General features: G+C 40.2%; 3 protein-coding genes across 13 annotated transcripts; 1 reads left to right on the forward strand and 2 right to left on the reverse strand.

Annotated features, from left to right (window-relative positions):
• Nucleotides 1-2926: 2926 nt before the first annotated feature.
• On the reverse strand, nt 2927-94097 carry BICC1 (BicC family RNA binding protein 1). 5 transcript variants are annotated; one of them, XM_014882330.2, is made up of 21 exons: nt 93661-94097; nt 61106-61152; nt 49554-49623; nt 25679-25758; nt 24359-24517; nt 23384-23437; nt 22386-22580; nt 21217-21468; nt 19863-19994; nt 18398-18584; nt 16850-17008; nt 16283-16479; nt 15855-15996; nt 14638-14794; nt 13236-13398; nt 11989-12028; nt 11171-11325; nt 9319-9472; nt 7559-7719; nt 7027-7126; nt 2927-5886 (listed from the first exon to the last, which is right to left on the reverse strand). In XM_014882330.2, exons 1-21 carry the CDS (start codon nt 94094-94096, stop codon nt 5756-5758), a joined length of 3171 nt encoding a protein of 1056 aa, XP_014737816.2. In that variant the 5' UTR covers nt 94097; the 3' UTR covers nt 2927-5755. The 5 variants fall into 5 exon arrangements, with proteins under 5 accessions (XP_014737816.2, XP_014737815.2, XP_088024942.1 ...); XM_014882329.2 differs by having other exon boundaries at nt 13236-13401; XM_088168816.1 differs by lacking the exon at nt 93661-94097 and adding an exon at nt 92520-92610 and having other exon boundaries at nt 13236-13401.
• Nucleotides 94098-115238: 21141 nt separating this feature from the next.
• LOC106856761 (protein NDNF-like) lies at nt 115239-123077 on the reverse strand. Its single transcript, XM_014882336.2, has 5 exons — nt 122903-123077; nt 122585-122666; nt 120358-120553; nt 118514-118638; nt 115239-117529 (listed from the first exon to the last, which is right to left on the reverse strand). Exons 3-5 carry the CDS (start codon nt 120543-120545, stop codon nt 116178-116180), a joined length of 1665 nt encoding a protein of 554 aa, XP_014737822.2. The 5' UTR covers nt 120546-120553; nt 122585-122666; nt 122903-123077; the 3' UTR covers nt 115239-116177.
• A 65469-nt stretch (nt 123078-188546) lies between these two features.
• On the forward strand, nt 188547-249043 carry CCSER2 (coiled-coil serine rich protein 2). Of its 7 annotated transcripts, none has more exons than XM_088168820.1 (12): nt 189251-189435; nt 200159-201632; nt 202534-202736; nt 215544-215634; nt 218591-218753; nt 219370-219556; nt 224869-224952; nt 225715-225801; nt 227266-227364; nt 235470-235554; nt 240059-240098; nt 243787-249043. In XM_088168820.1, exons 2-12 carry the CDS (start codon nt 200198-200200, stop codon nt 243848-243850), a joined length of 2538 nt encoding a protein of 845 aa, XP_088024946.1. In that variant the 5' UTR covers nt 189251-189435; nt 200159-200197; the 3' UTR covers nt 243851-249043. The 7 variants fall into 7 exon arrangements, with proteins under 7 accessions (XP_014737818.2, XP_088024946.1, XP_088024947.1 ...); XM_088168821.1 differs by having other exon boundaries at nt 202537-202736; XM_014882334.2 differs by lacking the exon at nt 240059-240098.
• The last annotated feature ends 39315 nt before the right edge of the window (nt 249044-288358 follow it).

The raw sequence follows: 288358 nt of genomic DNA on the forward strand, positions 1-288358 counted from the left end.
GTAAAGAGATTGTCCAGTATTGGAAGAATCAGCATTCTTAGTACTGAACTGTCAGCGCTGAGCACTCAGTGCTTATTCAAGCTACTTCAGAGTAAGGGTTTTCTGGTACTATGCATTGGCAACTCCTCTCTGAGGTGAGCTTTGGCATGAAAACAGAAACATACTTTTGAGGAACCAAAACACTGTTCAGCTGCATGGTGGAAAGACTCCTGCTAAAGGAAAGGCTTGTGAATATTTTATCTGAACTTTGGATAACTTTAAAGCAAAAGGAAATTATCCTTGGGTTCCATTTTCTTTTCCCTTAGTATATTCATGTGTAACATACAACAAGATTTACTGTATACAGAAGGTTTCTTATGTTCTCAATCTCAAAAAATGTCACATCCTCTTCACTTCTGTATTGAATATACACAAAATGAGATTGCAGCTCTCATGGATGGCTTTAGTTTTGGGACCCTAAGTTATTGCCACATGCACTCCAGGCCTCTTCAACTCTTCTGTCCTTCATGGGTGACAAACCATGATTTTTATCATAGCAAAGAAACGTAGCAACATCCATATCAGTTTCAGGTCCTAGGGTTATAAAATTAGTAGCAACATTATTTCTTAAAACATTGATTACCCATTGTTAGAGGTGACAAATTTTTGTTTCATTATATAATTATTTTAGTTGTTTTTTTTTTCTCTCATATTATGTTCTGCTTTTTCCATCTGTTAGTTTCCATGAAGTTGCAACACAGTTTTGGCACAAACTCGGTAACTTCCATCACAATGTATTAATCTTTCTTCATATTTTCATCAACATCTGGAATCATTCTGCATTTCTCAGAGAAAATATTTCCCAAATCTTACTCCTTAAGAGAGTGTGGAAATTTGACACTAGATGATGCTCTAATGCAAAAACTTTCTACATTGTTTGAGTCTGTTTCTTTAACAGTACACTTTTTTCAATGTGAGAGGAAAAAAATTATTAACCTTTAACTGGTCCTAATAGCTCTGTCAATATTCAAAATTGGCAAGTATGACTGTTCTGCTACTTTAATTTTTAAAGTCTGCTTTACTAACTCATGAAAACATGTAAAATATTAAAATTACAAATACTATAAAAAAGTACATCTGCAACACAGGAAATAAAGATAAAACTCCAATTTTCCTTAATACAAACATATAATCTACAAAAAGCCTTTTGTAATTTCTGGATTCTTGTTACTTCTGCTCCAGATGCTATCTTAACCCAAATAAAAATAAAGGAATTTTATACCAAAGCACAAGTTTATTGTGTGCTTTTCAGATTACAAGATAGTCTTCACTCACAACTACACCTTATTCAAAATAAGGGCTCTTTTACCTTTAACCATGCTAAAATACCTCCCCCTACCTACTTAAACGTCCTTACAGCTCATCACTTTCAAAGCAGCTGTCAACAGACACCAACCATGCATATTGCAAATTTTCTACAAGTTTCCCCGTTTTTGCACCTTCTGACACCCTCAAAAATTTCGTAGTAACGCCAAAAAAACCCAAACCTTCCTTCTGCTCAAGTATCTGTGATGCAAAGGAAGCTGGTTCTTCAAGCATAAAATGTAGCTCCGAGTGTCCAGACTTGCCTGGAATCAAATACTCCTTGGCTTATTTTACAGAACAAGTACAAGATTCTGAATACCCCTATCCACCACACCTGTACTGATCAGCTTACAACAGTACTCATAAAACTCGTGTAACTGTGTTTTCTAGGAATTTGGAAAAACAAGAATTCTCCAGCAACCGTTAGATTGGAGCAGGATTCAACAGTAAAGAGAGGGAGCTCACTTTTAATCTTTACAGAGCTTGGAGACTCCATCCATTTTCTCTTGTGTATTTGCAACATTTCTTAGAATGCAACATTTTGTTCAGACTGAAAATCACCAGTTTTGTTCCATGCCTGGTCGCAGAGAGAGACATGCCCAGTTTGTTCAGGGAGCAATCCTGTTGATGCGATGCCACGCCAGCTGCTGGGAACATTGCTTGCACCATACGGAGAGCAGCCAACAAGCTCTAATGCTCCATCACCTCCTTCTCTGTCCCACACCAGCTTTACACTCTGTTGACTGAAGCAGGTGGAAGCAATATGCCCAAATAAATGGTCCACAAAGGAAACTACTTTGCTTCAGACCCTCCTAGCTCACTATAGGTCAGACATCAGAAACACTGTGCAATTTGCAAGCCCACCAGCCTGTAAATTTCAGCGTGATTTATGTTAATGCCTGATGAATTGGTGCTCAGCACCACACCCTTCAGTTGTCTCAGCAGAAGAGTTTGTTGATCTATTTCCTTCACAGACTTGTTCCCACACCTGCACTTCTCAGAAGGTATTCAGAAAAACAACTCTTAGAGTTTTGCAAGGTCAGTGAGCCAGGAACAGCCACTGGAGAGCCGTGTCTATAAAACACAGACCACGTTAGGCAGGGATAACGAGATGCCTGAGAGCACTGAGTGAGGTAGAGCAATACTGAACCTGTACCAGCAGCTGTGGAGCAAACAGACAGGAGTGGCTGTTGTGTGCACATCACCTCGGTGCGACAGCTGTGCCTCTCGCCAGGCTGACTGGTCATGTCCCAGCCGCCTGAAGAAAGAGCTCCCTTCCCCCTCATTTCTTCACTGGAAGTGACAGTACATAACCATCATGAAAAAACAGACAACTCTCTGCTAATCTGACAAAAACATTCATTAAAATGAGAAGACCAAAGAAAGAATAGAACTAGTGAGGCAAACCACTAAAACCTGCTAAGAATTGAACCTGTGATGATAATTTAACTCCTCTTAGATTGAGAGGCACCCCAAAAAAGCATTCTCGCTTAAAAGCTAAACAAAGACACTGTATTTGATACAAAAAGAACAGTAAAACACATGAAGTATTAACATGTGAAAGAAACATGTTGCCACTATGTCAAATACTGCTTTTTATAGTTTATTAACAGGCAAGCATCCCTGGAACTGGCTCTGTATAAAAAATACTTCATGAACCAATCAGAATACAAGGGAGTTATATAAATTTATTTTATGCAACACTGATTAGCTTTGAAAATTTCCATTTTTAATGTTTTAATTTCAACTTTCATTTTAAAAAAAATCACTAAAGGACACAACCCACAAAAATACAATCTGTATCTGCTCTATATTTACAGATAACTGGTCACTGTTAAGGCACAGATTTAAAACTAACATTTTATGTAGCAAGTCAAATATTTGTGCATAATGTAACACTAACAATACGATCCACTGTACTGTTATATTCCCTTTGTGGAATCAAAGTAAGTGAGAATTTTCTTTACTTCCAGTGTGTTTTTTTTTCTTCCTCATGTGAAGCCCTACTGAAAAATAATGTTGTTCATGGGAAATTCTTCACTTTGGTGTAGATGAAATAAGCACAGCTCAGCAAAAGACCACATCAACTTAATGCTGTAAGAAAATCAGTTTCTGAGTATAGTACCGTCTGGATGCATAGCACGTACCGACAAAAGACTAAAAATCTGAGTGCAAAGCTTTTGCATACTTTTAAGTTTAGGCAAAATAAGCAAGAAGGAGTTGCCGAAAATTTGTACAAAGTGTGACTGAATATTTAGTTAATTAAAAATATTTTATAAAATTGTGAGTCAGAATACAATTTGATTTGCAAGCACTGGGCTTGCAAATGCAAACATTTAAACATCAGCTCATCTGTAAGCATGTAAATAGTTCATGTGAATGGAACTATCTCCATACTTAGAAGTAAGCACAAGTGTTAATAGCTTTAGAATGAGAAGTTGTGGCTTCCAAGAGAGTTTCCATGGAGTTGCTCTTGCCTGGGCAACACACACACACAAATCTCTCCAAGACACGTGTATATATGGACTCTTGGCATTGAGCACAGGAACTTGCTGTGAACAACTGTGTGAGTACCAGATACAGTTTCAGCCAGTCACATCTGCAGTACCATTTTAAAACCAGACGAAGCTGCTACTTGATCTACAGGGGAAGTCACCCAGTTATACACCATTAAGTAGATATGGCTGAAATGAGCACTGAGCAGCACTTTTTAGCTAACCACATTATATTATTGCTTGATCATCTATGCCCTCAAGTAATAGTCTTTAAATTCCCTTTGTGTGTGCAATTTTCTCCATACAACATTTTGCATTCTCATCTTAAAAGAAAGAATTACCCATGGTAAGTGTCAAAATTCTCTCACCCATTTTTGCATAAACCCCAACTACTGTAAATGTTATTCTAATGCCTTCTGTTAAGAACACTTGACAGTGGTTTATGTCCATCTCAAAAGGCTTGTACACTGAACATAAATAATACATTACAGTAGAGGTAAGGTAATTCACAATATTTCTCATGGGAATGCTCTTCAATTAATGCTTGGAAACTACACATTGCATTGCAAAAAGAGGCACTTTATGGATTCCTTCATTACATTGAAACCCTTCATAAACCCATAACACAACATCTGTAAAGACAGAGGAATAACATTGCCAAATCTTTCGGACTTTCACAGTATAAGAATGCAAATTTTAGCTCTAGCCACTTATAACAAAGACTCTTTCTGTTGAACATAACTTGTTTCAGAAATAGTTCATCTCCAGAGTTTCAAACACTTCTGCAGCTGACAATTACAAATCTAGATCGAACAAAACAGATGCTATTACACCTATTTTATGTAGGTCACTTCAATGCTGCATGCATAGTCATGTAAGTAATCTGTGTCATTTATTAAATGGCAACAGTACTGTCTTGTCAAATTAGATTAGTTGTCTGTTTAATCAAACTGGCAGCCCAGAGCTCTAGTTTGATGAATGCCTTTTGGTCTCTACCATAAATCTGCAGTAGATCAGTTTAATCTGTTACGTATTGTAGGTGTATAGAATCTAAAAATAAAAGTCTGATATAAATAAGTGTCCTTTAGTGGCAGGGTACTAAAAATAGCCCTTTGCTTTGAGACAACCATTAAAAACAGTTTTAGCATAAAGGCAGCAGTTAAATATGTTGACTGCAAAGGGTTAATATTGCAAGGTCCATTTTGGTCTTTCATTGCATTTGTTACAGTGAGTATTATTGCAGGCAGCATTAGACTGCTTCATAAGAGAATAGGACTGGTCCACTACCAAGTGACTTGATTTTGGAACAATCTCTTCAGATAACTACCTGGGAGACAGAGAGAGGAAAAACAAAAATCTGCATAAGAACCAATTTCTAGTACCATTATAGCGAGATGTGACAATGTAGGAACACCTGAAAATTTTGATTGCCAATGTAAAAATTGATATGGAAACGAAAGTGAAATAAATTTCCACAGGACAAGAAATCAGAACATGTAAAGTGCAGAAAGACCTCAATAATTATTTTAAGCAGTACCAGAAAAATCCATCTTGATAAAGCCAAATCTATGCTCTCTGGCATCCCAGCTCTTCATTCTTCCTTCATTCAATAAAGTAAAAAATTCAGTGCATACATTATAGTTATAGGTAATAAAATACTAAACAAAGAAACCTATATTATTATTATTGCAAATTCTGTCCAATCTACATGAGTAAAACATAACCCACATTTGGTGTTTCAAAAGACAACTGACAAAATGTGTTCTCTCTGATTTTTTTGGCACAGTATTGTGCAGACAGAATGCTTTGGTCCTTGACACCCAAACTCCCAAAGTGCAGCGGGTGGTGTGCAGTGAAGGCTGTCCACAGGATTGCCATGTCCATCTTTCCAGCTGACTTCTGAGCCCAGTCTCCTGCTACCAGCGCCCGCTGACACTGGCAATGTCCGAGTGATACTGGCGCGGCAGTCTCCCACTGGCTCCACCTTCCAGGAACGAGGCACGGATGTTTGATGGGTCAAAGAGCTTTCTTCGGTTTTTGTTCAGTTCTGGAGAGGTCAAGCACATCCACAGAAATCTCCCATCAGGTATTTATTTTAATGTTTTGATCTCAACCAAATGCAAAATTTCTGTTTAAATGAACAAAGTATTTTAGGCAGACACTGTATGCACTGCAAGTATCTGTGAGGTACTCCTTCAATTAACAAACAGTCCAACAGGATAATAAAAGCACCAGGTTAAAACTCACAGGCTCCTTGGGATGCAGGCTTCTACTTGGGACAATTCTTAACTGGCACTGATACAGTGTGAAGTAGATAATGTTTGCTATACTGATTTGGATCAAATTGACATAGCTGAAACTTTAAAAAGTTCCTGTTATAATACTCAAAGACTGCAATCTTCCTGGAGGCACAATCATGCAGTATAGACTGAGATGGACAGAAAAGCTCATTAACAACTTGAGCATTTCTCAATGCACAATTCTTTATTTTAAACATAAATCTGAAGCAGTATTTTAACAAGGACTTTTAGAAAAAACAAATGCTCCCCTCTCATTTAAACATGCACGCTAATCTCGTATTAGTAAGAGATCATGTAAAATATTTTTCTTTTCCCCACTTTCCTGTTCTTGTAAACAAACTCTGTGCTAGATACAAATCACTGAGAGATTACATAGATTTTCAAGACTGCTACTGAACTAAGTACATTTGCAAACCAAAAAGCAAAAAATATCCCACGAAGTCCCCCAAAAGTAGGCACTTTTTCCCAGTAGGATGACTGCTCTGCTAATCAATAAAATGGAGGACAGGGAACCAAAAGGTTGAAAATGCCAGTTGTGACTGGTATGAAGTGTTGTTCAGACCCTGCAGTGCCTGTAATCCCAGAGATTCATGGACCCACAATTCTGCATCATAAAACTTCACAATCTGGTGAGAGATGAACTTTCTACCAAGCTCCAGCTTTACAGGACTATTGCAAGTGAGCTGCTATAAGGTAATGGGAAAGCTCTATAAAGCCTGGGTTTAAGAACCTCTGGTGAGGGGCAAGCTAATACTACTTACCTCTTTAGATTCTAGTCTTACTTTTCAGTCTTTCCAAGGCTTTTTCCTTTGTTGGCTATAAACACACAATTTGAGAAAGAATACAAACAATGTCTAAAATCAATAAATGGTATTCTGTGTTTTTACCTGAGATTGCAAGCAGCATTTTTCTTCTGGCACCAAAAGTGGTAATTCCCAACTCTTTCAAATCTTGATCAGTAAGAGTGAGGAATGTCTGCAGATCAATCTAGAATAAAAAGAAGTAGGACAATTTTTCAAAACAAGTCTTTCCACAAAAGTATTAAGTAATAAATGTGGTTTAGCATAACTTCATTTTTTTCCCTGCTCCATTTTACAGTTACTCATGTAAACAGCAATCATGGCTTTTCAATGGCTGCTTTACACAGTTGCTCAATTTGCTAAATTTCTGACAGAGAAGGAAAAATTAAGAAGTAACTAGTTCTGAAAAAGCAGAGAAAATCAATTAGTCTTATTTATTTATGAACCTTGAGGTTTTGAGTATTTACCACGATTGCAAGATGTTTTATCCAGCTTTGAAAGAACAGCTCATGAAAATTCTGTCACAAAGTGAGTTCTAAGTGGCTCTGGTGAAGAGACAGAACAACTACTGCTGGCAAACATCCTACCAACACAAAGGTGCCTCTTGAAGAACACCAACCTCTTGCTGCTGGAATACGTCTGTGTATTTGCCCAGACCAAGCTTGCTGAAGAGCTCAGGCAGATCAGATCCCTTAAACAAACTGTTGAGGCTACAGCCATTGCTTCCTGTCAGCGAGGAAATGCAGTCCATGTAGTTACTGCTACTGAGATAGTGGTCAGCTGGAAGGGAACAAGTGCACTTTTCAGACACATCACAGAAGGGCATGGTTTTCCACCAACATTATATTCAGCTAGATCACTGCATTTACAAAGTATTTAAATCTTTATTTTTCAGAAAAAACAGCCTCTCAGTGGTCTGAGAGAATGAACAGCATGAAGCAATTCTTTTGTTAATTAAGTTCCAGTGTTTGTTTTCTAGAGACCTACTTTTGTCCAGCCAACTCATCACTGCTTCTTTTATCCTTTATCCACATATTTTATTTTCTGGAAAAGCTACAGCTGCTATAGAACATTGTCTTCCACTGCCAATGTATTTGTGTTTCTAATTTTCTTCTAACACAAATATAAACAATTTTTAATCCTTAATTATTTTAATTAGCCTAGAACTTCCATTTTTGTCTAGTTAGGTTGAAAACATCAATAGATTGATTTCAAATAAACTTGTCATTTCTAGTTCTTGAAGTACTTAGAATGTGATGTGCAGCCATTCACAGCTCAACTAATTTGCTTTTTAAAACCATGAATATTTTCTCTAATTGGAGCTATCCTTTCTTATCATGTTCAAATTTTATTATCTGTGTACTTGGAGTTTGGGATTTAGGTTTATTCACTGTTAAAAGAAAATGAAACAACAAAAAGTATAAACAAGCATAGTCCTTATTTCCCCATAAAGTAGACAGGTAGTATGGACTTAGTATTCTCTACCTGCACTTTTCACTCTTTCAGAAAGGCATCTATTAACTTATTAAAAAAATAAAATTTCAAAGAGTTCAACTAAAGTGAAATTTTAATTTATAAATTTCAAACAATGTTTAAAAAGTAATTACAAAACATACAGCCTGTATCCACAGAAACCAGTATTTAAAATCATGCTATGCCATGCCAAACACATGGAGAGGCTTCTTTTCATAGAATTGCCAATGTTGGAAGGGACCTGAAAGATCTCCTCATTCCACCCCCCTGCCATGTGCTTCCACTATCCCAGACTGCTCAGAGCCCCATTCAGCCTGGCCTTGGACACTTCCAGGGATACAGGGGCAGCCACAGCTTCTCTGGGCAACCTGTGCCAGGGCCTCATCACCCTCACAGGGAAAATCTTCTCATAATATCTGAACTAAACATACTGTCTTTGTAGACACTCCCTATTGTCCTGTCACTACATGTTCTTGTAAATTTTATCCTCACGAGGAGAACCATGCTTTAAAATCCAGTTTCAGCACAGACTATAACTTCACCAGTGAGCAAGTAGCCCAATAAAGTCCTGTTGCATTGGCAGCAGAGCAGAATGAGAGTGAAATAAGAGAAATAAGCCTTTTTACAGGTCTGGTTTCAGTACACCTTGAAAATCCCACTCCATGACAGCAAAGTTTTCACAGCAAGGATGTCTGGCATTTAAAAAATACCCTTAAAAGTTTTCCTTTTGGATCATTATTTGTATTATTATGTTACAGAAGCTCACACTTCTCAATTTGTAAAAAAAGTAATTACAAGATGTCACTAATTTAAATCCCTAGTGAAGTCAGGATACATTAATATCAAAATAAATATCGGTATCAATATGATTATTATCTTTTAATCAGATAATAAGAGTTTATTAACCTGATTTGTTTTGTTTCCTTTTGGGGCTGCCAATTGAGGAGACAAAATCATGAGCAGTGGGCCCAAGCCCATTCCGGTCTCTCCAGTTGTCAGATTCACTGCCACTTCCCAGGTGCTCCCGACTGCTGGAGCGAGAGAGAGACATGGATGAACCCTGCAAATCACAAAGAAAATTTGGGCTGAAAACAGAGCTTTCATTGTGACTCAGATGTTTTCTTTGAAGCAGCTCACTTAAAAAGCAGCTTTTAATGCCTGCAAACATTCTTTTGGCAGTTGATCAACAGTCAAATAATCACAAACCGGACACAAAAACAGCAGGTGTGCTTAAAACACATGCAGTTTACAGTTTTGAAGCAGGAGTTATTTAAAGACCATGTTTCAAAATAAATTGCTCAGTATTTCCAAGTTTGTTTCCAAAACATTCTACGGTAACAAATGCCCACACAAATTCTAGACAAAGCAGTCTATTGACTACATCCCTTCACAGGGAAGAGAACATAACAGAACATTTATCTGAAGAGAAGTGGATCAAGAACACACTACTTGACAACAGTCTTGCACACAATACTACAACAGCAATTCTGCAATGCCTTGTGAATTTGTAGTTATTCTGTCTGGCATATTTTAAAATAGATTTTCATATACCTCTGAAATACTTATTATCAACTCTCATCACTGTGGGTCAGAATGTAGCAATACAAGGCAGCAGTATTCCATGGGAACCCAAAAGAAACCGACCTTACAGATATCACATACTTACATGAGCTAAAAATAGTGGAAATTAACAATTTAATTCTATAAACTTGTACCAAATTGAAGTTAAAAAGCATCACCTAGGAGGCAACCTTTTACATTACTTAGTAAAACTGACACCCCTGAAAAAACAGTGTTCTTGGTTAGAATCAGAGACCTATTTAGAGATTTTAGACATCAAGGCCGGAGGGAAAACCCCACCCAACCAACCAAAGTAGAAAAGCATGCAAAAAACCCTGCAGATTTTGGCTGCAGCTTTTTCTTTCCTCTAGTTACAACTGCATTACGTTTAGTCAAGCCTACTACATGTAGTTTAATGGCTCAGAAAGTTGATATGCCAAGTGGAGAACACCAAGGCACATTTTTATCCTGGCTGAATATTTCTTTTGCATTGACAGGTAGGTATATCTTAGAGAAATAGGAAGTCCTCTTCTTCAAGAAACATACCATTTACATTTTATATAAGCAGGACAGAAAAGGGAATGGAAGATGGGAAGGATTACAGCAAGGAAGCACACTAAAAAGCAACTTCAGCATGCCTTTGAGAAAAAAAGGAATAAATTTCCTGCAAGATGTCCATTTTAGGACTCTGAAGAGAGTTGCTGGACTGTCTGCCTTCTGCCTGGAAAAATTCTGAGCCCAGGTGAATAGTGCAAGTAGAGACAGCTGTTCCAGTTCTGTCCACAGAAGGAAAGACGAGCTGCTTGTTCTGCTGTTCTCTTCCACCATGCAGTGATACACATTATATAGTTTATCTGTCATATACATACTGTTCTCATTAGGTTACAAATTCCCTATTGCTTGTTTGCAGTTACTGAGATGTTTGGTCCTGTAAGTTGTTTGAAGCTGCTTTAAACAAATATATTTTAAGAAGCAGACGTCTATGCTCTATGATTTATCTATGAAACTGATATAATTTTGTGTGTTGGGCTGAATGTATTCCATATGCCTTAATATTTATGTAAGAAATATTTTTCACCATAAAAAATATTTAGAACAGCTATCTGCAAGACTTTTTTTACAGAAGTTAGACATTTCTCAAGAGAAATAACTATCATTTACTAAAAGTAAACTTCCATTACTACAAACTTTTATATACCTCATATGTAGTTGTCATGGAAGGCTTGTACGACACATGATTCGCTCTTCTAAGTTCCTTGATAGTTTCTGCAGGCATTGATTTAGAGAACCCCAAACCACTCCATGTATTTGTTGGAGTTCTCACTTCTGTTACAACTGGCTTCTTTAACATAGCTGAAAATACAGAGACAAATCAGTAAATCTCAGCTTTAGGAAAGGTACTGAGAGGATAATACTGAAGTGATGTTTGCTAACAGCTGCAGCCCGGCAAACAGCAAACCCTAAAAACCTCCACTTGCTACACAGCTTGGATCCTACCCTTCCTTAAAGCAATCTACTCTGCCAGAAGATAGTTCAATCCCACAGGGCTGCATGGAAGCCAAGAGAATCATATCTGTTTCACAGAGAGGAGCTTCCGTTTTTCTTTTGGTGAATGGGTAATTCAGTTCATTTTATAACAGGGTCAAAGATATAGTTAAGCCCCTTACCAATTCTACAACTTAATTTATCCCTAAAATAAGAGGCCATTTAGCTGATATTACAGACACCTTAAAGTTTAATTTGCATCCAAGTAAAGCGTTACAGCAACAAGCCCTCTGAAAACCATATTGCTCATTTGCATGTGGATGTGCTTACACATCCCATCTGCAAGCTGCTTGTACTGTATTTTATACAATGTTGGTATTAAGAAATTTTTTGGAACATAGACCTAATACACACATTTTTCATTACCACTTTCAGATTTTATTAAAAATTGGATTACAAAACTGAAACATCAGGAAATAATTTCATCCACATGCTAACAAACTTTTCAGAAGTCACTGTTCATCCACTTACCTTTGGTTGCTAGTAGTTTCTTATGTTCATAGTCAAACGCCTAAAAATTAAACATGCAGAAGATAATTTAATTGCCATTCTAACAATGTCACTCCAGTACTCACTCATCTCTGTGAAAACAAAGGTTTTCAACGTGGCCATTAAATATATCTAGGAAAAAACTGAAATACTGCACAATAATTCCATGGTAGCCCAGTTAGAGCCTTAATTACTTAAAGTGTTCACTCAAACATAGATAAAGATTTTAAATAACTATCTGATTTCCATGAGTGAGGCTGCAGCAGTACTTACAAACTGCTTACAATTTTTTTATAGTAAGATACCTTTCAAGCATCTTTCTCTTCCTTAACTATCTGCTCTTAGCATTTTAAACATTCCTCAACAGTACAAAAAAAAGTAATATATCTTTGCAAATCTAGGCACCACAGTAATTTTCAATAATCCTCCAGGTTTGGCTCTCCTCCATGCACTCATCTTGTGAAAGGAAAAGAATTTCAGATTTGAGAGAATTTAAAGAACTTTTGCTTGTATTTTACCTACGTCAATGGAAGATGTGAAGTTTAAATATCCCTGATCAAACAAGGTACACTTTGCTGAATTACAAATTAGGAAATCGAAACACAAAACTACAAAAATGCTGTATTAGCTTGAAGTATTGCATCATCTACTGAAAATAACTAAAGGAATAATTAAGGAAAACAGCTGCAAAACATTAGCCTTTCTCTTGTTTCACTACTCTATACAGGCTGGTTATGTCCACACTTCAACAGATCTGCTCTGAAAATAATCTTGTTAGTGCTTCCTGACAGTCAAAGGGGTCACCTCCCTCTTTGGGGAGATTTGCACTAACATGGCAGTAGTTTATATTTGTAGGCTGTAATTAACCAAGCTGTCATTGCACATGGAAAGTTGTAACATGTGTTTTGTAGCTATAATTCTCTCCAAGCGAAAATCTAAGATTTCTAACAGGAAAATGATGCTTGTGGAGACAAATACAGTTACACAATTTTTTGTACTTAAATTTTTCTTACTCAACAGAAGCATAAGAGCTTTTCTGTTTTCAAGACTTTTCATTGACAACCCACTTCTCAGTCGAAACAGCTGATGTCTTGGCTGTGAATACTTTTACTGAACTGGTAATGACAATTCAGTCTCCAGTGCCAGAATGCAGTACCTCTGCATTCTACGGTAACTTCATCGCAATTAGCAAGATTTACGCCTGCTTGGCTTCACTGCAGGAGACCTACCTGCATATTTACAAAGGAGGGCTGCGGTGCCAGACGCGCTCTCTCCGAGTTCTGCTGAGCAGCTGCCGCTCGCTCGGCCGCCCGCTCGCTGCCCGGGGCCTTCTTATCAGCCACGGGGCTCTCCGGGGCCCCCAGCTCTGCCTCCGAGAGCAGCCGCTCCGCGCTGCTGGGGGACAAGGGCACCGTCAGCTCGGCTCACCTCGGCTGCCTCACCGCCAGGTTAGCTCTGCTAACTGAGCTTCACCCCAGAGGCTTGGCAGCCAAGTTCAAGACATGTCTGTACACAAAGATCTCAGCGTTTTTAGCAATATTTCCAAACGTTTCAGCTCTCCTGTACCTTTTTCTCTATCAGTGAAGGAAATAGTTTCTCCTTCCTGTATTACCAAATAAGAGGTATAGCTTATAGGTTCAGTTTTGAGCTGTCTGGTATCTGGAATTATTACATGCAAACATACATAGTGTGATTTCCTGTTTAGCCTTGCTCAGGCCAGCAGTTCTAACAGGTTCATAGTTATAAGATAAAAAGAGATTGCATAACAGGGACTAAGAAAGTTGGCATAGGTCCTACTTGCTTTCACAGCTTCAATAACTGCAGTCCTACATGCCTACATTACCACTTGGTGCAATTTTTATTTTTTTCTAAACTCAGCCACATTTTAGGCCTACTCTAGAACAGTATAAACTGTGATAAAGGTGATCATGTTTTAGAAGCTGATTCCTTGGATTTTTAATTGTGAAAGAAGAATTGATGAAGTACATGTCATAGCCTTAATAGTGTAAATAAATGAAGCAAAAGAAAATATGTGTCTCAATAGAGTGGTGACAAACAGTTCCCAAACAATGAGAACATGAGTACATAGGACAAAAACACTGCCTCAAGAATCAAACCTGTGTTGCCAAGATGTATTATGACTCAAACAATCCTTTCCCACTGCTGGTTCATTAAAGAGACAACCCAACTAAAATCATCACTGAGACAAGTGCTAGAGAACATGCTGCTATGCCCTAAGCACAGCTTTCCTAAGAAGAAAACAGGCTCAGGTACACACAAAAGGAAAAAGCTATCAAATTATTCTCTAAGCATGCAATATAGGAGAGTGCAAAAGTGTATACTTTAGGAACAGCTAATGAAAGTTCCTCTAACAAGGATCTCCATTCTTTTGTGGAGGAGGAAAGACATTTTTCAAACCCAAAGACAAACAGGATGAACAAAAAGCATTGAAAGTCTGCAGTTACCAGACAAACAGGGCTATATTAATGCCTAATGTGATGGAAAATCAAGGCCAAATTAAATCATTTCTTTGACTATCTTATGATTGAACCACGCCTTCTGTGCACAAAAACGTGAAGTAATTTTATGTTATGAAAGTTCTACTAATCTGTGTTTATATACTCAGCTTACTGTAAATGGGAATTTTTGGTGCCTTGCAGTAATTCCACCGTTTGTCTCTTGGCACAGGCCTGCTTGGAAGAGCTCATCATCTGCTTCAGGTCACTGGTGTTCGCTGAGTGGGACGGACTGCGAGGCATGCCCACTTCTACAAAAGCATCATTGCAACCTTTGAGGCCAAAAAAAGCAGAGTTAAACAACCACCCTGCTGTGTTCTAGGCAGCTTTCTGAGGGGATAACTATGGGAGAAAACCTCCTCTTCCTCCTTACAGGACTGTATTCAGGGATAGCTACTTGATCAAGGTTAAGCAGTCAAGATGTGCAAGTTCAAATGCACAAAAAAGGTGACAGTATTCACATATATAGTAGTCACACTGAGTATTTTTTCTTAAAATATTTATCTTAATTAATAACAAATGTGAAGACTGACAATTCAAAGTGACTAAGCATTCTGAAGAAATTTGATTTGATACCCAGTTTTAATAGACTTTGCCAGGTGCTCAGGTAACTTCTGCTGGAAGTGAGCTCCCCCCTACTCCGTGTACAAATATCTTTAGAATATGTTTTTAGAAATATTTATCACCTTAAATTGGCAATGTACCTTTTATTCAAATTAGCATTTCAAATGACCACCCTAAATTAGAGATGATCTCCTTGATCAGTATTGACAAGGGAAACAAGGCCTTTACACATATTTGCTCAAGTTGAAGTGGAGCTGGCTTTCACCCTCCTCCAAAAATGATGGGGACAGTTAAGTACTTTAGCTTCTAAAAGGCAGCATAACTGAAATGCTGTTGCAAAACACACAAAATTGTTTCCCAGCATCACCTAGGTTAAATCTACACAATTTTCTGCAAAAAACCTTCTCAGTGACATTATTGCCTTTTGTTAAAAAGCAAAAATAAATAATTTTAACTAGTAGATTTTAGTTAATGTGCTGTAAAAAATACTAAAATTCTCGAAGATTATCTCCCTCTGCTCCTAGGGAATAAGTAAAATGTTGCAAGTACATTTATGTTGATTTAAGGTGTTTCTATCAACAGTACAGCTCAGTTACTACAGGCTCTACTTACTTTCCTTGACAATGAATCTGGGACATCCAGCAATATTTTCCTTAAACATGGTTGCATAACCAATTCAGAGAGAATATCATTACATTTTTGTATCATGAACTGTACACAGACTGTACAAACACTACCACACAGAGGAATGCAATGTCAAAATCTCACCTTCTTCACTATTTGCCTTGGCAGCTACTTGATCTGAGGCACCATGAGCACTTGTTTGCCTTACTCCATCACTGTGGTTTGTGCTCAACACGTTTTCTCCCAGCGATGTGGCAGACAGTGCAGCATACTTGATATTTGAGGCCTGAAAAGATTGTCACAAATCACTGAAGTGATTTTTATGCTTAAGGAAATATTGAAACAATTTCTCCTTTCTATCTGTGCAGGAGAATGAGAAATTCATTCCTAGTAGAGCAGAACAACATGTTTGCATGTCCTATTTCTCAATTTTTAAGTCATATTTGAAAACACTGCTGTGTGTTTTTAAACTTAGAAGCTTTATAAATCTACTAATATAGCTAGTTCTCTCAGCTTTTCTTAGTAGAGGCCTAGTACAAAGAAATTGGATTCTCCAGTATAGTATCACTTACCTTTACGTGACCATTTAAAGAAGGTGAACCTTTTTTACTTTCTGTTTGCATGCCATTAACGTGGACTTCAACAGGAGTCAAGCCTGGTGGTGGAGAAGGAGCGTTTTGACCATAATGAGGCACTCCAGACAACAGAATACTAGTTAAGGTTGCTTGGGCAGTAGATGGTATCATTAGGTGTGGAATAGCAGAAAAACCTGTAACAAAACTTGGTTAGGCTCTGCTTAAGTGTCTCTTAACTTCCTCAGGCATTACACTACTTTAGCTAAATCTGTATGTAGCTATGATATATTACCAAAGGTTTCCATTAGAATTGCATGCCAAAACCATAATGCTTTCTCTGGGTAGGTTAACTTTGATTTCTACATAAAACAGATGAAAAAACCGCCTGTGACAGCATGTCATACATTAAGTTATAACCTTAAATTTGCATATTTATTCATCTGTGCTAAGGTAAGTGTAGGAATTAAGGTTTCAAGGAATTAATTCATCTTGACTTGTCAACTGCAATTCTAATGACTTGGTATTGCACAGTTCACATTTAACACACATTAAACTTCTACCTACCTGTGGTGTTTGTGTTAGCAAGAGATGTTGCCCACAATGTGGGACTGGGTGTGCCTGAACTTGGACTCTGCAAAGGGCTCACAGAGCTATTAAGGGCATTCAACAGAGAGTTTGGAGCAGTTGAGGTGTTGACTGACAGGGCTGTTGGACCTAAAAGGCCTGCAGAAAATCATGCAAGTGAGTATTTAGTTCAGACTTACAGGAAAACATTTTCACATAAATAACAACTGAAAAGAAACAAACAAATCCCCTGCTAATTCGCATCAGCCTGTATTTCATAAACCAATTTTTACATTAAACCTGCTGTTCATTTGGTGCACATTAAGAATTCTTGCTCTTAAACTGGGCATCATAAATCCAAGAAGAATGGGAGCATCTTTTATGTCCTTCTACTGGACCCTAACTCTTGTCATAAGAGCGTCTGCACCGGCTGCTTCTCAGCCCCAGCATCCCTTTGTATCCCCTCTGCTGCCTCTGATGGTCTGTTTCAAAGCAGCATCATAGAGACAAGAAAGCAACTGCACTGCACCACCTCACTTTCATTTCACACAGTAACCTTTTTCTCAGAAGTTCCTGTGAATCAACCACTACTTGCACACTAGTAACTATTCAATTTCTTTTTGCACCTTCAACGTAGGCTGTGAATCATCCTCCAAATGTATTGATGACTCCCAAAACATTCCCCCAAATCAGCTCTTCGTTGAAAAGCATACACAAAGCAGTTCACCACTACACACTGAAAAGGTAAAAACTCCAAATTCACAAAGTGCAGTGTGACAAGAACAGTCACAGAAGCATCCTTAGAAACCACAATCAAATGGCACAAACATTTTCTCCTGTGTGACCCCAGGGAAGCATGTGAGATGGAACTACACAGCACTCCTGCATGGCAGGTCACAAGAGACAATCCTGGTTACATGAGAACTCAGAGTTTCTAGGACCTGTGTCAAGATTTATCATTAGATACTTCTGAGACTACCTGGTTTTTCTATGTATATGTTTCTGATACAAAGATATTCACAGAGCTTGAAAATAAAATGGTAATTTCAGTCTGGACTATGAACAGCTTCTATAAAATTAAGATAGGGAGTTTACTCATTTTTGTCCTAAATTTCCAACTGGGAAGGCCTAAACTAGAAGCACATGGATCCCTCAACTACAGTGAGATACTGATTTGAAATGTTGTGTTTGCTATATTACCTTTCCAGGCTTAAGTACCCACCCAAATTCAGGACAGCCTGAGACATAACACAGCTGAAGAGGCTGTAAAACCCATGCCCTGCCTCATCTGTATTTCCTTCCATTTCAGCTGAGTGGTTTGTGCACTTCCAGATATTTTTCTACAGGGATGAGTTCCACACCTGATTACAAATACCTTGGAGAAGTTTGATAGCAACAAACCCTTGAGAAGCCAGAGGCAGTTGTAATTCTCCAATGCTTTAACACAATTCCTTACACAAAACACATCTGGTCCTTTTTTCTAGTACAAGTGAATTAAGTTTAAAACAAAACTATATTAAAGGAAATATAAACATAATGAATGCATACCAAGCCCAGTGAGTCCTAGTCCTGCTGAGGACAAAATATCCAAACCAGGACAAGACAGACCAACAGGGCATGAGACAGTAGAGGGATTTGATACTATGGTGACGCCACTACTTTCAAGTCCCAAGAGACATTTCCGTGCCTCGTACATATTTAAGGCATTTCGTTCAACACTTTTTACAATCACAGACTGTAGGAAAAGAAAACAACAACAAAAAAAGGAAAACCAGTGAGGAACACTTCTTGATAACACAGTTCTGCAACATAGATAATTCTTCTTCACACCCCTGCATGGGTACCTCGACCACAGCAGTGGGGGACAGCATGAGCTAACACCCATTAGCAACTACTTAACTTCTGAAGTTCAGGAGAGTAAGACTTTTATTGTGGAGATCCTAAAAGACACCCCCCAGCTAGGGAACGCAAGAGGCCTCTCTCTCAGCTGCCTTCTCTTGGTAACGAATCCTTTTCAATCAGGCCAAGGCAACCTCTGTTCTGTTCCTTGGGTCAGGCCCCTGCCCCTTCCCTGTCCGTCAGCCTTTTGATCACTCCCACCCTGTTTCCCTGTTGGCCCTCATGCCCTAACCCCACCTCTGTGTCACCCTCATGTCTCCTGGTAATTGGTCCCTAATACATCTTCCCCTGCCCCAAAACCCCCATGTACCTATCCTGGACCCTCAGGCCAGCCCCTTTGCACACGCATAGCTGAAATAAATATCTCTTCAAAGGCCCTTCCTGCTTCTTTGCCTGCATCCATCTCAACAACTACCCTAACCACAACATTTCATAACCAATTTCATAAGGATTTGCAATGAGAATGGTGGAAGACCTCTGTAAGAAAATTAATTACTATAGTATTCGGTGCTACTTGGTAGACCAAATGTTAAGAGCTAGATAATTGAATCAATAATTAATATCTTCTCTTTTACCTGAACTTTATACCATTAAGTGGACAAAACCCCAGTTGTTCATATTAAATTTACCTACTAAATTCACAGCGGTCAGAGAATAAGGTAATAACTTTCTGGAAAATTAAATTACAAAGCCCCATTGCTTCTTGTACATCATCTACAGGATGTTTCTTTGTACTGCTTTTATATATCCCGACACAGGGAAGCTCACATACTGACACAATGGAATGATCATTAAAATTTAAAAACTTTTGCCTGCTTTGGCATTTTGTACAACACAAGTAACTTCAAGAGTTCCCTGTCCATACTGACCTAAATATTTTACAATAAACACCTCCCACTGTCTTTATTAATGTATGCTATACAAAAGCTAATTTCTTTACTATTAAGTATTTAAGGAAAGTCAAATCACCCTAAAGTAGAGCTGATATTTCAAGCAGAGAATACATATGGCTCTCACAAGTTTATGATCTGCTTAACTGGGAAGGAAGAGCACACATTAACTCATGAAAGTCTAAAAGGAAAGCCTAAAAGCAAAATACCAGCTTTGCACAAACCTTGCTTGGTTGTTTTGGCTTAGGCTTAATGCTTATGAAGACATCTAACTGCTCCATTAGCTGTGTTATAAACTGTGGTTCTACTTCAATTTCTTCCTTCATATCAAACATGAGCACGAGGGGAAGGCAACCCTGAAAAGAAAGGCAAAAAATTCCTAGCACTTGTAACTGGTCATTTTCCCATAAAAATGGTAGCAATAAACTGAACTATAGACATTGTTACATTTGTACATCATGAAGTAAGGTAAGTTCAGAAAAAATAGCAAGGATGAAATTTTAGGGAAAGCCATTTTAGGGAAAGCCATTTCCTTGTGTGCGAGAATAGAGGTGTATCTTCCTATCCTGAGACTCTGAACAAAGTATAGTAGAACAAGGGTGAAGTGATTTACTGAATATTTGGCATTCCAATCAGCACAGTCTTGTCAGGAAGTGATGGCAGGACACCCATACTAAAAGTCTCCTGTTAAACTGTTTGAAATAAGGAAGCACACTTGTAAAAAATCTCTAATTCACCATTGCCTAAGTCTTAACTTTTACCTTTCTCTTCCCCGTTCCACATCAGCTATGTAAATATTTTCCAGTGATATGGATAACATCTGTAACACACTTGAAATACTAAAGCTTTAGAGTAAAAACCCCAAAACAGAATGGTCCAGTCCTAGCATATTTTTTCCGTCAATATTCACATATATAAAAAATTTAAAACCATATAGTTATAACATATGTTATAACTATAGCACACATTAGTACTAAAATAATGGCTAAAGCCTCCTGTGAAGTTTAAAGACCAATATACCAAAAATCTCTACAAATATGATATTCATCACCAGAGCTAGTTTTATAAAAGGTCTTATAGAATTGTGGCTATGGTTCTATAAAGAATGTAACACATCAAAGTAAGTAATTATTTACTATGGTTTCCCAATTTGAAAACTTGCCTGCATGGGAACTAAGGAATTCCTGACATTTTCCCTCAAAAGAAACCTATTTACCTGACAAACACAGAAAAGGCAGGTTGGCAAAATAAAACACAACCCGTCACCCAACACCCACAAAACATTTCAGAAATCTGCCTCTACTCAGAGGCATATTGTAACTGTAAATTTAAATTACTTACATTGCATTTATATTACCAAGGTTATTTTTCAAGTCACTTTACCAGAGATTACAAATATTTTCAGCAACTACAAACACTGACAAAAGCCCGACAAAAACTGAATCAGCTATCTGCAGTGTGAATAGCAATCCTTCCTCTCTAAGGCTAATTTACACATGACTTGCAAATACATGTAGAGCAAGCATATTTTCTATGATCTGGCAATTTTTTCACGCAACTTTCACTGAAAGTATTTACCATGAGATATTGCCTGGCAAGACAGACAGACTCAATTGTGCCCTGGAGGTAGACAGTGGATTTCTTTTGTGGGTTACTAGGGTCAGGGAAGTGGATCTGAGCACCAGTCCTCTGCATGATATGTTTGATGTTGCTGCCATTTCGACCCATCATAAAGAGATGATGCTGCGCTGCGATGTCGAGCTGTGTGCTCACAGGGATTGCAGAGGCCAGGCTCCCAGCCAGGTGTTCTAACAGCATGGCTGTTCCTTCCTGGGGGAAATGGGAGAAACAAGTGAAACGCTCACAAACACAAAAAAGGAGATCTCAGACTGCTTCCTTTCTTGTCATGCACTCCACAGGCAAGATAAGAAAACACTGTTGGGTTTAAAACCACAATCGATTTGTTAAAGGTAACAAATGCACTAAACTTTTCCCAGTACTCCGATTTTATGACCAAATGGGAGTAAGTACACTCTGTAAGAGACAGTAAGACAATGCCACGTGGTTTGGTCCCAACAGATCTTTTGTGGCCACAAAGGCAGTCAAAGTGAACAGAGATTTATCTGGGTAGGTACACTACTTGCAAAAATTGCCTCTTGGTGTTGGGCTCAGATGTTCTTACTGGCTTGAGATACACCCACCTGGGACCATATCAATCTCTCATACTGCCAGTTCCTAACAAGAACACTTTTTTACTTTATTAAGAAGAACAGGCTCCTGGCAGTTCATTGCCTTGGCTGTTAAATTCACATATCCAAGATGGATTCACAAGATCAGTTTTATTGACTGATTGGGCAACTTTCAAGGTTATATATTTGTGCACATGTTGAGAAGAGCTCAGCATGAGCAATTTGAGATGGGAGGTGTATTTTGTGCTTTTTGTTTGCATTGTTTTTGAATTAAAAGCTGGGTAAGACCAACATGTATTCCAGAATTGCCAGAAACCTGAAGTGTGCAGGAGGTGAACACTGGATTATAACCTTACCACCAACGAGGCTGAATCCTAAACTTAAAACTATTTTCTATGCATTTTTACACTTCACCTGTATAAGTACAAGAAAAAATTCAAACCCTCAGGGTTTGCAAGTGATTATAGAATAACATATGCTGATGAGGCAAGATACACCATCTTAGATATACAAATTATAAATACATGACATTTCAGAAACCTTAAGAGCATAGATTACCTTCACAGCACTAGTGTTGTTTTGTGACCCTCTGACAATGACTGTAGCACCATACATTCGAGAGCGTTGTTTGAAGGAAACTGAAATGTTGTATGTCTGACATACGTGCTGAATGGTTGGAGAATTAGGATCTGGGATGGGTTGGAGAATTCCAGCAATAGGCAATTCAAACATGAGTACCAATGGAAGCAGCTCCTACAACAACAATGAAGAGGAGATATTGAAAACCAGGTCCATACTCAAACTACAACAATTTTATTCCTCAATCATAACGTACCTGTCAGTGATGATTTAACTGACAAAACACATCCTCTGCCCAGAGTTCATGGATTAAAAATTTATTGTCACTTGGAAAAAGCACCTCTTTTTCCAGGGATATTAGAGTGGGGATTTTTTGCAGAGGGTTTTGTGAGTTTCATTTGGTTGATTTTTTTTTCTCAAAAATAGCAGGAGCATTTGGAATAAGGTTGGGATGTCTGGCTATAGAATTGCAGTAAGCTTTTGGTAATTTATTTGATTTTTCATTATCCATGCCAAAATACACATAAGAGTTGAAACTAAAAGGAAAAGATAGAAAACATCTACAAGTGGAGAATGACACTGGATTATTTACACAAATTATACATGAAAATCGTTGAAATGCAAGAAGTGCAAATTGCCTTTCCCAAGTCACAGATTCACATAGGATGCCTGACCTTCCACAGGCAATCTGTGGTGGGTAAGTTAAGATGTAATTTTCTACACAATATGGAATTAATTTACGTCTTGCTTAGAGTATAGACTTCGTGTTCAAGACCCACTTTGGGCCAGTTAAAAATTCAGCCAGAATGTGAATCACTGTTATAATACCCTTGGCATATTTCTTATAGGGATGCTCACATTTGTTCCTACATTTCTGCTGTCGCCAGACAGGGCAGACAACCCCAGGATTCTCAAAACTGCATTTTTTTCCCTGATAGGTGTTTTCAAGGGGACACTACACTGAGCTAGAGCATTACCCGAATTCTGACTCTTGCAGACTCCACTCCAGCTGGTTGTCCTGCAATAGACACCTGGAAGAGCAAGAATACAAAAAACATTGGATCATATTTTCAAGTGAGGCTTGGAAAAGTTATTCAGATAGCTGTGCTCTCCTTAAAAAAAAGTCTAAGAAAAAAATTCAACATCTTTCACACCTGCTGACATCCTAATTGTTCTCTAAACACTAGCTGACAACTATAGCCAATATTAAAGTTACAGCATCTTAGGTTATACATACTTAAGCTAGAAAAAAAGAATACATCAAAAAATACAGCGGTTTAGGTCAAATAATGTAATTACTACTGTATACATGTGCTCAGTGCTAATATTCAGACAACAGTAGATTTTCTTGAATGTCTTGAAATTACTGCATTTTGCCCAGCAGCCATTAGGATGCACAAGTGGGAATTCTAAGTACAAGGATGAGAGACTTGAAAGTAAACATTCCTTCAATATTAGAACTAGAAAAGATGTACAATTCAGGCTCAGTGACTTATTCTCATGAAGTTAAACTCTTACAATAGGACATTCATTTCTGCTGGCTACTTGCTAAGTTTAGTTTTCAACTAAGTTACACCATAAGCAAAAAGAACAAAAAAAACCAAAATCAGTTTGCTGAATAAGTCATTGCATTGAACAGGAAAAAATTACAAAAGCAGATTTTTTCATACCACTTCTCTACCATTCACACTAAGCTGCTGACTTCTGTATGAGCAAAGTAATTTTAGCTTAAAAAATTTAAAATTATTCATGAGCCATCACAAATTGTTTCCATCTGTTTTTACAGATTTGCTCATTTAGGAAGCCCTGTACTTTCCACACAGTGTAAATACCAAAAAGTATTTCCCTGAATATGAACACACCATCCCCAAAAAACTCATATTGATGAGAGAAGTTTAGAAATGTTTTATACTCTCAGGAATTACAATACAAATGAGCTAAACAATACTTACTTGGTTGCTCTTCTCTGCTTGATTGTTCCTATTTGAGTCTGGAAAATGGATATGGCATCCCGTTTCCTCCATCACTTTTTTAATATTATTGCCACCTTTACCTATCACATGAGAATGTTCTGTATGTGAAACATCCATCTTCAAGGTTACCCGATTGCTCTGGAAATCAAGCACCCACAGTTAGAGTTGGTCACAGCAGAACCTGAGCATTTACATTTTTAAGAGTAATGTAACTTCAAAAATGACATCAAAATCGCATCTCCAAAGTATTTTTGCTATTACTTCTAGTCAAGGCTGATTTTTAATAGGAATTGGTTGGATGTTAATTTGGTCTTGTTTTCTTTCTAGTGAGGAAACAACATGGACATAAACACCCCAAAAGATGCATCTTAAAACGACTAAGGCTTTTAAAATACCCCTGAACTTTCGTCAACTGTGACTTAAATGTCCTTTTGCAATTTATTCTAATTTCTTTTAACTCTGTGTTCTCTCAGTTGAAGTCACACACCCCTGTTTGATCAGAAAGGATTACATTATGAAGACTTTGCAAATCAAAGCCATGGGACCAAGTAACTGTTTCTTCTTCCTTAAACAATTATTTTTTGGTACATGAATTTTTAAAATACACAAACACTGACTACAGCTATTCTTAAAAGCTCTATTGTTAACAGCTCATAATAATGTTTTTAATAGCTGTTCAAAAAGTGGTGCTTATCACTTGAGTGCTCCTTTTGGCAATCTGTTCAGAGGAACAGGAAGGTGCCATACCACTACACAGAAGCCATAAGCATTGCCCCAAAAGAGCTGCTGATAAATGAAAATAATATCTGATGAACAGAAGAGATTCCCAGCCAAAATCTAGATGTTCTAGAAATTCTGTTCCTGATGCATCAGAGTGTAAGAACAGAGTAACAGTTAAATCCAAAATGGCATAAATGCTCCTAAAATCAAATTTCAAACAGAAACAGAAAATTTGGTTCTCTGAAGTGGTTGCATAATCTACTGCTTGCAGTGAAGCTGTATTTCAGATTTTGAAGTAAAACCCCAATTCAATGAACAAATCACTTATGCTTTTAGCCATATGGCTGGAAATATTATTTCTATATAATTCAGATCTGGAAAAGCTGCTTCAAGCAAGTATTTTTCTTGCAAAACGTTTAAATATGTGGGTATACACCAATATCAACATCTGCAAGGCATTTATTGGAGACTTTGCTTCAGAGCGTCCATAAATACCTTCTCTTGAAATGTGCCCATTAAAGATATCAATGTCACCACAAAATTAGGGGCTAAGGTGTCATTCTAAGAAAGTTTTCTTACTTTTGTGTCCAAGACAGACATGATTTTCTCCTTTGCTTCTTTAACGTTTTCTTTTTTTCCAGAAACTTTAATATGGGGATCTATAAAAGAAATAAACTTGTAAGAAAAATACAGTAAAGTATCTATTAAAAAATTTCCTTACTGCTAAAATAAATCTGAGCAATTTATAATCCAGTGTACCACCTGCCTTTGGCTGAAATCAGCTGAAGATCAAAATTCCTTATTCCATCCCTTCAGCCCCACAATTAGGATTACCAGATGAACTTATTAAACATGAGAACCAGCTTAAAATAAACAGAAACCAAATTCCAAATGTATATCACAGTATCATAAACATTGTCTACAATGCAATTACATAGCTAAGCCACCATATCTTCTCAAATCAGAAGTAACAGCGGTCAACTCAAAGCTTTTTGGCAGCCCACCAAACTCAAACCCTCCCTCATCATCACTTCATTATATTTAATTAGTATCTACAAATATCCTTTGCAGTTTTAACCTGGCACTAAAGGTGTATCCACCCAAACTTTTCTGATTGCAGAAATTTCATTATCAAATGAAATTTAAATGACACTTTATTAAAACGAATTGCTGAAGTTCAAGTACATAAATTAACAGGAACACTAGCTGACGTTGGGTTTTGCCCAGTGAGATCTAAAATATTGATTCTACAGCCCACTTGGTTTACAATATAATTTTCAGATCTCTGCCCTTAAACAACACAAGGTGTTGGGCTGAGCTAGCAGGTGCAGTTCTGCATCCCATAATATACACCAGGTCAGAGAGTACAGACCCGACTTTGGAACTAAACCAAACAACAATTACTCCAAGTGTGAAAATTACACATCAGCCAGTTTAGCAGCACCATCTGGTGTCCAGGAGCACAAAGTGCCACAGTGCAAAATTACCGTCAAAACATTAAATGGAAGTTCAGTTATAACAAAGAAATGCCCAACTACCACCCACATCTCTAATTGTTAGAAACAAGGGGATGATATTGCAGGCGATGCCTCCCTTCCCCTGCTCTTGAGTCCTCTGCCCTTTTGCAATGCCTTTTTCTCCCATGATACAATGGACGGTTCTTAAAAAAAAAAAAAAAAAAAATCCCAACCCTCTTCTGACTCTTGAATTAATGTAATTCATTATACTAGACAAATACAGACATCTCAGGGAATATAAAAATAACTATATTCTCGATGGCAGGAGAAAACAGCTGTAGCACAACATATCTGCCTTTCCCATCATCTCAGTGATTGAAATCACTTCCCTACTACAGAAATGTGAAATAATACAACCTTAGGCTGTAAACCTGTTCTATTCAATTGAAACTCTTTAAGTTGTGCCTGGATACTCTTTTCATTCCAACAGTAAAAATAAGCCTCTAGTCTTTACCACTGAGAAGTTCCAAGCACATTCAGCTGGGGATGCAGAAACACTGAAGGAACACAGGATTCGCTGCCAAGTTTCATGAAAGTCAAGAAAAATGCAGCATTTTGAGTTCTGAGAAACAGATATATTCTATTTTTAAAATGGAAAAACCGTAGTCACAAAACCAGGGTACACACACAGAACCTACAGAAGCTTCAAAAATCTGCTACTTCAGCCTTTCACAATGGAGCAGAGTCAAACAAAAACCCAACAAAGTAGTGTTTTAAGGGCAAATTTTCTTTTCTAAGTTGACAGGAAGCCATATGGTTCTAATGCATTTAAGCTGTGAATGATATTTGAAGTGGATGTTGCAGTCAGAAATTCCCAGAAGCAGATTCTAGCACAGTGTGTGCTCCAAGTGCTCTTTACATGCAACCATGAAAAATACAAGCCCAGACCATCATCACCATGAAGCCAATTTTCACATATTTGCAAACATTATATTTAAATACACATTTGATTATATGTAGGAAAATCACCTGAAATCAAGCCTGGCATCCTATTAGTACCAGAGGAGATTACTATAATTCCAGAATATTATTTGCTTACTCATGAGTGAAAATGCAGTTTAGAATACCTATTTTTTCCATTTCTCATCTCAGCTGGACACCTTTCTATTGATAGTGACAGCTTCAGCCAAACATCCTATATTTCTACACTTGTTTGTTCTTTTAAGATGAAAAACACTCAATTGCTCAGTTTAAAAAAACCAAAACAAAACAAGGAAGAACCCACAAAGCAAAAAAGGAATCCACTGATGCCAGTGACAATTAAAAAATATAAATATATTACCAAATCTTTCAAAATTGGTCTTAAGTACCCTCTCCATACTTGACTTCTCAAGAATTCAGTGGTTGGAAATGGATGTGAAGCAGGTCAGTGTAAGTCAAAGAAATTAGTTCTTTGAGAGTTGTTCACTTTCATTCAGTGAAACACTATTTAAATACAACATCCTCTTGTCTGAAAAGAGTTACTTGTAACTAAAAGATTTAGAAATGTTTGAATTGGCCTTGCCTGCGTTGAAAGCACATTGAAACTACATATGATCTACAGGAAAATTCACAGGTACCCAAATAACAATTAACAAACAGATAATTTCAGGAATCAGTTAGGAATTTATAGAGACAATTAGATCATAATAACCTGATTTTCTGTGCACTACAGAAACAAAATTTCTTAATATAGTTGTGGAATCAAATAGCTTGTTTGCTTTGCAGCTGATCCCATGGATTAACAGTAACATTTAATTTAGAAAAAAAATCCTACCTTGTCTTAAGCACCAAGACAAAAATCTTGGTTGGATAAAGCTCTACATGTAATATTCGAAATACACAGAGGTGCGATGGCAGCAATGTCCTGTCAAAGTGCCCAGAAATAGACATGGCGCTCTCAGAAGTGTGGGAAGGATTGTCAGGCACAAAATCGTAACAAGTGTGATGCATGTCCAGTACTGACAGTGCAGATAAGCACAAACCAGCACTCCAGTCCTTATTTCCACTGATCCACAGCCAACCAACACCGCTGGCTGCAGCCACAACAATGCCACTTTTCTCCAGGTGATGCTCAGTCATTTCTCCTCCCTAAGGAACACAGGGTTTGATGCCTGTTCTTACTTGGGGAAAAAAAAACCAAACACCTTTTTTTTTAAGCTCCTCTATACAACAGGAAGTATACTCCATATAAAACTACAGAAAGAGAATAAAGAGCAGGTGCCTACCATAAATAAAGACGTGAGACACCAAAGCTTTGCAAACTATTTGCAAACAGAACAAAGGCTTCAGAAGAAGTCTGTGTGTTAGAAGCATATAAGGCTTCAATACTTTAAATAAAGTGTAGTATCAGGCCCTGGAAAAGGTTTTAACTCATAAGAAACAATATGATTAGTGTCCTGCAAACTATTAAAAACGCCATTTAATAGTAATCCATCTTTTCCATCAACTATGAAGGGCAGTATATTTTTCTTTAGGAATGGAAAAGAAAAAAGTAATTTTAACAGGCCTTTCCCTCCCCCCAACTTCCAAGAATGAAGGAATATTTACATAGCTGAAGTTACCCAACAGACACTGCTGGAAATTTTTCTCAACAGTCTTCATTTTGCCAAACTTCTGCCTTCAAGTGGTCTTTTATTGCTTCTATCCTCAAATTCCTCACTCCACTCTTTGGCAGAGTTTCACCTTCTCAGTCTTTGTCCACAGTTATATGAGCAAGCCTCCAGCTTTATTGCTACTATTGTGTGTGACACTTCAGTAAACAAAATAAAATTCCTCCAAGCAAAAGTATGTTTGTGCCAGTGCAAATGCATCTAAACCAACTACTGCCAGGCAAGAAATACTTCAAATAATGAAGCCATTTAACTGTGTAGGCCTCTCCTGAAATTCAAGTGTTACATTTAATGTCCAGGGCAGCTCTTCACAGCTATGCATCCAGCTTGTTTACAGGATGAACAGCCGTAAGTTAAGTAACACAAATACCAAATTACCACTACTCTAAAAATAGCCAGACAACTGGGCAACACCAGGGCAGATGACATTCTTAACGAGTGGCTGATTAAGATCTGAATAGCCCGAGAGTATTACAGAATTTGAGCCATTCAAACAAAAACACAAAAGAGACACAGCATTTTTAAGAGACAAGTTATGAGAGTGTCTGTCCCAAAAGTACCAACAAAAACACACTAAGCTATATAAGAAGTTAAAAAGAAAAAAAAAAGCCAAACCCAACAAATTAACACATAGAAGTTAGTACGTTCTCATCTGAAAGGGCAAATACATTGATCACCCTACAAGATGAAGATACATAGACTTATAAAACAAGTGAATTAAGCAAAAAGGTCAAGTAAGGCTTCCTATTAATATGGAAAAAAGGATAATTAAATTGAAACTATTTAATGCTCATAAATAAATCAGGAAATACTATGTGTACAGTTTTAGGAGTGGATATTCCCTCACCAAAGCAGATGATTGTAATAGCCAAGAGACTTGAAACAGGCTCAAACTATTGCCATGGAAAAGCAATATTAAGGCTAAAAGCATGGAGCAAATGCTCGGGAGTAAGGGCACATGCAAAGGATCTCCGATTGAATAATAAATTCGTCACTTGGACAGTTGGTGCTCTTGGCTTACAAGTTTAAAAGAATTCTTACCTCTCTCCAATACAAGTCAGGGCACTCACTTCTCCTCCCAGTGTCTAAACCACAGAAGGAAAAAGCTACTCATGTATTAAGGCAGAAAGCAATGAGCCATTTCCTACTGCAGACTCCTGAGTATTCTCAGAGGTATCACTCAATAACAAGACTTTTTTTTTCTTTTGGGACTTGTCTTTTTTCTTGGTTTTTAGCTGAAATTAGAGTGCAGCATCATTTTCTCTGAACAAGATTTCACTCAGCTAACTTGGGCATGATCAAAAGCCTACCCAGAACATCATAAAACTCAACATGGGCTGTGAGCAATTAAGAGTGTCTTCAGAGGAGACATATCCTGAGGCTCTGGGCATTCTGGGGGATCTGGTTGTTGTGGACAAACAACTGATTATGAAATGTCTCTGGGAAGAGCTAGAGCTACTGCCTATATGTGCACACAAATTTGAAAGACTCTTTGTCTTCTCAGCACTTTTTCACTCTTAGCTTTCCCCATTACTGGCATCTAACTCCAAGCCATCTTCAGAAGAATTTCTGTTCAACTCAGGACATGAGAAAGAAGCTGAGAAAAAAGCAAACACTTGCATTGTCCCTGCACACTATTCCCTCCAGGGAAGGCAGTTTACATGCAGCCCTTCACTCTCTTGTTACAGTTTGGTAGCTGCCACCTATCACCTGAGGAGCATTAACTGCCAGAGCACTGCTTTTCAACCCTGCCCTGTAACAATTTCGTGATGTGCAGCCAGCAATCCATCCCCTCCTCACTTCTCCCCACCATTTATAGTACTACACTTATATACACATACATACACAGGCAGACATACACAAATATTCACGAAGCAGAGACTGAGTAACACACTGATCATACACACACAGAAACCTGAAGAAAAGCAGTGCAGCACCTGGTAGAGCAGAGAAAAGAATCTTGTTTCTCAAAGATTTCAGAGCAGCTCAAAAGAAAACATCAATATCTGCAACACGCTACTTAAAATGGCTCTTAGAGTGAAATATGTTTGATGTAGCCTCACAAATTAAAATAAATGAGATGCACTTGTACATGAATCATAGCTGAATCCCACATTTGGATCTCCTATCAGCTTTAAAACATCCCAGCAGAACACTGAAAATTCATGTTCAGAATGCCCAGAATTAAGTGAAAAGTAGCCAGAAACATCAGATAAGCTTTAAAAAATAGATTACCTGTACAACTTAACGTTTGGAGAAATAAACTATTGATGACTGGATTTCGGACCACTGACAGAGGAAATGAAGCTGAAAAGACTTCTCTTAAAGCATAAGCAAAGAGGGAAGACAAGGAAGAGGTAACAAATCATATGGCAATTTAAACAGAAAAGTGACCAGATTTCAAGGGAGAAGGGGAAGGCCAAGGTGGAGAAGAAAACCTGAAAAGAAGAAATGAGAATTAATTAATTGTAATCACCAAGACACTCCATTTCAGTTACAAAACTTCAGTTACTACCATGACCAGCTTAAATTCCTTATTTTAATTCTAAAAAGAGCCATTAGGGACATCTTGCAAATACAGTCAGCCACAAAAAGACACATGCTATGCAGCCCTTCTGCTGCCTCTTGGGCAGTTGCTCTTCAGCCTTTAGCCCAAGCAGCCACCCAAAGCAAGGCAATCTCTCAGCAGGACACAAAGTCTCTTTTGGCTTATTTTTTTCAGCATGGACCCAACAAATTCACAGTTCATGACTTAAATATCTGTTGCCATTGTATCTCAAAGCATAAACACAGAATCACAATGCCTTGGAAAGAAAATAAGAAATACAGAGAAGAAAAAAAGCTACAGTATTTTAAGATCAGCTGAACAGAGGACCTAGAAAACAGCCACAACATTTCTATCAGAAATAACACCACTGTATCTTCACTGCACACAGACTCATACTCAGGGTTGCAATTCGGATGCATAAGCCATGAGATAATTTTAGTTTCTCACACACACATTCTCAAAAAAGTCCTTGTGACTGCGTTTTTCTAAATAAAAAACATCATCTGACTCGTGAGCTCAAATTCACGCCTCAGGCTCAGCCTTCCTTGCAGTGCTCCCACATCCAATCCCTGGTTATTGCTGCACCTCTTAATGTCCGATTGCCCTGACTGACTGCACCCCACTGTGTGAGCTGGTTTGGACACAGCCACTGGAAGGATGAATTCTGTGGCTGGACCAGAAGGATGCAGATTGTCTGCAGCAAAGATTAATATAGGCCTGAGTGAGCAGGACAAACAGACCTGTCCTTCTGGGAAATGGTATTGGAAAGATAGAAACTGCTGCCTCCCAACAGGACATCAGACATCAGGTGACTAAAGCCAAAGGGAGATCATAAAATATTTTTGATCACCATTATAAATACTTTACCTTCCCTGCTTTAGTATCACACTCTATGAAATGAATTTTCCCCAGGAAAGCTTTCCTTTTCCAGATTATATTTTTAGAGGTTATTTCAACTGTATTCCTGATGAACATGGTGAATAGGTATCATTTTCTGTTTGTTTGCTGTTTTTCTAAACAAAGAGATAAATGGCAACTCCTGTAAAGAAACATCTAAACTGTCTTCTTGAGAACTATTCAAGAACCAACAGCTACATGACTTAGATGAAAATTCTGACAATCCAGTAAAAATCCAGTCTAAGAGGCCATAGGAATACTGATTCAGAGGCTTAGTAGGCTCTTATAAAAAAAGAACTCCAGTACAAGCAGAACACTTTAACAGCCTAGCTTTTCTTCCCATGTACCAGACACTAATAACATTGCTTACAACAGATAGATACTAAACTAGAAAAAGTTCATGAACTCTATTTTGAAGCTGTAAGAGGTAATTTTCTTAGATAGTGTTAGATCATTAACACACAACCATTTCTCTACCTTGGGCTTGAAATTTGAAAGATCAGTACATATTTTAAAGTTATGATAATATTAAATGTATGAAATTTGACTCAAAAATTGCTATGTTATCAACAAGTTTTTGCCATTGACTGAACATGACTATTTCTTTTATTATTTTTTAGAAGCACAAGGTACACTTTTTTTTCCAGCCAGCACGGCAATGTATTGGCTTTTTCCATGCACCACAACTGTGCAGGCTGTAGTCTCCAGGAAGAAAAAGGCAAATAGAAAGATAAGGAAAGTAGTGTTTCTATCTTCCCTCTAAACCACTTGGGATGCACCTAATCAACAAAAAACATTATCCATCTGGTGACAATTGGTTCTGAATATGAAAACCTTCTAGATGCCTTTATACCAACAGTTTACTACATGAATACCGAATCACATTTTAATTATGTAACAATTGACCATTTCTTAGCTTTTAGCATGGCAATATATATACAGCACTCTAAGAGCTGTATATCTTGCATTATCTTTCCATTATTCACAGATATTAAATTATTTTCAGTATAACAGCCAGTTTGCAGCTGATTTGGGAAGAGAACATTAATCTCCTAAAGAACAGTGACTTTAAAACTTCTGCTTTTCTTTTCAGGGAGGGGCTCAGAGCAAGCAAACACTGCCCACACTGCTCCACTGCAAGGGTAATTTCTTTGTGACATACTGAGAAATAAGAACACCAAACACATGAAAGATGTCCAGTGTTGCCTTTCAAATCAAGAAATCATTCCTGAGCTGTTCTCAGATGAATTTTTTCTGCATCACTTCCGGCCATCTGTCTCTCCCCAGAATTACATAAGAGCAAGACTCACTTCTGGGAAATTAATCACCTATTGGGCATCTCTGCAATGTGAATTTCAGCAGTCATTCTGACAAATTGCATTTTGTGTCCTAAAAATTGGGTTTAAATAAAAAGATGGGCATCAGAGTGGAATACATTCAGTCTCCAGTTTACATGCAAATGTAATGCAGAGCACATTGCACGGTACCTGCTTGCTAGAACCTTCTAAAAGTCCGAAACCAATACATCAACTAATTACAATTTTCGCTGGAAGATTGTGACAAATTTGTACTCTCAAGTAATTTAATTAAAGCAATAAGTTTATATTACTACATTCCAGAGCTTCAAATTTCAGTTTTACTACAGTTGCTGCCAAGCACACTCACTGGATGTTAAGCCCCTTGATAATTCCCTTCATATTACAACTGTGTTTGTATTTTACCCCTCCCTTGTCTGGCCAAGTGTAAATAAATCACTGTTTTTCACAGAAAACACAGCAAGCCCTGATCAAAAACAGAAAAGCCCAAAATCTTCCTACTCTTACAGGAATGACCAAAGTTCAAATCACTCTTGTGTAAGTGTATTTAAAGTACAATGCCCACCTGCTGGATCCTTTGCTACCTAGAGTTTCCTTAAAACATTCACCAATGTGACCATTTTGTCTTCCTGGAGCCAGTAAAAATCCATGACTTTAAGCTCTCATGGCTGCAGGCACACACCTCCCCGAGCACAGAAACACTGGCAAGCTGAGCACAAAGGAGATAAAAGGCTCAAGCAAATGTGACTTTCTTCAAAAGCCTTGTCGCCTGTCACCTTCCCCGCACGCCAAGTGCAGAATTGATGGCTGGGGCTGTTTTCTGAAGTGGCAGCAGACTGCAGGCTCGGATAAGTGACTCCAGTAAATGAGGGATTTGCTGCCAGCTGCTGGCCCAAGGGATGCTGTGGGTTTCTGTGTGTCTATCTGCTCAGATCAGAGAGAACCAACAGGAACTCCAGTGGCCGAGTTTCAGACGGCCTGGGATCGTCTTTCTGTCCATTTTTTTATTGCAAAACAGGGAGGAGTCATCTATGCTTGAGTCAGCTGCTCCAGAAACAAAAGAAATAAACAAACTTGTGATCTAAACACAACGGTTCTTTAATTTTTAAAGTACACAACTGTGGGGTTTGGGGGGATTTTTCTTCAGAATATAAGAAACTATGCACTGACAGTTTCTCATTTACAGAGAAAGTTAATAAAAGGCAGATGGAGGTCATAATACAGCAACTACAATACATGCTGTAATTAATCAGACACTCCAAACAATAAACACAATGTCAGCAAGAGGCTCACTTGAAATCTCCAAGTCAATTACAGACCGATTGCCTCAGCAACACATTACAGAAATTACTGACATTTACAAAGGTGCACTAAGGTAAGAAGTCCTTCAGCTGCTACATAGATTAATTAGGAAGCTTAGCACTGAGTGCCTAGAATGAATACTTGGAGAAGCATTTAAACTAAAAAGACTTTTCCGCTCAAAATATTCACAACCCAAACATCATAAACACAGAAAACTGCAGAATTTTTCCACCTTTACATCTCACTCTGAGGAGAGCAGCCACTGGCCAAAGAAAAATTGTTCATGTGCATGTAGCGTTTCAAATGGCACAATTTTCAAATATTGTCACTCTTGGCAAGTTATTAAAAAAACTAGACTAGAAGATAGTGAGGCATAGGAAGTCTAGGCCTCCAGACAGAGAGTATGTCCACTCAGAAAAATGGTGGCAGTGATGTTTCATTTGAAATGCTGAGGAAAATCGAAGAAAATCACAGCTGTTTTAAGTTCTATATCCACAGTTGGAAGAAAAAAAATTTAAAATCCCTATGTTAGTTTTCCAGTAACTGTTTCTCTAAAGAAAAAGGATAATTACAGCCCCTTTCCAGCTACTTCCTACAAATATTTCATGTCCCACCAATTTGAACCAGTAAGATGTAGAGCAACAGCTGTGGACAAACAATATAAGTCAGCTGAAAATTGTCCCCACAGTTTAGCTGCCTAAATACTTGTGAGAGAAGACAAGTTTTCCAATAACTACAGCAAAATCAAATTCTAGCTCACAAGTGCAGCAAAAAAAGCCCTAAAAATTGATAATTGGATCAATAATAAATTTATATAATATTCATAAAGTTGCCTTCAACTAATTTTACTTGGGTAAATTTCAATTAGCATTAAAACAAAAGAGATTTGTAAACATTTGTGTGTTATACCAAGCATGAGAGTTACTTCAGAAATTACCAGCAAACACTAGACTTAAAAAACAGAGAATTGCTGGAGAAAAAACACAAAATATGACCCAGCACTCCCCATACTCCACCATGCCAGCCTAAGGCCTGAATGCCAATGCTGGACATAGGTTCATGTCAATATTTTAGTTAGCAGCTATGGCCTCACACACCTCACTCTCTCTGGAGCACCTTTAGCCTTCCTACGGGGAATAAAAAAAAAAACAACAAAAAAACAAAACCAACAACAAAACTCCTGTGTCATTAGGGTGATTAAGGCACTGGCACCTGAAAGAGGTCAGAAAGACAAAAGTTTATATTATTATCAGGAAGTAGAGAGCACCACCTCTCCACACAGCTCATGCTCACATCTTTTCCCTGCCAGCAGATGAGAGCAGAACACCAAAGGGCACCACTTGCAGACACAGGTTTAGAAACTGCAGTTTAGGCACTCAGGTCTAAGTTACCAGATGTTAATTTTCAGCTGCTGCTGGCAATGACTGATGTTAAAGTTTTAGTTGCAAAAATAACAGAACATGAAGCAGAAAATATGTAAAAAATATCTGTGGCTGTTAACATATGCTAGGAAGATAAGAAAAAAAGAGTTAATGGCCAAGAGGCTCTAACTTCTTGAAAATTTCTTCTTTTGGGCTGATATGTTGCTTACACTGCTACGAAACAATTTCCAATATAGTGAGCTGATTAAAAGCATAACTCATTTTGTCATAGCTTTCTTATCTTTGTCTAGCATTCTACCAATAATTCGTGCCATAAATGGCCTTCTCTATAGTAGTTTCTTTTGGTTTATTTTTTTCCAACCCCATCACTCTGGAACTAACTCCACCTTTACTTACAGAATCCAAAATGTGCTCCCCTCCCAAAGGCACCTGTGTACATGGTCATGGCATTCCTAAAGGGATTCCTTCTTGCACCATCCTTCAGTAAGCAAATCCACAAGAAAATAAAAAATTATGCACTCGAATAGTCGCCTTCAGTATTACTTCCCCTCAGAGAGCATATGTTCAATCTGACAATTCAGATTTCTTTGATGTGACTGAATGTGCATCTATGAGCAAGTTAATTCACCTTTGGAACCCTCCACATGACAGCACCCAGAGGCAGGAGAGCTGAACCTGAGCTTTACTGCTCACTGCACTCAGAGCAGTAGCAACAGCAGAGGGGAACTTTACATAGGAATACATTTTGCACATGTATAGCTACAAATTTACTGCTGGAAATCTCAACGTGAGCTATTTGGCATTAGAGGATTTTAAGCCAATTCCACAAAAGAGCTTACACTTTCCTGAAGCCCAGTATTTTTGCAGCTTACTTTCTTGGCTACTAACTTCCTCCAGCACTGCAAAACCAAGTTTACATTATTTGACATGGCACTGGACACAAATCCAATCAACTGGATGAAAGCTGCACTCAAAATTAATCCTTTTTATTGCCATCTTGGTTTACTTGCACACATTCTAATTCTGTTTTGTGATTTTTTTAGTAGAAATTGCCAATACCCTCAGCTCCCATGGACTAGAAATTCATATTCTGCATTCCTGGTATTTCAAGTCATCCATATGTATTGATGCAAGACAAGACATCTGGTAAATGTTTAACAAATTTAAATTGCAGCCATCAAAACTGCATCTTTATGGAAGCTGCAAAAAGACATCAGATGGGAATAGTGACACGTTAGACACTGAATCACTGGACAGTAATGAAAGTACACATCAATACAGCAGCATTTACCAGCTTGTCCCTAGGATATTCATTAAGTAAGAACTTCAGAATTGTGCCTGATCAAATTTCCAAGACAAGAATATGTATTGGAAATTCATGCCAGACACCTATGAACACAAGGCTGTAATCCTCTCCTCCACTTTTTGGAATATGCATTTTCACCAGCTTCCTCCTTTGCACCTCCCATCTGTTTTCCTGTTATCTTTATACCACCTTTGTCACTAAGTCTTTATTATTCTATTCTTTCAAAACCCTCATTTCTCTAAGGCTCCCACTCTAATCTCACGTTTCCTGCCATCCCACCTACCTCTTTCCAACTGGCTTCAGTCTCCTCATCAGCCTCTCATTTCCTCTCCATGTCTCTCCTCATTCCACTTCATTCCCAACTTTGTCCTTTCCCACAGCCTTGTTCCCATTAACAAGAGCTCATTTTTCTTTCCCTTTCACAGGAGTTAATACAGGGAGAACATTTTGCCAACAGCCCTCTGAGACTGGCCGTGGTTGGTGAGCATTGCCAGATGGTTTTGGTCTCCCAGCTAAACGAAACCAATTCCAAGGCCAAAACTACCAAAGTGTTCAACAAGCCTTTACCATAAAAACACAATTTTTTTAAACATTAAAAATCTGGACCAAGAAAGTCACCAGAACACTAGCTATGCCCAGAATTATGTTCTCTTTAGATTTAACTTGTTTTACAGACAATGTTAGTCTTGCTAAATAATCAGGGAATTAAATGACCAGCACAGTTTTATACAAGGTTAAATTTATACAGATGAAAAGTTTAAAATTCTGAAAACTGTATTACAGCTATTTTTCAGATCTTACCTCCTACTCCTACTTCAAAAAATCATATGATTCAAATTACAGTTTCCAGAGGAAGTCATTAAAGAGACTAGAATTTCTATAAATGATGGTTTTGTAAGTTTGCACTTGGTCTTTGGCACAGACTCTGTCTATATTTAGAATGCACAGTATAAAGAATTCTTGAAATCAAAGCACACAAAAATATCAGAATGTTACTAGTAATACATCAAATTTGCAGGGAGAGGATGATACTCATGTACACCACAATTTCAGAAGGTTTATAGGATTTGATCAGGGTTGGAGCAGGGAATGCAGTAGCCAGCCCTACCTGCAAGTGCACCTGTCCCCAGGAAAGCCCTTCTGGGGAAGGCAGTTACAGAAACGTTGTATCAAAAAACTGGAAAGTCTATAATTATTTTGGTTAGCTACAGAATATCACACATTAGGTATAACTGCTTCAAAGTATAAAAATGTAGTGCTCTCACCAGTAATATTTGAGAGCATATGTTTGGTTTTTTTCTCTCTAAACTGTGACATGACTCTTAAGTAGATTTCCATCGTGCATCTTTGTTTCTCTATGCTTTTGAGTGCTGGAGGGTTCTGGCCTCCTCCACTCAAGCCATCTTTTGTTCAAATTCAAAACCAGTTCAAATCCTGTTTACTAACCTGACATATCATTGCCACTCACTGAACAATGCTTAATGCATAATTGGCATGTTGAAATTAGCACCCTCAGTTATTAATACTAGTGTCAGATATTTGCAGGCAGTAATGCATTATTTTGGCAGCAAGAACTTCTCAACACCCCTTTATGGCTTCTCAACCATTAGGATTGAGGAACATGGAAGCAGGAGTATGTCACACTTAAAAAAAAGATGGAACATGACATTTGCCCTTTTAAAACACTTCTCCAACCAAACGCAGGAAAATGTACATTGTGATAAAAGAACAAAAATGTACTATGGATACTTAACACCAAGAGTTCATCTCTCATGAAAAATACTCAAGAGGATGAGCAATCCCTTCTCTAAAGGAAAAAGTACTAGAGTAATACAAATAGCATTAGCTTTGTTGCAACAAGGTCAAGCACAAAATTAAGTTTAATTCCATTCTAAGGAACAGAAAAAACTTGTAATTTCCCAGATCATGTACCAGATCTGACCGAAATTTTATTTTATGAAGCAACTGCATAGATAAGAAACCATCTTATTCCCCCCTACCCAAATACTGCCAGCACTCTCAAGAAACATTGCAGAGCACCCTTTATCTCCTGGCATGAGTAATTTCAATTCTATTGTAGAATCATATGTGCAATTCATCTACTTTTAAGATATGAGCTTTTTTTTTAAAGAAATCTGCTTATATACACAGTTCTTAGCTAGACAATTGTATAACAGGGTGAATCTTTTTTCCTGTTTTTAGTGAGGTCAAATAAGAGCTGCAAAGGAATTTTGCTGTACACAGAGAGAGCTGACACAGAATACCCAAACCAGTGGTTCTGTTGTCATGGCCACCATCAAGTAGAGGGGATTTAAATGCCAAGATTTTTGAGAAAACCTTTACTGAACCAGTATAAAGTCAGATGCACAACTTTATACCTTGGGAACCAAAACTAAACAGCTTTAGGAAAAATTCTGCTGACAAAAGAGCACTGGCCCCCACAACCCAGTGGCCCTGAATGCCCCCTGCGTCAATGGGACTGGCACCAGGGCATGCCAGGCTGCAGGGCTGAGCTGCCTAGCAGGGAGCTATGGAGGCAGGGGACAGGCTGGAAGCACGCAGCAAGGCAGGAGAGAGAGAGAGAAGACCACAATTGTACTGTTTGCCAGCTGTGACGATAATCATGTCTCCCCTGATTCTGTTCCTAGCAGAAGTAGTTACCAGTCTTGCCTTTCCAAGTGCTTGGAAAAGGCACAAACGAGTGCGCCTTTATCATTATTCACAACATATGGAATAAGGCTGTCCTGTGGTCTGGTGATCAAAAACCATTGAGCCTACTGCTGTTACATGAAGGTGTCTCAAATGGGTGCACTGGGATCCCCTTTCCATTTACAGATGGGAAAGAGTCACTAAGAGAATTCAAAAGCCCCTCTTGCAGCACCTTTCTGTTGCCTGATGTAATCAGGTGAAAAGCTCCTCTCCCGAGGGAACAGGTGCCCAGAGCAGCCATCAAACCACCACCTCCCTCACCTCACTGCATCAGTTATGGACAGGGGACTATTTCCTTGTCTTTAAGGGTGGGGATCAACACAAGCAAGGGAAGGCACCCAACAGCTCCATGAGGGCCTAAACCTCGGAGCAGCAGCAGCCTTTGAGTGGCTGGCAGAGTTCCAGCTGAGATAAAGTACATTACTTTCTCTGTAAGAATGACTCTGCAGGATGACTTTGGGCAAGTTGAGCCAATACTTCCATTGATGGCACACTGAAATCAGTGCTGAGACAACAAATTAAACCTTGATTATGGACCAATACAAAAGTTACCTCTGTTTGTAAGTGCTTAAGGATCCAGACACTTCAGAGGTTTAGGTGCTCTCTTCTCTGCTTCACTCAACAACCCTTCATCTCTAGCTACAGACCATGGAACGGGAAGAGTCATTACTCCATACATGTTAGGTTACTACGAAGAATTAGGGTATAGCCTTTCAGTTGTCACAATTTCCAAAAGCATCTTAGTGGGTGAGAAGCTCAAGTTTGTCAGAAAAACTCCACATACCACTGCAGGTCTCCAAGGACCTGATTAATTCCCCCAACTCTTTTTTTTTTTTTTTTTTAATTGGAGCTTAAGGCTCTAAACCAATTAAGTGGCTATTCATAGCACTGAATTTAAGGTAGGAAAATTAGTTGATTATATCCCACATTCACTCAATCCGGTTTTTTGTTGTTGGTTTGGGGTTTTTTTGGTGAGAACAGCAGAAGCTACAATTATTGTAACTAGAAACAGCACACAAAGATATGAAAGTAGGTCAAGAGCAGGAGTTGACCCAAACTATGAAAAGCCACTGTTAGAGTCCTTGGTTCAATAACAGGTCTGAAGCACTTGGTAGTCCTGGATGCTGTATGACCTTCCCAGGTGGGGCTGATTCAGCATTTAAGACTTAGGTGCAAAATAAAACTCAGTGGCTTGCTGCATTTACAGAAACACAAAACATCAATTCCTTCTGCAGTAATTTAAGTAAAGAATGTTTTCTCTTAAGATGGATAAATGAGCAACTCAGATAACTAGTGGCAGGCAGACAACAATTTCTGCACATGAAGATCTGTTTCCTATTATTCACAACATCTTAACGCACTTTTAGAGGTTATATATGGCTACAAATGAAGAGATTGCAATTTTACAAGTGAATGAAATTATAGGAGGACTTGTAATCCTATTAACATGAGGACTTTTACCCCACACTTTACATGGGCATAGTCTTTATTTTTCTATATTGAAAGAATTAAGAACAAATCAACTGGAACTAAGAAAAGTAGCTTCTGTAAGAAAATGCTCTCATGCAACTTAAATCATCTCTGAAACACGCTATCTTTAATTTCTGCAATTTTTCCATGAAACAGCTAGTTCCAAAAAACTTTTTAGAGAAGTTAAAATCAGGAATAATAAATACACAATGTGAAAAAGGAAAAAAATTTACTAATGTCTCTTTGGCCCAGAAGAAGGAAGTATTTTAAGGAAACCACTAAAACCCTCTATTATGGCTGCAGCTGTATTATAAGGAGTAACATGTATGTAAAGCCTTAAAGGAAAACACCAAAGACCTAAAAAATAAGGGGATCCTAACAGTCATTATTCTATACAGAACCACAGGATCTTTAAGGTTGGAAAAGACCTCCAAGATTATGAAGTCCAACTTTTGAATGAACACCACCTTGTCAATAAAGTCATAGCAGTGAGTGCCACGACTGCCTGGTGTTTTTGAACACTTCCAAGAATGGCAACTCCACCACTTCCCTGTTCCAATTTTCCAGTTCTTGAACACTCCTTCAGTAAAGATATGCACACAACCACATAGAGCACGGCATTATCTGCTTAGGAGTTACGTGAGACAAAGAAGCAAATAGCCTAAACTATTGGGGATTTTTAGTTGCTTTTGTGCTTTTTTGACTGAACTAGGACTTGGCTAATTTCTGGGGGCAGTTTCAGGTTATATAACAGCACTTTGCAGACATGTCAGCATCTGAAGAAACCAAGCCACCTGGTATTTAGAAAAAGACTAAGTATGTAATGTAAATTTAGTGGCATAGACCAAAATCCTTTGAGTATCAGCAATCCCAGCGATAACCGAAAGCAGAGAATTCTATTAATTCCACTAAACTTTGCATTTACTACAAAATACCATCAATGCAATGAGAATCTCCTGAAGCAAGGGTCCAAACCCACTTGATACCACACAAGTACTTTTCCCTCTACTCAAACTTTCTCAACATCTGCCTCATTGAGCTCTTTGCTTTGCTTAGGGGTGTTTTGGTTTGGTGGAGTTTTTGGGGTCGTGGTTTTTGGTTGGCTATGTGTTTCCTGGGGGGAAGGAAATTCTAAAGACTTCCAGACACACTACAAGAGGTTACAGTGATGTTCACAAGACTCCTAGATAATGATGCCTTGCATCATTATTAACTCTTAAGAGTTATTAACTCTTCTATTAACACTGATATATAATAAAATACTGGGTTGGACAGAAGCACTAAGTCCTACTTGCATCCATTAATCTGAAGTGGGTTTTTTGCGGTGTTTTTGCAGTGTGGAATTTCTGCATGACTGTCTCTCCTTTGTACAAACGTGGGATTCAGCTCAGTTGCAGTACCTCAGAGCAGCTGAGTTGCTGCTCAGAGCAGCATTGCATAACTTATGGTACATTTGTGTTTTAAGCAGTGATGTAATCCCTCCATGGAACACGTGTGTAACTGATGAAGTGCTCGCACAGGGGACAATGAACTGGCAGGCACAACTCTGAACTACTCATATATTAACCACTCCTGGGATATTTTACTGCTAGAGATTTAGCTTTAAAAGCAGTTCACACTCCTTTCAAAAAAGATTGTATTGACAAACTCAATTGAGAAAATTATGTATTTTTGAAAAGAAAAATAAATTATCTAAAACGCCTAAAACCAGATTTAAGATTTATCAGAAAGCCTATGGAAAAAGAAGAAATAACCTGGCATTTTATTTGCACACTTTCCTAAGGCTGCACAGCCTGACAACACAGTTCCTTGTCTCTCCCTCCCGGTTTCATCTGAAAAAGTCAACTTCAGCTTCTACCACAGTATTGGGAAACAACTTGATTTAAAGGTCTGAAATGACAAACATTTTAGCTTACTCTAGATATCTAAGGCAGTAACTCACAAGTTTGGCCTTGAGTTCACTATGCAGTGACATTTGTTTTACCAAAAGAAGAAGCTCTAGCTTTTATCACAACACCTCCTGAAACAGGCAAAGTACTTTCCTTGTACCTAAACAACATTCCAATAAACAAGAGTGAAGTTTTGCTGATTTGGCTCTAGTCTCTCTGTGGTTATTTGCCTCAAGTGTGGTATTACAGTTATTAACTCCATTGTGCACGTTACCTTCACAGCTTAGGACACAGAAGCAAACAGCTGCACTTGGTTTGCAAGATAATTTGCAAAAGGCAAAGTTGAATGAAGAAGTGTGAAACCAAATTGCCAGGCAATGAATGCCAGCAGTGCCCAATGCCAGTTACTGCTGCCTTCCTTCCAGTGCCTTCATTACCACTATGTTTCTTGCCATTCTCCTTGGCTATGAATTTGACATGCTCTGTACTTCTGTGGAGATATGCTAATGAAAAACAGCATGTAGGAAACGTTTTGATAACAAACTAGTTTAAATTTTTTGAAGTTATTAAAAAAGATGAAAGAATTAGTAAAAAATCAAATGAAAAAAGTACAAACAGAACATGGACTAGATTTTTATTGAAGAACTTAAAATGCATCAGTGATAGAGGAAAAACAGGATAACAAAAAGCAAAACATAAAGCCACAAAGCCAGGAACAGCAAATAAGAGAAGAGGTAAAATAAAATAACAGTAGCTCAAGAGAGAGAGAATATAAATAACTTGGTAACTTCAAGAGAGGATACAGATCAAAAAGACCTGGAGACTAAAGAAAATAGAAGAGGAATGAAAATATGTAAGTAAGAGGAAGAAAAAAGAGCAAGAGAAGTCCTTTTTTAAAGTGAATGGTGGAAGAGACCCCAGAGTTCTACCTGCTCTGTAAGTTCAATTTATCTTGCATTTCCCCTTATCACCTTTTTTAACTTCCCAAAATATTCCCTGTTCCAACTTTCCGATTATCTTTCTCCTTAGAGCCACTAAGTTTCCAAGAGCTGAAGGGATTCTTATGGTGGCTGCTGCCAAAAAGCTATTTCAAGCTGCATTCTGAGCACACATGTCCCATAACCTCCTTATGGCTGTTGGAATACAAAGGGACACAGGGGTATGGGGAGGGAGGTTTTAGAAATAAAAAGGAGTAAGGAATACAGGTGAAATCTGAACTCTCATACACCCATTTCCTAAAGAACACCTTCAATACCCATCCACAAGCACTGCTGGTGATTAACATGACATTCAACTGCTTCCAAGGGTCAAGTATTCCAGATCCAAACGAACAGATGGGGAAACCTATGAGTGTTGGCCGCTAGGAGGGTCTGTGGAGATCTAATGCTCCATTCCCGGGAAGCCACCAACCTTCCCAGAGACAGGGTCCTGCAAGGGACAGCATTCTAAGGGGGTCTCTGGCATGTCTGCTAGCCACCAGATACACCTCAGCAAGCCGTGGCTGTGGCCACAAGTGATCAGCTCTGATCAGTGATTTCAGCTCAGCTTGCGAGGCTATTCCAGCCTGACTCAGGGACAGAGAGAGACAGGAGCATCATATGGAGATTCCACAGAAATTCCTTTATTATCCAGCAGCTCTGTGAAGGGGGCCAGGGACGACAGCTCCACTGGAGAACTGGGGGAAAAACTGGAGTTTTTACGGGGGAAAGCAAGGGTGGTACCAAGGGGGAAAAACCAATGGGTTACAAAGGATTAACATGGGTACTGGGGCATGGTGGGATTACTGAAGCCTTTGGGGGATAGCTCACCATGAAAAGAAAAGATGTGCCAGCCTAAGGAGCATCCTTCCAGGAGGGCTGAGATAAGCTAATCACAGCCCATTCAAGGGACATCCCTCCAGGATAAAGCTGCAAGTGGAGCCCCCATGGGCCTCCACATATGAGCATATATAGTTAGGGTTCAGACACCTAGCAAGCGAGCAAGAACTCGCCCTCTCCAAAAGTAAAAATTATTTATGGTTAGTTTTAAGCCCTCAGGAGAGCACCAATGACAGCACAGCAGAAAGGGCTGGACAACAAGAACAAGACAGATCAGTATTTCAGAAAGGGAGAGGGAAAATCCCATCAGATTGTGCCTGTTTTGGAAAGTGCTTGTGGAACTATGGCATCTGACCACTTAGGATTTGGCAATCTACTCACACTTTCATACCAGTGAATAAATTTTTAAAAGACAATTAACAGCATTCTGAAGGAACAGTAACTACAACAGAGTGAAGAAGCACGTAAAGAGCAAAAGTTACTGTCTCTCAATTTGGTGTTTAATTCACCAGACTAGAGAAAATCTCAGATCTGCAGAACAAGAGGCTTTGGTACACCCTGAGCTCTACAGCACCAGTGCAAAGCAGAGCAAACCGTGCCAGTGCCAATTCTTTCATTACTGATGGAATCAGTCATGAAGTGCTTTGAATTATTCACTTCCTTCCCTAAATCCTTAATGTTATGGGATCTCTTTGGCAACCCAAACAAATGGCTTGTTTTAAAAATGCTGTGGAAGATTTATAACTGTTTGTGTGTTTTCTAAACATTTATTTCAAAATACTTTAACCCTCCTCATCACTAGAGTAAGGCTACAGCATCTGGTGTTTGTTAAAACCAGGAAATTCCTGTTTTGCCCTTATGAAACTGTTGAGAATTCATAATAGGTTTTTTAATTTAGCTTTGTGCTGTGGTGTTTTAGAAAACTCATATTAAATAAAATTAGCAAATTTTAAAAATCCGCTTATGCTAAATTCAGACATCACTCTTTTGCAATTCAAAAAACCATCAGAACTTATTTATCAAGTGTAAGTTAATGAATTACCATTATGATACTTAAAATACAAAATTTTGGGCTCACCGATTTAAAAGTTGTAATCCATACAACAGAAAAGAAACAATACAGAAGTTCACAAGTCATCTACTCTTGGTGCTTCAGCTTCACTATAGCACATTTTTTCCTAAAAGAACATGAAAAGCTTCTGGATCTTGTACAGAACTTAATCTTCATATCCTTGCTGAATCTTACTATGCACACCTTGGCAGTAAATTTCAATACCTTTGTGTTTCAATTCAGAACAAAACATGGTCTGTCCTTATTGATTTAGTATCAGTGGAGTCTAATTTCAACTGTCAACAGCAGTGAGAAGAATGATACCATTAGGCCCTAAGTGCTTCATGACAGATTGACCAATATGACAGAAAGAAAAGCAATGTTTTCCTAATGACTGTTTTTCCCCTGTACCGGGAGGAAAGCTGAGAATGACCTAAGGCCACAAAACAAAGGATGTGAAGCTGCTGAAACCACAGGCAAATTATACTGCAAAACTACACAAAAAAAATCTGGTATGTCTTGATGATATGGTCCAGCGTAGGGCTGGGGTCAGCACGGTCCATCCAAGCTGCTGCTCCGCCCCGAATGACTCAGTCACTCAGTCGCAGCTGGGGGGGCAGGCACACAGCATGTTCTGAGTTCAAGTCCCCGGAGAGCCAGCCACTTAATTGCTGCTGACTCTCCTCTCAATCACAAAATGTCATTAAGTGAAGCAAAGAGTATGTCAAACACTTGGCATATTTACCCCTATATAAACAGCTGCCATAGCTGCAAATGGGAAGTTATGGAATTGTAAACAATTGGTATTAAGTGCAAACAGAACACATAAACTACACTTTATTTCACAAGAAATAGCAACCTCAGGGTTAAGGGGTTCTTTGTACACATGCTGTAACTTACTATCTTAGGTGTAGATACACATAACTTAGCACACCAGAGCTGGCCAGGGAGTACAAGTCTTAACTCTAGAGCCACCCTGAAATCCACAAGCATTTGAAACACTTTTTTTAATAGTATAGCATATTGCTAAAATGTGTCATTTACTGCCCATCACTATCTCACTATCTAAAGTTTCTTTTGGCATGAAGACTTTCCAGGATAATAATTTCCACCGCAGATATACTCAGTATGCCCAGTTGTAATATGTGTTCCCTTTCCTCAATTTTTAGTTTTATCAGCTCATAACTCTTAGCTGTTTTATTTCCCATGGTACTCAAATTCATTCCATGTACTGATAGAGCTTCACCATATTATCTTTTACTTGAGATCACTAATAAAGAGGTGAAATTAATTTACTTTAAAGTTGCATCTCCAAGTACCAATGCACAAAACCCAATCAACCACTTTTCTTATCCCTCTTTTCCTGGCCTTTCATTCATGTTTTTCATCTTCAGAACTAAGTCCATTTAAATTGGGGGAAAAAAGATACAGACACCACTTTTTTCTTCTTTTCTGTCCTCAGAAGAAAAACAAACTCTTGTACCTCAGCTTCCTGAGGAGCATGAGGCATGCATCAATTCACAGCACCGCAAGGAGAGGGTACACAGAACTCCCCAGGTTTGCACAGAGACCCTGTCACTCTTGCATGACTATAAATGTTAGTTCCACATACTAATGCCTACATACATTACACCTGCATTTTTCTCAGTCTTAATTCCTTCCCCAATTTTCCCCATTTAAGTGAGATTCTTTTTCCATACAAGTGGGGGGAAAGAAAAAATGAAATCAATTTGGACTTTAATACCATGTGGGAAGGTACCTCAGAGACAATCTTACTTTACACCACAAAAATTTTATTAATCCTGCACCTTTCTAAAAAGATAATTTTTCTTCCCAAGAGGTCTTTTTCATTTACTAAAGTTAGCCCACACCTCCCCTATACATTCTATATATAACAGAGAGAAATTATCTCAAGTTCACTTTCTTTGTTTTTAAATATGTATCAGCCTGGACAGAAATACATGCAGTGATGAAAATCACTCTCAATTTCAATTTTTAAGCAAAGAGAAATTACATGTTGCTTTCAATCAGCCACAGCTATCTGTCCTTAAGAACAGAACAAGAAGGTTTATTTCTAAGAGAGATGCTCCAGACTGTATATTTAGTTCACACTAATAGGCTGGACTTCCAAAATAATTTAAAACATAATACTGGCCATTCCTAACAAACAGCTCCACTTCGGTTTCTTAGAGAACCCAAAACAAGTGTGCAGGCTGTCCTTGAGAGGGACACAATGAGTATTTACTGTTCTGCTGGGCTTGGCCAACACTCATCTTTGTACTCTACAGAAACAAACAAAAAACCCCACAAAACACCCACTTATCTAAAATGTTACCAGAAACACTGACTTGGGCTGCTGTAAAATAAAGAAACTGTTCTGATTAGATACAGAATCACACAGCAGAAGGCACACATGCTTAGCACAACAGTACAACAATATTGAGTAAATAAAGTACTCAAAGAATTGCAAGCTCCTTCAAATGGGTTTGTGTATAAAATACCTATATAAAGCCAAGATAACTTTATCATGGAATTTCTCTAAGTATCAGCCGACTGAAATGAAAATACTTCAGGTGAATCTAAAAATCCAATTCTTGATTCTGTGGTTTTATTATGCTAACAACAAATCCCACCCCATAATAAGAACAAAATAAAATACCTTTTTTCGATTTTGCTCCAATCTTCAACTTTGATGGCCAAGCAATCTGCGTATTTGTTTCTTCCATAATCTATTAAAATAGAAAGCATTTTCAAAAAATTAAGTTTTTCTTTTTCTCCTGCAAAAGCATACATTCATTTTCTGAAAATATGATGTTTATCATTCTTAAAACTCTTGATTATTATTACTTTTAAGTAGCACAAGCCATTAACTGCTTCTCTGGATTTCTTGAGAACTTTTGTCTGTTAAGAGTGGCTGAGTTCTGATCATTCAAAAGAATTCCCAGACGCAAACCCAAGATGCTCAACAGCTTCCAAGAAGTTCAAATGACCACTAATAGCTACAGCAGGCATCTACATCTCAGAGGGAATTTCAAATCTTTACAATTCAACACAAATATTTCTTCAGTTACCTTAAAATGGTTTTTAAGTAAAGCCTATCAATTTTAAATTGAATCTTTTTCAGTCTCCATAAGTCAAGATATATTGGTTTGTCTCACCTTTACCCAAAAGCAGCTTTTCATTATAAACTTATCCAGACTGCAGAATTTTTACTTCTCAGTTTAGCAGGTCAGAGCAGACATCTGACAGCATTTATTTATTATGACACAGTATCTAACCTACCTGTACATCTCCAACCAGCCAACAGGGAAAAACATACACACACTCTAATATTGTGAAAACCATGCAGTCATTTAGCTCAGTGTCAACTCTCATTTTCTTGCTGCTTTTGGCTCAGTAAAAATTCCATCAGCCCTATTACAGGCATATTATACTGAAATTTCATCCTGGCACAGAGCTCCAGTGCTTCACCAACCCATTCAGTTGTAAAACAGGAGAAGGAACTGCTTGACAACAAAGACTTTAGATATATGAATGGAAATCCCGCTCCTAGAAATACTGGGCATGTCTATTGAGACTAAAGGATTTCTCTTTTATGCCAAGATCTTATAAACAAGCATGGTGAGCTTACACCTCTCATCATACTTAAGATGGAATGAAAACAATTAACGTGTCAAAATAATTAGCAAAGCCACTTCCAAGGAGAAAACTAACGCATTAAGCAAACAGCTACAATACCAGTAAGTTTTCCATAACAGTATAATTCAGAATTAAGGCAGATTTCTCTAACAGTTCCTAATTGTTATCTTCTACATCCAAAACCCAAGGACACCACAACAACTTCTAGATTAGTATGCCATGTGGAAGAACTGAAAGCATCAGCCAGACTCCATTATACTATATTTTTGGTTTCAGCACTATTGGATAATAAGTTACAGCTGAAATAAAACAAATCCAGGAGGGTGAAATTCTACCAGCAACTTACATATACTTTTTACCATTTTTCAATCCAGATGTGTAAAAAGCTATTTCAAAGAATTCACTTGTCTCTGATAAAAGGCTTTGGGCCAAGAGATTTTTTTTAATTGTGCAACAGGCAGTGAAATACACAGAAAATTGGAAGGCACTAGCTAAAAGGAACAGGGAGATGCTAAAACAAAGAATGGTGCAGGACTGAGTTATAGAAGATCCAACATGAAAGGAACCACAAGAGAGGAGACAGGAGAAGAATGCATGTCATTCAAGCCAAGTGTTACATCCCATCAGTCCTTTACCCTCTCAATAAAGGTTGGAGACTTCTGTCTTATAGAAATTAAATCCTCCCCATTTCTTACACTAAACCAAAATAAAAGGAAAGCCCACAACTTCACAGCTGCACATTCTGAGGACATATGAGAAAGATGCATATGAGATCTTCAAAGGAAAAGCAGTCTGACTGCCAGCTACGGAGAGTTGGCCATCTACTATCCTTAATCTCTGTGCAATGCTAAAAATTGCCACATTAGACCAAAAAAGACAACTCAGTTTGATCACTACAAAGACAAGTTTATCTCCTGTCCTAGACAGGATGCATTTAAATTAAATACGTTTACTGAAGCATCAAAATGCTCAGTCTGTGCTGGCTTTCAACTCCAGGCTGTAACATTACAATAAATCAGGGCTTTCATAAGAATGTTTAAAAAGAAATTAAACACTGCTTACTTCTCAAACTATGATTGCATTTAAGTTACTATTTATGAATTGTATTTATTATAACAGCAGTGTTGTGAAGCTCTGGAAAACTTGGAACTGAGCTTTTATTACAGCAGTTAAACTTGAAAGTAAAGATGATACTGAAGACTGCACAGATCACTGTTGCATCAACTTCTTGTTTCAGCTTTACCATCCAAACCCAGGCAGTTTTAAGGGCCAAGATTTTACTTTTTTTCCTGAAAAATCTGGAATTATTCCAGGACATTCTCAAGTGCATAGTGCAATGGAACAGCTCTCTTAGTGAAAACTCGGTGTTATGCCACATACCTTGAGAACAGGGGTTCTGCTCTCACATTGAACAAAAAGAGAGAACTTACAAGTACTCCAGCTATAATACATGTGTTCCAATTGTATAAATACTTGAGTTACATAACATTTAGAGGAAATTTAGCCTAGGGATGACTCAGAGTTCATGATCCCTGCAGAACAGCATCTCGGCATAGCCTTGCTTATTTCCATATAAAGTAAGTGATAGAATGAGTACTAATCAATGCTCTCCTCACCTTGAGGGATCAACTGACCCAAGGGATCAGGCATATCTGTCAGCAAGGTTTAATCCCCTAGTAAATAACCTCATGCTTTTTCTCAAAAGGAAGAAATTATCTTTCTACAGCTTTCCTTCCCCCCTCCCCCTTTCCCCAAGTGTAATTGTACTGTTTACAAGCCAAAATATGTAAGCTATTCTCAGTGGAGAAAAAACAGAAGAGGACAAGACACTGGAAGACACCAACAAAACAAATCAGACTGTACTCTGACCCTGAAAAAATTGGCCCTAGTTGCAAATCACTGGGCCTTCAAGAAAAAAAAATCTAAATGTAAGGCAGCTGGAAGACAAGCTTTTGGCTTCCTTGTATTCCAGCTTGAAAAGTTTATAGTTTAAGCACTTTGGGGAGTTTTTACATTAAGACTGTAAGAAATTATTTTTCTTATGCTGTATTTTTTGTTTAGCTGATTTTGGATGAAAACTGGAATGTCCTGAATGAAACAAAACAAACCAACCAAAACTCCCCTAAAGCCCACAGGTATTTCAGAATTCAAAGGAAGTATTTTACACACAGTAGATGAACAGGAATAACATACATAACAGACCTTTCTTCATTTAAAGCAAGCATATTAAATCAGAGCATTATTCTTTATAGTTAGTGTTGGTAAGATACCTATTTCTGACCTTCCCCCCTTTAGGATTTGGGCATCTTGGCCTTTTCTTGGCCTCAGATATTAATAACGGTGAAAAGAAAAATGGGTCAGTCAGCAATCTGCATCTATTAGTGGGTTTCAGCACTTTCCCAGTGAGAATTCCCTCCCCACTTTTCCCCACTTCAGTGAGATTCTTTTTTCACACAAGTGAGGAAAATAAAAAAATTAAATCAGTTTGAACTTCAGTGCCATATGGGAAAGTAACTTGGAGACCATCTCACTTTACACCAAAAAGATGTTATGCCTAGTCTCTGAATACTTGATTTCACAGACTTAAAATGTTCATCTTGCACCTTTAGGTTCCAGAAAAGTCTTCTTAATCCCCTCAGTTAGTATATATTTACAGCTGTATAAACAAGTTAGTCCTTATGGTTTATTGGAATCACAGAATATAACTTAGATGAAAATTAAAGGAAAATATATTTCCATAGGACAAGACTGGAAGCGAAGAGTCACAGCAGACAAGTGAAATTCTACACGGGGTGATCCTTAGTTCTTCCTCTTGCAATGCATAAGGGGTGATGCAGCATAATCTGAAAGGATGACTAATCCCTGAACATGACTTTTGGCAGCAAGAACAGAGTAATGGGTGCAGCTGGAACCAGAATCATTATATTTAATGGGGTTTTTTGTTTGTTTGGTTTTGGTTTTTTGGTTTGTTTTTTTTTTTTTTCTTTTTTTGTTTGGGGAGAAGAGAAAGCAAGGCAAGAACAAGGATGGGAAGGAAGAACACGACTCAAAAGAGGGTTGTGTGAAGTTACTCATTGTGATTCAAACTCCAAAACTGGTGAGGCCATTGATAGCACTTATGTTGACAGAGCACATCAGCGAGGCAGCATCAAGGACTACGGTTTGGTGGGGAAATTTGAGGAATATAAGGAGTTAAAAAAGAGATTACAAAACTTAGCCCAAAGCCTGGTGCAAGTACACAGCTCCTGTGGAAGCCTGGCCAACGCTTTGGGTACAGCAATGGATTTGCATCTCAAGCCCTGTTGCGGTTTCTTTCCCCCGAGGTGATTTACAAAAGAAGTTCCAGTGAAGAATTCACTGTTTGTCACAGCTAGACAAAGTTAGACAGCACAGTCTGACCCCACAGTGTAAGCACTAACTCGGCAGGTAAGGATGAGGGGCTGTTCCTGAGAAGCAGCAATGGCACATGGCCCCAGTCCCCCACATTCCAGACTACACTGTCCAGAGTTTCCAGTTCGTGCTCCTGTGTGGCAAAAAAAACCATCTCCTATGCAGAGAACCAGAATTAAAACCATAAAATACAGAAAAATGCTTTAGTAAGTTTGTTCTGATTTCAGACTGTCAGTACTGATGCAAGTGCAATCTGTTTAAAATACACAACCAAATGATGCACAGGGAGGACAAGGATCAAGCTCCACTTGTGTGTACAGGAAGGAGCAATCCCACATGCAAGGACATGAGTGCCTGGGCATCTCCATGGGCAGGGCTCCTCATTTCCCCATTTTATAGCCCTGGCAGACACCCAGACACATTTTCAGAAAAGGTGACTGTTTGGCTAGTCCTTCTTCCCTAGTTTTACTTGTCTTGGAAAAGGCAATGTGTAAATTATTTTAGGCATTACCCTCTGGAATAAGCAGTGTGGATAAGGATCAATACTCTCATATGTTTTTGTTCGTGCTTCTATTGCAAGTCATTTGCTTCAATACTGCAGGAAATCGATCGTCATCTACTCACTTGTCCATCTCTGTTAAACTGATTTTTATTTCAAGTTTTTATTAAATGCTAAAATAACTATCAAAAAGCATTGACGTGTTTCTGATTGACGTATAAAAAGGGAACAGAAGGAAAACTTTCCTGCTTCCCACAGCATACTGCTACACAGTGTCATGTCAAGCTAAGCAAAACACCAACAATGTTCCCTACAACTTCTCACAGCCAATACTTATGTGCAGACTTTGAGGCTTCCACAGAGCAGCAAACTGGCTGTTTGCTGTCAAGGGCTAATCCTAGCCCATATTGAATTCTAACAAATTTACCACCTTCACAAGCTATTCATAGCTCTTCCTAAAGACCTTATCAAGAATTAAGGCAAGCATGTACGGGATGAAGAGGTCCTGAAGCTAAAATTAGAGGTCGAGGTTAACATCATAGGCAATGTATTTAGTCATAGTTTTGATCAATGTGTATCAAAACTTATATACTAAATACTTACACTAACGAAGAGATTATGTATAAAAGCAATAAAGGCAGCAGAGTAAAAGACATCAGTTTTACAAATCAAACTTTCAGACTGTACATAAAAGCTCTAAATCACTAAAGATGGAATTGTGAAAGCTGTCTATACGGATATGGCGTTGGAATTTTTATTGTTTCCATTTCCAGTAAGGAATTTTTAGCATAGAAAGGATGAGAACACATGCATGTATGCACATACACAATGCATTTTTTTAACCTTCACTTCACCTGAAAAGAACCAAGATGATTCTTAAAACAAGGGTCTTGTTTATGCAAATATTGCAGTATTGTTGCTGCATCCAAAAACAGCTTAAGTGAACCTTCTGCAATAATAACATTTACAGAACTTTGTACCATTTACAAATGCAACAAATATAGTTAAGTGAGAGTAAAAGTCAATCAACCAAATGCCCTTACCTATGGGGAAACACTGAAGTCCTTCACTTGATTTAAATGTTTTATTTACCCTCAATGGAAATACTAGTCAAGGGTCACAGGTAACACTTTTATTTTAAATACATGACAAAGTATAGCCCAAAACAAATACTTAATCATACAAAAATTATTCTATAGAAGTATCTGTCTGTACAGCATTAATAAATTACTCAAGTAATGTAAAAAAATTCTAAGAAAAGGTATCACTGAAAAATGAAACCCCACAGAACACTGTTCAAAACACCAATATACATCCAACTCTCCTCTCTGAAAGCAAAATCAGCAATTTTCCTCCTTAGAAGCCAGAAATCAAGTGTATATTCTTAGTTGTATCATTCTCATACTTGTCTCCTTTCTATTAATTTTCTTCCCCAAGGTAAAAGTATAAAAATTTCTGAGAAGGAAATCCTTCCTCTATTTTAAGAGGTTTAACTCTCAGAATAAAAGCCACTGAGCACCTCAATTAGATGGTGGTGACAAATCACTCTCTATTGCTTTACAATGCAAGAGATCTTGCACAGGGTTAAGAATAGCAATAGAGTAGCATAAAGTTGAACTTTATCAACTAAGACTTCATATTGCAGGCAAAATCTCAAGATAGTGCCCATTGCATCAGAAGCAGCAGTGGAGAAACTAGAGATGAAACAAAAAAACCTAAAAATCCTTGGAATTACTCCACTGCCTTAGCAGAATGGTCACTATACTACAGATGGGATGAATGCCATTTTCCACAAAAATGAAGCTTCCCACTACTCAGCTCTGCCTGAACTAAGCAAAAAGTTAAGTAAGCATTCTTGATTTACCTTTTTAGAGAAAGTGATCCAACCTAAATAGTCTCTTTTCCACTGGGTGGGGTTTTGCCAAAAGGGAGACAAACATGTCAATCCCAAGATTTACTGCAAATCTTAACTTCCAGTGACATTTTTTCAGTCCTCTAATCTACACTGCCCTCTCCAAGTAGTCGCTTCCTCTTCCCAGGAAGCTAAATGAGAGGAAGCTCAATGTAAATTGGATGCCAGCATTCCCACCCCAGCCAGGCACTTGAAGCCAACTCTGGAATGTATGGCCTTAATATATCCTTGTCACATGCTATGAGCCAAGTTCTACATCAAGAGGTTATTTTAATGCTAGTGCAGATCCTGATTTCTACCCAGAAAAAGTGGAATGTGTGGAACCAGTTCCTGCAGCTCCAAACTGCTCCTGTGGTTGAAACAGAGACAAGACCCATGACAAAGTCTGATCACCACCAACTCACGAGGTCTCACCACCAAGATAAATAACATGGCAAGAAACCAAGAGCTGAATGGGTGCCATCAGAAATGGAAATACAGCCCTAGGGGAACTACAGTTATAAATAGGCAGCTCAGGAATAGTCACGGCTGAAGACACATAGAAAGCCCTTCCGAAGTTACTCTTAAATGTGGATAATAATTAGCTTGAGACATCTTAGTCTCAGGTCAATGATTAATACTTTTAATGCCTGAAAATGCCCTAAGCCACTTGCATTTGAAGCTCTAGATATGCTTCATGTTCAGAGATTAAAAAGTAAGACTGAGTCACTTCCAGCCTGATCTACTGCAAACAGAAAATCACAAGGGGTTTTTTTGGCTTTGGTTGGGCACTTGCTTGTTTTTCTTTTTTATTCTATTGCTACTATTGTTTCCAAATACCTGGACTGTTTTTAAAGGATGGCTTTACCACCTCATGCTTCAAAATGGCCTCAGTACCTTCTAGGGTGCTAATGAGTAAATAAAATGAGAAGCTACAGTTTAAAAATGTTACATGTAAGCACAGGAAGGAAAATGAAAAGATACCACTAGTCTTCCTTTACTCCTAAGCTCCTAATAATTAACAGAAGAGATTTTTGGTACACGCGTGAAACATTTGCCCAGTTGCAACTTTGCAACTCCAAGCACACTTATGTCTCCCTCAGGGAATAACAGAGTCTGCAATCAAGAGAAAATGAACATTTAAATACACTATTTGCCTAAATAATCCAAAGACATCTTAAAAACCTCTAAGTATCTGCAACTGGGCAAATGCATTCAAACACCACTTCTGTTTGCTGAAAAAAGGTACAAAAGAAACCCAAAACACAAAAGAATGTCAAACACTCAGGACCAGTAAAACACACGAGTTACAGCTGCCTGATAGTATTTGATGCTTCTCTCAAAACCAAGCTCTGCAAATGAACTCTAAAAGCCAGGAAACCCAGAGCTGAGAAGAGCCCCTCTAGGCATACTCCCAAAGCCCACGACTAACACCCACACACAGAATAATACTGAAATGAAGAGCTTGGATGTGACCTGAAATCAAGCCCCTGTGCAGAGCACCACGAGTGCATCACTTCCAGGCATCACTACCTTCTGCACGTGCAGTCCCACCTTAGCCCAAGAACTCCACCCAAATTCCACTAAAGCCACAGTCCTCACCTATCACCTACTGCTCACAGGCCCATGAGAAGGCTACAGATACACTCCTGTCCTGAGAAGTTTCAGAAAGAAAGATTATCATCAGTACTAAGATTCCCAAGGGTTTAAAAAGAAGAAAAGAAACCAACTCGATGATGACGGAGTTAAAAGCAAACCAAAATGATGCATGCAATTCCTCTCTGTCCACACGGCTGACCCTCACCTGTTTTGGATTATGAACTCTTCAGGACAGAGAATCACCACCTTCTTACATTTTATAGAAGAGTGCCACGCATCTCTACAGGGCTACATAAATTATCTGTTCCCTGGAACAATGTCCTGGCTTTGCAGGGGAAAGAGCCTGGGCTCCCCATGAGGCGTGAGCCAGATGTTGTGGAACTTGGTGGAAAAAATCCACCATCAACTGAAAATGGGCTTTGGATCAAGGACATGTAATAACTTCATATTATGTATTCCTTTCACAGAATAAATTAGAACAACAATTTAGAGAGTAAGGTCCACAAGGATGTTTTACATAAACAGTATGTAAGACAACAGCAGAGCAATCCATGTTTATTTAGGATTACCTGTCACTGAACTGCAGATCCAAGAGCTCTACAGAGAAAACGATGCCATTATTTACTTATTTCCTGCTAAATTATTAGTAGCTCCCAGCGGTTTTGAAAAATCCTCATTAGATGATTTTAGCTTTTCCCTCATCTGAAGCAGTACTACAACTTAGAAATATAAGAAGAAAGTATGATAAAGTCTTCAGACTTTTAAAAATGGCACTACCCAAAGACATTTATCTACTTTTCACTTGAATTCAGGACCAGAGGAAGGGACACTTCTTCACCTGATCTTTCACATGTCACGACAGGGCAGAAATATGGCCTGAATTTCACCAAGAATTGGGACTTATTCTGTAACACCACAAGCAACAACGTGCTTGTTTCTGGTAAAATTCTCAGTGAAATAATGCACTTTGACATTTAAATTGTTTTTAAACTCTGGAAGCTGGACGTTTATAGGAACAAATCAAATCCACTGAGGTTCTGCTTGACTATGAAAATCCAAGTAATACTGCTTTTCTCACATGTTTAACAACTAGCAAAAGACTGCTTAATACCATCCCTTGTATTAACTTTCTTTAAAGGCCTCTCTGCAGCTTAACAATGCATGCCAAGTCTCTGCCAACTCCCTAGCCACAGCCTTTTCTCTCCTCCCTCCTGGTCTGCATGCCTTGACATACAAAATCACCTTCCTGATTTTTGCCTTGTCATTTGGCATTTCAACATTCCTATGAAAACTTCTTCCACATCACACACCACTTGCAGCCAATAGCTAATCTCAATACACTGAGGGTAGGCCATCAGAATACACCAAATGTGGCATTATTTATGCAAATAATGCCCTCATGTTCTAGATGTGGCCTTTCAAGGATGCACTTCTTCCTTGTTCCACTCAAAATCCTGCCAGTAATGTCCCAAAGTCTCATTATCTGAACTGCTTTAAAAAAAATCCCTTTGCTGTAACTTCGAGTTCATACTGAGTTTATGAAAGTGTCCTGCTGTCTTAGTTTGCAATGTGTTCCTAATGCCACAAATCACTTTCTTCCTCACTACACCAACCTGAAACACACGAAATGAGTCTTCATTTTACCTCCACATACTCTGTCTTATTCATTTCACAAGAGACAGGAAAAATTTAACTCTGATTAAAGGAAATTGCACAGACAGAGACGGTGAGTAAGCTATGAGAAACCGTCCAAAGATTTCTTCCAACAAAAGAGAACTCAAAGGAGATAGTTTCCATCTGGTTTTATTAGCTGTTGTATTGTATGTGCTTAGAAACTTGAGAAATCTACACTGTGGAGTTGATGATATTAGAACATGAATGCCATGTAAAATGAAGCAGCTTTAACCAATTGCAGCACCCACACTGTGCCTACATAGTAATTATGTACAAATATGACAAGATCTAAATGCCAAGATAGCCACTGTATCATTATTGTGGATAAGGAGTGCACTCATTCACATACTTGAAGTTTAGCATACTTTGCTTCCCCATTAAATTCAACACAGTATTTTCTGCCATTACACTAGTGACTACATAATTATAAGGTACATCATATCTACAGTAAATAGTCAAGTAATCAAATACATTTGTCAAATAGATAAGCCACTCAAGAATAAATATTTTATCCATATCTTTAAGAATTATGAGCAGATTTATCCAAGAGAGAGAACACTGTGGTAAAAGGAATAATGTGTAGAATAAATCATAGGCTACTATGGCTTAGCTTTGTTTCAGCAAGTAAAAAAACCTCAAAGTATTTGGTAAAATCCTAAGGAGGCACTATTGACACATTCTCCTCTGTGCACACTAATACCAGACAGTTAAGCATAAGCACCACATTTGGAAAAATAATTCTCACCGTTTACAAAAGTTTACACTGTCTTCTCTGTACTAAAGACAAAACAGCTCACCATTTTTATTAGTCTGCAGCAAGCAGACTTTCATTAACATAACTCATAATGATCTTCATACTGTTCTTGAAAAACAAAAACAACAACAAAAAGACCAAAAACCCCTCAATACCATGCTGCTTTGTAAAAATAATTTCCAAGTCATTACTCTTGACCATGTTTCTCTTTGTAGTTTAGTTGCTTCAGGACTCCTTTTTTCAGTGCTGTCAGTCCTTCCATGCCTATGTCCAACCACAAACTTTGTTTGCTTTGTGGATTGTGCATTTCTTTCTTAAAAGGCCATTGCATTTCTCAACCAAATATTTATGCTTTCGACAATATCACAATAAGTTGCAAATCAGTTTTTTAATAACAGGATGCAGCATTTATCCACAGAAAAAAGTCACCACCTCACAACATCATCTGGGTTAACTCCCACAATGAAGCGTAGCAAATGTTCATCATGCATATTTTAACATTTTTAGTTAAAGAATTGGTAAAACTTTAAAATTGGTTTTGTGCATGAATAACAGGAGCATACATCAAAGAACCTGTTTCTCCTCTCATTCCATGCATGGCTGGTAGCAAGGAGACATTTTAAATGACAAAATTTAAAAATATTTGATCAATACACTGCAAACTGCACATGAAGTTTAATTAGTGGGTCACATGCATGATTAATTGGTTGCCTTTTTTTTTTTCTCTAGTCAGGTGCTACTATATAACTGAAATATCTTTCTTACCTTCTGAAAAAAGTCTTCCCCACTTTTCCCTTTGCCCTCTGCAGCAGCTGTAAAACAAAAGTGGGATCTGGTTACTAAATACATAGGAGAAAATTTGCAGGCTTCCATATAGAAATTCTCAGTATGTGCTACTGTAAAATAAGAACTCTGGCTATTTTTTCTCATGCAATAAACATTTGTCAGCAACTGAGTAATAACCAGATCAACCTTTTACAAGTCACTTGCCAAGGACAGAATCTGAACCCTTCCTATTTGGGTACTGGAGCTCTAACACACTGATAAATATTTTAGTGACAAAATACATATGGTGTAAGTGTAGTAATTTAGTCACACTGCATACTTTGCCCTGCAATTCTACCAACAGCAGCATCAAAATAAAGCTAGGAGAACATAAGACTTGTATCAAGTATCACATTATTCAGTGACCTCAAGGCCACGACCTGGATTATCGCCCACTTCTATTGAAACCCATAACTACAAGTTTAGTTAATGCAAATTATCGCACTTAAAAATGATACAAGTGTTTGCATAGGGCTTATGTTGTAGTTTATCTGTTCATCTAGTTGAAATAGCAACCAGTTCAAAACACAGTAGCTCAAACTGATTATGAAGAGGACTGTTTCCTTTTCCCTGGAGAAAAGGTTGCCTTCAAAAAGAACTCCGAGGGTGGAAAAGTTTCCTGAATGGTACAGGATTACTGAAGCCACTTACACTAATCATAATTTTTTTTGGTATTTCTCATGTACGAAACAGACCCCTCGAGCCCACCCCATCACCCTGGCTTCAAAGCTATGTTGCAACTGCTTAGTTCTGCCCCCTCTTCCAATTACACAGCCAATTCCAACTCTTAAGGAACTGTTAACTCAGCTATTGCAATGTGATAGCAGATGCAAGTGAGCAAATGCAGGCTGGAGGCATGAGATGACTTCTACCCCAGAGGAAGAAGTGCCACTGCATTTGAAATAAGCTTCTCAAAATCTCAATAACAACACAAATACCACAGAGCAGAGCACACTAGCAAGTTTTATCTAATACAGTTCAGAAGTTCATGATACAACTCCAGTGCAGCCAGAGCAGAGGCAGCAAATGAAGCCTGTCAAGCATTCATCTTGCTGCAGAGCAATTCCAGACTCCCCAGTTCCACAAGTCTGCAAAAGAAAAGCCCTCCCCACCTTCAAAACCCATAGGTGCCTGTATAAGAAGAGCAAACTGGTCCATATTTCAGCAGAACAAGGCTTTCTGGAAGCAGAGAAAACAGCTGGGGAAAGTTTGTTTTCCAGATTTACAAGCTACTGATACAAATAGGAAAACACAACTTCCTTGATAGAAATAGGAACAGATAGGAAATGCTTTTGGGAAGTGAGGAACACCACCACTCTATTTCAAGTGGAACACGGGATCAACATGCTTTTAATCAGAGGGTACATGAGATAAATCCGAGATGAGAATGTGACAGATGTGTGGCTGAAGCTGCAGTTTTGAGAATAGACAGATTTTGTTCCAGCTGCAAACGCATAGTTTCCAAACTGAATACAAACAAGAGATGGCTTAAGATAATAGCAGTGATGCTCTGCAGGGCATTAAGTAGAATGCTGACAAAGTGGATTCCAAGCTTTTTATTGTAGGTTTATTTTTAATATGAATCATTCTGGTGACCTGATTTACAGCTTGGCCCCACCAACAACTGATGGCACAAACAGATAGAATCCAACAAGCACGAACAGAGTGGGAAAGAAGAGGGAATGAAAACATCCCAAAATGAGTTCACAGGAAAAATACCCACAACAGTAGAGAGAACAGGAAAGTTGGTGCAAATGGCACTTCAGAAACATCTTAAGTTAGTAACTAGTAGGTTTTTACAACATACTATAAAGATATGGTCTTTCATTAGTGCTTTTCAGCACATAAGATGCTTTATGATAACCCATTTGCCAGGTCTTGTGATATTCATGAAAAGGCAGGGCAAACTGTACGGTAGTTTTTGGAAAGACACTGAAGCGGAAGGTCTGTACCTTAGAACAATTCTTCACATGTTAAGAGATACTGCAATCTGTTAGAATTTTGTCACTTCATGTCCAAGATGCAGCACTACTTAATCCAGGAAGAGGCATGCCTCTGATTATACCTCATTTTTCTATATAAAGGTGGTCCAGTCATTACCATCTCCATTATGCATTGAATTAATAAAGAAAATATCCCAAAATTATGGCTTAAAGTATCTTGTTACACTTAGAATGATATATTTCACTATAAAAGAAAAAAAACAAAACTTGAAGACAAACTACATGAATCAATATATTATGCTTCTTTAGAGGTTGGTTTTTTCTAGCTGTTGTCTCCCTTTTCCCTCCTTCCCCTTATGATATAAGTCTTTGTATCAATTATCTACTTACTCTTTCATTTTACTTCCTAAATGTCCTCTGGTTTTTATGAGGAGTAAGTTAAAGGAATTTAAATTCTATCAGTTTAGGAATTTTGTGATGCTACCCACAATTACCTGTATGTTTACCCCCAAACTAAGTACCTATGTTTAAGAAGGCTTCCAACATGTGTCTGAAACGTTTATGATTCATGTGAAATTATCCTGAGGCCTTTCTGATCTCCAAACTAGGTAAAGGCAGTTCTAGCACTTATGAAAACAGCAGGAATAGCCAAAACCAAATGATCTATTTTCTTTATGGCAAATTTATCAATTTCTTTTATTACTGAAAAGCTAGATAGATTTTGTTACAGCAAGACAAATTCAGCATCTTTTGCAGGGAAATGAGCAAGAGAAGCATTCTAGAGTTATAAAATTCATGCAGCCATTAAAATGCAAATCATTAACAGTGTTTTCTACAAGCAGATGCAATTTAGTAAGGCATTGAGGTTTACCTCAAATCAGATAAACTGAGATTAAAGTAAAATTGAATTAATGTTTAGGAAAAAAATCTTAGGTCATCACATTCCAAGATCATCTTTTCTAAACAAATCTTGAGAATATTAACCCCGACCCTCAAAATAAACTTCAGCTTTGAAATATCATATTAAGAAACTCACTATATTTACATCTGACAATGCACTCTGGCAAATTATTTTTGTAATCTTAATAATAATAATTAGACTTTCAAACCAAGCTTTATTCAAAAAAGCAGAAGTTTTCAAGTTATCAAACACCAAAAACAATCCTTTTGTGGGAGGCTGAGGGGGCCAGCAGTGCTGTACCTGCGCTGCATGGAAGCAGCAATAGAGCCCATCTCTATTAAATTTGAAATAAGATTTCAGATTTTAATGGAAAAAGATTCACATTTTCTGAAATTAATGACTTCAAAATGCTACACCAGTAACAAACAACATAAAGAAGTGACATTGCCTGGCACATGCCTTAGGAGACCACTCCACCTTTCTGCCAGTGGTCCCTGTCCCCAAAGCAGGTTTGAGAGAAATCACAAACCAAATGCTAATTAATCCAGTTGTACCTCACTACTGACTGACAAACTGTTTCATTTCTGCCAACTCAGGAAATATTGTTTTCTTAAAAAACAGTATTTACTTTATGGTATTGAATAATCACTTAACCAGCCCTCACAAAAACTAAGATTACTTTTACACAAGGTGGCTACATTGGTTTCAGAAATACAGATGAAACCTATGTAAATGTGCATAACAAGGTATTTTATATTTTAAGCTATACTCTGTTTATTGAAATTTCTTCCATACCATGAAATATTTTATATTAAGATTTTTGCTTTTCAAGACATATTGGATTGCTGAGGTTCCATCCAATACAAATATGAAACAGTTGAAACAGGTGTTAACTGTTATGGTACCCATGAAGTGCACCATTTGTCTACTTAATCACCAAATCATAAAAAGGCCCAATTGTAACTTCTAAGTTCACATAGAAAAAATGAATTTGAGCTTTCACTTCAAATGTTATTTTAGTTATTAAAAAAGTTATTACAATACAGGTCATATTTTACAGGAAGGGAACCCAAGATACACTGATTAAGTCAAATCTTTAAATGAATTACTGTAACTTTGCTGATCTCACACATCAGTTTTGTGTCTTATTTTCCAAACTCTTGAAGTTATCAAAAACTTGGTAACTGAGTGTGATTGAGTTGGTGACTCTGCCTTTACCTTGATTAGTGCCAAAACTTCTTCCTCTGTCTGCATTGAAAGACTACATTTCTAAGAGAACAAAAAAGCATGTTCTGCACTTCAGCTCTCAAGTATGATGAAACAAAATCATTCCTTGTATCAAAATACTCTTTAACATGACAGATATTTTCATTTTATCAAGACAACCATGATTTCAAGAAGTTGTAGAATAATATACCCAAAGGTAAAAGCTCAATTATCCTTTACCTTTCCTATGCCCTGAATGAGAAAGATTTCATAGCGCTTATGTCAGGAATGTCCTCATGTTATTTAGGTTTGAGTTTTTTCTGAAACTGACATGGAAACATGCTAGCTACATAAGTGTTGATTTTTATTTACTCCTAACTTTAAATGGAATGGACACTTATTTATTGAAAGCCTGAGCTATTTCTTCAAATTTACCAAGCTACTGTCATACACAAAGAAACCCAACCAAAAACTTCTTCCATTGAACCAGAAACCACCTGACAAAGAGATTGTGTTTTCCTGTGCACCAAGTCAGACACTAACCCACACATCCTCTGAAAGCTTGCTTATATCAAGCCAAGATAAAGAATTCCACCCCCATGACCACAGAGTTAAGCCAAATTGCTGCAAATATGCCTTTAGGAATAAAAAGATAGAGCGTACATTGTTAAAGAAAAAACATCTGATCTTAAATTGAATTTGCTGAAATCCAAACAAAACAACTTTCCATTTTTCTTGTAATTTCAAAGCCAGTCTCACTTCCAGTTTCCAGCTTAGGAACTAAGAAGTCAGAGATAAAATATACAGTCTGGCAAGAGACGTAAAAAGGCCTAAACAAGCAAGAAATCTGCATGAAAATGCAAATATTTGAAGCTATTAACTGGCTTTTCAATAAGGTTATTTATTCTTTTGACTTTATTAATTACAACAAAGTTCATAAAATAACCTGTATATATAGCTCACTATTTTCACTATTCTAAATTTCACTATTTTGGACTCTTACATGGCTTCATGGAGTTTTCCAGAGTTGATGCAGGAAAAGCAGACATTCAAATTCTCTTAAATTTATATACAGAGCAATCCTCAGGTTTTGAGGATGCTCACAGGTCAGAGTCAACTGATGGTACCAGCAAAGAAGATAGAGCAAAGGGAGAAAAGCTCCAAAACTCTTGAGAAGTTACCAGAACATTCAATGAATGAGACAAAAAGCAACCTGTCCATACAGCATGCTGACAAAAAGTAATGACAAAATCAAGACCTACATGGTATCTGGAATATTACAGAAACCATCCACTATGTACATATTTTGTGACAAAAGGACTCTTGGACTGAGGGTGAAAGTGTCACCTTTTATTAAGAAGTCAGATAAATTTTAAAAGTCCAAACAAAACCACCTATGATACAAACTTAAAATGTTTATAAGGGAGCATTCTTCCTCTGTTAGAGCAGTCAAAGAAGAACTGGAAGAATTTCAGCATGCTCAAAAAAATGACAATAAGTAGCCTGTCAAATATCTGGACCGTTTTGGGTGGGTTCCACTGTATCTGCTCCAGTTAGCATGAACTCAACATGCAACTGCTGAGCTATCCACAGAGAGGCCAGCTGTGCTCCAGCATCTGAGCCAGTGCTGGGAACAAAGCACGCAGAGTCCAGGGTGCTTTTACCCTGCTGCTCAAATGCAGGGTCAATGAGCCCCCTTGGCCATCCAGGGCTCATGGGCTCTTTCTGGACCCTTTGCCAGCTGGAGGAGGCTCCCTGGATCAAGGCCCTGGTCATCAGCATGTGATAGTAAACACAGGTAACACATCCATCATCTTCATTCTCCCCTTACTATCAGTCATACTCACTTAGAAGAATAAACACTTCTCAACCTCCCTGAATACTATATTAAAAACATTAATAATAAAATTAAGATTGTTGGCAAATAACTAAAACCAGCTCTACAACCAAAACTCAAAGCTTCACCCACCCATCATTTATGACAAATAAAGGGAACAGCAACACAGAGAAAAAGGGAAGGCTTAAAATAAACTACACTTGCTTCCACTTGCTCTGCATGCATTGCCAAGAAAGAATGCAAGGAAAAAAAAAAAACCACATGTACTCTCAGGACCAAAAAAGACATTGACTTCAACAAATATTCCTAGAGATTTCCTCATAGTATTTGTAGGGACCTGACAGATTTGGTGACTAAAAGATAAGGGGAAAAACAAATAGAAAGGAAAAAAAAGGAAAAAAAATAATTGAGTTATACAGAAAGCAAATTGCCTTGTCCATTCTACCATAATATTTTTAGAGTTGCATAACTATAAAACTATCTAAAATCTGTAATTTATTACATAACAACTGTAAATTTTAGATATCTAACAGATTTTTCTAATTTTGCGAAACAAAGTTATTCCTAGGGAAAAAGCTGTCTCCAAAGACTCTGCATAGAAACAAGTCTGCTGGTTTATTTATTTTTAGAGACAAATCACAGCTTGAAGGCACGTTGTGAAGCTGGGGTTGCTTTGGGAGCCCCTTTCTCCTTGGTGGAAATCTCTCCCTTCAAAGGCACCCGTGGGTGCAGCTCATGCCCACAGCCACAGAACTCTGCCTGGTGTGAGTGCAGCAGAGAGCACATGGCACAGGACTGAGGAGTTTAATGAAGATAATGAAGTGACTGCTTTGCTGCCTGCCAGCCACTCCAGAAAAAAGCCAGGGAAACTGAGTAGCTGTCAGCACTGTATTACCTGATTAAAACTGCTCTGCTAGCTGCCACTTGCTCACTGTTAGAGCCACAAATGCTCCGTCATGTCTCTAACTGGGCAAAATATTCCTGGAAGTCTCCTGTGTCATCCTTCAGATGCACTCAAGGACTTTTACTGTTTCCTACAGAAGATATGCCAGCTGATGCTTCCAAACGAATTTTCAAAGCCTGACTGAATTCTTCATTCCCATGACTGACAGACTAAATCAAAGGCCCTGCTTCTGGAAGCAGAGGGCTTCTTGGAAATCGCTTAACTAATAAAATTCAACTGAAGTCAACAAGAAAAACAAAACCAAACAAAGCACAACTTCACTTAGGATTTCCTGAAAGTGTAAGGAGTCTCAAATGAACACAAGTGCTCAAATTCAAGTTTGTAACCATCTTGATGGTACAGGGAAAGGAGAATATCCATGCAAACAGTGTGCCCAGCTGCCAGGTTGTGGGAAAGAAGACAAGAATTGCAAGAAAGAAAGATTTGTTGATTTTTTTTTCATCAAATAATTACACTATTATCTCCAGATTTTTAATTACAGGCTACATTTTTCTTTCATTTTAATCAATGGATGAAGACAGCCTTTTGACACCTAAATAATAGCCAAGTTGAACACCCTATTTCTAGATCCTCTTACAACACAAAATTTCTACTGTGCTACTGATAATCACTTTTTTTACAAGTGAGCCTATCAAAAAGTCAATTACGAGACACCTTTGTTAAGATCCATTGCTATCAGTATGAGTGAAACCTGATTAAAACCTTACATTAAGTACGTTCAAGCACTGTAGCTCCCCCAGTTTTGAGAAGAACATCTTTGAAATTATACTGGAGACAGTAATGAAAAGGGAAGAGAACAATTCTATGACTTTCATGTTTATAAAGCATTTTTGCTGCCTATACACACACACACACATATATATATATATATAAATTCATCTGTGAACTTAGTCTTCCTTCAATCTTTGCCAAGCAGCTCCCTGAGAGAAGCAAAGTGGAATCAATCACATCCAAAGAGCATCCTATGCTGAGAGGTATAAAGGAAATGTGATGTGGTTTAGCTTCTATTATTTTAATCAAGGAGTCAGTTAATTGCCTCCCTACCTCCAATCAGGCCTTTCAGAATTTCAATTTTCCAGGAAATTTGGAACTGTGTAGCCAAAATGATAGGCTGGCCAGAAAAACAATTTCACATTAAATTAATTTGTTCCAAATCCTTTGTAGTGAAAAACTGACAGCAACAGTGCACAGCCAGCAAGAACACTCTCCCACTTTAAACACAGCTAAGATGTTATGACTTCCCTTGACCTGTTATCCAAAGAAAGGTAGTTTTGAGGGAGAAGGCTGGAGAGGGGCAGCTCTAGCAGCTGCAGGAAAATCTCACCAACATATCATACTGCTGTTATACTGTCCTCTCTGACACAAGGGAAGAGACCAAAACACTGTGACAGGATGAAGCCACTCCAGTCCTTTCACCTTGCCTGCCTCAGTTGACTCCTCCATTATTATTAGGGCATGAGCTGCCACGAATATAACCCACACTAAATATGGGGGCTGTGGTTCCCTAGGAAAATATTTAAAATAAAAATATGGAAGACAAGGACGCAGGATGTAGTGTCTTGCCCCTTCCCTTTAGTGTGGCCACTGTAGACACTCTGGAAGGGACAGAACAGCTGAGTGAGCTGCCCCTGTGCTGTCACATATCTGGAAATGGGCCAAAGCATTCATGGAAGGGCAGGAGAAATAAGAGATGTAAAGCTCTGCTGTGGGACTGCCTTGAGTCACTGGATGTGACAGCTCAAAAAAAAAAAAAAAAAAAAAAAAAAAAAAAATCCCTTTGAGTGCCTCAGGAGGCAGAACCTCCCTTGCTGCCAGTGCCTGACAGATCCAACTCTGCCTCCAAGCCAGAGTATCCATTTAACAGGACTCGCTGTTTACAGGAGGAAAGAAAATCATAATATCAGAAGTGCCCCAGGGGCTGACAGAGGATACCTGCCAAATACAAAAGCTCTGCTCTCAGCAGATTGATGGCTGGGGATGTTCTTTCTATTTGTTTAGCATTCAACTTTCCCTCAATGCACAACCACTTTTCTTGTCAGGTTTGAGTAAAGATACTGCATGATTCATTGCATGGGAGAAGAGAATGTAGCAAGGCTGTAAAAAAATTAGAAACAAAAACCCCACAGATTTGGATAAAAATGTACACAATATTTTTCTGATGGTCCTGCTTGTTATGAGTCATTCACAGATGTGGAGTTAAAGGAGAGAAGCCAAGATTAAGTCAAAGACAAAGCTTTATACAGGAAACCATTTAAGTCTGTTGCAACACAGGTTAACACTGAGCTCTAAGGCCTTTTCCAACAGTAAGGAGACACTGCCTGTATCTGGACCCATTATGCTGAACAAGATTTTGGAATACATTTGACAGGGACAAAAAAATCCCATTATTTGGAATTATAAAGTCTCTTGCTTTTCTGAAATTCAACCAATCCCACGCTCTCCAGCTTCCTGGATGAAACTGGAATATTTGGAGAGCAAAACAAGAGTTTCCTTTTTCTGTCCAAAACCCACTTGCTCTTAATTTCTGTCTCTGCCAGAAGAAAAAACCCAACAGCCTCAGTTTTTAAATGACATGTTGCAAACCCTTCTCTAGGTGTCTGTTCCCCTGTTTCTGCACATCCATACAGCTGGTAACACTTGCAAATTCACACACCCCAGGCTGCTTGGCATCTCCTTTTCCCTTAACCTGACAATTTTGAACGTCTGCCATCTTCTATTTTGCATTCATCAGTTTCAAAACATACTGATCGCCTTAGATGTAAATTCTTCTCCAGATAAAAATCCAATTCAGGCTTCTTCCTGTATTTTAATTCCAGGTTCTAAGGCATGCGACAATAGAGGAATTCTAGCAGAGGGCTGTTCAGTTTAGAACAGTCCATTTCCAGTTCAGGGTAAAACTGATTCACTCTTGTACACTAAATTTGTAATGTTAGACTACCGACAGTGCTACTTCAGCAGTGCCCACTTGATATCAGCTGCTGCCTTGCATATTTGCAAGAAGCAAATTGGATCTTTTTTGTATCTTTTACTCCCCCTAAATGAAAAACACCGGTTTAAATTTATATACAGAAAAATGTAAACCAACCCACTTAAACACTTCATAAGCAGGATAACTGAGCTATAAACCAGCATTAAGTAGCAAAGGACAAAAAGCTTAAAAAGCCAAGAAGAAAAGCATAAGATAAATTTAAGTAAGTGCAGGCATAAGCACTGGGGCAAGGCACTGATGCATTCAGTAATTAAAAAACAACAACAAAAAAAGAAAACAAAAGCAAAAATCACATTTAAACACATAACCAACCTCCTTTTCAGGAATACACTGTATGTCTCAATTCATAGCTTTAAAGACAGGAAAAAATAGTGCCAGTTTATTCTTGCATACTATAATAATCTACATAACATTTGAAGAAGGCAAATTCATCAGTTTGACCCAAGAACCAAAACAATTTGTTCAAGTAACATCACTGAGGAAATTGCAAAGCAGATTTGTAAACAGAGAATGGGATGGATCCCCTCAAAGGGTGGAAGCAGAGGAAATAAACTCACCCATCCACCCAGCCCAGAGCTGTGTATCACCACAACAAAATGTGCACCAACTTGTCCCCCATTTTTCCATGCACTTCCTAGGCAAGAAATCCAAATTGTGTATCAGCACGAAAATACAGAGATAAAAGTTACGTTGCCAAACTCAAGTTTACTCACAACACCAAGATCTTTCTGCTTTTAAGAAACTAAGGAAATGAAGTAATTGTTTAGGTAAGAAGATCAAAGCACAACAGAAGTCTAGACCCTTCTGGTAAAGGTGAACAAGTTTTATTTTCACAGCTGGTTTTATATCCACATTTTCATCATCTACATGAATTTTTCTTATGAACAGCTCCCACATTAAAAAACACAACTGCTATATACAGCTGCCAAAGCATTAAATTATTCCATTTATGTGCATGTATGTAAATAAAAACATACACATTCACAGTGAATCAAGAATGTCAAGATGCATAATTAGAATTTCCAGACACAGTTTGCAGTAGGATAGAAGCCTGCACTGGTGTGCATTACAGGGGTAAAATTTGGCCAGAAGCTTGGCATCCACACCAGCTCAAATCATGCCACATTAGGTGATGTGGACTGCATAAGCTGTTAAGAATAATCTATTAGCTTTTAATTTAGAATTGTAGACTGTTTTGCAAAAGAGGACAGCTACCTTAAAACAAGCAGAAAACACTCTGATTTTAGGGTGTTAAACAAAAATAAATTAAACGAAATATGTTAGTTTTACTGTCCTAAATTACTCCACCTGGGAAATCCTACCTGCTTTTTCACTGAGGCAGCACTACAGATATAAACAGTTTTGGACTGAGACACAGCAGATGTATATACCCAGACAAACACTGCTCTAGCTGGCACCAGGAGAGAGCCTCTTCTGGGCAAAAAGATAACACTCCACAAGAAGGTCTGCACTTCTACTGGTAGCATTTCTTTTTATTATGAGCTTTTTGAAGTAAATCATCTTCTATGAAAAGTTCGCCGAATGGTAGAAAATTCTTGTGAAATCCAGGTAAACAATGATTACATTCTTCCACCACCTACTTATTGTTAATTTTCATCAATAACTACAGAAAACCTACAACAATTTTCTCTACAGTTGAAGAGGTGCTGAAGGACAGGAGGATAAACCAGGCTGATATTGTATTTAGTTTGCTATATACTCTTTCAGAAAACCTGAGCATTCTTGTCAAACCAAGGGTAAGGTGGCATTTACAAGTGGAATTTCAAGTTACAAAAGTAAGCAGCAAAGTCGCAGATTCATTACTGTTTCACCATGAAATGCTTTACACTCCAAAGAATGCATGATGGCTCAAGTATTAGGAAATTGAGCTCAGGCTGTGTATGACAGTGTCAAAGGAAAGAGACCACACGTTAGTCACCTAAAGGTTAAAATAAACCCAAACCAAAATCTTATCTGGCAGAACATACAGTGATATTTATTCAAATACCTCAATGCTATTGAGCTTTGTCCTTCAGAGATTCCAAAGCTCTTTCTGCAATTGAACACAGACATGCTGGAAGCACCCATCACTAAAGGCTACACATGAGCGAGAAGTTTTAACTGCCCCTTCACCTTAATGCACTGATCCAGGTTGCCAGCCCTCTTCACATGGAGACTCCTCCCAAATTTGGGGAGATCTTAAGAAAACAAAATTAGCCAAAGATGCAAATGTTGCAGTACTTAAAAAAAAAAAAAAAAAAAAAAATCAACATCTTACAGGAATAAAGGTTAACAATTTTATAGTTCAGCCATCAAACCCTGTAGGCATTTTTGGGCCATGCTTTCATATACATTAACATGCTCAAGTTAGTTTTTCTTGGTTTCCAAGCTATGTCTTCTGGCTACAGGGGAGATGTATAGAAATGCAATGGTCCCTCCACCCCAAGTCTCTAAACAGATGAGTCTTTAGAAATCCAGCTGCATTAACCACTGGATTCCTTGTGATTTCCACCTCCTAGAGGAAAGGTCCTGCCACAGGCTATCTGAAACACTCCCAAGGGACTGCAAGGTCCTGGCAACACCTTTGAACTGCTACACTTGTGAGGGAAAAGAAATCTTCATTTGCATATTTCAGTACTCAGGAAGCAACCCTGCAGAGGGGTGAAACCCCCAGATGATGCCTGGACTGCTTAAACCTATCTTAACACTGCTGTGGGCATCAGACTAACTAAATAAACATCACTTAGGAGTGTGTGCACCAAGACTTGAAAGCCAGCCTTTGTGGGCTGCTGAACCTTTTATTCAAACCTTATGAAACCAAGGGAGGCGTTTAAGGAGCGGGCAGGAAGTGGAGAGTTGAAGTTATGTGGCCTACACAAAATATGTTACTCAAATCCTAAGAGTCCTTTCTTTCCAAGCACAAGCAAATCACTGACTACAGTGTATGATCTCAAAGACTTGCATCTGACCCCCTGCTAATTTGTATTTTTATGGAATCAAAGCTATTTCTACAACTGCTGTTTACAAGAAATACATAAGTCAGGAAAACTCTACAAAGCTGCATTTACACAACCTTGTGATACAGTGCAGGAAATGCTTAAGCTAAATTAATGACCACAAGTAAACAAGAAAGCATTGTTTTGTCCTTGAAACAACTGTAATTCAGAGTTACACAACTCATTTATCTAGAAACCTTGACTATTTCTGAAATTAAATTCCCTTTATTATGTTCAAGACTCAGGAAAGTCCTGCTTAGAAAGCTGATACAGTACAAAACCCTTTAAGTTCATGCAAAATAAACTGGAAAGAAACTTGTAAACTTAAAGGATATAAAATGTCAAGTGCAGGGAAGTGAAAAATTAAAACAAAGAATGTGCAATTTCTGCCAAAATCTAGAAAAGCAAACAATAACAAGTAAGGAGCTGATATTTGGCACACTTCTGCCTCCAGTTCCTGCATGGGGGCTTTAGCTCAAGAAATATCATATTTTTGCAAACAAAAAAGAGGCTTAAATAGCAAGATGTTAGTGCAGCTGATTTAATGCAATGCAGTTTTTCAGGACTAACTGTTTTACCATTTTTGCTCAGTGTTACTCAACATGGACACTTTTCTGTAAAAGTTTATGTCGATTTTTTTTCTGTAATGTCAAGTCCTTTTCCAGTAACAAATACAAAACCAATTCTTTATCACCAAACACAGAATGACATTACCACCTATTCATAAAAACCACTATGAGCTGAGCATTGTGTAACATCTCTCACCATGTTGCACTTGCAAAATATCCGTTTTTATAAATATTGCCCACGTGTTTCATGCTTTCATAAAGCTTTTGCCAAAACACTCACTTTTTAAGTGACATGGAAAGCTGAGTAATCTGGAAGGAATGTCAGTGAACCAAAGAGAAAAATCAAGTCTACTTTCAAACTTTGCTATCTGCCCTATTACCTGGCAATTGGTGTTTTTTGGAGTAATCATAATTAACTGACATAATTAATGCACACATCCAGATCTGCTCTGAGTTGACATGGTACATTTAGCAATTTAATGATATCTTCTATAATCAAGGAGCATAATGTCACTCTCTAGACTCCATAGTGAATAAAACCAAAACCACAGCCAGTTTTTGGACAAAAAAAAAACCTTAAAGTACCACCTGATAATTAGATAACAATTAGATTGCTATGGTAGCAGGTAAGTTAGACTGGAAACCACGGGAAAACAAGCTTTTACTAAACAGGTACAGAAGTACTGATGAGGTTCTTTGCAAAAAGACCAAGAAACAACTAGCATAAAACATCAACTTAAGTATCAAGGAAGACTGGCAAAAGGAAAAATATTATCCAAAAGTCTTTAAAATCAGCACAGCCAAGAGCCATACACAGAGAACGAGTAGAGATTGCTCTTGAGAATAATTCTAGCTAGGAATGATAAAGACAGCCAGTGTAGGAAAAAGAGCTCTTTTATTTATTTTTGGAGCCACGTTTGCTCCTGAGAAATCACTCTGTGTGACTCATATGATGTAAAGCACAAGCAGGCACCTCCAATTCAGTTATACAAACAGGGTATTTTTAATTTACAATAACCACATCTGTATGCTGTTATGTGGGAAAACAAGAACACCCTGCAAATGCCTGATTTTAAACAACAGTTTTGTTTCAAACAGGCAAGGGGGCTTTGAACTGCAAACCTTCCTAAGGAAATACAGTCCACTTGAGAGCAGGGGGAAGTAGCTCAAAGTCAGCATTCCCAGACATAAATAAGCATGTACTGGGGTCAGCTTTCTGCGAAAGAAACGAGTTACCCATCAATAAAAAAATGACTATATGTGTGTTTGTAATAGCCATCAATAGTTTCTTCAACCAAAATCGAACCATGTGAGTGTTTTACGGTCAACAGAATTAACAATAAACCAAGCCTCAAGCACTCAGTTTTGCTGCAGAGTAACGACATAAGGGCACTGCTGCCACTTGACAGCCAAGGGGATCTTAGCTTTGTATTTCAGTGAAAAGCAATCACCACCCTGGAGCACAGATTGGTCAATACCCCTTATGTGCCCACTTTTGGCTACTGTTTCCAGTAAACACCAGCTAGAAGTTAATTTAAAAAAACAAAAATAAAGCATGCAAGAAAGCCTTGTTCTAGTCCTAAGCAGATCCAGTTAAGAAATATTGAAAAAAATTGCTTTAGGTTTTCATTCTCTATCAAAGAGTGTAATAGGAGTAGATGATGAACAAAGAAAGGCAGTAACAAAACCGCCCCAATAAAAGCCACACAGTTTATGTAAGAGGTGAATACGCTGTAACTCAGCCTCACTTTCTCTCTGATGACTATTTCAAGCCATGTAACTTTTCAACACCAAAATGCAATGTATGCAGGCAAGTATCACTACTACAGAAAAACCTGTCATTTTCCAAGTCCTCCATTACTTCCTTGAAGCTTTATCAAGCCCCCAGAAAAGAAATCTCACATATTGGGTGAGATTTAGACTTTTTGGAAGTTCTGTAAGTTAACCTGCAAGTTAAAAAAAATAGAGTAAACATATATATAACAAACCCAAAATAACGTCTAATGCTGCTGCTTCTTAAAATTTAACAAAAAAACCCTCCACAGAACAACCACGTAAACTGTGTTGTTCCCAATAGAGTGAGCCTCTGACCTTTATTTCAGCTTTTTCAATCACACAGAGCAACTCAGGACCGAAAAAGCCAGGTCAGTATTCCCACAGGTTTGCAAGAACTATGCAAAGCCTGGAATAATGCTGAATAAGCCACAAAGCCATCCAGGAGAAAAATAAAAACAAAGCTGTACCACCAGCTGAAAGCTGAAAATTTAAGGCTAAGTATTTTACTCAGAATTGCCTACCCAACAATTATTTTCCTGAGAAAGGAAGGAGAGGATCGATCATGGAGCCCTCGAATATGCAAATGCCTACTACTAAGGAACAGAAAAGTTTAAAAAGCCATGACAGCCTTTGCTCCTTGTCATCCAGAAAGCTCCGCTTTAAAAAAAAAACAAAACCAAAATGTCTACAAAAGATTCCAAACATTCCTCTTCCATTACAATTATATAGATTTCAAGATGTTCCACAACGTGAACCAAAGCTTTGTGCAGTGCAAAGCAGCCAACAGAAAAAATACATTCTTCCTGCAGTTAAAATGGATTAGCTTTAAAACCAAGCAGAAAGGGAAAAAATTGAGGACTTGCTGCTCTAGTTCCTCTGCTGAATGTTTGGAAAATTCATGTTTTAGGAGTCTTTAAGCAGAGTAAACAGCAGGAGACTGCACTGGAAGAGGAAGAAGGTTAAACACTAAGTTATACTGGTAGAGTCAGTGATCTTAAATCACAAATGCATTAAGAAAGGGTAAGAACAAGTCCCCATACAGAGAACTGAAGCCGTGCTCAGCCTTGCTGTCACACAGCACACACAAACACCACCAGGGAAAATGGGCATTTCCAGTCAGACAAATCCTCCCTACAGTGCAAGCATCCACTCAGAATAAACTGCATTATGCCTCCTGCAAAAAAATGGCAAACACAGCCCTACCCACACATGATAAGTATTAAGCAAAGCCTCCTACTATTGACTTTATTTAACTGGGTCTTCCTAGAGTTGCAATTAATCCTTAGGAATTTTTCAAGTTCCTCAGTTTGCAGAGACTGTGGGTGATTTTTATACCAAGCCTGGTTTTGCAGTTGAAAAAAGCCTATGTATACTCAGAGAAATGCAAGCCCAAGATTCAACCACCACCTCCTGATACTGAAATCTAGATACTAAAAAAAATTATAAATACATGCATCTTATTTACTCAAAAGACAATACATACCATCAATAGCACTTAATCTTGAGCTCAAAAATAATACAGAAGTATCAACTGCATATAGAGTTTATTGCATAGATGCAATAGTACAAGTATGATCCATAAGATGTGGCTCCAATCTTCACAATTCACAGTGTTCTTGAGATAAACATGACAGTATTGTGCTTCCTACTGTGCCAACGACTTTATCAATTAATTTATGCTTCTTTCTACATGCTGTTTTTTTACCAGTGCTATTTCAACTATTTGAGCTGTTCCTTTAAAACAGAATTTGGCTATTGTTTGCTTTTTTTGGCACATTACTAAAATCAATGAGGCATTGCATACAATTAGCACTAATTAAGTGGTATGGAGACCAGTAGATTGTTCTGTAAGGACAAGCATGTAAGTGTATAAATTACTCTTGTGGAGGAAGGGACACTGTAAAAGTCAGAAATTAAAGTCAAAGCAGCTCACTAGACTTGAAAGTGTCTGCCCATCCAACCATGCATAATTTAAAAAAGCAAAAAAACAAACCATCTAGAATGAACAGAGGTGAAAGTCTGGGGGATGTACTCCAATTCTGGAGTTCACAAGCCATTATTATTAAGACTGCCAAAAAAAGCAACATTTCCTGTTTGCATTTTTTTCCTTCTGTTTTGATTTTGGTTGAATTTGGGTATTCTGTTACAGCTTAACTGGATTTCACCATAAAATACTTTTCAGCTCTTTAAGTTGCTACCCTGAAATCATGAGACTGCTTGGCTACCACAAACCCACAACCTTGGCAAAACCGATTTGCAGAAATGGACACAAATTTTTTCTGTAACTTAATGAAAAATAATCACCAAATTTAATGTGTCAGAAGAAAATCTTTGTTTTAGAAAAACAAATAAACTTCTGTTGCCTAAGATGTCATAGTGCAATGTTAACCAGCTCTCACTGCCTGCATTGAGCCCACTTGACCACAGATCAGAGAGGTTTCTCCAGAAAAGGAAACTATTCTTCCATTGCTGAAGAAGTAGCACCAGGGAGCTAAGACAGCTCAAGCACCAGTCCCCGAGGTGTTCAATCGACTTCAGGCTCTACATTGCAGTAATTAACCAGTTCCTGCCAGAAATATCCCAAACCAGTCTGTATTTGAGCAAAAGGAATCGACCTGGGATCCACCTGCAGCAGTAACCACCGCTCAGAGAAGAACAAGCAAGTTTCATTAGAGCACATTAAATAAATTGAAAGTTATTTAACTTATCAGAAAAGGTGTTTTCCTCCTAAACAGCCTCTTCACCTCTACTTGAAAATGTTGAGATACCCTCCCTTTAAATTCAATTAGTAACTCATGGACTACCTCAAAAGTTAAATTTACTTTGTATTTCTGAACGAAAAGAAATATAGCCCAAGAGCAGAATGTTTGAGAAGACTACATCACTTGGGAATCACAAGAGACCACAAAGATAATTACATTTTATAATTAGAGTAGAGAACCATGTGGTCACTTGTGCTGGCTGATGCTAAACCCTTTTACAGGATATAAAATTACTCAGAAGTTATTAAGAGCACATTCTTACTCCTTTGATTATTAAAATAGTGGAAGAACGGTTAAATTACTTCAAAATGCTAAATACTAAGGACTTTAAAGTGTTTCAGAATGAGAAGCTCCATCTATAAGTTTACCATTACCTTCACACTATCAGGTAAAATTGACCTACTTTACAAAAATATGTGCATTCCCTCAATTATTTTTTAATCACTTGTAAGTAATTGAGTAAAGCAGCACAACACTAATCCCTTAAAAAAAGACTACTCAGCTGTATGCAAAACTACACTACTGTTATCCAGAAGATTCCAAAAGTTATTTTATGGCTGTGGCTCTTCTCTTTAGAAAAATGCAAATCCATGCTGACTGACACTTGACCAGCAGCTCCATACCACAGTCCTCCAGTTCACATCTTTAACATGGAAGTCAACATGCACTGTGGCATCTGACTGCTTTATTGCAGCAAACAAAATGCACCCAAATATCAAATATCCCTACCATCTTGCTGCTGCCTCCATTCCAGTGAAGCAGGCCTGATGAACCGCAGGGGCTGTTTTGGGACACACATCAAGCAGAAAGAACCCATCCTGGGCAGGTACAAAGCATCTACACCAAAGCCTACACTCACATGTAACGTTCACCAGTGATGTACAGTCTGTCTGAAGGAGCAGTTAGGAGAGGATGGAAAAAGGCTCTGCTCATCCAGCCCCTGCAGGCTCCCAGCTCTCCCTGCCTGCCCTTGGCCTGCTCTCATTCACATGAAGGGGAGCAGCCCTAAGTCTGGGTACCACGTGCAGAAATGCCAAACGCGCTCCAAGTGATCTCGATCCATCACGCTGCTGGGAAGGGGCAGAACGAAGCTGGTGAGTGTTTCCTCCTCCTCTCCTCCCATAAAACACTACAAACAAAGAGAGCAGAAGAGAGGCTGAACAGAAGCACTGAGCAGTTCCTCTCCTGACAGCGTGCCTGGCTGCCGTGCAATGTATGGGGAGATTCTTCCTGTGCACATCCAAGGCTACTGGACTTTAATAATCCTCTTAGTCACGTCTCCCTTTGCCTCTTGGGTCCTGAGATTTCCCACTTTGAAATTTCCTATCCGTCTGAAAATCTTGGCTTTGAGGCGCTCCACTAACCCTCTGATCTGGCTAACCTGCACGGGCAGTTGTGTAAATCTTTCCTTTGACTCAGCCACTCCCTGCTCCCACGCCTCACGCAGTCCGGCAGGGGCCAGACCCAAGCCACTGCTCCTCTTGGAGGACGAACATTCCTTTAACTCACGCAATGCAGAAAGCAGGAGCGGGGAAGAGACACCAAAAGCAGCCTCAGGCAGCACAGAGCTTCAGCACGGAGCTGACAGCACTTAATTCTTTAACACATTATTAAAACCAGTCTCAAACTCTCTGCTGGCTATTCAAGCCTGGAGGGAGGGCAGTGCCAACAGAAGCTCTGCAGTGATACAGGAGAGACACCCAGTGAAAAGATTCCTGCAAATATGGAACTGATATCCTCTAAGGAAAGAAGTGTATTAACATTTTACATTTTAATTCATTTGTATTATATTCTCAAGTCAAAACACCACTAACCTTTAGCTCTCTACATAAACACAGAAAATATGCTTCCAATGACATATAAACCAATTTAAAAAAACTTCAGTCAGATAAAATTTATCTGTTGCCTAAGTTTGCATCTCTCAGGTGATAAATACCTAAACCTATACTTTAAATCCAGAAGAATAATCTTCTAGCACTCACTTCCCCCAAACATTGACAAGAACACAGAATATAAAGGTTTTTAAATGTTTAAATATATACAAAACTTTGCAATACCCTACTCTTTTTTCTTCCACAGCTTAAACGATTCCTCATGTCTGGAATGACTTTTTTTATTTCTGCCAAGTCTCTGAACAATCTAAAGATGTCACTGAAGACCACTTAAAGTAAAAAACCTGAGTGCTGCTAAGCAACCCAGAAAACATCATTACATGTTCAATTGTTTAGTGCATTGAAAAATTTCACACATATTGAGAATCCATGTATTCTGCACTCTAATGATGGTAATGTCTTCCACACAGATGAAATAAAGAAAATTCTGCAGAATTTGTTCATATTTCAAAAAGGAATTGCTTAAAAAGAACTAAAGATTTGATCACATTTATTCACTGTTTCTGCACATGGAATAGATTAGAAACAGATTCTCTCTTATCCACTATTTTATACACACTCCGGAAGCAAATTTACTAAGGAAAAACAGCACTTGTATTTGTTTAACTAAAAAACTAAAGACATACCAGGATTCTTTTCCACTATATAAAACAGTATTTTAAAAACGTATTCCACATCCAGACTCTTTAAATCAATGCTATTTTGTTTTTATGCAGCTGGAGCAGTTAAAGGCCATCTAATGTAATTTAATATTTCACCACTCTATAGCACTTCTCACCCATGGATGTGCCTACATTTCTGGAAAAAGGAAAACCAAGTCTCATATTCCTTCAATGAAACAAAGGATTTCCATATCCCAGCATGAGCAACATGCAAATGTATCCTTCATTTCAATTACACAAATACATAAGTGTGTTTTTCCATTTAAATGTAAGTATTACACACACAGAGATACGGTTTTAAACACAGGTGATTTAAACCCCTTTCTGTTCAGCACATGGCTCATCTTTCACTTATCATGGCTCTGTACCACAGTGTAATGTTCTGCACAAGAACTCCCCTACAGCAAAGCTCCCGGTTCAATTACTCTGCATCCCAGTTTATACAACCTTAAGGAACACAATCGCACCATAAAGGTCATAGGGAACATCTTCAGAAGACATCAATGTAACTAAACATAAAAATGTTTCACTGCATCTCTCATAATGGACTTAATATTTGTTTTGGAATTATGGATTTCATTTTTTCCAACTCTCAAGATGTTTGGTCTTGAGTTACCTATCTTATATATTCAACTGCCATAAATTTATTGCAGGCACAGACTGAACAGAACAGAGCCAATCAAAATAGACATAATCAAAGCCCTCCATTCACATAACACGATTGGCAATATGGTAAAAGGCACACTTAAAGGTTAAACCACTAATTCAGAGTGGTAACACATTCCTCAAACCAAAGTTTGCTTAAAACATGAAAAAAAATCATCACCTGTATGTAGAATTAAAAAATGTTTTATAAACAAAAAAGAGGTGAAAAAACATTGGAGTATGTGGTAATTTCCCCATGGAACCTTAGTTTATCAAAACAATCAAAAAATTTAAAGTTTTATATAGCTAGGCAGAACAAGAGACAACAAGAGGCAGAAGCTGATGCCCAGGAAGTTCCACCTGGCATGAGGAAGAACCTCCTTACTGTGCAGTGACGGAGCATTGGGACAGCCTGCCCAGAGAAGGTGTGGAGTCTCCCTCACTGGAGATATTCCAGACGCAGCTGGACACAGTTCTGTGCCATGTGCTCCAGGATGAACAGGGAGGCAGGACCAGATGACCCCTGTGGTCCTTTCCTGACCCACTCTGTGACTGTGTGAGGTAAGACCAGCACAGATACAGGTATATGTTCCAGAAAACAAAAGCAGCACGTCAAAACAACAGGATAAATCATTAATGTTACCAATTTCTCCCTCCAGTTATCTTTTAACGTTGCTTCTTTCAGACCAAATTTACTTGGCTTAATAACAATTTTCAGATATGTTGTACTAGAGACCATTTAGCTCAGCTTGATTATACAAATGTTGCAAGTTCTCCTCGCAAGGAAATCTAACGTAATTCCTTTCCAAGAACCAAGTTTAAACAGATGAAGCCCATGCTCTGAGCTGTTCCACAAGCAGCAGAATGGCATTTTGGGTTTGTCATCTCATCACTAGTATGGACAACCATTCAAGCTTTTACACATACTTTGTGCCAAGTAAGTGAGAAAACACATAGCTCAATCTTTTCAAGTACATAATTTGAACGTGCAGATATACTTCACTTGAATGATCTGGAATGAGGCTTCATTTTTTTCTTTCCTTGGCACTCTTATTTATAGTTTTTTGCTTTCAAAACCTCTAATATTTTAGTAGCCAGAGCAAAATCCTGTGCCATTATAACTCCTACAAATAGAAATTATTTTTGCAAGTTAAAAAGCTGTAGAGAACTACTGAAAGATGTAAAAAAATTATCAACCCATAGCTTCTTGACATATTGGACAGGCACATAGGGAAACAAACAAACCAGACAAACTTTTCTATGAGATGGGGAAAAGAAGTACCTATAAAATCCCATATAATAAACATTCCTCAGCATCTACATACTGCAAGTCTGACAATAACTACATAAGCACAACGATTGCTATTTACTTTTCCTCGAAAACCATTCTTACAGACATGATTCATATCACATAGTTTTAGGGGAAAATGGAACCAAGATTTTGCAAAGCTTCCCAGGCCTGGCCTACAGAGAAGTTTAGTAAATGGAAAAAGGATAGCTCATGCTTCATTTGCATCTACACGTTCCCAACAGGCAAAAAAAGCAAAAAAGAGGGAGACTCGCTATTTTCATACATTAATATTTGAGAAAAAGCTTCTCTATACAAATTATCAAGTTTTATCCATAAGGAGTATTTTTTACAAGTTTTATTGCAACCTCTACACACCGGGCAAGCCCTGGAATTACATCAGAATGTAATTCCAGCTGCCTTGTGGCTGGCACCGGGGACACTGACCAGCTTCCTACCTGTGGGAAAAGGCTCAGCAGTTCAAATCAGATGGGGCAAAGAAAAGCAATTTTTTCGAAGTCTCAAAGCAGCAAACCAGAGAATATTTCTTCTAGCCCAGTAAAACTTCTATCAGGCTACATTTGAGCCCTTCTAGAAATGGTAACAGCTAAAACATATAGCTGCATACATAACCATCACCTCATAGCTAACTTCATCCTCAAAACATCTTTAGATAGCAGATTGTGTGGGTGTCCTGGAAAGGGTGTCCACATCTCTTCAAGCGACCAGTGTGTCCCAGAAGTTCACAGCCCCTAAAGGAATGGGCCAAAATCTAATCTTTAAAATTGCCCCACCTGGGCAATTAAAAAAAAAAACAAAACCAAAACCTTAAGTAATAAAAAAGGAACTTTACTCCACAGCATTTATAAACTGTTGATCTCAAGATGCCAAATTCAAGACACAGCTGCTGGCAGTGGGCCATTTGGGAGGTAGTCAGAATGACTGGAAAGCTCATGCCTTTTAAATGCATCATCTGTTATTGTCTTTCTTACCACAAGTGATACATTTATAAAGATATTTTTAAAAAACCTTCCACCCTCGAAGGAAAAGAAACCTGAAGAACAAGTTACCACCTGTTTGTTCTCACATGTGCAAGGAAGACACTTCCAGGAAGGATAAATTGAGCAACGTGTCCTTCTGTGGTTTACACAATGGAATCCAAGCAATAGAGATAACAGGACTGTGCTCCAATCCCAGCTGCACTCCCAAGTCCTGTTTTCACAGCTTGCTCAAATACCATCAGCAACAACACAAAGCTTAGGAGGATGCAGTGTGATCCAGAGCAGTGTCCCTGAACTACACCACTGGAACCAGCAAAGCCACTGCAGCCCACGGGCAGCTCCCACAGCTCAGCCACCGAGCATCAGTTAGATTATCCCATCCCAGGGAGCCAACCCTGATAAAGCCTCAGCAAAACCTCCAGCAGGTGAGAGGCACACAGAGCTAATCCACAGCTGCATCCTTGTAGAACTATCATTTCAAAAGCTGTCTGAAGGCAGCAAATCATCAGCACTCACTGTCATAGCAGATCCATGTCCCAGCTCACCCAGCCAGGCTGCAGGGTCCCTCCAGTTGTGGTCCCGAGCACCTCAAAACCATGACCCGCAGCCAAACACAGCCCCCAGCACCCCTCGCGTGCATAAGAACCAAGGCCTGCCCTGGCAGCAGCTGCCTGACCCAGCCATCATCTTGCCTTCCTGGGGTCTGCAGGGATCTTTCTGGGAGCCAGCATTACCAAATCCTACCAGGACTGATAAAGGTGGGGTGTACAGACCAGTTTTCACAGCAGATGTTTCTCAATGCCTTGAGGAAAGCAAACTGACCCCTAACTCAATCACAATTTTATCAACTCTGGAGAACACTTCAAGATGCAAATTGCTATTTGTAATACTGATATCTGATCAAGTATTTACTTAAAAATGCATTTTTAGTCATCCTCAATACCTAACATTAATAAACACTGTGCTTCAATATTACAGTCCAATCTCAGATTTACTATTTTAATTCAACAATTGAAATTGTAGTTAAGAATCCTTTGCTGTCCAAATGAGACAGCAGTGATCTCACTTTAGCACTGAACACCGAAAAAAACTGGAAAGTCTCCAGGTCTTATGGATTATTTCCTTTTCAGAAAAAGAGGAAAAGACATGAAATGACATTTTTTTCTGCTTGTCCTGTCATTAGGCACCACTGACAAGACTCTGGCTCCATCTGCTTATATCCTCTGACACACACAATTCATACGGTGTTCCCTGTGCCTTCTCAAGATTAAAGCTAAGCAATCCCAGATGTCTCAGCCCCTCCTGCTGTGTCAGTTCTCCAGCCCCTCAGTAGCATTGTGGCCTTTGCTGGGTTTGTTCCAGCATGCTCATGTCTCTTTGCCATTGGGGAAACCAGGGCTGGACCCAGCACTCCTGATGTGTCTCACCATGCACAGCATGTCAGGCCCCAGCCTGGGACAGTTTTCTCCCCTGGTGCAGCACTTCATGTTCCCTTCTGCTGAACTTCATTAAATTCCTTTGGGCCATTTCTTCAGCTTGCCAGGGTCCCTCTGAATGGCTGCCCTCCATCTTTACATTCATGATTAATTTTTCCTTGCAAGCAAGGCAAAAGCTCAGCAAACCAGTTCTTGCTACCACAAAAGCATTCCAGAAACCTCCTATATGGCTTGTGTCCTGCCAGGCTCCTGCCCCAGCAGAGAACAGAGGGGTTAAACTCCCCCATGGAGATCAACTGCAAACAGGATCCTCCCCCCGAGCTGTTTGAAGGCCTCATCTGCTGCCTCTTCCCAATCAGATGGTCTGCAGCAGCCACGTGTAAAACCACCCTGCACTCCTGCCCCTGCACTCGCAATGGCTGGTGGTGTGCTCCAAGGAAGAGCTCCCTGCAACCCTGCCTTTCCCCCACATAAAAGGGCAACACCTCCTTCTCAGCATCCCTCTCTGTGCACCCTAAAGACCCTGGAACGATAGGACTCCAGTCCCCAGAGCTATGCCATTACACCTCTCCACCCTCAGGGAAATCCCAGCCCTGCAGTTTTACTTGTCTGCTATCCATGCATTACCATCAGGTGCTTCAGACATGAGTTTCCCAGTAAAGAACAGTCCTGCAGGCACATGTCTATGGCATGCCTTCCTAATTTCTATGCCCTGGTATCTACTTCAGTAGAGCTACACAGCAGGAGAACAGCTAGGACAGAATAGTGTTGCTACATGCCCATCAACCTTTCCATAAAATCTGGCTTGCAGCAGAAAAATTTAAACAAATTATGCTACCATACAAGTGACTTATTTAGACACTAGTAATGTCTAAATAAGTTCACAGTTATGTGTTTGTTTTCAATCCCCTATCCATCACACCAATCTTTTTCTGCAGCGACATCAAGAGTTTTTCCACGCAATATCCAAAAACCGCTTTCACACATGAGAGAACTCATTGATTACTCAGATTCCTCAGACTGTATTATCTAGTGAGATAACACTCTCACTCAGTTTCATGTTAAAGTTTTATTGATGTTTAGAAGGAATGCTCCTATTTATTCCAGTAAAGAGGCTATCACTGCAGACATCTTTACATAAATCAGCTATAAAAGCCACTGAAACATGAAGAGTTCCTTTGCCTCATGCAATACACTCATACTGGTCTGAGCTGGAGACAAGAAACAAAAACAAAAGCTGAACAAAAGCTGAGGCTATGTTCAAAGAATAGTCTGAATTGCTTAAATCAAAATTATTTTAGAAACTAACACTGATTAATAGGTAGCATCTTTAAGAAGAAACCCTTAAATCAAGTGCTCGTTCCTTCAGATAGCTTATTAGGTGTGTGTATTTTCTGTAGCTGAACTCCAACTCCTGTAGTCATACTAGTTTTAAAGCTCAAAGTCACCACAGAATCTTCCCAGCAAAGGTCACTACTGTAAAAATGTTTTAAAAAGCTATTAGTTCTTCGACACATAGATTTGAAATTAATGAAAACTAGCATGTTTCATTGTTTGAGAGGCATAAAGCCAAGAGCCTGAAATGAGTACTCAAAATAGGACATATTTTCCAGTGGAGGTAAAGATTACAATATAACCAACAGGAATGTGCAAGCCAGCAATACTTAACTCGGCAGCTCATGCCAAACCATGATGGTCCGTTGTACTACTTGAACATTGAAACTTGAGAAAGTGGTATTATTACAATTGTTAATAATGGAATGCAAGAACTACAAGTCACACAAATTCATTTCATATATTTATTTTTTGTAGAAATAGACTATTCAGCACTTTGGGGATTTGAAAATCTGACAAAAAACTTGGATTCTTTTTTCCTGCTACATATAAGCTAAAAACCAAATGTAAACGCTATTAGGAAGGTTCCAATTTCCCCACAACTATGTCCTTGTATAGATTATGCTGACACATTACAAGGAACAAAATATAATAAAAACCACCAACAGAAATCTCACAATTTAACAGAAAAACCCCACATTTTCCTCCTCTAGGAAAAGCAACTGTGGTTAGGATCTACTAGAATAAAGTGTAAGATATTTCAGTACGTATCTGGTCATAGACATGACATAGTTGACAATCCCTGGAACTCCAAGAGGGACATGGGAACTATAAACAGGAGTATAAATCAACAGCACTCTGAGTATTTTTAACTTCAGCTGCAAGCAAGGGACACTAATTATTTGAACACTTAGTTTTATTGTACAGATTTCTGCCACCATCACAAACACACAAAAGGATCTAGGAGAATATCGGTAATTCCTGCTTAGCCATTTAAACATAAAACCCAAAAATAAATTTAACATGGAACTTGCCCTCCCTGCACAAACACCATCACAGGAATATTACAATTGCCTGTTAAGCAGCCAACTTGTTCAAAATTCGTATCTTCAGGGTCCAGCTTCTAATAAAACCATTGTTTGTAGCACTCAGCAGAAGCCTGGGTTTCTTGGAATATCTCTGCCTTCTTTAGCACATTCCAATAAAAGTGCTTTTCTTCCCCCCCAGCTCCCCCCAAACTTTGCCTGCCACACATATCGATTTATCATTCCCTGTAGATGAAACAAACTAGTGCAGAAGACTATGAAAAGTAAACTTTCCAACAGTTATGCATTAGGTAGGGAAAATATACTTATTTAAACACAAGTTTCACCTGATGGATCAGCAAACAAAAGCTGGTTATCAACCAGGCATCAGAAAGAGGCATTGCATAAGTACAATCAAGATCTGACAATGGTCTCAGGGTGACCTTTAGGCAAAGGAATTAACAATTGATTTACAGTAAGTTTCGCCTGAATGAAACCGTGCAAAAAAGTTATCTAAGTATTTGTGTCACCTCTGCCTAAGAAAAACAGGGCTTGTTTTAGCAGGCAAAGAGCACCAAAACAGAGAGATTAGGATGGGGGAGAGCTCACTCAACACTGCAATGGCAGGACAGAGCTTCACAAAGGCACTTCAGTGAGCTGCTTGCACTGACTGCTCATACTGAATTTGTTACAGCACTTGTGTCCTCACTGCCTGGGAAGTAATCAGTGATTCACTATTATTTTTAGTAAGAGTCTACATTACATGAACTCAGATTGACATGATTCCTATAATTCTGGCCTACTCCAGTTGACCTGTGACATAACCAATATAGCCAGAACCAAACTCACTGCTATTTCCCAAGGTGCCCACCTGGCAGCAACACAACTTGCTCTGTAAGATGAGCTCAAGAGCAAATTGGGTGCTTGTGCTGCTATGTGCTCTTCAGTTTCCTGGGCATGCAGGTCTGTGCTTTTCTTCATGTGTTTGCTTATCAATAAATAGTCAGGCATATGCTGAATTACCTCATAAGGGAAAAAAAAATCCCAACAAAACCAATAAAATCACAGAACAAAAAATCCACCACCCATAAAGTTTTAGATCCCTAATTAAAATTACCCTGAGATGTCCTCAAAATGAAAGATGATTCATAAAAAAATACAAAACAATTGTAGAAAAACAATTTTAATGAGCTCAATTCTGTTCTTTAATGAAAGAGCCATATATAATATGGGCCCATACACCATTGCTAGATTTAGATTCTTACTAAAACAGAATGGATTTGTTTTTTAGCAAACTACTATCGTGTGATAGCGCATTATAAAGTCAAAGTATTTAACCGTGGGTGCTTAAACCACCCCATATCATATAAAAAACTCTACATCTGCTAAAGAACATAACAAAGAAAAAGGTTTATTTAAAATTCAAGATTGGCATAACATTTGGTAAGCAAAAATAAGACACACCACACAAGCAACAAAAAGGTGCTGCTTTCTTTGGCTTGGGTTTTTTTTTTTTTTTAATGGCTAACTTGTCCAAGCCTACTGATTGCTGCAACATCAGCTGATAGATCGTACTTTTTGGAAAGCTTTCCTAAGTTTACTGTTCTGCATCTTCGCAATAATAACTCAGCTCCTACAGTAACAGGCACTCAAACACACACTAAGTGAATCATCCCACAATATGAAGTCACCTGAGCATTTACCAGAATATGTGCAGAGCAGCTGTAACTAATTGGCTTACTAGGAAATACCATCTCCTGTCACTGCTGAAAAGAACAGCTGATCTGTTTAAATTATATTGGCCTCCTAGAAAAAAAAATTATTCTAGAAGTATCTGTTCACCAACAAACTGATGAAGACATGAGGTATAAGAGAGCTTACACCCCACTGTAAAGACTGAGATTTGTTTATGGGACACGATTCCAGTCATCTGTGTGCAAGTAATAAAACAGTCGTACAAAGAAGATAGACACAAGGAAAAAAACAGTTCTTATTTGCAAGGGGTTTACCACAGCTTTTGCAATATCTGATATTCCAAATAGAACCATTCAGGAAATCCCAATACAATTATTTTAAAATGGGGGGAGAAAAAACAAGGTAGCAGAAGCATCCTCAAACCTATTGAAATCTTCTGACACCTCAAGCCAGATTTGATTTCTGCTTCAGATACAACTGGTAGCAAACTGCCTGCACCTCCTCGTTTTGGAAGAGAGCTACCGAGTTCTTGCTACAGCACTTACTGCAGTTACTCTGTATATCCCAGGAAGGTGCCCCAGTCCCCTCATGAGCTGCAGAGTCTGCTCTTCCCAGGTGAGCCTTGCTGGGATCAGCCCCAGCCCTCAGGAAACTGCTCACAAACTATCAGCTGTGGGAAAGATGAAAATAACCACAGCAGCAACACATATAAAACTCAGCAATGCAAAAGGTAGCAGAAGCACGGAGTTGAACGTGGAGCTGCTGCATGTTCTTTCTCCCAGATAGTTTTTCTTACGTTTCACGATTAGTAAACAACAGATGTTGATGAGAAAAAAAAATACAAAAAAAAAAAAACAAAAAAAAAAAAAAAAACAAAAAAAAAAAAACAAAAAAAAAAAACACACCAAGGCACCCCCAAGCAAGAATGAGACATTTCCTGATAAGTTCCTTCAACAGATGCTCTTTCAAACTTGGCTTTAAAGACAACTGATCTAAGGATGATACATTTTCACTCTTCCATAATATAAGAAAGGTGTGGTGATCACTAGAAGATATTCTAAGTTTTTAAATAATTTAAAAAGTAACTTTCTCAAATGTAAACAACCTATCTAGTAAAAGCAAAAGAGGAGTCTTTAAGCATCTAATATGAACAAAAAGCTGCATTTACACCAGCCTGAATTAAAAAAAAAAAAGTGTAAAAAATGGCAAACTTTTGGAAATAAGAAATCTGCTCATCATCACTTGGATTAAAGAGATGTTTCTCTTCCACCATGCAATTCCTGCATATTTTAAGAACGTCCAGTGAAGGATTTGATATTAGAAACCATAGGGAACACAAACCTACAAATTATTTAATAGAAGTTTGTCCCTGGAGATGGTTCACACTGCTTCTTTTCCATTTCCCTTTCCTACTAGGGCATGTCATGCTTCTATTCCCAAAAGACAGGCACAAACAAAAGGTGAGGATGGTGGGAAAAGTTAAAAAATAAAATCAAGCTTGGCTTGTAATCAAGCAGTACAACTAACTCTGAACTTCTGGGTACCAGTTACAGATCTGGCTCCACGATGCTTTCCCTGACAGAGCTGCTTGGTGCTTGAGGTTCTTGTAAATCAAGAGATGAGACAAATACCTATAAAGCACAGAGAGAAAATGGAGAGGACACTGACAGAAAGTGACAATGTTTAACAAACAATTCAGTTTTCTCACTTCTTGTTTCTTCATAAGCACTTCTTCATTAACAGTAAGGCAGACAGTTCAGATTTTCCCATAAAGCCACTTATTTCCAAGTACAACATAAGCTTTCCACCATAACAAGGGTAACTATGTGATACAAACCCTCCTCAAACCATCACCTGAAGAATGTGTATTCTAGGCAGGGTATACAGCAACCTCACATCAAAAGACAGGCAGTATTCTGCTCACATTTACTCACTATGCTCTATCATTCATATACTTCATACTACTTTATTCTTCTCACAAAGATAAGAAATAAAACTTTATAAAGGAGCAAAGAAAAATCTTACATTTTGACACAGGCTACTACTGGGTCACACAACCTATATAGTATTTGTTTTCTGCTTGGGAGCTTTGTTTACCCCTTCATGCTTACTACCTCAGGCAGTAAGTAGAAGAAAGGACTGTGTGAGGGATATCAGAAATGTATTTGGCTATTAGAGGAAAAAGTTAGGGCAACCTTCATCTTCTTACAGAACTTTTGACAAGCACATCTTTATAAATAGTTGTAGCTGCTCTGTTTCTCCAAATTCCTTTCTCTTTACTGCATTACATTATGAGATTTTTCTACTAGCACTGAAGTATTAACTGATTAAAGATTAACTCACCCCCAGGAGAGAGCATCTCAATTTTAAAAATTCCAATCATTGTAGTCAGCAAGTCAAACCGCAGTTCTGCGGTGACCAACCCAACTCACCAGCTCCTGTTCCCCTGCTTCTCTCCCTTCCACTGCTGCAAGGAGGAAGGCAGGTGCCCTGACAGGGCATGCTCATGTAGGGAGCACCTAAAGTTTCCAGTAAGTGACTGAAGTGCCTTCCTTGTGACACGCCAGGTGAAACATTTGTCAAGGATTTGTTTGTTCTGAAAACGTACACAAATATGTGGGTTACCATGCTAGTGTAACATTAAATGTTTACAAAACAGTAATTCCAAAGGAAAAAGCGCCCTCTTGAAACCACCACCGTCTCTTCTTGTTCATCCAGACATACCCTGAGATTTGACACTGTAAGGCCTGAAACCCACCTTGGTTTTCACGGGCTCCTCAGACCAGACAGCCGGGAACACCCCGGGGGAATTACCCCGCTCAGCAGCATCCTCAACTGGTTCAAACCTACTCATGTGTTCTTTAGCAACAAAGTCAGCAATTACTACTCCTGTTTTGTCAAAAGCTGCCTACGTAACTTCCACTGAGAGCAGATAATTCAAAACATACTGGCATAAAATATGTAGCCTCAAGGAAAGAAAAAAAACTTCTAGAAACCCCAGAAAGCGGAGCCAAGGGCCGAGCCAGTTCCACAGCAGCGGCGGCCGCTGTCAGCTCTGCGGAGCCGTCCCCGCTCGTCCGGCCGGGACGCCCGGCTGCAGCGGCTCCGTGCCCGCCAGCCTGTTCCTCGAAAGCCGAGAGCCCGCACCGCCCTGCCCGAGCGGGCGGGATGTCACGTTTCCACAGATGGAACTCTGCGGGACGGGGACCTTCCGTGCCGCAGCGGCGCGGGTCGAGCCCCGAGAGACGCCGGGGCCCGGCCCCAGCAGCATCTGGGCGGCCACCCGGGCTACGGGGCCGGGGCGCTCGGCTCCGCTCCGGGGGCACAAGGAGCCGCTCGCCCCGGCCCGAGAGGCCACGACAGCGCCCGGAGCCGGGTCCGGCCCGCGGGGCTCCCGCCGACCCGGGCCCGCATCCAGCGCCCAGGGAAGGGACTGACAGGACGGAGCGCCCGTTCCGGCGCGGATAGGGGAGCCAGGACAGGGCACGGCGGGGGCCGGGGCCCCCTCTCGCCCCTCCCGGCCACCGCCACCGCCCCGCGCCCCCCGGGCACCGCCGCCGCTCCCGCCCTCACCTTGGAGCATGGCCTCCAGTTTCTTCCTGTCCACCCGGAATCGCTCCTCGCCCCACTCGGGGCTGTGCAGGGGCCGCGGCGGCCCGGCCGAGTCCTCCTCGGAACCGGGCGCGGGCGAGTCAGCGCTGCGCTCGCTGTTGGAGCCCGGGTCGGAGAGCGGCTGGGGCAGGTACCCGCTCAGCGGGTCGCGCTGCGCCGCCATGGCGCTGCCCGCCGGCCGCCGCCCCGGGCCCCACTCGGCCGCCTCGCCGCGGGACGCTATCTGCCCCCACAGCCGCCCGGCCGGCGCATCCCAGACGCCGCCGCACCGAGCCCCGGCGCCGCCCGCCTCTGCCCGCGGCTCCCCGCCGAGTGAGCGCGGCCCCGGCCCGGCGGCGTCCGCGGCTCGGCGGCGCCCCCAGCCCGCCCGCAGCCCGCACAGCATCCCCACCTCCATTGGGCCTCCGCCCGCCGGGGAGGGGCCGGGGATATCCCCGGCGGGAGGGGGCAGCGCCGCGGCCCCGGAGGAGGGCGGGGAGGCACGGGGGGAGGGCAGGGGAGGAGAGGGGAGATGCCACCGCCCCCAGCGGCACTGCCCCCGCCTCCGGGCGCTGGGCCGGGGTCTCTGCCGGCTGAGGTCTGCTGCCGGCCGGGATCACCCTGCCAGACGGGATCCCGCCGCATCCGGGACTCCCGGCCCTGCGAGCGGGACAGCAGCGACCGTGCGGTGCCGGGCGACGCACAGCACAGGCGGGTGTCGGTCCTGAGTTACTCCGTGCCCAGAGCAGATCCCGAATCGCGCCGGGGTGGGCGGCAGGGACCAGTTCGCCGCGGCTTTGCCGCATGTCCTGGAATCGCTGCGTGGTGCCGTGGCTGGCACATCCCCTCCCGCCGGGGAGGGCCCTGGCTCCCCGCTCGGACGTTTCGCTGCTCGAAGCCTCGTGACGGAGAAGCCTTATATTGCACCACTAGACTGGGTTACGCATCCCTCACCTTCCAGCAGAACTGTGTTTATCCACGGCCAGGATCCCAGCTGGATGTACACCGGCGCAGTTCATACCACTTTGCAAACAGTTTGAGCCGAGAAGCACGCAGTGGTGTAGAGGGAATATCAGCATGAGCTGCCACACTGGCCTGGTGGCAGCGGTGGCATTTTGCTGTTCTCACAGCCAGACACTGCCCGGGAGGCCCAGCACTGCCCAAGTGTGACTGTCCAAATCACCTGGACAAAGTGTGAAGCACGGACACCCCGCTCTCTTTGGGTCTGTCTTGTTTCTACTGAATCAGAGAAACGCTTTCTCACAAAAAAATTTGGATACCACACACACCAACAAAAGCTTTCTGTTTCAATTAATCACTGTTTTCTGCTGTTTTCCAGTCTGCTAGATAGAGCAGGATCCAGCAGCACTGGGCCTGGAATCCCACAAGGTACCCTACACTGCAGTACTGCAGATGCCTGTCTCCTCCAGAGCTGGAGCATCCATGCTTATGGTGGCCAAACCAGGTTACTGGATGCACTCTGGATGCCAATACAAAAATTATAGCTGACGTGATGGTGAACTCACCTTGTTGATAACATCAGATTGAAGGACTGTGCTAACATTTGTGACGAGATTTGCTGATACTCCAGGTAGATGGGACCTGCACTGTGCCCAGTTTCAACATGCCCTCATTTTTACAGAGTTCCAATTTAGGCTTACTGAGACTTCACATGTTTTCCATTTAGTTCCATGACAGCATGAATTCTACAACAGCCATGATTCCAGTTGTGCATTACATGCATGGAGTGAGGCGTTCTCAGTCTCTGTGAATGGTAGCCAGCAGCTTGCAGGCAACACACTGCTCACAAGGTCCTCTGATACTTCCCATGGCCCCAGGAAATAAAGTGTCTTAAGTCAAGAACACTAGAACAAAATATGAACGTAGGTCTTTAAAACAGTGCAATCTCCCTTTCCCTTAATATTTTCGTGTAGTGTGATCTCACTACAGGTGTGTGGGCCAGTCTCAGGAAAGACTGAAAGTCTTTTCCTTCCCAGCTGAGAAGTTTGCAGTCATCAAGCACTTTTTTTTTTTTTTTTTTGGTAGATGGGAAAGTGAACATTGTCCTTATCAAAACAACTTGAAATTCAGCGAAGTGTGCCGCCTCACCTCAGACCAACACCAGCTGGAGTTGTGTGTCTTCTAGATGCCAGGACCTGTGAGTTGCACAATCCAAATATTTACAAGTTATGGGTGTTGACAGCACCCGTAACTTCTACAATCCACAACAGCTACAGGTGCTTAGCTCCTCTGAGCAAAACAATTATTTTGGTATTTTCCACTCATAAATTAGTGAGATTTACAGATTCTCAGTGTAGGAAGTCTAGGAGGTCCCTTTCCTTGTGTTTTATCCATTCCTGCAATACAGCCACCTTACAGAAATCTTATTTCTCATCAGTTGGTTGAACTCAGAAGTAATCTTTTTTTCAGCAACCATAAAAATAATATAATCAATCAAAGACCTCTTAAAAATAATTTTATCCACAGTTTAATTTTTATTCACTGAAAAGAACCCTTTCTTAATGTGCTTTTAGATTAAAAAATAAGAAGCAAACTCTTTGATTTCCTATTTAAATCCATATAAATGCTTTTAAAACACACAGTGATTAGGTATTATTATTGGTAGTTAAATTCAGCACTCAACCACTTCAATTGAATAAATGACATTTTATTTTCCTAGTATATTGCAGGGGAAGAATAAAATGCCTTTATACAGAAAACTTGAACTAAGTAGAAAAACACATTTTTAATGGTTACATAATATTACATGTGGATAAAATTGGGGGAATGGGTGGAAGTTGGCAGATGCAAGATCAAATGGCTAGAAAGAACATCAGCTGAAGTTGACTTTGGCATATATAATTTACATTGGCCATTTTTTCTGGGGCCAATAGCTTGATCAAAGACAAGAATAACAGGATCTTTCTCATTCTGGTGTACCATGTCTATTTTGCTACATTCTCTGCCTTCCTTTTTCATCCTGGTCTCTTTCCCTCACCTCACACACACACACACACACACACACACACACACACACACACACAGACACACACACATCTCCAAATCTCAGAAAAAGCATAACTGAATAGGAGAATGTTTCATTGTCACATTCAGCCTCTGTGCAGAGTCCACATTCATTGGGATGAAATAGATCCTGGAACTTAAAGGGACTTCATGAACTGGGTGATCACTGTAATAAGTCCCAGATGTTTGGGACTGCACAAAGTCCCAGACCACGAGTGGTGCAGGATCTCTCCTGGGAAGGGTGTGGGTCTGCCCTCGGCCCTGGGGATGAGAAGTGAGAGTCACCTTGCAGGGAGCACCAATGGATGTGTTCCAGTCTGCTTTGGGGCTGTTCCCAGGGCATGGAGCTGATGGCTGGGTTGTGTCTGCACTTCAGGGACCCAGGAGGTAGAAGTTAAGCATAAATGGAAGAGTAAGACAGTGTAACATACCCTTAATACAGCACAGTCTGTATTGCAGAGCTTGGCTTTATTTATTGTTCTTGACCTCAAATTTCTTTACTTCACAGAACCACAATGAAGCAAAGTGCTCTTTTCTGTAGTTCCCCGAGGTGGGTGCAAAAAGTGCCATTTGGAAAGCTGCAAAGTGAGGGTGGGGAAAGAGAAGGTGGCACACAAATTCTTTCATCATCTGTAGTATCTAGAAATGTTTTTCTAGGACGACTGTTAAATTTGGGGTTTATTATTTGGAAGAGGTTTATTGCTGGTGAAAATTAATGCTGGTGGTGTTTTGAAAGGCTTTATTGCATTCACTATTTTACAGAAGTAAGAGCCTATAATATTTTGTCTTTCATGATGTTATGCCATATTCCCCAAATGAGTCCCATTAACTTAAATGTCTCAGAATAATATAATGTGGCCTATTGTGTTCTAAAGTACTGTGCACCCACCAGCAAATAAATAAAACATCTTCCACAGCTGTTACAAAAACTTTTCCCACCCTAGAAATTCCCCAGATAAATTCTTTTTCTAACACAAAGGGCAGGGAGATTCCAAACCCTCTTTTTAGTGGTACAGAATCATGGAACCATAAAAAAGAGATTGAAGGAGGTCACAAAATGGTTATCTTATTCATCTCCTAACTACACTGAGTTAATTTCTGATAGTTATTTTTTTTATTCACTCCTGTACAATTTCTAATGATGAGGTCTTCATGGCCTGTCCAGGAAATTCCTGTGCTTCATTTACCATCAAGAAGTATTTTTTCCCTTTAATAAGTAACTTGAATTATTTTTGCTGCAACTTAAAGCTATTAGTTTTTGTCCTGTCCACCATGGACACATTGAATTAATTATTTCTTCTTTCTATCACACTTTGATACTTATGAATACTTTTATCAAGCCTTGATTAATCTTTGTTACCTTCATTAAGCTAGATGCTCCTAAGACTTTCAGCTTGTTCTCAGAGATCATATTTCTTGTTGGTCTGCAACACTCTTCCCATAGTAAGCTACATCCTTCTTGAAACACAGGCACAGAGCTGGAGGCAGTACCCCAGCTGAGGCCTGACCAGTGCTGGACAGAGCTGCATGATCCTACCACAACCTGTACTCCTGATTATTCCTTTTTATGCAGTGCTTATCCTGTCTATATGGCATTACTGGCTTGTGTTTATGAACTGTAACCCCCTGGTCCTTTTCTGAAAATACCATCATCCAGCTAATTGTTCTTTGGTGTGTTTTGGTGTTGAGTACTGTTGTTCAGCATGGTCTCCTGGTCTTGCCCCAAAAGAATTTAATCCTGTTTTTTCTTAAATATTGTGTTCCTGTTTTTTTGACATCTATTTGCACTAATGCTGTGCTTCTGCAGCTTCTACACCCCTCAGAAGCATACTTTCAGTTTTCTTATAGAATCATCAATGAAACACAAAACAGATATGGGCCCAAGATAGAATATCTGTCTATTTTGGTAAACCCTTCCATCCTAATGGTAACAACAGTCCTGTGAGGGGATGCCTATTACACATTTTTATGTCATTGACAACTTTCACTGTATTTTATGGGAATGTTACAGGAAATAGGATTTAAACTCTGCCGAAGTCCTGAGTTATGGCCACTATTTCTGCTCCCCTGTCTGCAGACATTCCTGGTTTGTTACAGTAACACATTAGCCTAGTAGGATTTATTCTTGTCATAGCTACCTTTTCTGTGTATAACTTTTATTATTAAGTTACCTATTCCAATTACCTGTTTCAATTACCTTTTTTTACTCCAGAATATTTCTGGGAGAAGAAATTAAACTGACCAGTCTAGAATTTATTGGTTCCTTTCCGGCCTTTTTTACAGATAGTTGCTATATTTGACATTTTTCAGTTTTCTGGTACCTCCCCATCACCAAAGGATTTTAAAGGGAGTCATTAATGATTGTGAGAATGAGCAAGGAAATAAATAAAGTCTTGGCGAACCTGACAGAAAACCACTGGATCTCAAAAGTCTGACTGATCACACATGAGGTGTTAACATTTGGTAACATTCAATGTGCAGAATAACTTTATATATACACTGTTATTTATTAGAGCCACACGGTTTTAAACATCTTAATCTCTGGAAGATTTTTCAACAGATGGAATATGTGAACCTTGTCTTTTCTGAAATGTTAGGAGAATTAGAAACAAATGTACAAGGCTCAGAAGTCCAGGAATTTTCGCTCTTGGAAATGGCATGGGCGCTTTCTGGCAAGAGCGAAACCTGTCTGTTTTGGCTCCCAAAAGCAAAGTCATAGTTCACATTCTGAATCTAATTGGAAAACACTAAAAAGAGAGATTTAAATATTACCAATTAGAAAAAGATAATTGATATTGGCTTATTTGTAAGGAAAGTAATTAATGAATAAGAGCATGAATTAGAATTGAATATGGCACTCTAAAAAACCAAAAAGAATGAGAGCAATAATCCTGCACTGGCAGTCTCCTTGTCATGTCAGGTTACATCCTAAATTGCTGTCAAAGGAACTGCATTACAAATCTATAAATAAGGAAAAGTTGGTTTCTAACCTAAATCCTGAACTTGATAACCACATTCTTTCCTTAATTAAGAACAAGACAGGTTCTCCTGTCTTCTTTAGAGGCCACTGGAAAAAAGCTCTCCTGGCTCAAGAAAAAGTATTCCTGTTTTGAAATTTGCCTTTTTACACTGTAATCTTCACAGTAATTTTGGGGTGTTATTTATTCTTTCTATTCTTCTCACATAAAGCGTCAAACAGGAAAACATGGTTTTATTGAAGGAGAGGGTATCTGAACTCTGATATAAGTTTACAACTGAGAAGAGTTAATACTTCGATTTAAACAAAATATACACTAAAGCCATTTTTCTCTGTGTTCCTAAACTAATGGAAATAAAATTACAGGTAGGTAAAAGCGTTTTCTGGATTCAGGTTCCAAATGGATCAGCATTCTTTACTAGGAATATTCTGGCTATTTTTGTTTGCTATTACTGGTATATGAGGTAGTATGCATTCTTCTTAGTGTCCTGCATAGCTAAAATACTGCATTTAACAATGATGCATTTCAAAAAAATCTATTCTTCTGTTTGTCTCAGCAGATAAGATTTACTCAATTATTATGGTAGTTCCTCAACTAAGAAAAAATCTCTTTTACACTGCAGAGGTTCCTTCAGTCATTCAAGGCTTTCATATTGTGTATAACGGCTGAAGTAATTAATGCACTTCCCCTTCAGTAGAAAAGGCCAATAGCTGCTGAAATTAGCCTTGGGGTATCTATCAGAAACTGAACAGAAAATGGAATTTGAGGATTTCTTGGTGTTTTTTTTTATTATTTTTTTTTTTGTTTCTTTCATACAAGTTTAATAAGTGACTTCATTACTATAAAATTGTTTGCACTTGGTGAGTCACTGTTTTGTAAGAAGCACCTAGATATATTTAGCACTTAGAACATGGTTGTTTTTATTTCTCACAACTACTCATCTTTGAACCCTAGGAAGCCCCTAGGGCCCCAGCCACACCCTTTACTCAGGGGCACAAAAGCTTCATTTAATCTTGGCCCAGAGCTCTCACTCCTGGTTTGAGCTTCCCTGGGTCTTAGCCTTGTGTTCTGTCTCTGCCTTGGTTGGCTGTTGGTTCGGAATTGAATGTGGGTGGTTCCCTGTCCTGTCTTGTTACCACAGGGGCTCCCTGGATGGTCTTTCATGTATTGATTTTTCTTGTTCCTTTTTTGTGTGTGTGTGTTTTCCTCTGCCCAAGGCCTAGGAGTACACAGAGAAGTATTTGAGCCATTAGAATGCATCAGCAGACTTCATATAATTAGGTGTAAAGACTTCTTACTATTTATTCTGTTTAAACGAAGGCGTGAAAAGATAGGATGGTGTGGCCATGTTTCTAAAGGCTTGGGAAGCAACTGCTTATCTGCAGGGGTTTTATCAGAATAGTCAGAAAATGTTGGGCTCAGACCCTCGACAATTGGAAACTTGTATGGCTTTGAAGAAGTTATGGTGACAACCAAACTTGAATGGTTTGCATTAGCAATAATATAATTATTTCAACTAAAGAGGTAAATCTATTCTAATAGAGAAATGGTTCTTGCACACAGCACAATTAAAACCAGGAGTAGAAGAGGAGCATTGGCAGTTCCTACTATCCTGAAGACCGCAGCCAAACCAGCAAAGATTTAAGGAAATGACTCACAGTACTCACAAGAAAGAAAAATATCATAGTAATGGCAAGGAAAGCTAGTTTAATGTAACCAAACTGTTCAAGTCAAGTTTACTAGCCCACAGAGGCAGAGACAGGAAGCACTGAAATGACTGAATAACATTCCTAAAACAAGTCTGTAATAGTGTTTTGTCAGGTTAGTGACTGTAAATGTCCAAGAACTCCAGTGGACATGTAGGAATACATTTTACTCTTGGATGTTTTTCACACAGATGTGTTGGAGTAAAGGACTTCGCATGTGAAACAGATAAAGATTTGATCCAGAGATCTCAGTGTAATGAATGCTCTTTGATAATGCCATGAAGGATGTGCTTCAGTTTGCCTAATAAATACCTGAGTCTCAAAATGCTAGTATGCTAATTTTTAAAGAGTTGCTGTCAAAAAACCCCCAATCCTATGCTTTGTTTAGTTTTGGGCAAACGTTTATACTGCCCTTAAAAAAAAAGGGTGCCTCTAAATGCATTTAGTAGCAAGACTAATCATGTAGGATGCTCTCTATAGGCTACAAAGAGTAAAGAAAAGCCTGAGATTCCAGAAGATTTTATGACATTTTAGAATTATATGAAAATCTTCAGCTGTAATATAGTATTTGTTTCCAAAGTTAAGCAGTTATTTTAATGGCATTTTTCTGGAATAATTGGTGTTGCCTTCAGCACACTCTCCAGTCGGCCAAGATAGCAGGCCTGCCTGATTGAGAGCCTTTCTTTTACCTTTTTCTAAAAAAGCAGTCAGCTGATGACAGGATGGAGGTAGTGAGCAGAGGATAGCACACAGTCCTGAATGAATCTTATTCAGAACATGATCACCTTAAGGATGATCAGTTACTGTAGCAGTTATACAAGGAGAGTGTTATCTTCTATGGTTTAGTCTTTCTGCAAAGCTGGGAACAGCATTGGGATTAAAGTAAATTTGCTTTTTTTAAGCATTGTTTGGAGAATTAACTGGTTGGGACTATCAGTCACAAGTCCCCATAGGTATAAGGTATAAAGGTGTCTATACAGGAGGTATGAAGTGCAAGTAACTTTGTAAATGCATTGTTATATGTACAGTTTGTCTACATTCTGTGTGAATGCCATACTGTTTAAGTCACCAGAGCAGTTTCAGGTATGCAGATGTCTTCTATAGTGATCTGAGAGGCTTGGGTGGCTTCAAGATATGTGGCTTGCTGCACTCTGTCACAAATGCCAAAGTATGGAGCAATATTGTACTTCTCTAGAAGCATATTGCATTTCTCTGTGTGGTCATAATACACAGCTCTGCATGGATGAAATGCAAAATCATCCAACAGTCTTCCTTTTTGGTCCTAGTACGTGCCCTTTAAATGGGATGAATAACTAACTTGACTTGGTTAACCCTGAGGGAAGGCCTTTCAATTATTAACTTAAATAGTTGTGGGAGTTTTGCACATTTTGCTGTAAGAATGTTTTGCATTTTATGCTGAAATGGGCCGAGTGTGTCTTATCTGAGTCTGTCGGGATATTTAAAATAAATCTTTTCAATCCAGTACAAAACCACTGGCTGAGACCATTGAACTAAATCAATCCAAACAAGTGCAGCAGGGATTTCAACTACAAGAGCAGTGCCCTTCCATACAGCCATCATGCCTGAGAAGGAGCTGCTGGAGTTAGGGAAGAGCATTGTGATTTTTGAAGAGTGATGAAAGAGCAGGGAGATGAGGGCTCTCAGTTATGAGGTGTAACCGAGAATGTTGCAGTTCAAGGGCATCTGTACAGGTGGCTGTGTTGCAAATGATGCTCCCTTAACAACTCTGTACCTTTTCTGAGCCCATTTTCTATAACAAACTGCACAATGCTGGAGTGGCAAAGGACATACAGGACTTGACGTGAGACAAGATGAAAGGTATGTGATCACTGTATATTGAAAAAACCAAAAATACTGTACAACAGGCAATCCTCCCCCAATGAATGAACAGCTACTGCAGTGATGCTGAACAGTGATGTAGAGAACCGACTTCTGAACCCCCATGCAGAGTGTAATGGTCAAGAGACACACCTGCAACATCCTGTCCCTCAGGAGGTGAGGGAGAGCAGGATTCAGATACCTAGGGATAGGCACCCTGTGATTCCACAGCATCCATGTTTGGCTAATACCACAAAAACATGGACACAACTATTCTGAAATAGCTCAAGCTGACAGATTGTGTATGCATACCTGGATATTAAGATAGTTGAATGATTGTGAACAATGTGTGAGATGATTGTTCACTGGTGCTTAAACCTGGCTTCATGTGTACAAACAAAATAACCAAAATCAATAGGCTTAATTGACTGAATTCATGTGTCTGCTTAGTTCTTGCTGGAAAGGAGTGATACTTCCAGCTATGGCATGTAAAACAGCACACTTCAGGAGGAAAGCATGAGCCCCAGCAATATGGCATGAGAAGGAGATAAAGATTTTTATTTGACTGTTATACACAAGCCTGAAAGAGACAAAACTTGACCAGTGGAACATAACATGCAGTGAGGAATAGTGTTTTGGCAGGTGGATTGTTGCATACTTAAAAGTAGGTGTTTTAATTGGGGGCATAGGCTTTTGAATACTTTTCCCACATTTTTGTAGGAAAAGGTTGTATAAGGACACTTAGGAAAACCTATTGGCTACTAATATTTATTCTGGTTTTGAGGTGGCATTGCCAGTTAGATGCCATTACTATTCTGGTGAAACTCATCTTTTTCTGTCATGGAGCTGATAAAACAATAGCTAATCATTGAAAAGCTTCCATGTGCTCACACCAGGTTAAGTTTCACAGGCAGCATTCCTGGGTAGTAGAAATGAGCTGCCATGGCCTGTGATTCCTGAGCTATGAGAAAATGTTTTCTTTGGTTTAAAGGTGGGTTAATATTGGAAATTCCTATGAACAGTGCCAGCTATTATTTGCTATGATAAGGAACAACAGTTTAATTTTAATCTCGTGTTTGGGAGAAATACATCAGTCATGTACACTCAGATAGCATGGACAGAGCAAATTTCAGAATGAGTTTTTGGTCTTTTGAGATCTTTCTACGGTAGTTATAGAAATTTAGGCAGGTCCAAAAGGTGATTTTTCACCTCTTGTTTTCTTTCTTATGATGTGTTAATTAGATCAGGGTTGCATTTTTTTTTTAATGCCTATTTTTACACTTCCAGCTCAGGTACTACTCTTAAAGGCAGTATAATAAAGGAAGGATTAGTTGAACTGGTGGTTTTTTCAGTTTCATGTAAATGAAACATGAGCCATTAGGAAAAGATTGCATTTCTAGACTCTTAAGCATGTTTTGTCCATGTAGTTCTTTAAATGTTTAGTCTGTTCTAAGTATTTGGGGATCGTTTTCCGTAGATTTTGCTTACTTTTGTTGGAATGGACCAGTTTTTCTCATGATCAGCTTGTCTGGCTGGAAATCCTGAGGAAGAGGAGGTAGTTTTCAGGCTTTGTAGGACTTTTTACTCTTCTTTCATTCAGTGTAATGATTTCTTTCAGGTTTTTCGCTCAGCCAGTGACCTGTTGGGGTTTCTCCAGCAGCCTCTACTCAGGCTTTACTCCCCCTAGTTAGCAAGCCAGAAGTCTGTACTGTAGTGAATGAAACCTGCTCTGGATTGAGCAACTCAACCCAAGAGGACCTAGGTCTGAGAAGTGCCTGCAGGGCTGTAGCTGACCAAGAGAAAAGCATCCCAGTCATTGGCTTGTCTATGGATAATTGGCACTTTGTATGTTTATTACCACCCACGCCATAAACCTTGAACAGTCGCAGTTGCTGGAAGCTAAATATAAAGGACCTAAGCAGTGACTTTCAACATGCTGAATTCAAACATAAACGCAGCATGAAATGACTGTGGACCTTTGCCTTCCTTGCAAGATGTGTGACTGAAACAAAATTAACCCAGAAATATTCTTAACTTAGTGAAGAAAATGCTGTTGTTGACCTGGATTGACACACTGACCCAGTACAGTGGGAATAATCCCTGACAGTTTATATGGCTTAAGATGATGTAATAAATTTTAGTATGAACATGAAATATTGTTTAGTGTACAAATGGGTTCCTTATGTTTTTTGCTCTTAGAGATTTTATGAGTTCTGGTCCATTGTTGTGAATATATCATTGCTTTTCCATCTTGCTGTCATTTAGAATGGCTAGAGTTTCTATAGTTCAGGCATAGTGTGAAAACACATTGTCCAGGGGTTTGGGGCTAAGGATTCCTGTGAGTAAGAACATGGCACTGGACTCAGTTGCTTAGTCAGAGGTATCAAAAATATGCATAATGTACCAGTGTCCTGGTGTTTATCCAGCTGGATGAAGATGTTATCTCAAAAAGCAATCTGCAATTAATATTTTTTTTAAATTGTCCACTATCTGGCATGTTTTTGTTTTGTTATGTAAGAAAGATGCATTTCTTTTCCTCTCAGAATGAAATAAGCTGTTGCTGGAGTTTTCTGTAGTGCTGGAAAGCAAATGTATCTCTAATAGTTTATGGTGGCTCGAAATCAGCATTGGTGGAATGCCTAAAAATTCCTGCTTCCTGTTGAAAGTACATTCAGCACACTGGGACACATTTGTCTGGATGTGATCTGTGGGTCTACTTTTTTATTTACACTAAATTTGCAGTGATTCCTGTTATTTCAAACCACATACACCCACACAGCTATGGTTGCTTGGAATCTGTCTTTGACTGGAATATATCAGGAGTAATTGGGTTGGTATGCCATCTTTTGTTGATAATTAGAAACTCTTGGATCTGACACAAGAAGTTAACAAATTCCCTGTACTTAGCCATATGCTTTAGAAGTTCTTGCAACAGCAATTTTCAGGTCATTTGTCTGGCTAGAATTTGAGAAGAAACATATGGCTACTGCTTATGTCCTGCCTTATTATTCTTAAGAGTATTATTTCATAAACAGAAAAGAGCTCATTAGCTGGTAAATTATTCATAGACCTTGCTGGAATTGTACCAGATATGCACAGGGACTCTTGAAAGGTCTTTTTGAACAGCCCACATTTGGAATTGTCTGGACAGAAATATATTTTTCTTTTCAGTAAGACAAATAAAACCTTACAAAGCCGTTCATCTCAGTTAAATCGAACTGTATGGCGATTTCGTGTTAAATACTTCTGTGATTAAAAACCACTTGCTAGTAAATCATGGCTGTAGCTGCAACTTGCATTCTGATGAACTGTGTATCACTTGTAGTAAGTAATTAAAGAGCTCATATGCGTAGCAAAGAGGACTATATTTAATTACATGGTTACTTCTGCTTGGGACTACCCCAGATCCCAGTTCCGATGGTCCTTCCTGGTAATGTTCAAATATTCTCTGGTGCCACCTAATGGTAAAATCGCCCAGTTACTCTGGAGTGAGAATAAACAATGGGCACCCACTACATTTATTGCTGCACTTAGGCCCATTGGCATCAGTGTTGTGGCCTGAATATGCATGTAATAAAAAAAAGGCTCCTGACCCTAATTGCTTCCAGTCAAAACATTTCATTGCTAAAGGAAAAACTACAGTAAACTCTATAGTACTTCCTTTAACTGTTTTAACTGAACTGTTTTTTTAAAAGGTTTGGACACAAGCCTGAACCAAACCAACTAGAACTTAAATCAAAGCTGCATTCTGACAGTAACCCATAATTTTCTAAAAGCCAAATGCTGTTCACCCTTATTCTATTGGGAATGCAGCATTCAGATTTGTGATACAGCTTTGTGGGTTGTTTTTTTCTGTATTCTTGCCACAATGCTGCAATTTCCAGGAAATTGAGAGATGCCTCTCTGACTTTGGGAAATGCAGTAAGGCTAGATGTGAACAGTGCCTCTCATTTTCACCCTTTCCATAGCCCCTGAGTGTTGTGGATGACTGCAGTGAGCACACCCCACAGGGCAAGCAAGGTGCACAAAGCCAGTCTCTTTACCTACCTGCCCAAAGTAACCTCTAAGACACGTGGATCTGGCTCCTATCTACAGGCTGTAGGTAGCTTTCTAGTTTCCCTTTTAAGATTTGGTCTTTCCATCTTTTCATTTCCATTTGCCTACCTTTAAATAGCAGTGGGAAGTGAGCACACTTACAGTTTTCCTATGGGTTTACCTATGGGTGTCACTGGGGACTTGCTATGATAGTTTATATTCGTTTCTTGGAGTGGATGGGGAACTGTTCTGTTAGGGAAGAAAAAGTAACTTCCTGCTCTGAATAAAGTAAAAGTGTATGTGAATACTTAGCTCAGTTGGTTTGAGCCTGGTACTAATGATGCCAAGGCATTATTCAGTTCAAGCTCTGTATGGGCCATTCACTTAAGGGCTGCACTTGAAGATCCTTGTGGGTCTTTTCCAACTCAGAATACTCTATGATAATTTATGTCAAATCAGAAGGGAAAGAAACTGTAGTGGGCAATAATAAATGTAAATCTGTGATTCTTATGAGAAGCTGGTGGGAGGGACAGCATAGCCAAAGGATGTTGCAAAAGAACTACTTAAATGAACTATTTCGCAATCCTCCGGAAAAGAATGTTCGGTATGTTTTGGCTGATCAATTCTGCTATCACACATTTTCTGAATACCTGGTTTAGATGGAATTAATAGAGTTGAGGCAAATAAACAGCAATACCCTAGAGACAAGGAACGGTTTTATCCGAATAGCTGAAATATTAGGTTTGCTGCCAATTTCTGAGAATCAAAAGGCTATTGAATAAGATAATTGTCAGTTATTATAGTCAGAACTGTCTGTGCCCAACACAATGTGAGCTGCAGATTCCTACTCTAATATCCTTTCTAGCACCAGGCTTAGAGTTCTGAATCACCTTTCATTGTTGAGTCCTTTCTTCAAGAACAACCACCTTTGCAAATAAAAACCATTTGTATGAGTGGGAGTTCTGATATTGCTTTTGGAGAAGTTTCGTTTCAAAGTTAATTGTTCTGCTGCTTAGCTATAGAATACTTGTATTTCGGAGTTAGAATTGACTGCTTCTTTGTGGAAATTCTCTTTTGGGAGGAATAAAATAAAACACCTTTCTGCTTTCTCCTGGGTATTCTAGAAAAGAATGCTATTGGGCATCAGTACATGTAAATAATGTGAATAAAGTAGTCACTGTAAAAGTGGCATTTTTTTCCCTTTGCATAAGCATGACTAGGGAGGAAAATATTGTGGGCCTAATTGTTTGCAGATGTAACTGTTGTGGTTTCATTGAGTTACAGGCAGATTTGAAAAGATTTTGTCCCAATAGGAGATAATATGTGCAAAGCACTGCTGATGGTCTGGCCAATTTGTGGGTCCTCAGTCTGAGCTGAGAAACCGGCATGCTGTTTTTGAAAATCTGGCTTTGAGGACTGTACCATGTTACAAAACCAGATGGTTTGGCTCACATGTGAAACCAACTGCCTGAATAGAAGTATTTTCTTTATTTTTTTTAAGCCAACCCAATAATAAAATCGTTTCCTTCCTTGAGTTGTAGATAAAGAAAAGAATCCTTTTCTGTGGGTGGATGGCTCTTGTCCTCAAAGGCACTTGTCACTGACTGTAGTAGCTTAATATTGGCTCCCTCTTTGGCTGGGATTTTTCTAGAGGAAAAAAGGCCAAAGAATTCAAGTTAAAGCTTTCCACCTTGTTTAGAAAACATCTTTTTTGTCACTGTAAGAAAACTGTTCTTGCTTTCATGATCCCTCACGATCTGCAGCTCATAAGCCCCAGTCATGAGTAACTGTCAGTTCCAAGTGCTTAAAAATCATGAACCTGGCCCCAAGTCATGACACTGACATACTGTTAAGCCAAGTAGCTCATGCTTATGATCACTTTCTGTGTATCAGGAGTAGAGAAAGGAAAGAAGGAATGAACTCCCTAATTATAGGATTCAGTGGGTGAAACCTCAGGAGATAAACACTTGTCAGCACTGCAGTCAATAACAACAGTTCTGCTCTAACTCTCTGGTTGTGTTTGCAGCCTTTGGTGAGACAGATCATGCCCTAAGCTCAGAGTGGAGCTGCATTTAATCGCTTTAAAACCATCACCTGCCTCCCGAAAAAGTGTGGGACCTAGCACTGCTATTTCCTATCTTTAAAACTGAAGTTTTTTCTTAACAGTAGTACCATCTCAGCTGTGCTGGGTAGTAATATTTTGAGTGTTGCTGGGCTGATTTTGAACTACATGTCCCAGAGGAAAATGAAAAGCAGGGCAGCTAGATTTTGGCTATTTGCTTTGAGGCCCTGTTTTGATTTTGTGGTGTTTTTCATGTAGCAGATATGTCAGATGTGAGTTCCAGGTCTAACAGCACATTACCTTGATAGTGGGTGGTTATTTTCAGAGGCCTCTAAAGGAGATTCAGACTGAGTATTTCCTTAGGATCATAGTATTGGAGCAGAAAACACACTGCATGCTGATTTCTCCTGAGTCACAGGCTAAAGGAATACTAGGGGCTTAGTGGGTTTATATGCTGGCAGAGAACCCTGGAGACAGAAATTAATCAGTAGTGAAGCTGAATCAAATATAATCTTCTTGCTGCTGGAAAAGAGAATGAAAAAATTGCTGGTATCAGTTACCACCATGGTGCTGATGCCTGGAAAATGCTGTGGGAAGGGCCAGGACTGATGTATCCCACTGGCAGCCCTTATCAAGGCTCCTGCAGAGCCCTTCTGAAAATGAATGTCATTCCAGAGAAATCTGTCCAGGCAGATAGACTTCCTGACTGTAGTAGGCAACTTATAAAAATGGGAGCTGGATGCAAAATGAAGATCCAGGTTTGGCCCTCTTGTTTCCTTAGAAGCTTCAAAAAATTCAAATTTTACCTCATTACTTTCAGATTCTTCATGGTTTTCTTCTGATTTCACCCTAGCCCCTGGAAGTCTCCCTTCCTATTGAGTTCTGCTTTCAGAACAAATTGCCATGGGAGTCTGAAATAATCTCTTTGGATCTGAGCTGCTGGGCCACGTTCTCAAAGTCCCTCTTGTGTCAGTGATACCAACATCTGCAAAAAGAAACAGCATCTCTGGCTCTGACTTCCTTGGTTCCCTCTGCTGTCAGCCTTGTCCTTGTTCACATGCTTTTGTAAACTTGAGGTAGAGAAGCAGAATTTCAGAGAACTTTTCTCAATGCAAAAGCAGTATAGGTCAGGGTCTGCAAGTTTTTTGGGGATGGCTCTTGGCCCCTGTAAACAAATCCTTAGTTTCTTATAGAGGCTACAGGGTCAGTGACCAAATTCCCCAGAAAACAAGGCCCTGACAAACTGCAGTCTGTTCCCAGAGTATAAATGGGACATCCAGATCCAGTGGGAGGTAAGTCTCTAAATGTTGGTGAGTCAGGGAAGTAATATTCCAGAGAATGTCCCCCAGTACAAGGGCACTACAGGGGAAGAGATGGGGTGCCTGCGATAGGAACTTGCTGAGCACATTGTGCCTGAAATAAGACTCCCCAGCTGAACATCATGGAATCCGTGACTGTCCTCAGTACCAGAGTATTTCTGTTTCATATGAGCTTTAGCCTCATTAAAGATTGATTGAACATCGCATAGGCAGTGGGAGCACTGGTGTTTCGGTCCTTTTAGCAAGTGCCTGTCTCTTACTGTCCCTTGTCTATTATGTTTTACACACTTCGTTTTAACAAAAATCCCTCAAGCTTGGAAAACTTAAAAGACTACAAAAAAAAAAAAAAAAGAAAAAAAGTGAGCTCTGGACTTTTATCAGTTCCTCCTAATAATCTTATCAGAAGGACGCTTGACTCGTGAAATTTGCTGAAATATTTGTTCCTGATAAGCCTTATCGAGCACACTTCGTGCTCCTCCTCCAGCCTGAGGGTGCCCTCTGGTGTTTGCAGCTCTGGTGTTTGCAGCTCTGGTGTTTGCAGCTCTGGTGTTTGCAGTTTCGGTGCCGGCACGGCGTTCCGTGTGCTGCCCGGGACGCGCTCCCGCCTCTGGAGCCGCCGCTGCTCCTGCCGGCGGCGCTTGGCTGCCCGGGATGCTCCGGGCTCATCCATCGCCTTTCCGAGCAGAGGAATGCATTGCAGCAGTGGGACACACTCGCTGTTTGCCTCTTCTAGTAAATCGAGCTACTTTTACGGCGCTGTTGGTTAATATTCCTTGACAGACTTGTTCAGGAAATCCCTGTTGATGTGCAAGAGAAGCACACTGACCTGTTTGCTCTGTTACACTGTTGATGTCTCAGTCCTGCAGGTGCAGAAGAGGTAACATTGGTGAGCGACCATACGTCGTTTGTTCAAAAACATCAAAAAACAAACAAAAATCCCCCAAACAAACAAAACCAAAAAACAAGCAAACAAAAAAACAAAAAAACAAACAACAAACAAACAAACAAAAAAAACCCCACAAAAATCCCCAGAAACATAAAAAAACCCATCAAAAACAAACCTTCTCTTTTCTTTTGCCTGGGTTGGTTGTTTTGCTGGATGACTAATCAGCTGCCAAGTCATCCATTTTTTTCTCTAAATGCCAGAGAGCTTCAGCTGCTTAAACAGTACCTGAAAGCCTTTGGCATTTTGGGGTCACTGGTCTGTACTTGCTGTCAGTGCTAATACTGTTTGATTTTCAATTCTAGATTTTGTGCCTTGTGTAAAGCTGCATGTGGCCAGGATGTTTAACTGCAGTGTCCATGGCTTGTAAATTCTCAATCCACAAAACCCAACGGGAATAGTAAGGAAGCCCAAAATGGGGGTGATGTGTGTACATGTAGACCAGCATTTCAGCTCCATGTCTTTCAAAGCAAATAACGAGCAGGATTTCACCTCGGTACCAGAGGCCAAAGTAGGAAGAATATTTTAACACGTTGTTTAAGCTAGAATGCATCCCTGAATGCGGGCAGATAGGGAACAATTTTTTAAACTACCAAGTCCACTTAGAAGGGTATTTAAATTTATTAGAAAACTCAAAGTAACAGGGAATGAATGAATGAATGCGCTGTTAAATAAGAAAGAGAAAAAAAAAAGAAAGAAATTACAATATAGATGATTTTTGCTGTCAGTTAAATATTAACTCATAAATGCCATTAGTCCACGAACCCAGTGTCTGAAAACTCTACACTGGTTTTAGACAGCAGTCTCTTCCAAAGGGTATAAATTTAACAGGCAATCATTACTGACTTGGGTCACATTTCAAAGTTTCTATCAGTAGCAGTTGTCTGAAGCACTGAAAGGAGATGTTGAAGAGCCCCTCATTGTTCTGGTTTGTGGCTAACAGCAACACAACGGTAAACTTAGGCCCGTGCTCTATTATTTCACTGTTTCATATACCAGCCCTTCATTTTGCCAATTCAAGTTTTGATTTGTGAGGCTGAGCCCACAAAAAAAGTGGAAAAGTGGATGAAGAGGTAAACCTGTTTTCTCTTATTTTCTTGCTCTGCTTTTGGTACCCTGACCCTTATTTCTCAGGTGCCGGGGGTGTCAGAGCAGGGGGAAATGTAAAAATGCTGGGAGGAGATGCATGGCCTTTGATCTCAGCTTTGACAGGACTTGAGATACATTAGCAAGAATTACACAAAAACCCTGGGACCCACTACTGAACACCTGGGAAAATACTTCAGCCTGATAATAATGTTGATGATGCATTTAAATGATCCACGAGACCAAAACATTGCTCCAAAATGTTCTCGACAAAAAGATCTGTCTGAGATTCTCATGTGACTCAGATTCAGCAGGGATGGGAAGCACATCAGAAGAGCTGATGACAGCTTAGGACAGGCTGAACTGAAGGCATTGAGCCTCTAAAAAATTGAGCAGAAAGGACTGCAGAAAGCATGAAGACAGGAAAGCAGGTGGCTTGGGAAATGTTTATGGTCAGACATGGCCTAGGAGGCCAGGACTAATCAAATGGGAAGGAGGGGAAAAGGAAAGATGCCAAAGAGCTTTGAAAGAAAAGGACTTTTGAGTGCTGACGGTGGGGAGCTGTGTGCATAAGCAGCTGCCTATGTAGGGTGGGAAGAGCACCAAGGGTGTAACGCAACACCTCTGGTTTTGTTGTGGATAAACCTTTGAAAGTTTCAGGACAGCAGTTAGTACTGAGACCCAGCTTAAGCCAGTGTCCTCGGAGGCCACCTCAGGAGCAGGGTCTGAGCATGAGTGAATTGAATACATGTTTGCAGCTTGGTGCACACAGGCACAAGCACAGTGGAAAGATCAGTGGAGAGGAATATTCCCTGCTGCTCCTGGGCTCTGTTACGGAGCATGGCTGGCTGTGCACATGAGCAAAGCGGGCTGCTGCCTGGAGGGCACGTACCTGCTCTGCTTGTGTCAGAGGTGATGGGTTTGGACAGGACAGCATGCTCTCTCCTGAGTGCCAGGGCCTTGGCTGATGGAGGGCCTGGTGTGTGTGGGAGAAAGCTCCTCCTGTGAGTGAGGGACTGGCATCAGCCCTCCCAGCAGCACCAGTGGCCACTGCCCCGCTTGGCTCCCAGCCTGGCTGCAGGAGCAGTAAGTTGTGCTCTTCAGAGCTTCCCACTGGGCTCTGCCTCAGCCAGTCCTCTGCACGGGGCAATGGCCAGGGAGAGGAGTAAAGAGGAGCTGCAGAATCTGGGAAGAGGAGAATCTCCTGGTTCTTTTCAATGTCCCTCTGAAATAGCTGCTGTCCTCCAAATCTGAACTCCTTCCTTACACTGTCAGTCAACTTGGTGCAAAACAAGCCTTTGATTGTGTGCTACCTTTGACTGCTCAGCTCTCTGCCTTCTTTCAGGCTCTCCTTGTATCCCTTCTTCACACCTCTAGACTACAGCCCTAACCCAAGACAGGACTGAGAAGCCCAAGGCCAGTTCTGTTGTAAAAAACCTGCTTTAGTAGAAACACGGGTACTGGTCAAGGTGCCAATGTATCTTCTTCCAAGTGACTTTTGTGGCATTTCTGTATGAAGGGCAAAACCAAGGGCTAATGCTCTGACACATTATCCTCTGAGGGCAGGGGATTAAGAATATATTGTACCTACAGTTAGATAGATCTTCCTGTTCTTCCTCTGTTATAGTTATGGTTGTTATTACAGTCAGTTGTAGGGCACCTAAGTGAAATTCATCCACACTATAAATTTCACACTCTGAAATTGAGAAGGAAGGCAGAAAACATTGAGATTTCTGAGTGGAGATGACCTCTGTTGCTCTCTGAGCTCAGACTATTTTTGGCAGGAGGCAAATGAAGCGAGGGCCTGCTTTGGAATGAAGGCAGAGCAGCTGCCAGCCCTTGCAATTAGCCAAAAGGCTGTGGAGTGTGGGCAGGAGGCTGCAGAGCACGTGGCTCCTGCCTGGCACTGCTCAGTCCAGAGCAATGCCTGCAGGAATTCAATGCCCAGCCGAGCCCAGATATTGCAGCTGATCCCTGGGGAGGCCTGAGCCCCTCATCTGGGGTTGAACAGTCACAGTGTGCCCTGGACAGGGTGCCCAGGGCTAAGAGTGTTTGGAGCAGCAAACACAGCCCTTGGCCAGCACACGGGACTGATTCAGCCCTGACCAAGGGCCTCCAAACACGCCTGGATGTAATAATTGCTCAGAGTAAACTGGGACTTTGATGACCCTGAATTGCAAGAGAATGACTCAAATGCATAATAATGGATTTGATCATTTATGTATATGTTTAATGTAATCATAGAGGAAAAGTAATTACAATGGACAAGATTTCTCTGGCAACCAAGGTATTGTATCTCTTTTTATGTAAATTCCAGGCCTGCCAAGAGCCTACACGCAAAATACTTTCTATTGATGATTAAAGATGAACCTAAGGGAGTTTATGAAGATTTAGGGTTGTGGGATTTTTTTGTTTTTGTTTGGTTTTTTTTTGTTTGTTTGTTTGGTTTTTTGTTGGTTTTTTGTTTGTTTGTTTGTTTGGTTTTTTGTTTGTTTTTTGTTTTGTTTTTTTTTTCACACTGTCTCATGTCATATATAGAAGGTAATCAAGGAAACAAGACAACCAAAATGCATTGTCAGAACTTTTACTACAAATATTTTCCCTCCATGATATTTTGTAGGAAAACCACATTTAATTTTTCTCAAAGTAATGCGTTCATTGATATAGACTGGCTTAAGGATGCAAAGAATGAATATATTACAGTCAAGAGTCACAGTCATAGACATGGGCTTGATATCAGGGGCTATGGATGATAAATCTTTCCATGACGAAATTCCTCAATTGCTGCTTTCTACTGTGGGCAGTAGCACAGCCGTGTATTTGTACACTCCCCAGAAAAGCTGGATCCAGAGCCAGTTCCTGGCCTGAGTTTTGTCTGTTTCTAACCAAGCACAGTTTCTCTGTAGGAATGAAATCAAGCAAGCATGCAGGTAATAGGGGACGATTTAGTTCAGCCTGCTATACTCAATGTGTGGAGCTATACATAAGTTCCACTGCTTTTTCAATTTCTTTTTGTCTCCTTTCTTGTTCAAGCAGTGAGGAATCTGTTTCTCAAGAGCAGTCTGATTTGTGGGGTCTCTCAGTGCCTCATTAGCTGCATGAGTTACGGAAAGTGGAAAACTCTCTGGGAGTTGAAAAATGATGTGTGCTTCTGTGAGGCATTTTCCCATCACTTCTGTGCTGGATTTCAGAAGCGTTTTAGGTACCAATCTATTTCTCATGGGTACTCTTGGGCTATTTTATTTCCATGTGTATGAGTTTGTTTCACAAGTCTGTTTTTAATGTTTGAATGAGACAGGGAAAGAAAAAAAGCACCACATCTCACACAGGAGAGGTGTCATCCTCAAGGATGTGTTTTGCTTTAGAATCTTAGAATCTGGCTTTAGAATCTGGCTTTAAATTTTTTGTTTGCCAGCGTAGTTCAAACTGCAGGGGCATTGACTTGGATTGGTGTAAATTTTGATAATAACCTTCATTCATTCACGTCAAAACTTCCATTTAAAACATTCAACATTTTTTTCTGGTCTTCACAACTTTGCTGTGATATCTGACAGGTATTCCAGATGGCCCAAAGAGATAAACATCAAACAAGTAGAGTGTCCCTGCCTCCAGCCCTTTGATGGTCTCTGTGGTGACGGCTCGCTGGAGGTTTAGATCATAGAAGTACTTGCACAGCACTTTCTCTGATTTGTGCCGAGATTCAGGCCCAGAGCACCTGTCTGCACTCTGCAGTTCCCTCCAGATCTGATCCTCTTCAATCCTTTTTCTGTACACACAGTACTTGCTCTCCTCTTGTGTTCCCAGCCAGGCAATGGTCACAGACCTGCATGTTCTCAGTTTACTGAAGGATTTGATTTTTAAACTCTCTGGAAGAAGCGGGAATAAGGGCTTGTGGTAATGGGGGGATGCCTGTACCTTCACAGAAGAGTTAAATTCCTCTGTGGACCTCAGCTGCACCAAATAGGTGTCCAGCAGCTTTCCCTTCAGGGAGAAATACCTCAGCCCAGAGAGATTTTCTGATGCCACTGTTTTGCCATTTCTTGTTATGTGAACCCGTATTTGGCCCCGACACAACTGAAAGGTGAAGAGGATTTTCTTGTGCCTCGCCTGGTACTGCAGACTGTAGAATTTCTGCTTTTTCCCATCCAGGACCACATGAATCACTTTGCCATCTTTCATCTCTGTCACCTTGGGTTCAGGTTCTTCCAGGGTCCTGGCAAATGTCCCGGTGTATGCGGCGCTGGCATTTGTAAGGAGATTGACAATAAAAACATCGAAGTAATACTGAGTGCTGGGGCTGAGACTGGGCACTGTGTAGGTGTTCTTGGTGCCCATGCACACCTGCCTGACTTCCCCACTGCTCACTTTGTTGATGATGCTCAGTTCGCTGTTGGACAATATCATCACCTGCTGTGGCTCAAGGAGGTATGGAGAGAGGGACAGAGCCAACGTGGGTGGCAGCTTCATTCCAGAGGATCTGATGGCTGTCTCAGCAGCACACAAGCTCTTGTAGTTGTGCTTTTCATTAACTAGGAGACAGTACTGGATGCTCTCCCTGTGCTGCAAGACAGAAGGGCTGTGTTTCCAGGTCAGAGTCACCGTTGTATGGCCGATGCCAATCACGTCTATGCGTGGATCTGCTGGAAGCTCTGGATAGAGGTGCCCGGACGTGGTGTCGGTGGTTAAGTACACGGTGATGTGTGTGTCCCGCTCGGTGGACAAGAACTCCAGCAGGTAAAGGGCAAAATGGGAAGACATTCCCATGTAAGTCTCGACAGAATTTCCCTTGTAGTTGAAGATGGTGGACACTATGCTTGAAGCCTTCTGAGATTTGGAGACCTCTTGTGTATCATGGTCACCTGCAGGCAAAAAGCAGACTTGTAACTTCTGTTTTAAAAGATGTGAAATAAATCACATCATACATCCCTAATGTTAGGGAACATCATATTTTCTTCTTGAAAGCAGTAATTAGAACTAAAAACATGTTTTAGTAAAAATATGTTGCTACTGGCAATTTATTAAAATAAAATTTGAGAAGCTTTTATTTTAGCAAAGCAGCTGTAGAATTATGTTTTCAAAAATACTATAATTATGAAACCACAACTTGCAAAAGCATGGTTTGTATCATGCCTGATGCCCCTACAATTTTCTTCTTCTATTTGCTGTCTCTTAGAGTACTTTACTTTAAGGAGACTCATTATTTCTATGATAGTTTTTTTCTTTGGATTAGTTTTAGGCCATTGTTTCATGAAGAGGGAGAACTCATCAATTCAAAGGAGTATAATTTGAACTCCTCAGTCAGGTGTACCTGCTTGACATGTAAGAACTTGTTAATGGCATCTTTTAGATTTTTTAGTTTGTAAAAGTAATTTAAAAAACCATGCCAGAGAAAGGAATTGCCTTTTAGGGTAAAGGCAATATAGTACCCACTGCCATGGTAGATGTGGCAAGAATAAATGGCTAAATCTTCTCTTCATGTAGGGAGCAAAAGTTGTCTCAAGTGACCTAAGCCACAGAAAAATAACTGGGGCAGCAGACGGAAGTTTGGCCCAATACCAAGAGCTTATGAAGTTGGTCTGTTTGTGCAGCCTGGAAGACCTGCAATTGTTCCCAGATATTAACCTTAGATGTAGACATTTTCATATCTAATCCTTAATTTATTTGTGTTGAGGGCAAGATCTGATGGGTTTCCATGTTTCACCCATGGAGACCGTGTCAGTCCACAGCAATTTAAAGGAGGAGACCACAAAATGTTTAGGCTTGTAGGAAATTTCCTACAACACAGTTATCTATGAGTAACTTATGCTTTCTTTGCCTCCATTTAGGCAGACTGAAGGCCTTACCTGGTGTTGCTTTTCCTGGTGGAGACTTGTACACAAGTATGCTCCATTCAATGGGAACATCACAGGGCGTCACTGTTATCGAGAAAGGGGCAAGGACCCTGCCTTCTTCCAAAGCAAAGTAATACCTGTAAATGCAAATAGAAATAGAGGGAATGTATCAGGGAATTCAAGTTTGCCCAAAACTCCTTGTAATCAGCCATTCTGATGTGAGTCACTTTGCTCTGGGTAGAAATGACTGTTCTCTAAGATGCATCCACAGAAAGGGTGGATGAGTATCTGCAGTCTTCAGCTGTGGGAAGAAAATGGGCTGTGGGGTATTTTTTTTTAATCTACATGCATCTGCTGAAAGAGTTATTCACTTGAGGCAGTATTTTTCCCTCTTTTCCCCACTTTAGGTGCACATTCTGTCTCATGCTTAGCTGGTTACTTTGGATGAAGGATGTGATTAGCTGACTTCATTCTCCATAACCACCTGTTGCCAGTTCTGCCTTGATTGCCATTGTGTCAGGAGCTGCTATGCAGGAGCACCATAGAGTGACATCAGTCTCTTTGGTCAGGTTTTGATTCCTGCATTGAAAAAGATCAACCTCCTGTCTGGTTCTAGTTTATTTTTGTTGTTTTTATACAGACTGTATAATATTTGGACTTGGCCATAGAAATGTTTGGATTTGGGTGCTTCACTCTGCACTTAAACGAAGGCAATTGGCAATCCAAGGGGTTTTTTGTTGTTTACCAGTGAGACAAGCCTAGTCATTATGGATAGATCCTGTCAGCCTGGAGGTCTGGCTTATTTTCAGAGTATGGCTACTGGGCCAGGGTGAAGCTTCACTGGAATCTGTTCCACATTCTCGAGTCTTTTACTCTCAGCCACAACTTGTCATTTCTTGTGTTCCTGTTTGGATGACTGGGGCTCAAAAAGACCGTCCTTATCATGCTAAACTACTTCCTAATTTCAGTCTTACTGTTTGCTGCAAGAGCATAGAAAAATTCCCTTTTCTTTGAGGCTTCAGTACACCTCATCCTTTAACTAGGGGAGCTCCTAGTTCTATTCTTGTGAGCATGGTCACATTATATAACATGTGCCACGTTCCAGTTTTTCTGTGCAATGCACATGAAGACTGAGCAATCTGGCTCACCCTCTGCTCCATGACCACTTGGGTGTATGTTAAAATCTGTATTTGCTGGTCTCTGTCCAAAGTGCATCTCTTCCCAAATATTTAGGTTGATCTTTGCTACCCAGATGCAGTGCCAGCTGTTATATCTAGATCACCTACATATCTAGGTATGGCAGAAGATTTTACAGATATTTTGGGAAAGTGAAGAATGTGGAACTTCCATATGCTTCCACATTTTTGATCTTAGCAACTTGTAGTCCCATTGGGCAAAAATACTTTTAGTGTGCAGGACAGTGGCAGAAGTTTTCCTGATAAGATGTCTGTGCAGATAGTCTATTGATTTTTTGGGTAGTTAATTTGCTAGGTAAAATGTTTGTGTTTCACCAGGAATGTAGGATGACTGCTGTCTCTGCAGACCTGAAGTTGGGCTGTTTGTGACACAACTGTTTGCTGCTGGAGCCCAGCCATCCCAGTCAGTGTCAGTTCTGCTGCTGCTCTGACAAACACAGCAGAAAGCTGCTGAAATGTGTACAGGAATCTAAACTTCATCTCAAAGGTTCATTCCAGATTCTGAGCAGTGTACTGACACTTGAGGAGGGGCATTTTTCTGGCATTGCAATGTGCACTGATAGAGCCCTGCAGGCACACAGGGATTCTTGGCTTATCCTGGTAGTGTGCAATTACCAGTGACACAGGGAAGTATTTGAGGAGTGGCTGATTTCCTCTTACCTTTTTGGTATATCCTTCAGCAGGTGAATTGTAGTTTCCTTACCATCTGCAAGTATCAAGGAGTGGTAGAAATTGAAGAGATTGGTCTTGAGGCTCTCTTGGGAACTGGTAGTGGGTGCTTTTATAGATTGGCACAAACAAGTCGCCATGAGAAGATGGAGAGGAAGATAAAGCCAGAACCAGGACATCTTCAGTACTGCCAAGTGAGATGACAAAAGGGAACAGAAATGACTGTCAAAGTAATGCAACCCTCTCTTTCTGTGCCTTTCCTGGCATTTGTTATAGCCCCAGCAAGCCAGGCATTCAAATAGTGCAAGTCTCCATTTTGCTGAATTCTTTAAAGTTCACAGAAATATTCCTCAGAGGATCTCTCTGCAAAGATTTAATTGCTGAAACTGCTATGAAGTCTTTGATTAGAGAAAAAAATGTAGCAAATGCAGCACAAGTGCAGCATGACAGTTATTTAAAAAATCGTTTTATTGCTGTCAGAATGAGTGGAAAATTACATTTAAAAGATTTGTTTTCTAGTTTGTGATATTGGCTTACTAAATTTCAAGGCTGAGCTATTTGTAATGGAACTGTCCCTTTAAAACTCACAGGAGGTCACTATGCCCCAAACCCTGCTTCTGCTGTTCTGTCAGAGGTCATTGAATTTTTATTTTGTCCACAGGGACTGTAGGTATGTGTAGATCATCACAAATTATCCAGAGCTGTGGAAGATATTGTTTGGTCAAAGGTGAAGAATCTTCGATAAGAATCCCTAAGCTGGTACTTGTATTTTAAGCTCTGTGTATCTCATTTGGAAGAAGGCTTTATCACTGTTGGGCAGTGATCTTGTTCTTAGATTTTTGTATTGTTTATCTTTCTCATACCTGCATCACTTGCAGCCTATTTCAGCATTTGCTGCTCACTAGAACTGCTGTAACAACTGTATTTTATTCACACTGGCAAGAGATTTTTTAAAAAATCAGTTATCTCCTTTTTTTCAACAGGCCTTATTATCAGCTTGAAATCTATGAAAGCAAAGTACAAAACCAGAAAATACTGACATTATTTAAACTTCTGTGTGCATTGCTTAGAGCTACAGAGGGGAGGAGACTCCAGTTGGGACAGGAAATTTTGACAGTGCACTGTGTGCAGTTATTGATTGTAACTTACAACTCCTTTGTCTGCCACATCCAGTTTCAGAAAGTATGAAAGTGGAAAGGGCATAGACCTTTAATCCAGGTGTCAGCTGTAGCTCAGGGATTTGAAAAGCAGAGGGAGCTCTGTGTGCAAGATCCCTTTTTTGAGGAAAAAGTAGCCTATTGCATCTTACAAAGCAGCAAGGAGTAAAGATTGTGGTTAAATCCAATTATTAGCTGGTTATAGGAGAAAACATACAAGACAAAGGCTCAATTCTTTGTAGCTTTTATTTCTTTCTGCAATCAGGTCTTTCCCCATAGTGCCTGTAAAAGTGTGGAAGATTTTAGGCAGCCAGATCTCCAGTTCAGCTGCTGAATGGACACCTGCTGTCCATTGCAGTAAAAGTGACATTATCAAAGGACTCTTTCCTTTTAAAATCCGTTTCAAACACAGATTTAAATATAGCATTGAACACATCTGTAGATTTTTATGTACAAAATCTGGGATTCCCATAGTCTAGCACATCTTCAGTATGAGTGAGATGATTATGAAATTATCATTACCAGGTCATCTGAATGTCCCTCTCAACGTCCAAATAAAGTTGGTTTATTCTCTGCCTGTTTGTACTATTTTAGCACCTGCTTGAATGCAGGCTTAAACAACCATCTGAACAAGTTAAAAGAATAGTTAAGATTTCCATATCAATTCAATTTTAATGCTCTTATAACAGAACTTTTCCCTATGACTGAATCACTTTGCCACTTTGTTATTCCTGTAGTCTAATTATAGCTTACAGATTTAAACTAGAACCCTAAATATTTTGTTTTACCTTTGACAGTGGAATCTGAGTTTCTCTGTGCTTTGGAGTGGAATTTTAAAAAAGTCTTTCTGCTACTTAAATGACAGGATCTTGCAAACCACACTGATACCACAGCAGCTCAGCTTTTCTTGTCCAGGAAAACAAACAAATCAAGCGATCAACAAACCTATAATCAGCTTATCCCAAAGAGAGCATCATCCCAAAGGCTATTTTCACTCAATTACACAAACAATATATTCTCAGATTATTGGAAATATGTTACATGAAAAATACAGTGCTTACCTATTATGTTCCTGGCTAGATGATCCTCAGACCACTCACTTTCTTTGCCAAAAAAGCATAAAAGAACAGACTTTTCAGATCTCTGTAGGCAGATGAAAATCAAAAATGCAACCAGTTCAACAAGACAGAACTGATTTTTCCATATGGCTTCTGAACAGACATAGCAACTAAAATGCTTGCAGTCCTTCAAGAAAAGCAAAAAAACAGAACAAAACAAAAAAAACACAACACCGCCCCCCCCCCCCCCCAAAACCCCAACACAATAGGATTTTGGTATTTTCTTCAGTTGGGTGTTTTCAAAGGTTGTTTTAAACTTGCCCAGTTCTGCAGTGTCCCAAGTCCTGGTTGTTGTTCCTCCAGTTCTCGTGCTGCTGCAGGAGCTGTGCAGCAGTTGGGCTGCGCTGCCAGCCCAGGACGCTGCTCCTGCACCGAGTGTCAGGCAGCCTGCTCCTGCAGCCTAATCCCAGCACTGGCTGGCCAGGGAGCAGCTCTGTGACTGAAATGCACAGTGAGGAGGAGGGGGTGAGATGGAGAGAGGAGCAAACACTGTTAACTCTTCTCAGCCCTTAATCCAAGCCAGCCAGGGGTGCACCACTCTCCTCCAGAAAACTACTTTTGCATTAGCAGCTGATGGCCCTCCCAAGGAGTGTGTGATGTCCCTGGCCTCAGCACTGCAAATGCTCCAGATAATTTCAGGTGTCCTGAATTTCAGCTGTGGTGCTTTACGGGCCCAACAAGTGCTGACCCAAAGCAGAAGGTAAAAAAAGCTGCAAGGAAGAGAATGCTTTGCATTTTTAAAGCAGACTGGACTTAACAGTCCTTTGAAGGGTGTCAGGAATCTACTGAATAGAGCTGAGCAGTTTTCTTGGCTTAAAGAGGCTGTATAAGAAAGAAACTCAAAAAGTGTCTGGGCTGGGGGAGCATTTCTGATGTGAAAGCAGGGTGGCTAAGGGAGGAGGCAGCAAAAGGGTGCCTGGAAAATGGCTCACAGCAAGCCAAGCACTTGCTTGTTGGGGCTACAAAGCAGTTGTAGCAAAGCCATGGTTCTTTTCAAGCCACTCCTGCTGAGTGAGAGCAGTGTATGGCCAGGATTCACAGGCTGCTTGTACTTCTTGGCCTGGGATATCAGGAAAGATGCCCTGGGATTGGTCCTGTGGGGATGCCTGCTCAGAAAGGCAAGCCCCAGGCAGCTGCATGAGCTTCCAGGCAGGCACGTCACAGGGGGCAAAGTCAGAATATTTTAGGGAGGCTCTGCTTTTAAATAAAGTCCCTTGTCTAGTGTTTGAAGAGTGACTTGCAGTAACCCTTTATTATTGTCTCCTTGGATTCAGAGTGAGATTGTTTAAGCCTTCACAAGACTAAAAGTTTGCTAAGAAGAAGGGCAGATGAGGGAGAAGTAGAAAGAGGTTTCAGCAGATTTTGCATAGCAGATCCTTTTGAAAATGCAGATTTGCTCATCAACCGACGTAAGAGAAATATTTACAGTGCAGAAGATGGCAGGAATAATTAAGGTGTTAATGAATTATTTGCTGAAAAGTTTTGCTGAGCAACAGGGCTTTTAAAAAGGGACAGCATATGGGAGCCTGTATGATCAGGGTATTGTCACTGTGGAGCTATGAGGTGACATTGCTGGACATACACTAGAAAACTGGCAAAAGTAGGGTAAATGGTAAAGAGGGTTTGTCAGACAAACCATGTGAAATCCAGCCAAGGTCAAGTCTGTGGAACAGATCTGGGAATTAATGAAAATGTAAGCACCTAGCCAGACCAAACTGTTTCCTTAATGGAAGAGAAACAGGACAAAGAAGTGTTGGTGCAAAGTCCAGTATGGACCCAGAGCAGGCCTGGAAAAGGGAAATGTAGGTCAGATGAGGTGCATCAAAAATATGCCCTGTAAACTGGACATGAAATTTATTTTCACAGAAAAAAATATTGGCCACAATATAAATGCAGGGACTACAGTCTGTTTTTTGCTGGGAATTTGGAGGGACTCATGGGTAGAAGTCAGCAGGGAGAATTGTAGGCCAGCAACCAGTGCTGAGTAGGGATATCTCTGGGCAAGTCTCAGAAGCAGATGTCACTCATGTGTGGTAAAATCCCTGAATCTGGACAGAATGGACATATTTGTTGTAGGAGGGATGAACCCTCTGTGTTGTCCTCTCCAAACCTCCCCATCAAAACAAACCATTACCCTCAGCAAAATTCAGCTTCCAGGGAAGGCAATGGGAATCTTTCCTCTGGCCATCATTTCAGAGTTGGAAGTTAAATGCTTGAAGGAACCCTCTGTCTCCCACTGAATAAAACATGAACAAGGACGTCAGGTGAAAAAGGCCGGTGATGGCTTAAGTATGGAAATAATCCAGCTCCTCTGTAGATAATTTCTCACGTACTTCCCATGTGTGTCTGCTTACATGCTTTGCTGGAGCAGAATCTGTGCTAGTAAATTTTCAGAGAGGTTCACTGAAGCACTATAAAAGGGTAAAAAAAGTATTCTCTATGGAGGAAGTTAAGAGCTAAATTCATGACTTGTGTAGCTTGACTAAACTCAGTGAAGTTACAACAGGGATAAATCAGACCTTGATTTGGCAAAAAAATTGGTACAATGGCCTTTTCAGTAGAAAAAGTCTGTAATGAGCAGGCTCTGCTTCCCTCAGAGCCGAGTCGGTGACTTCAAGAGGGTTGTTCAGAGATCCTACATCTGCTCCAACCCTGCTGCCCATCCACACCTTTCATAAACGTGAGAGATGGAGCACCTTTGATACAGAGACTTGATTTATTCTCAGTTATGTAGTGGCTCAGCTAAAAGATCAGTAATGCTAAAACAAAGGAGTTGCTTTGAAATGGGTACAAGAAGCCAGACTTGGGGGTTTGGCTTGAAGCTCTCAAAGACACTTCAGATGTTCATTTCCTGGAACTGCTGTCCAGAGTTCTGTATTCAGGTGAGGGATTCTGCAGGCCAGGGGAGTGTCCTGCAGTTTTGGCAGCACTGTCCCACAGCAGGCCCTGCCAGGTTTCATGGCATGCCTTGCACAGGGATGCTTGGAGGCTCACCCTGGCCCACCCCACAGAGCGCAGCTCTGAGAATTGCATCACGCTGCTTTAGACTTGGCAAGGAGATGCAAAAAATGGACCATGGGTATTTCTGATGAAGAATTTCCCTGCCCTGGCAACCCTTCTTTGAGCTGGTGTGGTCACCTCCATCAGGACACCATGTCTGTGGGAAAGGCAAGGAGAGCTCCAGTCCTCCCTGTTCATGTGCTAGGGGAGAGAGGGAACAGGGCTGCACTGTCTGCCCGTCCATCACCCAGCTGCATCAGCCCCTGGCTGTTAATTCTGGCAATTCCCAAGCACAGACAACATCCCTGTGCCCCCAGCCCAGCCCAGGGAGTTCTGTTTCATGAAACTCTGTAAGCAAATTAAAAATGCATGGGGAAAGAGAAATCTAATCTTTCAGTTATGAGATGAGCAGTATTCTCCCTTTCTGTCTTTTACATATGCACATATGTGTTCTATCAACAGCTGAGGTAGAATTGTTAGTCTTTGGCTCCTAGCTACCTGTCTGCCTGCAACATGCCTTTTGAACTAATCTTCCTGTATAAACTACCTTCCTAGCCCCAAGCAGAAGTAGCTATGGATGTGTAATGGGGCAATTATAGTGTCCAAACAGGTTCTGCATTTTCAACAGCTTCAACTTGCAATCTATTCCTCTTAGCAAAAGAATCTGACCTGCCCTTATGGCTATGGAAAGGGGGATGCAAATTTCTGTAAAAATCTCCTCCCAAGTGGAAATGTTGTCCAAATCATTGCTTGATAAGTTATTGGAGCCAGTATGCCCTTGATGAGTTAATGTACTCCTGGTTAGTATTATTGCTCAAAAAATATCATCCTAGACACACAGCTGGGCTCCAGAAAGAATCACACTTTCCTTTGAAGCTGTGAAAGTCAATCCTAAGCAAAAGTCTGGCACTTAAAACCTACTGAGGGTATTTTAGTGGGGCAGCTGCTTTTATTTCTTCCAGGTTTTGTCAAATCCTGGCAAATGAATAGGACTGTCAGATGAAAAAAGCCCTAAGTCTGTTCCTATTCAGAGGCATTAATAAGCAGGAGAGACAGGGAATTGCTTTTAAGTCAAAAGCAGACTTGAACTTTTCCTGCAACCTGTACCCAGGTGAGAATATAGGAATAGGTTGTTTAGGGGGCTGGTGGGTTGTCCTGGCAGTACATGCTGGGTTTGTAGGATGAAAAGCCAGGGATCTACACTTTGGACCTGTAGCTCCTATTATGGCATGTCTGTGTTGAAAAGTTCTCCAGGGAATGATGCAGTGATAATTGATATCCACTAACATTACTTGAGGTTTTCCTCAGCAGTCTCTCTCCAGGATTAGATGCTGGCACTTGAAAATTATCTTTTTTGTTGCTGTTGAAACTAAACAGAGTCTTGAAGGGTCTTTTAGTGACCAGCAAAATAAGTATTATGGACACCTGCTTGCTCCTCACTGTTCTCATATTCCATATTTTCAAGAATGGTTGTAATTGCTCAGATGAGTCTGTCAAGAAATTATATATATGGTGTAAGAGATATCTCCTACACAAAGCTGATTTTGCAGGATGTGAGAGATTGCTTCTGAGGTTAGTATATTCGACTTTATGGGAAAATTTTAGAGTAAATTTGTTCTTCCATGAGTGTAAATTCAGTGCAACCGAAAGATCTTCAAGTACTCAGCTCGGAGTCAGTATTACACTGACAGCTTTTCTATGAATTAGAGGAAAACACTGAAAGTCCTGAGCTGCTACTTTAATTTCCTTTTCCATTTACCATAGCCTCTAGGCTTCCAGGATTTTAGGTTAAGTCCTGTTAAATACTTCCTTAGAAAACACCTACAGAATTCACTAGAAGTCATCAAAGCAGCCTAACAGTTTGGGCAGGTATGGAAAAATGTGCTGATGTTTCCAGCTTAGCTGAAAACTTCTGATTATCTCAGTTGAGAAAGTCACAGGCAGAATGAAGTAGTGCTGTCTGTAATCAGTACACTGTTCTAATAGGGTAATCCTGTATTTTGTTTTTAGCTACAATGTTTTTTGTTTTATATGACAAAAGATTAAACTTGTATAAACAGAACTAATCCAGCCTGGTGGACAAGGAGCATCCAAGTGTTTCCTGTGGTGGAGGCTGTGAATTGTTGGGTCACTCCTTTCATTGTCAGGTTAGAGAGAGGCTGGGGAGGCTGAGCAGCCAGACTGTTGTTCTTAAAACAAGCAGAGGCCTGCTGACTTTCATGTATCTTTCAATGCTCTCTGATCCTGTGTAACTCCATAAGATTTTTATAAACACCTTCAATCTGACCAAGAGGCCTTTCATCTTCTAGGTGCTGGTTTCATTTACAGCATTTCACTTTCCTCTTGGGCTGCTGGGAATCCTTCTTCCATTGCATAGCCAAGGGAGTTTGTAAACAGCCCCAGTTTCCACCTACAGCACTGAACAGTTTTTCAGAAGGATGTGATTATTGGTCCTTGCTTTGTTTGTCCACATGGGCTACACCAGTTTGCTCCTGAGAGCTTTAAAATAAAACCTGCCTTTTGCAGCATTGGAAAGCAGCCTGCATTAATCTCCCTGTCCAGACCTCCTCCCTGGTGGCTGGCAGAGGAGGAGTTAACCACTGTCCTCTTTTCTGGCTTTGCTGGCTGGAGTCACTGGCATCCCATCTGGTCCAGGCTGTCCAGAGCTCTTCCCAGCGTTCTCTGGGGAAGGGACTACAATATCCAGGAATTTTAACAATCCTAAACAGATTGGGGGCCACATATGGATGAAAATGATTAGATTATAAGAAATCCAATCACATTTGCTGCCCTAGTCGTATATTTTTAAGCATTTGAGATCATGCTTTTTGCTCAATTACAAATATTTTACATGCAGCATAGATAAAGTCATTATGTTTGTCTCTCCATCTTGTCCCCAGAGGAATAGTATTGATTTTAATGTTTGATTGTAGCAATTTGATGAATAAAATCTGCCACTTTTGTCATAAATCATCACAGTAACTTTCTGTTCGTGATAATCAGACTGCAGAGAAGTAAGACTGAACATGATCATACTAGGTCTATAGGAGGGGAAATGTACTCTCCATGCTTTTTTTAAGAAATAAATAGAAATAAACAGAAATAAAAAGAGTTTATTTCTGTGAAAAAAAAATTTATTTAGCAATGTCCTCAGCTGCATGGAAAACACCTTCACACCCACTTGGGCACCTCCAGGCCAGTCTGTTTCCTGCTCTTTGCACTCATTCCTTGTGGTCTTCCATGACTTCAACACCTTGGAATGCTGCGCTTGCCCCATCTGTTCCTCAGCTTACCTGTCTCCCTTTCCTCCCTGATTGTCACCTGCTCCTTTCAGATCTTTGCATGGGACTGGTAAATGCATACACCAAGGAGCAGGAATACAGATCCTCCCAAAGTTGTAGAGGGCCTTGCAAAATTACCAATGCAGCTTTTTGTGCAAAGGGAAGATTAAAAGGTCACCAAATAGCAGAAGAGCCCCGTAGGGAATCCCCATAGTGGAAACAGGGAGCTAGCTGGTCTGGTTCTGCTTGCTTCCCTTCCCATAGACCAAAAGTTTTGCCCGGGGTGAATTTTCCACTTAGTTTTATTTTAAGAATTGTCTTGCTAATTCTTATTCTGATGTCTTGGATAAGATGTTAAGTCCTCAAGCACCCCCTGAAGGAAGCAGCCTGTCAGGCTGTGGAAAGTGGGAAATGCTCTACTAGGACAGCCTAAAAATCTCAGAGAGCTTCATCTGGTCCCTGATACTGGTCTGTGTCAGAAATCTTAGCAGGACTGTGGCATAGTAGCACACCGAAGACCTGTAATTAACAGCAGTGGCTGCAGCCAGCTAATGCTTCAGGGCCTCTGTGAAAATCACACTGTTGATTTAAAAAAAAAAATTACTGTTTTAAATTTACAAGCTACTTTATAGACTCATTAATTTTTCATGGGGGAAGGATAAATGAGTGGCTGGGGAGGAGGTCATTTACGCTTAATTTATAAATTATGAACTTTAACGCTGACACTTTATGGTGCTTGTATCATTTCGTAATGAAATGGAATGAATCTCTCTGCCTCTGTGCCAGAGCTGGCATAATATTAACTTTATGTTTCTGGACACTTTCTAGCAGCAGTGACTGAGCACATCTCAGCCCTTCGGTGGAAGAGGGATTTCCTTAGCATTTTCCTTGGGCTCCCTCTTTCCTATGGCAGATGTTTGACCCTCACATTCTGCAGATTGCAGGTTATCCATTAGAGTCCCAGCATGGCCTGGAAAGAAAATGTGACTCTATCCTGACTCCAGAACCGTGTGGCTTCATCTCCATCCTCATGAAAATATTCCACTAAATCACCCCATGAGGCCTCTGAAGATCAAAGGCAAAACTAAGATGGCTCCAGTGGCATACACTGAGCTATCCAGGGTAGGGATAAGACAGACTGCTCTTTCTGTGCCTCTGCTGTATTCAAGTGACCCCCAGTCCCCATGGCCTATTTCCTGTACTCAAGGATGGGCGTCTGGAAGGTCCTCTGACAGGAGGTGATGGCACTGCAAAGGCAGGACCACAGAGGACTTGGGGAGCTCCTACCCTTCACATGATGCTTCCTGGGACTGGGTTTGCGCTGAAGCAGAGATGTGTGTGCAGAGAAAGTGCAGCCACAAGCTCAGGGGGGACTAATTCATTGCTCTCCCTTTGCTGACACAGCTACTCATGTGTCAGACTCAGTCTATGTTAAAATACTGTTCCTGGCATTAAGTTAGCTCTGGTGGTGTCCAGCTTTTCAGATTTATTCCTAACAGTGGCCTCATTTATCTTACCACTTGGGCTGTGGCCATTTCTTGCTGAGGCTTGTCTTTAGCTTTCAGTGTGAAATTAAATTTTCACCACCTTGTTAGTGCTCCCTATGAGTGTACAGCTTTCCAGGGAGCTGCCTGGAGTAGGACTCAGGAGTTGGATTTGCTGATCCTTGTGGGTCCCTTCCAATTCAGGATATCCTGTGCTTCTGTGACTGCCTCAGCATGGAGTTGTTTGAGCAGCCTGTCCCAGAAGTGATGTCCTGCACTGGCAGACCCTCAGCTTCTTGCTCCCATGCCCAGTTTCCTTTTGGGGGTTCAGGCAATGCAGTGCCAAGCTATTTTAGGAAGAAGCTTCCTCAAAGGTTTGAAGAGGAGCTTGTCAGAGGGGTGATCATCAGAAATCCTTGAGCTTCCCTTCTCTAACTGTTATTTAATTTAGTGCCTTGTTCCTTCCCTACATAAAACTGTTCTTGGCTAGGTTCAGACTTGATTCTAATTTATGTCTGTCTAATATTAGGATGGATACTAAGAATAAGGTACCTAATATTGTGATATTGCCAGAATGTTGGCAACTGTAAGTGCATCTGGAATATGTGTCAATTGACACTCATTTGTTTTTTCTTTGAGCAATGATTAGATGGATTTCACCAGCCATAAAACAGGTTATCCATAAGCATGGTTTGCCCTGTGCCATAGGAAGCAAACCCATTCCCTGTTTTCGACATTCCCTGCATCTTTCATGTGGAGGGCCGTTGGTGTTTGGGTGCTATTTCTCCTCCAGGCTATTAAGATCTTATTTTTATGCTACAATTCAGAGTGAGAGGGGAGCTGGGGGTTGTGTCTGACCCTTCCACCTGGGGAAAAAACCAGATTTCATTGCTCTGAAGGCACAGGATTGGGACCAGGCCAATGGTGGGATGTTCCTGTTGCAGAAGGGGCTCCTCTGTGGAAGATAACATGGAAGTCAGCTGGAGGAAAAAGACATCATTCCAAGATATGCTGCTCCAAAGGGTAAATAGGAGGCAATCCCTGAGCCTGTGGAGGGGAAAAAGGAACAAATCTTCAGGAGGTGTTTAATTTTCCAAGCAGACGTTGCACTGGGATGAATCAGGGTCATAAGGCAGGGTCAGGAAATGTCTCTCCCCAGCACCAGCTCCATGCTTCTCTTCAAATTCATTTAGGATTGGAGCAATAAAAACGCTGCTCCAGATGGCAGGGGTAGCACTCCCTGTGACATGGAGAGGGGCTTCTCTCTGAAGGCCAAAGGGATGAGGGGGTGAATAGGGAGCCAGGAGGTCAGGCAGAGGAGGGAGTGGGAACAGCCACACCATTTTAGCTGCAGGTCACTGCCTCCAAAGGCTGGGGCTGGCAGGTGGGGGAGCATATTAACAGTCAGAGTCTCTTGGCTGGAACAACATTCACGGGTGTGTGATCTGTTCTGTTGTTTCCATAACCTGGCATTACAAAGGCCAAAGAATAAAAATGTGTCCCCTCTCACCTGGCTTCTGGGGTGAGCTCATTGGACATATGGTATCCCAGATTTATTGTTCTGATTTATGGTAATAAATCCCCTTTTTACAGGGAAATAGAGGAAGAATCAGAGAAGTAGAACTAGCAACTGGGAAACCAGTGATCAATGTCCACTCTGGGAGAAAACATTTCTGACCAAAACTGCTCCCAGCAGTATTGCCTCGGTAGTCACAGTAAATTCCTAGAGGAATTAATTTCTTTGTTATCGTCTTTGATTAGCATCTTTATCATGCTAGCTGAGGGATTGCACTGCTGTCAACAGGGAACTTCTGCTAATCGATTAAAAATGTTTTTTCACTTCTTTATGCACCTGACTTATCTGACAGAGGGGGAAAAAATCTGATAACGTGTCCTGGCTCAGAGAAAAATACTAAAAGAAAGTTGGAGGAGAAAGGTGGGGAAATAAAAGTGGATTTTCTCAAAGGATCTATTTGGAAATACAAAGTAAGTTGTCAGTGAAATGCATTCAAGGGATTATCTCTCTCTGCCATAAACTTTCAAGTACAAGACCACAAGGAAATGAAATTCACCTTCACACTCCAACATGCCAATCTGATCCAGCCATAGATGGAAGCAAAGCCAGGGAATGCATGCTGCAGCCATATGAAGACATGAAAACTAGCAGACAGCTAAGAAAGTCAGCAGTCTAAATGGTCAAGACAAACGAGCTGTTGTTTGGGCCAAGTTGGCTTTGTTCCTGGCTTTCAGAAGCCCACACATGAGCTCCCTGAACTTTGGAGCAGATAATCAGGTTAGCTCCATTGTGCTCTTATGGAACAATTCAACGAGGTATTTTCAAAGTGCTGTTGGGTTTTTGTTAATATAAATGTCACACCTTTACAGAGTGACCCCATTTTCCTTTCTTCCCAACAACAGTAAAAGTGCTCGAGGGCCTCAATCTGCAAGTGCTGCTCATGAATTATTAACAAGGCTTCTCCTGCCAGCGAAGTTGTGCACAGGGTGAGTGGTTATGGAGCTGAGCCTTTGGCCCAGGGAGCCCATTCTGCCTTAGAAAGATGCTGAGAATGTGCTGGTAATTGCACATTTTAAAAAGCCAATTAAAAGATGATTAGTGCCACAAACAGCACAGCCTAACCAGAGGTGAGCCCCTCATCTTTGAGACAGAGCCCCGCTACACACACATTTCCATCATCTCTATGTAGCTGTTTAACTCACAAAAGGGGCTGAAAAATCTGGCAGTCTGACCACATATTTTCCACTTATGAAAATGAAATGTGTGTGACCATTTCTCCAAGCTGCCTTGAGAGTATCCTACCTATTAACTTTCCACATAACAGATTTCCCTGAGATTTTCCACCTCTCTAAAAAGCCTTTCCCACGTTGGCAGTTCCCACAGGAGGATCTGAGGCTGCAGCTACCTTCATTGTTTGGGAAGCCTGAGGGGAAGGTAAGTCAGTACTTCTATGCGAGAGAGCACAGGTGCAGATTATATTAATGCTCAGAGAAAGAGATTGCTTTGATTCCTCGGTGAAAAGCCTGCTCCCTCTCAGCTTCCCCACTGTAAGACTGCAAAGACCTTTTTGGGGATAAAGAGTGGCTCAGTAGTTGTGACTTCTCTCCTTGACTGCTCCTGCTAGCAAACAGCCTGCAGTCCATTGACATGTCCATATTCTTTCCAGCTTAACAGCAAGGGAAAAGACTGAATGCTGCTCTTTCCTTGTAGGACAAGCTGAATGTCTAATGTGGCTTGCAAGACATAAGAGCCTTCTTTGAAAGTAGAGGATAAAACTCTCCTTCCTCCTGAAGGTGCTCTATAAAGTCATCAACTCCCTCCAAGCTGCTGTGAGTTCAGAACTCAGTTTCTGTAAGGATCTTTTCGCTGGTGTAGTCCAAGCACTTGTGAGGGATGTGCACTCATTTTATTACACAAACATCAGTGTATACCAGTACTTAAATATACAGATGCAAAGGCTTCAAACTGTGCATGACTTTGAAGTCCTGTTACAGAAGTCTTCTGCCTAATTAAAATCTATTTTGGCCTCTTTTGCTGATCCTGTTTTATCTGATAAAAAGAGAGAGAGCCTACTTTCTCCTAGATGCCTACCTTAGGCTTCTCCTTCCATGGGCAACAGGGTATGAAAACTGGGATGTCATGACATTAGCTGGCCAAAACAGAGGAAGACAAGTATTTTGGTTACATTTCCTTTGCACCCTGCCTCTTACTTTTCCATTTTCCTATTTTCTCTACATGTTTCCACCTCAGTTAATCTCATTTTGTTTTCCTTCTACTCCTAATTTCCTCTCCACTATTCAAGCAATTTATGCTTCTGGGCTGGTGTTTGTCTTTGCCCCTTTGCCCCTTCTGTTCAGTGAGAAACACAATACTTTAACCTTCTTACTAAACCCCATGTCAGGAAGATTTAAGAAATATTTACATGCCCTGGCAAAACCACAAACTGTTCTAGGTGCCAAAAATTAATACAACTGAGTAACCATCTGGAAATAATAGCAATAGTTTCACCATTAACTTATAATAGTCATAGCGTAGCTGAAGCTGCTTACCTTTTACCTATACTAAAATACCAATTTCTGAACCATATGTAGGGAGGTTAGACTGCAGTTTGACAGTTTGTGCTGCCCTTGAAATTTTTGCCATCAAGCATATTTTAAAAAGCCAATTGATGGCGCCCTGTGTGGTGACAATACCTCTATTTCTGTCTGTCAGTAATGGACAGCATGTGAGAGGTGGTATATTGCATTGCAATGTATATAGTTTCTTCAGCCTGGATTAGGTCTCTGCTTTTGACCTTGAGAGCCTGAAACAGCAGGTTTCCCTGCTGCTTTTGGCAGGTGGTGACACAAGAAGACTTGCCCTTAACACTTTGCATGATCCCGATGGGGTTTGAGGACAGACAGGCAGTGGTGAGGGTCTGACTGACTGACAGACAAGCCCTGCGTGTGACACTGGCCTGAAGCAGCACAAGAGTTTTTGGGACAAGGCCCAAGCTTTGGTGGCTTTGGGCCCTCTGTAGGGTGAGCCCACAAAAAGGACCCACAATATTTTCTGGGGAGCCTGCCTTTTTATTTGACATGCATTTAGAGAACAGCAACATCAAATAAAGGCTGTAATCAGATCTGCTCACTATGTCAGCTTGAATGACTTTTTTTACTCTGGGTCATCTTCGTGCACAACCCTTTCCCTCTCCCGTGGGCAGAGCCATTCCCAGTGTGAACACCTCCAGCAGGATCATCCCCTTACACCTTCTTTGTGTAAGAATGGGACACGCAGCCTGGTGATGGGAGCAGTGGTGGTGGGGGCAATGTCAGATGTGAGACATCCCAGAGTTGCACCAGACATGGAGATACTCCTTATGAGAAGCCTCTGGGAGACACAGGGGTGACCCTTGCTGTGTGGGAAATCTTTGCAAACTCTTTGAACTAAAGCAGCTTTTTAAGCTAAAATAGAAGTGCATTTAGACTCTCTGAACACTGGCAGTACTACTTGGTGACAAATTTGGTACTTTCCCCGCTAGCCTGTCATTCAAAAGATTTTAGTCTGTGTTCTTGCCTCACCTGCTGTGTCTTTGTATTTAGAAAGAAGAGATTCCTTCCTTGCAGAGCTGCTGTTATCCAAAGGACAAAATACCAGTCAGCACGACTATTGTCTCCTCTGTCACAGGTATGAGGAAAGAGGGAACCTTTATTAATGGAAATTTAATTTGTCATATGTGATTTGCAGACTGATGAACAGGCTTATTTATAACGCTGTAAAGGAGCAGTGCTAGAGGTGATGGTACAAGAATAAATTTTGAAGAATTAAATAATAGTACTTCCAGTTTAAACAGGAATCTCAGCTCCATCCAGTCAGCCCTAAGAAAATGCAGAGCATGTAACATCTAATTCTGTACTAAGGAGTTTGGGGAGGAATTCCTCAAACTTGTGTGCCCAACCACAGAGTCTTTGGGAAGCATTCTCTCTACTACACTAAGAGGAAAAAATCCCATTCTTGAGACAAGATGTGAACTCGCACAGTTAGTGACACCACTTGTGTCATAGAGTGGACGTAAATGAGAGCTCAGGTCGCCTGTGTCCCTTGTGAGCTGGTCTTTAGACTTTAAGTGTGTGGCTGCAGCTCCTCCTACACTGGAGCCAAGTCTGCTTGCAGACCATGACCCTCTTGTCCTTTCTCTCCTGGAGCAGGGTAGGGTGGGGATCCACCTGGGACCCAGACACTGTGAATGAGCTCTTCTGTGGGGAGGCACAGCTGGGAAAAGCTGAGTCACTGATCTGCTCTTCAGAAGAGAGAAGATTAAGTAGGAGGCAACACTGCTTCCTTAACACTTTCATTTAGAGGTAGATGGATGCATTCTGAAATGAACGATAATCACTTAATCTGCGGCTGCCTACAGTCTGTCTCAGGACATTTAACAGTGTTATCTGAGATGCAGTGTTATCTGAGATGGAGTGGTGGGCAGATTTGTACAGCACAGCTTGATGTTGAGAGTCCATTAGATTTTCATCATTTATTCTCTTTATTGATTCACTGTTACACCACACTGCTGCTTCTCAGAAGTCAGGTAGTGGCCTAAAAAAATAGTTCCTCAATTTCCTGACCTCCACTGAAGTCCTAAATTTCTGTGCTGTGTTTCCAAACAGGTCCTCAGCTCTCCAATCTTTTTTCTGACATCAGGTAAGCAACTTGACCACAAATTAGATCTCTATTTTGGACGTGCCTGAGTGCACATTGCACTGCAAGCCTTAAATTCAGGCCTTGGGTTCCCAATACTTCACTCTCTCCTCTCATTCACTTTCTTCTTCACTTCTCTGGGTGAGAGATCTCTGTATTTCTGTTCTACTCCAAATACACCTCTCACTCCAGTCAGGTTTTGGTACTTTTGATAAGGATACCAACAAATGCCCCACCAGCACAGTCAGAGGCTGTGCAGAACCTGCTGCCACATAGGAAAAGGGGACAAGGTGTTTATTGCAAACTGGATGGAAGTACCCTGTGGTTATCTGAAAGGATCACCTTGTATGAATGGGTTAAATAGTTTTGAAAGTAGTTTTTAAACAGTGAGGCTATGCAGTCTCATTGCATTGAGTAAAGCCTGAGCAAGCCCACTTCTTACACTCTGTGTGTAGGTGAAGCCACTCACCAGAGCAGTTTGCTCCTGGCAGCCCAGGACAAGGATGGTCACAGTCTTGCTGCATCTGAGGTCATTGTATTTATCGTGTCTTTCCCTGCAGTGTCTGCTCTGGGGATGGACATAGGATACCTATCTGCAGAGCTGCCAGTCAATAACTTGCAATTATAATCACCTAGTTTTTAGGCTAGAGAATAATCACCCTGCACCAGGAGATAAGGACAAGTCAGTGAGTTAGCTTGGTGTGTTTTGCTGTTATCTCTCTATCCATGCTGTTCTGAGACTCACACGCAAAGTCTCTGGAGAGTTCCCTTGTCTTTCTGCTGGATGCCTAACTGCTAAATTTTGTAGGAAACTAGTCCTTACCTGTCCCACTAACAAGCATTAATGGCTCTGTTGAGCCTCAGCAGGGGCTCACCCTCAGACTCTGCCATGCCCAGGTGCTCTGTTTAGGCTCAGACTTGGGTTGGCACTTCTGGCCAGAGTCCTGCTGTGAAATGCTGGTCTCTGGATCATTTGTGCTTGTGCCTGGATGTTTTGGTTTCTGCACTCCACAAGGTGAATTTTGCTCTACTTTGTCTCATTGCTGCCAGAAATGCTTGTGGAGCAGAACCAGGTTTGCAAAAACAGCATCCTTTGTGCTTACAGCCAGCCAGGCACTGTCCAGGAGCAGTGCATGCCACTTTGGAGAGTTGTTGACACGGAGCCTGGAAAGATGTGGCTCTATAATGTACTCATTGTACTCACATCTCATCAGTTGTAGTCCACTTTCGGTCTGACTCCTTAAAGGTGAAGAGGAAATGGATTGTGCTTCTGTGGACTCACAACTTCTTACTGCTGGCTGCATGTTATCTGGCAGACTGCTGGGTCCCTGTTTGATAGCTGAGGAAAAATAGAGGAATGTAACAATTCTTTAAATGAAGCAGGAAAATGAACACCAAATTATATATCAACCCTCACAACTACAACTGTGCTGGGTTCCCTTTCAGCTCAGACATGGAAAACGTGCCTGGAAGTAGTTGGAGACACCTATTGTGAATCTGTCTTTACAGCTAATTCCTGAAAGTCTTTCTGTTCATCAGCATCCTTGCATATGCCTTGTGAGCCAGCCCAGCAGGTGTGTGAATGCTGCTTGTTTCCTCTGTCACCAAAACTTGGCACACACAGTGAGTGGGCAGTGAGAACTGCTCTGGAGTCTGCTGCTTGCCCTTTGTGTGTCAGTGTTTCCTGTCAGGCTGTCACAGGACACAAATAACAGGCAGAAGGGATGCAGACAGGGGCAGTGACCTTGGCAGGCTGTTTTCCCAAAAGGCCTGGGGCCAGCCTCTGGTCTTAGACACTCACCATTCCCAGTGGGATTGGCAGGGAAAACTAACAGTGAGGAGGAGTTCTGCAACCAGATGCACTGCTATGGTAAGAGCAAAGTTGCAGTTACATTTGATATTCAATTTGCCAAATTACCTCAGCTGAAAGTAATTTGCAGCAACTGTGCACAAACTCAGCAGGCAGTGGTCCTCGAGGTGAATTTGAATTACTTGATAAGTGTTCAGCAAGTCTCTTTTATGTTTAGGGAATCTTATTCCTAAATTGCCTTTCTCTGTTGGTTGTATGCTTCTTATTTTGTATGTACTTTGTAATTGGGAGTGAAGGGCCAGAGTCTTGGCTCTTAACTGGAGACAGATTTTGGTTGTTGCCTTCGAAATTTTCTTGAAGTGGGATAGTGTTCCTTCCTGGAGCTATTGCTTGGAAGGGAGGAAAATACTGCCCCATATCAGCTGTGAATGTAATAACACATCTGAATAGACACCAGGTTCTTAAGTTAATTTCTCCTTCCTTTTAGGCTTCTTCAGACTGGTCCAGGATTTCTTCTATAAGCTTGTAGTTGTTCTTTCTAGAAAAATGTTTTTAATCAGAAAATGTCAGTCACACTTGAATATTTGCAGTTCAAATGCCCAAGAGATAGATATATTCATGTTAAAAGTCTTTGTGCATTCATCCCTCATGAGATCTAAAGTCATGTGGGCTATTTGAATCATCCCAAACAACCAAATTGGCTAAATCAGCAAAACATTGCATAATTATTCAGTGTGCTTTATAATTAAGGGTAAATGCTTTAAAGGAGCTCCTGTGAAGCCTGTGTTGAGGAATGCTGCAGAGGAAGGGTAGAAGAGGATGAATGTGCTGGGTGGAGGGCATGGACTCCCTGATGCAGCCTGAGCCACTGTGTGGAGGTGGGAGCAGGCAGCTAGAATGGGGAATGTTTTATTTACTGTGCCATGCTGTGCATCACACTTAGCATTTTGCTTCCTTTCAATTGCCTTCTGCAGCAAAGGCAGATGTGATGTAAATGATTAATTAGCTTCACGTGTTATCACTTGGCCTGGGTTTGTCCTGGATGGCCCAGGCTGGATTTGTACATGCAGCTATGCCATGGTGCTTCCTCAGGGAGCCTTTATTTCCAAACAAAGTTCAGGCAGGATGCATAAAGTATAACTCAGGATGGGCCAAGAAAAATAATCAAGGGAGGTTAGATATTTATGCCAAAAAGCAGCCTTCCCACAGATAAACTTGAAAGAAGGATGTGGAGTGAGGCTGCCCTGCCTGGCCCTTCCCCTACAGCCTTCCTCAATGTGCCAAAGTGGAACGTGCTGGGGGAGCTTAGAAACTGGAGTTGAAAGTCTCTCTGCCTTTTTTTTAAGCAGTGAGTCCTATTTTCAGCTAAAGGTGAGCAGAGAGCTGCAGGGCAGTTCAGACTGTACAGTCCTATGCACACACTTCTCCAGTGTCTGGTTTGGTGCCTCTGGTGCATCCTGTCTGTCTGACAGCCTTCTCTCCACTCGGTGCACTGGCCACTTATTTTTCTAGACCCAGCCTGTTGAAAGGGCAAAGGGGATTAAGAGGAAAGCCTTGTAGTCTTGTTCCTTCAGAGCCTGGCAGCCAGCTGGCTCTCCACTCCTGAGAGCCATGAAGTGGTGCACTAAGTCTGCCCTTAGCCTTGAACACTAATTCCCTTTCCCCAGTGACTGTCATTATGCCCATTTCCTAAAAGCTTCTTAGGGCCAAGAGCTACCAGAGGGCTCAGGCAGGTACCTGCTCTCTCCCAGCTCTTGCACAGGCACCTGGGCAGCCAGGGCTGGTGCCAGGGGTTTGAACAGCATCTCAGGGAACCAGGGGCTGGGCCTGCTGAGCTTGGAGGGCAGGGAGTGCCAGAGGGCACTTGGGTGTGGGAAGGCTGCTCTCAGATGTGGAGATTGGGGGATTTTGGGAATGAGCAGGGAGAGATCCATTTTGCTAGGTCAGTACTGTGTTACCTCTTCCTATAGGATGGATGGACAGTATTTTGAAGTGTCTTCCCCTATGCCCTTCTGGTTGGGTGGCAGTGCAGCTCCTTCAGGTGATGGGATACCCAAAGGCTGTCCCACAATGCACAGAAATGAGTATTGGCAGGTCCAGCTTCGCTGGAATCCTGGGTCTCACTTCTGTGAAGCTTTCACTTAAATCCAGTTGGACATGGAGGACTGAGACGTTGCAGGCACAGGCACTGGACAGGGCAGCAGTCACAGGAGAATAGAAAAGAGCTTTTTTAGATGTTCCACTGGTATCATCCTGTTTCTTTACCAAACACAAAGCTCTTCTAGGCCCTGCTGTCCTAATTTTATTTTAAATTCACTTTATCAGCCTGGTTGTAGACAGAGTAAAAAGAACTGTTTGGGTCTTTTTTAATTCCTCAGATTTTCTAGTCAGAGATTCACAGAGGAAGCTCATACCTGAGCCATTGGCATTGCCTGTTACTGCCTGTATTGCACTCTTTCTCCCTGGAAGCTCATCCACAGAGATTAATTCCTGTGGGGCCCTCTTTCTCCCTCTTTGGAGTTCATGGCTGTCCCCATTTCTCTGCTGTGAGCAGACCTATCTGGTCTTCTTGGGGATTTCAGCCCTAGCAGTATATTTATTTTTTAAAAAAAGCCTAATACAAGTAAGAGATGGTGCTCATTCTCCACCAAATACTGTAAGATATTTGCTGAAGTTGTGTGTCATTGGGGCCAGGAAGGGACCCAGATCCATGCACTGAATGGCCATTCATGTCACCTGCCAGCCCTGAGCTTCTTGCTCCCTGCTCACAGATGAGCTGGAATGTGGTGTCTTCATGGCCAATCTGGGAGCTCCAAGGGATGTGCTGCACCAAAAGATTCCTCATGAATCCCTTGCCTGGCACTAATGGGAGCATAGCCACAATGAATTAATTAATATGCCCTCTCCAGTAAAAATTGGGTTCCTTAATGGAGATGCAAGGGAGCTTCTCCAAACCTTCTCAGTGTTTAAAACAAAAACTGCCTGCTTGTTAGCTGTGATTTATTGTTTTTGCTTGGGTCCTACAAATGGAATGGATTCAGAAGGTTTAAGCCCAGATGAGCTCATGCTGTTCAGCTGGATGATATTAGGAGTTAATCCCTTTGCGTGGTTCCGTATTCTGTAATACCTCTCAAGCCTGATGACTGCAGCTGTATTTTAAAAGCTTTGTTTTTTTAAGATAATCTGGTGGAAGGGTGAAGCTGGTAGAAATAAATATTCTCTCCTTTTCATAGAAAAGACACAGTATTTTTTTCCACATTTAAACTTTTCTTTGAACTGGCTTGCAAAACAAATTCAAGATTGACTAGAGCCTTCCAGTGATGACTTGTAAAATTCAAATATGTGATAGAGATGCAACTGGTAATGTTTCCCACAACTGCTGCAAGTAATTAAAGGTCTTCTTCACATGTCTAATGACCATTTTGTTTCGTGGCTACTCAATAACTCTTTTGTTCCCTGTGGTTTGTCTTTGTGCTGCTGGCAGTTAGAAAGGCTGGTTTCTGGGAGCCCATGAACTGCTTGGTGTTTTAAATAGCTCATCAACCAGGTAATTTTAGCACCTTCTGGCTGTGAGATAATTAAATGTATGTATAACAAATCTACCCTGTAGACTGAAATGCCAAGCACGTGCTTGGTTGACCCAGGGGTCCCAGCAAGGGTTATTTTTTCAATTCCCCCAATAACAGAACGTTTTGGGGATTTGCTGCTGATGTGAAATCCTCCTATCAGGTTTCTGAGCCATCTACCAAACAGCTGATCCCCTCGTCCAGGTTAACCTTCTTGTTTCCATCTGTGTCACAGGACTCAGAGGGTGGAAAGTAACAGGAAAATAACAGACTTGCTCTCTTTGAAGGATTGTGGGAACACTGCAATGCTCTGAGTTTTACAACATGCCTCTGAGCTAAATATCAATTAAAGTAAGCTTACTTTTGAAAGAAAGCCAGAGGATTGCTAACTCTGGCTTTCTTTGGGATTCTCATGAGTTTTATTTACAGCTTCTGTGTTAAAAAAAAAATTAAAAGAGAGATAGAGAAATCCATACGGTTGCAGAGAAATATGATCTGAGCAAATTCTAATAACTGCAAAGTCAGAAAGCAGAGTAAAGGGTTTAGTATAGGTAAGCAGGCCTGTCTTTTAAGGTCTGAGCTAAAATGCAAAAGTCTCTGGAACACTGTGGTTTGGATAGCTGGCCTTAGTCTGGTCTGTCAGGACCTGTGAGGGTACCAAGGAGCTCTCTCTCCTCCCTAACAGTGTGTAGTGTATCAGCTGCTGCTCTGAGCTTTTTGTGGGCCCATGCTCTGTGTGAAGAGTTGAACTCTGCAGGCACAAGGCAGTGGGGCTCTTTCCAAGATCTCTATGATCCATAGGCCAGTCAAGCAATTCTGAGGGCCTGGCTTTCAGTTTAGGAATCCTTAGGGTTACCAGTGCCAGGAATGAAGCAGAAAGTAACAGAAATGGTGTTTGGAAGGGAAGTAAGTGACAGAGGAGAAACAGATGGGAGGGGGGAAAATCACCTTACTCTTATGTCGTTCATATGGTTCAATTGTTTTTTTTTTTTCATGTGTTTCCTTGATTCTTCCACTCCTTCCTCTGTTCTCCTTTTCTGTTTCTCACCTGCTTAGGTTCAAATATTTGATAGAAAACATTTGTTCCTACATTTTATCTGCAGAAATGCATAGAAGAGATTAAAGTTTAAAGCACCTCTGTTCTAGGTTGGAATTTGTGTAACTAAAATAGATTAACTGCATGGAAATTTGGCCAAGAATATTTTGGCTCTTTTGCTGCTAGAGAACAGTTGGTCTTAGAGTTCACGAATTTGACTTGATAGGGCCAAATGGGAGGCAATTGGTGCTTAATACGGACTTCTGTCTTTTTTTTTTTTTTTTTTTAATTGGAACAGCTATCACTAGAATCCAGTGCCCTGGCACTGTGTCCCTCCCTGGGTGGCTGTGTAAAAGCCTTTAGGGAGTAAAGGTGCTGCTGAAAGGTCCCTGCTGTTGTACTTTGTCAAATTTGGAGCTCCAGGAGGTGCTGCTGCCTGCTAAGCACTCAGCACAGCACCTCTTTGTGTCAGACTTGAGCTCTTCTGAGAGATGCATGGGGGAGATCTCCAGAGATTTCACCCATAGGAGGTGACTTCCCATCCCCTGGGCCTCAAGTAACACACCTGGAAATGAAAAGCATTGCATTTAAGAGAAGAGAAGCACATCCAGAAAAGGAAACAGAACTTTCTGCCAGCCCAGTTTATAGAAATTATGTGTTTGTTATTTGATAGGAGGGGATTTTCACTGTAAGATTTAGTGGAAAAGTGCTTCAGCATGCTGTGCCAGGGGAGGGTGTCAATAATGAAGCTTTTGGAGCTCTTGTTGGCTGCATGTGTGGTTTCTCTTTGGCTCCGAGGTGTGGACTCTCCACTGTAATATTTCCAAACGGAAGGAAAGGAATAAACTTAGGCAATCAAAACAGTAATAGTGGCAGTTCAGGTATACTCTTTATATTTTTAAGAATGTGAGAAAGCAAGAATGATATAAAGGTTCAGAGCTGTAAATCTAACCCCAAGCACCATTTGTTTTGCCTGAAGGAGTAGTTGAATAGTATTTTGAACCATATCCTGGGGTGCATCAGGCACAGCATCACCAGCTGGTCAAAGGAGGGCATTGTCCTGCTCTGTTCTGCTCTGCACTGGGGCAGCCTCACCTCGAGAGCTGGGGACAGTTTGGAGCACAACAATATAAAAAAGATAAGAAGCCATCAGAGACTGTTCACAGGAGGCCATGAGGATGCTGAAGGGCCTTGAGGGGAAGCCATGTGAGGAGCAGCTGAGATCCCTTGGTGTGCTCAGGCTGGAGAGGAGGAGACTGAGGAGAGACCTCAGTGCAGTCACAACTTCCTCGTGAGGGAAGAGGAGGGGCAGGCACTGATCCCTGCTCTGGTGACAGGGACAGGAGCCACGGGAATGGCCTGAAGTGTCTGGGGTGGTTTAGCTGGATATCAGGAAAAGGTTCTTCCCCCAGAGGGTGGCTGGGCACTGGAACAGCTCCCCAGGGCAGTGGTCACAGCTCCAAGGCTGGCTCAGCTTTCGGACAACGCCCTTGGGCACTTGGTGTGACTCTTGGCATTGTCCTGTGCAGGGCCAAGAGTTGGACTTGGTGATCCTTGAAGGTCCTTTCCTACTCAGCTTATTCAGTGATTCTACAGCCCTGGTTGAATAATGGCTACTTCAAAGGAAACGATGATCCTCTAATTTGCTGAACTTCAAGTACACCATTGAAACAGTGGACAAAGGCATACTTTGCTTGTGATCTCCAAAAAAAAATCTGTTGCCAAAACCACTTTTAAGAGCTTATCAAAGTACTAAGCTATTATGGATTAAAACAATGTCCTGGTTTACATGAAGGTTAAAACAGAAATGATGAAAAGCTTTTTAGTTAAATTTCATCACAGAGCTGCATTAACTATGACATGCCTCAAGATCTTAAGACCCCTGTTAAGTTGCACAATGTGCAAGGAACTGGGTTTTTTTTGAGGTTGAGATGGACATGATAGGAACTCCAAGGAGCTTTCAGATCTCAGTGCTTTCCAATGGCAAATTAAATCAATAAATGCTATATAATGCCAAAGGAAAGAATGATTTAATTTAAACCATGCACACTGAAGAGTTGTTAACTGATTCATGAAAGGCTTAGGAAAAGGCTTGAATGTTGCTGTGCATTGCTCAGCAAACTGTGTGACAGGTAACTAACATATGCAGGACAGAAGAGGGGACTGGATATGTGCCACAGCATGTGAGAGCTCTTACCTGGTGCCACATTTGGTCCTCGACAACCTGGGAGGTGCATTAGAAAATGAAAATAACTTGCATATATCATAGACCAGACAGAGCTTTTTGGGATCATTGCACAGCTTCCCCAAAGTGTTTGGATTGTGTGTCACACCCTGGCCTGGGGCAAGCTTGAGAATGTACACATGCACTTCAGACTTGTGCTTGTCTATCATTATTTGACATGACTGTCCAACAGCTTGGCTGCTTTTTGTGAACCTGCACACCTTTTCCCTAAAATGGGAGAGAGAATGTAAGGGGAGGGATCTGCTTTTACCTTCATCCACTTGTGCCAGGAATGGTTATTTCAAGGGCAAGCAGACACTTCTGCATCATCAGCTGCCAGAGCCAGCAGGGAGGTTGCACTGGAGCCCTGGATCAGGAGCTGAGCCTGATAAATATTTTGCTCTGCTTGGCTGGTGACTGTCTCATGAGTCAAGCCAGCTATCCTGGCAGTTTGAAGGGACAGGTAGAATCTAGGCTAGAGGGCAATAGCTTGAACTTTACCTTGATCATATGTTTGTGATACATTAAAGGCTGCTGGATTAAGGATAACCTTTGGGTCTGCTCATGGTCAGTGTGGAGAGAGGTGTCCTTGTCACCTAATCCAAACCCTGGAGAGCCTACAGGGCTGGGGAGGTGCTCCCTGCCTGCCCACTCATCTTCTGGGCTCCTGCTCTAGGAGTACAGCTCACAGCAAGAAATCTTCATACACAATAGCTACTGACAATTTTCTCATTTAAAAGGTTTTGCTGTAGAAAGGGGGAAGATGAGGAGGTTATCATGTGATTCATGTACATTTCTCCTTGGGAAGAAGGAGGAAGGAGCAGACAAATATGAGAAAGAACGCCTCAGACTTTCACCATTCTTTCCAGGTGACTAAGCAGCAATTTTATTTTTAACAAAAGCTAATGCTAGGCAAGTGAACAGAGCTGATGGCACATCTGAGAGCTCCTGTGTCACTTCCTGCATAGCGAAAATCTGCTTAAGCTGTGGGAGATGCATTGCATTGCGTTGTATTGATTTTTCTCCTTCGGTGTGAGTGTGCCTATGAGCTTTCTCCCCTGTGACAGATGAAGCCATCCCTGCTGAAGGTCACCGATGGTTTTCCAGCATCTTTTTCCTTGCTGGACGTTGGGGTTTTGGCTTCCCTGCCTGCGCTTGTTTTGGCCAGCAGAGGGTACTAAATGAAAGGTTAATAAAGGAAAAAGTTTTCTCAGGCTGGGCTCAAAGCTTAGAATAAAAGCTGTGCTTCTGATAGTGTAGAGGCTTCTAACAGACAAAACCCAATTAGAAATGCTGATATCCTCAAATTGGCTTTCAATGCAAATTTGCTTTGGTTTATGATTAAAAGACTTGAATTTAAAAATTGCCAGTTGTGTAAATGACTCTTGGTTTTAGTCGGTATTCCATTACAGTCTATGTTGTTTCATGTCCTTGATGACATCTTTTTTAGAAATTAATAAATGATAATAAGAAGGCTTTTTGTAAAAATGAAGCTATAAAAGCAGTCATGAAGCGATTTCATTGGGGGAAAAGAAATTTACTTTAAAGAATGCATATTTCAAGCTAGTGTTTGAAAGCATCAATCTGAAGTGTTTATCCTGTAAGATTAACATGGAATTTTCACTCATTATTTTTATCCTCTTGCCACTTCACTTCCTCTTATGTCAGAGCTGGTGTAATCCATCTCTCACTGCCAGATGTTGCCTGTCCTGCACGGGGAGGGGCGTTCGACCCCCTTACTCTGCCTCTTTCCAGCCAGGCTTTTTGCACAAGCTTGGACCAAGATCAGGCTCTGCCTTTCTCTGCTGGTTGCTGCCCATTTCTGGGAGCTCCAGGCACGGCCTCACTGTGTCAGTCCCTGTTCCAACGAGCAGCTTGCTCCTGTCTGGGAGAAAAGGCAGACTGGAGCTGCTGAACATGCTGGAGCATCCCTGGGAGGATGCCAGCAGCACCGTGTTCCCTCTGTGTCCCCACAGCCAATGCACCCTGGCCTGGGTGGCATTAAGAACACGGTGACACTGGGAGTTGGACACAGGGATGCAGGCCACAACTCCCCCTGCTTCTGCTCATTCTGTGACATCTCCATGGGTTTTAGTTCCCCCTGCCTCTCCATCTCTGCAAAACAAAGGTTAATGCTGTAATATTTCACTGCAAAGTTGTGATCTGCATTAATTTTTTTTAAAACGTGTTATTGCCATTTTGTTAACTTCTCTAGTCTAACTTTGTATTCCCATCTGAGAGTAACTACATGTGGAAGAGTGAAATACAGCATTTGCCAGGAAAAAATATAGAGCTTTCAGGATACATTGCAGAAAAACAGGCTAAAAAGAAATAATGGTGGCATTTTTCAGCTTGAATTGTAATACAAGTTTATATTACATCTGGGAAATTCTTTGATTTAGCCTTAGCATTTTTTAGGTATATTTCATATATAAATGTATTTATCATTTTTGTCTTCCTGTTTTGTATGCATAATAATATGAATAGTAAAAGTGACAAGCAAGTATTTATCAGGAAATGCAATTTAAGATTGAAATCAAATGGGATTGAAATGGAGAACTGAGGGTCAAATCCCTGATGAGGTTCAAATCCCACTTTTCATCCGACTTGTGACACCACCTCCCTATTGGATGTTAATTGTCAAATAAATACTGGCCAGCAGCATATGGAGCATGGTAAATCATGGCTGTGTGAAGGCATCCTCAGAAATGTAGCACAGTGGGGTGGAACAACCACAGTCCTTTGCTGAGTCTTGGCACTCTGCATCTTTCCCCCCCTAAGCTGCAACAAAACGTGGAAAGCTACAACCTTTAAGGATTTTGTTTCAGAAAGTGAGAGGGTGTGAAAGAGGTGTTAGAATGGAAGCTGGAACTCGACCTGGACGATGCGAAGCATGTGTCTGCTAGCTGGTAAAATAAAATAGGAAAGAATGTTCCCATGATCTCTTCCTGCTTCTCCAGTTTCTGCCTGCTCTCCTCTTTAGTGCTGTGATGTGGCTGCTGTCTGTCCCTGCTGCCTGGAGTCCCTTGCTCCCAGCCTGGTTCTGGCTTTTTCTCTCGTGATTTTCCCCATGCCACCAAAGCTTCTTGAACACCACGGAGCTCATATCAAGCACAGCCTCTTCATCCTTCTGGGCCACTCAGCTGCCTTCAGCATCCCTCCCTATGCTCTTCCTCCCCCAGTCTATTTTTTGTGCTCTGTGACCCTATCACCGTCTAGCCCTTTGTCTGCCCTTCAGCCAAGTCTGCTGGAAGGTTCTTCTGGAATAGTCTGAGAGGCTGCTGGCAGGATTACAGGAGTTTTGATTCCATTTTTTTCCTCTTCTGCAGTCTGGCTTCAGGAAATCTTGTCTGCAAAGCCGCAGGTAACCCCTGCCTTATGTGTAGACTTCAGCACCCTTCTCTTCTGAGATCTCTTCTCTTGGTCAGTCCTGCTGGCACCATCTCAGTGTCTCCCTTAGCAGAGCTTTTGAGCTTTTCCTTCTGACTGCTGTGGGCACCACCACGTCCTGGTGTGGCTCAGGGTGGTGTCTGCTGTGTGGATATCATGTACATGTCCTTATGTACATGTCCTTTAATTCACAAGCTGACCTCGAGGGAAAACTGTAAATGATCCAGCCCTTCCTTTCCACATTCACTAAACCTCCTGCTCAGACTGTAATTCCTCCACATCTCTGTTACTGTACCATGCTCCTCCATCTTTAGCAAACCTTTCTGCACACTCATGGCAGGCTGAAGCAAGGACTTGGTCTTGATTTAAGTCTGGTTGGAGTTTCCTGCCTTCCCCCCTGCTCTGTTCTAGCACATGGGATGTTACTGACCTCTCCTTTGGCTGATTTTGCAGTCTAGTGCTCCTGACCCCTGGACAGTGAGATGTCAAACCTTGCTTCTGACTGGCCCACAACAACTTCCACCAGCCCTTTGTCTAGGGCAAAGTTCATGTTATGTTTGATTTCAGTACACAGATTTATTAAATTCCTCTGGGCTTTCCACAACAAATATTAGCAAAAGTTCTACTGAAAAAATCTATGTGAATTTCCATCTGAATCTTTTCCAAACTATCCTATGTCTCAACTACAAGTGGAGAGGTTTAAGAGTCAGACAATGCTGGTGGTGTGCTGGGATTGCTGCCTGTCACAATGACCAGTGCTGTTTTATTGGGTTTGCACTCCTGTGCTTTCCCCGGCCACTGCTGTCCTGCACTGCAGACAGAAAGGCTTCAGGTTTTCTCTCTGTGTTATGTCCCCTTCTAACTCATAAAAACCACAAGATTAGTGGACAAAATGAACCCCACTACTATTTCTAAAATGAATACCTAAACATAAACTAGAGGAGTTAACCTTATAAACCTAGATTTCCATAACTGCCTTTGTTTGTTTGCAGCATAATCTCCCTAGAGAGACTCCATCAAGGTGAGCTGGGAGGATTATCTCCACTGCCAGGGCTAGAACAGCCCTGTTGTGTTTGAAAGGTGATTAGCAATGTGAAAAGTGAAAGTGGAGTGCTTGATTTAGAAAACAGCTCCACGATGCTGTGTTGTGACTCTGAGACGCAGCTGGTGCACAAACTTACTTCCAGAGGTGGGGCTTAGAGTCCCTTGAGGGTGTTTAGGTATCACCCAGTAGTACTGCTGTATTACATATTAATCTGTGACATAGTCCTTACTGATATTACCTCCTTGTACTTCTAGACTAATTCTTGTATTTCCTAGTTTTATTGGCCTCTTTCAGAGGTTTGTCTGGAGCTCTATATACAACTCAAATCTTTAAGTGAAGTTTAGGAATGTCAATAATTTTTAATCCTGTTTTCGCTTAGTTATTTGCACTGTGTTCACTTCTGCTTTTGGATGCTCAGCATGCTGAGCAAATCAGATGGATTTTTCTAACTCCTAGATTTTTTAAAAAGCCTGATAGCATTTAAGCCACACAATTCTCTCTAAAATCAGTAAAAGCTGTGTGTCTTCAATTCTGTGTAATTGCCCTGAAAGAGTAAGTATAGCTATTACTTAATACTTCAACAGTATTTTTCTGCCTATGATTCTTGGGAACAGCTGTAGGTTAATTAAGTTATAAACTAAGCTTTCTGTGAGTGATTATCATCATTATTTATTCAGGATTAATAAGCCTGGTGAAAACAACTCCTTCTTTTGCTGTGACAGGAATTGCTGGTGTATCTGTGCATTCAGGACACAGCACCACGACGCTGTGCATGCAGTCTGCCATAAATCCTGGCAGCTGCGCCGTTCATTCTCGTATGCAGTGTAACACAGCTACACACAAAATAAAGATTCATTGTAAAGCCCTCCAAGGGCCCTGGTGTGTGCCTGGTAGGTCAGCAAAGTTCAGGTCCCAACACTGGAAGCTTTCATGTGCCAGGAGCACAGGAGGAGAGGAGAATTGTGTTGTACAGTGCCACATAATCACAGAGAGCCCTGTAACTGATACTGCTGCCCCAGGCTTGCTTTTTCAGTTTGGGCTAGACTTTACAGCTAGTCTGCTGTCTGAGGAGGAGCTAAAACACGAAGCAGCCTTGTCCTGCTCACATTGGAATGAAATGGAATGGTGGCCAGAACAGCAATTAGTGAGTTTGCCTCAGCTGTGATTTCAGATCTTGAGCTCGTATGAAGAAAAGCACAAGGAGCTGCTTGCTGTGGTGAGGTTTATAGAGCACCATGCACTGCAAAACATTTTTCAGTCTCTTAAAGGGCTTTGCACTGGTAATTAGAGTAACTAATACCTGATAACTGCAGTGCCCCCAGGGGGAACTCCTGCTCTGAGCAGGTGCCCATGCCTGCAGTAGTGCCTGCAGTCTGGAGGAGAGGCTTCATCCATTAACACTGGTCTGAGAATACAACCCATTTAGCCAGCTGCCAGGGCCTCTTCAATTACCCTGTCAGTAACCCTTCAATTGAAGGGGTTACTTCTAATTCCCATTCTGGACAGATTTGAATCACTGACATAAAGGTAAAAGGTTTGCTATCCTTTTACAAATCCCCCAAAGCTCCTGTCTTGGGGTGACTGTATGATGCCTGTATCCCCAAATCGTCTGTTCTGTTGGTGTTGAATATTAAATTCTGCAACTTTAAGACTTGTTCCAGGAGTGAAGGCGGGGGAAAGAAGAAGTGCAGAGTTTGTTATCAGAGACTGCACGGGCTCCCCCGCATTCCTGCTCTCGGACTGTGTTGTCTGCGGTGGGCAGCGAGAAAGAGCTCTCTTTTTTTGCTTTGGGTTAGTTTTTCTGGCTAGCTGAGGCAGAGAAGCTCCTTTTTCCTTTTTCCTTTTTCCTAGAACTGTTTGAACCTGCTCTGGACTGAAAGCCCAGCAGAGCACTGGGAGCTCACACCTGTGTCCCACCAGGCCTGGCCCGGGCTGTGACATTGCCCAGCACAGGAGGGACTGAGCACAGCCTGAGTGAGCCGGGCAGCCACGGAAAGAACTCTTCTAAATCTGCCATCTCTTCAGAACGGTGACAGGTTTTGCTGTTTGCTATTGCTCATTTTTATGCTGGGAGGTGTGTTGCCTGTTGAATAAACAGTTTTTCTTTTTCCACTTCAAGGAAATTTTCTTTTCCCGAGCAGATTGGGGGAGGGACTGATTGAATCTCTTTCCTAGAGGGACCCCATTCAGAAGTTTCCTCCCAAATTTGCCCTAAACCAGGACAGCTCCTGTTTCACCAGCTCTCTGTACTGGGAAAGCTTTTCCTTTAATGGCTACCTTCACATCCTGGCTGGGAGCTTTCCCCATCCCCAGCCTTAAAATCCATGCAGCCTCACAACTAAATTACAGTTCCAGACCATCAGTAATGTTTCTAAAAATGCCTGGCTGTCTTGAGCATCCAGGCAGGGATTAGCCCGGAGGCATCTCTTAGGCTAATTGGATAATCACCCTGTGCTGTAAAGGCAGCTAAGAATGTGTCCCCCCCCACACCATTTTTCATATTATTTGCATGTATTTGGGCGACATAATTACCAAAATGCTCTGAGTAGCTGTTGATTTGATTACAAGGCTGCATCTGGAAATACTTCTAACCTCAATTTTTGCTGTGATTTTCCAGTTTGAAAAACTATCAGATTTTAAATCAATAGATTGCAGCACAGAAGAGAATGTGTGAACAGTCCCTTGGGTTTTTGCTATTAAAAGAAGCTTTCACAGTTTATGTATCAAATTTTGATTGCAAGGCATTATTCAATACTCTGAAATATCATTAATTCAGCAGATAGGAGAAAGAAAGCTCCTCCAACTGTATTTTCATTTTTCTCACGTAAAATTCCACATCTTACAAAGTATTTTTTTGTATTATTAGGGTAACCTTATTCCTGTGTCGAGGATGCAGTGTCAGGCGCACTGCAGATTCTGTCCTCTTAAAGTGGAACTTAACAGCCCTGTTCATACAGGCCATAAAACCCTATCCCAGTGCATGCTGTAAAACATCTCCCTTTATTAGGCAGAAATTGCAATGACTCCACAATAGTCACTTCTACATTTTGTTTCTTTTCGGTCCACCTCCCTAGGAAATTCTTGGAATTCATTCAAGATTTGAGTATCCAATAAACTATCTAATTTGACAAAAACTGGAAAGCAAATTATGGGAGATAACTGTGTAAATTATATTTAGAAAACATTTTTCTTTTGTCTAAAAAGATTTTATTTAGCATAAAGGAATGCAAACTGTTCTGGACACTTTTTGTTTTGCAGCTGGAATATTTTGCCTATTTCTTTCAATAGGTGAGTGTTAGAAGTAACGTTTTGCATTTTATTTTGTTGGTGTAATGCTTAAGATTCTAAAATAACTTATGCTGGAGTTTTAGTTGCTTCTGCAGTGTCAAGCCACGGTTCTTTACCATCAGACTCTAAATCTGGTGCTGTTGATGTGAGGCTTCTTTGAGGAAGCCCTGATTTGTCTTGCAGCCATTCTTTGGTTCCTTGTCCTGTGTTCCACAGCTCCTGCCGAGGGATCCCACACTGGGATGAGCTGGCAGGTCAGGCTCCCTTCTTCCAGCCTCCAGCAGAGACCCTGGGGACTCTCAGGACATACAGAAAAGGAAGCCATGCAAGTTCTGGTGGTTTAAGGTCTTGTTTATGTGGCTAGAGGCATTTCAGGGGCGAAACAATCACTTTCCCTTGAATGGACAGTACAGCATTTTTACAGGGTTAAATCCCATAGGTCTGGATTTAGCTGGGAGAGGAGAGAGGCAGCTCCTGTTTATGCCATGCAGCTGCTGAAATGAGCACATTGCTGGCTGGAGGCAGCAGCACAGCTGCTTTAAGTAGCTTATTGAATCTGAAGCTTTGGTGTTTACTGCTGCCCTTTTGTTCCTTCTCAAAACATAGACAAAAAAATTATGTTTGTTCTTACAGAATAAATACCTGTTCCATTTTTTCTCTAGGAAAAAAACAACAGACCCACTTGCTTCTGAAAAGCAACACAGGAAGTTTAATAGTAAGCAGGAAGATTTATCCCAGTTTTCCAGAGCCTTCATTTTTGTAGGGAGAAGTCAAGGCGTATTCTTTGCCTTCAGGGTAGGGAGTCCACACTCAGACACTTTCACTTCACACAACTCCCCACATCACATTTACTGCTTCCCCAACACCATCCAGAGCCTCAAGAGCATCATCCAGCCCTGGGCTCCGAGGGTGCTTGGGCAGAGCCAGCAGTGAGAGAAGCCCCATGAGAGGGAGCTGCAGCTCAGGTCAACACTGCCCCTTAGGAATGGGCCCCCCTTTTCCTCTGTTCCATTCCTTAGGGTAGAGTTAGAGTTGATGCTTTTTTTTGGCTCCCTCTCATTGATCTCATAGGAGGTGGTAGAGGATTTGGGGAGAACAGAGAAAGCCTGGAGCTATAATTAAGGCACTGAGTGAGCCTGGCCTTGGGACAGGCAGGGTGGAAGATGCAGAAGGGAGGGTGGAAGTCAGCACATTGAGCTGCTGCTGTTCTTTACCCCCTCAGAGCACATAAGGAGCAAGAGTGAGTGCTGAGAGGCCCAAGCTGGTTCCAGTTTGTAGTGGCTGTGCAGAATCTGGATTAAGACCAGGTTTGTTAAAACAACTTCAAAGCAGGAAGGTTTTACAGGGCAACCTCTTTTCTCTGCACCTTTCCCTGAGTGGAGTCTGAAGAGCTGGGATCTCACATGCTGGTTTTTCACAGCCTTTGATACATGTGCATAAAATACTGTAGTGCTGCAAGTCAGTGCCTCAGAAGCACGTATGAAAAAGGGGAAAATATTTCAATTATCTATAAAATTCAACAGAATAATTAAATCCCATGCTGCTGAGGCAATATAAAAATAAAAAAAATGTTGGCAGTCACCCTTACTTTGTTTATTTTAAAATGTGAAGTTATTAAGTAGACCATACCAATTTGTTAAATTATTTTGTTATAGATATCAGTGTGCAATGTGAATTCAAATCTAAACAACTGGCTACTAAGGAGCCAGCAACAAAACAATTCCTATATGAGCTTGTGAAAGGAGCCAGCCTTCATTTTAATTTTAGATATGGGCCTGGAAACATCATAAAACTTAAATTGAATGCTATAGAGTGAATAATTGCAATCACACTGTAACTTTATCTAAAATTGAGGAACCATTTAAATATCTTTCCAGAGAACACCCCATTATTTTGTAGAAATAAGGTTCAACAATAGAAATACTTTAATGAAAGCCCTTACTGAGAATTGAAATTAATTACAGAACTGCATAAAAGGACTTAAATTATTAAATTGATACAGTAGAAAATGTGTAATGTTAATTCAACTATAAATTGACTATGAGAAAAAAAACCCTTCCAAGTTACTGCTTCGATGGGAATCTTCCACTGACTTCAGGAGGTCTGGGTAGGGCTTTGATTGTAGCAGAGCTGGAAGGAAGGACTGAAAGAAGCCAAGCAGTGAAGGAGCACATCAGTGAGCAGGTCTCAGTGAGCAGGTTTCCTGAAGGTGGTGTGGGAATGTGCCCTGGCTGTTCTCCCTGTGCAGGGGCTGCACCACAGCTCTGCAAGCCTCCAGCACAAGGGAGCTGCTACACCAGGAGCTGTGCCTGGCTCTGCCCTGGGCTGCACAGCAGCTTCCAGCACAGGGCCTTGGGGTTAATCACCTGGGCTGCAAGGGCATTGACTGGAAGCCTGTACAGCAGCAGGTATAAATTACAGGCCTTAGCAGTGCCAGGATAGGGTTGGATTGAGCAGGGACTTGGCAGGCACTGATCTGCTCTGGGGCCAACTGGCCTGACCCCAGGGCTTCCCCAGCCCCTGTGGGGCAAAACCACCCTCACTGTGAAGTGTCCAGCAAGTGTAGCCCAGGCTGTGTCCCCACTGCTGCAGGTGCAGTCTCTGTCTCGGGACATGCAGGTTATAGGAGCTCTTTGGTGCTCTAATGTCTCGGAGTGCCAAGGACTTATACATCCTAGCATCCCTGTGTACATAAATGCCATCACAGCACCAGGTATTGATGCAGCTCATCTGTCATTGAGAAAAAAATCTCTGCCCTTGAGGTGCTTGTGACTGGACTAGAAAGATTTCTCATCCAGAAATCTCCAAAACGTGCACATCCCATCAGTACCCCGTGTTTGTAGGGCAGTCCATAAAAATGTCCTGCACTGATTCCTGGTGTTTGTGATCAGGATGGTTATTAAAGACTGACTGTATACAAGAGAAAAGGGCTTGGATGCAGTGGGAAGTATTAATCTCCCATCCCTGGTACTGCCACAAGCAGGCCTATGGACTAGGTCACATAAATGGACATACCAACAGGAGCATGTGGCAAGAGTACTTTAAAATTAAACTTTTTTTACTCACCTAATTAAAAATGGCTATGCTGTTCATTTAGCATTTCTGGGCTAAAACTTTTATTATCTACTTCAGGCTATTGTACAGCTTGAGACAGTTATATAAGGAAGAAAATGGCTATTCTGAATAGAAAAAGCTACTAAACTATAATTACTGCATCACCATTTAGATCTGGCAATTTAGCTATAAATGTCATTGCAGTAACTCAAGAGCAGATGCACAGCATGCTCTGTTCATGTGCTAACTGCTGAAACTTTTTTCCTTTTCTCCTTGAATTTTCTCTCACCTTTTGTTTAGGCTGGATTTGGTGTTTGAGTATTTTCAAACAGCTCCCATGAGCTGTCATACACTTGGAAGAGTTAACCCTGCAATGTGTTCCTCTTACTGCATGTAGCTGGGCTTAAACTAATAAAGGGTGCTTTGGAGAAAAAGAGGGAGCTTTAATCTGCTTTGTAGCCCAGGGTGAGGCAGCACTAATGCTCTGCTCTCCTCCAGAGCTGCCCTCGGGAAGTGACCTTTGTGAGGCTGAGTGCCTTCAGTAATAATATACTCAATATACACACAGCTCCCCAGGCTACTGGGCAGAACCTGCCTTCCTTGCTCTTTCTTTGGATGTCCAGGAGGGAACTTCAGCATCCAGAGTGTTCTTTCCTGAACACGGTGTCTCAGAAAGGACAGCCCCCACAGGCAGCTGAAGAAAGTAACACATAATATTCTGGAGTGTCTAGGGTCAAGCTTCTAGCTCAAGCAGACAGTTTCTCTGCTGGCTCAGAAGCTTCCAGACTGATAACAAATTACTAAGACAAAAAAAATAAATGACCCTCCTGCAGCTGGCCAGGTGCCTGGAAGATGGCTGTGTCCTTGCCTTTCTGCAGCCAGCCTTGTGAGTGTTCCCTTTTGAGACCACAGAGATTTTAGGATGCCACAGGGTAAAGGCTTTGCAGAAATGACTGTCATTACTGTTCGATTGTTGTTATTACTGCCATAATTATGATGATGGTAAGAGCCAAAAGCCCAAGGGATTAGCCCATTGATCCAATTTGAGGTAGCTTCTTGAATTTTCAAGCATTTACATACAATGGACAAAAGAGAAAAAAAAAGAGAAAAAAAGAGAAAAAAAGAGAAAAAAAGAGAAGAAAAAGAGAAAAAAAAGAGAAAAAAAAGAGAAAAAAAGAGAAGCTGATTTATGAAATTGGATCAGCAGTGTTTGAGCTGAGTGTATTCCAGCCTGCAACCAGAAGAGCTGCTGCATACTGGGGTGGGGGGAAACTTTGATTAATTTTCTATCAATGTCCTGTAGCTGTTGTCCCCTTGTATTAAATATAAGCAAAATTCTATAGCATTTGCAAGTTAAACTTCTGTGTGGCAAACATTTTCTTGATGCAGAATTTGCTGGATACCCTTATACAGGTCCATTTCAGTCTCATTAGCACATTAAAATCTATTTTAGGTAGCTATAGAGAGTGCTCAGATACCAGAAAAATTCCTCTTGAATCCCTTGGGGTGCAACTCCCTCATTCTGCAGTGTCATCCTGTGGTGCATCGTTCTGCTGTATCACTGCAGACAAATCAATTCCCTGGCCCATTCCATTAACCCATGTGCCTCTGGTACCTGGTGCTTCCTTAGCACATGGAGAAGCTTTTGATGGTACAAGAGGAGCTCCCTGCTAAGGACAGAATGTACCAATGGTGAACAACACACAGGCAGCACTGCAAAGCTTGACTTGGTGCACTTAAACTCTGTTTTCACATTCATAAGCAAATACTACTGTAAATAATAGTTTAGACCTTCCATAAACAGAGGCCTAGAAATAAAAGCTTGTGTTCTGCACTTTAATATGCTGTTATGGTAATTGAAAAGTGTGAAAACAAAGAGTCTTACTGGAATTGACATTGTGGGAAACATCAGGAGTATTCCTGAAGCTGATGGGAGGTAAAAGCTTTTGCAGTATAAGTGTGCCCTTGGGTCTGCTTGCAAAATGTTTGTCCAAGCTCCTACTGGAAGTAACTGTGAACGCTTGCAGCTCCACAGTATTCTAATAGTGCTTCCTTTCTGAGATTATGTATCAAACTGCCAGAAATTAGTGGGGGGAGAACTGGGATAGGATTTCTTGCTTTTGCAGGAAGTTTTTCCTGATCTTATTTATCTAAAGCTTTGGTTTTGCAGGGGATTTCAGCAATTGTCCGTAGGTGTGTTCTACTATGCTGTGTTTTCATAGGCTCCTTTGAAAACTCTTAGATCAGTGGCTTTAGATAAAACATTAGAGCAACTCCTGTTACTGCCATTCTACAGGAAGACAGACCCTGAAAGCTATTCCAGCTCTGCTTGGGCAGCTTGAAACAGTATATTATGCAATCTGTATATCCCAACCACACCGAATTTGTCCTGTTTCATCACTGGTGCCAGAATATTTGCCTGGAGCTGCCTGAAGCTTTTTCCCAGAGTGACTGGCTGAACTGGATTTACTCCATGCTATCTGGCATTGCTGACAAGCACCCCATGGACTGAAAAGTGTTTAAGTGGTTACAAGCTTCACATTATTAAGGTAATGCAAAAATAATAAGTTAGTATCTATGCATCTGTCAAGGTAAAGGAGAAATATAGTAAGCATAGGTGAGTTATCATTGATAAACAAGGGAGAATATGTGTAATAATAGCAATAACAGTTATAGAGAAATATATATATTAATATTAACTCATAAATATTTTTCAAATAAGGGCTTTGGTGGACATCTCATCTCCAGCCTTGGTCAACCCACCAGAGAAACCCAGATCTTGGGATTTTTTGGTTAGGTTATTTTTTAGCTTTGTTTGTTTGTTTTAGAGGGCATAGTGTGGTAATTCTGTCTGAATTTGTCCCAGTTATGGTATCAAATAGTCAATATGTAAAATAATTCAGCCCTACACAAAATGTTGATTTTATGTAGACGTTTGAGAAGTATAAATACATGATGTACAGGCACAATGAGATTTCCATTATATGATTAACTAAGTATAGGTCAAGTTTTATTTTACATCATATGATAATTATTCTGTGAACATGAATGTATTTCCTTACAGTACAGTTAATAGAACTGGATTCTATTATAAGTAATAGTTAAGCACGGCTTTTGAATTTCAAAATCTCAGAGAAGCCAAGAAATGAAAAAGTGTAACATATATTTCACATCCCAGGCAAAGCCTGCTGTTCAGTTCAGAGAAGCACAGAATACCCTGAGCTGGAAAGGAACCACAAGGACCATCCAGTCCCACTGCTGGCCCTGCACAGGTCAGCCCAGGAGTTCTACCTTGTGGCTTAGATCATGGTACAAATGCTTCCTGAGCTCTAGCTGCTTGATGCGACTTTGTAAGAAGCCAGCAGACATCACCAAATCCTGTCCTGAGGCTGCATTGGAGCTGGCAGTTGCCATCTATTCCTTTGCTGACTCCAGATTAGAAAAATTAGAAATAGAATATCAAGCTGTTAGAAAGCAACTTGTTCTTTTCATAATTAGTACTGATGGGACATTGGTGCTCCTGCTGCCATTGGGCTGGTGGGACACAAGAGAGCCTCAGGCCAGCTGGACTTATCTAATATCCCTCCTATAAAAATGCATCCCTAGTGCATCCCTTCTGGAGAACTTGGTATGGAATCTGTCACGACAGAATTCCATCTGTTCATCAGTCTGATCCTGACAAAATATCTGGGGGCTGTTGCTGCATCTGTGTTTTACTGGCAGATCACTGACTGCCAGTGGAGAAATCCAGAAACAAGCCTTTTGTTCTTCATGCTCCAGAACCAAATATCTGGACCTGGAAATTAAATTTGAGTTTCTTGCTACAATCTAGCAGTACAGAGTTGGTTGGGAAACATCTCACCTGTCAAGCTGAATGTTCCTAAGCCTTCCCCTTGGGAAATGATGGAGGTGATTCATTTAGGGTGAATTATGACAAACTTGAAAAGCTAGAAGCATCTCTTTTCACTCTTGAGCTGCACATGAAGTCAGCCCAACTGTGTTTTAGCCAAAACAATGTAACAATTTAATCAATTCTCCCTCTCAACCACCAGTGTAATTGCAGGCTAGCACAGAGCAGCCAGTCTCGAGACTTCAAATCTTCCTGCCAGCATAGCTAGGCTGTGTGTCACAGAACACCCTCATGGGGAAAGAGAATATTCCCATAAAGGTCTTGTGAGGCTGATCAAAGCAGATTTTTTCTGCCACTGCTGATATGCACAAGTAAGCAACTTCTCTGCAGCTCTGCTGTGCTGTTGTAACTCATTCAGACACCTGGGATCTTCTCTGAGTTAATGGATAGGGATTTTTTTTTCTGAGTTAATGGATAATGTAAAGGATAAGGATTATTTCTAAATTTTCCCAATCTATCAATCATTTTCCCAGTTCAAGTTCCCTCCTTGCTCTACTACAGCTGCTCTACAGTTTTACAGTAAAATACTACTAATGGGGAAAAATTTAAAAGCATCATTTAGAAAGGTGCATGTACTTCTTTGCCATCCTTTCAGGAGGCAAATGCATGGCCAGTGGTTTGGGCTCAAGAAACATGACCATGGCCTCCAGATTCCCTAAAACTCTCTCGTTGTGGCTGCAGATAATGTTCTATTGCAAAACAATGGGGATGAGCAGACCTCTTCCAGATAAATGCAGCCTCCTTCATGGTAGTCAGTGCAGGTATCAAATACACAACATTTTCTAGAAATTTTGAATCCATTTGGTGTATTCATGAGCTTTTTTCAACACAGAAAGAAACAGCAAGTTGTGCATGAAAGCAAGAAGAAAAGCATAAAGGGGAAAAATGTAAGGCGATAAAGCACATTGAATATACACAATTATGGGGGGAGGGTGGAATACAGCAAATCTCTTCTTCCCCAAAATGTAGACCTGTGAAAACTGTTTTTAAACCAGCTACAATGTTAGTAATCTAACTGCTGTTGTCCTCTTTATCTTGCAAAACGTTCCTGTCTATGGCAGAATGAGCTGGAATCAGTAGTTAAATCCTCTTTAAATAAGCAGCAGTTTCCAAATTGTTTTTGAGCTTAACACATGGCACGTGGGCCTTCCACAGCTTTCCTGCCTGGAAGGCATCTTTGATAGGACAAAATTAACTATTCCAGCAGTGTTCCAGGACATAATTGCACTGTGAGGGCTCTGTGTGAGAGCTGCCAGGATCACATCTGTTACATGTTGGGCTGATGCTCGGATGCCTCTGACCTAACCCAGGTGTCAAAGCTGGTAGAATTCATCTGTAATGTAAGAACTGACTAGATTTAAAGTTTGAGGTTAGATGGACTGCAGCTGTTGGGTGCCCTTCACCTCTCTCCTTCAAACAAGACCATCAATTCTCAGCTGAAGAACAGTGCCTGTGCTTTTGTATTTCATGTTTAGCTTTGCAGACTGTCGAAGGTTCTCATGGGAATGACCTTACAAACCCTCTAGTAATAAAATCCTGCAGAAAATCACAGCTCAACCCAGGATAACTGCTCCATTTACATCCCAATACAAGGAGCAGCACTTGTGATTGCTGGCTTTCGGCCTTGGTGAGTTTTTTGATTCTGAGCAGTGAAATGGCTGAGGATATGCACAGCAAGGCAGATAGGATTGATTCATTAAAGTTCAGTAGGTTATCATTACTGTAGGAATAGGTAATGACAGATATTCTAATTAGAAAAAAGGACTCAGTGGTTAGGGTAAATTACAGGCTAGAGCTGATGTGACCCCAATCAGTACAAATGAGGGTACAGTGCTCCATCATGCCGACAGCACCAATAGCATCAGGGTTCAAAAGCCATCTGTTCCTTCCAGCCTTTTAAAAATGTGTGCTCAAGGATCTTTCTAGGGCTGTGGTGTTTCAAACTTCAGTCTATCACACAAATGGGAGTGAGTTGGGCTTCTGCAGGGCAATCATTTTAATTCTCATTTAGGTCGTTGTAATGTTTGGGTAAATTTTAGCTCAGAATTATCATAAATGCATTAGCTGGAAACTTTAGCTAAGTATTATTTCATATTCACTTGCAAGTAATAGAACTAGCAGTTCATTCAGATGAAAACACCAGACTTCATTGCTCAGACATGGATTGGTTTGGGTGGTCTTGGGCTTGAAGAGGCATTGACATAGTAGCTTCCCCTCTGATCTCATATTTCTGGTCATTTTTGCAAATCGAAGGACTGAAAAAGTGTTTAAGCAATTTCAAAGGAGACGATAACTTTGGGGCATAACTGCAAGGGAATGGAAAAGCGAATGGAGGCTTTTCACATCAACTACTGCAGATGCAGAAAGGGGGTAGGAATGTTTAAACCAGCTGGGTAAATAAGTGCAAGGGTTACCTGAGAAAAGAGGGTATTTCAATTTTACCCACCTCTGTATTCAGCCTCTTCCCAGCTTTCAGAGGGCAGTGTCCAATTGCACTCTGAGCTCTTAGCAAGGACTAAAGAAGCATGGGCTCCTTTGTGCATGGCTGTGGGGGACTGAAATCAGGGATGTGATGAAGAACTGTCCCCAGGTACTCCCAGCTGGAGTCCCATGGGGTCCTGAAAAAATGAAAGCAAGGAAGTCTTGCAGTGGCTTTTGTAAGTCAACCTTGGGATGTTTCACTTTTATGAAAATGTGTGATTAGCAGTCAAGGTCTTGGTGATAATCAGAGACTTTGTGTTTAAGTATTCCACTTATGGATGAAGTCTTTAATTGCTAATGAAAGTTATTTAAAGAACATATGTTGAAAAGTCTGACTTAAACTCACCATAAATTATTTGAATAATGAAAATCTACTGCCATATAAGCTGAAATATGTTTTTTTAGAGGATCTATATACTATTTTGGACTATCAGGAATTTTAGAAGAGGTATATATTATTATCGCTATCCCACTTCTGTTGAAATGGAAAAATAAATTCAGTTATGGAAAACTTTCTCACACAGTCCAAATGTGGAAGAAAATTTCTTCAATAATGTATCATATGACTTAGCAGAATGTTAAATAATGCTAATTAGACCCTGTATGTAAGAACATAATATTTAATTGAGAATAAGAATAAATGTTTAATTAAAGAATAAGAAATAATATCCTTTGTTGAAATATAAATTTGTAATTTTTTGTATTTTTTTTACTTAAGAAACCTACCAGAAATACAAATAAGTAAAAATACAATCAATACTTAATTAAAGAAGGGACAAGGTCCAAAATATGAACTGAGCAATATCTACTTATTCTGTGCAACAGAAACCTCACACTGATACAACACTTGGGTGGTTTTGATTCTAAAAATAGGGAAATAACCTTGGAGTAAGCTTTCCATATTAAAGTAGCTTTTTTCAGCTAATAAACACTGGCAAAAAGTCTTATGAAAAATGCAGCTTTTAAATGAAATAATATATAGCAATGCATAATGTAGCCAACTTTAAAGTACATTGTAAAAACAGTTTGGGAAGACAGAGATTTCTCTTTTTTTCTTCCCTTTTATTTTTTTTCTATGTAATTCTACACTGTTCATCATTTTTTCCCTAAAAGGATTAGCTAATGTGGAGTTTAGATTCCCTATCCCACTTAGTTCAGTTGTTTAAATTTATGGATTGCTGATGGTTACGTCTTTGGTAGAAACATCTCTCTTCTTCAGTCAATTATTTTTCACACCCTTGGACCCTGCTCTGCCTAGGCAGCTGTACAGGAACTCTTAAGCATTTCTAAATGGTGCTAAAGTTCCACCTGGATACCTTCCAGTGAGGAAAAAAAACATTAAAATCAACTAGTTCTGACTACTACAGCTGTATCCAAGGTCAAAATTCCCAAGAGAAAGGATGTTTCAGTCACAAACACAGTTTAAAAATGATTAGAAATAAATAATACAATCCTATGTTTAGTAACTGTTAAAACCCCTCTGGCTTACAGTGATGTAGGGGACTGGAAGCCTGGTGGGGAGGTTTCCCCTTGGCTGCTTGGTTTTCCTCCTTCAAGTGTTACTTCTAACCTGTGGAATGTTTGATGAAATGAAAGTTTAAAGTTTCTGCTTTGGGCTGTAGTAGCTCAGATTTTACATCACATTTTACTGTGTATTATTGACAGCTCAATACCAACAAAGCAACGGTTGTAACACCAGCAAACAGGGCCCAAACAGTGGGGAATTCCTGTATCAAGCACACCATCTCTGTGAAACAGGACAGGAGATTTGTATTGCCAAGGGGCACTTTAGTGCTAAGCACTCCCAGTTCTGAGCAGCTTGGCAGACCTGGGTCTAAAGGGTTTCCTGGGTGCAAAGCACTCCCATGTTCCAGTCACTTCTGTTGCTGCTCTGGGGACACTTCTGCAAGACAAATCTGCTGTCTAAAGTGAATATCTAGAAATGCTGCACGCTTCTGAAGGTTTCACTTTGTGCCTTACTCAAGTCCATGCAGCAAATTTTACAGCAGAAGCAGGATGCAAAATTCTGGAGTCCAACTCTGTGGCCTTAACTCCAGTGCATCATAGCCATCAATTTTAATGTGACAAAGGGTTTTTGTCAGAATGACAAGAAAAATATGCAACTAAACAGCAGCATCCTGCCTACTGCTATGCCATATTTTGTTCTTGAAGTATTATGTTGACACAACATCTTTTATCCAGGATAGAAATCACCATATCACCTAATTGGAGGTGTGACCTTCAGTGTGGTTAGTTTAATTCTGAATAATTCTGTCTCTGTCTTGAGGTGAAGAATCAGACTTTTAGCCTTACTTTAAGCATTTCTTGAACTGCTTGGACTAAAGGCTTTCTGTTCTACTCTGCTCTTGGAAGCATTAAAGTCGCACATGAAAGGGAACCACAGATTAATTCCTCTTTTCTGCTCTTTAAAGGCTTCTATGAGACCACAGAAGCATTATTTAGGATCATGTTTCCTCTTGTCATGGCTGCTTTTTTGATCATAAACTTGGTATTCCACCAATGGATTTGAACACACTGGGAATAGTTTTATTGGCAGTTAAATGTGTGCTCACGCAATCTCCATGTATTAAAATTGGGAGGGAGGGCAGGAGCAAGGCAGGGAGAAAAGTTCTCTTGCTTTAGAAAGGCAAGAGTGACTTAAAACCTTGTGGGATGAACAGGACAACAAAAGAGCTCAGTTTCAGAGGTTTTTTGATCAGATTAAAATGTTCTGGTAGGAATCTTTGCAAATATAGTTGAATAGTGGAAACTCCATGGAAGAAGAATTCAAAGAATTCTTAGATTAGAAAGATTCTTAGAATCAGAAAGAAGATCTGTTAAATTACAACTAATTAATTAAATAGGTCTTCAACAGCAGATGTCACTGAAGCCTTAAGATTTAAGAGGATTTCAGAAGGCAGAGGAACTGAAACCAATGAGCCTTGGGGTCACTTTAACCTTTATCATGCTTAGTATGTACATTACTTTTATTACTCTGAGACTCTCACATTTAGAAGATGCAACAAATTGGCATTTTTTTTTATTGCACTCATTACTGTTACCTTTGGCTCCAGGTTCACTAATTTACAACTGTGTTTTTTCTCCTGAAAATTGCCTTTCATATTTATAGCTCAATTTTATCAGCAATAATGCTGATAGGAGTCTGCTGTGTAGGAGTCATTGGGATAAAGATTATTCATATTCACCTTCAATCTTCAGCCCCTGATTAGACTCACCCTGTCCAGCGAGGCATGTGTTGTTGTAGCCCATTCAACTACGGGTAGCAGTGCTTTCTGTTCAGAGATCCCAGTGACAAGTGGTGCCTGAAAAGCCTCCTGCTCTCACAGAGCTGAGGATCGGTGGGAATCTCTGCGTCCTTGGGGCACCCGTGGGGATGTGTGGCTGAGCTGGGAGCCCTCGTGGGTGGCCCTGTGGCTGTGGCTGTGGCTGTGGCTGCAGCAGGCTCAGGAGCCTGCGGTGGCAGCCCCGTGGCCGTGCCGTGCCCCAGTGACCTCAATCGCTGCCGGAGCCGGACCTGCCCTCGCCAGGCAGGGCTGACCCAGAGGTGTCGGCGGAGACCCGGAGAAGGAGCATCCTGGATAAGGACAGGACAGATTAGCCTCCGCACTCTGAGAGTGATATTAAGCTGCTCAGTTGTCCCACTTTTCCAGGTCTTCTTAATAATGCTGCTTAAAGTGGAAGGAAGCTTAATATCTGTGTTTGTAGTAGTCCTGAGTGGTACAGCCCAGGACAGCCAAGTCGTGTGTAAGCAGGGTCAGACTGATTTTTCCGTAGCAGATTTTAACCTTTCCTTATATCCAGCCTGTTTCCTTATCCTGTGTTAACATAATGCAAATGTAATTCAATTTTTTAGCAAGAAATTGACCCAGCATATCTAATTGCTCTAAAATACAGTGAGTGGACAGTCACAATCAATTAGGGCCAGTGTGGATAAACCCAAAATATCCCTATGGATGCAGTTATAAAACATCTATATCTGATTATGTATGCTGGACACTTGCGTTTTTAAATTTCTTCTGATTAGAGTGAGAGACACCGGGTTATCGAAGCTGAAACTTTCATGGAGGACGCTTAGGAGACTGAAACTACGACTTCATTTCATACCCCGTTGAGATGATTTGCGTAAGAAAATTTAGATAATGGTACAAACATCACATGTTTTCCTGTTAAAATGTATAATGTGAAAAAGGCTATTTTTTTCATGTTTTCATCTGCTTCTATTAAGCCACCAAAATGAAGTCAGCTTCTCAAGCTCCTCTGAATAGCTTCCTAACCCAAAATACCTGAAAGCACCATTATTCATAACAGTAATTCATTCCTTGTTTGTGAAAATAATCTGGAGCAAGGTCAGAAAAACACCTCACATTAAAATCCCAACCTTAAAGTGTAGGAATTGTAATGAGATGGTCTGAACCCACAGGTAAATGTGCTGGATTTAGGTGAGGTGAAGAGGAAAGATAAAAATCCCAGGGGAGGTCTACACCTCCTGCTCTCCCATGTGAGCACAGTGGATGTGGCACAAGAGCTCCCACATCCCGGGACATGTCTGGCATGACACGGCTGAGCAGAGCTGCCCTTCCCTCTCCCTGTTCTCATCACCTCACGTGGCAGGGCTGGCTCTGGCTTTCCGGATGATCACACACTGCTTTCTTGCCCAGTGCAACACGGGGAAAGCTAGCTCTGCTCGACTTACATGGATGAATAATGAATACTGTGCTGGAGATGTTCATGCTCAGCTCCTGCACACCTTGTAAATCATTGAAAGCATTAGTAATGCTCCTGCTTTATTATAAAAATTCACTGAAGGACGCTCTTGATGACTCACCTTAGAAATTTCTGAGCTGTTCTGCATTGTGGAGGAAAATCTCACTGCACTGAGCTGACAAGATTTCCTGGCACGTACACAGGCTGTATTTCATACCTTTGGCTTTGGCTAAGTGATTGCAAATAATGAAATCTGTAGATACTTTTGCCTGTTGATTGTGAATAGCCACAGGTTGAGAAGACTTCCAATTCTTAGCTGTGCTCTCCAGGGATCACTGGGAATATTCCTAGACAGACTCCATACAAACAAACAAGCAAAAAATTGTTTTGATTAATACTGTAATATTGCCATAGGTCCTAAAAGACATTATTGAAGAGTCTCATCATCTCAATTTTAGCTGTTTGCTTAATTGTTTAGGTCCAACTTGCTCCAAAGGAAAGAGTACTCACAGGCATAGAATAAATGGGATGGCATAGAGATGCTGACAAGCTATTTAAACATGTCTGTGGAGTAAAACAAAACTTCTGCAAAGAAATCAGAGTCAAAGAGGCAGTAGGTCACAGTGACAGAAGAATTACTGAGGGGAACAAAGACACATCACAGGCTATACCATAGTCATTGTATAGGGCAGCAATAAAAAAAAATCACAACTCTATTAACAGCACATGATGATAAGTAAGCAAAGACTGGAGCACAATGTATGCACCCAGAGGAAGGGATGTGCACTCATGCTTGGAGTTCCTGAATAATGAATACTGAGCCATTTAACTAGAGAATTTCTTCAAACCATTTTCTTAATGCAGTGTTTGTTAACTGGTGATAACAGTGGCAGACACTGAGGAAGGAGAATCAGAATACATTCTTTTCTTTCACTGCTGTTATTCTGCATCTGTTTCAGTCCAAAGGCAATTTCAAGAAACTGTGGATGGTTTTTTCAAATAAATAAACAATAGCCAAATCACAGTATTAAATGAAGCACATATTTTAAAATAAAGTATTGATTACTGAGAATGTACATTTCAGAACTCATCTGAGTGCTGTTATGTCCATCTGCAACAGCTGTGCTACAAAGAGAGATTGTACCAAGTTGCCAGTTGCCAAGCAGAAAAGCTAAGGTGGCCAGGACAGCAACAGGGGTTTCTGTGTTTGTTTGGAGACTTGCCTCAGTTCCCAGCACTGCAGAACACTTCTCCAAAGCAAGGATGTTTTCCCTGTCCTAAATTTAATCTAGTGGAAGAAATCTTTTAGATTATAGCTACGTCCTTTACTGACCCTCAGCTCTTACCAGTAGGTCGTGGTGCCAATATCTTAATTTTTCATTTTATGCTGCTTGCTTTAACAATGTGTTCTTTGGCAGGAAGCCATGTCTACAGCACTCTGCTATTAAAATGTCTGCTCTCTGCTGCAGCTGTCCATTTACTTTATGAACTGATCAGCCAGTCGAATGTAATTTAAGAGAATAGGGATAAGTCATAGCTGAGGGCACAAAGTATCAGCTGATGTGCTCTATTCAGGTCTGTCCTTCAGAGATTTCTGAACCTAACTTGTCATATTACATGTTTATTTTTTAATTAGTGCAAAATGTGAAAAGAATGACTTAGCATGCTGAACACAGTGGGTGAATAACACCAATCCTGCCCTTGTGGAAATTCTCTTGATACCAGAAGCGCTCAGGAGCTGACAGAGTGAACACAGAGCATAATACTTTTCCTACTTACATGTTATTACAGAGGGCAGACTAATTTGACTTTGTAATGGCATTAGCTTTAGCACGTAAATAAAGATGGCCTGTTCAGAGGACACACTCTCATACTATAGCCAGACTGTAAACTGGATTTTTAGGCGAGAGACATCTCATTGAATGTCCTATTTGCCTGTAACAAAGGTCTGTGACAGAGGGTGGACAGGGTGCCTGCTGAAGGCCAAGAAACAAAAACAGCTACTGCTACAACCGAAGCACTGGGTTGACATCATGTCTGGTAAACAAGGGAGGAATGGAACCAGAAATTAATGCATCGTAATTGATGTGCTGGCAATTAGAACTAACTGGCAGGCCGGGCAATGGGGGAGGAGTGGGGGGTGACTCTGCTCCTTACGTTTTATGAAATGATTAAAAAGTTGTTAAAATATGTGGGAAGTAGTTGTTGAGAAAGGCTGGGAGTTGAAGGAATTTTGCTGTCATCTCTGCCATCTTTAGTATCCCTGGGATTTGGAGAAACACATCTGCTTCCCCCACACCCTCCTCAAAACTGCATCGTTCTTGGGCGTGGCCCAGGGATGTGCATCGGTTAGATAAGGCAGAGATAAGGAATGTTGAGACTGTGATCTCATCTCCACCAGCAAACAAAATCTGGGACCACCTCTTCTTTGCTGTCTGCCTTATTTTTCTTCTCCCAGCTCCTTCTTTTAGGCTTTAGCAAGCCACGAGAGACTCTGTCTCAGTATTTCCATGAGCTGCTGGCCTGAAAAGTATCTGAGAGCAATGCCTGAAATGGCTCAGCAATGTCCCTTTGCCAAGTCTTCTAGCAGCCAATGGGACTGAGTGCTTGAGTTCATTCCTCTAAGAACAAGCTGCCAAGGCTATCATATAGATACATATATATGATGTATATTCTTGCAGATATAAATAGATGTACAAAATGGAGACAGGAAAATGAATGATAAAAATAAGCATGAAATCCTTATCTAGTTTTTATTCTTAAGTACAAACAAGGAAGCACCAGATGTGTCATAATGATGGTTTTTGCCCCTTCAGTAAGAAAAGAAACACCTTTGTAGACAGGTCTCCAGTATATTCCTTCTTTCTAATCCTTCCCCCCAGCTGATCTGTAAGCAAAACAATGCAGAATTTACTATGCTATTTAAAATACAGTCTTCTGCTGTTGTCTGCATTTTGATACAGAAATGTATTCTCACTTATATATATTATTTTACAGAACTCAGTGTTGCAGAGCAAATATAAACCCTATTCTCACTAATCTGGTTTTACTCTGTTTACTATCCGCACGGACGAACTTTCAGTGCCAGCTTCATTCCCTCTTGGCAGTGACCAAAGACCATCTAATACAGAGCTTTAAACATATTATTAGCCTTTAAATGGTAAATTTCATATGAAATTACATGCTCTACAAAGACAGAGGTAATGGATAATAAGATATTTATCTCAAAGGAGCTGTAAAGGGAACATAGTGAGATTTAATTCGCTGTCACCAACTGGGTCACATCTCAGTGCAGGCAGTGTATTATTTCTGACAGACAATATGGTCTGATGGCTATTAAAAGAGCAACAGAGTAAGTTTTAGTCCTTGGCTAGTCCTCAGAGATCAAAGTGCCACTGAAGGATGGTTTTCTCAGTGCTTATCAGCATTTCAGTCTTCTGACCATGTGCTCTTCATTCTCTAAGGTTGAAAGTTATGCATTTTGGCAAAAAAGCCACAGACTAATTAGACATGGGTCCCAAAGTGTCTTTTCCTCTGAAGACGATTTCCTAGCTTTGAAGAGAGGTACATTGGCAATGGAACATACACTCCCTAAAGCTGTTTCAAAGTCATGTAGAAATAGAGAATTATGGTTTTCCAGTTCCTTAATCTGGTACATTTATCATCCTAGCTTTCTAAATTTATAAGAAGCTCAAATCATCTTCTGTTGAATTATTAATCATGGAAATATCTGAAAAGATCCATCAACATACCTGTGGGTTTTTCTTCCAAATTAACTTTTACTGTAAGAGCTGACATTTGTCCTCAACTGTGGACCCCTGTAGTAAATCTTGGTGATAGTAAGCTGGAATAAACATAATTTTGGGCAACATCTTGGGGAAGAAAGAAGACAACTCGGTGATTTTCATGATCCCTAACAGTAGTGAGAGATTAGATATATATTTCTTAAAAAATAAAGATCTGTTGAGATACAGGAAAAATGTCTTCCAATATACCCTTAATTAAAATCCTAATGTTTAAAATTTATTTATGAGGGCATGCTATTTTAAGCAATAATTCTGTATGTTCATCATGCTTGAGTCAAAAGCTTGTGAGGAAATGCTTGCATATCCATCATGCACCTACAGGAAATACGTGTTTGGAAAAAAATAATTTTTTAAAAATTAAAAAGAAAATATTTGAAATAAAATACTATCCAAGCTGATATTGGACCTACAGTTTGTACTTGCAGGAGCAGGACAGAACTGGAAGTGTCAGAGAACTGCAGATTCTCTGCAGATTCTTAAGCTTTTTTAAAAAGCCAATAGCCTTGGTTACTGACATACCAACATTGCCAAGTAAGCATTTCTGCATTTAGAACTACAGTGGACTTCCAGGACATATGCAATGGCATCTATTCATTCAATGACAAAGGGAAAGTCACATAAACACTGATTTACAAAGTAGATGTAAGGATGATCATGCTTACATTTTAATTCACTCACTGAATATGCACATGTATAGTTAAGCACTTGAAATTGGCCTCAGGTATAACATTTTTTTGTACTTGTGTCTCCCCAGGAACACCCTGTGTATCTCTCTCATCAGAGGATGCCCTGTAGAAGCATCAGGAATTAAAAGCAAATGGAGCAAGTGCAAAATAGGGGCTTCCACCACTCCAGGGGAAAATGACAGGACTATTTTTTTCACTTTTCTCTTCAATGATGTTCTCTTATTAACAGTCAACTTTTCCTGATTTGAAAAACAGACCCATTTTATAATTTTCTGATTCCCCTTCTTCCTACTCTCTTATTTTCCTCTGTCTTCTCCCATCTTTGGACCACTCTGGGCCATCTGCATCTAGAGAAATGACACTTCATATTCCTATCTGCAGCTTGCTTTGATGCTTTCCAAAGCAAAATTCTTTCACTGAGACTATAGGAGAAACACAGCTGCAGGAAAAACCAAGGTTCATTTTTCTTAGCTAGAGCCTCAATACTGCTCATGATTTAGGTGCATCAGCAGCACAGGTTACTATTTCCTTAATATTGAAATAAGTCACTTTAAATGCACACTGTCACACTGGCTCTGCCAGGATGAAGGGTGCAGTTACTTATTTAGGAGATTATATCTGTAGAGAATTCTTTCCTAAGGAAAATTACCATAAACCATTTTCCCCACCCATCTAATTTCTCTCCTGTGATGTATTTTGGAATCAGAAGGAGAACTTTAGTTGCTGAATTTTCACATCAGTGTGGGTTGTCATCTTGGCAGGTTTTCACTGGACTAATAAGGTATCTATTTGTCCAGTAGATACAAGGGTTACAATGTAAAGATGTGCCCAAAAGTATGTATTCTATCACCATCTGTTGAAACGAGGTGGGGCAGTGATCCTTATCTCTGTGGGAAATATCCTCTGCTGATGGGCCATCTGATCAAATCCAGTGGGACATCATCTTTATCTTTTCCAAAACCTATCCTTCCTCCAGGAAGATATCTTCTGTTAATGGGCCATTGAGTCCTACTGACTGATAAGATTACATCATCCCATTGGGAGATGCTCCAGCTGGGGGCAGGAGCCAAGCCTTTCCTACCTAGATAAAAAACTGAGATTTGGAACACCAAGACAGCCCTTTCCACTGGATCCCAGAGGAAAACTGGATCTTTCCACATCATCACTGGACCTTCAGAGGAAAACTGCACCTTCTACAGGATCACTGCTTCAACTGAACCACATCTGTCACTGCAGGAGGACTGCAGCCACATTTAATGGGACTGCTACCAACACTCTGACTGACAGGGTGTCAGGTTGTATTCTGACTCTGTCAATGGTTTTCTTTTGTACTACTGCATGTATTTTGCTTTTTCTCTTTTTTTCCCATTAAATTGTATTTCTGACTTGGAGTCTCTCACTGGTTTTGCTTTCAAACCAGTTCATTTATTGGTGCCCAAAGTGGGGCACAAAGGTACTGAGAAAAGTCAGCATTACAATTTGGTATTGTAGAAGCCACCTATTCACCATGATTCTCAACATGCTTACATGGGTTTTATATCTTGCTCTCTGTATTTTTCCGCACATGGGGAACTATCTGCTGGCTGTAATGCTCCTGTGTAAACCAGGGTATGATATAAAAATTGCTTTATTTGTCCATTATGTCTATTGCGTGATAACCTCTGAGGCAATGAACATCATTGGAACAGATACTCAACTTTGTTTGCTTGTCCTAGTCTAGGTTCCTTCATCTGGGGCCTCAGCAATCGCACCCAACCCCTGGGGGGAGGGGTAAAGAATGATTTTTTTTCTAGCCTTTCAGGCCTGACACAGCACTTTTTGAGAATGTTGAGCTCTCTCTGGATGCCAAGGACAGCATATTGTTCTTGTTAGTTCTGCTTTGTCTCCTCTGCACAGCCTGCAACATGCTTAGAAGCAAAACACTACATGGTGGAGTGCAGCATCTTCTTGAAGAGGAAAAAAGAAGCAAATCAACTGCTTCCATGTCTGCACAGACTGCCATAGAGGAGAAGAGAACCAAAAGCGCCATCAGCATCTCCACACAAACCGTCACTGAACCAGAACAGCCTAGACCAGCAGCAGTTGCCCCTGTTCAGAAGAAGAAATCAAAGAGCAAATCAGTTCGCATAGTGACTGACGAGGACGTGGCGGGACCTTCGCACCCAGCAGAAGTGACAGAGCCAGAGATCATCACTCGCTCTCTATCCCTGGGTGAGCTGCGTGACCTGCGGAGGGAATTCACCCGCCAGACAAATGAGTCCATGCTGACCTGGCTGCTCCGCATCTGGGACGCTGCAGCCAATGACACCATTCTGGATGGAAGTGAGGCCAGGCAACTGGGATCTCTGTCCCGTGATGTGGTCATTGACACAGGGGATTGGGAGAACCCAAGAAACTCTCAGCCTCTGGTGGTGAAGGCTGACAAGTGTGAAGGACAGATACCTTTGTAAAGAAGATCTCCAGGTGCACCAAAGAAAATGGAGCACAATGGAACAAGGTATCCGATACCTGAGGATGTTGGCTGTGCTGGAGATCATTTTCTCAGAAGATGAAAGATTTCTTAAGAGCCAAGATTGTGTCTGGTGCACGTCACAGATGTGGTTGAGATTCACACAGCTTGGACCAGAGATGTACTCCCGTTACCTGGCAACGCTGCAGTGGAGGGAAGGTGAGGACATGGTAGGCGTCTTGGCCAACAAAGTAAGAATTCGAGGACACTGTCACTGCCCCATTTCATATCCATGTCTCGTCCATGGAAACATGGCTGATTGAGCAAATCTGGAGCTTGATTGAAGAGGGCCATCAGAAACTAAAAAAGGAACTTAACGAAGAAAACTACCAGATCTCGCCAGAACCAAAAAAGTCTCTGCCATTAGGAGCTGGCATTCCCCAGCCAGGGAGAGAGGACACACTCCACGAGGTAACCTCTGGTTTTTCCTTCAGGAGCATGGAGAAGACATAAGGAAGTGGGATGGAAAACCCACCTCCTCCTTAGCAGCCCAGGTACTGCTGCTGAACCTGCCGGTGAACTGAAAAGAGGGACACCTAACACAAGAAGCTAATCTAGAGCCGGCACTGCTCCGGTCTCTTATACACAGAACTCCAGACAGTATCAGAATGATGATATGACTGATCCTCTTGAAGGGATCACAAGAACCTATTTACAAGAAGAGAGCAATGTGTACCAGGATCAGGAATAGAGGAGCCTTGCCTCTAGCCAGGTAGAGGAGAGGGACAATCGGATCTATTGGACTGTGTGGATCCGATGGCCTGGCACATCCGACCCACAAAAACATAAGGCTTTGGTTGACACCGGTGCCCAGTGTACTCTGACGCCATCAAGGTATGTAGGAGAAGAATCCATTTCTATTTCTGGGGTAACAGGAAAATCCCAGCAGCTGACTGTAGTAGAGGCTGAAGTGAGTTTAACTGGGAACAAGTAGCAGAAACACCCCATTGTGACTGGCCCAGAGGCCCCATGCATCCTTGGCGTAGACTCTCTTAAAAATGGATATTTCAAAGACCTAAAAGGATATAGTTGGGCTTTTGGGATAGCTGCTGTAGAGACAGAAGACATCAGAAAGCTGAATACCTTTCCTGGTCTCTCAAATGGCCCCTCTGCTGTGGGACTACTGAGATTTGAAGAGCAACAGGTACCAATCACCAGAACAACAGTACACCGTCGGCAATACCGTACTGACAGAGACTCAGTGATTCCCATCCATGAAATTATTTGTAAACTGGAGAGCCAAGGGGTGGTCAGCAAAACCCACTCACCCTTCAACATCCCCATCCGGCCTGTGTGCAAGTCTGATGGAGAATGGAGATTGACAGTGGACTATCATGCATTGAATGAGGTGACTCCACCACTGAGCGCTGCTGTGCCGGACATGCTGGAACTGCAGTACGAGCTGGAGTCCAAGGCAGCAAAGTGGTACGCCACCATTGACATGGCCAATGCATTTTTCTCCATTCCTCTGGCAGCAGAATGCAGGCCTCAGTTTGCTTTCACCTGGAGGGGTGTGCAGTACACCTGGAACCGACTGCTCCAGGGGTGGAAGTACAGTCCCACCATCTGCCATGAACTGATCCAAACTGCACTGGAAAAGGGCGAGGCTCTCAAACATCTACAGTATATCGATAACATCATTGTATGAGAGAGCACAGCAAAGGAAGTCTTCAAGAAGGGAGAAAAAATTATCCAGATTCTGCTGAAAGCTGGTTTTGCCACTAAGTGAAGTAAGGTTAAGGGACTGGATCAAGAAATTCAGTTTCTAGGAGTCAAGTGGCAAGATGGACGTCGTCAAATCTCAACAGAAGTAATTAGCAAGATCACCGCTATGTCTCCACCTACCAACAAGAAGGAAACACAAGCCTTCCTAGGTGCCCTAGGCTTTTGGAGGATGCACATTCCTGAGTACAGTTGGATTGTGAGCCCTCTTTACCAGGTCACCCGCAAGAAGAACGATTTCCACTGGGGCCGTGAACAGCAGCAAGCCTTTGTCTAGAGCAAGCAGGAGATTGCTCATGCAGTAGCCCTTGGCCCAGTCAGGATGGGATCAGAGGTGAAGAAGGTGCTCTACTCTGCAGCCGGGAACCATGGTCTGTCCTGGAGCCTTTGGCAGGAGGTGCCCAGTCGACCACTGGGATTCTGGAGCTGAAGCTACAAAGGATCTGAAGCCAACTACACACCCGGCTGCCTATGAAGGAATTCAAGCAGCCTCTGAAGTGACTGGCACCGAAATGCAGCTGCTTCTGGCACCTCGACTACCGGTACTGGGCTGGATGTTCAAGGCAACACACATCACGCTACTGATACCACATGGAACAAATGGATTGTCCTCATCACTCAGCGTGCCCGTACTAGAAATCTGAATTGCCCTGGGATTCTAGAAATAATTACAAACTGGCCTGAAGGTGAGACTTTTAGATTGTGTTCTGAAGAAGAAGAGGAGCAGGTAGGATGTGCTGAGGAAGCCCCACCATATAATGAGCTACCAGAGGCTGAATGACAATATGCCCTCTTCACTGATGGTTCCTGCCGAATTGTAGGCACTAAGTGGAAATGGAAAGCTGCAGTATGGAGCCCCACACGACAAGTTGCACAAGCTATTGAGGGACAAAGTGGATCAAGTCAAGTCACAGAGCTTAAAGCCATTCAGCTAACTTTGGATATTGCTGAACGAGAGAAGTGGCTGAGGCTCTATCTCTACACTGACTCATGGATGGTAGCTAATGCTCTGTGGGGATGGCTGGATCGCTAGGAAAAGGCCAGCTGGCAGCGCAGAAGGAAACCCATCTGGGCCACTGAGATTTGGCAGGACATTGCCACCTGAGTAAAAAACTGACCATGAAGGTTCAACATGGGGATGTGCACATACCCAAAAGTCAGGCTAATGAAGAACATCACAACAATGAGCAGGTGGACCGAGCTGCCAAAGTGAAAGTATCACAGGTGGATCTAGACTGGCAGCACAAGGGAGAATCATTCCTAGCTCGTTGGGCCCATGATGCCTCTGGTCATCAGGGGAGAGATGCGACGTACCGATGGGCCCGTGACCGAGGGGTGGACCTTACCATGGACAGTATCTCACAGGTCATCCACGACTGTGAGACCTGTGCCGCAATCAAACAGGCCAAGCGGGTGAAGCCTCTGTGGTATGGTGGACGATGGTCGAAGTACAGGTATGGGGAAGCCTGGCAAATTGACTACATCACCCTTCCCCAAACCCGCCAGGGCAAATGCTACGTACTGACCATGGTGGAAGCAACTACAGGATGGTTAGAGACCTACCCTGTGCCTCATGCCACTGCCCAGAACACCATCTTGGGCCTAGAAAAACAAGTCCTTTGGAGGCATGGTACCCCTGAGAGAATTGAATCAGACAACGGAGCCCATTTCAAGAACAGCCTTATCAACACCTGGGCCAAAGAACATGGTATTGAATGGATATATCATATCCCTTACCACATGCCAGCTGCTGGGAAAGTTGAATGGTACAATGGATTCCTTAAGACTACCCTAAAAGCATTTGGTAGGGGAACCTTCAGAAACTGGGAAATGAACTTGGCCAAAGCCACCTGGATGATTAGCACCCGAGGGTCCATCAATCGAGCTGGTCCTGCCCACTCTGAACCCCTGCACACAGTGGATGGGGACAAAGTCCCTGTGGTACACATGAAAGGTATTTTAGGCAAGACTGTTTGGATTAATCCCACCGCCGGCAAAGGCAAACCAATCCGTGGGATTGTTTTTGCTCAAGGACCTGGTTACACTTGGTGGGTAATGCAGAAAGATGGGGAAACCCGTTGTGTAGCACAAGGAGACCTAATTTTAAGTGAAAATTGTGTGTAAGGTTTCATTCTGTATTTTATATATATATATATATATATATATATATATATATATATATATTGTCTAAAAGGGTATTGGTTTGGGTATGATGCAGATGGTAATAGAATTAAGGGTAGATTATTTCCTGGGTTACAATGTAAAGATGTGCCCAAAAGTATGTATTCTATCACCATCTGTTGAAACGAGGTGGGGCAGTGATCCTTATCTCTGTGGGAGATATCCTCTGCTGATGGGCCATCTGATAAAACCAGGTGAGGCAGTCATCTTTATCTTTTCCACAATCCATCCTTCCTCCAGGAAGATATCGTCTGGTAATGGGCCATTGACTCCCACTGCATGACTGAGAAAATTACATCATCCCATTGGGAGATGCTCCAGCCAGGGGGAGGAGCCAAGCCTTTCCTACTGAGATAAAAACTGAGATTTGGAACACCAAGGCAGCTTTTTTCCACTGGATCCCAGAGGAAAACTGGACCTTTCCACATCATTACTGGACCTTCAGAAGAAAACTGAACCTTCTACAGGATCACTGCTTCAACTGAACCACATCTGTCACTGCAGGAGGACTGCAGCCACCATTTAATGGGACTGCTACCAACACCCTGACTGACAGGGTGTCAGGTTGTATTCTGACTCTGTCGGTGGTCTTCTTTTATTCTATTGCATGTATTTTATTTTGTCTCTTTTTCCTATTAAATTGTATTTCTGACTTGGAGTCTCTCACTGGTTTTGCTTTCAAACCAGTACACAATTTTATAATGAAAATGGCTCCAAACCCCTTTTCTGTCTGGACACCACTATGCATCTTGAACTAATTATGGTTAGACATTCTGGCTCAAAAAAGAGGTTTTTTCCCCTAAACTGATTTCTGATGAGCAGAAGAAGATAATGTTCCATCCAAAGGTGTGTAACACTGAGTGTCACACACAGCAGCAAAATCAGGAGTCTTAGCAGAAATTAAATACTCGAGACATCCAATGATGTGCGTCACTGTGTGCACTGGGGAAGCCTTAATTGAGGTAGTTCCACTCTCACTGTGGTAAGTGAACCATGCAGAAGAAATTCCCTTTTCACCAAGATTCTTCTTTCCCCATAGATGCTATATTCAAACCCAGAAGCTGTCATTATATTACTGATTTAATTCTCTAAAATATTTGTCCTCACTTTTTCCTGCAACTTAGAGTCAGGTTGCCAGAGTACCAACCTGGTCTTGAAAAAGGATGGTGATGGATAATAAAAATGTAGCATAAAAAAACCCCAGCAGACATATAAAACATGTTTGCAATCAAATAAATAGCTTAGAATGATATTAAATGGAAGAAAGCCAGGCATTCCCTAGAAGTTTATCCACTTATCTGGGCATTCTATGTAGGTTTTTAATTTTCTATGTGCTTATCTACTAATACTTTAAATATGTCCATCATTGCAGTCTGAGTTAGTTCTGCCCTCTCAGTAAGGAGATAACCCCCAGCTTCTTTGAATTGGCCTCTCATTCTGGGAGCACTCCTGGGACTTCTGGAACCTTGGATTTAACCATCAACATTTAGTATCTACAAATACTAATTCTATTTACTCACAGCAGTTCCTGTTAAAGCTTTTTTACACTCAGTATATCAGGTTTGATTTTCCTTCTCTGCACCACTTTGGTAGGGGATAGTTCCATATAGATCTGCATGGGTCAGTCCTAAATGGATGGAACTGACAGGAGGAATGGTGGATTCTGGTTCTGTCTCTACCACGAGCTTGCCAGTTTGATCCTGGCATCTTTCTACACCTCAGTTTATTTACAATTAACTAGAAGTAGCCCTAAGTCTGTCAAAGCAAATTCTGAGAGTACATTCCAGTTTGTAGTACACCAGGAATTCCTTGTTTTCAAAAGATCTTGAGTGCAAAATATTTTTCACAATTGCCTTAATAATGAGACTGAAAGAGCAACAGCTCTTCTCATGATTTTGCATGTAGCTTTTCATCTGCCAGCATTTTCTGTTTCCCAGTGTAGACTGAAAACATATTTTTAGCCATTAAAATGCCAGAGTCATGCTATTAAGAATTTGTCCTTGAGCCTTGTGACAACCATGGAAAACATTATTTATTGCATGCATTATTTATTGCTGTATTTGTAAAATAGTTGTCTCTTTTTAACTTGCCACTATCTACAGTTAGAAATTATCAAGTCAGAGAAAAAGACCTTCCACACCTTCTGATTTAAAAGCACAGCAGAACCTTTCTATGTGCCTTCCTAGACAGAGTAGTGATTGATTCTCTGGTGCCAGTATTTCAGGAAGCTGTCAGAATCTCTTGGGATAAATGCCTTCAGAAGTCCATGTATCAGAGGCAGGTATAATAATAATATTTCTGTTTTGTCTTTGTGAGGATCCAGCTTTCTTGACAGGAAAGCAAGCACTTACCACTCACTACAACTGAACTATGTCAGACTTTGAAAACAGTGTGTAGGAAGAGCCAGTATTTAGAAAGGACCCTGGAGACAGACTGAGGGCTCATCCTCTGGCCCATGCTGAGATGGGCTTCCCAACACCACGTGGAGGAACAGTCACTAATGATCCAATAAATTGTATCTCCAGCTGACCAGGGTCCTTTATATATCAATGATCTAAACATCCACTACCATTCTCCAGATAATTCCCAATACCTAAAATCATTTTTATATTTTTATATCTTTTTATCTCTATATATGTACACACACAGATGTGTGTATATAAATACCTATACACATACATGTAAATGAAGGTATATGTAAAAGCTATGTTTTATAGAAATATATTTTTATTTGCATATATGTCCATATACAAGCACTGTTTTTCCGAGTAACCAGGGTTAATAAAATAGGAGGGATGTAGTAAACATCAAAAAAGAAGAAAATTTTTATAAAACATTTTGTGAGATAACATCTCATGGTTTTCCAAGCTACTATGATTTTGGGCATATAGTGTTACTGTTCTTGATGTTCCTGTGGAGCTTTGAAACACTGTTATTGAGTTGATTGCTGCTTGGTCACACATGATTTGGGATCAGGTCAGCTCACTTCTCAGTGCACATGTTACTGCCACGTGCCAGAGGAAAAGCAATTGCATCTTTTAATCTGATCTTTGGTTTTCATTGCTATTTAATACTGCAAATGTAATGGAATTTCAGCTTTCTCTTTTTATCTTCTGATGCTTTGACATGTTCAGACAAGAAAGATTAGGATCAAATATACACATGGAATAAAACTATTTTTAATGTCCTGACCTGTATTTTGAAAGCTCCGTGTGCTACTGGAGCAGTCTGCTTCTATTTTTCCTTAAGTTAATTGAAACTAATTAATTGCATATGAAAAAAATAGCATTATCTAGTTGTATTCATGGAAACAACATCACTCAGAGTCAAGTCATTTCTGCAGTCTGATTCAGCTATGAATCAAGACTCAAAAAAATATATAAATCCACTTGAAACCTCTTCATGTATCATCTGAGCAGGCAGGAAGTATTCCATGTGCCAGCTTCTGGTAAGCTGGATTCCTGCACAGGATGTGACTGCTCACAAAGCAACTGCTCAGCCAAGGACTGGCCTGTGGTGCACGGGCAGCAGAGGCTCCTCAGGGCGAGAGAGAGAAGCCAAGCTCAGGGAGGTGGAACACGGTCTGCATCTCTCAGGCCAGAGACTGTGACTCTGCTCTCCAGGAGGATTTGCAGACTCATCATTTCAGGCTGCTGTGGCCAGAATCCCTGTGAAGTACAGTGCAGGATTTGTTTTTCTTTCCTGTGATCTCTCTTATCTATCTGCAATGAGAAGTAGATAATTAAATTGATCAGAGGACATATTTTAATCATTAGTGCCTCCTTGTAATATGCAAAAGCATCTCATGTAATACTTTTCTCATATAATTCCCTAATCAGTGAGTGGGAATTTTCCCTAAGAAAGGAAGGTGGGATTAATTTATAAATCTGTCTGGTTTAGGATTCTTAAACTGAAAGAGGAAAGGTTTAGATTAGACATAAGGAAGACGTTCTTTACTGTGAGAGTGGTAAGGCACTGAAACAGGCTGCCCAGAGAATGCTCCAGTCCTGGGAGTGTTTTTGGCCAGACTGGATGGCTCTTGGAGCAACCTAGTCTAGTGGAAAATGTTCTTGCCCATGGCAGGGGGGCTGGAACGAGATGATCTTTAAGGTCTCTTCCAATCCAAACCATTCTGTGATATCACTCTATCATTCTCATGTAGTCTCTCACCGACTACAGAATACCCGTCTCTGGTAAATACAGTAGATAAAGAAACAAAATTATAGCTCAAAAGGTAATTCCGGGCACTCCCTAAACCTCTGTAGTAAAATAGCAAATGTTATTACAGTGGAACAAATGAGGAGATAATGCAGGTGTCTTATTTTAAAAAAGATTTGAGAGAACATCATATAATCAAGCTTTTGTTAGGGATGGTGAGATGATTGGCAGTCCTAGAAAAGAGGGTGACACTGTTTGCCAAGAATCAAACTGCTCTCTGTATATCACATTTAACTGTGTGCTAACAGCACATAGGAACCTTTGGTCACCACACCACCCAGGTGCCTTGTCCTTTCTAAATATTTTTTGAACAAGACCCAGAAGGATCATCTTTAGTTCACTTCCTATGAGTCTTCTCCATGGATGCATGTTAACAGGAATACTGTTCTTTGAGCAATCAAATTAAAAAACATAAATATGATGCTCTTGCTCTGTTCTTCTCCTAGAGGCTTTCTTTCCTCTTAGGTTTCCTAGTATGTACAGCTCTGTTGGTCCATTATCCACTGTGTTGTGTGCTGATTATAAGTCGATTACTACTTCTGCAAATCTCAAGATTAAAAACTGTAATGATATTGTAAAATGGAGGACACTGCCTATACCACAAAAGCTATCATTTCATCTTCATTAAACATTTTAAGGATTGTAACATTTAAAATGTTATTAAATAACAAAATCAGCAAACCCACAAATTATCCACATCAATCAATTCAGGATTAGCATTAATTTAAAGCAGGCTCCTTTGTAACAATGTTTACATAAAGATAAGCCATACAACTGCAAATAAATTTTCATCTTTATTACTGATTTCTACTGAGATTTCATTGAATTCCAGTTAGCTTTTCTCATTCTTTTAAATTTGAAGGCCATTATTAGAAACATGACTGTTGTCTTTTCCGTTGTGTAACTGAATGTCTCCACAGATAAAGAAAGAATCCCAAACACGTGAGATGAAGTCCCTTAACAATGTCACTAGTAAAAGGCTATATTTTGAGTCCTGAGATTATCAGTCAGCCTTTCAGTTATAAAATGCAACAAAATCATTAATCTGTCCTGATTTAGAAAAAATTTTAATTACACAAAAGGAAATAATTTCCATAGCTGTACATCAAGATGAAATAAGGAGTTGTATTTATGTTCCAGAATTCTCCAAAATCACACTCAATAATGGAAACATTAGGGATTTGAATTCCTTTCAGCTTACATGGATACAAATTAAGTTGCAATTAAAAATAAGGAAGAAACTGTATCAGACTTAAATGAAATACATTATATACTAATGTGTTTTAACAGTCAGATACAGTCAGTAAGAAGAAATGAAAGGCAGCACACTTGGAGTATAGAAATGTGTCACGTCATTTTAATGACTGTCTAGAAATGCTTCCCTGTGTTTGTAAAAGTGGTGTGGATGTGTGGATGGTTGGAGTGTGGCTGCCGAAGATTGTGCAGAAAACAAAGACTGTATTTTAGAAGCAGCTTTAACTAGGCTTCTTAAATTGTTTAACTAGTGTGCTTAAATAATTCAGATCTAAGTAGGTCTAAATTATTTAGACTAATGTAGTGTTTTCATAACATCACGCATGGTCAGCCCTTAGAATAAAGAACACAGCAGCAGTAAGGTGTAAAGATTCCTGAGGTGGCTCTCAATGGCAGATTTTACCGAACTGGTCCAGGCTACTTCTGCTCCAGCACCACGGAAAAACAAGAGCAGTTTAAGCCCATGTAAAGTCACTGCTTTCCCCAGCACGAACAGACAGTGTAATGCATCCTGAGCATCTCTGAACGTCAGCAGGGCTGGGCACAGAATAACACACCACAGAGTTTGAAAAGCACATTCTTTCAGCAATGTTCAGAAGAAGAGTTTGACCAAGAAAAGCTTTTCGGAAAGAAGGGTATGAAAGCTCACCAAACCCATAAATCCAGCAACACTGTCCTTGCAAGGTAGACATCTGAGATAATTATTTAAATAACAAAGCAGCTGAAACTGCAATGAACAGGTCTTCATTTAAATATTGCCTTATTAACTAAATATTATTTAGAAAGTGGTAGATAGCACTAAGGCCTGAAAAGATATCATATCTTCAATTGCTTAATGTGGATTATTTTTCAAGGCTAGGAAAAACAAAGGACTTAAATGTGACTAGGTAAATGTGTATTTCAGCAGAATGAGTTTGAGCTCACATCTGTGTTTTCCCTTAAGTAAAAAGGGAAGAAGATGCATTGATGGAGAACCACTATAAAGACCTCAGCTTTCACCAAACTGAATTCTTTTATTCTTATACAATTACTTATTGCAGAATGGTACAAAGTTTCATTACTTGTGGACAGTATACATGGAATAATACATATACAAACATATGACCACACTCATGTTAATTATTTCTTTATGTGACATTAGCCCATTGCTTTCCTTATTATCTCAGCAAACAAGTTCATAAACTTGAAATATCCATTTTAGTACAAATTTTTAAGGCAGTACAAAAATGAAATTACCTGTATAGTTTAAAAATTATAAGAAGTTGAAAAGTAAATAGGCAATTTTGGAGACAGCGACTCCTTAGTGTTAAAAGAAAATGTAGAAAATATAAGGGATGTATTCCTTAATGAAAAATAAAATTATTTGTAGAGACACAGATTATGAAGACAGCTGAAAGTTCATTTTTGATGTCTGTTGATGAATACATTTTACAGAATCATGAGACATTTTTAAATGAAGGATTTCAACCCCTAACCCTCCAACTGCATGCACTGTCATATTTAATCAAAAATCCACCTAGACCTCAAGAAGCATAAGGTCTCTAATTTTAACATCTGTTTTCCTGATGTCAGTGAGTTAGTGAGAATCCATGCTGCAGTATTTTGTAAAAGTAAAATACCCACAATGAATACATTATTACTTATATATGGGGGAAAAAACTGGTGGCTCCTGGGTGCCTAACCCTTTAGAACTTGAAAGAATGCAAACCAAGAAAATATACCTCATCTACCAGACAGCATCAAATCTGAGTATAAGCAGAATGTATTTGAATGCAGTAACAGAAAGTGAATGCATAAAGTAGAAGTGAAATTATTATGAACAGATTAGTTTGCAGCAGTCGCAGCATATGCGCTATGGAGGAAAGAATTTTTTTTAATGGACATCATGGCAAAGATGATTTTTATGAAGTGATGCAGGAAGCAGACTGTCCTTGGTTTGAGGATAATTTTAACTCAAGCAGACTCACTCAGTGTCATTATAATGCAGAGAATTAGGAATATCTAGTTCAGATTTTCAGAGTGTAGGGCTCGGCTACATGATCAAATTTAAGAAATCCTTCTTTCCTTTTCCACTAGAGTGGAGTCCCTGGCCTGTGAACTACTAGGGTTGGGAAAATATCTGTGTGAATATCACTAACTGCACATCCAGCTTTTCTTGGGGTGGTTGGTGTCACCCACGGCTGTGTCTCTGGTTTTGGAGGCAGCACACTGCCAGGTCAGTGAGCAAAGGGGATAATAACAAGCTTTTAGTCCATCTCCCAGTGTAATATAATGTCCATTTAAATCAATTTAATAGAAAATCAATTCAAGGTGATGACCTCAAGCTGAAAACATCTGATAATAAACTAGGAGGAAAAGATACTGCAGTTAATCATAGCTAGACCTCAGTCTGCAGTCTGTCTGTAGGAGGGTTAACACCATTTTTTGAGGCAACCAGTCAGAAGCTGGAGTTTTGTATGTAATGCTTCCTTTCTCTGAATTCTGCTTCAAGACTGGGTCTTAATCTTCAGCCTATATAAGCATATGAAAATCTGTTAAATGCCTAAACAGATACTGGAGGTTCTCAAATCTGTCCTAAAATATCTCTAGGTTACTTTCTTCTTTTACATATGTAGTTTTCTTTCAGAGCTCTTTCATAATTGTTTCCAGATTACAAAAAGCAGGAGCTGGAGTTAAAAAATGTGGTTACACCACCACTTCCAGGTCAGCACACACAGCTTATGTGCCTCCTTTGTGCTGGTTACAAGTGTTCCTGGTTCTCTGATCTCTATTCCTTGATCTTGCATCAGAGGAGCTCCACAATTGCTTTGTGAGAGAGGACTTCAAGAATTGGCCTTGAAGAAACAACTGCCAGTGCCACTGCAGAAAGGTAGTGGGAAATACAACTCTCCCAGTGAGTCTCCAATATAATTTCTTTAATTTTTCAGAAGGAAATTGAGAAGAAAGTTATTAGCAAGAAATTTCAGTGGGAATGGAGAAGTTGTTTTGATGAACAAAGTAGGGAAAATTAAATCTATGCTAATGCAGCTGATGCTCAGAAGCTGAGAATGACTGGCAAGAAAGTATGACTGTGTGGTTTAAAGCACTGATGCACTGATGCCTGACTGAGGAAATCTGAGTTCATTTCCTGGCTTTGCTATCTCTTCAGCTTTGAGCAAGAGATTTAATCTCTCTTCTTGCCTTTTTTTTTCCTTCCTGTACCACAGGAGAGTCATCATACTTCAGATTGTTCTAAGAATAAATGCATTTATGCCAGTACATTTAAATTTTAGCAAAAAAAACCCCCAACAACAAACCCCAAACAAAACCAAACATATAAAAGCTCCAGTTCTAGTTCCTTCTTTTTTAGAAAAGGCCTTTCTGCTGCCTATGAGGCAAATGTACCCATCTTCATGCCCTGTGTCTAGAAAGATGAGGAGGCACTTGCAGTGCCTGGGCTGACATCTAGGCACACCCAGTTTCTAGTCAAGAGGTGAACAAGGCTTATCAATTACAGGGTGTTGGTTTTATTCCTACACAAACATAGCCTGAGGTGACTGTGCAGCTTCCTCCCTCTGGGAGGCCTGGCAAAGCAGGCAGGCAAAAGCTTAGAAAAATTGGCTATTGAAAATTTTGAGAGAAAAGAAACTTTGAATACTTGCTGTTGAAGCACAGCAATGTGAGATGGTGAAATGCTGGTGATGGTGACAACACAAACATGAACGCCCCAAACCAGGAGAGATGCAGAAACACAAGCCCCAAGGCAGAGCATTGAGGTGTAAATAATGACTCAGTGATCCACCTCACTGGCAGGGAACTTCCCAAACCTTCTGTCAGTGTCTTATAACTCCTAGCACAGGCAGCAAATAATTAATTCTATGAGCACCTGCTTGGAGAATCCTGTGGTTGACTGCAAGAGTCCTTCAGGATTTTTGTATAGCTGGGTCAGCACCTTTCTCCTTCGAGCGTGCTCTGTTGCAGTGTGGGCAGCAGGACCAAGGCAGGGATCATCCCAATCCCTGTGCTGGGCACTGCTGGGGCCACATCTCGAGTGCTGTCTTCAGTTCCGGGCCCCTACTTTACAGAGGACATCGATGGGCTGTAGTGTGTCCACAGAGGGGCAAGAAGGCTTGTGAAAGGTTTAGGGAACATGTCTTGTGAGGAACAGCTGAGGGAGCTGAGGTTGTTTGGTCCTGAGGAGGCTTGGGGTGTGGGACATCATCGCTCTCTGCAAGTCTCTGAAAGCAGGTTGTTCTTAGGTAGGGCCGGTCTCTTCTGCTGTGTCTGCAGAGAGAGGACAGGAGGAAATGGCTGTAAACAAGAGAGATTCGGATGTGATACTAGAAGACAATTTTTTCATTGTTTGGGTGGTTGGACATTGGAGTAGGTTGCATAGAGAGGCAGCATGGCCATGGTCCTGGAGGTGTCTGTCATGGGGAGCTGGGTTACAGTGGCAGTGCTGAGTGGATGGCTGCACTGGGGGATCTTAAATGTCTCTTCCACCCCTGACGATGCTATCTGTGATTCTATCCTTCCATGCCGCAGGGCCGGGACACCTGCAGGCCCGTCCCTGCAATGCTTCTATCAACTCCCATTTGCCCTTAGTTCTGTCAGCGAGCTCGACGATTGCTGTCGCAGGCTGGCAGAGGCGACCCGCGGGCCTTGCCCGCCCGCTGGCAGCGTCACACGGCCGAGCTGAGCGGCGGCGGCCGCGCGGGGCCAGGCGCCCGGTAGCTCCTGAGGCACGGCGGAGGGGGCGACGGGGAGATGGAGCGATGGGGAGATGGGAGCGATGGGGAGATGGGAGCGATGGGGAGATGGGGGCGATGGGGAGATGGGGGCGATGGGGAGATGGAGCGATGGGTGTGCTGAGTGTGACGGGTGTGATGGGGAGATGGGCGTGATGTGGACACGCGGCGACGCGTCCCGGCCGCGCCGCCGCCACGGGCAGGGCGGGGCGGGGCGGGGCGGGCGCGCTGACGTCAGGGCGGGCGGAGGGGCGCGGGGCGGCTGCGTGTTCCCGCCCTCCGCCCCTCCCTGCGCGGGCCGGGCGGGCCGGCCGGCGGGACCCGAGGGCGCGGAGCGGCCCTGCCCCGGGAGGCGACTGCGGCCCGCGCCGTCCGGCGGTGAGTGCGGGGCGGCCGCGCCGCCACCCCCGCGCCGTCCCCCGCCCCTCATCGGGGGCTCTTGACCGGCGGGGAGCGGCCGCTGCCCTCTTGGCGGTGCCGCCGCCCTGCGCAGGGGCGGGGGTCGCGGCTCGGCCGGGGATGCTGTGGCAGCGGGGGCCGCGATGGCCGCGGGAGGCCGGGGACGGGCGGCCGGGAGGGCGGGGCGGCCTCCGGCGCGTCCCCTCCGGGCCGGCTGAATGTCACGGGCGAGCCGAGCCGCCCGCGGTGCCACGGGCTCGGGGACGGGCTGGCACGGCGGGCCTGGCTCTGCGGGGGTTTGTGCGCCCTGTAATTCGGTGCTCGGGGAGACGCACCTGCAGCTGCCTTGGGAGCAGCTGCTGCGAGCCCCGCTCGCAGAGGTCTTGTAGCGTGAGGTTTCGTATCTCGAAGGTTTCAGTCTCCGAAAAGGGAAGAAGCAAAAGCACCCAGTGTGTGTTCAAAGGCCACAGTTAAAGAAAAAAAAAATAGTAACGGTGGAAAAGAGTTACAATGGTGGTATTTCTGCTTCAGCAGTGATCTGCTGACATTTTTACCCAGGGGATGTACTGTACGTTGTAGTGATTTCACTTTAATGACACTGAGACTTTGCTTTCGTCACCCAGAGCCTGCTGTTCACTTCGCGTTCTGTCAAATGTACTTTGGCACACAATGAAACGTAGGCACCCTCAGCTTTTAACTTTGAGCTGGAGGAGGTCGAGCAGTTTATCTTCAGTTTAAGAAAGCAAAACTGCATGGAAACTTTATCCTGTAGCAGAGCGTTAGTGTCCAGGCCAGACGTCAAATTAAGGTAAGGATTGTCAATCTGGTACTCCGTCTGGTGTATTGTGTAAAGATGTAAAACACTTTTCAGGGGAATTGGTGCATCTTGCAGGGTTAGAACTTCATGTCTATAGCAGGTTTGTTCTTGATGCCAGTGGGCTTTGAGCCTTGATTTGGTGAAGGAAAGAGTTTTTTGTTACGAAGCTGTTAAAAGTGAAATGAAGTTGAATCTAAGTTCTCGTTTTGTTACATTTTTATAATTGAGAGCTGCTTCACATATTTACCGAGACTTTACTAAATTTCTGTCTTCTGGAGAAATATACAAAATTCTTGGGTTAGCCTGATACAGTAAATATTTACATTGTTTGCTGATAATGAATGAAATTGGCAAGATTTTTTTCACAGGTGTGTCATGATCACATAGCTCTAAATTCTATGGGCCCATTTTGAATTACATGCCTCCAGGCTTAAAAGGTGATGGCCTAACAAATGGGACATGAGTGACAACCAGCTACCTAAATTTCAACCAATGATCTAATGTCAATATCCAACTTAGAGTAGAAAAGTTGCTTTTGAAGTTGAGGTTTAATTCCTGCTTGTGGATAGTATTTTTCATTATAAAAATATCAATGTTTGGGTTCCAAAAACTGCCCAGTATTGTCTTTTAACTGTAAAGTGTTGAAACTGTAGAAATAGCCTCGATTATCATAATGATCTCATTTAATGTATTGTTACTCTAATGAGTAATCCTGTTTAATGGAACTGTTCGTGTAAAAGCTCATTGGAGTAAAATCCATTACTTTTGGACCTGATCATCCTTTAAGAGGGATTGGTTATTTGGAATAAACCAGTTAGTAGGAAATGTTGGCACGGGCTCTTTAGAAAAAAAGCCATCATGCCATCAATCTTGAGTTGAACATTGCTTGCCTGGAATCCTGAAATCTGGAATTAGAAAGTATGGATCTCTCAAAATGGAGAAGAGATGAAGGAATATAAGATTACAGAAAGTAATATGATAAAATATATCAGCAGTGCTTGTGGTGTTCTCTTTTAGCCACTATTTGCTGTAAACAGCAGCACCATCTTCTTAATGAGAAGCTTTCAGGCAGGGTTAAGTCCCGTGCCAACAGGGATGCTAAGGAGATCAAAATACTAATGGTGCTTTTGATAATTAGGTTGAAAATCCTGTATTGTGTTTCAATTGGAGCAATAAAAACAGATTATGCAAATCTTTGGATACCTACACACATGTATGTCACAGTGAAATCCTAACAGCGTTAAATAGTTATCTCAAGGTTGAAGTTTGCCTAGTCAGGAAAGGTCTTTGCATTTCTTTATAGCTCTTGGACATGCCAGATCCCTCTGAAGCTGCTACCAAGTAGGTGCATTTTTGGAAGATATTTTGAGAATGTTGTTTTTCCCTTAAAAGTAGCTGGATTTGCAGAGATGTGGACTTTGCTCAGTAATCATTCTCTGCTCTAAAAGGAGGATTCAGCTGCAGCAGTTCTGCTGACAATATCCTATAGGAATTGAAGAAAACCCCCACCCTGAGGAGACTTTTGCTTATCCCTGGTCACATGGGGAACTGGTGTTGCAAGTTCTTGCTAAAATGCCTGTTTCATTGCAGGCTGTTGGGATTTTCATGAGCACTTAGTCTGTGCTGAGTTGAGGTCCTGCTCTGTAGAGTGCATCTTAATGGCCTCTATTGAAGAAGTACTGACAATGCTGGCAATGTCCTCTCTACAAGAAGGCTTGGCTTCTTAGCCAGAGGAAATGGGTGATAAGGATTTACTTTGATGAGGTGGCTGAACGATTTATGAATCAGGAATAATCCTTAAATTGCAAATAATTTCTGCAATTATTCCCTGAAGCCTAAGAAATTCTGTGCTTTTAGGCTAATCAGCCCAGATGGCTTGTGACACACACAGCACAAGGGAAGCATCCTGGGAGAACTGAATGTCCCTGCTTCTCTTGACTCAATAATTATGTCTACTTTAAGCTGGAGATTCAAAAATCTCTTTTAGATGGATGCAGAGTTTATCATTGCAATGTGGATTTGGATGATAATTCAATTCACACTCTTTTTCTAAGCTGTTTTAAAGATTGACTTCACTTAAATGCTACTTTTTTCTGATCTTATATGTTAAAATTATTACATAGCCATGTTGATACACATTTTTGATGAGTTGAGAGATGCTGTGGCTTTTGAGTAACCTTCATCTCAGTAAGGCAAACTTGCATAGGTAGAAACTTGGCAAGGCCCAGGCTGCTGCTGTCAGTAGCAGGAAACTTGAGGGGAGGAGCACAATCTGTCAACCTGCATAGCCTTGTCCATCAGCAAACAGAGTTAAAAACAGAAAAAAAATCTTCTCTTTGTAAATCATGATTTACATGATTTAATCATGAAAGCTTTCTGAAATGGTCATTTGGATAAGTACAGCTTTATAATGAGTACACTGAGATTCTGATTAAGTGATACAAACAGTATATATCACCTTCCTGTAAATTTGAATAAAATACTACATTGATGACTAACTCTGAAACTGATCCTGTGACAAACTGTCATTTGTAACTGAAGTTACATCTCAGTTTCTCAGAGAATCTTTTTTGCTTTCAGTTGCAGACTTCTGAGGACATAACAAATATCTCTGTCTTCCACTTTGTAGGAAACTGACCTTGAGACGTACATTCCAATATAGCTGTTGTTGTATCAGAAAGTTGGTAGGAAAACACAAAACACACATTAAAATAGCGGAGGCTGCCAGTCTGTTGTCAAAAACATGTTGGTATTTGTTATGCTGTGGCAAACTTGGAAAGTTGTTTGGTACTCGGACGTTTTCGAGGAGTCTGGTTTTGAGACTGGGAACTGATTTATATCAATGGAATTGTAGACAGAAGCTGTATTGAGTCCAGCACTAATGAAATGAAACTTGATAGCAAGAAAGTGATACTTTGAAGATGTGGTTTACAAATAAACAAGTTTCATTTAAAAGCTGTAATATAGCAGTGTTTGGCTTCAGTATTTTTGGTCAAGGGTGGATGTTAAAGAGAAGTCAAACTTCACATAATACTGTACCTTCATGAAAGCACATAGATGTGATACAAACTGGTATGTTTGGTAGCAAGGAGAGCAGGTATAAGTAACTTACGACAATGTAGGAAATTTAGAAGAAGTTTTAGTAGTTTTCCTTGGGAATCTGTGCAAGGCAATGAAATAACCTTGAAAGAATTGTTACTGGGGTTCTGGAACTCCTTGCTTATGGCAGTTAAGAATGCAAAAAGTTTGGGGGCTCATGGACAGGTTACACAAAATAGTGGACAAGAGATCTGTAGAGGGTTCCTAAACAAACTGCATCAAATTTAAGAAATTCAATGAACTGAGAACAGTTGAAGGTTGAGGAAGTCACATTCTGTGTTTGCCCTGATCATCCCTTCCCTGGTGCATTTTTATTTTAAGGCAACCACAGGAGTTAATCGGATTTTTGTACTCCTCCCTTCTAAAATAAAATTGACTGGCAGAACTATATGGAGAATTGAACTGGGCATTGAAGTGCCATGATCCACACACAGTGAAATACTGTTATTTATATAATATTTCCAGCTTATCCAGGATTCACTGCCTGTCTTTGATGATAGCAGTGTTAAGGATTTTCTTTGTCAGTCTTTTTTCTAGTATTTTTAATTCAGCAGTGGCTGACTTAACAATATGACATTTTTTCGGTACATAGCAATGTGCTGATGCGTTCTTGTCTCAAGATAACGCTCTTCTGTGAAAAACTCAACTATGCTGAAATAGCATTGGCAATATGTAGAAAATAAAATCTCAGAACTAGTTTTTTCTTCTTTCTGCTGCTTCTTGTCTAATCTTGCTTAATTATCACATGTGAACCTCTCCAGGCTTCTTGAAGATATCCCAGTCCCAGTGAGTCTATGAATTACATGCAGTCTCTTCCAATTATCTCTGCTTGCCATTCAGCTTAACCTATAGCTATAATTCTTACTCAAGCAGCAGGAGAAAGAAAGAAAGAATGAGTGTATGTGGCTGGAGGGGGAGAAAAAAGCAACTTACATATTGGTTGAAAGCACAGCCTCATTGAAGATTTAAACCCATGGAAATTCTTAATCTCAAGATGCCCACATAGATAAGCTGTTCAGCAGCAGTTCAGACAGGAAATATTGTTTCTGTTCTTAGTCATTATTTAATAATTGCAAAATATATATTGAAAAATGTTAGTACCAGTGTGAGAGGCTTCTAGCTCAAGACAGCACAGTATTTTTACATGCATCAGTTGAGTAAACAAACCAGAGGAGTAGGATAGACAACATGGCAATCTAAAAAGGGATATTTCCAGTTATAATTAGTTCTATACCAAGTTTCACTTGGCTTTCAGCCTGCCTGTTCTTATCAGCAAGAAAATCCTGCTCCAGCTAACATGTATTACTGTGTAAGAAGTAGAAAACATTAGCTGGTAACCATCTCTTTTTGTTGGTTACTGAGTCAATGGTGAAGTAAATCTTTCTTAGAAGAGTTAGAGATGGAAGTTATGTGTTTGAATCACTTGGTGACAGTGGATAGTGCTGAGGAAGAAAGGGTTACTTCTCTGTTTTTAAGTGAAGTATTTGCTGGAGAACAGTAGGTAATTCCTACTGGTTTGCATTAGGACATTGCTTTTGAGACAGATGCAATCTCTTTGGATTTGTTCTTACAAGATAGATTAAATTACCCATGTGAAATGCTGTTGCTGAAGGACTAATACCATCAGCAGAAGCAGGGGCCTGTTTCTGTTGTCGGTTGCTTTGATGCTGACATAATCACAAAATGTTTTAAGGAGAGATCAGGATCTGACATTTCACTGGTAGAAAGCTTTAATTCTAGACTGCAACTGATGTTTGGGATTTTTCAGTCAGTGTTAGCCAGAGCATAAAATTTAAATTGCCTTAATGATGTAAACAGTGATGCCACCTTTAACTCTTCTGAAAGGCAAGTTTCTCATTTCTCACCTGCTGCCTTATTCATCATGTAAAAATGCCAAAAATTTACCTGTTCGAGAAACCTTGGAAAAAAGACTCTGGTGGGAAAGAGGAAAGTCTTTCCAAAATCTATGTACTTGCACACAAGCATATTACACAATTTCGACATCTTCCAGGACAGAAATCTTGCTAAATGCAAGGAAGTATTAAGACAGCATAGGAACCTAGATATAAATGTGCTTTATAGTCACAGTATGTTTGTTTGGAGTTGTTTTTGGAAGGGCTTGTGGGGTGGTGCTGGTGAATGTTTAACAGGTTTTGGCTACTTTGTAGCTGTGTGACTTTGTCTTTAGGTTGCAGAGCATTGGATCTGTAAGGCCGGCAGACACTGTCTGTCTTTTCTTACTTCAGTTTTTCCCCCCTGTTTGTTATCCCTGCAAATTTGGTAATAATTTAATGTGTTATCAAAGAGAGAAACAAGTGAAGGCTCTTTGTTTCTCCAACAAAGATGTTGGAAACATCTTCATCTTTTGCTATTTAAGAGCTTTTAAACTACCCTGGTGAAGAAGCTTGACTTGCTCACTGGGGTTGAATCTCTTGGATTGGTTCAGTTCACAGGAGGCTGTTCACATAATTTAGTTCCTTCTAGCAGGGGTGTTTCTGCACTGGAGCCAGATGTATTAGTCATAATTATGTTAATTGTTTCTGATACATGGCAATATATCCCTCCCACCTCTTGCAGTGTTCTTGGGGTCAGCACACCTAATGTAGTGCTTTTATCATCTGGACCTTGTGTTCTTTGGATGCCAGTGAAAGCCTCAATTCTCTGGGTCTTGTGTTTTGGAGTTGGTTATGCAAGGGCTGTTTGTATCTGCAGGTACAGGCTTGACATTGCTTGTCCAGGTTTAGCAAGATCTGCTGAAGAAAGGAATTGATGAGTTCCTCCAAGAGGATGCATCAGCTGAATAGCAGATTCAGAGAGGAGTCATGCATCCCCAATGCTTTATTCCAATTTCTAGCTGAGCAGTTAGGCTGTCAGCACTAATGCAGGAAAGAGTAACTGGCATTGCACTTCATGTCTCATGAACAAACCATAATAACCTGCATTAACGCCTAAAAGGAACTTGAAATGTCAAATCTTTCTCGTTGTTCACAGACTATGATACTCTTTTTTACTGGGAGTAATTTTTTTGTACCCTCAGTTACCCTCTTCCATCTTCTTTTCTTTGTGCTGAAGCTTCTCCTTGCTGCAGCTGGCTGAACATATGGACCTTGACTGCCTTCCACCTTGTTGGTTGTGTAAGGATGCCAAAAATCAGTGCAACTTGACTTGTTTGAGAAACAAGTTTTTAGCAAAAGTTTCTCTTGTAGTTAAAATTTGCATGACTTTTTTCCAATAAAATCTCAAGGGACTTATGATAACTCATACCCTGTTTTGTTTCAATGTTTTGGTTAGGTTTGACGTAAAAATTCGGAGTTTAAAATGTGTAGTTTCTCTTTTACTAATGCATAAAGCACAAATGGGCAATAATTACAAAGTATCCTTGTCTGGACAGATAACACTTAGCCCTTTTTTGCTTCCTTGAGGTGCCTGATGCTTTATGTAAACAGCATTAATGGCAGAGTGAATTGTCAGTGTGGCCCTGAGGGATGCAAAGGGAGTTTTTGATTCTGAAAGCATTGTGTTAGCTTTCTTCTACAAAATAGAGCTGTATTTCCCTATTTCTTTTTCTCCAGTAAGTGCTTATGTCCTCTTGCCTTATCAAACATTAAGAATTCTGATGAATAGCAAGAATGCTTTTAGAGATGGCAAGGGATGTCACATTTTATGCTATATTGACTAAAGATAGTGCTCAATGTTAGAAATACTGAAACTCCAATCTCTTTATGATGAATTTCTTGCTTTCTTCTCCCTTTATTCATTATCCTGTTCTGCTCATGTTCTTTGACCTAGTGTATTTTGACAGTAAATTGAGCACAAGAGCAGCTTGGATAACTGTTTTTTGATGTTTGATAGATCAACTCATAAAAGTAGGTAGAACCTCATTATTGTGAGGGAGGAAAAACAGAAAAGGGTGTATATCTAAGCTGCCTTGAGATCTGAAAACAAAATCTCACAACTTGGGACACAGAAAAGCAAGGTGATTTCAGAGAAATAGAACGATAAACCCTCACCATCTTGGAATTTCTTGCTATACTTCCTGACTATGGCACCTTCAAAAGACAGAACATCAGAGAAGCTGGTGTTAACCACTGCAGTTTGGACATAGAAAAGGGAGAGTGGCTAAAATTCATGGATGCCTTCATAAAACATTGGGAATTGATTTGGGGAAATAGAAGATAGGAGAAGGAAGACAGGCTTGGAAGATTTTACTGCAGAGCCTGATAAATCTTACTGGATCTTGGAATGAAGGTGGCACTTTGGACTGAACTGAAACCATTCTTTGCAGAGTAAACAACACAAAAAGTTGTAAATACTCAAAGTTCAATCTTGAAGCCATCAGAATTTCTGATTGCATTCTGATTCATTTTAATTCATACAACATGCACAATTTCCTCAGGATTCATGATCTTGAGTTCCCCAGGGCTTGTCATGCTCAGAGCAGGTGTTTACCAGCTGGATCTCTTGCCAGTTTCTTCCATTCTGTTAAGCTCCCATGGTCCTCTTAAAGCTGAAAACTGACTTGCCGTCATGCTGCCTGTCTTGCAGTGTTCTTAAACGAGTGCTAAGGAAGCCTTTTGCTGCTTCTATTGCAGGGACCTCCCACATTTTTCCCTGATGGCATTCAATACCTTCCAACATTGGTGGAAATAAGAGATTTTCACATAACTGATCTAATGAATTTTTAATAACCGAGAGGTGTAAGAGGTGGTTTTATAAGCTATGCACGGGACAGAATTGAAATACACGTGCACTTAAATTTCTGTGAACGAAGCACAGATCTGCCATAGCAGTAGATCTGCAGAGAGGAATTGCTCTGGCCTGTCACCAGTCTGCCACATGTGTTTCATCCCTCAGCTGGGTATTCCACACTGCTGTTACATTAGGAAGGGAATTCAGTCTCATTCAGGAATCTGGAACTGGAAAATGCTGTTATCTTCCTGGTGGCAGGAATCATAGGGGTTGCAGTATTTTAAGGTGCTTAAGCTTTAAAATGTATGAATCTTTAAGCTGTCTTCTTCTGTAGGGCAGAGTCTCAGATGCAAAGCTGGACTTTGCTGAGAAGCTAATGTATAGGAAACTGCCTTCCTAGTGGTGCTGAAGCAAGCTGTGAATGAAATTAGAGTGAATGTTGTGCTTGCCAGTTGAAACTAACAGTGCAGGATTTTATTGAGGTATAAATAATCCTGTAGAGGAAGTACCAAGGAGGGTGAGAATTAATATCCTTTTGCTTATCACCAGGATCTTGAATATCCTTGAAGGTTAGGATGTAACAGCTTTTCAGTTAATTCAGATTATACTTCAGAGGGGGTCTGTGGATTTTATCTCCTTTTCCCTGGATCATTATGTAAGGCTAGGCTCTTTATAATTAGTTTAATTCCCGATTAGGCTTGTGTGCACTAGATAATGTATTTCCCAAGGCAAAGAATATAAAACTTGTTTGCCCAAATGTCAGTTTTTAAAAAATCCATAGATTGCTTAAGTCTAAAAATACTTTGAATTTCTTTATAGTACAGCAATCTACAATTTAAATTGTATTGAACTTGAATCTTCTGGGATACAGAAATCATACTTTAACTGGTAGGTGCATGCTGCTTTATAAGGGAGTTTCGTTGTTAGGCTAGTGTAATCTTTCCTAGTAAACATATGTAAAGATTAAGGAAGTTGTAGAGAACTTAATAAGCAAATTCCCCATTTTCTGGGAAACATCTGCCAGACGCGATGCTGTTAAGTTTTAGTGGTTTTTTTGATGATTATGTGTTTCAATGAAACAAATGAAACCTGGACTTGAGAAGGTGGCACAGTAGTTACAGTTAGGTAGCTAATAAAATACAGAGAAGTCTTGTTTGTCCTTTAATTTAATTATCTGAAGTGTCCTAGGCTATCAGTATGGTTTTCTTGAAGATAATGTGTTGTCTTTGCCTAATCAAGGATAAATGAGCAGGAACCTTTTCTAGAGAACTGAAAGGTCTCCTTTTCAAGTTTAATTTGCAGCACTTGGTGGAGGATTAAAGTAATCTAATTAAATGGCCTCATTTAAATTTTGCAGTCACCTAAGAAATGGTAGATGTGAAGAGGGAATTATCCATAAAGCATGCAAGTTAAATTAACAGCTTTCTCATTTAACTTTTTCAATTTGGAAGATTTCTTCCAAGACTTGCCTTTTCTTTAGAGTTAGATTATCTTCTGAGGGATCTGCAGTATGTTACTTGCTGGGAATGAATTCATCAGCATGTTAAAGACCATTTTTATTCATGGAGTTACTAATAAAATGGTGTACTTTACTGTATGTAGTTAGCATAAAATAAAGATCTTTGATGTTGCTATTAAAGCCTGATGATATTTTCCTGTGCATGGTATGCAGGTGCACTGTCGGCAAGAAGTCTGACATTAGACACTTCAATCCACATGCAGGCAGGTATCATACATGGTGAATGAAATGTTCTGCTGGTCCCAGGGGGAAATACCTGTGTCCTTTTTTGCACACCTGGGTGAGGGCAGTGTCTCTGGTGTGCAAGAATTCACTGAGTCTTTGAAAAGTTGGGATTTGTGTATTTCAAAATAGAAATGGAATTCCAGAATGTGGATTCTGATGTTTTCACAAGTTAGGAGCCCCTAAATGCCCTGTCTGCAGTACCTTTCTCTTTCTGTCTTTATAATGTAGATCTGCTTCCAGAAGTACTGCTCTGAGGCATCCTATTCACTGACAAATCCTAAGGGTATTTCAGTTTGTATGAATTTAATGCCACTTCAGTTTTATCTTTGATTTTATCTTCGATTGTATCACCAAGAAACTTAAGTGTTTCTTAGTGAGGTCTTGCCACTTGGGGAATGACTCACTTTAGGGTAATGCTTGCTGTGGTTGCACAAGATATTTTCTCTACTTTGAATAAGTAGAACTTTTGAATTTTCTTTCTAACACTGACCTTATGCAACTGTTGCACTGTACTTCAGGTCTTGTAGTGAATAATATTTTCCAAAATAGACTACATCCTGTAGTCTACAAAGGAAACAATGACTAGGAATGTGAACCTTGATTTGGGAATATTCGTAAGATGTGGGAACAAAAAATGTTGTGGTGAGATACATGATGAGTGGTTATTTCCTATGTTTTAGGCATTGGGGAAACTGAAAACTTTCTCAAAAAATTGGCTTTTAATCAGATTTAACATTATAGTTTTTGCAGGTTTATGTTGCTGACCACAGGTTTTTGCTATGTCATACTTGTGGCTTTTTAAAAAATACTAAATCTTTATAACTTAATAATTGTAACACAGTTGAAAAGTTCAGTTTGTTGCTGAAAATGGGAAATGAAAAAAAAAACAACAAAAAATCATCCAGCCTCTTCTCAAGTTTATTTTGTAGATTACAAAATGGAAACAAAGAAAGGTGGTTTATGTAGAGAATGGAAGCTGGGGGAGGGAGCTGTGATCTGAAGATCATATTACTGCCAAATAACTTCTGGAACTCTGAAGTTCACAAAATGTGTCTGGGTTACTTTTTGTCAGCATGGTGGATTTAGGCACAGAAATCTAGAGTGCATATAGCTGCAAATGTGTAGAAAATTGTATTTGTGTGGTGGATTCAAGTTTAATGTTGTTTTATTTTTCTTTCTTAGATCCAAGCACCCTTTAAGAACCAATGTACCCAATAGCTCATGGACGAAAAAAATCAAAACAGGACATCGTTGGTTTCCAGGCTACCGAAATATGGAACGAAAACTTTAGGGAGTGTTTTGCAACCCATGCCAAATGGGACGGCTGTGAGCTTAGCAGGGAGTAATGGTGGCAAAAATTTCAGCAAGCACAATGGCACTGTTGGAATGTCTCCCTTTGCTTTCAACTGGAAAAAATCATATAAACATCAGCTTAACGATCAGAATGGGAGAGAGGCCAATGCCAAACGCAACTCTAATGAAAAATTAATCGATTCTGAGAAGTATCCTCAATCTCAAGGAGCTTTGGGCAATGATGAGCTCAGGGTGGGTTTGAACAGTATTGCTTCTGTTGTGTCAAAAGCAGCAAAGCAAACCAATATGTTTGTATCTCCTACTGAGGAATTAAACCCAAAGTCTATACCTGGACTCTCTAGTTCAGCTAAATTCACCAAAGGTACCCTGTCAGGAAGGACATACTCTGGACTCAATGCTCCAAGATCAAATTTAAATGGATTTTATGGAAATCGGCCAGTGGTAGGTTTGCAGAGACCTAGAGCTAATTCTGGTGCCGCAAGGACAAGTTCAGGAGAAAGCCTGGCACAATCTACAGACAATAGCAAGGCTTTTTCCTGTGACAAAATGGTAAGATCACAAAGTTTTTCACATTCCATTCAGAATTCTTTCCTTCCCACTGCATCTCTAACCAGGTCACATTCCTTTAATAAAGCTGTGGATCTTACAAGGCCTTATCATAGTCAGAATCTTGCTGCCAGGACGTCTCAGAGGTCTACTCTGCTGTCAAGGAATGCATGTCAGTTGGATGTACCCAATGGAAATGAACCGGTGAAGTATGGATTTACCAGACCGTACTCGGCTATGTCAGCTCCTTGTTCCAAGAAACCCCCACTGTCAAATGGATCTGGGTCAGCACCTTCCTATGGATACAGATTAAGTCGGCCTTCTCTGCTGAAGCCTGCCAGGCAGCGGTTTGCTGGGAACACCGTTTTGGATGGCAGCAAAAGTGCGGCTGCAGACACGTGCATCGTGGAGAACACGGATATTTCAGCAAATATCAATAGAGCTGTGGATAAAAACAGTATTCTAGAGAGCAGGGCTCAGAGAACAGAACCTGGTGAGGGCCTGCATGAAAGTCTGGGAAAGCATGGGTCAAAAGTGATGTGTATGAGCGATGATGGAGATGAAATATCTATATCTTCTTTGTCATCCTCTGAGAAAAATGATTTGAGTGAAGACTTCAGTGATGATTTCATAGATATAGAAGAGGCAAACAGACCTGTACAAGTCCAGCAGAAGGAGAGCTGCCTTCAGGAATTAGAGCATGGGAGCAGAGTGTCCATTGAGCCATTCACTTCTCTCAAGGAAGGTGGAGGATCTTGCTGTAATGCTGATGACTGGCTTGATATAAATGTGTCTGGTAAATACCTTTTCTATGTTCTGTTTGAAATTTTAGGTGCTAAATCAAAATTCTGTAATGGTAATTAAGTTATTTAATGTAATTGTCCATTGCTTGTGAATTGTTTCAGAATGGAACTGCTCTATGCTGGCATATTTGTTTGCTTGTGCCTTTTCTGCATTACAGATTTTTTCCCAAGCATTACTTTGAAGAGCTCTTTGTGATAAAAATGAAGGTGACCTCCTTTAAACACATTTGTGATGTGGTTGTGGGATTCCTCATATCCTTGCTTTGCCATTCATTTTCTGGGTTGATGATATTTTAAGAAAATTTCACCTCGTGCTCCTTCCACCTCTGTAGGCAGAGAACAGCTGTAGCTGCTTCTAAGTAGTGGAAATAAGTGTAGGATGTGTAATTGAATTAGTTCAGTTATAAACAGGATTGTTACTGGATCTTTTTTGTTTTATCTGATGCATATTAATTCTTTAAAAATTAGTTGAAGACGTGAGGAGATGCTTTTGAAAGCCTCATTTTGAAATCTTTGATGGGCTTTTCATGATAAAAGCTTGTTTGAGAGATGTTGCAATTGAAAGACTAGATCCAAAGAATGTATTTTTGGACCCACCTTCTAATATGTTAAAGAGATTCAGATTTCTAGAAAGCAGCTTCCATGATGGGTGAATTAGGGCAGTATAAAAGGTTAGCAAAGATATAGGTTGGAAGATTCCTTGGTTGTAGCTGCCAAACCAGCCTGAGCTTTTTCCCCTTCTGGGATGAGGGAACAATACTGTAGAAAGCTTTCAGGTATTTCTGTTACAGTACAGCTTCAGCGAAGGTAGCACACCAGTAACAGGCATTTTAATGTTTATTTGTTGAGTAGTGGATTGTTTTTGGAGTCTTAACTGATGCTGTTTTCTTTAAGCAGTGGATGACAACAGTGAAAGCACAAAACATGCTACTGAGAATGTCATCTCTTCAGAGATGAACTACAGAGCTGGCTCCTCCTTTGAGCTTTCTCCATCTGACAGCTCTGACGGCACATATATGTGGGATGAAGAGGGGCTGGAGCCTATAGGAAGTGTCCATCCGTGTGGAAGTTACGACTCTTCAGAAATGAACAGCATAGTATGTATCTATATTCATAACTTCATTATTATAGTGTGTTGCGTTTATTGCTTATTAAGTGTATTTTTTAAATATTAGTGCTTTCAAAAAAATTTTGTAGTTGTTTCCTCTTTCCCCTGTAGTTGATAGCTTTGTGAAGCTTCTTGTTTAGGAGCTCCTGTTTCTGGACAGGTGACTTGGTCAGGCTGCTTGCACACATTTTTTTCCTTTCCTTATTCTAAAGTCAGGACAAAACAGGTCCCTCCTTATGCAGTCTCACAGCAGTGCTCACAAAGAATAAAGGAATTTGATTTCTGCGAAGGATAGGCTTAATACCTCCTATGAATCTTTAAACATAGAAATAAAAAAGCCAGGAAATAACTATTGCCTCTGTGGCTTCTTGAATTTTTTGTTTCTATGCTGTGTGCTCTTGTAAGCTGCAGCAGATACTAGATTTTTCTTCATTTAATCATAACATCTTTGAGGTAGAGACCTGGCTGTAGCTCACTGTAGCAGGGCTCTTCATACGTCTCCAGTGGGATACACAAATGCAGCACAACCTTTTTCTTGCTGTTAAACTCAAACTGGTCTGCAAGAAGTATCATCAAATATGAGGGGGAGTGGATGGAGAGTTGTTACTATTCTGTGATCCTCCATCTGAGATCAGGTAGCCAACCTTGGAATTTTAGTGGGCCTGAATAAAATTCTATCTGTTCTGTTCATATTCCTTTATCTGAATTGTTAAGAAAAATCCAAGTTACTATGATGTTAACAATCAGAATATTTGACAAAACCAATTTGGTTTAATTGATCTGTTGTGCTTCATGTGTTTGAGGCCTGTTAGGTACTGTGTCACCACTGCCCATTTAGTAATGTACATACCACTTTCAGACTTGGGCCCAGATATGTAATTATATTCTTTATGTGTAATATGAATTCATGATAATATTTTCAGCTTCTTGTGGTATTGCTTGCTGTCCATCTTAAATTATGATGTTGGGATCTAGTGCTTCAAAGAGTTTAGCAGTGGTTATTAGCTTTGTGTGGCAATTGTGACCAGCTTGGAAAATCTGTTAGAGATTTTTGCAGTATGGTTTTGTAGCTTTATTGGTGTTTATAGGGAAAACCCAAGTTTCATGGAGGCCACTGCAAAAACAAACACCATTGTCCCCACACACATGCATGCAGGTGCCAAGAAAAGACGGAAGATTTTGATTTTTTTATCCTGTTAGCACTCTTCCAGAATTTTAGAGTTTACTATACTGTGATTTTATCTGAATGAGGAAAGCATCAATAGCACATTTTATTTTTGCAAGGCAGAAATTCATTTTCAGTAGCTTGGGTTTTGAGGGAGAAAATGTCGCTCTGAACTGTTTAATTGCCTTGTAGTAGGGGGATTTCTTTTTTTCTTGTTCTTGTTGGTTTTGATAGAAATTATGATATATTTGATTTCTTTAGCCTAAAGATTAAACAATGATCTTTTCTAATCTGAAGATGCAGAAGAATTTCTGATGCAGTTTTTCATTCATTCTGAAAAATTGTGCTCTTGAGTAGGTTACAGTAAGCTTTTGTTCCATGTTTTTCCTTTTCTCTGCAAGCAGGGAGTATAAAGACAAAAAAGTGAAGGCATTTGGAATAATTATTGTGATTAGTCAACACGTCAGATGTTTTGATTGCTGGCAGATACGTGATCAAATTATGCAGTTTTTATCCTCTAGTGTGGTGAGTTAGAAGCAGTTCATATCTGTGTGTAAAAATCCAATTGATGAGAGTCAGATTTAAGAATTCGGAGTGCTAAAGGCAGCCTGCCTGCCCCTTGGATTTAGTATTTCCAGGGCAGTCACCAAAGCAGTAGTTCTGGAGTTCCTGTGGCACCAGGCTGGGGTGAGTAGAAGCAATGTGGCTGAATAACAATTCAGGGAACTACGTGCTGAGTAATCGGTCATGTTTAGTGCTCAATTCGCCTTTTTCTTCCTCATTTCCATCCTGCTGTTGTTTTGTTAGTCTTCTAAGCTGTATCCTTCTTAGTATCAACAAATAGTAAATGCTTTTCCTAAGCTTTTCCATAGATGGCAGTGCAGCTCCCATTGGGTGATCTTAGGAGTGTTTGGACCATCTTTGGAAGGGCAGCTTTTGCAAAAGGGATTTTAACTGGGCTTCTGAAATGAGAACCAGCATAGGAAGGCAACAGCAGGAACTTGCTGGCCTCTGATGCTCATTATTCCTTTTTGGGGAGCAGAGAAACCAGTATCTTTGCTATTCTCAGTACATCTTGGTTTTAAAGACATGGGGACGAAGAATAAAATAAATTTGGCCTCTTTTAGTACAGTCCTTCTGTTCTTTACTGAGTGAACAGTTATGAAGAAAATACGTAATCCAGTGTTGGAGGTTTAAGAGTCATACAAATCTAAATGATATCATAGGAAGGACTTAGGGCTTGGTAGGAAAATCTGTGTGTTTTTTGTAAGGATGAAAATATTTTTATTGTCTAACTGCATAACAGAAAATAACTAATTCCACTATCTCAGTTGTTCCATTTACACTTTGGAAGTCAAATCACTTGGATAACTTTCTAAGTGCTGAACTCCTTTCAAATTTCTAAGCACTGATTTTTTTGGTGTTCTCTATAGTCTTTTCATCAGCTAGTGTTTGCTGCTGAGCACCAAGTTCAGTTCTGTGTGAGCAGATTGATGCTTAGCAGAGCAGTTGATGGCTCTGTAAATTAGCAGCAAGGGCAGTGTTTATAGGTGCTCTCACTTGTTTTTAGCTGTGCTGTTTGCTCCTGTCCTGGGTTTTAGTTGCTGGCTGCAATGCCTAGTTCCTTTACTGCTTCATGGCAGAAAGCTGCTCAGCAGTGTGAGGTACAACTCCTGGTTGTAGTTTAGTGTTGCTAGATTTTTATTTTCATTAATTTTGGTCTGAAAATACTGTTCATCATACATGTAAGCATTGTAGCCTCAAACAGGCATCCTGACCAGAGTCTCATGGCTCCTTTACTTGCCCTCTCATGTTGTAGCAAGGTTTGAGGTGTTTTCTCATCTCCAGAGTATTAAGTAGGCACATGAGAATCAGAAGGTTTAATATGTGTTTGTTCAGAGGGAAGCTTTGAATGTTTTTGGCAAGTGCAAGTCCCTATTTACATTGAGGATAGGTAGTACAGCTGTGATTGTTCTGTGGTATCTGCTTGTTTTTAAATATGCTACAATATTCTGGTGCTCAAAGTCTGCAAGAAGTAAAAGTTTAAACTGAAAACTTTCCAGTAACTTTGACTTTTATCTGTAATATTCTTGAGAGAAGAAGTTCTTGTGATGTGATTAGTTTTTTGGGGGGTTCTTTGTGTCTTTTAAAGGAATCTCCTTTGGGCCAGTAGGTTTGGACAGGAAGCTTTCAGAGTGTTCCCTGTACTGTCAGATTGAGTCCTCTGCCCTTGTTTTCCTGTAGGCTGCAATAGCAATGTGATTCTTTGTGCTATGCTCGTTTTTCCTGAAGTAGATAAAGCCAGTGTTTTTGGATATATGCAGAGTGAGCATCAATGTAATTATAAAGACATAGGATTATGGAATAATAATTGAAATCTGGCTTGAAGAGACAGATGGGTTTTAACTGCTTTGCTGAGAATTTAATTGCTCTTGGGATGAAATCTGGTTCTCACTGGAATGAATCAGTTTGACACATGGCCAGAATTTTAGCCAGAGTATGAAACAGTTAGATTTTTCTCTTCTCACAGGCAGTTTTTGAAATCTTGTAAGATTTCTGTTGTTGTTCCTTGTTATATTTTTCCCCTTTGTGACTGTAATTTGGGCAAAGGCAGTTTTGAATTAGTTTTTGAGACTTGGGAAAATGCTTTCTGGTTCCTGAAACATTGATACTCAGTGAAATATGCTCTACTTCTTAGAGAAAACGAACTTGCTAGAATAGAATTGTTTAGTTCAGTTATTAATTTTTCAGTAGTTATTACACAAGTAATTTAGTGTTAATTACCTTAATTTTTAAAATAATTCACTTCTCAAAATGTACGGTAAATAGTAAGGTTTAAATACAAATGTGATTTCTCACGTGAGTAATTTATTAATGTGAATTCAGACTTGAAATAGATGTAGTTCTAATACATTTTATTTCCTTAGAGTGAAGTGTTCTTGGTATTGCCTTCTACCCATTTTCCTGTCTTTGGTACAATTTTGTTTTCAGAAAGTTAATGCCAAAACATTAATTCTTGTTCTGTGAGAAGCTGGGCTTTGTAGATTTTGTGATGTTTGGTTACAGCAGTAATGAAAATAAAAGTGCCAGTAAGATAATGTAAAGATAATGTAAAAAGTAAAAATCCTTTCTCAACACAAACTTTTCTTTTTTCGCTATAACTTTCTAAAAGAGAAGTCACAAAACAAGTCCTTCAGGTGCAAGCTAGTTACAAGAAGCACACATTAAAAGTCTTTCATCTAGTGAGCCAGTTGAAATTCAGTTCTTTTTTCTCTTTTCATCTTGCAAAGAACAATGAAGATCTTACTCAAATCAGAGAAGAGTATTAAAAAGACACGTATTTCTTGACAGACTGTACTCAAATGAACAATGTTGAATTACTGCATTTCCTCCTTTCTTAGAATATAAAAGGTGAGGTTAATAAAGAAAATTAATTGCATTTTGTGCTCCCATGATGCTTCCTAAAAGTCATTTCTGTACTTCAGTTGAGCACTTCTTTAAGAAGTATTTTATTTGTTCTGTGCCTGAAACCAAAAGATTATTTAATCTCAGTCAGTGCCTTTTTGACTAAAATTCATTATGGCATTAATAAATACACACTTCCAATTTTGTATGTGGTAGAGATTTTTTTGCTAGTGAATGTGATTCAGTGAGAACTGATGAATTGTTAGATGCCCAATACTCTTGTGAGGGTGCGAGGTTGGAAGGAGAAAGAAGACTTTATTCTTGTGGTACAATTATTTAATGAAGAATAATTGTTCTAGTCTTAGGGAATCTTACTGTATGCCTGTGTTGTGGTGATTTGAATTTTGAAGTATCTGTTGCCTTTTTGCTGCCTACCGAGCCTGTACAATCTGAGATTTTAGTCTTTCTTGCAGCTGCCAAGTTTTATCTGGCCACTGTTATGACAGAACAGGACCATGGAGGAGGAAACTGGACACCCTCTCCGTTTAGGTGTGTGAGGGGATACCAGGATTTATCAGTGTGTCAGAGGAATGAGACTGAGAATGTACATGTGACTGTAGTGCCAGTGAAGGGGGAGGTGATTTTATCGGCCCGGGAAGTATTCAGACAAACCAAGGTAAATGCACTTGAGAAGTCACCTCATACAGGCATGGAGGTGTGTATGGGCAGTGATAGAAATCCTCAGTGGCAGATACTCCTCACTGAATTGGATAAACTGCAGTACAAAGTGTCTGTGAACCTCCTGGGTGAGACTGAGAGCAAAACCAGAGAGAGTCAGATACTCTTCAGTTTGTGTTGTCCCTTGTTCAACGTTTCCCTCCATGCTCAGGATAGTGGAGAGCACCTTTTATGGATGGAGAGCACATAGCACCACTAATGTAGAATTGTAACATAGAGTTCTGTTTTCTGCTTCTGATCAGAGAATTTTCATTCTTTACCTTCATCACCAAGGAAATTCTGCCCTCTAGGACAAATTGAATAACTCATTGGTCCTTTATACTCCTTTATCTGAAAACCTGAGTTTTGGATTAGGCCAAATATTATCACTTGGCAAGAGGTATCACAGTAGCACAGGGAGTCTTCTGTGAGGTTTTAGTTTTTACTGATGCATTCTAGAAAATGGCAAACAATGTGTGAGATTTTACTTGGGATACAGGAAGATTTATTGGAAATGCATTATCTGGGAAGCTGCCATTTCTGTGGTCAGACTTCCTGCTCAGGTCTATATGTAGTGATTCTGGGATTGGAGTCTAATACACGTGCCAGCCTTCGAAGCTGTTTTTCATTGGAAGCTGCTTATTGGATGTTGCTGTAATTGGTAGCCTCTGTTTAAGCTCCTAAATTCATGTCCAAGCTCCAGGCTCTTTTGTTGCAATATCTTCATGACACGTTCCATAATTGGATGAAAATTATTCTGATTTACTTAAATTGTACTGTTCTAATTCCATAGGTTTAATTTTTCCAATAATACAAGTATAGACATCTGTGGCATTTGTTTTTCATCTTCTTAATTTCTAAGAAGCCTATGCCTAAAAACTTACGTTTGGAAAACCACTAGGCTGCTTGGTTCTGATTTCAAAGCCTCAAAAGTCAGTGTCATCTTTTTGCCTTTAATCTTCATTATGAGCAGATAATATTTGTGAACATACTGAAATAATGGTATTACTTTAGTAAAATGTATTACATGAGTAATATGTCCACCATTAAGTTTGTAGTAGAAAACTACAATTGCTATGAAAAATTCAGTCTGTATATTGTTGCTTGTCAATTCAGAACTAAGAGCACAACCCATTTCAGTTGTGTTCTGTCAGCTCCTCAGCCATCCCTTTGGTGGAGTTTGCTGGCAGGCAGTTTTCTGTTCATGGCAGAGAAAGGAAATGTCATTAGATTAGAGACTGATTTTAGAGCGAAAATAGCCACCATCTACTGTCCCACCTCTGCTCCAGTTTTAACTTCAGAGTTTAACTATAACAGCAAAGGGAGGTGGTGAGAAACTGAATAACTTAATGAGATGGCACTTCTGTCTGTCCTGTGTTATGTAGGTGTCCCTGCTGTCAAACATTATTAGTAAGTTATATGACTGTATTAAAGTTCACAAACCTCTTGTGATACTGGTCTGAAAGGCATGACATTTTGTGAACAACCTTTTATGGCAAATTACCTTTTTTCCTTTGGGATGGGAAAGTTTACATGCCTTGGAGAGATGCTTCCTTCAGAACTGACACAGTAAATCTTCTCATGCTGTTTTGGCTGGAAAAGCCGAGGAAGGCAATTTCACTTGTACTTAGGTGTTCTGTTTATGACATTCATTAATTACACCTTTGGATTTGTGTTGTGGAGAGAGTGAGAGAGTGTGGCAGCTGCTGTGATGGTATGTTGTTAGCAGCTCATGGAGAGATTGGTCAAAATAGAATCACTCCAAAGTAGTTTGGAAGTATTTGAGGATTGTTTTGGTTTTAATTAGAAACAAGTATATTAAGCTGGCTTTGTAAGGATATTAATGCTGTGTAACGTGTCATATTCAGGTTACTCCAAAAGTCTCCCTAGGGTGGAATTAAAATTCTTGCACATAGGAAACAACGGAGTTCCTGGTACAGCCATGCCCATGCTGCTCCTCTCAGGTTATTGTTTAGTTCCTTTCTCAGCTGGGAATTATTTAAAGCATCTATGTTTTCCTTAAACCGAACATCGTACATTTAATTCAAGTGCAAGTCAGTGGAGTGAGAATCATCCGTGATCATTTCTGCCGGTTAAGAGTAGCTGTAGGAATTGCACATTGCTTAATAGGGTAAAATGCTCCATTGTTGGTTAGATAAACTGTAAAAGCAATGCTGAACCTCTGGTATTGGCAGCCTTTTTGTGCAGAGTGGAAGCAGTGAGTAGGAAGAACTGCTTTTTCTCCTCCCCTGCTCTTCCTCTGTCGCTATTTATGCTCACTGCTGACTGCTTTCTGTGATTGTGCTTAAAAGTAAACAGGAAACTCTATTTAAAAGCACCAGCCTATTAAAAAAAAAACCCAGAATAGAAAATCTTCTTACATTTTGCTGGAATTTTATAGAAAGATAGTTACAATGCTTCCCCGTTTCAGCTTTCCTCATTGCTGGAGGCTAGATGGCAGTCAAGGAATGCTGTTTGTGGCAGTGGGTGTAGCTTGGGCAGGGTGTTTCAAAGTGCTGTTGCTTATGAATTGGTGAAGTCTTAACAGAATGGCTAATATTTCTGGTTTTCCTCTTTCTCTTTTTTGTGTTGTGTTATTGAATTTCAGATTTTTTCATTCAGTTTCACATATGATTTTATGTTAAAAAAAATTAAGAAAACATCAAGTATAGATACTTTATAAAACTTAAGCTAATAATAAATTTCTCTATACCTTCAGTAAAACTAGGTAGAACATACAATGCCTCTACAAAAATGTTTTCAAGAACAGTAGATCTTTAAGACCATTCTACTTAACAGTTAAACCAAAAATGTTTTGGATTTTTCAAACCAAGTTCTTGTTACATGTGTTGTCATAGCAACCTTCAGCTATGGAGCATGGGCAAAATTACAAAATACTTGTTCATCTGTTTGGCCTAAGTATCTTTAATATGACTTGTACAGTGTTACTCCTTTCCCATAATTTCTTTGGTAACCTACAGAGTTCTATCCCACCTCCTCCCTTGGTGATTTTCTCTGTTGTAAGGACTTCATTTTCAGTGGGTTTTTCTCTTCAGCCCTGTAGTGCAGTATGTGCTTTTCCCCTGTCTGTTTTCTGCCTTCACTTAAGAGTTCTATTCAGTTGCTATAGAATATTGCCTTTTTGGAGACTTCCTATTTCTTTATTTATCTCTACCTCGGATGTTGTCAAAGGCTGAAAATAGCATGGAAAAAGACCCTGGAGGTTTCCCTCTTTTATTCTGTCAGCCTTGACTTGTGTTTGACTTTGGCAGTTATCCTTTAGCTGCCCTTCAGGTGACTGATTTACCCAGTCTGTTTTGTGTTTGTTTTTAAAAGCCATTTCCTTTTTTTCATTCCTCAAGCACCTGATTTGTTAGTTTCTGTGCTATTCTTGAATGCTTCATTTGAGTTTTCTGGCCAGATTATCCTGTAATTCTGTCCCTTTACTCACACTTACCTTCTACTGTTTTATCCTCATCAAAAGCAAGACCTGAGTCACTAAATCAGTAATAAAAACAATTAGTTATTTTCTTTTAGCTGTCTGCTTCCTAAAGGTGGAACAAACAAATGAAATCTGAGATCATGAGTTATGGAAACAGGTAAAATGCAGTTCCTAATACTCACCACCAGTTCACGACTCACTCAGAGCAATGGCTTTTCCTGCAAAATATCCTAACCTGGCATTGGTACTTAGAGCTCAGACTCTTCTCAATTCTGGTAACGTTCTCTGAAATTAGTTGTTTGAGGGCTTTGCATTTCTGCACTAACCTCAATGTCTGACTTAATTTTTTTTTTAAATATCACTGAAATATACATTGTGTTATAAACTTTCACTGGTCAACATTTTTGTTTAGTAGGGAGAAAATGCAGATATCTGTCTTCTATTTTGGGCACTTTATGCTTTACTTTGGTTGCATTATAATCTTGCAATGCTTAGTGCAAGATGTGGCAAAGCTGAGAATCAGGCCTCTTGCCTAGGTCCAGCTGTTAAGCTAAACTGAACTCAGATTTGTTGGTGGACTGAAAAATAGTGCTCTTCAATTTAAGAAAGAGCTTGTGATGCATGTTGCATGAGGAATTTTTGGAAACTGAACTTTTTGAAAAGAATATTTTGCACTCCAGTTCTTTATGGTGAGCATTATTTACAATGAAATTTTAAGTTTTGCTTCAGCAAAAGCAGCTGTTCTGCACAGACTTCCCCGATCTTCAAAGCAGTGGTCTTGATGTTATTATGCCTCTCCAGAAAGAGGTGCTGGTCTCCATGCCTCCAGCAAATTGGGATAAATCCCAAGCTGTTGTGGGTGAGCTGTTGATGTGTGCTTGCTGAACCTGTGGTAAAACACAGCATCTGAGGACAATGGCTCCAGAAGGGATTTGCAGAACCTTGAAGTGAACTTGCTGAAAGTGGTATGACACACATGTGGTGTGCCTTGCCCTTTTAGCCTTTTCCCTTCTCCTTATGCAATATGGGGGTTCCCTGCTATTGGAGTGCTCGAGTTACTCAGTTCTTACACCAGGACTCACAGATCATCCATCTCACCTCATGCTTTCCCTGTTCTATTGCAGGAAGCCAGCAAAGCACCACTGCCTGTGTCCAGTGAAAAAGTTTTGTGGAGAGAGAGCTTGGGGACAGCACTGTAGCTGGACCTGGGATTTCATAGTCCCAAACTCAGTCTCTTCCTAGGCTGTATCGGCTTGAAAATTTAATGCTGAATCAGCCTTGTGAAAATCACACTCCTTTTAATATACATTACTCTTTCCACTTATACAAATAAAATGGGATTCTTCCTTTTCTCTAATTTATATTAATTGCTGCAGCATGTAATATTCTGTAGGGTTGGAGCTGATGCACTTTGAAAGAATTTTTTTGATATCCTGTTCTGCTTGAGCTCATTGCCCTGAAACACTTAATGATGCTAATTGCTGTTAAGAACACATTGTTAACTATGTTATTCCCATGTAATTACCTGCAGTTTCTTATGCAGGAGATGGAATAACAGTGGAAGTATCTAAATTTTACTCTTTTTAATACACTAATGTGCTGATGAAACATTTACTTTATCTTATGGCTGTTTCAGGATGACATTGCTGACATCTATTTGTATATTGTGTTTCCCAAGTAGCTCAGAGGGGAAAATGCTTGAAGTGCATTCACACATGCCCAGTGATTACAAAGTCTTGGTATTTGCAGTTGTGGGAGTTTTTTTGTAGCATGGAATTTCCTTTTCTCAGTGTGGTGAAGAATGTGTAATTAGGGAAGCATAATGAAATGTGCTGTTGACAGGAAAGTATGTCTGGAATCTCAAATACTGACCTTCTATGACACCATTAGACTTCCAAAGTTGTGATTCAAAGATAGTAAAGTGGCTTATCTAGGTTTATTAGTAAACATTCTGGCATATTATGTTTTTATATTGTGCATTTTTAAATGCATTTGCACAGTGATGGTAAAGCTTTTCCACTTTCTTTCGTGTTTGTGGCCACTTTCTCCATTTTATTTGTCATGCTCATTAAAGTTCTTGCAGTAGAAGAAAATAATGCTTGTTCACACTAATTTGGAAGATAAAAGCATGGCATAGAAATAATTTATCAACTAGCAAACCAAAACTGCCTGTAAAGCATGCCTGTATTTTGAAGAATTGTTTGAAAAAATATGCATTACATTAAAAACTCCTGGTTCCTGGAAAAATGTAAATAAATGGAAGCAAAAGGAGCAAAAATATGCAGGCATTTTGTTGTCCCAAATATCAAATCCACGTTTCCTTTAAATGGCTTCCATTTTTTGTGAAGCTTTTCCGTAGTTGGATTTATTATTATTCCCAATGCCTTGCTCTGTAGGTTTTCCTGTTTTTTTTTTTTTTTTTTCCTCCTGTAAATGCATAGAATGCTATCTGTGGACAAAGCAATTCAGATAGGACTTCGAAATATGACAAAAACGGGTGATTTTGTCTCAAGTATTCCATCTTTCCTTTATATTGCTCATGTTTTACAAAGTGTATATTAACTCTTTTCACCTCACACTCTCCCTCCTAAGTCAATAAATAACTTGCAAAATGTTTAATATTCTGAGTCACAACCCAACCCCCCCCCCAAGAATCTTAAAATATACTTAGCTCTTGTCCCCATTTACAATAAAATACACTAGTGCTTTGTGAGTGCTGTAGGAAGGCTGCTGAAGAACAGCTGGAGCAACATTTCAGACAAATGCCTGTTCACGTTCTTCCTTTTCACCTGTGCATCTCAGCAGATCTAACAAATGATAGCCAGCAAAGCGGGGGTGGCTTTGCAAGGGAATATTGTTGTGAATTGTGTTCATAGCCTGTATGCCAGTATTCATTTAAGTATTTAATGATCATGTTACTATGAGAAATAATTATAAAACACTTATTTGATTTAATATTTGGTAAATTATTCAATATTGATGCCAGGCATCACCTTTAGGGGTGGCTGATAAACCTAAGAAAAATGTGTGTTTCTGCTATTAGGAAAGAGGCCAATGTGAAGTGCCTGAGTCTGGTCTCAGGCCTTAAAGGCATGACTTTTACTGGGAATTCAGGAGTTGAAGCTGGATATCCATAGAAGTTTCCTCAGGCTTGCTCTGTGTGATAGTCATTGGTATTAATAGGTTTAGTTTTCTTGGAGTGATGGAGTGAAAGGGTGTCTGGATTTTCTGCCCAGGCTGCTGTGGCTGTCCAGCAGTGCTGGCAGTGTCTGACTGTGCCCTGAGCTGGGTGTTCCACAGCCTTGACCTCAGTTTCTCCTCCTCTTGGTATTCTTAAAGCAAGAGTGTCACTCTCTGTCTTTTTAACACTAACTGGGCTTGCTTAAAAATTAAGTATTGCAGTCCTTTAATATACCTGACTATATTTAATATGTATAATTCATTTAGCTCTAACACTTCATAGCATTTTTCTTGTGCCATTAGCATACCCATGCAATGTGCTGGTTTGTTAGTCCCTTTAGGAGCAGCTTTATATGAACCACAACCTGAAAGGCAAAAAGAAGCTGAGTTTGGTGCCCGTAATAGTGTGTGTGAAGCTTTGTTTTCCCAAAACGTCAAGATAACACAGGATTCTCTCACTTCCTTTTAATGAAAAAATCTCATTATAGCATGAGAGCTGAAAAAAAGGAATTTGACATCATCTCTTCACAAAGCTGTTTTTGAATTCCAAGTAAACAAAGTAGTTGAGTTTCAAAATGCTTCCAACTGTGGAGAAGGCAGGATATAAATGAATTTAAAAAGTCTTCCGAGTATTCCATAGGCATCAGGCAGAAAATGCTTTAATCCATCTTTGTTTCATGTAGCACTGTTACTGTGTCATTAGCAGGGGTGTGATGATTGCTGTTTGTATAGATGGTCTCAAATAAGGCTGATCTTCCCCGCTCAGGAGAGCAGGCTGCTGGTAACGTTGGATGTTTGCACAGTAAGAATGTAACAAAACTTTTTGTGGATGTAGGGTACATGAAGCCTCATGGAAGCTGCTGTATCTCACTTTTCCTTTTTTGCAGGATATCTTGAATAATCTTGATTCATGTGATCTTGAAGATGATGATCTCATGCTTGATGTGGACCTGCCTGAGGACCCACCTCGTGACAAAGGTAAGGCAGCCAGGCAATCTCACTGTGGAACTGCTTCATGGGCTTGAGAGACTTTTGAGTTGCTTTCTTCTGACTCTTGACATAATAAGTCAGTGCACTCTTCAAATTGGGGTGGTTTTTTTTTTAAGGTAACAACTCTTTCTTTTGTGAAATACAGGAAGGGAGATATTTCTGTTTTCCCACGTATAACTCTTACATTTGAAAAATTCTGACTATAGAAACGTACTGCCTTGAAAAGTGCAACCTTTTTAATACTATTTTTAAAAAAAATCGTTTCTATAGAATCAATGTCAATGTTTTAAGTTAGTCTTTCAGTCTCATGTTTCAGCTATATTTGAAAATGTTGGGACAGTTTTTTTTTTTAGCTTTGGTGAATGACAGTGTAATTCTTTAAGATATTTAATTGTTTTCTTCTGCAAAATTACAGTACCTCCTTATAAATATATATACATGTTAGGATAGCAGATGTAAAATTTAAGATATGGGTTTTCAAATTGTGTTTTATGTGCTCTTGCTTTTCGTGAGGATGCTGGACGACTTTTCACAGAGAAAGCAGAGGTACCTAGATGCCTCTGAAATAGAAAAAAATTCAGAATATAATTAACTTGGTAAAGGGAATTATGACTGCGGTTTTTCAAATCTCAGACTGGAAAAGTTTGAGGCATTTGCTTTGTTTATTCCTGAGCTACTCATAGGACTGAGTATTGTTATTATTATGAGCTGTTGTTATGTGAATAGGGATATTAGTTTCACCTCCAAGTTCAATGGAGGCCAGTCTATTGTCAAATGAACAGAAACACTGGAGCACTGTCAGGCCCTACTCAGTGCAAACATGCACTGACAGGAAGAGGCCTTTACTTATTTTGTGTAATGTTCAGCTGCTTGCTGAAGTTGGGGGAAATTTAAAGGTTTTTGAGAGTTCTTGTGTGTATGTTAGCTAGGAAGCCAAATTTCCAGTAAGTAAAGCACAGTTTTCCACCTACCGTGGTGGTGGCACATAGTGTTTTAACCTTGTGCATGTATGAAGTGCAGTGCTTAAGCTGTTAAATCTCAGAGTGAGTTTTTCAAAGTGCTTGTGTGAAATGATTGAGAACATGGCAAGCAGGCAGCTTTTCAACCCTGACAGGTATGAATTTTTTTACTCAATTAATTTTCCAGAATGGGTAGCAATGAAGCCTAAGGCATATTCTTTCAATAGGGGTAATTTAGTTCTGTTGGGGAAAAACTAAAAAGCTATTTTAAAGGGTAGATCAATTTCTCCTAAGTTTCCTTGTTTATGTGAAACATGCACTACATTTGCATCGGTAATTCCATTACAAATTATTAATTTAAAAACTGCTAGAAGGGCCTGTTTTTAAAGGTGAATGTTTGCCACAAAATCATATTAAGCTAATTACTCATACTTTTGACTTTTTTTAGAGGTTGGGTTTCCTTATAAAATTAATCTAGCATAAACTGGGTATCTCTGCTTTTTGTCTTGAAAATTCTGTCTTTTCAGCGATGAGGATCTGAAAAGAAGAATTCAAAAGCCACCTCCAGGTTTTCCCTTATGTAAACATGACCACTTGAAAAAGCAAAACTTCTCAGTTAATCTCCACCTGTCTTTTCTCAGTGTCTCAATATTTACTTTTCCAAAGCTGAAAATCATAATTGCTTGTAAACTTACCAAGGGATTTTGTTGTTAATTTTCGTGTGTTATGAGCTGTAGAAAGAGGCTGCTAAAGGAAAGTAAATCTTGAGTTAGTTAAGGTGAATAAGTTTATTTTATTATTAAATTTTTTGGTTATTTGCTAGGTGATAAAAACTGAATTGTAGGTATGAGTACTTTTTCTAGTAATGTTTAACAGCACTTTTTGCCAACACTTTTTCCGTAATTGTGTGTGACTTCACTGACATCAGCCTCTTAAGACTTTCCAGGTCCTCAGAAACTCCTGGTTTCACTTTGGAGCCTGGGATGCCGCTTGCCCACTATTTATAGCAGCAGTTCTAGCTCCACAAGTATGCAGGGAGTGGGGAGGGCAGTGTAAATCACGGGGTGACGCTGGGCTGGCTCCCAGCCCCACGCAGGCTGGGAAGCAGCAGGAAGGAGGGCCTGCTTGGAGCCCTGTGCGCAGCCAGGCTGGGGGCAGCGGCAAACACCGCTCCCTTGTGTGGAGCTGCTCCTAGCAAAGGACTCACAATGTCAGGAAAACTCCTTGGGTGAGTGAACGACCGAGCGTGGTGGCAGAATAGCCAGTCTAGGGCTGGTTTTGCTGCGTCTGACTGCCCGGGTAGAAGTTGTTTTGGCTTTCTCTCCGTCGTTTCCGGGCTGTTGCCAAATTTAGCATTTGTTCCCTTAAGACGTTTGTGGAATTCCTGTGGCTTTGCAGAAGTTGGTGCTTTAAAGAGATTATTTGGTTTCCTTGTTTTAAATCATTCTGGTTGTCCAGGTAAATACAGATTAAATGTCTCTGAATCTGAAAACCAAACAAGGTGAATAGGACAAGCTATATATGTGTTTTAAGTAACTAAACTGTTTCCTTTTGCAAGTAATCGTGACTTTTTTTACAATGTTGTCTTTCTGTGTTTGTGTATTGTTAGAACTTGTTAAAGGCCTGGAGTTGCTGTCAGAAAGAAAGACAAGAAATTGTTACTTTTAAATTTCTTCCATAATCTCTACCTCCTCCAAGTGATTTTCTATTTAAACTGGAAATACCGTTAAAGCTGGATTCTTTAGTTTCTGCCACAGGTTGATCTTATTCTTTTATCAAGTTTATATTTTCATAAAAATGTGACATTGTTAGACAAGTCTACTTGACACTTCTGAAATACATACTGTTTTGGATCAGTTAAAAAAAACAAAACAAACCCCACAGACTTTGCACTGCATCTGTTACCAGCACACAGTTAATATTTTATTTGCAAGGTCCTAAGAACAAGTCTTACTTTTTTTTTTTTAACATTATGCTCTCTGTAGAGGAATGTGAAAATATGAGCCGCTATGACAGACAAGACAGAAATGTGAGACAACATCAAGAGGGATTCTGGAAAAGAGCATCACAACAGCGATGGAATACACAGGAGCACTATCATCTTGGCCATGCTGACCATTATATCCATGGTAAAAATGATTTGAACAGGTAAAGCACTTTTGTATATCCTCACAAACATTTAAAGCACCAGTGAGCAATTTTTTTTGGCACTTAGGGGTGTCAAGTGATACTGAGTACAACATTTTCAGAATTGTTGTATGTCTGAGTGGAAGCACCACTGAGGGTCATAATTTCTTTTCAAAACTTGCACTTCTGTGTTCATTCCACGTACATGTTTCTTATGTTGATACAATATTATACATGTTGATTAAAATACCTTATGTGTTCCATGGAAAACCATTGCAATGTCTTGCTACTTGCATTTTTGGAAGTTTGGGCAGCTTTTTGCAGTTTAATTTGTTGGTAAAGTAAATGCAACCTTCTAGTCCTAAAAGGGTTGAATGACAGTTTATAGAAATTCTGCTGAACTAACTGGTTTTAGGGCACTGTAGTTTATAGTCTGAGAGAGGTCTCTGGGAGTGGAAAGGAGAAGTCTGTATTTAAGTGAAATAGCATTGACATTTTCTGATTTTTATTCTTTTATTTTCTGCTGTGTGCCACAGTACATAAGTATAGCCCACATTGCATAACACTTTCCTTTTTACCAAATGCTGTCTAGCTGCATTTTGGCATCTCTGTTTTTGTGTTTTGGATTTCTTTTCAGGGGTTCAGGCTACCTGGAGCCTGCAGTGGGTCCCCTGGAGAGCTGCAGAGCAGGCAGTGGCTCGCAGGCCCCGCGGGCGCTGGCGGAGAACACGGTGATGCTGGATGAGATGACCCTGCGGCACATGGTGCAGGACTGCACCGCAGTCAAAACCCAGCTCCTCAAACTCAAGAGGCTGCTGCACCAGGTGAGCTGTCCACAGGGACTAAAGCTCTGAAATAAGCTGGGGACTGCACCTAGATGGGCTTACGTTCTGCTTGGCTTTATTAGGATGTTGGCATTCATGTATACATTGAATTACAGAGTTCCAGAAAGTGACTATACGTTTTATTGCTGTTTCCAATAGCACCTTTTCTGCCTTGTCAGCGCTTTACTGACTACAAAACATACTAAATACTAAAATTCTTAATAAATATTTATTCAATATTAAATTTTACTTCTCTGAGGAAACATCAAAACAGAAAAGAAGTGGGTATGAAAACCAACTTTTTTCCAGTAAGATTCAAAAAAGCTGTGAGTTTAAAAAAAATTAAAAAATACTAAAATTGATTCTATTGATGGAACTTGCATTGAGCAAGTCAATGGTAATAGCTTTTTCTTAAGGCTTTGTTTTCCTCATTCTTTCCATCTTTTTTGTGTAATTTGACAAGAAGCTTAGCAAATCCTACTGGGTCATCTCTGTTGGAAGTGTTCAAATTTAACAAATTTCATAACAATTTCCATGTTATGAAATTGTCATAAACTTTTAAGGAGCTTTTTCAATGCACCTCAAAACTTGGCAAGTTATGGGAGCTGGTAAACTGCTAAATGACTCAGCAGAAGCATGGCGTTCAAAATATGGCTACAAAAATTCCTTTGTTGCCATAATAAAAAACAGTCCATGAGGCTTTCTTTGGAGGCATACACAGATTGGCATTGAAAAGTGTTTGTGTGATGTTGTCTTTTAATACCCAATTCATTGCTGTTCTTTTCTAATAGGATAATGTAATGAAAATAACTTCGTGCTTTTAAAGTAAGGCACTAAAACAAAACACAACGTAACAAAAAGCAAATCATCCTTGGGGCTAATTCAAGGGTGTGATTGTGCCTTTTAGAAATGTGAGCATTTGCTTCCTGTGCTAACTGAGATGTATTCCTGATTTTGTTGGGGAAAAACAATTGTAACGAAATTAATGCAGTGTCAGAAGGGGAAGTTGTGTTCTTAGAACCTTATATCTGAGTGGTGTGCTGCATAAACTGTGCCCCCAACAGCCCCAGGCATTAATAGAGAGGTAGCAGGGAACCTTTATCTAGGGCTTTTAATACCTTTAACACAAAGACAATTTGGCAACTTGATTATCTGTGTGTGTGGTTCATGGTGTAAAAGCTTGCACATTACAGCCAAGTACTGTGTTGCCCTGCAGAGTATCATGTGTAAAATCCTGATCTAATTTATGTTATAGCCAGGTTGCAGAATAAAAACCTTGACTCAAGTAGCTCAGATTAACTTTTTGAAGAGAACTTAAATGCACAGAATGAAGCACTTACTCTTAATATGTCTATGTTTCAAAATTTACTCCTCGTTTTGACAAGTGCCTGATCCTTCCTTCCTGTAACAGTGAGTTTAGTAGCAGCAGGTATTATTCTTCCCTTCAAACATTGTCAGGCATACTTGGCTGTATTTTCCTGACCTAAACCAACCCTGTTTTGACTCACTGCTTCCAAAACTCGTCACTGGACTTATGAATATTTATTCTACTCTGCTTTGTATAATCCAGTCTTTTAATCAAAGAACATGAATAGTAATGTAAAAGTAAATTAGCCCACTACAGAAGGGGAAACTTCAGACCTTTAATGTAATGAAAAAATATTTCATACAAGTTTTGCCCTAATTGTTTAGCAAATTAAGGTAATAAAGTGTAAAGCCTTTAGAGTAAACATCAAGTTTCATACCAACTGGAATGAGTAAAATGAGTAAAAATACCACAATTATTTTTTACTTCTTGAACCAAAATATAGTTTTGAAAACAATTAGTTGAACTTTAGCAGTCTGAACTGTAAACTAGGACTGGAACATAGGCAGCTTCTTACAAAATACAAAAAATCAAGGTACAAAGTCAGTTGCCTTCAAACTCCAGTTGTATTATGGAAGCAGAAGTTCTTCTGTTAGCTCCACCAATATTGCACATTTAAGTGTATGTGTTGCCTTTCTCCAGTTGTGACATTCAGCAATAATATTTAATTTGGATAGGGAGAAATAGAGCTGTAGTCAGGACTTAGGCACGAGGTCTCAGAGGAACAGTTACAGTAAAATAGGAAGAGTTAGTAATTAAATTCAGTTTTATACAATTATCTAATCAGCCATAGTGTGACTTAGTGAGGAGCACAGCACGTAATGAATGTATACCTAGCAGATTCCTGGGGAGACTTAATGTGCTGTACTAGATTCATTGCTGTGACTGGAGCTCACATAACTGGATATAAATTAGCTGGAGTATTGCTAGCAACATAGCTGCAGCACCGTGAGGCTGGTGCTGCATTCCCAGTTCAGCTTGGAAAAGTAAATAGTTACTTGGGTACCAGAGCCTTGGCTGAGCTCTGTGTGACCAGGATGGCACAGGTACATGTGGCAGCAGAACATGTGCAGACTGCTTGCTCCTCACACACTGCCATCGTCCTGTGCATTCAAACACTGAAATCAGCAATAGGAGTCTCTCATACAGAGTTTAGAAAATTTTCACAGTAGTGTGTATAAGCTTCTCTGACTTCTCAGTAATGTTATACTAATCTATATGGAATGAAAAATATAGCTTGTTCCTGTACTAAATGCAGCCATATTTGCAGGGGGGTGTACTGCTGGAGGGCGTTCTCTCTTTAATGCTTAACTGGAGTGCTAACTTTGTATTGTAAGAAGAAAATGTTTCGGAATTTGGAATTCTAATTCTAGTGATAATTGACATGTAAATGTTAATGCCTCTTAAACATTGAATAAGGTACTTTATTTGCATGTTTATTAGGAAATAACTTTTCTTCTGATCTTAACAATTTCTTCCTCTTCCTCAATTAATTCCATAAACTTGCTGCTCTGGGTGGATGCTAATGTGTTAATACAATTTTAAATAAGATGGTTCTATTTCTTTTGCCCTAGAGCCTTTGATCTTGGCAAAGATTGAGCATCCTCTGTAGTATCCCAGCAATGGTTGCAGCTACCCTGTCTTACCTCAGATCAGCACTTGCTGCTCTTATAGGGAGGACTTGAAACATGAAGTAGTTCACAGAACTGTGAGCTCTGTGAAGCTCTTTTTTCTGTGGGAGGCAGGTTTACTAAAAAATGTTTTGTTTCAACTCATCTTTCATGAATGGAAATGAAATTCTATTTTTCAAGCACAGGTGTTCACTGTAACTTATCAGATATGGCCTATTTGTATGAAGATATGTGAATGAAAACGTGAACCATGCTGTGCAAAGTTGTTAAATACATCAGTACATTCTGTTGATGTTTTAGATCAGTAAGTCATTTGTGTACCTTCGAAATACATATTGTGTTCTTTTCTTTTTGCATCTGGTGAGATCCACAGGAGAGGTTCATCTTTGTTTATGAGAAGCCTGAAGTTAAGAAAGAAACAGACTTAAAAAATAAGATGTTTTTGTGTCATGCGTTAAGTTGTATAAATTGTCCCTACAATTATTATTTTTTACTAGCCAGAAAATAGTTCACCTCAGTGACTTAATTGTGCTTGAAAGAAACAGAACCAAAAGAGATGAACAAACAATAGCAAATCAAATTGGCAAATTTTAGGTTCAAGCCGTTATTTAACTGTCAGACTGTTGCTGCTGACAGTGTTTGACAGTGGGCACTGAGATTGACATGGCCTGGATGAAACTGCACTCAGAATGCCAAGCAGGCAGCACGTGAAGAGCACCCTCTGCTTGATGGCCACTTAAATTCTGCTTGCATCAGTATAGAAATGCCATTGGCAAAGGAGCCTATTCGTACTGAATAAAGCTTGGAATTGGGAATCAAAACCTGGACCTTGGTAAAAATTTGGTAGACCTTACCACTGCTCTGGATAAGTGATTATACCAAAATAAATAATGTATTCTGCTACTGTAAAAATCTTAGAGGGAGCAGTTTTTTTATATTACCTGTTGTAGTGTGATGTGCAATCTGGCGATACCTTTATAAAGTTAATTGTATCTTTACCAAAAGCTTTAAAGCATATGTTCTCTCCAAATTTCCAAATTTTATGATACCTTGGTATACTTTGTAGTATTATTTCTAGCCTACCAAAAATAGCATACGCATACAAGCAGGTGCATTTTCTTTGCTAATTCTATCATCTTTTTGATAATTCTAATATGTTCTTTTTTGTGCTGATTTCTCCTGTTTCATTTTAGCAATATAATGAGCAAAAAGCACAACAGGACAGGTTTCATAGATTAATCTTAGCATGTGTTTAAATGGGGGCTTGAGTTCCCACTGATAGTGTTAGAACTGTTTCTTTTTCAATTATGCTGTGTTCTCTACATGTGTACTGAGATAATTATGACAGTGGTGAGGGAATTGCTGCAAATGACCTTTGTCCCTGCTTTGCTGGTGAATGAGTCAGGTGTAGCACAGGCCTGGAGTACTGATTTAAATCACCAGGGTGTGTGTGACATACTAACCTTCTTGGCAATTAGGTCTTAATCTGCTATTGTGAAATGTTTTATTGCTCCACTTCTCTGCTTTTTAATAGCAGTAAAAGGTATATTGGAGGTACAGAGCTTTGAGAAGCCATGCAAGATACTTTTGCTTGGAATAGTTTGTCTAGTTTTGTATTTTTTCCCATTCCCATGATGACTTTTTTACAATTGTAACTGTGATCATCTATAGCTTCACGTCTGAATGTGTGTATTTGTTTGAATAATTGCTAAAAGTAAAATGTTGGTGAAATTTGTTAATTGGGGAATATAAGGCAAATATAAAATACGATATAAATATGAAAAAAAAAATTGTTAAACTGTAAGTAATACTAGGATTCTAATTCCTGCACTTTTCCTCTAGCATTTTAGAAATGTTTGTGTTTTTATGGTATTATTGTGCAAATTATTTCAGAGCACTCTGTTAGAATTTATCTCTAACATGGAGTGTAAACTGCTGCTTCATCAGTCTTTCACTTGCTGGCCATGGGCCTGGAAGGGATAGGCAGCTACTTGAGAACTGAATACAACTGAGTGCTGGACGTGTAAACTTGATTGTTCTCAAAATTACCAGTCTATATAAAAGCCCAAGAAACAAAACAAAAAAAAATCAAAAAACCGACAAAAAACCCAAGCAAACCAAAAAAGCATCAAAAAACTGAGAGATGTAAAGTTATATCAAGCTATGGAAATTAAATATAAGTGTCTGTAGCATGGCCCTTACTTGGGCATTGTACACAGGCTGCAGCAAGGGAAGATTTCCTATAGGGGGAGAAAGGAAACTTGATCTTTCAACAAGTAATTCAAATTTGTGTTCTTGTTTTTGTCCCCTGGTAGAATGATGAAAATGTGTCACTCCAAGATATCACATTTTCAGTTCCATCGAGTCCAGAACCACAAGAAGCTGAGTCAACTTTTAAGGTAAATGGCATTCATTGAGTCTAAGGAATAAGAGATGCAAACCTGTTTATATTTAGAATACACACCCAAAGCTTGTGTGTTACTGAAGTACTGCTTCCTGCTTCTTTCTTTGTTTAAATGAACCCCACAAAGTCAGTGGCAAGTTTATTGTTTTAGAATGGGTATTAAAGGCAGAAGAAATCACAATAGGTATTGCAGATGGGATCATCTTTTAGTTGCAGACTTGTAACATTGTGTTTTCTATGGTGGTAAGCTTTTGTAGTATGGCTTGACTCTTATTGTAAAATGGCTATACAAAGATCACTAATTCTGTGTTTATGAGAGGGAAACAGTGCTTACTGGAAATATAACAAGGCTATAAATATTTCATGAAGTTATAGAACACTTAAAATCTAATGTTTGTTCTGAGTTCAATAATTTCTGTTGTTGATAAAGAGGACTGTAGTAGTGTTTGCTGACTGGGCATGTTCAGCTACATAATGTCACTGGTTTGCACAACAGATGAATTACTGCTTCAAAAATGCAGCTGATTCACTTACCCTGGAAACTCAGTGGGTCAGCTGAATTTGGCCTCTTAGAGACTTTTAGTCAAGTTTCTTCACTCTTTAGCCTGTGTGCCTGCAACCCCTCTCTCTGTGTGAACAGGAGGAAAGCATGTGCTGTGTCACTGCCATCCCTCCAGGCATGTCTGATCTCGTATGTCCTGTAGAGGTGTTGCTTTAGATTATGCAGTCCTTACAGAAAACCACTGTTCTGTTGCAGATGGATGATCTGCTGAATGAGATCAGGCAGCTTAAAGATGAACTGAGGAAAAAGGATGAAACAATCAACCAATTAGAGCAGCAGCTTGTAAGTATAATCCAAAATGTTTAGCAAAATCCCAGGTGTGCAATGCAGAGTGCATCTTCAATAGGCAGTTCTGATGAAGGCTTTAAGAGAGCTTAGACAGCTGATTGTTTCCTGCATTTCCACTGAACAAAGGTAGGTTTGGGTTCGCAGTTGTGTTCTGGGATCTTTAATTCCATTAACCTAGCACTAAGCAAGGATGTTTATAATGCTGTTGAAAGTATTAATTTCCAAAACAGATTTGAATAATAAAATAAATTCTAGATAAAATTCTAGAAGCTGCTCAAAAACAACAGTGAGGAAAAGATGAGGTTACACTCAAAGTATTTTAAAAATGGGCAAGGATTGGGCCTATCATTCTACTTAAAGGTTTTGTTACTGTTTTTCTTCCTCCTTCTCCTTTTGTCTACTGTCCATTATCTTAATAAAGAACTCTACCATAGAATTTAAAGCTGAGCAAGATAGTATTCTAAGTTGATTGCTTTTTTAGGAAACAATACAAAACAATTAAAATAGTCAGATTAAATCTGCCATCTAAGAACAAGTTGTGGTGGGGGCATTTCATCATTAATTAGGTTCAAGACACAAGGCCTCAAGCAGAAGTCACATATGCCTTTTGCCCTTTTGCTCATGTTCTGAGTTTGGATTTTGCCTGTATATCTTTGAATTTGGTTCTGTTAAGTTCATCTGCTGTGGAAATTCTTGTAAAATAGCCCCACATTTTCAAGCTGCAGAAAGATCCTACAGGCAGGGTAGGTGAGATGCCAAGATGCATCATGCGTATTTATCATAGCTGGAGACAGTACTTGTGTGACCATAATCTCTAATAAAATGTTAAACATGTGCAGTAAAACTGAGCTGTGGCCTTCATCCTCTTCCTCTCTGGCTTGGTAACATTCCCTCTGAAAAACAAAACTGAAAGATGAAGATTTCGCATTTGCTCTACTGTTTAAACAGCAGAATCCCAGATCACAGCATACCAAACCAAATTACCTTGCTTGTTAGCATTTTGCAATAAGGGTTGGGTTTTGGGTACACTTAGTCTCACTCTTAACAATCAGCCAAAATTCCTTGAAGGAAGTTTCTCCTTCCCTGCTCAGTCATGTACCTGATTGCTGGAGTAACCTGTAACTGATGCAGCAGAGGAACTCTGCTGTAGAGACAGGTAAAACCTACATTTGCAATGACTGAAAAATGACTTGAAGAACTTGATGCTACTGAAATTCAAGTGGAAAAACTCTTTCACAAGTCAATATTTAATCTGGATTACTTCTCAGTATCCTTTGAGAAAAGCAGCAGTTGTGCAGCACTGTAAATAGTGGATTCTGCAGTTTAATCAAATGGTGCTCTACAATCAAGTCATGCTTCATGTTTGAACACTGGGCCTTGACTGTACTTTCCAAGAGGATTAGCTGATTAATTTCTAACTAATTCTTGTTTCTTTTTCTCTTTTTGGGGGTGATTAAGGCTACCAGATGTAACTGCCAGAAGGACAGTCAAAAACTTCCGGGGGCAGTGCGCGGGTGTGCCGATAAATTCACGCAAACCTCCTGGAGGAGGAGTTCTGTGAGTAAAGTGGGCCCTTCATGCTCGGGTACCTCTTTCTGCCTTTCATTCCCCACTTCTATAACCTTGGCTCTCGCACAAGTCAGCCTTGTGTAAGAGATTCTGTGCTGTGTGTGAGTAGTGTGCTTCCTGCTCTGCAACCCTTGCATTCTTTTGCAGGCCTATTATGTAAACAAATATTACAAACGTTTATTTTAAAATAAATAATTAAACCTTAGAAATTTTCTCTTTAAATAATCACCATTTGCAGTATTTAAGTTAGAGTTAATCCAAGCTGTTTATCTAGTTATTCTTAAGAGATTTTCTTATATCCTAACTTCAAAGTCAAAGGTATCTCTTCAGGTTTTTTCCTGGTCAAATTTTCTTGCTGATGTTTTCATATTTGTTGAGGAAAAGAAACAGGGTATTCTAAGTTTTGGTGCGTAAGTGTAAAAACAAAAGTTAATGTCGTTTAATATTTTTTTATAATTCATTTTAATAACTTGAATCATTTAAAAAATATTGTGTGAAAATCACTTTGACAACAGACATCTTCATTCCCATATATTGTTGCATGGATCACATTTGTTTCCACTATGTAAAATTTTCACATTCTTCATGGAACACTAATAGGATATTTGAGATGAGGGAGGAACAACATATTTGATATTATATAATAAGCAGAAATTACCTTTGCTAAACAAAGCTTTTGTTAGTTACCAGCAGATAGCATTTGAATCTTGAAGCTACTGCTCTAGCTAGAAAACCTAGGACATTTTATTGAAAGATTAAAAATGGGTTTGATTTTTTTTATTTGTTTTTATCCTACCTTGAGTTACTTTATGTAAGCTTGTAATAAAGATGAATTACCCCTTTTATCCTTCTAAAATCGCTCTTTTAAATATGTAGTGCTAGGACAGAAGCACCACCACGCTTGTGTTCACCAGTTACTGGCAAACAACCTTACCCGTGTTTTCCAACCTCCTTCTTTCTGTCTGATAAGAAACTGCTGTCAAAAAAGTATAACCTTATGTAGCTTTTAGTTTGCTTTGACACCTCTGCTCCCCCATGTCTTTGGAACGTTCTTGGTTCATTCCATTTGTTTCTTCTGCTTTTACTTTGGAGCTTCTGAGCCCTTGCATTGTTTCTTTTTCCCAGTTTAATTTGATGTGTGTACTGTTCATTGGATGTCTTTGGGCATTGATACTGTTACAATGTTAGTGGCTATTTTTCCATGTTCCTTTTTTTCTAGCTCATTTATCACACGGCTTCAGGGACAAGATTAAGAGTAGTGGAAAGTTAGTTGCTAACTACACAAGTTTTAGTTTGTGCAACTTGTGGTGTTAATTGATAAGACATAGATATTGGAGAAGATGGGGAATGTGAGTTGCTGTCTCAAGCACAAAGAGTCACTCAGCACGATTGTCTGGTTGGGGTCAGATTGGCCAGTATATTTTTTTTTAAGTTATATTGTAGTTTTGATCAAAAGGACTTTTTTTGTCAGGAGGAAGTTTTGGTTAAGGGCCAGTATCTTTAAGAAGAGCTAAAGGAACCTCTGCTGTGTCCGTGGTTGGGTGTGTGGATATATGTATATGATACACATTTGTATTTCTAGGCATATGATCTTTACACACACAATCCAAACATCTTGGTATTTTTATCCATGGGCAAAGTTTCTCATGAAATTGATAAAGGGCTTAAGAAAATTAATGAAGTGTTAAAAAAATTTTGAAACTATGCTGTTTTTCAGGACCTTTGGATAGCTGGGAAGTTTTGGGCAAAATGTTTTGTGCATGTTTCTTTGAATTTTTCAGTGTCTTCACATGCATATTTGTAAGTTACAGCCTTTCTGCCAGCCAAAAGAAACGGGAACTCCATAATGTGGGATTTCTTCAAGGACAATGATGGTCTGGCTGGCGCAGTCAAATTTCAGTTCTCAACTTTCTGGTTTAATGCTTCCTCTGCTACCGTGCATTTGGATGCTTTCCTGCTTGGGTTAATTAACAAATTAATGTATAAAATAATTTTTGATCTGGAACCTAATATCAAAAAACGTCTTTTGCAATGTAAAGGACACACAATCAGCTCTTATTTTCTTGAGGGTAAGAGTACAATAAATAGGAGACACCTAAGGAAAATGTATTCTCACTACTCAAATCCCAAAAGCCTCTTAAACAAATTGTTTAGCTTTATTCCTCTTCAGTTTAATTTGATGGTCTTGACCTAAGTATAAAGACTGAGAAAAGTCATGTTTATTGATCCTATATGTGGTGTAAATAATGAAATAATGTTAATATTTATGAAATTATCAGGTTCTCATGTAGACTAGGTTTTTTTAATGTAGATAAGCTTTTTCTTTTTTTAAACCAAAGGGCAATTGAAGTCTTGGCAATGACAAAATGGCTCCTTTGAGGCATCTTAGCTTTTTGCTTCTTTAAGCTTGTTAATAGTTTTCTATTCTTAATAGTTAACTATTTCAATTTTTCCTATTAGTGTTGACCTGTCAGCCATTTAAAATTATGGTGGATATTGGGTACTTCAGGTATCAAAGTTTAAAAATTAATGTGACTATTTATAAATTCTATATGTTCTATACAAATCAGAACTGATATAGTGCGTTTATTTCTCAGGAGTTAGTACCAGTCTGGGAACACAGTGATTTAGTGTTCCAAGGAATACTGGTAATGCTTACTGAAACGTGTCTTAGAAACATTGTTAATGTAGTGTATCATAAAGAATAGATGCTAGAATAAATTAGGAAACAGTGAGAGTGGAAAGCATTTGAAGTGGCTGATATTTCTGATCACTTCATGGTTCTGACAATAAATAAGTGTATTTCATTAAACATATTAGTTTTTAAAAGTCATGTTCACAGTTTCTTGGTTAAATATTTCTAGAAAATGGCCCATTCTGATGTGATTATAAACTTGTCTGGTGGTGTTCTCTCCAGGGACCACAGTTTGTCAAAGTACTTTTATTTTTTTTTTTCATATTTAAAGGTAAATATGTCCATAAGTGGAAGTTGTGTAACTTTAACTTAATCCTTGGAACTTAGTGCTCACATAATAAAACTAGGGGCTGGAAAGAACTGTTTGGGAAATATGGCTTCTTAAAAATTGATAGGTCACTACCTATTGCCTGTCTTACTGTGTCTGTGACATGGTATTTCTTGTAAGTGTCCTGTCAGGATGCTCAAAATTTAGGTAACTTATTGTTTGTGTTCTATTCTTGGTTAGCCATCCTTGGGATAAAGGCTTGTACAAATATTTGCTGGCAGGGTAGACCATGATATTTCTGAAAGGGTCTCTTATAGGTCTCTAATACGGAATTCATTCCAGTTAGTGTGTCTTAAGATTTTACTATCATGGAAGAAAATAACCAAACCCTGGAAGAAGATAAAAATTACCTGAAGAAATTAATGTTAATGGACAGCTTACAAGAAAGAAAAATGTGAACATCCATTTCCAGACTTGACTTGCAGGCTTTGCAAGATTGTTTCTCTAGTAGTAAATACTGATAATTTTAAGACTTTGAGAGTAAAGGGCTTAGAAGTGAAGTTTTTGTTGATAAATCATTTGATTTCTTGGGGTGGAAAGGATGTTGGCAGATGCTGAGAAGTAAATGACAAGCAAACAAACTGCAAAGCCCTGAATTTGGTCCAAGGTAGGTATCTTGGAGGAGATTCTGGCCTGAGGACCAGTTCCTCTTAGTTGCTGGTTTCTCTTCCACTCTCTGCAAGATAGTGTGTACAGTACCCTGGCAACAGCTCACAGTAATAAGAATGAGCTTTGCTGCCTAAATGTGTGTACAAGTCCATTCTTGTCTGCTAAAATGACAACAGAACCTGTCAGTTTGCATGGGAGCATGCAAGGTCTTGCTCTTTGCTCCATCTGTTCTCTACTTTTGCACTGAGATATTCTGCTCCTCCCTTTTGAATTTTGTTCCAGTTTGTCATTCCAAAGCCTTTCATGTCAATTGTTTTGATGAACCCTTGTAATCCTTTGTCTTTGTGTACTGTTGTCCTTCTGGTTTTTGTATCTCTTTCTACCTTAGCCTTAAACATCCTGTATGTGTCAGCTTCACAACCATTGATTTAAATTTGCAGCTTTTGAGGTCCAGTCACTGTATATGTTCATCTTCACATCCAGCCTTGGTTTCTCTCTCTTGGTTTCTTTCCAATGCTCTGCTGTTTGCTTCATGTTCTTATACATGTACTTGGTGAAACAAAACCATAGCTGGACTAGGTGGTCGTACTGTGCACCTGTCTCTTGTGCTGTGACTGTGCATGACATGAAGGGACTACACAGAAGAGAGGTCCTCGAACTCTTCACAAGCAATTCTTGTTGGTTTAGTGTAACCAGCACATAAAACTGGGTTGGTGATATTTTTCATCTGAATACTTTCAGAAAGACTATTGCATGTCGGAAGTGCTGATTCATGATCTCTTTCTGGGTGCTAGGCCAGTAAGAGAAGAGTGCTGCAGAAACGTTTTGCTTGCCTCAGTATTGAGGTCTGTCGTTCTAGGTTTGTTCATGATGTGGAGCTCTGAGTGTGTATGAGACAACTGGGTGAGAGATGGCAAAAATCATTGAAGTGCTCAGAGGCTCCAGTTTTATGAATTAAAAGAAGGATCTTTGCTGTATTTGTTTCTGCAGCAGAAAAGACTTTTAAAGCCGTTGCAGTTTTGCATGTTGGTGTATTGTTGGGAAATGAACTGGAATATCTGGCTGTTGGGCTAAAATCACTGTGTGGCAATAGCTTAGAAATATTTTGCTTCTCCTTTTCTGGTGGAAGCAGTTGCTTTTGTTCATGTGACTTCTTATTCTAAGGTTGAAGTCTGCTCATAGCGAACAATGGAAAACTCTGGCCTTAGTCTTCATAGTAGCATTTAAAAGAAGAAACAGTCACCAGGTTTTCCCAGTGCAGTTACAGTCAGAACATCACAAAGCATTTAGTACAGCATAAAGAAATAGTACAATTCATCATCAGGATGTCAGAAGAACTTTTTTTCCTTCTGGTTTGTAGGCTGCTTTATCTCAGCTTCTCTAATTTTTCCACTCCTGAATCTCATATTGTTACAAAATTCTGATTCACTTATCTTTGGGGATGCCTTTGCTATTTCACAAATACAGTGTCTGGAATATAAGAGGAATGGGATTTAAGAGTAGTGGCTGGATGGACATAATAGCTGTGGGTAGGGACTGTTCAAACTTCTGTCTAACATTCAAGTCTTAGTGGAAAAAGTTGCTTCAGAACCCAGAATAATCCCATCAGATATTTTTTGTTTGGATTTGTTTGTTGTTTTTTTTTAATAAAAGTTGAGGTAAGTCATGTCCTCATCTTTCAATTCTAGAATTCCTTGCTTATGAGTTTTATAGACATTGTAATAAATAAGTGGTGATTCAGAATTTTCTTCTTTCTTACTTTTTGTAGGAAACTGCCACGTTATCTATGTATTTTGAATATGTGCCATCATCATCTGAGGAGATGTGTTTATTAGTGTGTTTCTTTTTTCCTCCTCTTTTTAGATTTCTTGGGAACCTCAGTGCACATATGAGTTGATGTTTAAAGGAGACAGCTTGGTAAATTTGCTGGCGTTTTGTACAATAATTACTATTAAAAGAAAATTGAGGTTTTTGTAAGCCAGGCATATTTGCAGATACTTAAATCTTATATGCTATATCAATGGGATTGGTACATCCTTTATAATTTTTATAATCAGTTTAAGTCATAGCACTCATCTTTATACATTCCCAGTGCTGTATCTGCTGATCCTTACTTTTTCAATTGATGTTGATTTTAATTACCTTATTTGATGTACTGTTAAACAACCCTTGTTTGGGTTATTTTCAGGAAAAAGTATTTCTTTATTAACTTATTACAAAAAAAAGGAACCTGGCATTTATTTGAAACTTACCTATATGGAGCAGTGTCAATTGCAGCATTTGGGAGAAGGGGATTAAAATATGCCTGGAGACCAGTTCAGTTCAGCAGGCAAAAGATTTGAGGAAATTATTTGCACTTCCTTAATTTTCCTTTCCAGTCAGATCAAGTAGCATGAAGAATTATTGAGAAGACTGTACTTAGTGCTGTGCTTTGAAGTGCTAATATGGATGCTTAAAAATTTCTGGAATGTATCAAGACATGTAAATATTTCATTGCCTTTACAGTAGTGTCTTAACTGTTATGTAGCTTAGATGGCTAGTGCTTCTCTTCTTAATCTTTCTTTTTAGAGAGTAAAAGGCAGAGGATATAAAATTTTTACCTCTCCTCTTAATGTGTTAAAAATTTCAAAGAAGTCTGGAAAAAGCCCATTGCCAGCTCAGATGAGTCTCTGCAAAATCAGACTTGTGCCTGGTGATAATGTGCTTTCTACTCTGTGGAGATTCAGTTATGTTTAGAGAATGGAAAAAGTTTGTCTTGGTATTTTAGTACCCTGACAAAATGATGGATGAAATGTTAACAAACCTGTAAAATGTAGTGTTCTTTTGTACCGCATTATGAAAATCCAAGGTGTTTGATGATTTTCTCATCAGTCACTGATTGATAAATCGTGTTCCCAGGACTATTTAGTGTATCTATTTATTCAGCTAACACAGCATGTTATGTTATTTTGTCACATTGTTTGACTGAAGCTAGTACTGTTCCAGTACGTTCATGCAGCAGTCTGAAAATAGTGATCTTAATGACCACTGATGGAGGACTGTAAGAACACATTAGGTAATCAATACCTCCATCTAGAGATAATCAGACTGAAGAACTTGTTTCATTTTTCCCCTTAGATTTTGCTGCAATAATTGTTTTATCTCAGCTTCTGGAGAATAATGAAGGAGTCTTGTCAGTTTTTTTTCTTTATTTCCTGTTCTAGATGAAAAATGTTCTGACTAGCAGATTCTAAGACTAAATGCATGTGTTAAGTTTCATCCTAGCAGTACTGAAAGCTGAGATAGTGCTGGCTGAAATCTGATTAGGTAAGGATAACTGGAAGATCAGGGAGGTGTTTAAAACTCTCCTAAGACAAATAAAAGCAGAAATATTTATTTAGAGAAATAATGTGATGTTTAACGTTGTTTTAAAAGAAGCATGGAAGACAAATACTTTATTATTTGTCCAGCTGTGGCAGTATGGTCTGCAGCAGAGAATCTGGAGAGGTGGGGCAAACTGGGGTCCTGTTTTCTGTCATGTAGGTGCTGTTCAAATACCTTCAGCCTTCTGGCTCACAGAGTAGCCACAGTTAGTTGCTGTTGGTCAGGAGGCAGTGGGGCAGTCATTATTGTAGTACCAGTGTTCCATGACTTAGAAAAGCAGTTTTTAGCTGCTTAAATAGTAAAAGGATTGTAAATATGTAAACTTGTCCTGCTGAAATAGGAAATCAAGATTGTGTTGTTTAAGAGGGAACTTGCAGCTTGGATTTGCAAAGGTAAGGATGTGGGAAAAAAAGAAAAGTAATAAGAAAATTACTTTTTCTTATTTTGAGAACATAGCAACCACGGTGTGTCACACTTGTGGTGATTTGACAGGCAAACCTGACAGGCAAATCTGCACTGCATGGATCTACACGGTTCCCTGATCCTTTCACAGAAGACTCAAGCTCCAAGAGCAAAGTGGAAGGAAAACAGTTCTATGTCACCTCTTCTATTCCATAATAAATAATTCTGCTGAAATTGGAGTAAAGTGGCCTCTAAAGCATCAGGACTTGATTGAAAATATGTTTCTATGCATTAGAAATTTATGTTGTAAACTAACGTTGACTGGTTTTCTAGCAGATTAGAGCTAAGGTAGAAAAGCTTGGTGAGGCATTTTCTAAAATAGTTTTGAAAGCTGTATAAATACAATTTTATCATATATTTTTGATCATGAAAAGCTCAGCTTCTGTACTCTTCCCCTAAAACTATCTTGGACAGAAAAGTGTACTTATATATTGAACAAAAATTGAGGTATTTTGTAAGATTTCTGACTAGTTTAGGACATCTGGGCTTTGGTAGTGTGTGAGATTTACAAAGTAGAACAACTGGAAATATAATGATACCTTTCTGGGGGAAAAAGAATGGTGTGGCTTTTTGGTGTCTTGTTTTTCCCTGTTCTCTTTTTTTATTATACTTCTCCCCCTCTCTCTTTCTGCACAGGGTGGGTATTCTGCTCCCTCCTTCTCTCCCTGGCAGGGCTCATTCCAGGGCATCCCTCGGAGTGTTCCACCGCACCGCAGACAGAGTGAGTCTGTACCTCTCACTCATCTCCCTCACCGTGTTCCAGTAGCAGCTTCCCCTTTGCACGCACTGTTCATCTCGTAGTCTCCTCCTCTCAGGCAGATCTCCAGGCATACACGATAGTCTGTGCCTAACAAACCGCTTCCTTCAGCCAGCGTGCGAGCAGCTACAACTTACAGCTTTATAACAGTTATTAAATGCCAATAGACCTCAGCAGTTCTTCAGGCAAACCTGAGTAGGCCCTTGTTTCCAGTCTTGTCTTAACATCAGTCTTGCTTGCTGCATTTCCCTGTTTTCCATGGCTGTGATGCACTCTCCTGTCCGTGTGTGTGTTCCGTTTGCTCACAAGTCTGCACGCGCATCTGTGCGTCTGCTCCTGTGACTGCGTCATGGTCGTACAGAAAAGTGTTGGTGGGAAAGTGTCACTTGCATTGTCTCTCACAAAAGGTTTTAATTGTTCAGAATGGCTTCCCTCAAACTAATTTCCTCCCCCCTCGGTATTTGTTGTAAAAAGGCTTCTCTTACATTGTAGTGGCTGTTGCACAAATTGCATGATTTATTAATGTTCCTTATGTACTAGCTACAATGTGGGCTGATGTAAGATGCATTTGTTCACTTGGCTTGGATCTGCAAAACAAAAGACAATTGCTGATTTTAAAACTGTATGCTTACATAGACATAGAGAAATGGTAAGTCTTATTTTGTGCTTTGGTATTTCATTTTGAACAGATAACTGTTTGAAGAAATATAACTACTTCATAACGCTAAAGTTATATTTTTTAAATGTACTGTAATTTGCAAATTACAGTGTTTGCCTAGCAAAGCTCAAGAGTGTATTTGGACAAGAAATAAAGGAAAAGTAAAATTATGGAAACAAAGTAAGATTTCCAAGGCCAATGGAGATCTGAAGAGTAACCTGCACCTTGGAAAACTAAGCTTACATATTTCACACTGCAATGATTCTTATTTATATCAATCACCAGGAAAAAAAATCCAGTATTTTGTAAACTGTGCTTCAAATACTCTCTTGATGTTTCTGTGACAATGTTCATGTAAACAGCTCATCAAGAATGCACAGCCTGTTTCATGGGCTTTTCTCTGTGCAATAAGGGGTGTGCTTCATTTCTCTGTGGTGTTTGATGTGGGGCTCTGTGTGTGTAATGAATGTAGAACCCCGAAATCTGATGATCGTGCCTTCTGTTCTGAGTGGATGGGCCAGTCTGGATGATTCACTGTCCTATCAACAGAGACTGTCTTCAAGGAGATCAGTTTTAGACCTCATATAAATGTTATGATTTTGAGGCTTGGTGACTGGAGAATCAGAATGGGAGGATGATGTCCCGGCTGCCAAGTGAGCCTCTGGTGTCACAATATTCACAGTGGCTACTTTGCTGAAGAAGAAAACTTTGCTTGCTAACCTTGATGGTTTTTTTTAGCCTCCACCTCATCCCTCCACTAACAAGAGTGGCCTTTTATTCGGGATTCTGTAGTAAACTTTCATTACTGAAGCAGCTTGGATTTTTTAGTATGCATCTTATATATTGCATTCAATGAATTGCTAGTAAAGGAAGTAAAGTAAATGAAAATGGGCCCTAGACTAGTTAACCTAAACTAAAACTAATGTATTCTTTAGAAAAGTAAGTTTCTGCTAGTGGAGTGTTCCTAGCTTTTTTCTTTAAGCCTTAGGTTTACTCTATAGACCAACACCAGAAATAAAAATACAGTGTAAATTAGGAGGTTCCTTAGACATTTTTAATGAAATTCTGGAAAAATCAATTATTTATCACTGTGTAAACAGTTTTGCAAAGTAAAATATTACTGGAATGGTCACTAGTACCCTTCTTTCCCACTTGGTTCAGTGGTTTCAGTGTTCAGGTTTTTGAGGTGGTATGAAATGCCAAACATGAGGTTTTAAGGCAAAACCTGGGCATCACCACTGTGTTTAGGACAGCCTGAAACATTAATGTCAGTGTTCTTTTACAATAATACAGAGAAGATGTATGATGGAAACATGAAGTAGTCTCAGGTTTTGTCTGGTTGTGTTTTCTGTATAGATTTGGAAGTCAAGCAGTTCTTTCCTAACTTCTGGATCCTGAACCTAAAATAACATCTCTGCACTTGACTTCTGCAGGTTTTTTCACTGTGCAGTAGATAGCTGATGGATACATAGATCACTTACAGGCACTGTAGATTATGAGGGTTTAAATCTGTAAACTGTTCATATTACAGTGTATAAACAACTAAAATAATTCTTCCCTCCTGTTATACAGGACACAGAATATATCCCTGTTAGGTTATATTACACTAGTGTAGGTTTATGGTTCTCTGTAAGCACCAGTCACAATGTCAGCACACGTGCTGCTGAACTTGCCTTTGCATATCACTGCACTGCAATACACTTCAGCATTGGATGTATGTTTTTCACTTTTAATGGCAATTAATTTTAATATATCCACATTTATTAATTTCATGTTTTTTCACCAGCCTTGGAAACAATTCAGCACTTTGTGTTTCATAAGCACTTTGATAACAGTACATTAATTTTGCCGTTTTAGGAATTAAAAACCATATAATTTTGTTCCTGTAATTCTCTCGTGTCTTAACTAAACTCCTGTGTAATGGTAATTTATTTTTCTATTGGTTATAGGTTATATTTTAATGGCATCTCAAACTTTGTTTCAATACAATTAAACTCTTTCCAGTTGTGTTCTGGAGCTTTAATGATGTGGCTCTAGAAACAAACATTTAGAATACACATTGGCAAGGAAGCAATCATGAGTTTGTGTTGTAATACAAGAATATTACATCAGCTTCTCTGGGCCCCTTACCCCAAGTGCTTCTCCACACAGAAATGCTGTTCAAAACTGCTTTTTTTTCCCCAAGCATTGCAGTTGTTGCATCACCACTAACTGTGTATGTCCTGGAAGAAGTATGTAGACCTTTTGTGTGTAAGTATTTCAGATAGAAATAATCTAAGCAATTCTAGCAAGTGACACACACGAAGAAAGCTGCTCTATGCCCAGTGACTATATATCAGATCCAGGCTGTGCTTTTTCACGCATTTTCTTTTAAACAAAGACACATTGCTCAGTGCTGAAATGTTTCCAAAGCTTTATGGACTGGTACAGCTTTGTAGGGTGTACAGAGTGTTTGTGTTAGCAGAACCAAGTTCTACAGAGCATTAGCTGGAAAGTTCTGTGACAAATTATTAAAAACAGCCTGGAATCATTACAGTACTGCCTTTCTTATGTAATTATTTTTGCTCCAAGAATGTTCAGCTCTATGAAGAAGAGTCTTTTAGGGAAAACTCCTTTCCTCCCAACTTCAGTACTGCAGAGTCAACTACAAGAGAAATGTCTCTTGTACCTAACTAAATTTATGTTTGCAAAAACCCCTTGATTTTGTATGTGGTGATATTTATCTGCTTGTTGAACATATATCTATATTTGTGGGTAAAATATTTGCCTTAATGTAGTTATATATTACTTGAAATTATTTTGCTTTGAAAAAATAAAGTTTTCCAAGCTGAGGTTTCAGTACAGACTATGCAGAAAAAAATTTATTCTTTGTCACATTATTGGTGGCAATAATTGATACAATTATACAACTACCAAAATAATTGGTACAATTATTTTATTAGCCTCATGGCTGTAGTGAATGATGCTTTTAAAAAATACAATTGTTTTGTGTCATTACTTGAGATCGTTCTCCATACTGCAGAATCCTATATTTTGGTGCTGAAATATGGTTATAATACAGCTAGATCAAAGGGAAAGAAAAAAAGTTCAAAAAGAAGGTATTAGCCAATGCTACAGATTGAAGGCCTGAAGCATTGATGCTTTCCAGAGGTGGAAAATGAGAGCTCTCTGATGCAGCCTTTCAGCAGGGCTGACTCTGCACAGGCTTAGTTTGACCTAACAGCTTATCCTGTGCCAAGGCAGTGAGAGGAGGGATGGCAGTACTGACGAGGAAATGAAAGAATTATGTAGCAGAGTTTGTGACCCTTCCTTTCCAAAAAGAACCTGTGTCAGTTCTCTCTTCCAACTCATGAGTGAATTGTTAGGAAGACGAGTTATTAAAATGAGGGCAATATGATCCAAGGATGGAATGCTGTGTCTTTAATGACCTTGCTGTTCAGGGTTAGATATTGAACACACATATGCATGGATGCAGAGATTTTTTTTTAATACAGATATACTAATGCACACAAATTCTAGTTGCAGTATTTGGAATGGAAGAGATTAACTGCTAAAAGCCTTGAAGTTATAAGAGCAAAGGTATTCCATGCAGGTCTTGCTATAAATGTGTTTGCACTGCATTAATTAAATTCTGTTGCTACCTTTGTTTTTTGAAGGAGGATTAAAAACCAATGGGGAACATGGTAATTGCAATTAAAATTGTGAAGTTGCAGTTCTGTCATGGCAATTGCTCATTGTTTTGTCTTGGTCCTCTGACATCACTGTCCTTGTCTTTTTCTTGTCTCTGCTTTCCATTTTGCCATTGGCAAGGAGTTGAGAAGTTAGTCCATTACTTCTGTGATAAAGCGTGGTACAGTACAACTTCAGATTTATTCCCATCTCCCTCTCACGCATTTTCACTGTTGGATTTTTATTTTGCCCTATGCATGATGCATGTCTATGGGAGATGTGCATGCTGTTCTCGGATTTTCCATTGCATTGCTTCCCTCCTTCCTCAAGATACCACAGGGAGAAAATGCTTTTATTTCATTTTACAGAGGTATTATAAAGGGAATTGAGATGGGGACCAAGATAATCAAAGCAAAACTGAGGGAATTTTCAGCAAATGAATGACTATCATGACCACATTTTTAACTTCTTTAACAGTACAACATGATGTTTCAGTTTTCCAGCCCAAAGCTAATACAACGTCAGTAGTTTGATAACTGTACAATTGTGGTAATCCTTGTTGTGGATGTCATCTTTCTCTGATGATGTAACAGCCAGTTTTACTTGAGAGAAATAATAGAAAAATCTCATAGGTTAATGAAGTAGGGAGTGAATTGAGTAATTTTGATTAGTACATCAGTGTTTGGAAGGTTTTGAAACTCATGCCAGTAGAGAAAAATCAGTTTCTTTGTGCAGGAAGAAGCATGTGCAAAAACCACTTTGTCTAATGTACTTCCAGTCTGAGGAGAACTAAGTGTCTTCAGTTACATTGTACTTGAAACATTAGAGTCCAACTTTGCATTTTAGGAGCATGCCAGAGGAGTACAAGTGTTTGCCTACCTGCACATTTTCATTATGGGACATAAATAGAAGTCTGGGTGACACGGCAGTGTATTCCAAGTCATGGTCTGTCCCACCCCAGAAATATTACCTGAAGTGTACTCAAAACAATGTAGATGAAACCCTTCTTTTAGGACTTAGGTGAAATAAAATACTTTGCCTGGAAGGCAGAATGCTTCTTTATCTATTTCTCCTCCTTCATGTGAAGGAATTCACCAAGTACTTCAGTCCTTTGGCTGGCTCATTGTTTTTATCAGTAACATGGTCAGAATTTCAAAGACTTTCTTTGTAAAAGGAGAACTTGTATTTAGTACAAAGGTATGATCTGTGGGTGACAATAATGCAGTTGTCAGTGTTGGATACCTTGTGAACTGTTACCAGCATATTTTGCAAGTGGCATTTTGCTGCTTTTAGTGTCATTTTGGATGTTAATGCGTGTAGAAATTTGATGATATTAAAATCTGTCATTGTGATAATTGGACAGATCTTGAGTAGAAATACGCAATTAGAAAGCAGTACTGTATTTAAAACAAATGGGCAAAGATGATACCAGAGCTTTAGTGTCCTCATAATGCTGAGCACGTAGCCATTTTCTACCTTTGTATTGCTAACTTTCTGGGTAATGAGCTGCTTAGACCTTTTAAGGTTATGAAGGATAATGAGGAAAACATCTATTTGGCTATTTTTATATGTAAAGTGCAAAATTGCCCAAAAGGAAGAGTTCAAATACTACCTAGGTTTGTCAGAAGACTTTAAAGTAGCATTAGTGAAACCTTGATGGCTTTGTTATACCTCAAATATATTTGTGTTTAACTCAACTTTTAATACAAATTTAGTTTCTTCTGTAGCTTATCTTTTTTTTTTGTTGATTAGTATTGCTAGAATTATTTGATATTAAGTTAATTTTTATTGATTAGGTTAGATATTTGTCTGTATGTTTGAAGACTAGCATTAAAAATCCCTTCCTAGCTGAGGGAGAAAAATTTTAAGACCATTATTTTTCCACATTTTACACAATACTGTGGGCTATAAATGTTTTAATTTCTTTTTACCTCAAATGAGACTAGAAAATATTATTTATTTGTTGTAGTATTTTCATGGGAATTGCTTTGGTTTCTGCATTCATTACTAGTAATTTTGGTTTTGCAGGTGAGATCTCAAATCAGTAAATCATTTTGGCAATCATCTCTCTGTCAACTCCTAGACTGGAAGGTTAATAACTTCTGTAACCCAAACATAAACACTGGAAAATGGGAAAAATATCTGGAGGACTAATTTTATTTAAGCTGCAGCTCCCTCAGTGTATGGAATTATTCCTTGTGTTCAGCATTTTCTTCCTGTAGGATTGTATGGTTAAGAAGGATTCACAAAGTGAAGCTAGTTTTGGGCCACATAAGGAATAATGTTTTGGTACTCATTTGTCACCATTTTGGAGGCTTCTATGCCTTTTTTAAAATCTTTTCCCTCTTTCCATAACAATCATGTTCTGACTACTCAGGATATTTGCCTTTCATGTCTGTCACTGATAGCTGATTTCACTGGTCTGGATTTTGCCTTTCCTTACAATACAACTGTTATATTCTAAAGGGAAAAACTGCTCTAAAATAAAAAATAGACTGAGAAACCTTGACTTCCTTCTCATTAACCGTTAAATCTTCTTTCTTGGTGAGGAATTTTGAGAATTCAGTTTTCTGTAGTAATCCTGCCAGGGAAAAGATGAAAAGCCTAAAGAGTCCTGAGATGGGCTGTGGCCCTAAATGTGTAACAGGAATCTGGCATGCACAGCTGTTATTGCATTCTTCCTGTTGACTCAAAGAAGAGCTAAAAATACCAGACAAATAATGGGTTTTCTCTTTAGAACTTGTGAATAATTCAGGAGAGTGACTAAAATGACACTTTTAGTCTAATCTCCCAAACACGAACATTGCTTCTTTTTAATTTACTCTAAATCAGTAGTAAACAGAGTAAGCCTGTTCACTGTGTACATGCAACCTGTCAGGTGGTTAGAATCCAGGTAGTTGAGTGATGACTAGTTTGTAGGAATTCAGTTCCTGTCCTTTGTAAAGAAATTGAGAAAAAATCCAAACCTGATAAAACTGTAGTTTAGGTTTTAATAGATTTTGGGTTTTGCCATGAATTGCAGAATTTTTCGTAATGTTTCCGAGATCTGTATCCAAGTTGCAGGTCTAGGATGTATTGTGAAGCTAGTACACCATTAATCTTTTAAGTCTCTTTACAGGGCAGAGCAATGAGAATAGAAATTACCCAGAAGAGGTACTGGCAACTTCCTTGTCTGATGTGTGTCTGATTAGATTCTATCTTCTGATAAAATGTAAAATCTTCTACATTTCTCTTTATCCCATGGTTATCAGTGTGGTAGAGTGTGGTCTCTACTTTGACATGAACTCTTTCTTTATCAGCTGATTTGAAATCAGTTCAAGATAGAACAGTTACCTAAGCTTAGTCAGTAGACTGATGAGCACATACTGCTGCCTGATTTTCTGGCCTCAGTAAGGCAAGGAAATGTCCTGTAAGTTCATGTGGTCCATCCAACTCCTTTCCTGCTAGTGCAGTAAAATGGTTGGGGTAGCTGAGGTCAGTATGCAGTGAGTAGAAATCCAAGCTGGACACAGCTGTTGTGTTGGGTTAAGCACTTCATTAGAATTGATCTGCACCGACGTTAATTCTTGTGCTGCCCTGCAGATTTGGGTGAAACCATCAACCATGCCTTCTTCATGTTTCCTTTTTAAGCCGGTCGGTTTCTTTTTTGTCTTTATGTTGTTAATTCAGTGCTGGTCTATTTTTTTTCCACTTCAGTTACAAGTTCCATTTGTGCAAGTCCCATGACCCCATCCTGTTTCGTCAAAGTTTTGATTTAAAATCCCAGATATACAGCCCTTATCAAGCATCCAGTCAGCTCACGTTGGATTCTGAGCATATCTGGTGTCTTCTCTGCCTAATATATTCTTGTATTATTTTCTCTTCAACAGCCTCAAGTACTACAGCCTTCCAGCAGCCTTCCCAATTCCACAGACCTCGCCCAGGGAAAACTAACAAGAACTCCACATATCGAGGCCCACAGTGAATATCCACAACCAGATCTGCATGACAATAGAAATAATCAGAATCAGAATCCAAATGCTGCAAATGTCTCTCTCCCAAATAGCCCGGATGACATAAACTCTTTAATGAGCGTACAGTTAAACACAAAAGATGAAAATGCATCGTATTTGGACAATTTGAAAAACAAAAACACTGAGGACCCTGGAGAGGTGGCTAGTAATAAGAAAGGTACATTACCACCTCGTTCCCACTTTCAGACCTCTACACGAGCTGATGCTCCAGAGATGCAGACTGGATTACCTGTGAAAGGTCAACCCTCATTCACAAACCAGGCTTCTCAGCCAAAGACTTCAAGAATCGCGAAACCCCCAACTGCTTTAGTGCCTCCTACCATGGCCGTTCCTGTACGATCTGCAGGTCATTCCGCTACTTCCAAGGAACATGAGCTTCTACCACTGAGTAGTTCGACTCAGCCACAGCCAACATCTGGGCAGGATAGCCTAAAGGGTAAACAGAGTCAGAAAGTGTCAAAGCTTCGCCCACCAACTACGTCCTTTGCTAAATCCAAGCAAGTGAGCAGTCAGAAATCCACGCCGGTACCTCCAGAGACTCAGATCGCCTCCCTAAAGTCTAACATCCCAAGACCACCAGTCCAGAGAAAGGAAAATGTGCAGACACGCTCCGCTGGTTTGCATTCCGGGGACAGCATGCCCTCCGCTCGGCATTCCCGCCTCCCAAAACCAAAGACACACTGAGGCTGTTCCCACATGTCACTGCACTATGCCACTCCGTATCCCACTTGCCGTGTTGTGACTGCCTCGGAGCCCGCTGTACCTGCAGCCTGCAAAGCCCGAGTCACTGTTCCATCTTCCTTAGGGTTTGCATTCTCCATCCTGCCGTGTTCTCAGGCTGCTGTTACGAGCTGTGCAGTTTCTCTTGAGAGTGCTTTATTTTATTGTCAGTCTTTAATAAAGATGGTATTTCAATCCTAGTAATTAAGCAAATACTGAAGTCTGTGGTGACCACAAATGCCAGAATGCTGCACTATTTATTTCAGGATGGCAGAAATTATTTCTTACCTCTGTTTGAGTTATTAGACAATGAAATTGCTGTTCTGTTTAACTTCTTGGTTCTGAGTACTCGTTAGGTCAGAGTGGTAGAAAATTAGACTGACTAGCAGATGTTTTATTGGCCATAATTCTGACTCTGTATTCCAGAGGCCTATGCAAAAATCCTTGTATTTATAATTCTCTCAAGACTGACATATTTAATGTTATTTAATCTGATGGGTTGGATGGGTTGTGTTGTTTTGTTTTGCTGTAACCTGAAGTTGCTCTGTTCTTTATTTATCCCGTTTTCACTGTTCACAGACATTAGGCAGATTTCACAGGGTGAAATGAATCTTCTCGCTTAAACATCCTCATTTGTTAAATGATTGTGGTATGTTTTTATTGTGTTGAATAGACACATTACCGGGTAGATTCATGAAATGCAGTGCTAAGGATGTTTGTCCAAACCTTCCAATGCAGGCTCTTAGGAATTGGTAAGTAGGGAGCCTCTGGGAATAAGGGGTCCAGAACACCTATGTTGAGGTTGCACAACATGCATTTTAATTAATATTTTAAACTTTTATTGTTCTGCTTGTATTTATTGATTTCTGTTTAATATTGAAAGGCTCTGAAGTACCTGACTTGAAATTTTGCACAAACTTTGCCATATGTGTAAGAATTTGAAACTATTTTACAGAATAAAAGTTATATAAAAAATGCAACTATTTTTTAAAAAGTTAAAAAATTAACCCCACTTATTTGCTTTAAGCAATCCTATTATGTCCTAATCCAGAGCTGGTACTCTTAAGAGTTTTTTTGAAGATGTGTTATTTTGAGAGTTTTTTTCTTTGTTTGTTTGGGTTTTTTTTTTGGTAGTTTTTTTTTGTTTGTTTGTTTTGTTTTTGTTTTTTGGTAATTTCTGAAGAAGTGCTTGATAACTGGTAAGGAGCTTTTTGGGGAAATTGGGCAGAAAAAAAAAAGCAATCTATGTTTTTGCGCTCTCTAGGAGAAGTACTGTCTTCTGAAAGTAGTCTTGGTGCACTCTGGGACCACGACACGAATGATGCGAGTTACATGTGCGCACATCCAGTGAAGCTTTCCAGAAATTTGATGCTATGTCCCATCTCTAATTCTTCCCATCTTTCCCATGACTCTCTTGGATGTTACTGGTTGGGGTTTTTTTTTTTCCTGTTCTTGAGTTGGTTTTAAAATCAGCTGCAGAAGGCTGCTGCAACAACTTGGCTCAAAATCTGTTCCTGAAGAGCACATAATGTCAGTAAAATGTAACAGTGTTAGTTTGTTCTAGGCTCTGGCTGTAGGACATTGACATATTGCAGTATTTTCTTTGAGAGAATTAAAGTGAGTAGGTGTAGACATTTCATAAATGAATTCAACATTCAGCTCCTATAATATATGCCCTTTAACTGGGGGTGTCCTGATGGATACCTCAGTTGTGTGAAGGAAAAAGGTATCTTCTCACTTGAGTTTTCAGTACATCATTGGTATTCAATAATTATTTTGCATTTCTTACACTATAATTTTATTTAACTGAAGATTAAGTGGAAAAATGAAAAGCTTGATGGAGGAAATGGGTAGGGGGAGATTCTTTATCTGAACTACTTATATCAGTCTGAAATAAGGGACCTGCCAGACTTTCTGTGAACTGAGGTGATGACAATAAGCAAGTAAGCAAAACATAACAAGATAAATAACATTAATTGTTATAGTTGGTATAGGATCAGAATCACAACTTGAGATTGCAGTAACAATTGTGCTCTGGTAATAATTTATTTCCATGAAAAGCATTGAATTAGTGGTATTTAGTGTAAGTATTTACTTTCAATAAGAAAATAAAACTCACTTTTTATGTTCCCCAAAACCAGCTCCTGGCAGCTAACTGTGTTTCTCAGGAGTTTAAAGACTGCTGAGAGTGATCAGATTCCTGGTTCATTTTCCGGTCCATGTAGATTTCTATGGAAGGTGTGTTTTTTAAGTTTACTTTCCTTGAGGAGAAGCTGATTTTATTGTTAGTTGTATATTTTGTGTAAAAATACAATTTTCACCTGATGTTATTGACAGAAATTCATCATCTTCTGCTTCTTATTCTGGAGGTATCGCCAGCCTGATTTAGTGATGTTTCAATTTTCATGTTTACATTTAAAAGTATAGATATCTATACCTTTATTCATATCTGCACCTTTACTGAAAATTAAAGAGATGATCAAAGCAAACTAAGCAAAGAATATAGAGATGATCAAGGTTTTCATTAAAAAGACAGTTCCTAATTTTTCTTTCCAGAAGAAAAGGTTATATTTATATGAGCATATATATATGTATTAAAGGAACATAAGTAGATTATAGTCTTTTTATAGCATTTCCCCGTTTTGTTCTGACAGGTTAGTGAGACACTGAGCTGGAGCCAGCAGGATTTGATCATGGATGAGACAGATGCTAGCCTGGCTTGTGTTTGTGTTCAGCTGCTAACCTTGCATCCCTCTAAGACACCTGCATGTTTGGGCTCTTCAGACTTTACCAGGGAAGGCTCTGTTGCATGTATAGTAAGTCCAGAGTATGGCAAAGCCTGTCAGGAGATGGGCAGCTGGGAGAGAAGTGGTGAAGTGAGGTTTGAAGCTTCACCTCGCAGAAAGATGGGGTTTAGGGAGTGATGGATGAGAGGGCACTGAGAGTGCTTGTCAAATGGGATTAAGTGAGTATTTTCAGGTATCATATCTACCTTATGGAAGGTGCAGATTATATCATCAGTGCTGGTGCAGATTATCCAAAATGTGTACATTTAAGTATTCAGGGTTTTTTTTTTTTAGGTTTATAAAACTGATTTTTTTGCCATTTTTTTTTTTTTGTTTTGATTTCTCATTCTTTTGTGCAATATTCACAAAAGTATTAAACTACTGTTCAGTATACACGTTTTAACAAGTGAATAAACAAAAGAAAAGAACAGAATTGCACTTTAAATGAGCTTTATTGCTGGAGTTGTGCCTAAAATAATCTAGATGCCTCCTGCTGTGTGTGGCTTTTGTTTGAAACAAATTTTCCCGGTAGTGTTGCTGTTTCCAAGGTATTTTCACATCACTTTCACAGGATAGATATGCACTCTAGCATGTTTAGAAGTATTCATATAGTGTACAGAGTTTTTGTTGTGCAATGACTTTAATTTAACCGTGGAATTCTAACACTGATGATACAGCCAGATCATTGTTACCTTCTCCTTCCCTGAAGCTAGCACTTCCTACTGCCAATCAAAGCCAATGGCAAAGTTTCCCTAGTACTAGCATAGATCTTAAAGAATGATGGTCCCAGAATACGATTTTGAGAAAAGAAGTGCAATATTATCTCTCCAACTTTCTCGAAATAATTACGAAGGCCCTGAAAATCCAAAACGACATAATTTTGCTACAGTTCCAGAAAAAAAAGGGGTTCCTCAACTTTCCATCTTGTAGCAGTGAGAGTAGGCATAGCAACTAGACTGCATCATAAGTCAGTACAGTTCATTTCATCCTTGATCTAAATGCTGATTTGTTGTAAGGATGCCTGAAAACTGAATACCATTTGCGTGATTGCCTTTGTTTGCATGTCACAGCCATGTGCACATTCTAAAGTGTCATACTGGGGTAGGTTGCATGTTGGGGGGGAGAATATTTCTGGTTTTGCACAGCACATAATCCTCTTAATATGGAAATTTTCTTGCCGTACAAATGGAAATCGGTTCTTGAATCGGGCTTCTGTAGCTGTTCCTTATCTCGTTACAGAGGTATTTTCTGAGCAGAGTGGATTTAATACGACCCTGGTGGTAGGGCTCAGTATAGTCATCTTAAAACTGCTATCAAGGAATTTCAGTTACTGTTCTAGTAAAGCTGCTCACTGCCTACTTAATTGTAAAAGCACCACCATAAAACCAACATAATTCCTGTGTAGCAAAATCTTCAATTCAATACTAGCTAAAACAAGAGGTTCCCTTACTATCTGCTTTGTTGTTTTTGGTTTTTTTAACCCAGGCCAGAGTAAATACTGTATATTGGAATTTGCTTGTAAAGTTGATTAAAAAAACTGTATGTAAAAATTCTTTCCTCAATGTTGCTCTAGTAAATAAAAATAAAAGTCATAATTCTAATAAGTATCTCTTTCTCTTGATTTGTATGTTTTTTCAGGTCATTGTGCAAAATGTGGACACAGCTGTAGACAGAAAAACTGGGGGGACAGGGAGATTAGGTTTATGTTTACAGTGGATTTTTTTCCTTGGAATTGACTTTCTCCAACAGAAAATGGCAGGCTTTTAGCATGAGATTGTTATTAAAGGAAAAAAGAAAAGGAGGGAAAAAACACAAGCGAAACATTTTAAACATTTAAACATTTAAGCATTTGCAGATGAACATGGATTGTTCATGGCTAGTTCTTAAAGGTATGTTATGGCACCTATGTCTTATGTATTTAACAAGCTAAAATCGTTATTGTAAGATAGTTTGAGAGAGTTATTTTCCCACTGACGTCCAAATGAATACGTCTACAAATATGCAAGTCGTAATTGTCAGTATTTTGCCCATGATTTCAATGGTTTGTTATTCTTCAGATGAAAGGAAATCTGCTCCATTAATTAATCTGACCTATTTCAGCAGATGGAAGTTCAATTTTGAAATTATTATCAAAAAGGGAGGAAAATCTTGTGGTTTGAAGTAAGAGCATTTAAAATATACTGCAGGCAGGCACTTGCAATCTTTAACCTAATGTTAGCTTCAAGATGGCCTTTGAAAATTTGCATGGGTGTTGGGGATGGAAAGAACTGCACAGGGCTTCCAAGTTCAAACCAAGAAGGTTTGAACTTCCTTCCCAAGAAGGAAGAAAGGTCGTGTGAATGAATCCTCCTGTGCTGTAGTCCTCCTGGGTAAGTGTGCTCTTTGTTACTTGGTGGACCAGACTGTGTTACCGTGATGTCTAATCCTTGCCAATGTGATCATCGGGTCTTAAACAGCTGATGTAGTGACTATGGAAATGGTGTCCCTAAAAGCTGTGATTGACAGCTTCCTTGTCTTCCTCATCCAGAAACAAAGGCTTCTTTGGTGGTGGTGAGCAATCTGCTGCTGTCCAAACTGAGCAGTGGTCTCCTGACTGGAGCAGAGCTGCTTTATTGCTGCTGGGCAGAATGTTACACATGGGGAGAAGGTGAGAGAGGGTGACACATTTCAGACATTTCCCTTCCTTTGCAACGCAGAAGGAACACCCCTGGCACCTTCCCTTTGACAGAAATGTCTGGGGGTCTTCTGAGCACGATTGAATACAGCTGAACCACAGGACAAGTTAATCTCAAACTATTTGTAACCAAGACAAGTTAGTTTGATACTAACATTTGTTGTACTAACATTTGTAACATCAACCAGATTTGTGCAATTGCTGCTTGCTCCGGGTTATGGATATTATCTGCTATTTTGAACCAGAATTGACTTGTAATAGAAGGCACTAAACATAAATTCTCCAGCTCCAAAAATTAGTTAGTCAAGTATTCAGTGCTAATCAGTCAATCTGAAAGCTAAAAGCGTAGGTTTCTGTTAGGATTTCTATTAGTTTTCTCTGAAGCCACAGGCAGTAAGAGCCCTCGGGTCTCATACAATATGTGGGGTGCCCTGCAGTATTGCTCCAAGTCCTCATTGAAAATACAGTGTGAGTTCTTAGTAAAATGCTGAAGGCAGAAGTAATTGACCAGAAACTCTGTTTTAAGAAGTATTTTGAATTTGATTATTCCAAAACAGAGCACAATCTGAAAACTTTGGAGCTGTTTAAAATGCTTCCCTCCATCACCAGCTCTGAGAATCACTTCAGTTGTAAAAAGCGTTTCATGACACAGGTTGGCTTTTAAAGCCCATTACACTGCAAGTCCCCAGAATAGTCCAAGATGAGAGGTGTTTAAAACCAGTTGTGGACATGGGACATTCCAACAGTTACTTCACTTGGGTTTGGGTTTTTTGGTATTTTTTCAGAAATTCCATAGAAATGCAGCAATTTGGGAGAAGCATTTAGGTTACAGTGGAGCTTCATCTTCTGATATGTGGTTCTTGGCACCTCTCCAATCAAAACAATTATTCAGATTTTATTTTGAAGAGGCCTGATAACATCATTATCTTGGGTGCTATGGTTAGAGGCGCCCTTGAATATCAGCCTGTGAATTCCCTCATTTCCTCATGATCATCAGAGCACCCTTTGTGTACACAGTGGTCAGTCTAGGGATGGCAAATATACTATAATATATAATATTAGTATATAATTAATAATAATTATATATAAATATATAATTTAGCTATATCAGAAGCATATGCGTATAAAACCTATGAGCCTTTAAAGACTTGGATCATTTGGTGTGACAGATTTCAATGCTTGGTAATACAAAGCTCCAGCTATTCCCACAATTCCATTTTAATTGCTACTCAGTTTGACAAACTGTACTGATTATACGCTTCCTTTAATCTCCCTGCCTTAGTTTCCTCATAAATAAAATCAGAATTGTACCAGTGTTAGCAAAGTCATCACTTGCAAGATTCTATGCTGACAGCATGAAAAAAAATCCGTGAGGAAATGGATCCACTCTTATTTTCTTGAACACTTTATTAATCTTCCTGCATTTGTCTGCTCGGGAGTCTTTAAAAAAAATTAAGTAATTCCTTGCATGCAGGTTTTGTGGACCTTGTTGAGACTCTTTTATTAGATCCAGTGAATTTCCATATTTTAAGAGTTCCCTGGCAGTTATTTGCAGGAATTATTGAAGTGTAACTGAGAGGGAATGGTTTCTCTGTATGAGTTACACGCGGCACAGCAAACAAGTTCTCTGAAGCTCTGTAAGGAAGTCCTCATGGAAATCTGTATCCCAAACAGCACACTGGCAGTCTCATGGGGTGGCCCCATCTTCCAGGAGGATCCCTAAGGTGTTCATCAAGTTTATACAGTTGTGAGTTTGTGGGATCCTTCCTTTTTAATTCCACTCACCGTTGGCCAAGTGATTCTGTGTCACCGAGACAGCTACAGGCAGCTCTGAGTGCAGCCCTGGTTTGTAACTCTGCTGTGTAGTTTCGCTGGGCTGCTGCTGTGTTTGCCTGTCCCCCAGTGGTGAGGCAGCAGCCCCCAGTCACAGGGGACAGCCCCTTGTGTGAGCTGCCGGATCAGGCAGTTGTAGGGAAGCAGAAGGTTGTCAGGCTGAGCTGATCTGCCAGCGTCTGAGCTTATGTTTCTAGAAAGTCGGGTGTTCAAACCATATGCTTATAAGCTTTTGCAGATTTAGTATTCCCATGAAGGAAGCCTAATGATGCCCAAGCTCTCTGCCAGTCACGCTCCTGTGTTTTTCATCCCAACATTCAATTCCTGACTTCAAAGGAATTAGTTACATCTGTGTGTGAGTATTATATTAACGGCTTTTAAAAGCTCTGTGTGTGGCATTTCTGGGACATACAGCGCACTGAAAAAATACTGTGTGTTTGGAGTTTGTATTTAAGTATAAAAAAATATGTATTTCCTTTAAAATGTGCTTCTAATGACACATTTTGAGCTGCTTTGAGGGTGTTCATTTTCGTAAGGGATTATCTTTGTGAGTTATTATTCTGCCAAATAATATTGTCTGATTTCATAGAAATTTATTTATTTTAACGGGAAAAAAGGGTCACAGGTTATTTCACAGAGCTGTATTACACTTCTTATGTTGCTGACACAGAAGAACACTTCATCATTTTTAAAATGTGTTTTCTTGTGTCCCATCCTGCAATGTGCTAGTGCAGGAACAAACTAGTAGATTTGAGGAGAGGTGTTAGAAATACATTTATGGCTACATGATAAATGTTATGGAAGGGCTTTTCAGCTGTTATTGTAAGTAGGAGCATGGGTCTCTGTCTTGTGCTAAGTGCTCTAAGCTCAGTACCAAACGCCCGGGCCTTAGCAAACATGTTTTAGGCAGTGTCTGAAGGTAAACCCCAAAATCTGATAGTATATGTTTTCTCGATAAAACACTTGGAGCTCTGCCAACAGAAAAAGACAATAGTACTTTAATTAGAAATTCATAGCAGGATAACAGTGGATAACAGTGAGCAAGAGGAAATGCTTTGCGTGGGAAAAATCCCCTGCATTCCCTTTCTCTTTAGCTCAATTCTTTCTTCGGCTCAGAGCGCATGGGTGTTTTCAGCGTTTCGCTCCTCCGGGCTGCTGTGACAGCAGAGGGCAGTGCAAGGCAAGCAGCCGGCCCTGCCAGCTCTGTCCCCGAGTGTCACACACCTTCCCGGCACAGGTGGGGCTCTGGCCATGCCCGAGCGCGGAGCAGGCGTCTCTCACCCTCTCATCCTTGGCTCTGGAGGGCCAGCCCCAAACTCAGCGCTACTGATTTATTGTTTTCAGCGAGCGGGAGCGACGGTGCTCCGTGCAGAGAAGCAATCAACCGCTAGGGGGTGGAGGAGGTAAAACAGACATTGGAAACCTCCGCTGAAGGATCGGTGTAATTTGAACCGAAATAAATTAGTTGTTTTCCCCGCTTGGCCTCTGTGACAAGCTTGTCTTGTTCCAGCCGGCTGAGTGCTCAGGTGGGAAGTCCACAAGAGACATGGGAGATAAAACACTAAATGCTCAAACGTGTTGGCCTTATTGAAATCTTTGAATGCTCTTTCAGTGCACAAACCCCACAGAGCAAATCCTGCTGGGAAGAAATGAGCATTTCATTACACCAACACAATTTGTTGTGCTGGTGGTCACTGTTAGAAAATTACATAACGAGAACCTCTGTGTATTTAATTTCCTGTTTAATTGTGTATAAACTTTCCTATACATAACACATAAGCAGAAATCAGTCTCACTATTGGGTCCTGTTTTCATTGTGTTTTAAATGGACCTGATTCCTTGAGCATACTTCTGTTACATGTTTAAAAAGAAATAATTACTTGCTCATATGGTTCTTTGAATTTCATATCCAGTAGGTAACACTTCCTCCTCAGACCTTCAGCAGTGGAAGTCATCACCTGTGTTTGGGATTGAAACTTTATTCAGATTTTATTAATATGAAAGCTGACGCCTGTTGTGATCAGATTTAATTTAAATAAGAGATTTCTTTAAGTAGAGCAAGTATTAACTCTAGTATTAACTATTAAGGTTAGAAGAACTTACCAATTACACATTACTGGTCTGAATTGAGATAGATATATGCAAGCAATTTTTCAGGAATTAAATTAGTGAGGTATTCCTGGCTCTTTTCATTGTGAGTCTCTTGTTTGTTCGACCTGTATCTCTGTGAAACCTTGGACTCAGCCTTGTTTAATTTTTTAGCAGTTCTGTTCCAGTACACAAGGAAAAGACTCTCAATAACCCCTGAAGTGCAATGGTATGAAAATGTCCCTCCTACCCTTTCGGTAAACTGAGTCCACATTAGCCTGTCCCCATGTTCACATACAACTTTTCCTTTATAGTGTTTATTCACAAAATTTTTGTTCATCGCTCTTCTCAGATGGAATCTGTATTTTAAACAATAGCAAGCAAATCACACTTAAATGATGACTTATGTTAATTTTAGCAGTAAGAAACCAGGGCTTTTTTTATATTAGCTCTGTAGAAATACAACATGGTACTCAGCAAACATGCTGCTGCTGGATCTGTGTCACCTTTCAGGAAAACTGTGCTTTGTACCATCCTGTAAAATAATGCATTTTTTCCGACAGAATCCAGCAGAGGGAGGTTTTTGGGTTTTCGTTGGATTCCTTTAAGTAGTGATGGCTTTTTCTCCCGTGCTCCACAGATACTGTAGTATGAGTTATTGTTGGTGTCTACCACCAATCTGAAGAACAGGAAGGTGATGCTGCCTTATGTCAGTGCAGAAGGTCTGGCAGTGGCTGTTCAGGGGCAGGAGGATGCTGCATTAGTGGAGGTGTGGGAGAAAGCTGTAGCATCAGATCTTTTAGAATCTCTTGGAGGAGGGACAGGGCAGCAGGATCCAGTGCTGACTTACCTGAGACTGCAGCAACTTTCAGACCAGTAGCAGACCAACTATGTTAATAACTGTCCGTGTTCCAGCTCAATGACAATGCAAGTAGCTGAACGCAAACACACCTTTTTCTTTTTATTTCCCTGGGATGTTTCCATACATATCCACACTCTCACCTGTTATGCATCTACACAGTGTTCTAGCTGTTTACATGTGTGGATTCCTTCTATTTGTAATCATAAGTGTATCAGCCTAGTAACTTAAATAATTCTGAATCTTCTCCCTTTCTCTCTGTTTTAAAGCCGTTTGCAGCTAATTTACTCAGGCCAGCTTTTGATCTCCATGTCACCTTGCCTGCTTTTCCTGTCAGTCGTAGATTACATTTGGTCTTTGTACTTTGTGATTTGATTATTGTTAGCTAGTTCTTTGTTCCTGTCTTCCATAGTGAGCCATGGGCATTACTGAGTTTGTCTTTTCATTGCCTAACTGCAGAGGACACAAACCTTTCAACAGCAGAGTGCAGACTGACAGGGAATTAACCTCTTTCTTATGGAACCAAGGAAATGTCCTGAGCCTGTTCCTCAGAGATGTTTCCTTGCTGTCCAAACTCCTATTGTCAACCTCTGTGCTATCAAAGGTGTGGGAATAATTAATTCTCAGCTTTGGGGTTTGGGTGGTTTTGTGCAAAAACGAAGCACACACTGTCTGAATTCATTTTAAGTAAGCAATTTATAAGTCTCTGAAGCTGCAGCTTCGATAAATATTCCACCTCTATTTTCTTCCTTTAATTTGCTCCATTAAAGCATGCCTGACTTCTCAGCTCACCTTTGGCACTTGCCTGTGTTCTGACTGGCTGCAGCTGAGCCTGCTGCCATGACAGGGCACCCGAGTGGGATCTGATGGAAATGCACAGCCCTTACTCCCAGAGCAGCTGGCCCAGCTGCTGACAGCTCTGCTCAGAGCTGTGCCTTGTCTTTTTCTTTTGTTTTAGAAGTTAATGGCCATGGCTCAAACAAGACCAATTTCCAGAATGGACCATTTATTCTGACATGGTCTCTGTAGTTAATTTTTTGGGGGTTCCTTGGGTTCTTTTGTTGTTTTGTTTCGGTTTTTAGCTGCACAATGCTAAGGTGCCTTCCTGCCATGCTGGAAGGTACATGGAAATCTCTGGCCACTTGCCCAGTGTTGGATATCCTGCAGACTTTGTTACTTGTCTGTTCAGCAGTTGTAAAGTTCGGGTAAAGTACTGGTACCTTGGCTCTCTGGTGACCACAGTGACCATTTGTCATGACTGACCTGATGAATCTTGATGCTTAACATGGCCAACAATTACCAGGGATTAAGGAAACTCACTCCTTCAGCCCAGGATCTCTCTTAATTTTGTGCTTCTCTGGCATGTTTTGTGGTCTAGGGGCTGATGCTTTGCATAGGCTGTGGCTTTATTGAAGGCAGCCCTGAGATTTCTGTGAACCCTGTGAGTGTGTTAGACCAAGAGGGCTGCACATTGCAGCCAGGTCAAGGCAGCATTGTTCTGGTGCAAAGATCCACATCTCTGGAGGTTTCTGGAAAGGGAACTGCCATCGGTAGGCATCATACTGGTGGGTGACAGGCCCCAAATCCCTTGTCTTTGGCTATTTCACATGTATGACACAGAGGCAGGAGCCAGGATTCTCAAGGTGCATGGGAGAGTGGGGGACATCCCTGCACTGCACTGAAGACAAGGCTGTGAATAACCAGCTGCTGGGGAAGTTTCTGGAAGAGATGCTGTAGCCCTGTGGTCTTGAGGTGCATGGTGCTCTGTGCAGAGGCTTTTAGCTAAAATGTTGCAGCTGGAGCACCTGGTGTTGGACCAGATTCATGGAAAGGATTAGCAATGTGTGTTACCGTCTGTGGGTGTGATTCATGAGGGCTTTGAAAGGTACAGAGAGTTTCTTGGCACTTTGAAATGGCTTTTACTTTTTCCCTCTAAATAGGGGGATTGAAGATAATAGTTGCTCAGTTTGAAAAAGGGAAATTGTTTACCTTTTTTAGCCTTGGTGCCTCAGATGCTCCGTGGAAGCTGGTTCAGCCTCTGTTCACTTTGCACAGCATCGGTCATTCAGGTGACATTTCCATTTGTTTCACTGCCAGCTGAACAGCACCTTACGGGCTCTCAAGGAGCTGACTGTGCCCTGACTACAAGATGCTCCTTTTCCCTCTTTGAGTGCCAGAACTTTGAGCCAAGCAGGCTGCTGAATGTCAGACTCAGTGGTAGACTTGCAGTTTAGCTGGTGTACTCCTGAGGATGAAGCTGAGGACAAAATTCTGACCTGGCATCACCACTTGAGCTTTAGTGGATTTAGTTCTGCAAGCAAGTGATCTGCTTTGTGCAAATAGCTGACGCTGGGTGTCCTAAACCAAACTGGAATGATTCCTGCCTAACGTGAGCATTCAGTGGACTTGCTGTCTATATTTGTGTGTAAATGTTTTTGCATCATGTTAATAAGTCATGAAAGGCAACAGTTTATTCCTCTTTTCCAGAAGGTTCTGCCACAGAAAAACAAATGCATTTTATTTCTCAGGTACAACGAGCTTGCTCACCGCTCTCTGATAGGTTATTAGCAAGTTGTGGCTGTGAAAATTAGGAATGCAGCCACTTTAACTCAGGTTCAGGAGCTGTGGTGCTTTGCTAAAGCCTAAAAAGATGTTATTTTTGGCAATGCTAGAGACATTATGAAAGAACATCAAAGATCATTAATACATCTTTTGTAAACACTCTCTCTTACTAATCTCTGTGCTTCTGCTTTTGGCTGGATAAAAGCTGCCCACTGAGATTCCTACTTCAGCTGGTGCCCCTTTGGGGTCCAATAAGTGTGAGGCTTCTGAGCTGGTGCTCATTACTATTAATTAAGGCGCAGCTCTGTTCTTGGCAGCCTGAGGCACAGTTTCATGAATCAAATGCAAACTGTTCTGAACTGATCAATAAGAGTCTGTTGCTTTCTAAAACTGGAACCACTGGTTTATAATATAGGGTTACTTTTAATTTGGGTTACTTTATTTGTAAGTTAATTGCTATATGATCAGCCATAAAAGGTGGTCCAGGATGATCTCTTCCTCTTGACAATCATTGTCCTATAATTGTCCTTCATTTTCCATTTGACTGATTTGGAGGCAGATGTGTAATTTTTAATTGGTTTTTAATTCTCTTCAGCTCTGGGAGGTGGTGACTGAACAGATCTCCAATTTATTTATTGATTTGAGTTCACACCTCTAAATTATTCTTTTATCAGCCTTTATTGCTGGTTCTTCTCCTTGCTCATGCAGGAAGCTAACACTTTTTTTTTTCTTTTTTAAAGAAAGAATTAATACAAAACAGCTAAGTAAAGCAGCAACTGAAAGTTTTGAGCTGGTGCTCAGCTGAGTTCCTGTCTGTCTTTTCCAGAAGCCATACTCAGGAATGACCACAGCTTGTAGGAAGGAGCCAAGGGCGAGTCACTTCTGGAGCCAAGAATTGAAGGATCAGATCATAAATTCAGGTTAAGTGTTTGCTGAAGTTCTTTACCAGAAGGTCTTAATATCCTTCCTGATAGCCTGTGGTGGCTTCTGTACATGCTGTTTATCATGCTGCAGTTTGGGACCCATAAAGCTGCTCCCTGAATCTCACTTTGAACTCCTGCAGAGCAGAGTTTTCTCAACACAACTGCAGCTGGACTGGAGGCACTGTTCAGAGGGGCTGAGCAGTGCTGGGGCCCTGTTTCAATCTATACTATTCCCTGCCTTTTATTTGGGGGCTGTTACTGCTGACTGGTCTTGCAGAGTGCAGGGTGTGCATGTGCATGCTTATAGGTGAAAATAAAATTGTTTGCATTGTTTCTGTTTTCTGCATGTCTTGCTATTTTTGATGTGGGCTTAGATGGTCCTTCTCCTCCACTATTTAACACTTACAGTTTGTTTTGAGTCAGGGCAGCTGGACCCACCAGGGCTATTCATTCTTCTTCAGGGCGCTGGGCATGATTTCCTATAGTGAAATGTCTGGGGCCTGGGGACAAGTGGGTTCCTGTCTGCTCCCCTTGCAAGTCTAACTGCTTCCAGGGTGCTCAGGTCCCAGCACGGTCTCTGGTCTTGCCCAAGTCCACTTTAGGCACCAGCCATGGGTGTGTTTCAGGAGGGGAAAAGCACACTCCTGGAACATTTGAACTTCCTGCCCTACCTTTTGGGGAATTAGGAGAAGAGAGTCTGAGAAGCGGGGGAGGGATAATCAGTATGGACATTGCCCATCTAGAAAGTTGCAAGGATTTTCCTTGCCATCAGCAGCATTCCAGCTGTGGGGTGACCAGCTGTGCCAACCCCTTATTTGAACAGGAAGAAGAACAGGCAGAAAGATCTCTCTCCTTCCACCAGCAGCTGCATTCCTGGGTTGAGTGCCAGAAGATGATGCTGCTGAGCTGGAGACCTGCCGTGTCATTGAACAGCATTTTGTGAGAGCTCCTGCTGCAGTGGCCAAGCTGGGTCACTCTTGGTGGGAGCTTGGTAATTAAATCTTGCTGTTTCCACCCCTCGCATGCATGTAGTAATTAAAAGAGCTTGTAATTAATGGGGACTGGGGCGGGAAATCAACTGGAACCTGTCAATTCGAGCTCTGTTCTGATGGTGCAAATTTACTCAGCCAAGTAGCTGGTTTTCTTTTACACTTTCATGGGTCACAGTTGTACCTGGCCCTGTGAATAGCCAGTGAGGCTTGGTATACTCCCCCTGTCTGACCGGGGGAAAAACCTGAACTCATTAAGGATTTCAAGTATCCCAGACATTTCATTTTACCTGTTAGTCTCAAAGACTGCCACTCTAGTGATATACACATGTATATTTCCTTTAGCAATGAGCAAAGCTTACTAAAATAATAATTAAAATAAAATCCATTTGTGTTCTCAAAGGGGTACATATATGTGACCCTGAATGGAGCCAAGGGTCTTTAGAAATCACTGTAAAAAAAATCCCAAATAATTTTTCTGCTGTAAAATAACAATGAAAATTATGCCTAATTTTTCATATTTTGGTGGTTTTCTTCCCTTTTTGCATCAGATGCAAAAAAAAACCCAAAAAAACTCCATATTTGTAGGAGTCATATCTTGCAGGTTCAAATGACTTCTGCGTTCAGAATCATTCCTGGCCTTTTCAGTAATCCTTGAACAACTGAGTAACCAACCCTCTTAGCAGGAGTGGCCATGCTGGGGTCTCTGCTGCAATCCTTCCAGGAACCTGCTGCTGCAACAACAACCTGAATTTGTACTCCAACACAAATTTTACAACTGTGTTCCCAGCATCCAGAAGTCTGCATCAATCAGGAGAACTGATTTACAAATAGGTTAAGAAAATAATTGAACTGCATTGGCCAGAGACAAATCAGGCTCCAAGGCGGTGGGAGAAGGAATGTAGACACTGCATGGGAATGGATAGACTTGTCTATAACTGAATAATTGCCCCACAGAAATGACATGTCACCTCCCCGGGATTTAAGAAGTGTTTCATTGGAAGGCATCCTCTTTGCTCTAGGTGGCCCCGAGACCCAGCTCACAGGATGGCCTTAGCCATGACATTCACTGCAAGTCTTCCAGCTGCTGCTTTCCTGCCAGAGATGCTTGGAGGATCCACCCTGCCCTGGAAGCTGTTTAGGCAGTTTTACAGGCTCAGTGTCAAATTGCAGGGTGCAGTGGGCAAAAAGCCCAAGCCAAACTGCCTCGGAAGAGCAGAATAAACTGCTGCTTCAGAAGCCTCAGTAACTTTTCCCACATCTGGGAAGCCCTGCAGAAGAGTAGTGCTCTGTGTAATGAGGTGTGAAGGGGGAGCTGCCAGGCTCTTCCTCAATGTCTTTTTAGAGCTGCTGGTTTTACAACAGCCAAACTTAGCTCATGTATTCCTCCTGTCCCCTTTCCTACAGTAACTGCTCTCTCATTGCTCAGCCTGCCCTCCCTCCTGCCAGCTGCTGAACCGCAGAGAGACCCGAACATTTAGCGGGGAGCTTTCAAAGCCTTTTCAGGGGTTTTAACTGCTCACTTCCTGCTGTTCCTAATGGCGCCAAGCAGTTAAATCCTGAACTTGAAAACCTGAAAAGGTCAAAGGCAGTTAAATTCCAGGTATGTGGTGTTGTGAGCTTGTCCCTGTGTGCGGTAGGAGCAGTGGTGAGAGTGTTTAGTACACAAGCTGCCTGTCTGCTGAGCCCTTCCTTAAGCCTTTGTGACACTGATATATTAGCAGGGCCATCAGTCATCGTGCTGCCCAAAGTACCAGCCTTGCCCTGATTGCTGCGGGAAGAGAATGCACAACACAAGTTTATTCAGGTAGGAGAGGGCCCAGCAAGTATAGGTTTGAAAACAACTGAATATGGACTTGCTTTCAGCTAGTTTTCTATTTGGAAAGTGTCTAAACTAAATATGCAGTGAACTGGAGGGATCTCAGCTGCTGGATGAATGGCAGACAGGCTGTTTTGTGGTGTAAGCTGGAAAACAACTTTTCTAGGGGAAGAATATTTACAGGCTAAATCTGTACCTTATTAGCATGGACTGACTTGATTGCAGAAGCACTTGAATGAATCCAGTAGGAATTTATGTGAAAGGGTCAAGTAAGACAGATGGCTTTAGTGAAGAATTTTTAAGTTTTTTAATTGCCAAGTGTTTTTTAAAAGAATTGCCTTTTAATTCTACTCTTCCTATGGAATTATTCTCCAAGGTTTTTACAAGTTAGTAATGTTATCTCAATTTAAGCCAGCTACTGCTTTCAACTGGCTGAAATGTGTATTGCCTTGTGATGTATTCCTTGTTTTGCAGTCCTAATTAGACTATTGAAAGAGTTAATAGATGCTCATTTTAGATGCTGCTTTTGACAATTGCAGTATAACTAATTCAAGCCTGTGTGAGGTATACTCTTATATATGTAAGGTAGTAAAAGCAGCCTGGAAAGTGCTAGTAAATATTCAAAGGATTGATTGATATAATGAATCTTTTCAGTTTGTATAGGAGTGGTTAGTTCTGTATTGGCAGGTCAAATCTTGTGATTGACACTGTGTGACCTTCCTATCCCCAAAAGCTACTCGCTTTCCTTTTAGATTTTTAATACTTGGGTACTTCCAGTGAAGTCTTTGTTTGATTTTGTTATTATTCTCAGTTCTGGAATGAAAAGAAGTGCTAGAATCTTATTCCATCTTATTTGGTGTTATTTTTATGTGTGTACAGTTTGGACTTCACAGAATTCAGCGGAAGTAAGATGATATACCCCCTTATACATAGGGATATTTAAAGGAGAAGGATGCTGAAGCACTCCAGTTACTACGAGTATTTCAGAGTTTTTCAGATATTTTATCACCGGATTTCATTGCATATTTCTTGCCATTTTGAAATCATAAAGAAAACTTATAAAGAATGATAAGACAGGAAATAGCAGCTTTCTTTAGCTTTTCAATCATGCACATTTCTTAAAAGAAAAAATGTATTGCTGCTGGTTTTAGCTTTTACAATCTTGATGGTGGGTACAAATAAGATAGAGATTTAATACTGTGTCAAAGTAATATGACTGAAGAAGGTTAAAAGGTCAAAAGGAGAAATGTTAATTTTCAGTATTCAGTTAATCATCCCTTAACAGCAAGCTGATGATATTCTCTTTCATTCACAAGAAGAAATTGCTATTCACCTTGAGGGACTCAGAGCTGAGCATCCAACCAAATAAGAGGATAGGGCTTTACAACTCTGCTACTCACTGTATCACCCTGAGCAACTACTGGGTGTACCTTACTCTGTGTGACCTGCTACATAGGTTTCCCATTTGCCTCTGCTTTTAGTCCTGGATTTAGTTCAAGGTACTGACTATGGCATAAACTGGTTGTTATCCAGACTAGGAAGTACCTGTTCCTGTGCTTTTAGCTGCTGCCACTGTTGGCATGGCTGAACTGTGTCTCAGGGCTGACAGCATCGTCAGACCCATGTCTGAAATGGCATGGATCTACTTTCCCTTTTCCAGATGTGTTTTGTCAGCCCTCAGCCAGTGCTCTCTATTTTCCCCAAGTTTTGTTTCTGCAAACTAAATTGACCAAATTATGCTCAGGGACACAGGCTTCCTAATTAGTTTTAGATTGTGAAAATCTGCCAACTGAATAAAAGCTTTAACAGCATTTTGGGCTACTCCCCTGAATTTAAATCTTAACTGTGGATTAGCTGCCTTAGAGGATGAGCACTCTGATACACCAAACTTGCCACCTTTAGATTCCTACTTTAAGTGGCTGTGAACCTGAGTCACTAATGAATGTGTTTTGCTCCATGAGGCTGGGGCCCATATGCTGATCTATTACCTGTGCTAATCCTTTCATGGACATTTGTTTGCAGTTTAAACCTATCTTTCTGGTCAGTGAAAGTGCTGGCTAATGCACAACATCTCTCAGTCTATAGCATTTATGCTGCTGTGATGAACAACATCCTTAATTCCAAGTTAATGAATCGATGTTAATGAGCACTCATTGTCTACAGACGCCCACACTCCTTCAGAGGGTGGAGAGAACAGTCACTTAACATCCCAGCAGCCACAGGAGGCACAAGGGAGTTCTGCTTGTCTACAGCTTTTTGCTGGAAGCTTCTCAAAGTATTATTTTCCCTTACCTTGAGCTGACTCTCCAGCATTTCTTTGTTGTGCCTTCCTTGAAGCCCTTTCAGCGGGCATGGGCACGAAGGTGTCTAACACACATCCAGCAATGGCCTCTGTGCTTTGTGAGGTACTTTGTGAGGCTGTGGAGCTGCTCTGTGCCTGAGGTTGGCTTTCTGACTTCTGCTGTAGTCTGAGGATCCTGGTGAGGAGCTCTGCAGAGCAGTTCCACATTTGCTGGAGAGCTTTTTGCAAGAGCTTAAAACTGCTTTCATAGCTTTGGTAAAGGGACTCTGTGGGAGGTGCTGCCAAAAGAGATGAGGAATCTGCACCCAGAGCTGCATCTGGAGGATGGGAGGGATGCCCCAGAAGACCTGGGCTTGTGGAGCTGAAGGTTCAGGTGTGTCTTGGGGTGACTGTATGATGCCTGTATCCCCAAATCGTCTGTTCTGTTGGTGTTGAATATTAAATTCTGCAACTTTAAGACTGGTTCCAGGAGTGAAAGGGCAGGGGGGGGAAGAAGAAGTGCAGAGTTTGTCATCAGAGACTGCACTGGCTCCCCCGCATTGCTGCTCACAGACTGTGTTGTCTGCGGTGGGCAGAGAGAGAGAGCTCTCCTTTGCTCTTGGTTCGTTTTTTGGCTAGCTGAGGCAGAGAAGTCCCCTGGATTGTTTTCTTTCCTTTTTCTGTTTTCCTGGAACTGTTTGAACCTGCTCTGGACTGAAAACCCAGCAGAGCACCGGGAGCTCACACCTGTGTCCCACCAGGCCTGGCCCGGGCTGTGACATTGCCCAGCACAGGAGGGACTGAGCACAGACTGAGTGAGCCGGGCAGCCACGGAAAGAACTCTTCTAAATCTGCCATCTCTTCAGAACGGCGACAGGTTTTGCTGTTTGCTATTGTTCATTGTTGTGCTGGGAGGTGTGTTGCCTGTTGAGTAAACAGTTTTCTTTTTTTTCCACTTCTCTCAATTTTTTTTCTTTCTCTTTTTTTTCCCCCGAGCCGGCTGGGGGAGGGACTGCTTGGAATCTTATCTTTTTTTTTCCTAGAGGGACCTCATTCAAAAGTTTCCTCCCAAATTCGTCCTAAACTAGGACAAGGTGCACCATGGCACAGTGTGGAAGGGAGTGACCCTCAGCCTGTTTGAAACTCTCTCCTACAGCCTAATATGTTACACAGGAAGGCACTCTGGAGAAGTTAGAAGTGCAGTATATAAAACAACAGAGCACTCTGGTTCTGAGTAGTATGAAACAGCTTTCACAAGCCTTGTCCGTGCTTTGCATGAAGGTTTAGTGCACATCTTAACTGTGCTAGGACCGATAGTGCTGACTGTTTTACACACTTGCATCTCCTTGTTTTGGCAGCGAGCACTTCCTGGAGTAAGGGATTCTTTTTTTTTCCCACAGAAACAACATTTTCTCTAACAAAAGAGTTCTGGATGCATATTTATAAAAGGTAAATCTCCCTTGGTTTTATTCTGAAATATTTTTGGATTTGTGCTTTTCTGTCCTATTATCCTGAGCTGGGTTTGAAGAACGAAAGTTCATGATCCAGTTGCATTGACTTGCAAAGAAAGAATTCTTCCCTATACCAATTCACCAGTATAAAAAAAAAAAAAGAAGAAACCTGTGCAACTTTTTTTCTACTTACTGAGCTCTATCAGCAAGTCTCTCAGTAATTCTACAGGTTTTGCCCCATTTTCTGTACCCCCGGATCTTTGCAAATCAGCTTAGAGGAGACTTCAGAGAGGCAAGGTTAAGAACTGCCTGGTAAGTGAAAGTGTTTAGTCAAACGCTGCCTCAGTCTGTTCACTTTTTCTTCTCTTTTGGGGAAGGAGAACGGAGCTGAGCTCCAGCAGGGATGGAAACGAACACTGTTAAATGAGGGACCATTATAAACACCAGTGCTTAAAGGAAGATGGACAGTGAGACTTGACTGTCTCTTATAGACCACAATTTTGTAAGCTATTCAGAACGTATTGATTGCCAAGAAGTAGTCTCTGAGCCAAGTGGATTTCTTTTTCTTTCTATTCAGTTCCGTATTTATTGTTGCAGTAACAAAGATTGTGAGAACAGCTAGTAATCTTGTTGCTGCACCAGAGTGAAGCCAGAAGGGGTCTTTATTACTCCGTTTTTCTACTTTTTCAAGTGGCAGGGAGGCTGTTTCCAGTAGGGCATATCCATATCTGTCTATTTTCTCACTAAATGTTTAGTGCAATTTTTAATTGTGAAGTTGCAATGTTTTTGCAATGCAAGGTATTGCTGTAGCTCTACTGGTTAGACCTGACGCTGCCTGAGCAGTCAAAAGGACCAGGCCTTGCCTGCATGTGCAGTGGAAAAGACACATTAGAGACAAGACAGTGGTGGTGGGATGGCAGTCTCACCATGAAGATGGAAGTGGCACTGAGGGTTCTTTCAGTCTGCCTTGCTGTGGGCTCAGCTATGAAAAGACCATTTTTCAATGTAATGGCAGGGAGAGCGCTCAAAGGACAGAGCCAACATCTTCCTGGAGGTGTTTAGGAAAAAGATGCATAGAGCCAAATTACAGCAAGGGAAATTCTCATTAGTTATTAGGAAAGAAAAGTTGATCGTTAGGGTGGTGAAATATTGAAATAGGTTATCCTGAGAGCAAGCTCAGCTGACTAACCTGACCTCAGAGCACCTTGCACTGAGGAGGAGATTGCACTTAGAGGAGCTTAAGACTCCTTCTGTACTTATTTTTTGCTTTTAAATATGAGTTCTTGTGCCTTCTGGAGAAGTAATGTGAAAGCCCATTTGAAGAAAATCACGTATCTTTAATGAAGCCTGCTTGTGCCTTCTGAGCAATCCTGAGGGAACAGCCAGTGAGGAGAGTGAGGCCTGATGCTGAGTCTGGTGTGAGCAGGCTCCAGCTGTTCCTTCCATAAGTGTTTCTGTGATATTACAAATTTGGCTGATATAAATCACAGTGCTCCTTGAAATCTAGCCAATAACAAATCCCACTGTATTTTTATCCCCTGCTTGCAAGAGACAATCACCCCCCCCATAGTTAAACACATGCCTGAGGCAACTTCCCCAGGATTAAACACAGCCCTGTGCTGCCTGTGCCTCACTCTCTGCACGCTGTAAATCCAGGAGAGGGGAGGTTTCTGTTATTCGTAGATATGCAGTAAAGTCAGGACCGTCGTGGACACCATGCAAAAAGAAAATTGTGGCACAGAAACAATCACATACTTTCTGGATCTGCTAAAAGTAGCCTGGGCTGGGTATGTCAAGCAGAGCACGATGGTGTGGCTGAGCTGGCATGCTATCTTGAGCATTCCTACTGGGAAGTTAGCTTCATGTGACTGTTTTCTTTGTTCCCACAGTGAAGGTAACATGGAGGTTGTCCCTCTGAACAAAGTTCCTCAGTAGCAGGTGTGAGTCTCACTCATGGGGCTGGAATGAGGTGTGCTGCCTCTGTGTCAGAACGCAGAAGGACTTGAGGTAATACTATCAAATTTAACTGAAAGATGTGGAAACAGAACAAGCAGTGGGGGGAGGGGGAAAGTAAATAATTCCAAACCATAGCCTAAATCAAAGGGGGAACAAAAGGTGTATTTGTGTGGACAAGTTCTGGAATTTCTTTTTTGGACATGTTGGTATGAGTGGGGCAATGGATCCTAAGGCAGAAACCATAACTTTAATACTGTTTCTATGTTGCTGATTCTGCATTCGAATCACAGAGCACTTAATCATTGCCAGTTATAGGGAACTGTTGACTTCTAGGCCATTAACAAAATGACATAATGTCCCAGACAGGAAATAAAACATCCTTTGGAAATTTTCAGGTTGGGTTAAACAGCTGAGGCTGGGTCTTCTGAAGGCTTCCTGCAGCTGTGAGGTAGCTGGCACTGGATTCGGTGTCCTCAGCTTCTAAATCAGCCATGGAGCAAGGGAGCTGGAGCCCTGGCCCTGTCACTGTGTGCCTGGCAGGGGCTGCATGGCTCTCCCTGCTCTGGTGGCACAGAGGGCTGGCAGCAGGAGCAGAGCAGCCAAACCAGTGCTGCCTGGGCTGTCAGGCTTGTCTGCAAACTAACACAGACTGCCTGTAGCAGTCTTTCCCTGAATGCTGCACTTCCAATGTTTTCAACGTGTTCGTTTACTTGTTTTGGCCTACAAAGCATAAAAACCAGTATCATCTTCCAGAAAGAAATGCTTCTGTCCTGTTTTCAGCTGGAATAAGAGTTAATTTCTTCTTGGTAGCTGATACAGCGCCGTGTTTTGTACAATTTGTGGTTTAGGCTTTATCAACCTGTGGTGTTTTACTTGCTGTGGAAGTTGGAATGAGAACCAAACATAAAACTTTTCTTGACACATTTTAAACACAGCAGCTGTTCATCATTAGGCAATGGTAAATAAATGGTATTGGGGCAGCAGGGGTGGGTGTGTAGTGTGATTTTCACCCATTTTTCAGTTTCTCAGCATTCAGACACACTCAGCATTTTGGAAAGCTGCTCAGTGTTGTTATTGGGTTTTCCGCCATGATTTTAATAGCACCTTATCTTCAAGCATCCTGTCTTTGACTCATCATTGTGCTGATAGTTTCAAACTATGTGAAGACCCTCTGCTAATATTAATGGCAGGTTTCAGTTATGTGGAACTGCTCTGTTTGCTGGAAGAAATGAGGGTGGAAAAGGGCAAAATTGTCTTTCCCAGCTACGTTTTGCTGTGATGTGCTCAAATTTCTTCTGTAGCACTTGGAATCTGGACTCAATAGCAAAGAAAAGGAGCAAAGAAGTGTGTGCACACATGTGGGTTATGAGGGTGGGCCAAAATGTGAGGACACCTGGAGTTAAACATTACATTTACAGTGTGTAGGACAGGTTTTGCTTTTGGATGTTCCTGTTTTGCTGTTTTTGCCTTTGCCTCAGGGAACAATGGAAGACAGAATCCTTGCTACTCGAGAGAGTTAATTTCTTTGTCTTAATTTTGTCATTTAACATAAAAATATGTAGCTAAAGACAGTAGATATGATACAGCTTTTTGGGAATTAATAAATAGTTAGTGGAAATATGTGGGCTGTGCTTTTACAAAGCTTATTTGTATTTCGGACCAGGATAGGAGCAAGTTCACAATTGTCCTTGCACCACAGGTGTCTTTTCTCCTTCTCAACAAAGTTCTCATGTCTTTTCTTGACCCTTCCTCTACTGTGTCTCTATGACAGTTCCTCTGCTGGGGAAGAGAGAAACCTCGGACTTGTGTTTGCATTAAAGATTTTGTTTTACATTTGGACCAGCTTTTCCATACAGAATTCTTTACTCCCTCTGCTCTAAAATCCCAGCATTTCCCTTCCCTTGGACTTGTTTCTTTTGAAGAGCATTTTGCAATGTTAATAGAAGAATGCCACCCAAAATTAAACAGTGTGAAATTGCCTCAGTGTATTGTTCATTTTGCAGCTCAGACCAGGTTATAGTCTGGCCAGGAACAAGGCAATGACATGAGAACCTAGAGCTGACTGTACAGTGTTATTTTTTATTATAGACAGAATAATAGGCTCAACCTTCTGCCAAATGCCCTTTCTTTGCCACACCCTTCTTACCTTCTTCTGTTTGTATAAGATTAGTGAAGTATACAGAATGTTTAATTAAGCTTAATTGCATGACAGCTTAAAAGTGGGAAGGTAATTACTCATTTAATTATTGTGCTGCTTCGTGCTTAAAGTGTGTGTATAATTGCTCTTTTTATAAGGACAGTCAACTTTGCAAGCTTGCATGAAATTATAACAGCCCCATACCTTTTAAAAATGAAACTAAGCAAGGAGAGAGGTGCATTCTGTTACCCCAGGTGCATTCTCCCTTCTCTTGACAGCTTTGAACAGTGTTGCCCTCCCTCTATGACATTTTACACTGGGAAGGACTGTAACATTAATCACATAACCCATTCTCTTTTGCCTATTTTTCATTTACAGTTGTAGAGCATTCTGAGAACTTGGTATTGCAGACATGCCAGTGTAAATTATTATTTTCTGCACTGTCTTCCTTAATTATTTCTACAGTGGCAACCCGATATATCATGGAATTTGAATGTGTTATGCAGTCAAAGGTTAAGTGACTCCTAGTTATGAGTGCTAATAGGAAGAGACCTTTCCAGTGTGCACAATGATTGTCAAAAGTGTTTAAACAACTCCTCTTCTTTGCAACAGTTCAATTCTCTTCTGCCTTGACTAGTACTAGCAGTGAGGCTGAGATACTGAAGTTTGGGCAATCCAATAATGCCTGGAGCATCTAGCCATGATGTCCAAAGGATGATTTCCCTGTAGAAGTCACCAGAGTGGAGCGAAGTTAAGCAGTGAAGGAGAAAGCCAGCTATTCAAATACAATCACTTTTGTAATTGCAAGGGGACTCAGTCTGAGGTAGTTGCAGGCTCTAAAAGATTATTTTTTGTTTAAATAGCAAACAATTAGATTATATGAAATCCCAGTGCAAAAAGTCCCTCTGTAGCCATTAGGAAAGCCACAGAATTCCCCAATCTCTTTCAAGGTTACTGTTAAATTAATTTCTGTGTTGATGAGTTCTTTTCCCTTTCCCAAGTGAGAGGAGGTGGGGAGTTGTGTGTGGCAGGGGACGTTTTTGGGGAGTCGGTGCTTTTCTGTGGTGGCTGATGTGACACAACTGTCACAAGGCCAGCACTGTGTGAAATCTCCTCTGGAGAACCAAGGGACTGGACCTGCAGACACCCAAAGGACTGTGAATGTCTGGACTGGGGCTCTCTCCAGCTACCCTGCTCACTGCCCTTGTGCCTCCAGGCACTTTTCCTGCTTTAGAGGATGGGGTGATCTGGAGTTATTCAGGCCTGTCCCCTTGGTGCAGCCCAGAGCCCCTGTGGGACCTCTCCTGTGCAAAGGGAAGTTATTTATTGTCACTGGCAGCAGCTTTCAGCCTTTCCAGTCTCTCAGCCTGTATCCCTTATACATCTCCCATCCTTTGATACCCCAGAGCTTCTCCACTGCTTCAGCATTCCTCCTGCAGCTCAGGTTTTGTTTCTGAGTCAGTACATGAAGGAGATGATTTGGCCTTTCAGTAGCTCTTTCAGAGCTTCTGGCATTCAGACCATATACTTCCCACTGTGAATCCTACAGCTGTTATGGAAACTTGTCAGCAAGATAAAGTTTAGTGATAAGGCAGTAAGTACATTTGTGGCATAAGCACTAGGGTAAGAAAATTTTAGTGAAAATACATGACATCCTTTCTTGCCTCGTCTTTTTACTGCTGTCAAAGGGGAAAAATACATGATGCTCCCTCGCAAGAAAACAAGAAAGCACCAAATTTGATATTTGGATATTTCAGCTTTTGTCAGATATTTGAAAGACCTGTAGGTACATATTGCCCAGTGATAAGTAATTTCTACTTACTTCTAAAGCCTGTCTGCCGGGGGGGTGGTGGAGAGGCAGGATTTAGAGGGTGGTGACCTGAGAAAGCAAGTTTCTCTGCACGGTCTGGAAAATAGAGTGGGTAGTTGGCATTAAAAGTGGGATAGGGGAAGAGGGGGAATCCAGAATCAGTAGGACTGCTAATATGTTCATAGAGACAAGGAAATGACTGCTTTGCACAGGGCTGTGCCAGCCTCTGCTGAGGCCTAGAGCTGCTGGGAGAAGCATTTTTGCTAAGACAGCTCCATTTAAGCACTGACTCCTGGCACCACAGGATGTAGCCAGTTCTCTGCTGCCTGCAAGCCAGCATCTCCCAAGCCCTTGATGGGGCTGGAGAGAGCTGTTTTGGGAAATGTCCTCTCTAAGGCAGTAGGCTTCCAAGCCAGAGCAGAAATGTAATGCCTGGCAGACCATAATGTTTACAGCCTAATAATGCTGTTAAACCCATGTTAAAATTTTTTCTAGGAGAAGCTGTGAGGAGGAATAGAGAGACTCTGCAGTGGAAAAAAATGAATTTTTAAATTTTATTTTTGATTACCTGGATTAAAGCATAGCCGTGGGGTGTCCAGAGGTATGGGAACAAGAAAAGTTGTGCATCGTGAATGATGAGGTAATGATGTAACTTTGGGCAGAATTGACCAAAATGAGTGACATGTGAATGTCATTAATGCCATTTATGTTGAATTAACCTCATATAAAAACTGTTTGGGTAATCAGCTGCTTCATTTGATGAGCATCAAATGATCTTGATTTTCTTCCACCTGCCACCTGAACCTCATCTGCTGATTTGGAACACCAGATAATCTAGTGCTAATTTCATCAGCTGTATGGCCTGGGCATTTGTAGTCTGGAAAGTTCTGTTGACCATTCAAAGGCTGTGGTTCTCTAGATCTGGATGTTTTATTTATACTTAAGTACTTTCTTCTATATTTAAAAGGACCATCTCTCTCTAGGTGTAGCCGTTTATCTAAAAAGTGTTTATGGGAAACAGCCATTGCCTGATATGGGTGGGTACAGCATAAACAGTTACAGGACAGGAAATGTACAAAACAAGTGCAGGAGTTGGAAATGAGCTTAAATGCTTTGCCTGACCCCTCAATTTGACTTGTTTGAACAAATAAGGTTTACTTATTTCAGAAGAAAAATAGTTAAAATCTTTTTTAATGGATGTTTTGCTGATAATAATAGTGTTACAGAGTCAATAAAGCTAATATGAGTTTTAGATAAACTGTGCTAGTCTTACAGGATTTTTCTCTCACCCCTTTATTTTTTAATTTGGTGCAAAGAAGAAATCTGTACCTCAATTGAAGTAGCAAAATGGCAAGTAAATTTTTTTTTCCTCTCTAGGAAAGGAAAATTTTCTTTTATGCTTCATGTTGAAAGTACAAAAAGAAGCTGATAAATTCAATGCTGCAATGCCAGTAATTTGCTTTCTTGGAAATGTCACACAGACTTACTAACAAATCTTGAGTTGAAAGAAGTCTTAATAGATGTTTTTATCATTATTGTACGTGGTTTCCTCAAAAATGTAGAAAAAACATGTTGGAAAAGGAAAGGTCAAGCAAAAGCAGTTCCATGTAATTTTGTTCTTGGAAAGCACAAAGCATAACTGGAATTTCTAGCACTCCTCTGGAGATGGGTCCAGTTACCTAGGGGTCTGAAAGATATGAGATGGGATGTGTGATGATAGGCTTACTTTCCAGGAGAAAATGGATTAATCTTGCACAATGATTTCTGAGAAGTAAATTTACTTTATAATTTCTGTTCTTATTTTACTTTTTATTCTGAAAGATTTCAGGACCGCCTGAAATTTTCTGCTGAAAAACTCTTATATATGGGAGAACCACACAAAAAAAGCTGGAAACAAATTAATTTACATTATAACTTATTGGATACAGTATCTTGGCAAAATTAGGTGTTAGGTTTCTCGGATGCTGCTGGCCTGAAGGATGAACCTTCAGTGTGGTTATTGGTGCTTGCCATCTGAAGCGCAGGTTTGTTGGCCCAGGTGGTGCAAATGTTGCCTTTCTCTAGGAACAGAGTGACTCTAGAGCTCCTGGAGCAGCGTTTGTTCTTCTTGGCTGGCCCGGGTGATGTTCTGGCCTCAGCAGCTCTTTAGGTGTTTTGCTTTGTCCTTAATGGCAGCCCTGCAGTTCTGCTGGGCCAGTTCCGGCTGCTTTTCCAGACACGGAATGCCCTGGGCTCCCGGGGCTTCAATTCCATTCAAAAACCGGGAAAGCTGATATTGCCCTCCCAGGAAGGAAAAACTTCTGAGCAGAGAGAGGGGCTTGGAAGGAAAGCTCCCCAGGCAGGGAATAGCCCGGAGAAGCTGGCAGGAACTGCTGTGCAGCAGGAACACAGGAGGTGATTTGTTGAGGGAAAGATGAGGGAAGGAGAGGTTTTCAAAGGGCAAGTGCTTACAAAGATTAAATGTTACAGAGCTTGATCTGCAGCTGGTAAACAAGAAAATGCCAGGGTGATATTTCTGATGTGAATGTCTCTGCAGATTAACAGTAATTAAAGCTGGTCTTAGTCTGCTTGGGGCTTTCTTTTTCCTCAGTGTCCACATGCTCAGCCATTAAAGTCAAGAATCAAGTATATTAGTACCACTTTAAAATGTCTGTGTATATACTTTTTTCCCCTATGAAAACTCTAGTAGATTATGGATCAAGTCTGCACTGTGTAAACCCAATTGCTCCAGTGACTCTTCCTATTATCATACTTCTTTTTAACAGCATCTCTCATTTATAATCTCATATATTTATGACATATCGTGCTTAAACTTCCCCATGCAAACCAGTCAAAAATCAATAATATTAGCTAGACTGGTAACACACGTTGCAGACAATTTGGGTGTCTTGACCAAATTCTCCTTTGCTATTAGCATGCTTAGGAACAGATTTTTTTTTCTGTTTGGTTAGTTGCCTTTTTTCCCCTCCTTTTTCTGCCTTTTTTTTTTCCCTTTTCCCAAGAATATTTGCATTGAGAAAGAACACAATGTTCTCTGGAAGATGCTCTTTTTACATAAGATGGCTTGGAATATAGAGCTGCCTGCTTGTTAAATGTGTGCAGAATTGTGCCTTGAACTTTCTCACGGAGCAGTGTGGGGATGAGCCAATCTCCTTGACCTGGGCCCTGATGTGAGTCCAGCTTAGTGTTTCTCTATATTCACCCGCTGCAAAGCATGAGAAAATAAGATTCTGCCATCCTGGACACAGCTCTCTGTTTATATACAACAAGCAGTCACAAGGCAGTTGCATCAAAGGCTAATTCCAGGGTCCAGGATTGCAGCTTAAACCCCTATATTAGCATAGTATTGCATATGTATATATTCTAGCACCATCTAGCAGATTTCCAAGGTAATGTCTGAAATAATAAAACATAAAATAATAAAACAATGCTTAATCAAAGTTCCTATGTATTCTGGAAATAAAACCCCACTGAGTTATCTTTCACGCCCAACCTTATGCACAGATGTAATCTTACTGCTAGACTGGGACTGTTGGATCCCGTTTGTTTCCCGTTCAGGTGGCATTTGGAATCAAGCAGTGACAATCTGTCTAAGCAGTTCTGCTGATAAGCAAGGTCATATCAGCAAAGAATTTGTACTTCTCAGAGTATCTGCTTGGTCACTTTGCTGTCTTCCACCTGAGGGCTGTGAACACATCAAATGGAAGATAAAGTTCTATTCTGAGCCACAGAGGGGGAAGCTGGAGTTCCGTGACTGAGTCCTTCCAGGAGGTGCAGTGGAGTCTTTGTGAAGCCCCATGTCTTTAATAAAGCTGCTGTGAGAGATGCAGATTGATGACACACCTGGTCTAATGCACAGCTTTCCCCCCCTTCCATCAGGTGCTAATCCTGTCCTACATGTGCACTGGGGCTTGCTTCCAAGAGCTAAACTCCTAGGATTTAACCTCCTAGAAACGGTTTTAACCTGTGAAGAATGTCAGTGTGCTCAGCAGCCGCGCTGCTCTGTGTATCAGACACATTAGACCATAATTACCTGGTGGTGGGTGGGGAGGTAAGTCAGTGGATTATTCACACAGGCAGTTTTGAATCAAAAAATAAGAAATGCACAAATCATTGCATGTGATGTGAAATGAGACCCATGGCAGATTAAAAACGGTGATTTTTTTTTTTTTTTTACTGAGCATATAATACCTCCGGGATCCACCCTATTCTCACTGCATGTAATGAAGCCAAGAAAAGGGCAGAGAGATAATTCAACAGTTGCTGGTATAAAAGGTTAGGATATAAATGCTATAAATACTAGGTTGCAAGATAAGGCTATGTAAAGCATAAAGTATGACTGTCTATTTTTTTTTTTTTGGAGGCAAGAGAGAAACCCGATCAAAGAAACAGACAAAAAATCGCAGCCACAAATATCAGATAAAAAAAAAAATGCCCAGAGCATTATTTTAAACTAACTCATAAAACTAAATTCCTACTGGCTTGAAACAAACAATCCAAAGCCAAACAAACAAAACCAGCAAATCACCAAAGCAATAAAAAAGCCCAACCAGGCAAGTTTTGGGATCTTTGTAAATTACAGCTTCCTTGAGTTACTTCTAACAGGCAACCTCAGTAGTTGTCCTTCTGATGAGCCCTTAAATCACTAAGCCCTTGTCAGTGCAGAGTAGAACAAATTCCAGCAGGTTTTTCCTGCCATTTCATTTGAGTGCAGCAAGGCACAGCAGAGTGTCACGTCCCTCAGAGTGAGTGTAGCTGTTTTATATTTGTCTCTGTGGGATGGGGCAGGCTTCATTCTGCTTCTCGTGATCTTGTCTGTAATACTGCCCTCATCTTTATGGGTTTATCCAGGGAAGCACATTACAGGTGCTGTGCTCTGATCAGGGTCATCTGTTGGCCATTGTGGTTGAGTGTTCAGGATTTTTGGTTTTGAAGGAAGCTGTTTGGGTGTTTTTCTGCATTCTCCCAGTCAGTGTCCTGGGTGAGGGTGCAAGCTCAGATAAAATACGGCAATATGTGTTTTGACAAAAGGTGGGGGTTATGTAGAGAGCATTAAGTTTTACTTATCTAGAAGTGCTAGCAGCAGACAGAAGAACTTTGTTCGACTTTGTCCTTTGGGCCAGGATAGAGCATCTGAGTGATGTCTCTGAACTTTTTCTCAAGCTTAACTGTGGTTATATGTTGAGGTATGGACCTTAGGGCTTTAGACCCTTGAGCCTATCCCAAAATAAGGGTTATGATCCCATTCATCACTCCAGACGGGAGAAAAATTCTCACACTTGACCTTATTGTGCTGCTCTGTGTCCCTGTAGTCCTAACAGGTATCCAAGAATTGCCTTTCCTAAATCAGTATCTTCTCAGTAGAGGAAAGTGAAAGTCAAAACCTTTCACTTCAAAACCATGATCTTTGCTTGTGCTTCCAGACTCTTGTCTGACCAAAGATCTCCTTACCTACTACTGCATCTTCCAAAATTGCTCAAATTCACTAGATTTTATCTTGCTGTTACTTCTCTTAGTGCAAATGAAAATGTGGCAGGCTTCCAGTTCCTAAATCTAAATAGTGTGGGAGACAGATGTGGTTTTTTTTTCCTGTGGTATCTTACATAGAAAATGGAAACCTGTGTCTGTTAAATATGAACCGTAATTGGAAACAGACTGTCCCCTAAAGGTGTTCTGCCTTTGAGACCAGCTGGTTTTGTCACATCTGTGGTTAAATTCTGACATCAGGTTTACTTAGTTGTTGGGACTTTGCAGGATTTCAAGAGGAGAAAAGTATATTTATTTCCATGAATTGTGAAATGAAATAATGATGCCTTTCTAGATATTATTAACTGGAAAGGGAATAGACCCAAAGATTCTCTGGTAACCAGGAGAACATAAGTCTTGGTCAATAAACCAGTTTTACCTGGGTTCTACAAACAGCTCTGAGTATTTCTCATGCCTTAGTCTGAGGCAAAGAAATGAAATTTCTCTGACACATTGTGAGTGTGCACACACGCTTGTTATGCTGCTCTATTTTACCTTCTGTCCTCTTGAGCTTTTGTGTGCAGGAGAATCCTTTATCTGTCTTCACCACAAGTTAAGGAATTGCTCAGTTATTTTGTCAGAAGGCATTTGGATTCATCTACAGAGGGAATTCCTTGGAATTCTTAGAAAGAAAGACTCCTGAGGCTACCTGTGCTCAGTCTGAGCTCTTACCTCATCTGCCTTTCAGATTGTGCACTGGCCTATGGTTGCTCCTCTCTGCCCTGAGAATTACCTCTGTTGTTGGAGCTGTCACAGCGGCTGTTCCTGAGTGCCATGAGCTCTTGGTGAGCATCATGTAAATGAGGTAAATGCTCCCTGGAGGTTTTTCACATGCCGCTGAGCTCTACAAACTTGCTATTCCTCATATTCCTCTAGCCCAGTTTTCTTGGTTTTACTTCCAACTCCTCTGAGCCATTCCTCTGGAGCCTTTACTGCCTTCCTAGATAAAGAAGAAAGTCTGAAACTGGATGAAACATCCTTTTGCAGTTGCTTCAACAGATTGAAGTAGATTTCAATACTTGCATATTTCAAGTGTTCAGGTAGATACCCTGTTTATTTCCAGTTGCACAATTTACTACTTTCTCACCTTCTACTCTGCAATTAAAAGGAAATCTAGAGGCAGAGCAAACTCTGAGGTTTTATGTAGGAGCAGTGAGTTAAGTGAACACAAAGGAATGAAATATTGTATGACACAGAGTCTCACAGTGTAACCAATCATCTCTTTGTGTTGATGTAAAACCACTTTGTCAGCCTTCCCAGCTGTTTCTGCTCTCTATAGGTCCTGTTTTGGGTGCTGCCTGGCTTACCTTTGCTCTCCTCCAGTTTGACAGGTAAGTGTCTAACAATGGGCCGAGTGAAGAGGAGGTGAGTCACTGACCTGTTTCACTGCAATAACTTTGACAGGCTGGCAGTTGGCATTATTACACTTACATCAACCACTTAGACAAACAATTACACGCAATATGAAGATAAGTATGCAAATGAGAATAAAATCGTTCAGGCAATATCAGGAAAGAACAGAGATGCCTGTTAGTGAAGCAGTGACTTCCTATGAGAGCTTTCTGTTTCAGATAGCAGATTAAAGTCAGTTTTGGAAGCTTGGAGGAACAGAGAGAAAGAGGGAAGAAGAGATGACAGAGATCAGTACAGGCATTTTCCTATGCAGACAGAAAATTCACTCTTAAAATGAGCAAAGTAGATTTTTTAAGGTTTATGAATGACCCGGGGTAGCTTAGTGTTGAGAAGTGATTGGAAGGAGCCGCAGAGAAAATCCCATAGCAGATGAGTGAGCTAATCCACTGTAAATAGCAGTGTTTATTAACTTTCATTCTAAAATGAAAACAAAACAGAAGTAATGCATTTAGTGTCCAATACATCTGGGCCACAGCTTGGGGTAAAATGCTCTCTTATCACATACAGAGCAGAAGTGAAAAGGCTCATCAGTGCTGCCTTCTGAAGACATTTAGATGAACAGTTGCTGCGAGACTGCACAGATGGCTGCACAGTATCCGAGTGCTACAGCTGCACTTCAGCCCTGCCTGCAGACACCTGGGCTCCAGGGAAGCAGAGGCTGGCAGTGTAGGATGAGCACCAGCCTGGCCAGAGAGGAGGGATGGTCAAAAGCTTAGGAATTCAGGCTGATTGGACACATGGGCACCAGAAGATCCATTACAGTTCTACCATGTGCCACAGGACTGTGGCTTCTGGTAGGGTTGGGACAGATTGATTTCTCATACATTAAAAATTGATCTCAGCATTTAGAATTATTTTTTTCCTGGGTTCATGCTCCTCATTGGGTAAATACATTTTAAAGGTATGGATATTTGTCAATTTTTTCTCTCCAGCTCTGCAAAAACAAAAGGAGCTGAAGACATTTTGGTACTTCTAATTTAATCTTGCACAAGATGCAAATTATCTTCCTCTTGTTTCTAACAGATTTTATTAATGGAAGAATTTAAAGAAAGGCTTTATTCTACTACAACAGCTACTATAAGTTTGGCTGGTTATTGAAACTTGTGATTAAAACAATAACTGCTTTCCAGTGATTTCCCGGAGATGTGAGGGTGGAAGGGAAGGCTGCAGGGGTGTAATCAGACCAGTCTCACAGCACAGACCCAAGGATATCTGCTAATAATCTCTGCAGGAAACCAAAAATTCTGTTTTGACTAGGGCATTTCTCTTAAAAAGGCAGGGTTTTGAGTGTGCTGGTAATAATGCAAGATACGAGTTGTGTTCCCTAGAGTGGAACACTCAAATACAGAACTCTAGTTTCTTTGAGTACTAATATAGAAATTTCTGTGAAAAGGGGGAGAGAAAAGTATGCAAAATAAGCATAAGGCTTAATTTAGTTAAGTTGGAGGTGAACACCTTTAAGCACAGAGGTGGGGTTGTTGGAGGTGATGGAATTATTGTGTTTCTAAATCATATATCCTTCCAGGTGCAGCTGAATGGGGTTTGGGTGTTTGATTTAGAAATAGCTTCTTCATGTGGAGACGACATAAGCAAAAGAGAAAAATCTGAATTATGTTTTGGAGTGGAATAGTTACTTCACACTAATCCTTTTGCTGATGGTCTCAACCTTAATTAACTGAAATTTAATTCAGTTGGTGTCGATTCACTTCTAAAGCCAGTTAAATAAGCTAGAGACACACTTTTACTAATGGCTGTAGCTCAGAGAAGTTTGTTTAGCAGATGCCTGTGTTGTGCTGTTGCCAAAGGCATTCCTGTCCAGCACAGACAAGGCAGGTGCCCTGCAGCTCTGTCAGTCCAGCAGCTCAAAGATGGGATGATCACCAGATGGGGAGATTTGCCCAGCCTGGTAGGATCTGCTGAAACCTCAGCCTCAAATAAAAGCCATCAAGATAAGACCATTGTCAATGGCCCACTTGCTCTCCAGCATCTATTTCACAAAGGGTCGTCTGCAACAGTTTATATGGATCTTTCAGTTGATGGTATTAAAATGATGACTCAATCATTTTAAACATTGCATTCAGAATTGGAAATAAAAGGGAGACGACATTTAAAAGAAATTTGAAAAACTTACTGGTACTTCAGATGTTCTCTCTTGTATTTCAGGAAAAGAACAATAATCAGTTTTTCAAAGCCTTCCTTCTTTGACTGCTACTTCAGCCCAGAAAAGCCAAACCACATCATATTAGACACTCTGGAACTGTCTAATTCTCTGAATTTTGATATGCTGGCATGAATATTATGAGTTAGGTATTGATTTTAAAATCTTAGGAATGATTAAATAGGGACATAGACGATCTGTTCTGTGCTTTTTCTGTTGCATCTTGAAGTGGATACTTCTCATTTTATTTAATCTTTAACTGGAGCTGTACTGCTTGAGAGAGGTAATGTAGATTGTTCTTAAACTAATGGCAGAATAAATAAAATTAACTAATTACACAATTCTACTTCCATTCTACTACAGTACTTAGGAGAAAAATAGCATACTTCAACATTCTTTAAAAGGTGTTTCATCAAAGACTGATAAGCAAGTACTAGCAAACTGGAGCTGCTTAATCATGTAATAAAATTACAGAGAGTTTTTAGATGTGTACCATAAACATACATTTCCAGACAAATACACAATTTTAACATTAAAGTACCAATTTAGAAGGAGTAAATTTTTTCATTCTCTTGTTCCTGTGAAATTTTCCAGAACAATGTTCATTGTCAGATTTTACAAATAGTACCCGCAGTGTATGTGGATGTGATGCTGCTTGCATGTACTATTGTTGTCTCAGTTTCTGTGGAAACAGAGGGACAAATGTCATCACCACTACTACAGGTAAGGCAACTGGATCCTTTAAAATTCTTCTATTCTGCCTTGGTCTATTACTAAAGATCAAAGATTTGTCATGGCTAATGAATGTCTAGTACACAAAACTGGAGCTGGGTCAAAGCTATAGAGTAAAAGAAAACATTAATGATTTACTCTTTTCCCCCTGCTATGGCATATGGAAGACTGTAATTCCTGTTTGGCTTTTTTCCTTTAAGTGTCTTCTGTTCCCTGGTTTTGTGGCTCTGGAGCTGGGGTCTCAGGTGCAAACTGAACCTCTGTCAGTGCACATCAACAATTGACCCTGTGACCAGAACCACTGACAAGGCTCTAAAGGAGATCACTGTGCAGAAATGGGCTCAATAGGAGACAGAAATAGCATACTTTCTGAAAAGGGCAGTTAAGCCTCACAAACTATCCAATTTTATGGTTTTTTTTTTTTAGTAGCTGGAAAACAAATGGATATGGGCATTTCCAATAATGCAGGTTGCCTTAATATTGAAGATTTATCTTCACTAAAGCAGCTTCAAGAATGAAGATGCCCACTGCTTTGCCATAAATTGTGTGTCCTTGCCATTGCATGGACAAAAAAATTGGAAAAAACATAGAAATGGATGATCAGTTTTCAAGTGGAGAATGTTGTTATTACTGAGAAGCTTGTATTTGAGTCAGTGTGGATTAACATATGATCTTCAAGATAATCATGGTCAAAATAATTCTGAGAGTGAAATTAATAGACAGGAAGTGGTTTGTTGACAGTCCTAAGAATGTCTATATTAATGACAAAGGGCAAACTGAAAAATGCAGAGAAATTATGTGAGCTGAAGTAATTGAGTGAAAGAAATGGCATATGTAACTTTGTGTAGAAAAATTCAGTGATGAACACAAGAGAAAAATAATCCCATCTGTACATATAAAGTGATGGATTCTGAGCTGTTTCTTTCAATTAGAAATCAGATTTTAGCACCCTGATGTATGGTGAAAATATTAACTCAATTGTCATTACTCTCCTAAAAATATATAATGTGTTAGATATATTGTGGGAAGAATAGAACAAATCAAACCCATCCAGAATCCTATATGTACTCCTGGTTCCCTCTGCTCAACAGGCTTCTGGTTGTATTAGGAAAAGTTACATAGGAAGGTAAAGGAGGTCCTGAAACCTCAGCACAATCAGTGATACAGAGGAAGAGCCTTTAGGGTAGAAAAGAGTTTCCTGAAAGGGAATATAATGGAGAGGCAGAAAGAGGGAAGAGTTTGTTCATTTTCTTTCCTCCTCCAATAGAACAATTAAAGGATATCAGATGAAATCAGCAGGTGGTCAGTTCAGCACTGATAAAAAGCAATATTAGATTACACAGCGTGTAGAATGTTCCACATTCTAGAAGTTTGCATGAGTTCAGAAAAGCAATGGGACAATTCCTCTGAGGACTTTGAAATATCAAGACATTGTTTCTGGCTCCAGAAATCTCCAAACTGCAGTTTTATGGAGAGTGAAGGGGTGCTTGGGGGAAATAACACTACATTTGTCCTGAACATGTAATGTGCCATATTCCACTATCAGACAGGTGGGGCTGGCTGCTGGACATGAGGGGTGTTTGATCTGTTCAATGATTATATCTGGATGTATATGAAAAAAAAGGAAAAGAAACAAAGATCCCTGTCTTCTGCTTTGTCCCTTCCCTTTGCAAAAAGTCCCTATATATCAAAGATGAAGGAAAAAAGCAAAATCTTTGGCTTGTTTAAGGAGAACAGCTTGTACAGCTTCTTATACCAATTCTTTTTGAAGTGTTGCCAAATGGAGGACTGTGGGAACAATGGAAAAGGCTGAGTCAAATGATTTTTCTCCTTTCAAATACACACCTCTGAAAGCTCGTAAGCGTTCCTGCTTTACTGGCCATACTGGCAAATGCTATTTTTAATGGATTGTGGATTAGTATTTCATAAATTTAAACTTAAAATTAAAACCTGAAAAGGTAATTTCTCCTCTCTAACCCTCAAGGGAATGGTGTTTTGTTCAGCCTGCTGGAGCAGTCTTTTTGTGAAAGCACAGCTAATCTGAAATACAATAAACTGTATTATTTCACATTCCCTCTGCTAACCATTTTGTTAGGCTGTCCATCCTTTTACATTTCTTAGCAGGCTAAGAAAAAAAGAGTTTAATTGTACAAAGGAGATCATTTGCACACAATTGCTTCTCCCGAGAAAATAAATGATTTCTATTCTTCCTGATCATTTCTTCAAGCCTTTCTCCTTAGTGCAACAAGCGTTGTGTACATGCTGGACTTGAACTCCAGAGGTAGCAGCCCTCCTGGCCAGTGACCTTAAATATGAGCAAGGTGTGTTTGCCCCTTGCTCCCACCTGATCCTCTGGGGACCAAGCAGCAATTTCTTGTGGTATCAGTATTAAGCAGGGAGTTTTTGCTAATGTGGCAGGATGGTTCCTCTTCATCCTCAGCCAAGAAGTTATTCTGGGTCAGCTGGGGAAAATTCTCTCCAGAGAGAGGTACTGGCTGAACAGAAGTTTTGCAGTGGTAGGAGAAGCCTGGTTTTCCATTAGATTTCAGTGGTATATCCCAAATTCCCTGTGCTTGTTGGCATTTTTGTGAGACAGCTGTTCTCTACCTCCTCAGTTTATATTTTGTGGTTTGGTTGGACAAATCACTGCAAATGAAATAATGAAGAGCTAAACATTTGTCTTCAGTATTTCTAAGTGTCTTGGTTTAATTTGAATTTCCCGGGCAATGTACCAAATAATGTTATAATTTCGATTTGCCAATTTAAATATACTCATTTTCTGTTGTGAGACAGAATCAGGAGCAAAAGCAAGGCAGGCCTAAAACTTAAAAGGATATAAAAAGAAGTTTATTAACTAAACAAAGAAAAAGAAGACAGTAAATTCAGAATAAGATCTTCAGACTACTCCATCCTCCCTTTTCCCATTCCCTCTTAACAACAGCATACAAAGATACTTTAGTCAGTTCTCCACTTAAATAATCCTATTCAGTTCACTTCAGAGAGAGGAGCCTCCTCTTGTTTGGCTATAGGGATTTCTCCATAAGGAGAGAAAAAAACAGTTCTCTCATGATTTCACTTTCACGATTTGCATCCACCTGGGAAAAACTTTGCAAGCCATGAAGCTCCTTCCATCTTCACAGCTTTCCCAAAACTGTGCTTATAGGCCATATTAAACTCATAGGGTATTACTTTTAAGAATGAACTGTTCTAAAACAAAAGTCCTCTTCATCTCTTTTCTCTCTGTTCATGCTTCATCTTCAGAAAACCAAGATCCCCTTTTTTCCTCTGGGCAAAAGATTCTCCATAGAGGTGGTTTTAGTCAAATGATGTATCACGTGGAACACTCCAACCCCCCATGTCTTTTCTCCACAGTTTATAGGAATTTTCAGTGCAATATCAGTTCATCCTTACAACTTTACAAAAGAATTTTCAGCCATCTTCACAGCATCTCCTCATTCTCCTTCCATCTAAAGAAACTTAGCTCTCGCTTCACTGACTTTGGAGTATTTCCTTTTTTCCCCTCTCATATTCAAAGACAGGCCAGAAGTCTGCAAGTCTTATCCCAGCACAAAGAGTTAAGATTTCACATGGGGAATGCAAGGTTGCAATGCTGGAGCTGTGCCAGGATCTCAGGAGACTCAGGCCGTGCTGGAAAGGGAGAGGAGAGGGAACGGCTGGGACCTCACTCAGCCTCCCTGGGTCTCAGCTACAGCACCCACTGCCCATGGCCACCCCATCTCCCTGCCGGCCATGCCAGCTCCCCAGACACGGGCCCAGCCCTGCCCATGGCCACCCCATCTCCCTGCCGGCCATGCCAGCTCCCCAGACAGGGGCCCAGCCCTGCCCATGGCCACTGCTCCTCCCTGCCGGCCATGCCAGCTCCCCAGACAGGGACCCAGCCCTGCCCATGGCCACCCCTCCTCCCTGCCAGCCATGCCAGCTCCCCAGACACGGGCCCAGCCCTGCCCCCTGCCAGGCCCGCAGGCCTGTCGTGGAGCCAGGCCCGGGCCCTGTTACCTGCATTGCTGTTGGGAAAAAAAAAGAGATTTTTTTAGGTTACCTCCTTCAAAATGTGTGTTCATGGAGTGAACTAACTTTCTCCAATTGATTCCTCAGGCTGTCAATAACCAAACCAATGTTCAATTGGTCCCATTAACTCACAGAGGAAGTTCTTATAGACAGAAACCTCTCTGTCAGTCCCCAGGTAAAACCAGCACACTAAGTTTGCAGAACAAAGGAAAAAGCTCAAGAAAGGCTGGGAATGGCTATAATTTATTGCTATTGTTATTATCTTTGCTTTCCAGACTCTGCAAACATTTGTTCTACCACAGGGATAGTCTGTCCCTGCCTTCTCTGAGTTGCTCTGTGGGATTTATGAATTTCATTAGAATTGATCTCACTTTCAGGGGGATTTCTTGTTTCTGTGAACAAGCAGGAATGCTTTCCAAGCTACCTAGCAATGAACAGTTTAATGTGTGAAGGGGGCTTTTTTCTGAAGATTTTACTCTTTCAGTTTTCCTCCATTTTCTCCATTTTTCTAGCTTCCTTTTGTGTTTTCCTTTACCTGTCTCTGACTCCCAGAATACACAAAAGAGAAGCAGTTTTTAAAATGCCTGTATGTACTTTAAAGGCCTTACTTTTACACAGAATTTGTAGCTGTATTTCAGCAATGAATTAATAGAACAAACAAAGAAGAGAGAGAAAAGGTTGTCAGGTTTTGTTGCTGAAGCGTATTATACCTTAAGTTTGGATAATTTTCTGCAGTCTAAGAAAGCTGAAAGGGACAATTTTTCCTAGTTTTTTTTTTTTTTTTTTTTTTTTTTAATATCATGTGCACATAGTTGATTTCAATGACTGCAAGGGTAATTATTTCTTTGTTTGCCAGGAACATTCAAATTGCCATGGTTTCCACAGAAAATGTGCTCAGACTCCCTGAAAGTAAGGTACACAATAGGCTGTTACAGCTGCCTTTTCTACTGGAATTATTTTAAGCAAAATTGATGCACAGCAATTAACCCTTTGTGCTTGATGCACATCATAGTCTCAATCAATGGGCACTTAACAGAATAAAGGGACAGGATGAGAAATTTCAAGATTCACTTCTGAAAAGTGTCTAGTTGAACTGCTGGGAACTTTAACAATAGTAATCTTTCAATAGCATATTGGATTTCTCAGAAGGTTATCTCATGGATTACATCAATAAAATACTTTTTTTTTACTCATATTGAAAGATGTGGAGGTGAAGTTATAACTTGGAAGATTGAGATGCCACTTGTGCTGCTGAGGATTTGCTCTTGTAACTGTAGACTTTCCTGTCTTTCCTGAAACCTGGCCAAATCACAGGCCTCCACCTAACTGCTAAAATCAACCCATCCCCATCATTTGCCACACAGATAATTTCTGTTCCCTGAGAAGGGGGAGTCACTTGAACAAATACCTTTCAATTGTTATTTTTCCCTTGACAAAAATAAGATTGAGATGTTTGAATCCAAAGCTGAAAATGGTTTTGAAAATTTCCGAGTGAATGTATTATGTAACTTTAGCAGTCCTAAACTGGAGAGCTGAAATGCTCCTCTTCAGGATTTTGAGGCAGTCAGAGAATCCTGTGCTCTACACAGAATTACATCTGACATTGGTTAAGTTTTAAGCCCAGGTTAACTTGAGATAATGGAGAGACTTCCATGATTGGGTTCATGGGGATGGATGCAATATTTACCTGCTTCTGGTACTGGTAAATAAGCAAATACCTGAAAGGCAGCAGAGCTTACTGGAAAATTCCTCTATCTTCAGTGTAGAAGTATCCTGATTTAAGGGATCCTAATCGAAAAATAATAAAGTGTTTTAAAAATATGATTTCCATTACATTTTAATCAAACTCCTAAACCTGTAAAGTTTTCTGGTTTGTTTGTTTATTTTTTAACCATTTTATGATGCAAGAACCTGTAAAGAAACCTCCCTGTGGTTGCACCTGCCCTAGGATCGCAACAGATTTCTTCTTATTCGGTTAATTCGCTGAATGCAAAGACAGAACTTCTCATTTACCCTATTAATTGTAAATCACTCATGGTGTTGGCAGTTCACGTTCTTATTTACACTTCAGTTTTCTAGAGCACAATTTTTACAGAGAAAGACTAAGAAATACAAAGCCTGGTGGCTTGGCTGGAGTTTCTGCATTGTGTACACCCATGTTTAATATATTGACATTTTCACATCTGGTAACTGCAGACCGTGGGACTATGTTTACCATGACAGAATTTCTGTTTTGATAAAAGAAGAGTAGTAAGTTTAATTAATAGGGGAGGAAACAAACCATGGGCAGGAAATGCAGTTGCTTTTGACAAGCATTTATCTTTTTAAGCTGAACATATTTTCCTCTGTGCATCTCAGTGCCTCAGAAAGCTCTACAGTGAAATTTGGCACTGCTTTGACCAGTTGAAAGAATCGGAACCAGTTCTTTGAAAGAATCGGAATTGTACATTCATGGGCTCTGTCAAAATTAAACTATTAAACGACTTGATTGAATGTAGTGCAATAAAAAAAAAATCTTTTAAAACCCTCTGTGCTATTGAAAAGCAGTAAAATAGTTAGGGTTCTCTGCATTCAGTATGCCTGCCTCTTCGAATTTAACTAATTATTGGTAAATTTACTTGATATCTGAGATTGTTGAGATTTAAATTGAGAGGCTGCTCCTGCTGATGCTGTTTTCTTAAAGATTTGAAATTCTGCTTGGTTTACAGATCAGATGCCTCTTGCACTTGACTGCATCAGTGATTCAGATAATGATTTTGATAGGGGATTTATTTTGTTTTAATGTAACTAACAGTTGGGGAATATTTCCCTTCACTAGGTAATTCATACAATGTATTTATGGTAACTAATGTTGATTAGCTGTCAGACAGGATCTTTGGTGATGTTGGTCAGAGTGGGTTAGGAGAGAGCTTCGGTAAGACTGTCTTGGGTTTCATGCACCTTTGAGGGAATTTGTGATATTTGATTCAGTTTGTATCAGTGTATGCTTGTGTTGGGGGAAGAGATCAGACAGAGCAATCAGAACTCCTGTGATTAGGGCTTTCACCTGGACAGTAGGACATTCAAAAGGTCAAAAGCCTGTGGTAAGGACTGGAGAGGCTTGCAACTGGATCCTAAATAATACTACCTGTTCTTATCAGCTCTACCAGAGTGTATACAGTCTCCAATTATGAAACTCAGGAAAAGGGCTTGGGCTTACAAGGAAAATTCAGTTTGTCCAGAAAAGCATTGAAAATATTAAACCTTTCTTGTCAGATCTAACACTCAGCATTCAGAAAATTGACTTGAATTGTAAGCAATAATAACTCCAGGCAAATCCTGGGAAGAGATGGCTCAGGGGAACCTCATAAAGGTATGTAGACAGGATATCAAAAGATGGAGCCAGGCCATTTGTGCCTGGAAAGGTGGAGGCAGGAGCCATGTGAAAAAGGGAGGAAAGCAAGAAACAGCAGGTCCTGCTTGTCAGTGTGAGTGTTCCTGCTCTGGGGTCAGAGCCTGGCAGTGGGGAGCAGCAGTGGAGGCACATCCACATGGAGACAGGAAGAGAGCAGGCAGGTGCTGAAGTACAAGTGCAGGTCCTGTGACTGTGTACCATGTATGTCTTGGTGAAGATAAAACCCACCACGGTCTCACCAAGGTAACTTACTACAGCAAGAATTTGGAGAAATGTTCCTGATAAGGC

The sequence above is a fragment of the Sturnus vulgaris genome, chromosome 8 (genome assembly GCF_052056855.1).
Source record: "Sturnus vulgaris isolate bStuVul1 chromosome 8, bStuVul1.hap1, whole genome shotgun sequence".
In the NCBI taxonomy this organism is placed as follows: domain Eukaryota; kingdom Metazoa; phylum Chordata; class Aves; order Passeriformes; family Sturnidae; genus Sturnus; species Sturnus vulgaris.

Coding starts and splice junctions, on each gene's coding strand:
- LOC106856761 (XM_014882336.2), bottom strand. CDS start 120,545: ATGTCCTGGTTCTGGCTTTATCTTCCTCTCCATCTTCTCATGGCGACT. Junction 118,639..120,357: donor CTGAAGGATATACCAAAAAG/GTAAGAGGAAAT, acceptor TTGCATTTACAG/GTATTACTTTGCTTTGGAAG. Junction 117,530..118,513: donor ACCAGGAAAAGCAACACCAG/GTAAGGCCTTCA, acceptor TTTTGCCTGCAG/GTGACCATGATACACAAGAG.
- CCSER2 (XM_014882332.2), top strand. CDS start 200,198: ATGGACGAAAAAAATCAAAACAGGACATCGTTGGTTTCCAGGCTACCG. Junction 215,635..218,590: donor GGACCCACCTCGTGACAAAG/GTAAGGCAGCCA, acceptor TGCTCTCTGTAG/AGGAATGTGAAAATATGAGC. Junction 224,953..225,714: donor AAGCTGAGTCAACTTTTAAG/GTAAATGGCATT, acceptor GTTCTGTTGCAG/ATGGATGATCTGCTGAATGA.
- BICC1 (XM_014882329.2), bottom strand. CDS start 94,096: ATGGAGGTGGGGATGCTGTGCGGGCTGCGGGCGGGCTGGGGGCGCCGC. Junction 49,624..61,105: donor GGGAAGACTTTTTTCAGAAG/GTAAGAAAGATA, acceptor CTATTTTAATAG/ATTATGGAAGAAACAAATAC. Junction 13,402..14,637: donor ACCAAAAATTCCCATTTACA/GTAAGCTGAGTA, acceptor CTTGTCCCCCAG/CAGCGCGGAGCGGCTGCTCT.